This window comes from Ictidomys tridecemlineatus, chromosome 10 (assembly GCF_052094955.1).
Source record: "Ictidomys tridecemlineatus isolate mIctTri1 chromosome 10, mIctTri1.hap1, whole genome shotgun sequence".
In the NCBI taxonomy this organism is placed as follows: Eukaryota; Metazoa; Chordata; class Mammalia; order Rodentia; family Sciuridae; genus Ictidomys; species Ictidomys tridecemlineatus.
In genome coordinates this window covers 60,432,545-60,719,520 of record NC_135486.1, presented here as the reverse complement: position 1 = coordinate 60,719,520, position 286,976 = coordinate 60,432,545, and the positions used below count along the sequence as shown (strand labels likewise).

Here is a 286,976-nt window from a genome sequence, read left to right as displayed (position 1 = left end):
AGGGGTGAGGAGCACCAGGGATTATGTGCCCTCCCCGCTACCTCCAGACCCCGTGTCTCCCCGCCCCCAACACGTGCACAGCCCATTGCTCCTGGGTCCTCCCTCCAGCAGCCTCCTCAGGAGGGACACTGTGACCTTCTGCTCAGCCCCTGGGGGAAAGGCCTGCGGAGGGTGTGTTTCGCCTGCACTTCTCTTTGGTGGAGGTTCTGCCTTCAGGATACCCAGAATGGAATTGGGTCCCTGTAACAGTGTTGGTGTCTATGTCCCTAGGGATGGTGGGTAAGGGAGGGACAGAGAACAGAACAGTCAGTGTCCCTGCTGCCCAGGACTGCTCCTTCAGTGTTGGAGGAAATGCTCTTCCGTGACCTCAGGTCAGACGTCTGCTATCTGACATGGAACAGGGACTGATGTCCCAAGTCACAGGCTACCCGAGGGAGGCTGGCATGGGACCAGGCCCACAGGCTCAAGTCCCTTTGGAGAACTGGCTAGAAGCAGGTGCACACTTACCACCTCTCACACAGCAAAGGGACAACCCACCCTCAAGGTCCAGCTCTCTGTGGAAGAGTTGTGGGTTGGAAGCCTTGCAGTTCTGCCAAGGAACGGAAACCCCAGGACCCATAAAATCCCTGCTATGATGGGGACTGACTCTGTGGACCTCCTGGGGAGGAAATGCCAGTGGGGACTCAGAGGAGCGGGACTGAAGACCAGAGCCGTGGCAGCAGGGCCGGCAGTGCAGAGTCCAGAGGGCTCCGTCAGAATGGCTGATGGCTCAGGGCTTTGCTGGCACCAGGCAGCAGGCACCGGCCTGGAAACAGGAGGCCCTGCTAACGAATCAGGTGGCAGGGCATTAATGAGGATCTGAAGCGGCCGAGATATTGGACCCATTCTTCAAAACCTCTTCTGCTGTCGTTAGCAATAGAGGTGAAGAGTGAGGGAGGGCGCCTTCAGAAAGCCACCAACAAGGAGCAGGGGCAGGCAGACCTCCGGGGCCTCAGGCTGAGCCCTGCACGTCAGGACAGGGCCTCGCGATGGCCTCACTGCCACTACAGCTTTTCTAAATGAGAGACTTGGGGGCTCGCTAAAGGAGGTGCCAGCTGCTTCTCTGGAAGCAGAGAGGAGAGGAGAGAGCCGAGGGAGAGTGGCCCTTGCTGGGCCAGACAAGGTGTTAGAGAAGGCCGCGGCCCCCACACTAAGACCCCCCGAGTGATGAACAGCCTGGCAGCCATTCTGCAGTGGTTCAGAGGGTGGTCTCTGCCCCTCTGCTCAGATGTCAAACTGGTGGAGGCAGCTGCTGGCCAAGGCTGCTCGGTTTTCATACTCCTCTTCCTGAGCAGGTCATGGCTCCCAGGCTGGGAGGAGCCATGATGGTCCACACACCTGCCACAAGTCCATCTGTGAAAGCTTCATCTGCTGTGGACGACCTGTGGGGTCACCTCTCTCCTGCTGTATGTAGGTGCACTCCTTACTCTGGTTTTACCCAACCTCCCTCCCACACCACCTCCTGCCACACCACCTCACCCCTCTAGGCTGAGCATCCTTGGACTGCACCCTTCACAGGCCAATCTGCTATGGAGTGACAGACCCAGTGATATGGAGCAGCAAGGGTTAATGTGCTAGTATTAGCAAAGCCCTTGGTGACCAGGGCTTAATCCAGGGAAGTCATTCTCGGTGACCATTCTGGCCTGCAGCACCATCAGGGAGAGGGTTTAGGGATGCAGCCTGTTGGGGGTCTAGGTCACACAGGAGACACTTGCTCAAGAGCAGGGCTGACCTTACAGGTGGCAGCCATTGCCGTGGCTGGACCAGAATCCAGGCTGTGGGATTCTGGCTGCAGGAGCAGAGGAGAAATCTGACATTGCCTCTGCTGAATCCAGCTTCACTTCTCAGCAGCCTTGTTCCTGACTTTCCAACGGGAAGAGGTGGCATGAAGTTATCTCACTTTACTCAATTCCTATTTCTCTCCACCAAACATCCCTATGCCAGGAAATACATTTATTTGCCACAAATGGTGAAATTACTTGTCCTTAAACATCTGGATGCACATGGAAAAATCTGTACTCACACCAAAGCTTATTTACTGATAGAAATTAAAACATAATAGATGTGCTCTTAAAAATTTGTATATAAATATGAGTGCCATTTTTTAAATGCACCAAGGATACTGCTACTTAAGAAAGCTCATAATGATTCTATTTAAAAATAAGGTTCTTCATGAAAAGATAAATCACATCTAAATTTAGAATCTCTAAATGTTCCATTATGTGGAGTTCAACCTACTGGAACATTCTCTGACTGTATGATCTGTGTGCCTGCATAGCATGTGGTGTGTGTGCAGGTCAACTTTCCATTGCTGTGACAAAATACCTTTGAAAAACAACCTAAAACAAAATATTTATCTTGGCTCATGATTTCCCAGGTATCTGTCCATGATCTGTTGGCCATGTTGCTTTTGGGCCTCCAGTAAGTTACAACATCATGGCAGGAGCACACAGCAAAGAGGATGCTCACCTGGCAGCCAAGAAGTAAAAGACAGAGATAAAGTGGCCTGGGTCCCAGTATCTCCTTCAAGGACACACCCAGTGACCTAACTTCCTTCCAACAGGCTCCTCCTCCTTCAGGACACACCCAGTGACCTAACTTCCTCCCACTGGGCTCCTCCTCCTAAGGGCTTCCACCACCTGCCAATGGTGCCACAAACTGGAGGCTAGGCTTTCAATTCATGGCCTTTAGGGACACTTAAGAGCCACACCACAACACAAGGGGTAGCCACTTATGCCCACACCCACATTTCCCCCCCCTGAGCAGTCTGCAGCTATGAGCAGTCCAGGTCCAAGGGCCAGGACACTGGGCCTGTCTGACTCTGGGGAGGATGCTCCTTTGGTAGCTCTCCATGGACGGCCACACTAAGTCGGGAGCACCTTCTGCAAATTCTGCTCTGTCACTGGGCTTCCTTTCTGTGAATCACTTTTCTGAGTTTGCTCCCATTTTTCCCAGGACTCAGGAAACCCAGCAGACCTCTTGACAGAATTTGAGTGGCTCAGCTTGGCTGGGGAAAGGGAGGACTGACCCCAGGGACTGACTGCCGTCTCCTGCCCAGCCTCCTGAGCAGGGGCTCTCAGATCTGGCCGACCGTTATTCATTGTCCAGGCTGACTACTTTTGGAGGTCATTGACTGTCACTTCATTTGGTGCAGCTTTGTGATAAGTCCAAAGACTGCCAGCCTTAGCAATGTGGAGCAATTACTTTGTGATTTCTGTGCGGGTTCTAACCACCTTACGGGAATGTGTTTTACAAATGTTCCCAACACAGAAATAAGATGCCTCGTTTACAAAAATGCTCTGTGACAATCACGAAGTCACAGCAGGATAAGAAGGAAATGGCCAGTTCTATTCTTAGGTATTTTCTTTTATTTCTCTTTTGACTTAATGTCAATCTCTTGGCTATAGTCTTTGGCTTTTCTCTGAACAGAGTTTCTGGCCCCCAAAAGATACTCTTTTCCCATGAAGTTAAATCACCTGCCCTGCATGTCGCTTCTTGTTGGGGGCCATGAAAGGTCGCCCTCTATGGTGTTGGCCATGTCCCACATGGCTTCCAGTCTATTCACACTGCCCTTCCAACTGCATATCACAGCTTCTAACACCCCTGACAGAGGGTGGTGGTATGGATCTCAGGACGGGATGTGTACTGTATGATCCACTCTGCTAAGAGACTCAGAAGACATAATCACAATGCCTATAAGCAAAGAAGCTCAGAGTCACTATAGAAGTGAGAGGCAGAGGCACCCCCAGCCAAGAGATGTTTGTCTCTGGAGGATCATGTCATATAGGTGGGCTTACTCTGCAGCTCAGTGTGCAGCTACCTGAGACACTGGTCACCAGGGCAGGCTCCAGCTGACCCTCTTAAACCAGCACTTGGGAGGGAGCTGAGCATACAGGACCTCAGAGCAGGAAGCATCTAACATTGCTACCCGCTACTCAGGCTAATCGCTTTTGGCTCATGAATTGTTGAGTTGGTGCATGTTCTTACATGACAGTTAAAATGTTAATGATATTCAGAACGGATGGCATGCAATGAATTCATAAATCTCCTCATTTATATTTCATAGGCACTGAATTTGAGTCTTCTTCCTGTCTCTCCTGATCTGGGAGATCATATAGTGTAATAACGGTGGAGAGTCCTGGCAGCACCTCTGTGGCTTCCCTCCTAGGACCCTCTGTCGATGATGCTCTCGGGCTCCTTGCACTTATGCGAGGGGCCGCTATGAGAAGAGGGAGCTTCCCGTCCTGACTGCACTCTGCGTTTCCACAGCAGCTCCTGCGGGAGGTTCTTGGCCCAGAGAGAGGTCTCACGACTTAGAGGGTGCAGAGGCCAGAGATGGCCTGCTAGCCTGCCTCCCAGGTGTCAGCATTGTGGCGCTGGACAAAGTCACCTCAGGCTGTGTTGTCTCTAAGAGGCCTTCGGGGTCTGACAGCTGTGTCCCTCTGTCATGGGAATCCAATAGTGGGTAAATGGAGACACTGGTAGGGACAGAATCACTGATTTCCTTTTGAGGGGCCAGGGAGAGCTGAAGCCCATGCTCAGCAACATGCTGGGGCGTGGTGGCCAGCCTGGGGAGCAGCTCCGGAGACTGCAGGGAAGCCTGCATCCCCTAGGAGGCCCTGGCATGTTGCTGAGCATAGGCTTCACGTCTCATGGAATCACCAGGGCTGCAGTGAAGTCCCACGTTCAGAAGTCCCAATGGCAAGGGAGCCAGGGCTGAGGGGGTCTGAGGCAGTGCTCAGCACCAGGCCTGCCCTCCCCTCTTGTCACACGCCCTCCTCTCCTGTCACAAGCACTCCTGGTGGGCACATGGGTAGCAGCTGGTCTTTTGAAGGAAAGATGAATTACTCAATAAGAGATGCTGGGATTTGGGAGAGAATTCTACACACTTGGGAAAATAATTAGATTCTTTATTTCACATCTTATACCCAAATAAATTCCAACACGATTAAATATTTAAGTAAGAAAAAAAAAGAGGCAAACTAAAAACGTCCTCTGAGTTATTTCTGGTGGCAATGTGTCATAGCTTTGATAGACAAGGTCTGATTCTGGAAATTAATGACAAGAGCCTCCAGTGGGGACAGTGCTGGGGACTCGTAGTGAGGACGTCACATTCTCACCAGGTGAAGAACACTGAGCCCAGAAAGAAACCAGCAAACTCGCGTGGAACCACCCACGACCCCACCTTAGCTCACAGAGGCTTCAGTCTGAATGAGAGTGTCCATGAGGACTCAGGGGCCAAGCCCACTTCCATACTCTGCTCTTTGGAGTCAGGGTGCCAAGGAGCCCCTCCATGGAGTAGACCATGCTCTGGGATGGACACCAGTCAGCTGTGGCCAAGCTCACTTCCCTTCCTCTGGGCTCACAGCTGGACTGCCCTTTCTTGAGGACAGGTGTGGCCGAAGGGATGTGAGCAGCAGTGAGGCCCACCACTTCCAGGCCTGCCCATCAATGCCAGAGGCATGAGCCTCGTGGCCCCTTCCTTGTCTGCTGACCAGAGTCAGGACCCCAAGAAGACACTGGGGAGCCACAAGATAGACAACGCCCAAGCAGAGCACATGGCCCCAGCCTTGCAGCCACTCATCCTTCACGCACAGGAGGTGGGAACTTTTGCACTGAGCCCCTGGAATGAGATCCACCTGCTTCGTCAGCCAGTGTGCATTAACTACGGTAAGAGAGTTGAGATCGGTAGCTCGGATGCAGGCGCCACTGTAATGAATCTCTCATGGGACGAGGCTCCGTGACTGGGTGACGGGTGGGAAGGAGATGCCTGTGGCAGGCTGCAGAGGTACAAGCCCTGGCTCTCAGGTGTCCCATCCATCTCTACCTATCATCTCTCAGAAGACTCGGGCCCCCTGAGCCCTGGGCCCCAGGAGAAGGGGGAGCTTGTCCCATCCAAAGGCCTACATTCCTCTAGGAGGCAGTGTTGGGAGGAGGTGCCCAGGGCAGGCACAAGGGTCAGGGGGTGACCTCATGAGTGGTTAATGTCTTTCTCGTGCAACGGGGCTAGAGCCTGAGCTGGTCCCTGCTTCCACTAGAGCAGGTAGTTACAAACCGAGTTCACCCTTGCTATTCCCTTTGTCTACCTGTCCTTCCATTTCCATCACAGATGGAAGTAGCACATGATTCAGCCATCAGATCTTGGACTTCTTGGCCTCCAGAATACTGAACTAAATAAAACCTTTTTTTCTGTGTAAGTTATCCAGCTTCAAGTATTCCATTATAGCAACAGAAAAAAGACTAAGGCACAAAGCTATTCAAGTACCCTCCTCTACCCCAGGTTGGGGGTCTTTACTCTCCCTGCGTGGAAGGGCTTCAAACTTCCTATGAATGGGATTCCACTGTGCTGTCCTGTGCCTGACCCACAGCTGTAGGGTGGGGAGAGGCAGACAACTCGAGGAACTGCACAGAGTGCAGATGGAGAGAGGTGCTCGCTACCCAGAGAACCTGGCCTTGGGTAATTGAAGGGGACCCTTGAGGGTGTGATGGGGAGTAGGTTTGTCCCACAAGCAGAGGAAAATGAATACTTGGTGATCCAAAGCACCTTTACCACCTCCAGCTGGGAGGCAGGACAGGTGAGGGACTCAGGACAGGGCTGGGCTCCTGGGGAAGCAGAACCACAGGAAGGAGCTGGGGCTCAGCTGCAGTGGCTGGTGGCCTCTAAGGAACCCTCTAGAGTGGTGACCCAGGCGATCCTGGTGAGGATGGTGTGCAAATCCACCCCACGCATCGCATCAGTCTGCTGACAGCTCTGGGCATTTCCAACAGCAGAAATTCAATCTCCCGGTTTTGCAGCAAGTCCAAGGTCAGGTGCCCTCGGGCGGGTTCTGAGGGAGCTTTGCTGGGCTGGCAGGAGGCCCCCTTCTGCCTGTGCCTTGCTTTCTGCAGAGAGCAGAGACCTCTTCGTCCCCTAAGGGCACCAGGCCCGATGCAGAGGACCTCATCCTTATGAGACCCTGGGTCCTGCCCCCAAACACTTGGGGGAGAGCTTTGACCTGTGACCAGGAGGGGCAGGGAGCCTTGCAGCCTATGCCCTCTTCAGTCCACTGCATGGTGGTCAGAAGAGCTCCTAAGCCAGGCCCCGCAGAGGTGCCAGCCGTGTGGCAGTGAGCAGGTGGTCCCCACTCCTGCTGCCCTTTCCTAACACATACAATAGATGTTCTCTGAGCACCTCTTCCAAAGGTGGGTGGGAGCCATGTCCAGCTAGGTGTGAGGCCTTTGCAGCAGGCCCTTGTGAGCACCAGCTTACTTGAATTAGTTGGTAGCACCTTAAGGCAGTGAGCACTGGTTTCCCCCACCTCCTCCTCAAGCATCCGGGGAGCTCTGACCAGGTGTCTTGTTGGGCACTGAGTGAATGGCGGTGGAAACACTGCTGTGATGGGGATTTGTAGGCAGACTTCACTGCATATTGTGGGTGGCAAGAAAACAGCAGGAACAGCTTGGATGCTCCCCAAGTAAGAAGCGAGCTTAAAAAAACCATGGCATATGCACACGTGGGGATAAACTGCTGACTCTGAGGAGGAAAACAGAAAACTCCTGAGTGCACAGGAACGTGGTCAGAGTGCGTGTCCGCCTCGGGGCCTCTGCATGTGCTGTCCTTCCTGCCTGGAAAACTGGCTCATAGTAATTGATCAATAAATAATTGTCAGATGAATGAACTGAAAAGTATAAATTGCAAAATGATCTGCATATGATTTCATTTTCTAGATATGTCAACAGTCACAAGTCTTAAGAGTTTATGCCAAAATGTGACAATGACTACGACTGGTGGGACGGATAGTGGAAGGACTAATTCACTCTTTTTGCTTACTAATGTTTTCTAAATTTTATGTAAATACCAGCTTTTTTTTTTTTAATTAAAGAAGCAGTTTATTTTACACACTAGACCGTGCACAGAGGATCCAGTGGGACTTGCTTTCTAAGTAACAGGAACTGAGAAACTGATGTGATTCCATTTTTGAGAAAACAGCTTCTACCTCAAGGCCTGTCCTAAGGAAGGGGCATGACCCTTGTCCTGAGAAAACCCCACAGAGCCTCCTAGGCACATTCCCATCCTGCTGAGTTGTTTGTCTGTAAATAACAGGAGAGGTCTACAATGCCAGGTGTCCCTGACTCAGTCAGGCTAGGTGAGGACCCAGAGCAACCTCTAGCAACCACCAATCAACATGAGACAGGGAAAATACCTGGGATGCCAGATGACCCTCCCAGTAGTTTATGGTGGTGGATAACATGTTGGGAAACCATGTAGTTCAGCAGTACTCCCCTCGTGGCCTAAACCAATCAGTTCAAAGGAATCCCCCTCTTGTACTAACCAATCACCCCTACCCAACTTGTTCCCGCCAGTGAATGTGCTAATCAATGTTAAGAGTTGTTGTTTGATTTTCCTGAGGTATGGAATGATTTGCTGTGTGATGCTGTGACGCATAGAGTATCCCCCCAAAACCTATAAAATCTCACTGAACAAAGGACCGGGACTCACTCCCTGGGACTGCTGTGTTGGGAATGGTTGTGAGTCCAGGCTCGAGCTTGCAATAAAGACTCTTGTGTGCTTGCATTGAATTCGGCTCCTGGGGGTGTATTTGGGTCCCACGAATCTGGCATTACAGAACGACCCAGAAGCCAGAGAGTATCGAGAGCTGCTATGGCACAAGGCTGATGGAGCCCCTGCCCCTGATCAGAGGGTCCACATGCAGCGTTCCACATACATTGCCACGGCCCAGGCAGGAGGGACAGCAGCCCTCCAGCATTGGAGAGCGGCCCTCCTGGGGGCCTCTCCCAGGTGCAGTCTGTCCTGTTCTCCCCAGAGCCATGCTGATTGCCTCTTGGTCTATGGCCAGGAATTTTTTTGACCTTTTCTCTTTGGGGGGCTGTGGTAATACCCACATCACATAAAACCTCCCATTTTAGCCAGTTCCAAGTGCACCTTTCCACCCGGATGCATTAAGGACATCACATTGTGGGGCAGCATCGGCACCAGCTGCCTCCACGACCTCTTGGTCCTTGGAACCATGTCCCTAGCAAACACTGACTCCCCATCCCTTCACTTGTCCCCTAGAAACCTCCACTCCACTTCCTGTCTGTGCATCCGCCTGTTCCTGGGGCCTCCTGCGAGTGCCATCGACATGGACCCGCGTACATCAGCCTGTTTCCCTTTGCACAGACCATTAAGCCTTGACCCCTTTCTGAGGCCCAGCCGTGTTCTGCTGTTGGTGTGCCTCTCGCTTTGCTCCTGAATTCACCCTTCGTGGAACCTGAAGTTACAGCCTCCTGCTCACCCTAGGGGATAATCCATGGCGCATGTGTGAACCACCCGCTGGGGTTCCCGCATCCGTTCTGATGGACATGCAGCTGGACGCAGTTTCCTGGGTCCTCTGAAACACCGCTTCGTCTTGTGAGGATCTCCCGCACTGTCCTCTCCAGGGCTGCCCCAAGGCCCCAGGATTCAGGGGAGGCTGGTCTGATGCTGAGTCTCTGGTGCCCTGTGTCAGCTGTCCTGGTCTCAGCTCTAGTACCCAGGGGAGGACTGTGCTGAGTTGCTGCAGGACCTGAGTTCAGTGGGAGGACTGTGCGATTGCTGTCTTCCTGCAGAGAGGCCAACGCCCTCCACCCCACTGATTCCTAACATTACAGCCTGCCCTGGGGACATAGCCTCAGCTTACTTTCTGAGAAATGCCTTCTCTTTCTGCTGCTGGTGCCTCACGTGGGTTGCTCTAGACACAGGCAGACCTGGGTAAAAATAGTCACGCAAAAGTATTCAGGTTTTGGTGACATGCTGTTCCGAGCAAGTGATACCATCTCCTTGTCAGGAGCAGTCCTGACCACAGAGTGTGTCCTTCAGGGAACAGCAGAACAATGGCCACCTGGGCTCTGCCAGCCTACCCCCACTGCCCACAGGGGACTGTGTACAGTGACCTTTCTCTCCCTTCTGTAGGAGGCTGCCCCTCTCTGTGGCAAGGGAAATCCTGCCTGTTTGTATCTTACTGCAGGTTCCTTCGAACACCTGGGTGAGTGACTCTTCTCCTCACCTCTCCTGAGACACGAAGTCAGATTCTCCTGCCAGGGATGGACCATCTCGATCACGTGAGGCTCCAGACAACCCTTGTCCACCGCAGGGAGCTATGGGTTTGTGTAGGTCAGGGGAAGCACATCCCAAATGACCTCAGAAGATGGGCCCTGGAGTTTTCCCGAAGGTGCCCCAGGCCTGGCCCTGAGGGGAATTAGCTCTGTGTGTGATTCCCCTCACAGATGTTTACTTCTAGGTCCTTGGACTGTGCAGCTGCCTGGCTGATGTGCACCTTCAGCACTGGATGCAAACCAGACAACCTGCCTGATCCACCCTGGACTCAGCAACAGGTGGCAAACCACACAGTATTACTCTCTCCTGCCTCCTTTGGGGTCATTGTCATGGTCACGTGCCTTTTCAGTGAATCACCTGAGCCTTCCCTCACTCCTGTCAGCCCTGCGTTCACTGCAGGGAGAGAACGAAGCTGGTGCCCTACAAACCCGGCCTGGCTGGTCACTGCTTTAATGCCTTGCCCTGCAGTGACAATCCCCATGGCTCCCCATTTTTGTAGCCGAGGTTGTCTGAAGGGGGGAGCCTGGTTGAGGGGCTGCTGTGGTGGCATTTAGTCTGCTCCCACCGGGCCTTTCTCTCTGGCTCGACCATGAGTCTCTCCAGCGTGTGGCCCTGTCTGCTCAGGATGATCAGCCTGGCACACAGCGGCAGCCAGACCAGTGGTTGCTGGGTGAAGCAATGAACCCAAATCATCTTAAATTCCAGCCCAGCCCATCTGGGGTCTAGAGTAGGCTGCCCTGGGATGATGAGTGGGGACTCGAGGTGGCCGAGGGCCAGACCCCTTTTCAGGTGGCATTGCGTGCAGCAGACCCTGTGGGGACCTGTGCTGACCAGTGAGAAGAGCTGTCTGGCTCCTGCCTATCAGCGTTGCTTTCCAAGGGTTCACAGGCCCGACCAGTCACGAGGTGTGACCTTGGGCTGCACAGGCTCTGGGTCTCTCAGGTGGTCCTGCTGCGAGCAGGCAGCCGGCAAAGCGACCTGTTGCTCTCCTGTTTCATTTTTCCAGCTCCTTCATGAGCTTAAGAAAGGGAACATGAATGTTGCTGCTATTGATGTTTCATAAATGCTCATGTCACACAGGACAGGAATCATGCACTTTCCTGGGACTATGCTTCCACTTAATTTAGATGCTAAGCACACAACAAACCACGTGGAAAATAAGGTGCCTGTCGATTAGAACGAACCCTTAATTTCTCAAATTGTCAAAGAAGGAAATTGCAGGAAAATATCAATCCTTTTTATAATGACCATTCACCTGTGGTAAACAGAAAGCCACTATTTCCTCCTAGGATATAATTTGTCCTGATTCAATATAATAAATTCAGTTAGGGACCCTGGTGCCATTTGAAAGCAGTTCTACCTGGAGTTTCTGTGCAAGGGTATTTCCAAGCTTTCATGTGGATTCACGGAGCTTTTGGACTAGAAGTGTCCATGTGGTCACCTTGTCCTCTTTTACAGATGAGGGATAGAGGACTAACAGATGGACTTGCTCATGGCAAGGCATTAGGATGGACATTAGAGATCAGTGTGGAGAGGAAGAGCCTTCCCTGGAGCGCACCACCAAAGGTTTTGGCAAAGATGATGTTTCCCAAGGTCATCAGCCTTTAGCCCTAAGGACATCTTTCACTTGATGACACAAACTTTTCTACTTGTGTCTCCCAGGCTAGCTGCTCCACACAAGTTATGGGTCTAATGACACTTCTATGACGCCCCAGAAGCAGGGTCCCTGTCTGGGGCTGCAGACCTGCAGGAGGGCCCCTCAGAGGAAGGGAGGTAACAGGATATGGTGGTGGCATCGCTCACATCCCATGCCACGCATGCCCCTTCGCCCAACACCTTAGGTGGCCTGGGAGACTGCCTGGCCGCAGCACCTCTGCTCATCCCAAGAGCTGAGGGGTCTCAGCTCACCTGCTTAGTTCCCCAAGCACCACTCAGACAGCTCAGCTCAACCTGCTGCAAAATGCTGCTGATAGCTGGTGCCTCATCCTCCCAGGCCCCGTCCTGAGGTCACCGAGACACAGCTCACAGGGGCATGGGTGCTGTGATTTTATTTCCTCTTCTCTGGGTGTCCACGTTGAGCAATCAGAAACTGAATGGAGGCTTAAGCGTAATCTTTACTTAACCCGAGCAGAGCGGCTGTCCACACTATGAGGTCATGTAGAGAACAGCACTTCGAGGCAGACCAGACTTAAATACTTCATTATTCTGTGACCTTGGGTATGTCCGGATGACGGCCAGGTGAGAGCATGAAGATTAACAGTGAAGGGGAAGAGTTGGACCACAAAACCCTCATTTCAGTGCCTCTCGGTTCCCTGTAGAATTAACTCGTGAAGCATTTTCTTGGCTGAGCTGATCCAAAGAGAGCTGTGAGGTGGTGTGTATTTCACCTGACCTGTCCTAAAAGAGTTGGTGTTGGAAGCATCCAGAGGGCGAGTCTCCCTCACAAAAGGAAGGCACTCGATTTTCCTGCCTTCCTTTTGTCTGCCTCTTTATTTAGCTTTTGTTCTTAAAAAAAAAAAAAAAGTACCTTTGCAGTAAGGTTCCCACTGATACCTGAAGCAGGTGGTGGTGAAATGCGCAGACAGTTGGAGGAAAACTACAGGTGAGGGCTGCGGAAACTGCTGAGGTCCTGCGCGTTCCAGCCGCTGCCGCAGAGACTCCTATGAGGATCCAGATCCGCTACTCGATGTGCATTTCGGCCTCTCTCTGGACTGCGGATCTGGAAGGTAGATTGTTTGCCACACTTCCCTGCAGCCAGGGGCCACGTGTGACCTGGGTTCTAGTTGACTGAGTCTTGGTGAGGCTGAGCGGTGGGCACCAGTGACCTCAGCAAGCAGAGCTGCCCAGGATGGCACGACAGACTTTCTGTGGGTGGTGCCCGTATAACTGCTGAGTGGCAGGAGATGATGGCAGGTAGTTTCCACTAGGCTAGTCCTGTGACACCTTGGGCATGTCCCTGGCCAAGCCTCAGTCCCTGGCCTTCCCAGAACCCTCAACGTTAACAAATAACTGCTGATTCCCGTTTGCTATGTGACCTCAATTTCCCTCTGTTGGCTTTAAAAACCTCAACTTCAGGATGGCTCAGTAACAGACCCTAAGCTAATGGCGTCTAGGCTTGGCCGCCCAAGGAGGCAGCCAACGTCAGGTGGGGCAGTGAGAGCCTGTGGATGCATGGAAACCTTCAGGTACTGTGCTGTCTGTGCCCACCAGAAGTGAGCAGCTCCTGAGGCAAGGCTCCTGCAGACCAGCAGGAGGGACAAGGGTGCTGGAGGCCAGAGGGTGCTGGAGGCCAGAGGATGCTGGAGGCCAGAGGATGCTGGAGCCAAGAGGCGGGCTGGCTGGGCATGTGAATCCCTCCTTCCCTCTTTCCTTCCTCCCCTTCTTCCTTCCTCCCCTCCTTCCTTCTTCCCTCCCCTCCTTCCTCCCCTCCTTCCCTCCTTCCATTCCTCCTTTCTTCCTTCCTTCCCTACTTTCCTCCCTCCTTTTCTCCTTCCTTCCTTTTTCCCTCCTTCCTTCCTTCTATCCGTCCTTTTCTCCTTCTATCCTTCCATTCTTTCTTCTCTCCCTCCCTCTCTTTCTCTCCCTCTCCCTCCCTCTCTCCCCCTCTTTCTCCCATCCCTCTCTCTCTCCCTGCCTTCCTCTTCCTCTCTCCCTCCCTCCCTCCCTCTCTCTCCCTCCCTCCCTCCCTCTCTCTCACTATCCCCTCCCTCCCTCTTTCTCTCCCTCCCCTCCCTCCCTCCTCTTTCTCTTCCTCTCTCCCTCTCTCCCTTCCTCTCTCTCCCTCTCCCCCTACTCCTCCCTCTCTCTCCCTCCCTCCCTTCCTCCCTCTTTCTCCCTCCCCCTCCTTCCCTCCCTCTCTCCCTCCCTCCTCTTCTCCTTCCTCCTCCCTCCCTCTTTCCCTGTCTCCCTCCCTCCCTGTCCCTCCCCCTCTCTCTCCCCCCTCCCTCCCTCCTTTCCCCTCCCTCCTTCCCTCTCTCTTCCTCCCTCTCTCCCTCCCTCCCTCTTCAGCACTGGGTATTGAATCCAAGGCCTCATGCACACAGGTGCTCTAGCACTCAGCTACATTCCAGCCCTTTTTCTTTCATCTTGAGATGGGGTCTCACTAAGTGGCCCAGCTGGCCTTAAACTTGTGATCCAGCTGTCTCAGCCTCCTGAGTTTTGGGGATTACAGGAGTGTGCCACAGTGCCCAGCCCTATTGACTCACCCCTAATGAATGGAACATGGGAAAAGAGATGGGACGCCCTTCCAGGACTGGGTTATAAACAGACTATGGGCTTCCACTGCGTGTGGTCTCTTGCTCTTGCTTGGATGCCTCAGCCAGCTGACATGCCATAAGGCAGCCCTTGGAGAGACCCTGCAGAGGACCTGCCAACAACCACAGTGCTTCTATTCAAGGAACTGATTCCAGGGAGCAAAGTGAGGGTTGGAAATGGAACCTCCCCCATCCAGGTATGTGGTCAGAGGAAACCAGAGCTCAGCCCATGACTGAAACTTCATGAAGGAGGTGAGCCAGAGGCACTAAGCTAAGCCATCATGGATTCCTGACCCACACAAAAGCTGTGAGGTAAGAAATACCTATTATTCTAAGCCATGAAGTTTGAGGTAATTTGTTTACACCATCATAAATAATACAAATATTTTGAGGACCAAGAAGTTTCTTTGAGGGTGCTTGAAAGAACCCCTCATTGCCCGTTTTAGCATGAGGGAAGACAGGGCTGAAAATCAGACTCCGAATCTGACTGTGCACTCAGAAGGACTGCAGAGGCCTTCCTCCGGAGGACACCCTCAAGAATCCAGGGACTAGATGAATATGTTGGGTCCCCTTTGAGGGAAAGGTCTGGAGATGCTATCATGTGAGGGAAGGCTAAGGAGTACAGATGGCCTGGGAGCTTAAGGACGGGAGAAGAGCGTGAGCACAGATGTGAAGAGCCCAGCGTGTGTGCAGACACCGCCCGAGGCACTCACCCACCACTTCTGCTGTCGTCCCCTAACGTAGTCAGGAGAGGATGAGAACACTTTTCCAGACTTCTTGTTGCCTTTATTTTACCCATGATCTGTGCTTTCTGAAAAGACTGGAGGTGGGCATGGGCAACCTCACATGGTGGCCATGCCTGAAACGGGGGTCACCTGTCATGCTGATGGCACTTATGATGGAGTTTGGGGTGCCCAGTCCCTGAGACAGCAAAGGTGCCCATGCACATAAATACCACTGGAGTTTCTAGGGATCTCCAAAATTTTCCATAGGAAACAGTGTCTTTTAAGAAATCATTGTTATTTTTCTAAAACGAGTAAGCGTGGATTTCTTTACAACCAGGAGTCCTTTCCGTTCACACTGGCTTCACAGCAAGCCTGTGAAGATGTCTGTGCTATCCCACTGGGTTTTTCAAATGAAGAAATGGGGTGCAGCTCAAGGCCCCACTAAGTGAAAGTAGTCTAATTCCAAAGCCATATTGTCAACCCCTGTGTTAGGTGATATCTTATCGTTGAGCAGATCAGGAGTTGAGAATGACAAGAAGAAGGGGACAGGCAGGAGGAACAGGTAGAAAAACAGACACTCAGAGGGTTCGGATGACCTATGTGTAACCAAACTCCTCGGGACAGATAGGCGGTTCAGACACACGTTTATGAGTTCAATTTCTGTATTCCTTTCACTCTACATATGTAAGCAATCAGCTGTGTCCACCTGAAAGGAAGAGCCCTTGAAGGAGAGGCCCAGGAGAGGCCAGGAGGAGTCCTAGCACTGCGAGATGGGATGGCCCCTCTGACTTTGCTGGGAAGTATCAGGAAAGAAATTTAAAAATGGGCTTTTAATTCTCACTTCAAGGTGTGGCACTATGGCTTGGATCCAGAGTGTCCCCAAAGGCCATTGTGTGAGACTTGGCCTTGCCTGACTATGGAAGGTGGTGGAGCCTTTGATAGGCAGGACCTAGGGGTGGTCTGGGTCACTGAGATGTGCCCTTGAAAGAGGATGGGGCCTCAGCCTTGACCAGGAGGTGACTGGCTTGTACTCACACTTCCACCATGATGTGCCACATCCCCCCAGAGGCTCAAAAGCTCTGGTCTGATGGACCAGACTGGAACCTCCCCAACTGGGAGCCAAAATGAAGCTTTGCCCTCGTACACTGGTGTGTGGGTATTTCCTGCAGTCTTGGAAGCTGGCCAACACACGTGGCCTGGGAACCGTTATCTTGGGATAACAGGCAAAAATGTCATCGTTATTTATCTGTCCCCATTGTTCCAGGCTTCGCCACTGGGAGTGCCTCCAAGCTGGCTCGTGTACACAGTCTTCAAGGTCTTCCCACCTTCTGGCACCTCAACGTTTCACCTGGATCAGACGAGGTAGAAGTAGGGGTCAAAGGTGTCAAAAGGGTGCCTGTGGGTCCCGGGGTGCCTCTGCCATCTAGCCCCTCTCAGGAGGCAGAGCTGATACTGAGTTGGGGTCCCAGCCTGCTGCGAATGCTTGACGGCACACAGAAGTCAATGGGGGAGGGGAAGAGCTTTGTTCAGTAGTTTCAGCTAATAAATGCAGACAATGGGATAGGAACAGAGAATCACCATTTAGCAAACATGAGAGAGACTTATTTCAAGCAAGAATGTAAACACAGGCTAAAATTAGTGGGTAAATTATGATGAACAAGATACCGAGTAGTTTCAAGCTCTCTTCCACAGACACTCATACAAAGAGAAAAGCTCTTTGCGGTGAAGGACGCTGGCAAACACAGCCCGCCTGAGAATTGGCCTCGTCACAGGGAAGGGGCAGGCAGGCGGGTGGCACGTGGCCCGAGGGTGCAGGGAAGCTCTCCATGCAGTTTCCAGGGAGTATCTGCAGGAGGTCACCTCTGAATCCAATCACCAGGACACACCAGGCAAAGCCGAATTGGGAGTCATTGTCCTAAAGAACTGACCAGTTGTTGCTGAAAATTGTCAGCATCATGCCAAGGGAGACCGGGGGGAACATGACAACTGAAAGCCACATGCGGCTGGACCCTGCAGAGAAAAGCACACTGGACATGTCAGGAAATCGGTGAGGTCTACAGAGGAGACCTCAGTGCTGGGTCAGGCTCAGCCTCTGGGTTGTGAGAGTGGCCTGTGCTCACAGGAGAGGTTGGCACTTGGAGATCTGGATGTGAAGCCTTAACCACCTGTTACGACAAATTTTTCCTAAATCCTAAATAGATTTAAATGAAAAGCTAAAACATTAAAAATACTTTCAAAAACCTCTCCAGATGCACGGAGAAACCTTGCTGCTCTGGAGAAGTCAGCTCAGTCCCTTCCCGCCCACTGCGACCTTTGCAGCCAGAGGGTCATGAATCTGAAAGGAAGGCTCCAGAATCCAGAATCCGGGCTGGTCTTCCAAGTGGGGGAGGCTTTGTATACCCCGAGGGCACAGCAAGGGATGTTTACTTTAGAAAAGACAGTACTTTTTATTTTAATGTATAGATTTAAAGGTTACGTATTTTTAAAAAGTCTGAATAGCCTCTAGGCTACCAGTATCTGGGGTTACACTGAAGTGTAGATTGATGAGCTGTTGTGGCCCTGGGTTGTCCATTTTTACGATGAGCTGTGGCCTGATGCCCATGGGTGGGCTGTGGGTCCTTGGGAGGTGGGCAGAGATGTGTTCTCCTGTGAAGACAGACGCTCGTCTCCCGCATGAGAACATGTGCTCGGAGCCAGGCCTCGTGATGCTGTGGGAAAGGAGCAAAGGAGCCGCGTCTCACCAGACACTCCAGGGAGACGAGTCTGGTGACTCAGGCTTCACCCAGGACACCCTGCGCCGAGTGTGACTCATAACTGTTCCCCAAATGGATTTTAAAGTGATTTAATGTTGTTTACTCCCGAGGATGATTTATTTTTGAAGACTTGCCTCATTGACATTGACTTTTTTTTTTTTGGCACAAGTCTGCCTGGGTTTGTGCTGTTCTCTTTGGAACAAATAACTGATTCATCATCCATAGAAATCAGTCTTCTTTGGATATTAGCTATTTTTAAATCTCAGAACACCACATCTTCGCTTTTGATGGTTTTCAATCATCAAGCCCTCCACACAGGGGCCACGGGGAGCCCCTGCTGTCTGGCCTCTGCCTCCACCCCTGGGTGGGGTGCCCGTGCCAGACACCCCTCCTTCTCCAGAGCGTCAACAATGCAGACTGTTATCCCTACCTTGTAAAAAAGGGGCCTCTGCCACCCAGCTCTCCCCAGTGAGGTCGCAGGCCAACTGTGGTCTGTAGGATACACACAGGGTGCTTAAAGTATTTTTGTAGGTCATAAACCAAGCAGCAAACCTGCCTCGCGTGTTCACTATGAGTCTGTGCACCGTGCAGGCTGTTCTGTGTGTCTTTCAGCCTTCGTTTAATGAGGCAGCTGAAGCTCACATGGGAGGATGGGCCCTTGGCTGAAGTCAGGGTGAGAGGTACACAGGTGCTAGTTAGAAACAACCCACACACTTCATTTCAGCATTACAGAACCCCGAACGTTGACGACTGGCCCCATGGAATAATGGAAAGCGTGTTAGAGTTGAATTTTAAAGATAAAGATTCTAATCTTTTTTCAGCATCACTTAGCTCTTCTGAGTCTCGGTTTTCTTTATTTATAGAACGAAGTCTACATGCTTATCTTCCAAGTTTTAAAGGATTAAATAGAAAATTTATGTGACCATTCTTTGTAAATACTAAGTGGCTTTATGTGGGTGTTCCTCAAATATCTACTGAGTGCCTCTGCATGGAATTCTGGGCACTCTGACAGCCGTAGGTCAGAAATTGTCCTTCTGATGGAAGACAGACATTCAACAGCTGATCGCACAAAATTCAGTTTAATTGGTTCTGGAATCTTTACCAAGGGGACCTCCTCTGGTCCAGTCCAGGGAGTCAGAGAACACTGTCCTGGGCTGGAGCCCAGTGAGCTGAGTAGGAATTATAGGAAGATGGGGGAGTGAGAGGGACTGTCTAAGCCAAAGAAGGCCATGTCCCCGCTGCTTCCAGAGCTCAGGACCTGTTCCCCCAACAGTACTGAGAGTACACCCCAGGGCACTAGGGGTCAGTGGGGTCTGTGTTTTCCTCTCAATGGACCTTATGCTTTAGAACAGTTTGAAGCTCACAGCAAAATCAAGCAGAAATGTGGGGAGCTCCCCCACCCAGCGCCCCTCCATAGTGGCCTCATGCACTGCTGATGTCCCAGTCCTGATGGCCCAAGTCCTGGGGTACTGTAGGGCTCAGTCTTGGTCCTGTGCTCTGGGGACTCTGACAGAGGTGAGCTGATGTGCCTCCACTATTGCAGCATCACCAGAGTGGCTCTGCTGTCCCACGGTGACTCTAGGACGGAGAGCAGCAGCTCAGAACTGCATCTAACAAGATCTTCCTGAAGATGGGTGGGCTGAGGGTAGCCAGAGGAGAATGCAGGAGGGAGACTCAGAGCGAGACGAGAGAGATCCGAGTTAGACACTTTGGGGATCGATGGAGAGGAGAATTCAAGACAAGGAAAGCAAGACTGGACCAGAGCCCAGCAGGGACAGCAGGGATGGCAGGGAGCAGTCTGAGCAGAAGGCAAGTGGAAGTCTCAGGGGAGCTGGCCCTGCTCTGACCAGACGCCCCATGCGCCCTGAGTCCCTGGCAGCTCAACATGGCCCACAGAGCCCCTGCCCACAAAGTGGCCTCTGTGTCTACACAGCAGGCCACGAGAGAGCCTGGCTGGCCTGGCATGACTCACCTCACGTGATACCGTTGTTGTCTTTGCAAGCTTGTCCTCTGGTCACTTAAATGTAGAGGAAGCCAGGGGGGGGACACTCCTTGGCCCCCTCAGGCTTGACCTTCCCACCAACCAGGCCCAGAGCCCACTGAACAAGTGGTCTTCATGTTTGTACTGTAGTGCCCACAAAGCAAGCGGCTGGCAAAGTCCACTTAGAGACAAGAAGGACGTTCAGCAAGGAGAGTGGGCACTGCCTAAGCTGAAAACGTCTTCCTCTCGAATTTCAGACTCAGAAAATCAGAGTGGTGCCCACAACAAATGCAGGCTTTAGAACAGTGCAGGGACTGACCAGATGATGTCCTGCCATGTGTCGTCCACTCCAGGAAAATGTCATGCTATAGATGTGCAGAACCGGCTTGCAGAGGGGTCTTTTGTCCGGCGAGGATTTCCTGAGAGTCCACAAATATAAATGAGGTGGATCGTCTTTCTCTGCTCCTTGCTCAGGTGTCAGTGAGTTCAAGCAGTGGACCGAGGCCACCGCCCAACAGCCCCAGGGGGAGGTGCTCAGGACACTGCAGCTCCTGGACACACAGCCAACCGGTCTGTTTGCCTCAGATGTGTCTTGTCCTGGCCATTGCTGAGGCACCAATCTCAGGGTCAAAGACGTCATTATGGAACCCGTGTTTCTGAGTAGCCAGGGGATTCATGGGGAAGATGACACATGGGTAGATGAGTAGGACACACTGCCAGGAGCACAGCACCCCAAGGGAGCCACAGGGAGCTAACCATGCCACACCCGGCCACAGGGCAGCGGGATCTGGGGCCACTCTGCCCAAGCAGCTCTGGCTGGGGCAGTGTTCACCACTGATCAACCCCCGCCCCGTGTATCTGTTACATATAGAAAGACACAGACTTCACACGTACCTACACACATAAGAGCATATCTGGAATAAGACTTGATGCAGGATATTAAAATACAATATCAAAGTCACCAAAAACCCAGAATGTTGTTCCACTCATCACCCTGTGTTAAGACCCTGGTCAGGGACATCGAGGTTGCCCGCTGGTGTTTGTGGGGATTTGTGCGGAGGCGTCCGGCTGTAAGGAGGTGGCGAAACCTCCAAGCTGCTCGGTTACCTATTGCTCTGAGCTTCCTTCTTGTTGGGAGGCTGTCACCCCACCTTGCCCGTGGACGAAGGGGCGCCTGTGTGAATGCTTCGCTTTGTTTTCAAGAACATCAGCATCCCACCAATGGCCACGAAACCACGAGGTGCCAAACTCGGAACATGTGTCTTTGCTAAATGGAACATTTCTGATTCATGATCAAACTCTTGGACTCCAAGTTATTGGACGGCTCTTTCCCTGGTCCTCCCCATCTCTCGATGACTCCTGCTCCAGGGTAATGCCTGCCGCCAGTCTCTCCCCACCAAACTCCAGCTGGGCTCCTCCCTGGGCTCCCCTGGGCCTCTCCTTGTCTTTGGCCTGCAAGACTTGAGCAATCGGGATGTCATCTCTAACAACCCAAGGCCACATCCCGGGATGGCCCTGCCCCCTTCAAGTGTCTGTCTAGGATGACTCACAGCCACCCAGGAATTGCTGTTTGTCCTAGCAACCCCTGAAGAGGGGCCCCTGTGGGGGGCTGGGAGCCCGACTCTATTTCTTTGTTTGTTTTTACAGAACTCTGCACTGAGCCAGTGGGGCTCTGCTCCAACCCACGGTTCCCACTGTCTGTTTTCCCCTCACCCCCCACGGCCCTCTGTCCCTCTGCAATGGGGCACTCTTGGTGGAGTGCCCTATCTTAATGAGTGTCCAGCTTTGTTTATCCTTGACAGAGTACTTGGCCGCAGCCCATCAGACATGAGAAAAACGAACCCAGGGTTGCCACACTCCCTCCTGAAGCCCCGTGGGCGTTCCAGGGAGAGAGAACTGCTGGGTACCCACGGAGGCTAGGGTCCCGTCGGTCTGCCTCCAGTACCGTAAGCTAGACCTCCCTCCCATCTCCACTAGACCGAATGGCGTAGACAGCTCGGCCTTCTCCTTCTTTCCTTTGTGACCAGTGGAGTCCCGCCTCTCCCCTGCGCACACACCACACTTTGGGACCAGTGTTCTGAAGAGTGGACGTCTGTGAGAGAAGCAGGGTTGGAAGGCACGCCCACATCCTGGCCTCCTGGAGATGGGCTCTGCCCGGTGACTCAGAGCTGCCCAGCAGCGCCTGCTCCAGCGTGGGCCTGGCCCTGGGTGCAGATGGACTTTGGTCTGACAAACAGCCCTTCTCGGGTCCTTGGCACCATGCCCAGGAGATGAAGAACGCAAGCAGGACAGATTCAAGCCATTCTTGTCTTCTCAAAATAAGTGACTGGTTTTTTAGGGAGGGAGAGCTATTTTTATAGCAGCAGCTACTTGGCAGCTGTTTCCAAGGTGGCTTCATGTTCCAGGAGGCTGCAGCTGATCTGGGCCTGGCAAGGGCCCGGCTCGTGGGAATTCCAGCCAGAGTGGTAGTGCCACTCCTCCTGCTCAGAGCGCCAGAGTCCTCTCAGAAGCCCAAAGCAAGAGTCCACATGTCCCATGACCATAGGAAGCAGGACCCAGCCTCCAGCTGGCCATGGGCCCCTTGAGCTGCCCAGAGGGATCCCAGCGGGGCCTCAGGCCTGTTCCAAAGCCTGTGCTGCGCCTCCCTGTGCTTGTTCCACAGCGTGTTCTTGTTCACACATTAGCTCTGGTTGTTCTCTTTCCTTTACTTTTAGGATGTGTGTCCTCTATAAAATGGCCACGCGGGTATAAGATGTTTTGGCTTCTGGATGTTTTAATTACTTTTATATGAGTCCCATGGTTGGTATAAAAATGCCAACAAAAGTGTGAGCCCTGGATGTGCCCTGAGCAGCCCTTCTCCTTCCCGTGCTTGCCGAGTGGACCGTGCCTTTGCTTTGCCTTATTTCAGGTTCTTATGTTTGGGTTTCCTGTGCAGGTTCAGTTCAGACAGGAACTCCGACCCCTGTCCTGCGGGCAGACCTCCATAAGCTCCTTTGGGAGGGTGTGGGAAGGTACGTGAGGTACTGGTCAGTTGTACTTGTGCCTCTCTGTCTTCAGGACTGAGCTGCCTATTGTCCAGGTGTGTGCTAGGCTGCGTGTCCCATGTGCCGGTTTCCCATCCCCTTTCCTTCTGCCTCGGCACACTGCCTCTGTGGGTGCTCCACCGCATTACTCTGATGAAAGCACCAGAACTTCTCTGGCCCCATATCAATAGAAAACCCAGACGGCGCTGCTCAGTGCACCCCTTCCAGCTTAGCAATCTCTGCGAATCCGCCTGTACTTCCAGCCAAGGGATCACTGGTGCAGGATTGTAAACTAACTAGTGACAACCCAACTGGACGTGGAGAAAGGCAACCTGAAGTCCCACCGACCGCCACCCTGTCAGCTCTAAATAATGTGTTTAAAATTTTGTTACAAAGTGCACAACCAAATTCAGGCCCTCGCCCAGCTTTAAGTGCGCAGCCTGGAAGCATGCACACACTCACACTGGGGCACAACCCTCACCACCGCCCACCTGGGGGACTCCTCACTTTCCCTGAGCTGAGAACTTGCCCAGGAACATGGACTCCACCCTCCCAGCCCTGCAGCCTCTGTTCCACCTCTGTCTCAGAACCTGACTCTGTAGGGCCTCATGTGCGAGAAGTCACACGTTGCTTGCCTTTCGTGACTGCTGACTGCAGCTAACAGTGTCCTCATGCTTTGCCCATGTGGCAGCCTTGTCAGGACCCCTCCTCTGTAGGGAAGAGGTACTATTCCATTCTCTGGACAAAACAGTTTTCCCTCGTTGGTTCATCTGCTGACACCCCTAGAATCCTCATACCCACACCCTGGCTTTGGTAGAGCTTTATTTTTTCCAAAGCAGAGCACTTGCTTAGATGTGCTGTTTTATTAAAACTGATTTGCTAAGGGTGCTCAGAGGAACGGGCTTCCGGGCCTGTCGCCGACTTTCTCAGACAGGGATCTCGTGCCCGAGATGCCCAATTACATGGCATTTCCTCCCGGAGGTCTTCCTGGGTTGTTTGGTTTCATTTTCTAATTACTGTTTTAATCTCTTATTACAAAGCTTTCTTATAAAAAATGACGAATCTTCTTTCATGGAAATGAACACAGTATAATATATATTTGAAGGACAACAGCTGAGGGAATTAAGAAGTTCCTAGATAAAATTGGAAACGTTTATTTAGATACCTGGATAGAAAGCACATCCAGAAATGATTAAGAAGATGGTTTAAGGCCCACCAGTGTCCTAAGACTGCCAACTTGAGTCACTAGAAGGAGACAGAGCTGTAGCAGAAGTCTGCAGACCAGGAATAGCCTGGGGTCTGGGCCACACCTCCCTCTGTCCCATCTACACATGGGGACACATGCACAGCCCCTCTGCCATGGATCCAGCAGTGAGTGACCCAGGTGCTGCCAACCAGACAGCAGCCCTCCAACACAGAACTGAGCTGGCACTGGTGGGCGGTGGGCAGGATGGAGGCGTGGCCCAGCAGTCCTGGTGCAGTACCCGGCTCTGGCTGAGCCCTCCAGTGGTCCTCAGAGACACACTTCGGCTGACACTTGTTCCAAACTTTTGTGCATTAGTGAATATTTGGGCTATAGAAAGGCCAGTGTGTCCAGTGATGATGACCACTCAGGCATTAGCCTGTCGAAAAGCAGCACCTGGGGGCAGCAACTCTGTGGTCCCACTGGTGGGCATCACGAAGCTCCCTACCCTGGGATGGGAAAGTTTCCTTACTTAGACACAATTCCGTCCCCCTGGAAGGAGCACATATGTCCACTTTTCTCCATGGCAACATCTTAAATGGGTATTGCCTTATTTAGGGTTGTTTAAAAATAAAGAGTATTAATAGAATATTCAAGGTAGAGGAGGGCCAGCACATCAGGAAGTGTTTGTTATTGAAAAGATAGATTATTACAGTTCCCGAGAGGCCAGGGTGTGCCACCCTGGGGGCTGCTCAGGAGGCGGGGAGAGCCCCATGGAGTGGCTTTGGGGTGTGGGTTCTGGGTGGTGAGTGGCTTGCTGTCTCTGGGTTTCAGAGTGTCTCCAGGGTCAGCAAAATCCCAGATGGTCAAAGTATTGGAATAAAGAAACTAAAATACACAGCTAATACAATGCCTTCCTGAGCTACAAATAAAATCCTGAAAGAAAAACTTAAAACCTCTACATTTTAACAGGTCTCCATTTTAGCAAGTCTCTGTTGTCTTCTCTGGGTTCCTGAGCATCCACGGAACCAGGGGAGAGAGACAGGGGCAGCACCGCCAGCCTGAAGGTTGGCCCTCCACACTGGGGCCTGCCTTAGCTACAGGACCTTTTATTCATGACCACCTGCCCTGGGAAGCCCTGAACTCCCCAGCAACTGTCCTAGAAGCTTCCAAAATCATTATTTTGTAATTTACTCATCTGGGTTTGCTTTCTGGGTAACAGTTGTTCAAGGAGGGTCTAAGCAGATCCAGGTGCCCATGAGTTTGGCCTTGGCTCCTAACAGCTGTCTTCACGTTTACAGAACCAGTCGTTCTTTCCTACTTTTTCCTTCACATCCCCTTTTCTACTTTCTAGCATAACTAACAAAAACAATTACATGGCACTACGCCATTCCTTAAGGGTACTGACTCACGCGGTCCCAGGGCCGGGGTCAAGGTCAAACTGCTGACTCATTCCTGTCCACCACACCTAGATGTGAGGTATCTCTCTGGACCGGTTTGGGATCCGATTGTGTTTTCTCTGTATAGCTTTCTGGCTACCTGCACTTTGGGGCAGCCAGAGACATGTCCTCAGCACATGGTGTCTACACTTCCCCTTCCAAGCGGCAACTTTCAAATAATCAATTAATTAATTAAGTTGACAGAAGTGCATATATTTACCATGGAGTCAATCTAAGTGTCCATCAATGAATTAATGGATAAAGAAAACACGGTGCATATAAACATAACTTTATGTCCTAAAAACATAACTTTATCTCCTTTTTTTAATTAACTAATCTTTTTAGAAATCCTAAAATAAATGTTTTCACTTCTTAGATTAGAAATTATTTGCATCTTTATTTTGTCTTTTTTTAATGAAAATGAGATACTTATAAGTAAAACTGCATGTCATTTTGTTCCCTATTCATAGGAAAGTCACCTCCCTTCTTTCTAAAACTATTTACTCTTATCACCTGATAGATGTTCTTCTAGTCCACTTTGAGTAACTGCTATGGTTTAGATATGAGATGTTCCCCCAAAAGTTCATGTGTAAGACAATGCAAGAAAGTTCAGAGGCGAAATGATTAGATTATGAGAACTGACGTCTAATTGGTGGATGAATCCACTGGTCTGGATTAACTAGGTGCTACCTGTAGGCAGGTGGAGTGTGGCTGGAGGCCGTGGGCCACTGGAAATGTGTCTTTGGAGCATGTATTTTGTCCCTGGCGAGCAGAGCTCTCTGTTTCCTGGTTGCCATGCCTTGAGCTACTTTCCTCTGCCACATCTTCTGCCCCGATGTTCTGCCTCACCTTGGGCCCAGAACTATGAAGATGACTTACCATGGACTGAACCTCTGAACTGGGAGCCAAAATAAACTTTTCCTCTTCCAGATCTTTTGGTGACAGCAATGTAAAAACTGACTTTAAAAAAAAAAAAAAAACACTTTGCATTACGTCTACAGAGATCCATAAACAAGATAAGTATTACCATGCTTCGAAACCTTACATAATTGTATTCATGCTATAAATGGTATTTTGCATTTGGCGTAGTTTTTTAGGACTAGCTATTTATATCATCTTAGAAGCACACCACATTTAGCCCGCTCTTTTTCTGATTCTGCAATGAATATTCTCACGCATCTCTCTCAGGCAGCCATGCCAAGGCTTCTCTTGGATACATTCATAGACCTAGAGCTTCCTGGGTCTGGAATTGTACACATTTTAAGAAAATGTCAAATTACTTTCCAAAGGGGTGGTGTTTATCATTTCTTTGTCTATGAAATTGCTATAAAACTGATATTAGAGAAAATAGACATTACTTGAAACTTACAAATGGCAAAGATGGACATTATGTATTGATTAATAGGTCAATTCATTAAAATTATTTAACATCCATTAACATGTATGCACCTAATAACAGAGACCCAGAATACATTAAGCAAACATTGACGACCTTGAAGGGAAGAATAGATGGTTCTATGATGACTGCTAGAGAATTCACTCTGCCACTTTCAAGAATAGATAGAACATGCAGACAGAGAGTAAGGAGATGGGGAGCTTCAACAATACTTGAAACAGACTAGGACTGGACACATAGAGGACACACGCAGTGGTGAAGCAGGTGTACCCAAAGAGCTGGAATGCAGGTCGGTGGTAGCTGGGCACTGGGGAGGGAGTTGGGAGAGACTGCTTGTTGTGGTGGATTTTCCTTTGGGGGTATGGAAATGTATAGAACTAGATAGAGGTGATGGTTCCACAATACTGTGAATGTGTAAAATGCCACTGAATTGTTAGCTTTAAAAGGGCTAAATACAACCAGATAGTATCTGCACTGGCTAAATAGATGATATTACACTAGCCAGCTAAATGGGAAATTATTAATTTTGCAGACTGGGTGGACACAAGTGTAGTCAATCTAGGGAACACCTTTTTCTGATGTCTTGGAACTCCACTTAATGATTGTGATTAACCAGGTAACACTACCTGCTGCTCAACAAATACCCCACCCTTTCTTCTCCTGATTCTATATTCCCTTAGGTCAGGATTAGGCACAGGACAAGGATTAATCTGTGACAGTGTCTCTAAATAGAAATCCCAAGCCAGGGAAATGTACTAGCCAGGTGCTCTTCATTTCCAGTGGATGTCCTTGGTGAGCTTGGTTAGTGCTTTCACCTTTTGTGCCCTTCCTGAGCTTCAAGGCATAAAAATATGCTTACTACATGTTATCAACAGAGAGACCCTAACTTCACTGTAACCAGAATAACAAAAAGCAGAACAAGCTGTGTGGGATCTCTGCCCTTGGTTGACAAGATGACGCTGGTCCAGAGAAGGGCATATGGTGGCCTCAATGGGTGCTGGTGGAGACAGAAGGGATCCCATTCACATGGCCCTAATTACATGGCCCTGACCCACCCTGAACCTCTGGAGGCAACCACGTCCCCCTGGGCTGGTCAATGGGTGGCCCTTTATGCTTCTGGTGGCTCAAGAGTGGACCCATGAAGACCCAGGGCTTCCAATGGGCAGCTGAGGACACTGGGAAAAGATTCACCTTCTATTTTTTTCTGACCAGCTTCATGGAAAGTCTTTCCCAGCGAAGGCTGTGGTTATTCTTGGACAGCCCTCTCTATTTTTATAATTTGGGCCAGATCATGTCTCGTGTTGGAGCTGGGTCAGCTAAGCTCCTTCTCCTTCCAGGCCATTTTATTTTTAAAATCTCCATCTGTCTTGAATTTGAACTTGGGCAGGATCTGCTTCTGAGACCATCTCGTCGTGGCTGACGGGCTCCGGTGCCCTCTCTCTTGATGTGGGTGGGTTCCTCGGGTTTACTGCCAGGTTGAAAAGCTCACTTTCTGGCCTTTCATCTTTGAATTGTTCTCATAACAGAAACTCAAGGCAAAAATTGGTTTTTAAAAAAAGAATTTCAGAGGTGGGAAAAGAAAAGATGAACAGGCTATACATCTCAGTATGCTGAGCCTGATATCAAATAAGTGTACGTTTGGGGGCAGAGAAAAAAATTTTATCATAAACAGAAGCATCTCAGCCATCTTCCTAGTGTTCCATCATCATCACTCTCACTGTGCCTCATGGTGGTGGATCCAAATTCAGCCAGAAGGTACATACGCTCCCAGGACGCGCAGCCCGTCCATAGTTTCCTGCCTCATCACTAAGGGCCAGTCTTCCCACTCAGTGAGGACCAGCAAGGAATCCAGAGCCTTCCTGAAAAAACAGCCTCCGTCCCTGTAAGCTAGATGGCCATTGAGGGTGCCCAGCCAGCAGCCAGAGGGCTTCAAAACATCGTCCCTCAGCTAACAGGAGACAAATCCAACCACCAAAGGAAATGCCCTCAAGAAGTTCAGACGGCAGCATCTCCTGATGACAGACGCCAGTCAGGGAGCTGAGTGTCTTAAGGCCTCAGGCCTCAGCTGCTGATGGTCCTCCCTGTTCTTCCAAGAGGGGACTGGCTCAGGAGTCCGTCTCGCAGGCTCCCATCTTGCAGCTGGGGCATGGCGCTCACGCCTTTCCCCTGGAAGGGAAGTCCACTCTCTTTCACCTCCGGGAGCTTCTGCTGGTGAGGCTCTCCCTTCTGCAGGGTTCACTGGGTGGACTGCCCCCTTGACTAGAGAAAGAAGCAAGTCAGGCTCTAAGGACATCAGCTCTTCAGCCTCTGTGACCACCACCAGGCCCCCTGTGTGACCATCACCAGGCCCCTGTGGTACCACCACCAGGCCCCCTGTATGATGCTCACTAGGCACCTCAGTGATCATCACCATGCCCCCAGCATGACTGTCAATCAGCCCCTGCATGATGGTCAGCTGGACCCCTGTAAGACCATTACCCAGCCCCCTGAGTGACTGTCACCAGGCCTCCTGGAAGGAGAGCTAAGTGCTGCTGCACTGTTACTTCTTTACCACCCACTGGCCTTCTCTGACGGCCCCCTCCCCCCAGGCACCTGCCCCTGGCCTCACTCTTTTGCTGGGTCAGTAAACAGCTCAGGGCAGTGTCCTAGCCCCTCTGAAGCCCAGAGCCGAGACACTGGGTCCTGGCTTGCTGGCCTGGGGTGGCTGCCAAGGCCTAGCCCTGCCTCTCCACCAGGTGTCTGGCTCTCTGACCATGGTGTTCTACTGCTACTGGACTGACCCACGCTGGGACCAGGAGGCCCAATACAGATGACCCTGAGGGGAAAGGACAGGCCAGTCCTCTGCAGTGTCCCCACGAGGCATCCCACTGCCCTCCTCCCCAGTCCTCCAGTCCTCCAGGGTCCATGGCCGACCTTAGATGCCATAGCAGGCGATCGTAGCAGGCCAGGGTCGGCACTCACCCTCCTGAGGCCTCTGGTGCGTGAGGATCAGGGGACCACACTGACCACCTGCTTAGAGGCTCAGTGCTCAGGGGCACTATGGGTGACAGTGGGGGACACTGGCATTGTTAAGAGGTAGGGAGAATGGCCCCGACATTGGACAGAGAGACTCCTCTCTGGCCTCCGGTTCCCTCAGCTCAGCTGTGTGTGCTGGGCGTTGGTGAGTCTCATCCAGGCTGGGCACCCAGTGCTTCCTGAGGTGCTCTGTTTGGCTGGACTTAGCTCTGGGCACCCCATCACCCCACATGGGGCAGAGGGAGACGCTGAAGGAATTTCCTTGTGTTTCTAGAGGCTATGAGTGGGTCAGACAGCGACTCCAGGTTCAGAGTGTTGATTCCAAGTGTCCTTCAGCATTCCACGATCCTGTGACAGGTGACAGGAATTGGGAATAGAGTCTGTATGGAGTCCAGCTGACTCAGGAGAGCCAGTGAGCCAATGGGGAGAGCCACCGGGAAGACTCGGAGGGCTTCACAGAGCTCGGCAGGAGAAGCAGGAAAGAGCCAGGACCGGGGGCAGGGAGACCCGAGGTTTGGTTGGCTGTCCACACGGTGACATGGATGGAGAGCCACAGGAAGATAGGAAAGGCTTCGCCAGGCTTGTGAGGGCTCGGTAGCCTGTGAACACGGCCATTTGTCCCCTGATGTTGGTGATGGTACAGCAATAACGGCAGCAGGTACGTCCCTGGCACAGACCCCACCCCCACCCCCGAGCACCGCCTTCAGAGCGTTTCCCCTGTGCTCTCCAGGCTTCCTGCACCCCTTGCCCTTTTCTGTTGTCCATCCCACCCAGGGTTGGGGAGGATGCTGTGGCCTGTAGGAAAGGCAGGGGCTGATGATAGGGGACCTGGTCCAGGGCTCCCCTCTGGAACCTGGGCTAGTTGCTAACCCCAGCCCCCACCCATCCCCATCTGTGTACTCGGAGAACACAACGAGCACCCAGGTGTCTGTGGGTGGCCTAGGAGAAGTGGGTGTCTGCACTCAGCGAGTGGGAACATTGCTTCTAACCCTTGTGCCCACAACAGGTTTGGCGAATGTCACTCATGACTCTGTAGCCAAGCCAAAGTGGCCCAATGTCCTCCAGCCTGCAAATTAAATAAAGCTCTCAGGTGCTTGCAGCAGAATAGCACACACACACACACACCAGGGTAAAGAGGCCCATCTGCTCTAACCCAAAGGTGCCAGAGGGTCAGTGACCGTGATTCCTACCAGGTGCTCACGAAGGTCTAGGACACCAAACATGTGCTTCCCCCACCCCCCCAGTTTCACGTGGAGAGAGACAAGATTCTGCTCTCCGCCATCTAGATTATACCTTAGCTCCTTCTCCCGCCCCTCGTGCTCCCCCTGTTTTACGACACCCCATCTCTGGTCTGGGTCATTGATCACAGCCACCTACCTAGGCTTCCTGTTGGCTCTCTGCCATGTCAGATGTTAAAACCAGATTCACACCCTCACCCTGCTGTGCCTCTGCCCGGAGCATCCCAGCAGCCCCTGACACAAGAGTGCAAACCCCCCTCAAGTCCTCAGGGTCCAGCCTACGTAGCCTCCTTCCTGTCCCTTCCCACACCACACTGTGGCTCTCTGACCTCTGTGAGAACCTCATCTGCCCCCTCTCCCTCAGCTGCCCCTTGGGCCCCCACAACACTCCATGGGGGATGGTGCCCCCACCCATGTCTGCGTGGCCATCTCCTCACCTCCTTCATGGCTCTCCTCAGCCATCCTCACCCCAGGCTCCTGGCCCACTGGACCCCTCTCTGTTCCCACAGCATCCCCCTCCCCTCCCACACAGGCGACCCACTGACCTGCACCGCCTGCTCCCCCAGGAAGCCGAAGCAGCGAGGGCAAACGTGCGTGGTCTGTGTGGTTCACTGCAGTGTCCTGGGCAGCTAGCCTGGCCCAGCACGTAGTGGGTGTTCAATGAGTCCTTCCTGAATAGTTACATCTTTGGAGAGAAAGTCCCAATCTTTGGGAGTTGGGAAGGGAAATAAAATAAAATGTAGAGAAATAAAATGCAAAGCCTCCTTCTGCCATAGAAGCCTGTTCAAATTCACCTCAGGTGAGTCCATTCACTCACTAAAGAGACACTCACCAAGTGATTAGGGAATGCTAGGGACACCAAAGCAGCAGAGGCAGCAGCACAGTCCCAAGAGAGAGGCTGACCTGCCACCTAGCAGTGAGGCCTGTCCAGAGAGAGGATGGACTCAGAGCCGCAAGGGCTGGTCTGCGGTGGGGAGCAGGGGCCAGAGGGCAGGTGGGGCAGAGGAGGGCCTGGTCTGAAAAGACGTCAAGCTGAGGCTGGGAAAATGGGCAAGAACTGCAGGTGGCCAGAGAGATGGATCTCGGGCAAGCACAGCGGTCCCTGGAGGCGTGGGACTGGGTGGGTGGGGTGAGCTAGTGTCCATCGCTGGGATGGAGCATCTGGGAAAGCAACCTAAAGGAGGAAGGTTTACCTTGGCCCATGGTTTCAGAGGTCCAGTCACTTGGCCCTATCACTTGGGTCCACCTGGGGCAGAACATCCTGGTGGGGAACCACAATGGAGCAGAGAGCAGGGCTGGCCGAGCCATACCCCTCCAGGGCACACTCCCTGTGGACGACCTCCTTGGCTAGGTTGCACCTTCCTTGGTTCTCACCACCCCAGAGTACCCTCCAGTTATGAATCCATCCATGGGTTCAGGCACTGAGCAGACCAGAGCCTCCTGCCCACCACTGGACTGCTGCACTGGCCAAGCTGTCTTGGTCAGGAACTTGGGAGGACATTCCACATCCAAGCCATAGAGGTGAGAATGGCAGATGTGGGGTGCAGAGGGAGTTGGACCTCACTCTCCATCCTGTGGGGTACTGACCTGATCTAAGAGGGCGGTTGTGTGAGCTACAGGAAGTTCCTGCATATGCCAGGAGAGGCTGGAGGGGGGACAATGACACAGAGCTGCTACATGTGGCGAGCCAGCCACGGGCTGTGTGTGAGCTGTGAGCAGGAACACACACGGGACTGGACTGACCTTGCTGCTCTGTCGGGGCTGGCGACCTGGGAGGCCCTTTCACTTCCTCTGCCTACAATCCTCACACAGCACCTGAGATGGGTGTGGCCTTCCAAGACATCAGGAGGCTAGACTCAACCCCCCAAACCTGACTCCCCCATTGGGGTGGTGTGAGGATGGCCTGAGGCCCTAGCCTAAGCAACTTCATCTTAAAACTCCACTTGGAAACCTGCGGTCTCTCCAGGTGCCTACTGAGCCCTCCAGTATGGCCCTCAGGCACAGCCTGAGGTAAACAATCACTTCTCCCCACCCTGACAAACTCAGAGTGAAGTCTCTGTCATGTTGTCCTCGCCCGATAAAGGGGAGAGGCAAGAAAACCAGGTGAGGACCACCAGACCAGATGCTTTAACCCCAGGGCAAATGACATCACTGAGAAATCTGGTGGCAGCTAATAGGGATAGAAAGGGTGGTAGAAGCCCCCAAATTTAGTATAAGTGATGGAGCAGATGAACAGACGTTCAGCCAGCCAACACTGATGCCCTCATGCTGAGAGCCTGATGAGGACGTGGACTGACAGCCCAACTCTTCTCATCGTTTGCTGATCCTCTGCATTTTCCCCACCGCTCTCAAACTCTACAGCCACATCTTGACTCAACTCTGGGGAGAGCCACAACTTCTCCCTAAGACCCTCTCCTCAACCAGCCATCAGCTCCATCCCAGGAGAGGCCTCTATCGGTTCCTGACCTGATCACCTCAGTCTGAGTGTGCATCTGCTGGACTTAAAGCCTAGGGCTAGAGACTTTAGATCAGACACTTGAGCTTAGCATGGAGAGGGAATGTCGTCATGAGCCTGTCATGATTAAGTGTGTCTGTAGTGCTTAGGATTAACCCAGAATTGTTTGCTGTGAATTGATTATGTCTATTGCAGTGCCCGGCATTAAGGATTGTCATTTTCTCAATTAAGAACCTATAGAGTGAAATTGTACTGAGTGATCTGAGTGGATAAAGCATTGAAAAGGGCAGATGCACGTGCACATTCTTTATTTCTCCTCCTGGACTGCATAAGTTGCACCTTTGCCCATCATGAGAGGTGGAACTTTCTTGAGTGTTTTCCCCTCGATAAAAAGGGGTTTCAGAATGTCCTCCTCCTCTTTTTTCTCTCCCCTTGTGGGAGCTGGGTCAGAGGAGCTGTCACTGAAGAATCCCAAGGAAAAGCTATTTTCTCTGTCTTTGTGTGATTATTTTGTGCCAGCCCAGTTCACGCGGAGTGACCCTGACTTAGTCGCTTGTTGTGGCAGCTATAGTGGTGGTATTGGGCAGGAGTCTAGAGATGCCAACATGGCAGAGGCAGGGTAGAGGAAAGATGCACCTGGAGGGCAAGACCCGGAGTCTGTCAGCACGGCTCTTTACAATGAATCCCGTTACCATAATAACTCCCGCCACTGAGGGCTTATCACCATGACAACTCCCGTCACAAGTTTGATATTTAAAATGATCATTGGGGGTAGAGTGGGCAGTATTCTACATGGGTTGTCTAAAGTAACCAATGGGAACAAATTGAGCAGTGTTCTAATCTAAGGTAACGAATGGGGGCCAATGGGGTAAGGTCTTCAATAGGTCCTTATAGGAAGAGAAGGCACTGGTTTTTGAAGACATGGGGCCTTGAGCCTCCCCTCTGCTCAGCCCTCTGCTCCATCTGACTGTATGCCTCCTCTACCCACACCTTTAGGAAATCTGTACTTTACCTGTACAAGGAAAAAGCTCCTTGATTGTGTCTTGCTCTGTACTTTGTTTGGGACCCCAAGGACTTGGACCCCAACTGGATACCCATCGATAAATCACAGTGTGGTTGGGGCACCCAGGGCCTGGAGCCTCAGGCCAAGAAGCTTCATAGAGGTAACTATGTTATTTGTCATGTGCTTTTCTTTCACTTAGACTATACGAACACTGTCATGTCCCTCCAGCACACACCCTGTTCTCATCCTTAATGGCGGCCCTGCATCCCCTCTCTGGTGTACCTGATGCACTTAATAGGTCCTGTGTTCCATACAGAGGTCTCGGGATTGTTCTGGCCTCTAAGCCTGTATTTATTGTTCTGACTAGCCTGGTGGGGTGTAGTCTAAGATTAGTCTTAACTAATTTTGACAGATAGCAACTTAGAAATAACTCGATAGGTGCCATCTCCATTTAACAGAGGGAACTAAGTTTTCAAGGAATAATTCCTGAATCCAAAGCCATGAGTCCCGTTACCATGACCATCCCAATTTCAAACCAACATCTATGTGGCCTTTTGGGCTCAGCCTGTTGAATTAGCATTTTGTCCAAAGGCTGTGGAATCCTGTGGCTGCAAAATGCTTTAGGGCTGTGTGATTCATGGTCACCCTAAAGTTTTGTTAGGTGGCAAAGATCTGACAACTAAGGATTTAGACCTTTGTACCTGTCTCCTTGGTCGAGCGGCTGTGCTCTAGACTAGGCACCAGTGACCAGCAGGGAGCAGGAATCCCCCTGCCCAGGCAGTGACCCCAAGCTCACACCCCAGCTTCATCAGTACTCTGGCCTCAGGGTGTTGGTCCTGTGGCCCAGGTGTAGCTATGCAGGTGGTTCCAGGTGTAGGTGTGCAGGTGGCCTCAGGTGTAGGTGTGCAGGTAGTCCAGGTAAAGGTGTGCAGATGACCTCAGGTATAGGTGTACAGGTGGTCCCAGGTGTAAGTGTGTGAGTGCTCTCAGGTGTAGGTGTGCAGATGATCCCAGGTGTAGGATGCAAGGGGTCCCAGGTGTAGGTATGTGGGTGGTCCAAGTATAGGTGTGTGGGTAGTCCAGGTATAGGTATGCAGATGATCCCAGGTGTAGGTGTGCAGATGATCCCAAGTGTAGGTGTGTGTGGTACCATGTAGATTTTCAGGTGGTCGCAGATGTAGGTGTACAGGTGGCCCCAGGTGTAGGTGTGCAGATGATCCCAGGTATAGGTGTACAGGTGGTCCAGGTGTAGGTATACAGATGATCCCAGGAGTAAGTGAACAGATGGTCCCAGGTGTAGGTGTATAGGTGCTCCCAGACGTAGGCATACAGGTGCTCCCAAGTGTAGGTGGTCTCAGCAAGCACTCTCGTTCATGGCTGCTTAACGCGTCTTCACCACCCTCCACTGAATACATAGGCATCCACAACCCATGTGTGCTGCAGATGGATTATTTCACTTGATTGCAGTGGAAGTTGGAGATTTGAGACTGTGGCCATGACATCATGTGACAGTCAGGAGGAAGGCCTGTTTCCCTCAGGTCAATGTCAAGTGCTAGCAGCCCATTGTCTCTATAGCCCAACCACCTCCATGGGTCCTTAAGTCATCGCTGACATGGATCTCATCAACATGATCGACTCCAGGGGAGGAGGGAAGATCACAGCTGTGAATCTAAGTCCGGGTGGTGTGTGCCTACTGTGCTGTGCGCCATTTGCCTCCCTCTGTTCTTACCTTGACCCCTGGTGGAGGCTCTGCTGCATACCTCGCTGGCACTAGCAGAAGCCAAGTGCGTGAAGCTGCCCTCGTGCACCAGGCCTGCAGTCAGAGGTGGGATGGAACCTGCGCTGGAGCTCAGCCACCTGTGCTCCTGCTGTTGCTGCTGGGTGAACAGAGCTGCCAAGCCAACTCCCAGTGGAGGCAGAGCCTCCAGCCCCTCTTGCCCTGCAGGTGAAGGGCAGAGCCTGGCCAGGGCCTGCTCTGGGCCCCATCTATTGGTGCCAGTCATTAGGCAGAACCTCACTGCTGGGAGGTCTCGAGTTTTCTCTTGTTACCCAGGGTCAGAGCTGTAGTCCCATGAGAGAGAGTGGGTGGCTTGTTTGGATCTTACACCTTGAGGCTGGGGCAGGGGTAGAGGCTTTGCCTGGAGCAGCCGCCCTGCAGGGCGCCTCATGAGTGGCGCATGTGTCTGCAGATCTGTATTCCTTGGCTGCGCCAGAATCATTTGAGCTCCGTGCTTTGCACTTGAAAGGCTCCTCAAGGGCCAGGGCCTCTCAGAAGCCTGGGCACAAAGCTCGCTCCATTGGTTCCTTCCCTGGATGCTTAAGGAAGCCTCACCCTGGTGGCTGGAGGACGATGGTTCCTGCCTCTGTGGCCTAGCCTCCATGCAGCCCTAGGCCACCTGGATGTTCAGTGCCCACTGGTCACTGCACTGGCCAACATCTGCAAATCGCATAGAACATGAACAGCCTGGTGGTTAAATCCTGGTGGTTAAATCCAGAAGAATCAGGATTATCACCCCGGAAAACCGAGACCATGCAGCGTTTCCTGCTCATCCACATTAAGCCATCCTTCACGGTGTCTGGGCACCCGTGTCGTGACTCCTGGGCCATCTCAAGCTCATCTTCCTCCAGATTTGGAGTGTGCCACCATTTTGGGCTCTGGACAAGTCCTCTCTTGATCTGAGGCTGTTTTCTTCTTTGTTGTTGGACAGGGTCAGATAAGACCCAGGGGAGATTTTAATGTATAAATCTGGGATCCCAATTGATTTTGGCTCTTATATGTTTCCTCCAAGGAAGAAGGGTTGCTGATACCAGCACAGACTGATGACAAGGAGAGCCTGTCTCAGAGGGCCAGACTGAAGACTTCTCTTGAAGTCAGTAGACATTTTTAACTGCACACAGAAGAGGGTTGTTTGAATTTGAAGTCTACAAAACATGAAAAGGGAACAGGATGGATCTAACGTCAGAACTGTCCTGTTGGAGACATGGGGACGGCAGTTTGGTGGTTGAAGTGTTTTAGTAAGAACTTCATAGCAACTTAAGACCTGGAAAACGGAAGGAAGAAATGCAGGCCCACGGTTCATTTTTCAACTTTGCTATCTTAAGCTGGAGGCAAAACTCCGAGAAGCTGGGTCTGTGCACCCTCTCGCACTAAGCCAGGAACCAGTCTCCTGTTGGCCCAGGGTACAGCAGCAGCCCTGGAGTGGTCTCCTTGGGTGGGGATTTCATTTGTCTCTTCATGCTGAGGACCGTAGAGCCCATTCCTTTGCAATATGATTGCCCACATTTTGCACCCAAGAGAAAGACATCGATGTCAACCCTTCCTGCCTGGAGACTCAAACTTGAGGACACAACTCTGATTCCCACATGCGTCACTCTAACCTGGGGGCCATGTAGCAGCGAACTCAGAGAGGAGAGCGCATGGGGCTCCCGCCCTGTCACTCTGTCAGTTAAGAAGGAAAGCTGGGGCTGGGGATGTGGCTCAAGCGGTAGCGCGCTCCGCTGGCAAGCGTGCTGCCCGGGTTCGATCCTCAGCATCACATACAAACAAAGAAGGAAAGCTGCAGAGGGTGCCCCTCACCACACAGCACCCTTCACCTGGTTTGGCCCCTCTTCACCCATGGCCTGGCCCTCATCACCCAGCACCCCTAACCTGGGTGAACCGTCAGCACCCCACAGCCTGGCCCCACCTGCTGGCTCCAACCTCTATTTCCAAACTGAATGCTGGGTCTCAACTGGTTGCTTTACCTATTTCAAAAGCATAAATTCCACGTCCCTAGGTTACTATGCCTCCCTGGATCAGAGGCGTCTCTGCGGCTCCCGACTGCCCCAGGCTGAGGCCGATCCTTGGCACTAACAAGCCAGGGAACACATTACTCAGCAGGTAACAAGGTAACAAGGGAGGGCCTTGCTAGAGTCCATGGTGAATAACTTTGATAAAAGCTGCCACAGTTGTTTGGAACTGGGATGGACAGTCACACGCTCCTCCCTGGCTGCTTCACCCACGTAGTGTCAGCTCCCACGGCCCAATGATCCCCCCAGGGTCCACAGTCTCAAGAGCTCACCACGGTGAAGCAGGAGAAAATAGGCGGAAAGGGAATTCAGGCCTTTCTAGGAAGCACAGGCCAGCCAGGCCTCACCAAGGTCAGGCTGGAGCTGGTGTGAGCAGAAAGGCTGATCAATAGGCCCGAGGGCCATCTGGTGCCTGGGCCCCACCAAAAGGCACGGTGGCCTGCTTGGACCAGAGGGCATGTGAACAGCTCGTGGACACCGGGTGCCCGGCCCAGGACTGGGTTGAGGCAGCTCCCTTGACCTGCAGATTCCTATTAACTCCTGGACACCCTCCGGCAGCCCTCTCTTGGGACCCCTCCTGACCCTGCTCCTGTCTGTTACTCTGATAAATAAATCCTGTTACTTTGTTCTCACCATATGTCTGCAGATTCCATTCTTTGGATTCACAAGACAAAGAACCCACCCTACGCTGGTTGCTATGTGAAGACATTATAGCCACTGTAAGGACATCCCCGTCCCATCACCCTCGCCCCATGCTTACGCCCTTGGTGCTTCCTCGTGCTGCGGAAAGAGCTCTTTGGGTCAGCAGCCCTGAGCGAGGCCTTGGCCTCTACCATCATGCACACACAGAAGCCTGCACTGACCTCCCTGCGGAGCTTCCTGCCTGCGGCACTTCCCTGGTCTCCTCCAGTCACAGCTCTCCTGGGGATATTAGGTGGGTCTCTGCAAGATCCTGTCAAGGAGCTGGTGAGACCAGGGAGACCAAAGTCAGAGCTGTGAACACCAACAGGGTGGCCCATACCTTGCAGGTGGTCTTGGAGCCACATCCATAGGTGCCTGACAACGTGGCGGTATAGAGCCCAGCTCCCTGTCCACGGGAGAGGGACAGACTCAGGGTCACTTGTCCTCTCCACACTGGTGTCATTTACAGCTAGCTGTCCCTTCTCCTCCTGGCACAGGCCTCCCCTGTGCTTGGCCTCTGCCTGTCCCTGTCCTTCTCCTGCAGGTCCCTCCCAGAGCACAACCCTAATAAAACACCTGTCACCCTCCTGTGTGCTTCTGGGAGGACCCTGCCTGAAGTGAGAGCAAAGGGAGGAAGGATTCCCTGTGCCTGGGGAGGCTGCCTGGGTGGGATGGCATCCCAGGGTGCACCCTTGGCATCGGGGCATCTGGTCCCCAAGGCTGTGGCTCCATTGGCAGGCCTGCCATATGGAGAGACGCTGGTCAGTGTTCCTCTTGTGTCATCCTCTGAAGGACAGATGCCAGACAAATGCCAAGATCAGAGCTATTTAAAACAGCCAAGGCCATAGAGGATCCTAGAGGGAGGGAGGGGAGGAGGGAGGGAGAGGGAGGAGAGAGAGGGACAGAGGGAGAGAGGGACAGAGGGAGAGAGAGGGAGGGAGGGAGAGAGAGAAGGAGGGAGGAGGGAAAAAGAGAGAGAGAGGGAGGAGAGAGAGGGACAGAGGGAGAAAGGGAGATAGGGACCGAAGGAAGGAGGGAGAGAGGGAGGGAGAAGGGGGAGGGAGGAGGGAGAGAGGGAAAGAGAGGGGAACAGAGGGAGAGGGAGGAGAGAGACTGAGGGATAGGGAGGAGAAAGGGAGAGAGAGACAGAGGGAGGGGGAGGAGAGGGGAGAAGGAGAAAGGGGAAGGGGGAGAGGGAGAGAGGGATGGAGGAAGAGAGGGAGGGAGGGACAAAAGGAAAGAGAGCGAGGGAGAGAGGGACAGAAGGAGAGAGGGAGAGGGAGGGAAGGAGAGAATGAGGGAGGAGGGAGAGGGAGAGAGGGAAGAAGAGAGAAAGGAGAGAGAGGGGAGGGGGAGAGGGGGGAGAGAGGGAGAGGAGGAGGGAGAGAGGGAAGGAGGGAGGGAGGGAGAGAGGGAGAGGGAGGGACAGAAGGAGAGAGGGAGAGAGGGAGGGAAGGAGAGAATGAGGGAGGATGGGGGATGGAGAGAGGGAAGGAAGGAGAGAGGGGAGAGAGGTGAGAGAAGGGGTAGAGAGAGGGGGAGAGGGGGTAGAGAGGGAGAGAGGGAGAGGGGGAGGGAGAGAGGGAAGGAGGGAGAGAGGGAGAGGCAGGAGAGAGAGGGACAGAAGGAGAGAGGGAGAGAGGGACCGAGGGAAAGAGGGAGGGAAGGAGAGAGGGAGGGAAGGAGAGAGGGAAAGGGGGAGAGGAGGAGGGGTAGAGACAGAGGGAAAGGGGGAGAGGAGGAGGGGTAGAGACAGAGGGAAAGGGGGAGAAAGGGGAGAGAAGACACTGGAAGGAGTAGGCTGATGGGAGGAACAGGAAATAACCAAAACAAATGTAGTTGTCAGGGATTCAATTATCCAGGAAAAACTCCATCAGAACTATAAAGAGGCATTGTAGCAATGTGGGGGGGATGGGAAGTACAGTCAAGGCTGGAAGGCAAGGTCACAGCAGCCTCCCAGCACGCAGACTGGAATCCTCCTGTGGTTCTGGACAGAACCCCTCACTCTCAGGACTAAGAGTCCTGCATGGTCCCTGTTGCCTAGAGCAGCCATCCCCAAAGCGCTGCCTGGGAGCAGCCACTCCACTGTGCCCTGGAGGCCCAGTGAGCTTCAGGTCCTGCACTGCACTCCACAAAGCCTTGGCCTCCACTGGGAAGGCTCGAAGGCCATGGTGAACCAGTGGCTGGCCTGAGCAGCTCTGGAGGAGGGTCCACTTGTTGGCCTGGCAGTTGACGTTGGCTGCTGACCAGACCTCAGCTGTCGGGCGGCAAGTTACACATGAACTTTCAGCGTGAGGTGGAGGCTGCACCATCGTCGGGTTCCTGGGACAGGTGACTACAAAGACCTGTGTCCCTCAGAACCGAGTAGAGGCCCATGGTCTTCTTGGACCTCAGAATAGAGCATCCGCAGCAGTATCCACACTGCCAGCGACAGGTGACAGGCATGTCACTGGGTTGGTGAGCTTCAAAGGGACACCTTTCAACAGGGAGACATCAAGTACTTTGAATATTTATTTGAAATTCACCTCAGAAGGGACTGTGGTGCCACAGTCCGGCTGCACAAACTAACCGGGGGGTGACGAGCAACTTGTGTAGATTGATGCAGCAGGAGTGGGAGCCGTTTATTGTAGGACAGGAGGGGTATATATACATTACACACAGCTTATCTTAATTAAAATAAACTAGATACAGCAGTCAACCAATCAGGAATCTCCACACTTAATGGCTCGCTGGCGCCACCTCACAAACCACTCCCTCTGGTAAAATGCCAGGCGCCATCCTGACTTGTTTACAGACCCTAACACTGTGGGGCCTTCAAGGACCTCCCCAGAGTCCAGCCACCCTTTCCAGTCTTCCCTAGTGGCCACCTAGAAAGGCCAGTAGCAACAGTGGACATCAGCTCCCGACAGCAGACCCCAGGATGAGCCTCATAATGATTGGGCCTGGGGCAGTCCCCTCCCAGGAGGGCAACTCGCCTTCTGACCAGGGTCTGAGCCCAGGGCACTAGCAGAGATGGGCTTGCTGTCCACTCAGTATAGCTAGTCCTCGTTCTCTAGCACCAGGATTTCTGAGAAAGTTGTGGTTTTAGTGTGCCCAGGCCAGAGCAGCCTGCAGCTCAGGGACCTGCAGTGGTTTCCTGGGGCTTCCATAAGCGAGCACCGTCCCCCAGTACTAAGTTGTCTCTGTCCTGAAGGCTGGCGTCCAGGGTCAAGGGCGGCCTGCTGAGCCCTCCCCTTGGCTTGCAGATGCTGGTTCTCCCTGGTCCTCCCCTGGCTGTCCCTCTGTGTGAGTCCAGTTCACCCCCATGTCCTGGGCCTGGCACAGCCGGCTCACAGGGCTTGTAGGCATTGGCCGAGTGGACACCTGCAGTAGAGACCTGGTGAGGGTCATCCTGGAGTGACATCTCTGGGCCTAGAGCCATTTTTCATGACCTGGCGGGGAAGGGACAAAGCATCAAGACCAGCACAAACACAGAGATGGGCAGCGTTGTAAGGGACGAAGGTGGATGATGAGACGCTCAGTGGCGTTGGGGTCTGAGCAGTGTGACGTCCTCCGCTTCCCTTCACTGAAAGCTCTACTCAGGGTGAGGACACCCAGGTCCTCCGAGAGCCTGCTTATGGGCATGGAAAGCCTGTGGAGGAGCCACACTGGGCTCACAGGCTCCTCTCCTTATGGACCCACCTGGGACTTGAGTGGATCTCATGCTCTTGGGATAGCTTTGGGTTTTGCAGGCCCAGGCCCACCCAGGCCAGGAGGGGGAAACATGACACCCATCCCAGGGCCACCTAGGTTGCTCGCCAGGCTCCCTGGGTGGTTTAAGGATTTGCCCCAGGGCTTTTTAAAAGGCAGGAAATACAAAGGGTATTGGAAAACAGGAAGAAATGAAAGACTAGGGAGAGAGGGGCAGGCCTGAGGAAGAAGGGATGAGATGAAGGAATAGAGGAGGGGAAGGGGACAGAGAGAGAGGGACAGACCACTGGAGGAATGGTAGTGGGGTCCACGCGGGTCTGACCTTAGGTCCTATCTGTCCCTAAGTGACAGGGCACAGTTTCAGAATGCCCTTTGTATTCAAATGAAACCTGACAGCTTGTCTTTGTGCTGCGCTCAGAATATTCTTTGGAGATAAGAATTTATTGGACTAGAGAATCCCACTAATCCGCTCACCTACCAGGAGGTGTCTGCTGAGAAACAGCCTCAAAAAGACACGGAGACACCTGATGTTCTCCATTAGCTCCCTGAAAGGGAGCCTTTCAATTAGGGTGGGACTCGCACCTGCGTCTGCCCACGGCCTTCACGGTGGCGGTGGCGGGTGATTACCATGTAACACGTGCCTTGAAGCCAAACGCTCTGCTCTTTTTAGTTTCTGGTATCAGAACAAATAGCAAGATTGGCAGACAGATAATCCCCGAATCATGACAAGTAATAAATCCGCCTGCTGGGAAATCTTTAAGAAAACATCCTCGGGAGGTGGTGGGACGTGGGGGCAAAGCACAGGTGCAGACGCTGATAGCGCGGAGGCAGCGTGGCTCCCAGCCCAGTCCCACACCGTGTCCTCTAAAACACGGCGGCCAACAATGCCGCCACGCTGTCTTCACTGAACTTGATCCCCAACGCAGTGTGGCCTGTGAATGAAACCGAAACAGTGGCTGGAAACCAGCACATTTCCACAAGACCGTCATTTTTGAAAAACAGTGGAAGCAATAATACATCAATGGTCTTTAGAACGTTTGCCTTCAGCATGAGGCTCCTACCTGGAATGGGGAGTGGGGACCCCCAGCTGACTCTGTTGATTAATGGGAATTTATAATCATGCAAACTCACCCTGGGAAGAGCCAGCACCGCTCCTTGGGCAGTGGAACCCAAGCAGCTGTCCAGGGCCAGCTGAGCCCTGCTCCTGCCTCTGGGGCGGCCACACAGTGGACACAGGCGCTGCCTTATGGACCATGACAGGAGTCTTGCCCCCCGGGATTCACCCCTGGGTCCATCTCCCAAGTCCCGAGCAGATTTGGGGTTGGTAGGAGAGGCCACCGTGCATTATTAGACCTTCTAGGCTTCTTACCAGCCACCGTTGGTCATCACGACAGCTTATGGTTAATCGTTCCCTCTTCTGAAATCCCTCCTATTTTCCTACCTGCATTTAGAGTAAATCCACAGTTCTACCTGCTCCTATCTACAAGTTTTGAATGTCAGAAAACTGAGAATGTGATGTCTGCCTCCAAGCCCAGAACTAAAGCTTCCCTCCAACTTCTCTCTGTGGGGAGGAGAGCAGGACTTTGGGGCTGAGCATGGCTGTCCTGCTGCACTGAGGGGGTACAATCTGTGTGGCCAGGCACAGGGGTCATTGCCCAGCACTGAGCAAATGGCCAGAGCTGATGGTCCCTCTAACCTTACCCCTCTTTCCCTGAGCACGCCTAGAAACTAGAATTTCCTTCTTCCCACAAGCAGGCACCAAGCCCAGACCTCTGGGTCTGACCTCCCTCCACCCCAGGATGACCCTCATGTAACAAATGTCCTTCCTACAGCCAGAGGGACAGAACATCACATGGCGGGGTGGGCAGGAAGGAGCTGAGGAGCAGGCGTGGCAAGGCACTGGTCCTTCAGCTACTCTGCCCGCCTCCCTGAAATACTCAACACCTAGTCCCTGGGTCTCGTTCCCACAGCTCCCACCCCCCGGAGGTCACCTGAAACTCACTTTAGACAGAAATCTGTACGCTTTCCTTTGTTAACCTGTCTCTTGATCTTCTGAACCCAGGACAGGTGAGGAAAAGACCTTCCCACATAGGTCCTTGCATTTCCTGGCCTGAGACTGAAGGGAGGAAATGGTCAGGAGGGAAAGTCGGGGTGGCCCCAGGAACCCACGCAGCATCCAAGCAGAGTCGGCCAAGGGAGACGAGGAGGGCAGGCTCAGGGCTCCTCAGACACCACAGGAAAACAAACCCAGGCTTCCAGAGGCACAAAGATCTCTGGAGGACGTGGTGTCCATGGGTGGAGGGGCGGGGAAGGCGCCAGGTGAGCAGAGGCACTGAGCCTGGGGGGCTGCAGAGGGGCGGCTGGGGGCCACCACCTTCTAGGACACCCTCAGCAGGCAGAGCACCAATGGAGGGCATCTGGGAAGGACCCTGAGAAGCAGGGCTGGCGCTGGGCCTTGGAGGACGTCAGGATTTCTGGCAGCTAGAGGGAGGAGGGGCCTGCGCTTCTAGTATGGCAGCCACAAGTGGCACCTGGCTGTCAGCTCTAGACACAGTGAGAGAAATAGGCTCCCAGGTCCAAAGATTTACTGAGAAGCCGATATGCAGGGTGTACTGGGTTGAATAAAATAGAGCGTTGCAATCAATTCCCCCCTCCCTTTCTTTTTGCTTTTTGAAACATGGTTATTAGAAAATTTAAAATTGCATTCACAGTTTGCCACCTGCCACCAGCCAGCACTGTCCTCGACGGGAGTGGGGTCGTGTGGCACGGGGGCCACAGCGGGACAGGCGGCTGCTCCAGAAGAAAGGAGAGTTCTGGGCTGCGCAGTGGCCTCAGTGGAAAGAGTGTCCAGGTGCAGGATGAGCCGGGAGAGGGCTGCGGGGAGCTCCTGATCAACAGGGCTGGTCCGTGGGAAATTCAGACTGGTTGGAACAGAGGAGTTTCCAAATAGAAAATCAACCTCTTGGAAACTGGCTTCATGGAGTGCATTTTAGAGACAGGTGGCTGCGAAGAACAGGTGAGCAGGATGTGACATCCCTGGAACCTCCTTCTCAGAAGACGACCCCCAGCTCAGCCCTGACATCAGGAGCCAGGTCTGGATCTGAACTGCCAGGAACACTCCGGAAGACAGAGGGCAGCTAAGTCCGTGGGCCCTTCCTATGCCGGCCACCCATGCGAGGTACCTCATCTCACCAAGTGGGAAGGCCACATACAAGGACCCGGGAGTCAGGCAGCTGCCAGGAGACCCATCTGCCCCACTCACTGAGGCTTGTGGGTGGTCAGAAGCCTCTCTTGGCCTGGTTTCTCTTTGGCTCAGGGTTGAGCCCAGTGCGTATGGCACACAGGGTGCCAGGGAGTTCCAACAAAGCCACGCTGTGAGGACCACGCTGGGCACCAGACCTCGTGACTCCCGGCACAGGTGACTGCAGTCAATGGTGGCTGAGCCCCTTCAGCAGCAAGGCAGGAGTTGGGACCCCATGTTACAGATAGGTACTGGGCAGGGGCTGTGACCAAGGAGCCAGATGTCCCCAGGAGCGCCACACACAGGTGGCAGGTGAGTGTGAACTCTGACCTGAGCTCACAAGCCAGCCAGTGTGGGCCCAGCTCAGGGACAAAGTGGACCTTCCAAGATGACCATCCCTAAGAACGATAGTGCTGCAGGCCACCCTCCTCTCCAGCCCTCCTCTCTTCTCTCCTCCAAGCCCGGGCCTGGTTGTTTGAGAACCAATGCCCAGCAGATCCGGGCTTTCTGTCCCTCAGTAGTCCACAACTCCAAAAATTACGAGTCAACACACAGCCCTTGTCCCTCCCGTGGATCAGGGGGAAGTTTGTCACATGTCTTCATGGAGGGTCAGGGACACGGAAGGAAAAAGCCACTTGTTGGCGCATTTCCTAGAAACTCCTCCCACGAGTGTTGCACCCCTGCCTTGGCCCTGTGGCCACACTGTGCAGGAATCAGTCCCTCTAAGTGGTGGCAGGGCGAGGACAGAGCCTGAGAGGGACAGTCTGTAGGAAGGAAGCCTGGCAAAGGAACCGAGGGTGGTGACGGAAATGGGAACACTGGCTCACAGGCCATGTCCCCTGAGTGGGCATTACCAAGGCTCTGAGCAGGACCCACAGGAGAGACCAGGCCTGTGGGGACTTGGGCTTCAAAGGCAAGTGAGCAGAGGCCTGAAGCCACTGACTCCCCACATCCTAACCTCTCCCCACCTGCTCCATATCTGGAGCCCTAGCATCGAAGATTCATGCATCACAGAGAGATTGTTTAAAAGCCGTGCATCAGATTGCAACTTGGTGCTGCTGGTCCGTATAGCTCGGGGCCACTGCCCACATGGACCACATAGGCATGGAAGCTGCTCAGGAGAGCACTGTGTGGGAGCATGGGAAGGTGTTCTGGCCACAGCTTTGTAAACAAGGTTAAAAAGCACAACTCCCTTCTTGTTCAGAGAAAGTTTTCAAATATTCAAATGGCAAAATTTACTACAGAGTTATGAATTATTTTCTTTTTTGCTTATCTGTATTTTCAACTTTTCTATTACAAACAAAGATTGATTTTGTGTCTTAAAATACTTTCATTTTTGTCATTTCCTCTATGTTTCTTATTAGACATCACTAGTCAGACTGGTCATGCTGGCTGGTCATGTTGTTAGGGGTGGACTTCAGTCTTACAAGAAAAGGCTTCAGGATACTCATTGCACCCCGATGTGAACTTCCTACTTCCTCCTTGACACCCGGGCATGTCAACTCAATCCTTAATGCCCACATCCTTGAACACGACTAAGACGATAAATCTGTTATGTGTATATTGCCACAATCCAAAGAATGTTTAAACCTGAGTGGTCCTTACAGTGTGGCTTTGTTGGAACTCCCTGGCGCCCTGTGTGCCATGTGCACTGGGCTCATTATCTCACTAACAAGTGTTTAGAAGAGGCTGGGATCCTAGACCGGCACTCCCTGGTGGAGTGACCACCCTGGTGGGGTGACCTGCCCTGATGGAGTGATGCATAAGGCCAGGAGGAGCTGAGAGCAGCATAGGGGAGCCCAATGGACAGAATGCAGAGGACTGTTCCATCCCCAGCATTTCTGCCCATCTGAGTTGAGCGAGTCCAGCCAGTTTGGCCATGAACGTCTTCTGACACAGGAGAAAGGGCACTTCCTTCCAGCAAAATGCACTCAGCTCCACCATGAACATGGGCTGCACCCCATCTTCACCCCCTACAAGGCAATGCTGTGCATCTGGGGCTGGAGGAGCCTCGGCGGGTTCTCTGCCAAACCCTCGCAGTGGCTTCTGGAACCCTTTCTTCCTGGAGCTCTGCAGCCCACTCAGAGTTCACACACTGCTGTCAGCTGCACCCTGAGTCACCACTGGGAACAGCAGTCAGGAAGGACAGGATCCTAGGGGCTATTGAAAAGCGAGGCTCTGAGCTTGCAGAGCTATTGGTGTTTGATGGAGAAGGAGCCCCAGGCCATGTAGCAGGGTGGGATATAGGTAAGCCACCCACTGGACCAGCCTTGCCAACACTGCCCAATCACGCAGCCCTCAGACAGCCCCTCCAGCCCATCTGGTGCAAGGCTCCCCCAGCGATCTTCTCCAAGCCCACTCTTCACATACTGCCTAGGGCTGGCGGCTCCCCCCAGAGGAGCTTCCCTTCCTCTGTCCCCCACTTGGAGTCCTGAGTAAGGAGAAAGTGACTGCACAGTTAGGTCATCAAGGAAGCAGCTCCATGGGTGGGTGCGCTGCTGCCTGCCTAGCCGGCTGCTGTCCAGCCTGCACTTCCCAAGCCTCCCTGGCCATATGACACCCTTGCTCACCCATCCTGGAATGTGTCCTACTGTTTGCTCTCCTGGCTGTTTCTGGGTGTCCAGAACCTGAGCTTTCCACGTTCTCCTCAGCGTTGAATCGAGGTTGACTAGATCCATCTCACCCTCTGCAACCTACAAGTGCAGAAAACATCATTTCACCTTACTAAACAGACAGGAGAACCCCTCCTAATCCAGCCATGTCAGTACTGTGACTTTGATATGCATGCATTTGGGGACTGGTTTTTTTTTTTTTTTTTTGCATTCAGAGTTGTTATAACCCAATCAAAAGTGTAGTGTACACAAAATTTAATATTATTTTTTATTCAATATCATATTAACATTGCTCATGTGGTTTTAAAGGTCTTAGAGTCCTGCTTTGTAATGACTGTATAATATGATATTCCATTGAGCTAGTTAGCCATGACTGACGTCATGAGACTTGTTACTCCTAATGCTTATTTGCTATTATAACATCTTGACACATGCATATTTTTCTACATTCAGATGATTTAACTAAGATAAATTCTTAGAAACAATAGTTTTTTTGGGGGGAAAGTTATTTTCTTACAGCTTTTGAAAGACATTATAAAACTTTTCTAAAATGACCACATCCTAAGCCATGATTAGCAACCAATGTGAGATTATCCCTTCTGTCATCTATAAATGTATAACTGAAGAATGTAAAGACCACTTTCAGACATCGCATGTCAGGGAGCCTAATTGTGACATCCAACAAGAGGGAGAAAGGGAGCCCCCGGCAACCCAGCTCCTCCTGGGAGCCCCTTCCACCGTGGAGATGCAGAGAAAGCCCCAGGGCCCTATGACCCAGATGGCAGGTGTGGTTGGGGGACTGAAGCTGCTGGAATTTACAGCAGAGAGAACAGAAGGGAGCTGGAAGCTCTGGCTAAATGCTACATTCTCCTGGGCAATGCAGGAAACTTCAGGTTCTAGCAGGAGCAGCCACTTGGGGTCGAGAGCACCATGGAAGAACCCTACATGTGACAGTGGGATGAACAGCCACCTGCTCTGTGCACAGGAAGACATGCTAGGCCCTTGGCAGCAGGTAGGAGCCCCCTGTAGAAACACTCGTGGGGACCCCTGCAATACCAGGGTGGAACTGCGGGAGCAGGGAGGAAAATTTGTAGCTCTAAAAGCTTTTATTAGAAAAGAAGAAGGGCTTAAAACCAACGTTCTAAGATCCATTGTTAGAGGCAAGAAGGACAAATTAAACCAATGTAAGGGGAAAATCTAAAAAGAAGAAATCAGTGAAAGAGAGAACACAGAGCCAATGGAGAAAAGTTTATTCTCTAATTAAAATGGAGATAATTGATCATCTCCAACCAGAAAGGACAAGAAGAAAAAGGAGATAAAATAAGGGTCTTGGATAACAGGATGACATAAGACATCACTACAGATCCCACGGAAGTCGTATACAACTAGGACAATAAAATCAATATCAAACCACGCCTTATAAAGAGACTCTGAGTGCTCCTACACCTGTTGAAGAAGTTCAGTTCAGCTTAAAAATCTCCTCGAGGATGCTTGCTTACAGCCTGGAGCTGAGACTGGAAGGCAGATCGCTGCTTGTGAGCTCAGCTCGGTTACTCCAGCCTTTACTGCTCTGCTTGTGTCTATGATGGCTAGAGGCTCCCTGAGGCTCACATCACCTGGGGTGACAGATGCTTCTTGAGAGCAAATTTTCAAATACAGAACCCACCAAAACCAAGAACTAACAATATCTTATTGCCCATGCATGACCTCGCAGGACAGGCAGAACCCACCAGCAGGGCAGGGCTGCTTCTTGTGGGTGGGTCACGGGGTGGTCCTCAGACAAGGGAAATACTCTATATCCCTTGGAGTGTGGGGTATGGGGCACTAAGAGGCTCATCAGGAACCTCTGGGGCTTGTGTATGTCACAGTGTGTGAATAAAACCCTAATAAAATAATACGCTACCAAAAGAAAGACCCCTCCACAAAAAGAAACAACAAAATAACGATTCATCAAATTAAAAGGCAAATTGCAAACTAAGAAAATTTGCAAGCATTTAGGAGACAATTAATATAGATGTTACAAATCAATTAAAATAGATTATTTTATAGAAAAATGAATAGATATGAAAAACCAAGTCACCAAAGAAGAAATGCAGCATCCCTTATGTAAAATAGGTCAGAGTTGCACAATTATGTTGTTGAAGAGCAAGGACTAAAGTCAGATGTCCCAATTCCTTTTCTAGTACGCAAGAGAATGGCAGAGTCATCAGCAATTTTTAAAGACATTTGGGCATGAGAAGACTTGTTGTTATATCAATAACAATACTCTCTAAATGACAAAATAGTTGTCAATAGAATTTTCTTTTCTTCTTGGGTTGATAAAATTCAAGTAATTTTGAATTTTATCAGAATAATTAATAGGAAAAAATACTGAACAATTCTGTGAGACAAATTTTAATGACAGGATAATAAGTAGTAAATATATTGTGATGCAATGCTAATTAAAGTGCACAGATACACGAATATCCAGAGACTAACCGGAACATAGTGTTCCATCCTTCGTACACAACTTTTGAGAGGAGGAAGCCTGTTAGTTAATTTTCTTCAGATAATAAGCAAGCAGTTGGGGAACAAATTCAGTTTAGATTCTTATTATACCACACATTGGTTCAGTTTTGACACAAACATTCAACCGTGAGGAGCATAGTATCAAATATAAATAAAATGTTTGAGATTAACAAATAGACACAGAAGCAATTTATAAAGCCTTGCCAGAGAAGAGACAGAGGATTCTTAATTTGTTCAATTATGATGAGCTTGAGCTGATTGCTCACTGATTCAAAGATGAAAACAAGAGGCAGATTTTGCTATGGAAAAGCTTATTTTTAAACAAGATTCTAACTTTAATTGAAGTAGGAAACTTATACAGAATGGTATACAAATCTTCCTGAGTGCAAAAGTATCCTACATCCCAGCTCCTGTTTACAAATTGGTTTGCACTACTGTCAAGCTTTGCCTGGTGTAGGCCGCTCTGTCATGCTTCAGTCAACACCGTTTGAAAACTCCTCGCCGCCTTGTGCATCACAGATATCCATTTCCTGGCTGTATGGTATTTCTTCTGCTATTTGCAGTTTTCATCTATTTTAAAGATTGCTGGTAGTAACAATATTGCTTGTGCCTTTTGGTGCATACATGTATGCATTACACCATGGAGGGGTTGTTGATTCATAACCAATGAGTGTACATAGATGTGCCGAGCACAGTCTAGAGTCCACACTGTTCTACGTTCTGATCCTGCTGCTCCCACACAGGGCTGGGGTTGTCAATGCCTCACTGTGATCTCATTTTCTGTTCCCTGGGCTAACCATGATGCTGAGCTGTGTGGTACCTCTTTTATGAAAGTATCCATTAAAGGTTTGGGTCCATTTTTGAGTTGAGTTGTATGCTTCCCTTAGTGACACTTAGTGACACTTAGGATCTTAAAGACACTCGGAACACGACTCCCGGTCCAGGGGGCTTGCTCCTGCTCTCCCAGGTGCCTTCCTGTCAGCAGGGCGTCTGCATTTTAACAAAACCCATTGGCCAGTCCTTTGTGCGGTGCATGGTGCTGTGATTCCCTGGGAACCTCTGCCTATCTGGGTGGTGGCCTCGTCCTGTGTCCTCAGAAGTTCTTGTCTCACCTGCACATTGACAACTGCGATCCACAGGCAGCTTGTCTTCTGTGGGACACGAGGTGTGCTACCCATTAGCCAGCCACGCATACCGATGAGACCACCCTCCCCTTCCTACAGGAGCAGCCTGGCCGTGACCCCAGTGACCCAGTGACCACAAACCCCGGGCACAGGCTTGTCTCACTGTCCCTGTGGCCTCTTGGTCCTTGTGCTGTCTGCGCTCAGCATGCCTGTGCTCCCTGCAACCACCTGTGCAAACCCCAGTGCCCGATGCTGCCAGCGCTTCACGACCCTTTGGTCTTCTCACTCTTTTCCTTGTCACAAAACTCTAAGAATCGATCAATCTATTATTGATTGATTGATTGATTGATTGATACTGGGGACTAAACCCAGGAGTGCTTAACCACTGAGCCACATCCCACATCCTTTTTCTAATTTTTATTTTGTTTTGAGACAGGGCCTCACTAAGTTGCTGAGGCTGGCCTTGAATTTCTGATCCTATTGCCTCTGCCTCCCGAGTCACTGGGATTACAGTGGGTGCCACTAGGCCCTGCTGAGAATCTCTTTTAAATTTCAATTTTCAAAACCTTTGTACGATTCCATCAAATCTATAAATAAATTGAGAGAGAAATTGCATTTTGAAATAACGAGGGTCCCAGCCTTGGTGTCCATCAGCAGGTAATGGACAAAGAACATGTAGTGCAGACACACATGGTGTCTTATCAGCCATGAAGAAGAAGGAAATCATGTCATTGGCAGGAAAGGAATGGGACTTGAGGCCACTGGGTTAAGTGAAATAAGACAGACTCAGAAGGTCAGGGCCCCTTGTTTCCTCTTATATGTGGAAGCTCGAGAGGAAAAAGGAAAGGAACGGGGAAGAGTCTCATGAATGTCAAAGGAAGATGAGCAGAACAGAGGAAATGGGCCAGAGAGAGGGGGAGGGAGAGGGAAATACGGGGGAAAGGCCGGCTACTCGGGGTTCTGTTGTGGGCATATGCAAATACACAGCAGCAGCCCACCCTCATGTCCAACTGCAGTGAGCCAGGGGAGATGAGAACAGATCAATGAGATACGAGGGTCCAGCTCATGCCAGGAGGATGCCCTCCCACCAGGCACGTCCCCCCCACCGTCGTTCTCAGTAAAGGTAGTTTTATTTCAGGGCAAAATTCCCACATCTCTTTAAGTAGATGCATTCCTAGGATTTGGTTGCTTTGTAATGTTTCAGATTCTTCCATTTGAATTTCTTTAACTTGCTGGGGTCTGAACACACAGGTCACCGGGGGAGGCTAGTGTGTGAAGTGACGCTGCAGGTTTGCCCGCTTGCTGCCAGCTTCTCTGGGGAGGTCGCTTGTGTCCCTGCACGTCCGTCCTGTGGCTGGAGCAGGACAGCTTTGTCATTCTGCCCTTTCCCTTCATTCCCTGTGCCCTAGTGTGCCCTACTGTGCATCCAGACCTACTCAATGGTGAGTGCTTTGCTGACGAAGGCACAGCGGGAGTGACAGCTCTGTTGTTGGTTTTCAAGGCTGTGTCATAAAAGTGGAGCTGTCCCTGTCAGGGAGACGGGCTCCAGGGCCTATCTGAAATGAGACCAGGAAGGCTTCCTCTGCTCTCTCCCGGACTTTCCAAGGGGCCGTGAGCACCAGGCATGAGGTGGCAGGAAGCAGGAAGGCGGAGCGGCTCCACACACCAGCATGGTGCTTTGTGGAGGAGAAGGGGCTCGGCCCATGGGCTAACATGGGCTGACAGGCAGGGAGGGAGTGCTGGAAGCAGGGATGGGCCGGTCAGAGGAGAGGGCTCTTGTCTGTCCCTTGGCCCGCTGGAGCTGCACAGGTAGACAGATGGACCTTAAAAGGAGCTTCAGGGACACTCACAGAGACACACCTGGGCTCCAGCTCTTCCTTCTCCTCCTGCTGACGTGGTTGATCATCGTGGTAACATAACCAGGCCACGTCCCTCGGGCGGCTCAGCAGATGGGAAGGGGGTAACAAGTGCACGCGGGGGTTGGGGGGGAGGCTTCTCCTGGGAAACTCGGGCATCTCCAAAACACTTTGCGATGCTCCCCACAAACCACACCCTGCAGTGAGCACCATCATTCTATGGGCTGGACCAGGGGTGTGGGTCATGAATGTCAAAGGAAGATGAGGAGAAAGGGGCCAGGTTCCTGACAAGGCCCCAGGCCCAGGGATGGCTCTGGCCCCCCTGTCCCCTCTCCCTTCCCTGCCATGCTGCTGAGGATGGAGCTGCACTTTGGGGGGTCCCAGGCAGGAGCAGGGAAGGCGAAGCCCTGAGATGCCCCCACTTCATACCCTCCCCTTTCTGCTTCAGAAATTGCAGATGGTGGGAGGCGTCTCTGGGTCTGGGCCACCCCAGCCCTCAGTGGGGAACCTGTGGCTCTGATGGCCTCCGGGGAAGGGCCCTGCCTACCTCCCAGTGCAAGTGCAACAGGAAGAGAGCCACCCCTCCCAAGGGCTGCCACCTAGCTTGCATGGCAGCCTGACACATTCCCATGCACCACACCCCTGTGAGTCCAGGTGGCAGGACTTGCCCTCCGTGAACACTGGTCACACGCCACAGGAAGGGAGTCTCCTGCCAGGGGCTTGGCCCTCAAGAGCGCTCTCCCGCTGAAGAGTGTTCACTCTGTGAACATGGACCCAAAGGGGTCACTTCTGCTGCCAGCGGCCAGGGAGATGGCTCGTCCCTGGGTGACAGAATCACACTGGAAACCTTAACAGGCTGGAGTGGGGACCTCGACACACAAGATAGGGGTTGAATGAATCCACCAGAAGCCCTAACTCAGGTCATGGTGATGGTGACGTGGGAACTGGCGATGGCTATCGCCTTGACAAGGAGAAGCAGGGAAGTTCCCAAGCAGGCTGAGGCAGCCAGGCAGTCTCACGGTGCGGCCGCCCCTGGTCACAGACGGTGTGACCACAGAACCTTGGAGGTTAGACTAAGAGCAGGGGGCAGGATGCCAGGTAGGTCCCCTCTGGGAACTGCTGCTGGAGGGCAGCTTGGGAGGGCTCTCAGGAGGGAGGCCTGACAGCCGAGGGCTCTGCATGGGCTGGAAGGGAGCCTGGTGCCTCTCAGCCCCCCCACTCCCCGCTCACCTGCCCGTCACCTTCCTCATCTGCACAAGCAGGCTGCGGGAGAGCAGGGAGGCCAGTGTCCCCGATGTCCCGCCCCCTCCACAGAGGCCAGTGCTCTGAGATGCTCTGAGCCCTCCCAGGGTCCACCGGCCACTGGGCTCCCCGTCACCCACTCTCTGCATGCCGTTGCCTGGATTCCTTTCCCTCTGTCCCCACTCCCCAGCCCCAGCTCCCCAGGTCACCTGGAGCAAACTCACACTCAAATCCTCGTTTCAGATCAACCACTGGGGCCTCTCTCAACCCAGCTAAGTTGCTGTTCTGAGAGAACAGAGAAAGTGATCGTCACAGCTCTGGTGGGGACAAGGAGGACAGTGACGGGCACCAGACTCCCGGCAGACTGGGATGGGCCAGAGGACAGACCAGGGCTGGGAGGGGCTGGGTCCCCAGTCAGTAGGAGGCAGCAGATGCAAGGATGCCAGTCTAGGAAAGAGAGGCTGGAGGTCAGAGGTGGCCTCCAGTGACATGGAGGCCATCTAGCACTGAGGGTGAGCACACCACTGAACCTGGCCACCCTGGGCACTGGGCTCCAGGCTGCCACCCACCAGGTGGGCCACGTGGACAGTTTCAAACAGCACCTCAACTTCTCAGACCCTTGCGTCCTTGTCTGTTACAGGAACTGCAGCCCCGTACACCTCTACCTGCACCTGTGAATGAATGACACACTGCCCGGCCCAGGGCTAGCTCTCAGGTGGACAAGTCCCTTCAACTTGTGTGGGAGGCAGGGGACCCGGTCTCAGCCATCCAGGTGTGGTCATCATTGGCTTCCTGTGAGGGGCCAGCGGGAGGCAGAATGGCTGAGCCGGGGGTCCAGGGCTCCTCTCCCTGCCCCCCACCGGCCTCTTCCTCCAGCTTCTCCTGGATTGTTTAAATCCTCCAGGGACCTCTTCATTTTCCTGCTGTGTAAGTGTTCTCCTGGCCAATGGGAATCCTGAGGGGCTAATTTGGTGCCATCTGGACTTGGCACTTGGGCCTTCTCCAGCACTCGCCTCCAAGAGGGGTCTGCACCAACCTGAGGGCAGCCAGCTGAGCACACAGGGTGGCCGGCAGCCTCCCCTGGGGCCTGGGGGAATGGACGGAGGATCCGCTGATCAGGGCTGGAACCAAAGGTCCACGCAGCAGGCTGGAGGAAAAGCAGCCGGCAGTGACCCTACAGGGCCGCCCGTCAGCCCTGGGTGGGATTGTCATGTCCACAAAGGCTGCCACCTATCTCAGCTCCCTCCTGCCTCTGTCAACTCCCCACACCACTAGAGGGCCATTTATCATCTCTCATCAGAGGATGCATCAGGACACACTGCCACTTTAGAAAATATCTAAAATATGAAAAAAATGGGCTCACCACTACCCACAAAGTCCCCCGTGGACACGGATGCCACTCAAGGCTGTATGCATGCCCTTACATCAGTTCCACCGCATTCAGAGTGTTACACATAAAAATATCACGACACATGGAAATGATTTGCGCCTTGGGGTTTCTAGCCTCCCGGGATTCCCGAGGGGATTTCTAGCTGGCCATGGTATTGGAGTAGACGCAGGTGGCCACGAACAAAGCACACTTCCTTCCCACAAACACTGATGGACGGTCTACCTGCCAGAAAATGTTTTAGGAGCTGGGATTGAAGGTTGAATACAAAAGACATCATCTTTGACCCTGTGGAGAAGTAATTTCAAACATTTTTTAAAAATTCAGTGTGGCATGAAACTGCCTCCTGATGCTTGCAATGACAAGATGAGGCTGTCACAGAGCACCTAGACTGAGCTCCAGACAAAGCCCCGTCTACGTGGACACTGTTCACACATAACTAGGAGATGAACAAAGCATAAGGAGAAGTTCTCAGCGTGGCTCTATGTTCCGCCCATCCGAGGCATCTGGAGGAAGGGGCTCAGCTCACAGGTCCCTGAGACACAAAGGCACGTCTTGTTTCTATGTCACACATGCCTGGCTATCACAGGAGCCCATGTGTTGGTAAAGCTGAGAGCCCTCACTGCAGGCTGGTGTCACAACTCCTGTCTGACTCTCGGGACCTCCCTGTGGGACATGGCTCTGTCCCCTGGGGTGCACAACCCCCTCCAATGCCACTGTGCTTATCACAGTGAAACACATGGGTCCCTAGCTTCCCTGTTCCTCGTCTTATCCACTGAAGACTTGCTGTTAGTTGCAAACTAAGGTAGAGCTATTGAAGAGCCATCAGAGAGTGCGTCCATCAGATGGACAGAGGGTCTGTTCTCCTTCCTGCCTGCAGCCTTCCTGATACAGGTATAGGCTCAATTTTTTTCCTGTACATTTTGTGAAGTGTAACTGGAGAGAAAAAAGCCCCTGACTCATACCACAGGGGATACAAGCTGGTCACTTCAATCCACAGAGACCAGCGGCTACTCAGGCCTGAACCTTAAGTAACTAATCCTGCCAGGGTCCATCTGTCCCGAGCTACTTCCAGACCTTCATGTGGCCCACAGTTGGCCACCAAGGCAGATGGCTCTGATGTTGGGCGCCATGTTGGACACTGCTTCTTAAGGACCCGGAGAGCCCCGGCAGGGGAGGAAGCAGGGCCTAGGTGAGGCAGGAGATGCCCCTATTGCAGGCAGGGACCTTCTTTACCTTGTCTTTCATCTTGACTCAGAGGGGCAAGCCTGCAGGTAGGTCCTGCACACATCCACTGGAGGTCCCAGGAAGAGTGAGGTGGTCCAGGCAACCTCCCTGCAGATACCCCGTGGGGGCAGAGCTGACGTGGAGGGACCACGCCCGGCCTGTGGAAGGCCCTGCATCCCTGAGTCCATGCTGGACCTCCCTTGGGGCATTGTCACTGGATTCAGAAAGCGAGAGCAGAGGGGATTATTATTCCAGAGGAGGAAGCAGCATCTCTTCCTGGGGAGGGCCGTGGGATTTTTCAAGGGTGGATGATATCTTAAGATAGAGGAGAGCAGCTCTCACTAATGAAGAGGGAGACCACCAAGGCACCCCACCAAAAAGTGTATCTTCCTGCTTTTCTTTTCCCTGGGGCTCCTTATAGCCACACTTAGCCTCCAGGGTGACGTCCCCCTACTGTCCCTCCCTCTGGTTATATCCCTAACTCCAGCTCACACATGCACAGAGTCACAGACATGATGGACATATGAAGGGACAGTAAGGAAGACGTGTCCTCCACACCATGACATTGCCGTGGCCACAGCTGGGCAGCCACATGTCCGGAGGCGACTGCTGGAGTTGGGACTGGAGAAGCCCACAAAGGCTTGGTGTTGGTAGAATCTTGAAGAGATGGAACCTGACAGGGGTCACTGGGGGCAGGCCCTCTCTGTGATGGGTCCTCCAGAAGGACTGGTTGGACTTGGGACCCTTTCTCCCCTCTTGATCCCTGGTCACAAGGTGGGCGGTTTTGCTTCCTGTGAGGTCCCACTGTGATAAGCCTCCAAACCCCAGAGCAATGGGGCCATCAGCCGTGGACTGAGCCCCAGGACTGCGAGCCAGGTGAGGCTTTTCTCTCTGTATCTCAGGTGTTCGATCCAGCAACAGCGAGCTGACCCTCACAGTGGTCTCCACCCAGATCCCAGCAACACCAGCACTTCCTGTCCAAGAACATGGCAGGCTTTTCATGGACAATTGCAGTCAAGAGGGACTTTGAGCGTACAGTGTGTGAATTATTGGGTTTTGCAGATGTGAGCCTGTTTAGTTATCTGACCATTTTTTAGCTATATTTTCCACTGATTCAGGTTTGGAATATAGTTATATCTGGCACTGATTAAGTTACTGATATCCAGGTGGGTCTGAAGAAACTTAGTTTCAGCCTCTGAAGTATGTTTTTCCAGTATAAGAGGAATCTCTCCTTCTAACCTTGTCCTGGCTCATGTGTTTCTATTTCCTGTGTGTCCCTGTGAAAATGCATTTTACTTCTCAAATTTGCTACTATCATGCTTGTTCTCTAAATGGTTTGTCTCCTTCTCCTCCTGTTATTCCTTCTTCAAAAGTTACTGTCATGGATTTTTTCCTTTTTCTGAATATTTACCCCACCAGACTCTACGTACTGCCCCCGGCTCTAGGACTTCCGAGCCTCCTGTGAGCAAGACCCACCTCACACCAGGGCTGGACAGGACCCGTGTCGAGCTTGGACTCATAGAGGTGGAAGAGGGGTTTGTGCTACATTTGAGCAGAAACGGAGCCTCTGCAAGTCCCCCCACGAGGAGCCTCTGACTTGGAGCCAGGCCTCCCCAGGGACATGATGCACTGCAAAATGTTTTGAAGCCCCCTTTTGAAATTGACTTCAGAGCCAGTTTTTAAAATCTCTTAATAGTTTCAGACTTGGTTTCTGGAAGGCACATGTTCTCTCTGGAAATGACCAGGTCAACTTCAGCTGAGGACACTGCATGGGGCAGGGGGTACGCTTCTAGTTAGGCCGGCCTGGGTCCATGCCAGGGCTCTGACATTGGCTTCTGGGCAGTTTCTTCCATAATTAGCCGTAGATGGGAGCAATACTGTGACTGATGGTATCTCTGTCCCCTGCCCTCATCCCAGTCCCTTCTAATATCTTTCCTGTATCCCTCCACTCCCAGGCTCCGACTCCTGGAGGAACAGTGTGCTCTCATGAGAGCACTGGACAAGGTGGCTGACCTACATTACTGTCCTGGGGGTGGGCAATAAGGTCCAAAGAGTGCCCCCAGGCACACGAAGCCCTGGGTGGCCCCAGGTGCTCTCCCTGCATCCCAACCCTCTGCTGAAGGTCATCTCTGACCTGCTACAGTCTCCTGCGGTCTCCTAGTGTGGGCAGGAGCAGTGAGTTCTGGATTCTCTAAGCTACAAGGGGGAAGCTGAAAATTTGTGGTAGCCTTTCTCCATTTTTCTTTTCCAGCCCTGACAGCAGGTAGTTCCCAGTACCACGTCCCTGGGGTCTTACACGACTAGCAGTGTTTCCAGTGTCCTGAGTGACCACATTTGCAGAGAATTAGTGAATACATTAAATGAGATGATATATTTAAAACACTTAGGATGGTGCCCCAATGTACCATAGCTCCTAGCTCCTAGTGCTGTGAGGATGGTGACCAAAACAGGCAGGATTTCATCCAGTCAGAGGAGAGGTGGCTGTCCAGCTGAGGTCTGCAGGGTGGCTGTCCGCTGAGGTCAGCACCCACACACCCACATGCCCACAGTGAGAAATCAAAGTCACCTCTCCTGATGGACGATTTCTGCACCTACCCATGACTGAACAACGTTCAGTAAAGAGACAAGGAAGTGCCGTGTGTTGGCAAAGGCTGCTGTCTTGATCGTAAGCAGGACAGACCTACTTTCCGCTCTCGTTTCTGCACTTGGTGTCGGCTCTGGGATCCAGTAGGTCCTCCTGTGTGTTCTGATCAGGACGCTCCCGTTTCCTCATCGGCCCTTGGAGTCCTGAGCACAGGCCTGATGGCCACACCCTGCCCTGTGCCAAGCCTGCTGCCTGCTGAAGGGACACGTGTGGAGTCCCCAGGCCCAGGGTGGACATCATGGCTTCCTGGACAGCAGGGCGTGTGTCTCATGGTCTGACAGGCTCTGTCCTTCCTGTGTAGACAATGGGCACCAGCTCTGGAGAGTGCACATCCTGGTCCCCCTGGAGCTACAGGGAGCTCCTTCTCTGTTTGCTCTTAAGAGTCAGACCCCAGCTTGCTGGACACCATTGCCACACACCTTGTGTTGATGACGTCCCTCTCAGGAGAAGGAAACAAGTCAGAGTCAGGCTTCTGCCCTGTGTTTCTCTCTCATCCCTCATTTTCTGAGTGTTTGCTTTGCTGCCATCTTCATTTCACTCAGGGAGAGTCTGCCCAGAGCCCGTCCACCTGTGCCCCTCTCAGGCCCTACCCATCCCTCTGGAGAGGAGACCCTGGACCATCCAGAGCAGCATGGCTGCCTTTGTCTACCCAGGGACCTGGGCCTGCAACTGTCCCTGCTGAGGGTGAAGCAGAAGCAGAAGCATGTCTGTTCCCTTGTCCCCACTGTGTGACAGTTACAGATGTCATTGTCCCCAGGAGTGGAGGCCCGTTGAGCAGGAGAAGAGGCTCTTTGGCCTCTCTGCCAGCCCACCAGCAGGCTCTCGGGCATTCAGGTCCGCCATTGCCCTTCTCCCCAGAGAGAAAGACACCAGATGGGATGAGCCAGCTCGCAAGGCTACTGAGTGGGACACGGATGAGGAGCCATGACGTGGATTGGGGACGGGATTGGAGGCTCCAGGGGGCAATTTAGATGTGCACCTGCGGAGCCCACAGGGCCTGGAGTCCACAGTCCCACTTGGCTTGGGGCTTAGGATCTGAAGTGGGTGGGGGCCAGGGGTGGAGGAGGTTTGTGGCCAGACTGCCCAGCCAAGCTCAGTTTGGGGACGACTCTGCTTTGGGGAGGATTTAAACACCCTTGGGTGCTCACGAGTGCTGACACTCAGCTCTGCTGGGTTCGAGCTGCCCAAGCGCTAGCTCAAGCATTGGGGTTCCCCCGAGTGTGGGATACCAGTGTGGTGGATGGCGAAGTGGGGCCACAGAACCACACATTGGAAACACTCCCTTTATACAGAAAACAGACAGAGAGAAGGGCGCTTCTGAGAGTCAAGCCCTTCAACATGGGCACCTTGTCCCCCCAGGGTTCACATTCCTTTGGTTGGTTCTGTCGACTTCCAGAGAAGAAATGCTCCTCATTTTTATTTTTATTTTTCTTGGTACCAGGAATTGAACCCAGGAGTGCTTAACCACTGAGCCACATCCCCAGCCCTTATTTAGAGACAGGGTCTGGCTGAGGTGCTTAGGGCCTTGCTAAGTTGCTGAGGCTGGCTTTGAACTCTTGATCCTCCTGCCTCAGCCGCTCGGAAGGACCAGGGAAAGGCAGAGTGTGGCTCCTACTCCCACCTCCCGCACCCTCTCAGCCGCTCGGAAGGACCAGGGAAAGGCAGAGTGTGGCTCCTACTCCCACCTCCCGCACCCCTGCCGTCACCTTCAGATTCCCTCCTCGAGGACGAGCCTATTCCTAATCTGAGTGCACCCTCACTCCCTCTGCTGTGAGGCCACTGAGATGAGTCTTTCTTTACCCCTGTCTTGAGGTTGCTGGGCCTAAGCCCATCATCCGTGATGATCGTCAAGCTAATAGGACACCCCTGGGCACACCGAGGCTATGTCCCCTCCTCCTGAATCTGACTCTCACACATTTCTAACTGAAGCAGCCCGTTACCCAGGGAGGTTTGCACCCATGTGTGGGAGGCCATCCTCGCACGTGATTTGAGTTACCTCCCTGGCTGGGTGAGAGGCGCTTAGGCACATCTTGTGTCCAGAGCTTTCCCCACCCTTCTCAGGTCCGAGGGCTTGTCCGTGCGGAGGCATGTCTGGCTACTACCCCAAAGGCCCAATCGTCGCCCCTGACCTTGAGATGCTGCTCCCCTTAATCCTCATTGGATGGGATTTTCCCCAGAATTTTTTGTTCCCCAATAAAAGTCCACTCCCTGGCATGTTCTCTCCCTCCCCCCCCCCTTCTCGCTAGCCTCTTCAGTAAACCTCGCTACCACAATAGGTGGCTGGAGGCTGGAGCTAGGAGGAGCTGTCCTGGAGCTGATTTAAAGGTAATTAGAGTCTTGTCTCTTTAATTCAAAACTACCTAGAGGTTTCTCAGTTTCGAACCTTCATTCAGGAAGCCAGCATGGGTCGCGGGCTAAACCCATATCTTGCAGTGCTAATGTCACCTTCCCTAACTTAGGGCCCAGGGTAGAAGGGTCCATGGTTCTCTGATCTATTGGAATTTGAAAGCACATGGACGCAGTTTTAAAGCATGGCTTTATTACAAAGGTTGATGTGATGAGAAGAACAGTGCAGTTAATCACCCTGTAGCCCAGACACGAGCTGAATAAACCTGGTGTTTTTCTGTCATCTACAATGCAGAAGATGAAAACCCTGAGCAGCACCCTGGCTTACATATCAGTTCTACTCTCATAAAACCAAAGGGAAAATTACAAGAGCAATAAGCTACATGACCAAGTTCACAGATTAGACAGGGCAAGGACATGGACAGCACAAGATGGACGCAGATGGGAGGCACTGACCACAGGGCATGGGCTGCTTCCTCCACAGCAGGTTTCACGGTTGGCTCACAACGCTCTCTGGAGAACCCCTGTCCTGGGAGGGTCATCAGGAACACCTGCTGGTGTCGGGCAGCCAGGGGCTGTTCTTGGGTGGTAAGTGCTCTGGGTCAGGACCAGCTGGGCTTCTGGGTGCTGACCCTGTCCAAGCCTCGACTGCATGGGGGGCTCACCTGGGCCCGAGAGGCAGGTTTGCCTCCTCCAGTTTCTGACTCTCTGGCCAGGATCCTCAGGGTGCAAGTGTGCTTTTAACTGGGTGAACAGACAAGTTCCAGGCTCACAGTGCCCAGGGACAGTGCGGCACCAGGAAGGCGGAAGGCATAGCTAGAAGCAGGCACCTACCTCTGGTGGCCCCTCATTCTAAGCCCTCCTCCTCCTCCTCCAGCTTGGGTTGAGGGGATCTTCCTGGGCCTCTGTCACCCTCAGATGCCCTCCCAAGGCTGCCGTGAGGGTGGCTGAGTGTGGAGCCGCCCGTGATTGTTTCTAGGAGGACCCCAGCTTGACCCAGAGGAAGACGTTTCCAGTATGACACATCCACTTGATCTGGGGAAGGGGCAACTCAACCTTGGAATCCCAGGATGTTGGAAGGGACCCTAACTGTGATGGAGAACCCTGTGAGGGTTCTCCATCTAGCTGGAAGCCCTGTGAGGGCAATGGGCCAGCAGGTGGCAGTGTGATAGATATGTCACTTCCTCTCTCCTGCCACGTCGTGGTGTCACGTCCCAATGTAATCAGGCTTTAAGCCACCAGAAGGCCACTTGCTGTGGGCTCGGCTATCTCCACTTTTGTTAAATTGCTTTTAAGTCAATGTTCTAACCTTCCTTGCCTATTTTTACATTACTCTGTCAAAATCTGTTCTGTAGCCGGGCACAGTGGTGCACACCTGTCACCCCTGCTACTCTGGAGGCTGAGGCAGCAGGATGGCAAGCTCAAGGCCAGCCTCAGCCACTAAGCAAGACCCCGTCTCAAAATAAAAAATAAAAAGAGTTGGTGACGTAGTTCAGTGGACAAGCACCCCTGGGTTCCGTCCCCAGTACAAAATAAAAAAGAAATAGGTAACCTGTCCTGTAGTGTGGATGGGGATGCAGGGTCCTGGATCTTCTGGGGTTGGTGTGGCTGGACAGAGAGGGGTTGCCATGAGGAGGTGGTGTGGGCCAGAGGAGGCACCTGGCCCTAGCAGCCTTCCTGGGTGACACTGCAGGACCAAGCAGCAGCTGGAGCACAGGCACAATATGTGGTCACAGACATCTGGGCTTGGCCGAGAGCCTCAGCCAGGAGGGAACACCCCATCCCTGAGGCACCAAGGAGCCCTTATTTGAGACACACTCAAGGAAGTTTTTAGCTTCTGGAATCTTCCAATACATCACAACCTCACAGAAGCATTTCACAGGCTGTCAGTAACACAAAACACCCAGGCCAGGGCCTATTAGGTGTCTTGAGCCCGGGAGGCTATTTAAAAAACTTGTCAAAGTAGGAATTTGTTCCTGGCAAAATGCAGTCCTGACTCTTCAATTTTGCCTCACTGGAGTACATTAAGGATTCAAGAATCCCCATGCCACATGACTAGCTCATGATACTTTTTGAGACACGATTATAAATAATTCAGGGATTTGGTCCATTATTGAAGAATTGAGTCCAAGAACAAACTAATTACACCTATTATTCAAATATGCAGAAAATGCTTTTGAAAACACCCAGGATAAAACTGCAGGACACACAATAAGCTTGTCCACAGACTGTGCTTTTGCCTGACTGCTGGGCCCAGGGTAGTCGCTGGTACGAGTAGGGCCTTGTCCTTGCCTGAGGACCAGGGTGCCCATGCATGGAAAGGCTAGCAAACAGAAATGGCAGCGTGGCCGAGAAATGACAAAACTTGCTATGTGTCCCTGGGTCCTGGAGAAGGCCGGAAGGTCACTGTCCCCGACACAAAAAAGAGATGCACAGAAGCATTTGTTTGGTTGATCTTGCTGTCTGTGGCAGGTGGGTATGGGGCTCAGCACTCTGCACAAGTCAGTGTGCACGTGACCCAAGTCTACGTCTGCACCAGGATAGCCCCAGCGAGCACAGCTGCACCACTCGTGAATGGGGAAGAAACTGGGTTTATGGGGGGTAGACAGATGCACTCAGGGTGGGAGGCTCAGGTGGACAGTTGAGGGGCTCCTTGCTGGCACTCTCAGGCCCATGTCAAGTGCGCTGCACTGTCCACACAGGGGTGAAGCCTGGCTTCTTGACCAAACAGACCTTTGGTTCGCAGAGCCTTTCTCTGGGGCACCTTCCTCAGTGTGCGTGGGATGTGGCTGCCCTGGGAGTCCCAGGGTGGAGCACTGGTCTCCTACCTGGTCTGCCCTGCTCAGAGGGTTCCACACAGGGATTCTCCCATCACAGAAGGAAACAGGTTGGGTAGGAAATAGGAGAGACTCAAAGGTGCCCGAGTCTCCTGGTCAGCTCTCGTCCCCGCCCCAGGCCCTGCCCCGTGGTGAACTTCAGAAGGTCCATACCGACATCCTTTCCATAGGTGCCCCTGGTGCCAGGAAAACCTCCAAAGCTGCAGTCGCTGAGGCTGATGCCTGGAAGCTCAAGTCAATTCTCTGGGGAGGAGGGAATCCAGGGAGTGAGGGGAGCACCTGCCAAGCCCAGCTGGGGTGACTGGCTCTCAGGGATGAGGTGGAAGGAAGTGTGACAGATGTCCTGAGGCCTGTCCTGGGTTTTCTTTCCACAAGTTCTTGAATCATGAAATATTCTAACTGCAGCAGAGTGCAAGATGAAACTGGGAAACAGACACCCTTCCACCAGAATTCCCTCCAACCCCTGTCCAGTGGGAACGGAGATGAAGACATTTCCAAATCCTGTGCAGCACACGCCCATGAATGTCATGGAGGTGAACTTCTAAGTGACATTCAAAAGGAAAATCAGCAACCCACCCCAGTATTCCAATTTGCAGACGCCCCGTTTCAGCTCATGAGAATGGACGGCCACCCCCCCGCTGGGAGACCCCCAGGCTCTGTGTCCCCACGACTGTTCCAGGAACATCAGTGAGGCTGCGGGAGCAGGAGCCTGAGTCCACCCTGATGATAGGGTGGCCCGCCTCCTCCCAGCCCCTGCCCTCGGGCTGTGCTTCCAGGACACCAGCTGCTGGGCAGGAGGCTACTGCCTCTCCTCCTCCCGCCTCCTCCGTGGCTGTCTGGAGCGACAGGATCATGGCCTGCAGTGCTTCCTTCACCATCTGGAGCTCTCCCTTGAGGGACTGTGAAAGTTGTTAAGGAGCAGGAGAGGTGATCAGCCCCACCCCCGGGGACCTCTGAGAACCAGCGCCTGGAGCAGATGGAGCCATCCAATTGCAGTTCCGAGCTCTTCCAAATTGTAGGAATTAAATATTGATACAAATTTTACACTTCTTTTAACAACGGCTGCGTTTCTGAGAGGCCTGAGGTTATTAACTATCTGAAGCATAATTCTGAAATGTGGAAGGAATACTCGGCGCAAAGGCTGAGACAGATGGCAGGGCAAATGCTCAGCGATACGTGGTTACCAGCACAAGGCTGGGGAGCCCCAGGCCAGGGTGGGCGGCTGCCAGACGCAAGAGCTCTGGCAGCAGAAAGGGAAGAATGCTTGACAACAGAGCCTCCCCAAGAAATCCAGGATATGGGGCCACTGCAAGTACAGAGGCCCAAATAGGACCAGCTTCTCACCAGGAACCCTGGGCCCTGCTCACCACTGGCCAGCCTGGTCCCCTTCAAATCTTTAAACCTGGCTTCTCAGGGACGACTCTGAAACAGCTCTGGGATTTCACCTGCTGCCCTGTTGCTTTACTCCCAGGCAACTGCAGGGGCCCCAGATTTGATGGAGTACAGGCACCGGCCTTTTCTGCATTGTTTGTTTCTCTTAAACTGATTTCCTATTTATAGAGTTGTTTCTCATACAGAGAAAAGTAACAAAGAACTCAGCAAATCAAAGTACAGCACAGATGAGGCTCTTCTTTTAAGAGGTTCATCTCCTGCAATTCCAGCAGCTCAGGAGGCTGAGGCAGGAGGATCATCAATGCAAGTCCAGCCTCAGCAACTTAGCAAGACCCTGTCTCAAAATGAAAAATAGAAAGGGCTAGGGATGTCACTCAGTGGCAAAGCAACACTAGGTCCAATCCCCAGTACCAGAAAGAAAAGAAGAGAGGAAAAGGGAAGGATAAATCATCACAGGAGGTCAGGCTGCTGGAACATTCCAGAGGAGACGTGGAGGAAGCTTGGGGAAGGTGGTCAGGGAGAGCTGTAGGCTCACAGGCCACCACCTGCAATGCTGCTCCACCTAGGAGCAGTGCCAGAGCAGGAATGATTGACACCTACAGGGTGTGACTCTTCCAGAACAAGGAGCCCAGAGGATCTGGGATATGCCAAGGAGCCTGCCCAGCAGAAGCAAGGGCCCAGCCACCTGCAAGCTCCAGGCAGCTCTCAGCCTGAGGCTGCCCCGGGTCCCTCCTCGCCTGTCACTCACAGACATTTCCTACCCAGGCTCACTACTTGCCCTTGAACTTGAGGGGGGATGAGAGTGGGGTTGGGAAAGCAAGAGAGGAAAAAAAACAGTTTCTCTCTCTCTCTCTTTTTTTTTTTTCTTTTGAAAGAAGCTTTGCTTTCCCCCATCTGTACTCATCTTTAGGGAAAATTTCATGCAAGCCACAAAGCGTGAAGTAGGCCCATCACAAATACCAGGCTCAGTTCAGCACGAAGACAGGCTGACCACAAAGAGTGATCCCAGGGAACCACGGGACTTAATCACCTCGGCTATGCAGCCTGGACTACACACCGCTGTTCACAATCTGATAAGCAAGGACCAAGGTTTTCAGAGAGAAGTTAAACCAAAATGTGATTTAAAAAAAAAATAAATAAAACCTGTAAAACTTCAGGCACTGACAGAACAAACTGAAAAGTATAAAGAGAGAAAAGCTGCAAAAGAAAGTGACTGTTGCCCCATCATCCATCGGACGGCCCTCAGACAACACTCTCTGCTGACCCTCATCCCCTGCATCCTGGCCCGGCCAACTCTGGGATCTAGCAAACCAGGTCCAGCCACCCACCCCAAAAACAACAGAGAAGGTGAAGTCAGGGCAGCCACAGGAGCTGTGGGCCCTGGCCTGGGCCTGTCCTCCAGGCCCACAGGGGAAACCATGGTCCACTTCAGGCTTGGACAGCACTGGCTGCTCTGCTGCTGAGGCTCATTTTCAAAAAGTTCAGAGTTCTTTCTCCTCCCCTCTCCCCTCCCCTAACCTGGGGAAGGGGAAACAGGGTCCCCCTGTCTTTCCATCCTGGGCAGAGTTATCTGTCCTGAGCACACGCCCCCGACAAGACCAAGTAATCAGACTCGGGGATGGCACCAGAAGATCTCAGACATGACTATCTCCCAGATTAACAAGTGAACCCCAGCTCTGAACAGAACACCTGCAATGTAGCCTTTGAATCACGTCCTTAAACCCCTTTCCCCCTGATGGGGGAACCACAGCCTCTGGGACAGGAGTCCCCTGTGCTTCCCCTTTGCTGACAGAGCCTTGTCCTCACTAGTGGATGGGCATGGGGAACGAGGACGAAGCTCCTGGTTGCAGAAGGACTCTGAGGTCGGCGAGGGCAAGGGGGGCTTTGCACAGCTGCCCACGCTGTGGGCCTGGTTCAGACAGGGTCTGTCCATTACGTCTCAGGATTTGTGGGTGGGGCTTGCGGCAGTGAGAAAGTTGTTGGGGACAGGCTGTGACTTCCACCCATCGCAAGACGGTATAGAGTCCAGGATGACTCGGCCGAGAAGGCAGGTGGGAATGGAGGCAGAGTGAAGCCTAAGTCCTCGTAAAACACTGAGGAGTCAGAAAGATGGGATTGCAACTCCCCAGGAAGCTGGGAACACGGTTATTGTCTGACTGTCCCCATCATGAAGTAGACAAACTACCTGTGCCTTTCTCACAGGCAAAGACTGAAAAAATAAATGTTTTCCTCCCTGGTGAGAGTATAGTGCCTTCTGTGAGAGAGTTAAGGTTTACTTCCCAGGAGATGTAATAAACAGGGCTGGGCTGGGCTCAGTGGTGGGGCACTCGCCTCGCACGGGTGAGCCCGGGTTCCATCCTCAGCACCACTTTAAAAAATAAATAAATAAAATAAAGTTTTAAAAATATATATTTAAAAAGAGAGAGAGAGAGAGAGAGAGAGAGAGAGAGAGAGAGAGAGAGAGAGAGATGTGACAAATATCTTCTGCTCTGTCAGGGCAGAGCCAGACCCCAGAAATCCTGGAAGCCTCCCATGAGATAGTAACCATTAGAACAATTAAAATCATGTTTCCAATTACAAGATCTTTCTTTCTAACCACCCAGCCCCACGCTTCCTTGCCAGATGGGAGTTCCAGCACATTTTGGATGTACTGAAATGGAAGAGAGTTTAGGATAAAATATGAGCAAGGGGGGAAGAAAAAGCAAATTGCAGAACAATTTTATGGAACAATCTTAATTTTGCAATGACTACAGTGATAAGCCATTGACAGCTAGAAGGCATTTTAGGAGGTCACCACCATGTCCAGGTAGTGGCCCTGGGAAGGAGACAGTGGTTTTTAAAATTTCCACAGCTCTGTGATATTCACAATGGACGTGCATGGCTTTCTTATTTAAATCAGAACATTTATAAAAGAAACCACTTGCAACATTTCCTATGAAGCAGGCAGGAGAGATGAAAGCGCAGGTCCAGATTCTCACTCTTCCTTTCTGTCACTCAAATATTCAAATGCTGCCTGACTCGAGCCATGCATTCAGAAATGCTGTTGGCTGCACAGGGGTGAGCCGGGATGGCTGTCCTGGTCCAGCATAAAGGGACACTGAGGGGTGGGTAGCCTGCCCAGGAGGACTAAGTGCTCCAAGTGAGCTGGGAGCAGAGGGGCTGGGCAGAGGCACAGAGAGCAGTGAGAGGCTGCTGATAGCGAATATGCAGGGGAGAAGTGGTCACCACTTGCACAGAGTAGTAGCAGTGATGCTGAGAAGTAGCTGGGCTCTGGCCATAGTCTGATGATGCAGCCCACATCTATAACATCAAGAGGGACACTTGATCTTAATCTGAGCAGAGAACCTGAAAAACATCCTATTGTCCTCGGAACAGTGGGATCCAGCGGGCTCAGACTGGATGGGGAGAGCTGGAGAAGCCCATTGGCCAGCCATAAGGAGCTGTGACAGGAGGCGCAGGGGCTGGAGATGGGCATGGAGGGTGTGTTGAGCCACATGTTTGCACAAAAATGAGTTCGTGTTTCCTTATTGATTCTCAGAAAAATGAACTATCCTGTTTGCTACAGAAGCCTCGGGCTGCCGAGCAGCAGGGTAGAGAAGAAGCTGGTCTCTGCTCGCTAACCCATCCAGCTCAGAGTTGAAACCCTCTGGCATGAGTGACCTTGAGTTTTGTCCAAGGGCTGGACACAACCCCAGGAATGAAGGCTGAGGCCTCTGTAATTTAGGTGCTTGCTGCACTGGAATGAGGGTGGGGGCAGGCCTCTAGGAGCTGAACTAGCCCAACGACCTGTGCCTGGGAACTTGGAGGCTGAGTTCGAATGTCCCCAGACACGCCACCAGGTAGCTCAGCATCTAAAAAAATGAGCAGGCTAGTTAATCCTGGCCCAGGGCTTGGCACTGCAGTCTGCAGAATGCTCCCGACCCAGGGCCATGCTCTAGCACCTGAGGCAGGACCACCCTGATCAGGCAGGGACGTGCCATGAGTTGCTGGTGAAGGGGTCCAAGAGCTCAGGGCACTGTCAGGAGGGCAGCCACTGTCCAATGGAGTCCTATTTTTATAGGACAGCACTGAGCTTTTCTGTCAATGGGGCTTCCTAGTGGGCACTCAGATGGCTGGGTCAAAGTTGGTCCCCTGCTCCTCTGACCTGGCTTGATTCCAAAAGGAGCCAGAGGCTTTGAAGCTGCTAGAGGTTTGCTCCACAGCTTCTTTCAAGCCACACTGCTCCTCTTGTATCCACTGTGGCCTGCGGTACTGGGGAACCACCTAGAAGGGACAGCAGTAGGGACCTCAGCCACTCGTGGGCAAGGAGGAGAGCCTTGTCCACTCCAGAGCCTGGGCCAAGTGACTGCATGAGCTGCCTACATCATGCCAAGACCACTGTGTGCCCCTCCCCACACTGTCGTCCCCAGCTGTTCTCACCCCAAGGCCTAGGTGGGAGCCACAGGGGAGTGCTATGGCCACCAGCCCTGCACAGCCCCCCTGTCCGTGAAGTGTGTGAGCTCCGGGTCCCCGAGGTTCTCCCCTCCAGCTCTTCAGCCCTAGAGGCAGAAAGCGTGTCCAAGAGGGCAGGGCATGCTCCCACACTGGGCTACCTTGGTCTGTTCAAGCTACAAATTAGAAAATTGAACCAGACGAGAGCTGTGGGACTTCTGCACGATTCTGGATGCATTTAGAGTCTGCACGCCATTGAGCACCACCGAAACTAATCCACTGGGCGCCAGACATTCCACATAGCAGGGAACAGAACTCTGCCAGGGCTTCCTGGACATGGATGTAAATGCAATCACAAATAGAACCAGTCTGTCCCCACCTTGTCTCTGACTCAGGCCGGCAGAACTGCCCTGGGGGCTTTGAAAGATGCCCCAAATGTGCAAATCCCAGGTGTGCTTCATTTCCTGTGATAGTGTGTTGCCGAAGTTGAAGGAAAAAAATGGGGAGTTCCCTGCTCAGCTTCCCTGTACTGCAGGGTTTTAAGTTTGTGCCTTGAATGTGTCATCACATTCAAGCCATCGTACATGCTCAAAAGAGTCTTCAGAATGCAACAATTAATTGGGACACAAAATGACTGTGAAATTGTACTTGGGGCTGAGACGGCTGCTCCTGGAAGCCCAGCTGGCGGGCTGTGAAGTCTCAGCTCCTGTCCTCTCCTCTGCTGCCAGAGTGGCCCCTCTCTGCTGTCTGCTCTCCTGGTCAATGGCGCAGACTATGTTGGATGCTCACTGCCCTGCATCCAACAGGAGCTGTTTAGTCCTACCACACATGAGGTAATGGGCCTCAGGGTAATGAGGAGACATGGCCATCTCTGTCCCTCCTCAGGCTGGTCAGTCCAGTGCCCTCTTGGGAGAGGCCAGGGACAGGCTGTCCATAGCCCCGACACAGAGCAGTATGCGTAAGAACCTTCTTGTGTACAACCACATTGCCTATCACTCGCTGGCCACTTGCCAACACTCTGTGGTGCACACAGCCTAGGCAGAACCCAGCACCTTCCACAGGAGGCGTGGACAGGAACATGGGGGGCACAGTGTTCCCCTCCAGCCTACACCAGCCATGCCCTTGTGTGGCTCGCAGCAGTCGCACTGTGTCCACACCACGTGCACAGAGCTCCGGCAGCAAGTGCTTTCCTCCAACCTCACTCCCAGTGGGTCGCCCATCAAGAATGAAAACTAACCAGTCGGGCTTCAGCTGGCAGCCTGGAACCTCCAGATAAACCCTCATTTCATTTGTCAGGAGGCTGCAGAGAGCCACAAAAGACACGTCCTGTCTTAGGGCACAATGTCCCACCCAACCCTGGGTGCCACTCTGAGCAGGCCTGATGGCACCTTCCCAGCATTTATTCCCAACCAGGCTACAGAGGGAAGCCTGGGATGGGACTCAAGTGCCCAGCCCGTGACACCTCCCCAGGGTGCTCCTTTTATCTCTGCAAGAATCAGCAAAACATCAAAAAAGAAAAAAAAGCTACCTTCAATAAGCACTTTTATTCTAGCCTAGAGTGTGAGTATCTCTGTGGGCTGTGGGATGGATCCGTCTGTCTATTCAGGGCCTCCTTTGGCCAAGGCAGCTGCAGGCTTCGTGGTGCAAGGTTCTACACCCACTAGAGACGACCATGGTCCAGCTCAGGGAATTCCAAGCCCTGGTTTTCTCAACTGTGGAGCAGGAATGAGTACCCCTCTCCTCGGAGGAGCGTTTCATAATCAACGCTTGCTCCATAGTGTCTGAGTCAACCTGCCGTGGCCCTGCTCAGGCACACCGGGGAGGCAGCTTGGCCTGTGGTGGAGTGGAGCGCCATGAGACCAACAAGTCCCTACCCTGCCTGTGGACCCTGTTAAACATGCAGCATGAATCCAGCCTCATTAACCCCAAGAAACTTAGAGGTATGTGTCGCTATCCTGAGTGACAAGTGAGTGACAAGAGGCCACCTATCTGAGAGCCCTTTACTTGGAAAAGCTGATGGTTCACGCACTGCTCAGTCCTCCCCAGCTCCGCCCCTGCCGCCCAGGCATAGCAGGGAGACTCAATTCCCTAGAATCAAACTAACCTTTTAGAAATTTTCAAAACAAGAGGCCAACACAAGGCCTGTCCGTGGCTCTCAGAACAGCTCCCAGCCCTGCTCAAGCCCTGGGACATCCCGCTCAGGAGCCACTGCTGGTGGTGACAGGGCCCTCCAGCACCTTGGCCTTCTGTCACGGGCTGCTATCCAGTGCCACCAGCAGTCATAGGCCTTTTTGCCATTCACCTCCCTCTCAGAAGAGCTCCAATCTGCATGATCTGTGAACACACAGTCACAAGGACACCGTTTGTCTCCTGCAGCTTCCCGGGGAGCTTTCCACGCACAGCAGGAAGGCTAGTTCTGTAAGAGGCAGGAAACTGTGGTGAACAGAACGTACGTCAGTTTTTAGAAATCTGCCTTGAACAGTGTTAGAATACTTGCTGATTCGGTTAAAGAAATACCCTGCTAAGCTTAATAAGCAAGGTCAAAGACTTAAAGCTATAGCAAAGAAGGAACAACGTGGATCTATTATGAAACCATAGATCTGAATACTTTTGATTAAGATGAATCCTTCCTCATTCAGGATCACTTACACACACACACACACACACACACACACACACACAATAAAGTATGGTAAGAACTGGAATTTTAAAAGGAAAACAGTAATAAGGAGCAAAGTTCAAATAGCTGAATTTCCTATGAACACATCAGTTATGGTTTAAGTGTGATCTGTCTCCCAAAAGCTCATTTTCAGAGGTGAAATGCCTGGATTATGACAGCTGTAGTCTAATCAATGGATCAATCCACGAATGCATTATCTGGGTGCTAACCGTAGGCAGGAAGGGTGTGGCTGAAGGAGGTGGTCACTGGGGTGTGCATTTAGGGGGGCTCCCTTTGCCTCCTGGGGCCATGTCCTGAGCTGCTTTCTTCCTCCACCCCTTCTGCTGTGATGCTCGGCCTCACCTCGGGCCAGAGCTACAGAGTCAGCCACATGGACTGAACCACTGAAATCATGAGCCAGATAAATTCTTCCTTCTCCATGATGTTTTTGTCAGCCCTCTGGTCACAGAGAAGAAAAGCTGCCTAAAACACCTAATAGAAGTCACAATCCTGAACAGAAAGAAGGAATGAAGAGAAAAGTGCACGTTAGCCACAAAGTGTCCACTCAACACTTAATCACCAAAAACATGCAGGGTGGGCTGCACATCACTGTATACACCTGTGCACCCTCCACCTGCCCTAGAGAACTAGCCAGTGGTAAACAGTCCCTCGGATCACCAGGGACACAGGGCTTTTCGTGGACACCTGCCCGAGCCAACAGTCCTCCTGCCCTTACTCACTGAAGCCAACTTTAACAGAGGAGACACCAGGATATGGAGCCCTGTGAGAAGATCCTATCACTAGGAATTAGAAGGAACTGGTTGAGCTTAACCCCAGGTAGCTGGTTAGACACTGAGAAGCACTGATCCAAAATGCTGCTAGTTTGGACACTCTGTAGCCCCATTATGTGGCAGAATTGTGGAACCAAGAAACCAGAGGGTGGGTTTGGTTTCTGGGAGTTAGGAAAGCCCTTAAAAACCAGAGCCTGTCCAGAGTTGGCCCTGATCATTCCCCATGGCCACTCAACTCGGCTCTTCACTCCCCAGAAACTCCACTTTGCTTTGGCTTCATTGCATGCATGTCTAGCCTCAGTGGCTAATTTTTAGTGGTCAGATTTAATAATCAAAAAAACACTGAATGGCTTACCAAAGACTGGACACGGGCCACCTCAGACCCAAGGCGCACTACAGGGCAAGCAGCAGCTGCACCTGCTTCCATCTGCTGAGGCCTGGAGAAGTGAGGCAACTATTAAGACTTTCTTTTACAAAATAAACTTGCAGGTGTTCAACCCACAAGATGCAAGGATATGAATGAGCTCTCCATTGTGACTGTGCATGGCCGTGTGAAGTGCATCTTCCATGTCCAGCAGCTTCCTGCCTATGGCTTCACATTGTTCTTCAAGTTCTGCAGACAAGATGTAAGATTCCTGGCCAGAGAAAAAGAAAAGGTCATGAGTGGGTCACAGGGACTTCAGGGCTCTGTGTGCAGGCAGGACACGTGGGGAAACATCCCAGGCTTCCTTGGCTTCCATACCCCTGGGAGTCACATGAGAGCCTGTGCCATCCTGGAGGAAGTGACGGGGAAATGGAGCCTGGTTCAGGCTGTGACTGCACGAGGGGGCTCATCCACATAGTTCCCCAGCCCCGTTCCCATCTGGTCATTTCCAAGCCTGACTTCCCGAGCGTCAACTCCTGAAAGGGGTTTATCAAAAGGAAGCCTGGACTTTCAGCTGCCTTCACAAGGGACTCACACTCTTATTGGAATTCTAGCAAAAGCTGGGTAGGAGAAGGTGTCACAGGAGCAAATGGGCTGAGCTTCAAGGACAGAGGGTTTTCCTTAAAGGGCACAGGAATCTAACTGGGTCTGAACACTGGCCACCCCAAAGCACATGGGGGTGGAGACATGAGTGCGCACTGTCTATTCTGTTGCCACCTCCTCCCCTCCCTGGAGCACAGGCCCCACAAGAGCAGGGATGACCACATCACCTGATGCTGGACCCCCCTGGGCACCTGGCACTAGGAAGGTACTTAGAATTCATCAGTTTGGTGAAGGAACAGTTGAGTCTCAGAATTGCCTGCTCCTCTAAGACTTCCCCTCCAAATGCATGCCCCACACAGGAGCCAGTAAAGGGCCCTCTGTGTCACCGTCCTGCACAAACCACCATAGAGCAGAGTCCATGCTTTGCAGTTGTACAAACTGGTCCAAGGCCAGTTCTAGCTCCTCAGCTCTCGGCTGTGGCCTGACATTTGCTAATTGCCCACACCTGAGTGCAACAAGCCCAGTTCCTCCGGCCATCATCCTGCACCACCTCCACACCTTCAAACCACACAGGATGATTCCCCTTCCTAACTCTCCATTCTGACAAGTGCCAGGTCCACCTGAGCGACTGAGAACTCGCTATGGACAAGGGTCTTGGGCTGGCCACTCGTCCCAAGGCCCCAGCCCACAGATTCTTAAAGGAAACAAGTAAACAAGGTCAAGAAAATTCAGAGAGAAAACAGGAAATCTTGGTATAAAAGGAAGAGAAAAGCAAGAAATCAGTCCAGAATTAAAACTTAACCAAATGTAGAATTTTCCCAACTAGCAGCGAAAGGCTTACAAGATACACTAAAGGAAGTCTTCATAAGGGAAGAATGATGGTGTGTGTTCAGATTCAGGCACTGGACTGCCACAAAGCAGCAAGGACCCCAAGGGCCCAGGTGTGGGGACACTGGGCAAAAGCCCTTGGTGATCACGTGTCTGTCACGTGAAGCTGAAGTCAGGGTCTGTGAATGACATTGAAGGCCAGCCATGTGCTCTGACATGTGCTCTATTAGCTCTGGAAGGCTTTAAAGTTCACGTCCCAATGGTCCACTGTGGTGGAAGACAGCTGTGCCTGTGGGAACTGTGATCACTACTGTCACCAAGCAGAGGGCGTGTGGATTGCAGGAAAGGGTGTATATGAAAGAAAGGGATCTGGTGACAAGGTCACAGTATTGAAGTAGAAGACGGTAATTATGCAAAGCTGATGGCATTGGAAGTCCAGAAGGACTTCCTGTCCTCACAGCTCAGCCCACTTGCTCCTGTGACACCCCCTCCCGCCCAACTGCCAGATTTGTGATTAGTCGTTAAGAAGACTTAACGCAAGAACAGCTGATCACAGGAAATACTCCAATGGGCAAATAACTGCAATATTCACAATTATTTTGAGGGGTGGTATCATTGAACATTTTTATTTTCTTCTCTATACTTTCCTAAAGTTTCCCATATTTTTAAAGTATAATTAGAAAAAAATTACCATAAATATTATTTCAAACAATAATGGTAGAGTTTGGAAGCAAAACAGTGGATTTTTTTTTAAGTTTTTTAAAGATTACAAAGACACAAGCTCAAAGCACCATGTCTGGTGACAGAAGGTCTGATTGGCACACGCTGGTGGGGTTGCTTTTCCAAGGCACAAGTTAGAGAATCTGCCAGGCCCTGCACCAACCATGCTGGTGCACACACCTCCATATTGCAGGTTCTGCGTCTGTGGAGTCAACCAACCTCGGGTGGAAATATTTTTTAAAAACATCGTATTAGTACTGAACCTGCAGACTCCTTCCTTGACATTATTCCCCAAAGAACACACTGAACAGCGTCTGTACATTGTACCAGTTAAGTCATCCAGAGAGGGCACTTGGGGAAGAGTTAAAGCCCAGGACACACACCATGCTACCCCACTCTAAGGTCTTGAGCAGCAGAAGAGCTTGTTATTATGGAGGTCCCAGAGCCTGTCCTCTGTAGATACGACTGGTACTGAGTCCTAAGGACATGGAGCGTGACCCAGGCACATACTGCCTGAGGGCCAGAGCCCCAGGTTCAGCACACCCAGGAGCCAGGTCCACCTGCTCTTGTCCATTTCCATGCTGCCCCAGGAACAGCTGGGTGTGCATGGCCACCACATGCTCTCCAAACGTAGCCCGGGACAGAGGAGCACGCCTCTCCTTGAGTCTGGGTGCTCCTGAGGCCTCGCCAGTGAATGAAACCCAGCAGAGGCCACACTCTGGATCCAAGAGCACAGGATCAGTCGCACAGCCTCCCTCTGCCATCCCAACTCCCATCCCACAGGTACATCAGTATGACAAATAGCTGTTTCCACTCACTAGGTTTGGGCAATTTGTTACGCAGCCCAGGCTCTATGGCCGACCAACACAGGACCCTTGTGGATGGACAGGGTAGCTGCAAAATGCCAGCAGGAAGTGCTTCCCCCACTCCTAGTTAAAGAGTGGTCTGTGACGAGTGCCTGACAGGTGCTTGAAGCCATGAGAGTGCTGGGGTGACTGGTCTCTGGGAGAGAGGGCTCCTGAAGTGGTAGCCACGAGGCTGGGAAGTGCCGGAGAGAGAGATGGCAGTGCTGCTGGCTACTGGCCCCAGGACCTTGCCCCTGGTGCCGTGTGCAAACTGTTGAAGAGTGTAGGCACATATTCTGAGGGTTGTGCATGAATCAAGAACAGAGAACTTCCTGAGAAGTCCCTCAGAAGGCACGCCGTTGTGCGCCCAGCTGTTGACTGCAACCAGAGCCCGGGCTGCTCTTCCCCTGGCTTCAGGGAAATGGCTCTTTGGTGGAGGCTCAGGCCAGCCGGGTGCTCTCCTGCTGAGAGGCAGAAAGGTAAGAGACTCCTGCCTCCTGGCTTCACACTGGCCTCCACTCACTCACTGCCTGGAACAGCACGCCTGTGTCCCCCTGGCTCATGTGTGTGTCACGCAAGAGCACGCAGTCCCCTGGGCCACGGGGGGGTGGGCTGCACTGCCGCTGGCTTCTCCCTTCTTTGAGAGCAGCTTGCCTGAGTCTGTCCTCTCCAGATGGGGCCTTGGGATACGCAAGGCTCTGCAGGCAGGAGAAAGGGGCTTTACTGTGAACCCCACTCCAACTTCACGCTTTATCCGTTTTACCTGCTAAAACTGCTCAGAAAGTTAAAAGCAAATAAAAGGGACATTGTTGAAGAGCTTTGTTTCCTTGGATGTTTTAAAATAAAGGAAATTTGTCTTCCAATCAGTCATCCTTCAGTACAAACTTTGAAAGCACTGAAGTTTCTTTATCGAAGGGTGAACTTAAGTCAGAGGCATCCCTCGGGGCACCCTGGGAGGTGGCTGCAAGAGGAGGAACCATGTCTACTCTCTCTTCTGGCTTCCTGGGAGGTCCAAGGTGGGCACTTACAAAGAGCCTTCTCAGCCAGGGTGCTGAGCTCCGGGGGCTCAACACCTGGGAGCAGGCTGGACCTGGCCGGGGCTTAGGGAACCACTACTTCACCTCCTTCCTTCCAGCCGAGGGAGATGCCTCCAGAGTCACGGGACTCAGCCACAAAGATGCAGGCCCTCACCCTTTCCTCTTCAGGATGCTGCAAAGGGCCCCCACAGGGTCTCAGCCTCTTTGGGGGCTGTTCCCTGCAGAACTCAGATCTGGACCGACCACAACAGGGAGCCCAGGGTTGCTGCACGTCCATGTGCCCATGAAATGTCAGGCTGGAAATGGAGGAGGACAGGGAACATGTGAAGGACGGCAAGTTCCTCTTCCTCCTCTCCAAATAGGAAAGGAAGACTGGGTCTCTCGTCTCTCCTGTCCCCTCATAGATACCCAAAGAGGCTCGTCCGGGAGCTCATCCTGCACTAGATGTCTGTGTGCAATGTGTGACTTCTGCTTCCAGTTTGATTCTTAAATTAAGCGTGGCAAGAAAAGAAAGAAGAATTCCTGCATGATTGAAACTTGAGGATTAAAATGCCGCCGGCCCCAACGCCCCTGTATTCCTGGCTGGGGTGGGTTGTGCAGGATCTGCAATTCTGGGGATAATTTAAAGTGCAGGTTGTTCTGCGCTTCAAAGCATCTTAGAAAATTCTCCGGTAATTTGTCCTGCGAGACAGTCTTCTCAGAAATTCAAATTACTGGTTTTTGCCTCCTTTTCTAAACATGTAGTCCATCATTTAGCCACAGGAACAACCGTTTCCCCTGATGGTTAGAATGAAAAGCCACTGTAGCAGGGGAGTGGTTACTCGGGAGTTCTCCCACTTCCCACCGCCACCAGCCCCTGACTCGGCCTGCGAGCTCCACTTCTCCAGGAGTAAATCCCCGAGCCCTGTGCTGCAGGGAGCCTTCCTGGTGTTCCACACCCTTCTCCCTGTCATGCACTCTGCAGCCCCAGTGACTCAGAAGCAGCGCCCAGGAAATGCCAGTGGAAGTGACGACACTCTTCTGCCTGGCCAGGCCCCATGAGGTTTGCCCTCAGAGGTTTAAGTGGGAGCCCATCCCACTGTGGCGGTGTTGAGTGGTGGCACCTCCTGCAGGGAGGTGATCTGGTCACAGGGAGTGCCAGCAGGGATTAGTGCTGGTCTCATGGAGTGAGTTCCCTCAGGGTGGGTGGGTTGGTGCAAAACAGTGAGCCTGGTCCATGGAGCTCTCTGGATTCTTGCCCTACCATGTGGTCTGTTCCTCATGTCGTCATGTCATCTGCCATGATGTGACATAGCCAAGGGGCCCTCCCCAAAGACCAAACAGATGGGTCTTCCTGATTGTGAACCTTCAGCCCCAACACTGTGAGCTAAATAAAGCTTTTTTCTTTATTAAGTATCCAGCTTCAGGTATTTTATTACAGCAACAGAAAATAGACTGATACAAAGCTCTTGAGGATGTTTTAATCTTTCTCAGACTGCACTCTCTAGGAAATAGTCTTTCCATGGTGTGAGAGCCAGTGGGGGAACTGGTGTGAAGACTTTTCCAAATGCTGCTCAACTACAGCCAAGAACAGTCTTGTCTGGGATAATCCCTCAGCCTCACAGCAGCCTCTGCATCCTGCATGACAACCCCAGTACTTGATACGTGTCTCTGTTGGCCTCAGAGAAAGCCCTTCAGCCTTGCGTGGGAAGGAATCAGTAGGACAGCTCAGCCAGGCAGCTTCTTAAACATAACTTGCTAAGCTGACCTCACGAGCAAACCTGTAGGCTTGAATGAAGGGCCGGAAATATTAAAAAAGCTGTGTTGACTTAGAGCTGATGTCTCCTTTCTGTCCATGTCTCCCACCTCAGGGAACATGATTTAAAACAGAAAACAGGATTTCCTATGTCGAGCAGGATTTTCTCATTAAAATGACTTTCTAAAAACACTTGTCTATGAAAGTGTGGGCTCGCACCCATGAAGGCACCCGGCTGCTGACCTGAGCGGGTGCTAAACCACGCACACGGTTAAAGCGGGCATAAATCCCTGACCAGGGCCTCGGAGGGCTTTTTATTTTTATTTTTTTTTTTTACTTAGTTTTATTTTCCACAAACAAGGCTAAGTCCTTGCCTACGGCGTTTGGGAAATACCAACATTGAAAATGTTAGACTTGAGTTCATGTTCAGAGGGCAGGGGGTGCCCAGCCAACAGCCAGGGCTCTTCCCTCAGTGAGGGCACATCCCTGCTGACAGTGGCCATCAGGCTGTTCGGGGCCGTGAGACAGCGTGTGTATCGTCTCTGTTCTGAACAGAACCTGCACTGGGAACAGGAGATGTGTCCAGCTAAGTGTCCTGGGGTGGGTACTGCTGCAGGGCCAGCTCTGCCTGGAGCAGCGCCAGGGCTTCTGGAGTCGCTGCTCGTCACGGAGCTCACCGCGAGCCACTCATGCTCACACCTTGAATCGTGGCTGGGATAATCCGAGATGGTTGAATAGTTGGCTTCTTCAGTTGCTGGGGAAAGTCCTTCCAAGGGAAGAGGCAGTGAGAGGCCCAGCAGGAGCCACGCACAGGACAGGAAAAGCTTTGTGGCCACAGCAGCAAGTGGCGCTATCACTCTGAGTGGAGCCTGGGAGGCTCCTGGCACCCTGTGGGTCTGGCTCCCGTGGGAGATGCATGTGCTGGGTCCGTGAGTGTTGGCCGTCACGCTCTGCTCCTGCAGGTGGGGGTAGAGGGCACGTGGTGTCCAGAGCCCTCGTTTGAGACCTGGCTGGGTACTGGGCTCTTGACTCTTACCTGGCCAGCTCACCCAGGTCCCCACTTGCCTTGGCCATGGGTTGAGGCTCCACAGTAGCTGCCTGCCCATGAAGACCTGGTTCCAGCAGCCAGAGCCACAGGTGACACAGTGAAGAAAGGACAGGGCAGAGGGGTCCTCCCTGGTAGCGCAGCCTTCTGCGCTCAGGGCCATCTGCGGCACTGCTGAGGTTTGACGAACCCTGGAAGTAAAAGCCCTGCTCCGCTCACATGAACCCTGACCCACACCATGACTGAGCCTCGGGATGCCTGTTCCGGCCCGAGTCTCACCCCGCTGTCCCCCGAGGGAAAGCAGACATGCTTGCCACCCCCATGGGCTCAGCCGGGGCTAAAGGCGTCTCCTTGGCTCAGACATGAAGCCACAGCCTCCCACATGTTCTTCAGGCCATTTTCCAGAATATTTGCGTGTCAAATGCGTTCCAGAAATGCTCCGTTGTTTTCTCCGCCTTTTAAAAAATATGGTCCCCATAAAGAATATTTACCCCAGACAGTGGCCTGTCTGTTACACAAAGAATGTGTTCCACACTTATTTGGAAGAGATTCGTGATGATCATTCCCCTTTCCTCATAAATGCTGAGGGCCACAGGCAGCGTATGAACACCAACAGGTGCAGAAGCCCAAGCACCTCTTTGTTGCTCTGGATAAAAGCTGTAGCCCCCCCAAATGCCCAAATCATGTGGCTGCACCCTGAGCAAGTGGGTGTGGCCCTGGAAGCACTCAGTGGTTGGAAAGGGTGAAAAACCAACCTGAGCGTCCAGACCCCTGTAGATCACAGCCGGCAATCTGCTGTCCCCAGGACCCTCATGCTTGTCTCAAAGAAGGCATGAGAAGGAGCTCGGGACAGGAGGAATCAGCAGAGCCAAGAGAGCTAGTAGAAGAAGCTGCCCCATGCTGGGTCTGTGGCGACTGGCCTACCGTCTCTGGCCTGCCGTCTCTGGCCTGCATGAAGGACAGTCTTAGAAAGCCACCTTCAGTGCTACATGGCCACTCAAGAGCTTCTGGACTGCTGCCCTGTTGCGCACTAGGCTCGGACTTCAGAGCTTAGCAAGGCCAGACCCCACAAGCACCGTCAGTAGATGGGACCCTGCTTCAGCTGACACCTGAATAATTGCCTCCCCACAACAGGTCCAGATTCTGTGGACCATGACACCAAACCCCAAAGACATGTAGGAAATAAAAGCAGAGCACTGTAGGAGGATGCTTCAAGGGATATGCCTTTGAGCTGCCTGTTGCCCAGAATTACCAGACTGCAAGAGGGAAGCAGAACTGGGAGAACTGAAGCCAACGCCAAACTCGTTCATTTTGTATCAGAAGAAAAATTGAAGTTCCAAGTGTTTTGTGGAAACCCCACAACATAAGACACGGTTATGTTTTCAGGGCCGCTGCTCAGGCACCTGTTCTCGCAGGGGCTTTGGTTGAGTGGACCCTGCTCTTCCCTCACAACGCACTCCATGCATCCCACAGATGGGGAGTGCCAGCCACTCTCCTTCTCACAGCTTTAGGTGAGCTAATTGCCCTCGGGCTTCTAATTATGTCAGAGAAATGACAGCCACACAGTCCCGTCCATGGCTCCCAGAGCTACCTGGGGCAGGTGTAGCCAACAGCCAGCAAGGCCGGGTTCCCAGGGTGTCTGGACAGGAGCACTTCACACTGTTGCCACTAGGACAGGGGACAGCAAGCCCGGGGCAGGGCATCTTCATGCGGGAGTGCCACAGAGTTCAGCCCAGGCCTCCTCCCGGGCTCCCTGCCGGGACATGCATAGTGGTCACCAGCTGGTGGCTGGGGAAGCTCCTGTTTCCAGCAACCCTGTCCCCAGGCATGAGCTGGCATGACAAGGGACAGAGGTGAGCTTGTTTCCAGAAGCAGGAACCTCCAAATTGGACATCCTCAGCTGCACCAGGGGTCCACTGAGTTGTTGTGAAGAACGTGCGGTGTCCTGGCCGCTCGGGGTGGCCATCCCACTGTGGACCTCAGTCTTCACCACTGAAGGACAACGACCTCCACCACAGAGTCTCCAGGACCCCCAGGGCGTCCTCCTCCGGGCACCAGCTGTGTTTGGTAAGGGAGGAAGTAGCGACTGCACTGGAGCATCCAGTGGTGCCTCAGTGTCCCAGACAGAGGGGAAGCGAGTGGGCCTCCTTCCTGGGGCAGGAGGAGCTGGGAGTGAGGACATTAACCCATGGGCCAGGGGGAGCCTGCCGAGCCCAGTGAACAAGTCTAGCCAGGCAGGGAACTTGGGCTTCCATTGGTGGAGCTGTTTCTAATCCTATTCATGCCAGTTGTAGGTAAAATCCTAATTAGATAATGTAAGTTCATATTATGTAAAACCATGAAATATTGGTGTGAAAAAAGGTTCTTATTTCCGAAAAAAAGAAATCAAAAACCTTGGAAAGACTGAGTCATGTTGAAGCGAGGGAAGTGAGACTGAGGATTGCTGAACAGGAGCGTGCTACAGGTCCAGCCCCAGGAAGGGCCAGCACTGTAGACTGGGTGCCACACTAGGTGAGGATCATGCATGAGGGGCCTGGGACAGGCCCTGAGGAGACCCATGCACACAAAAAATGATTGGCAAATGTGGGTGTTTTAAATTTTAAAAGGAAATTTAAAGTGCAACCTTTTTTTTTAATTCTCCCTTGTCTGGCAGGGGCAGCCTTTCCTCGCCCCAGTCTCTTCTTCTCCCTAAGACATTGAACCTCAAGAGCCACACCAGCTGCAGGAAGGTACTCTCCCCCATCAGCTCACAAACTCTGAGGCGGAGGCTGTTCAGAGACCATGGGCAGAACAGAGAGTTTGGGCTCACAGCATGCCCGCCGCCTGAGCCCAAACGCAGGGCGCCACCCACTAGAGAGTTTCCGGGTAAAAGTTCAAGCAGGGAGGACCCACAGCCTCACCGTGGAATCTGGGCAGCACAGCTGAGCAAAAAGAGGTGACTTCATTCCCAAGTTTGGGAGGATTTTTAGGTTATTGTGAACGGGATCATTTTCCCGATTTCTTAGCAGATTCATTATTGGTGTGTAGGAAAGCTACTGAGTTTCATATACTTATCTTGTACCCTGCTACTTGGTTGAATTTATCAGCTCTAGAAATCTTCTGGTAGAGTTTTGGGGTCTCTTAGATGCAGGATTATGTCTTGAGCAAACAGAGACAGTTTGACTTTTCTTCTATTTTAATTGCATTTAATGACCTCCTCTTGCCTGATCACTCTGGATGTTAGTAATACTCCTCAGTATTTATCCAAAAGAACTGAAGTCATCACACTCCAAAAGTCATCACAGCCACACCGTGCTTATAGCAGCACAATTCACATAGCCACGCTGGGAACCCGGCGGGGGCTGGGGGGGGCATTCACAGATGAATGACAAAGGAAAAGTGGTGTCTGTGCACAGTGGAGCTTGACCTGGCCATAAGGAAGGAGGAAATTATGGCATTTTCTGGGAACTGGAGATTATTATGCCAACTGAAATAAGCTAGTTCCCAGAAGTTAATGGTCATCCAATGCTTTCTCTCATATCTGGAAGCTATACCAAAATAAGGAAAGAGGGGAGCAGGAATCCTGTGAAAATAGAAGGAAGGTCAGTGGAGTAGAGGGGGACGGAAGGAGAAGGAGGAGAAAGGGAGGAACTGCGGAATGAAATCCACCCAACTATGCTACGGACACACACATACACTAGGGTGGATTTCACCTGCAAGTGTCTCTGTGGAGCTTGTCTCTATAACGTCATCAATGAACAGAAGGAAGACCACAGGGAGAGGAAGGAGAACGGGGAGGTGGGGGGAGGAACGACACTCCCTGAAGACTGACGTGGAGCAAATCACAGCCCGCACGTGTTGTCACGTCCAAACACATCCCACTGTCACGTATGGCTAAGGAAGACATCTGCTAAGGAAAGAGTAGAGATACCCGTGGGGTGCAGAACACGACACCCCAAAGGGTGTGCCTCAGGGTGCTGTGTATTGGGATTGAAAGGCAAGGGTAGGCCTCACACGCAAGGACTCCTGCCATCCTGCCCCCCCCCCTCGCCTCGCCTAAAGTGGGTCACAGAAACAGCACTCCCCGCTCCCAAGATGAGCCACAGAAGCCAGAAGGCCCCTCCCTGAAAGCCATCCTATCAAGGACACCCCCTTCTCTTTGGAAGATCCTCATTCCAGAAGGCTCTGCCCCCAGGCAGGGAGGACTGACACAGAGAAAACAGCAGGGACCTTAGGTGACCCTGTGGCCACCAGACTACCCTGCTGTGCTTCCTTCATCAACCCCAGCACAGAGCAGTTCTCCCTGAGTCCCTGGTCCTTGCTTCTCGAGGCTCCCCCGTCACACAGTATCAATCTGTCAACCCGTTGTTTCCTCTGTCCACCTATCTTGTGATTGGACTGCTGGCCGTGATGCTGAAGGTGGGCCAGGAGGAAATCACACCTTTCCCCTCCCAGACCTATGTGCTCGGGGGGCTTAAATCTGACAAGTAAGGCTGCGTGTCCAGTGTGCCTTGTTGCTAGCTCCTCTGGGCACAGATGCCTGGGCACGCTGGCTGCTCAGACAGTGCCGGAGGTGGCTGGAAGCTGCCAGCTCCTCTCTTGGCCTCTTTTCATTCGCCCTCGTGGAGGTAGCTACTGGCTCAGAGAGGAAGCAGCTGGGATGTGAGGGGTGATGCTGTCCAGGACCCTGTAGGAGGGGAGCCCGTCATGGGGCAGAAACAGAAAGCACCCGGGCAGCACAGGCTGCAGACCGGAGAGAATGACACGGGTATCACGGCCAGAACAGCGTGTTCAAGAGAAGAGCTTCGCAGCAGGGGAGCTGCCCACCGCCTTCCCGGCCCCTGCCTAGCCCTGTGCAACTCCTGGAGCATCTATAACCAGGCTGACAGCAGCCCGTGGTTTCCAGGGTCCCCAGAAAGGCTTGGAGGAAGCCGAGGAATCTGAGAAGGAGACGGGCTCTTACAAGTTGAGGAGGCTCAGCTGCAGCGGGCCAGAGCCCCTGCTGACTTCCTCTGGGACAGAGCCCCATGCAAATTACCAGGCTTTCATGGCGCTGATGTAAGATGGGGGACTGGTGCTGAGCAGCTTGGCAGGGACCCCAATGCCAAGGTGTTAGTCTGCAGCAAAGCTCCCGCAGAAACAAAGTCCCACCACAGTGCACACCGTCTCCTTGGCCAGCCACACTCAGGGGAGGCTCAAAACCCACCTCGCAGACCTCTGTAAGGAGCCAGCAGTCTCTCCTGGAAGATTTGTATCAGAAAGAGACTGAGTGCCTAACAGCATCACGCTCCACTGGGGAACCCATGTAGGCGCTCCACTGGGGAACCGGTGTGGGTGGCCATGCCCAGCAGGCCTCCTGGCAGACCTCAGCTCATGGCAGCCATTTTAGCCACAAGATAATACACCTCCCCAGACCCCAAAGACTCCCTGGAAACCAGGGCAAGAAACAAAAATGCCTGCCTCTGAGACCTTGGGTCCTCTCTTGTCTGTGCCCTGGGGGTCTAGCATCCTGGGCCAAGGCACAAACAGCTTTCCCTGTGTCAAGCGTCTTCCCCTGGGGGCCTCCACTAACTGCCCCGGCCACTGCTGCTCCATGACAGAAGCATGTGCAGCGTTTGAAAATATTCCAGGGACGCTGTGACTGCCAGGCAGTGAGCCCAGCAAGACCTGCTCCCTGAGTTCACAGACCGAGACTGGGGTGGTGCCCATCTCCTGCTCTGTTCTGTTTCAGCCGAAGAGGACACCAGGCTGCCAGCGGCCACCTGGCACCTGAGCAGAGGCCTCTTGTTCTGTTTCTGTCTTTGCTGAGATGGAGTCCCTGTTAAGCTCCTCATTTGGCCTTTAGGGGCCTCCTGCCTCAGCGTCCTCCACGGTGCGTACCCTATGACCAGTGCCCACTGCAGCGTCCCTTCCCAAGCTCGCCACCTGGCCTTTGAGAACCTGCCTCTGCTGCTCACTCAGGCCGACGGGAGTTTCCGCCTGCCAGCTGGGTGGCAGAAGAGCTCGAACAGGAGCTGGGTGGAGAACCTCGTGGTGAACACCACATGTGCGTAGAATTACACGTACGCACGTAGAAAAACTGTAGAGTCACTAGTACTGATATCTATATTTGATTCTAAGTTAGAATAAGAATATAACTAATAGCTGAAAATTTTTCTCGGCTTTTCTATAATATTTCTACCAAAAAATTGGCATTATTTTGTACTCATAATCAAGAGTTATTCAGACTTTCAAGTTTACATGGTTGATGGGAGCCGCCCAGGACTGACCACCCAAAAGGCGACCCATGAAGTCACGTGGAAAAGACCAACCTCTTTCTGTTCTCCTGCGCAGTGCAGCTCGAGGGTATGGTGAGCCCTCCATTCGGGTGACGCCTGCCATAGGGCCTTCCCCTTGTCCTCAGAGTGGGCCCAGCTCAGGCCGTCCCTCGGCCCCTCGTCTTCTGCACACAGGCTGCCCCCTGCCTCCTGGAACTTCAGACTCTGTAGCAGTAGCCGGCAAGCCTCCAAGTCGGCCACCCATACCTTCTGGAGCAGTGGACACTCGCAGCTAGGACGGGGGAAGAGGAAAAAAATGAGGTCAGTGCTGTCTCCTGACACATCTGGGCCTGTCAGGCTGGATGAATGTCACTTGGAATGCGGGCATATGACAAACAAGCCTCACAGGATGATGAGGCACTTCAACCAGAGGACTCAGAGGGGCTGGCTATGTACAGCAAGCTGCTGAGACACAGGTGTCAGCCCTTCCTAGCTGCTTGTCTGCAAGGCCACCCAGAGTCCCATCTGCATCTCCAGAAGCAGCTGCCCAGTCCCACACAGACCCTGAATTCCCTGCTCCAGCCAGCTGACTACAGTCCTCAGCAACCCAATCCCCAGGCCAGGCACTTATATCACACCCACACCCAGTCACCCACCATCCCATCACCCTCTACCACACCAACACACATACCCTGTCATGGGGCCAACCAACACACAAGTGCACTCTGTTCCTGACTGCTGGACCCTGTCAGCACAGGTGGAGCGCAGATGCCTGGTGTGCCCGATACACGGTGTGGACAGGAGCAGAGCAGGGCCACAGGACAATATGATGGCTTTGCACAGAGAGCAGGGCAGGGCAGGCACCACAGCAACTTGGGAGCCGGAAAGGAGGAGTGACCATGCAGCAGGAGGGCCAGAGCCTCACAGGGCACGTATAGCCGCTCAGGAACACGACCCAGCAACGGCAGAAAGTCTTACCTCTCATACAAAGCAAGAACCTGAGATCTTAGATAAAAAATTCATCTTTCATCCATCCATTCAGCTTCCTGATAGATATTTTCTACAGATCTGTGTTCTATTTAATAATTCTTCCTTCTACTGTGTCTGTTCTGCTGATCCATCTACTGTGTTCTGAATTTTAGTTACTTTTCAGTGTGATTTCTTAATATATTCCAGTTCTCTTTGAAATTCTCCAATGTGTCCTGTATATTCCTTTTTTCTGCTGTGCTGGGGATCAGACCTGGGCTGTGTACGTGCCAGGTGAGCACTCTACTGCTGAGCTACAGCTCAGCCCTCTGTTTTCTTCAACATTTTAAATCATCACTATTTTAAAGCCCATGTCTCTGAAGGATGAAATCAGAAGGAAAAAGAAAGAATGAGGCAGAAGCTGTATTAGAAGATCTGTCAGCCGAGTATTGACAAGGGGCAAGAAACCACAAGTTCAGGAAGCACGGCTCTGCCATGCAGGAAAAAGTCCAAGGAAGAACACACATAGCTGGTCACAGCAGAACTGGTGGCCCTCAGGGCAGAGTGCCACCCAGCAGCTCCACAAGAACCAAAATGAGGGTGACAAAGGGCAGAAGCCAGAACATAGCCAAACCACATCCTTCAAATATGGCAAGAACTAATTGCCCATCTAGGAGCATACAGTTAGTTTTAACTTTCCTCAACAGTAAAAGTAAAATAAAGACATTTTCAGATGAACAGAAACTGAGAGAATTCATCAGTACTACAGTCATAACACAGGACAAAGATTCATATTGAACTCTTTAGGGCAGTCAAAAAAACACAGGTGCTAGGAACGAGGCTGAGAGTCCAGCAGGAAAGGGCACAGGGGCGCTAAGAGGGGGACTGCCGCAGTCTGGCTGGGCACAAATCATGAGCCACTCAAGCAGGAACAAACTTTATTTCCGAACTCCACCAGCACACTCCACACACAATAACCGGGAACCTCTCCCCAACGCCACCCACGCGGCTCCTCCAGGCACACACCACACCAACCGGAAATCCCTCCTCTGGACCTTCCCCAACCAACACGAACTCTCCAGGAATCCCTGGAGAACTCCAAAGTAGCGGGAGAACTCCAAAGCATTGGGCAAGAGCCGCCCCATTGCCCAACAGTAAAGGTCAAATATACAATACAATCAATCCAGCATCACAGCAATTATATATAGCTTAACTCAAATCATCATCTCAATAGTTCAAACATTGCCTCTGGCAAATGCCAGGCATCATACCTACCGGGGCTGTGGCTCTCAACAGGGGACACCCTCATTAGTGGTCCAACCCATGTGGAATTAAGGCACATGACCACCAGCACAGAGAAGCAGGATGTGAAAGGAACAGCAATGTTCTCAGGACCTTGCACTGTCCAGGAGCAAGAAAGTCCTGGTTTAAATTAAACTAAAAAGTCAAGGATTCATATTGAACTCTTTAGGGCAGTCAAAAAAACACAGGTGCTAAAGCAACACATAGCTGGCTAGCTAAAATGGGAGGAATTTTTAAGAATTAAAAATACTGAATTGACAAAGTATAGTTTTAACAAGAGCCATAAAGGAGAACTGAATAAATGTGGTACACATGGGAAACAGCAATATAGAGGCATATGCCCAAGTACATATTAAGAACAGACAGACAAGTGCCGCATTGAAGAGGCAGATTTTAACTCTCATAAAAAATCAAAGTCCGGTTACATGTTGCTCACAGGAAGCACACATTAAATACTGGGACACAAACAGGCTATAAGTGCAGGAATGAGAACGAAAGGCCGTGAAGTGCCTGGGAAAGGATGGTCTATTATCTCTACTGGACATGGCTAAGGGAGCAAGACTGATCACTGGCTCACAAACGTCGATTCTGGATGGATTGTAGGTGGAGTGTGAAAGGTAGACTAGTGAGAGTCCTAGAAGGTAACAGGATGATATTATGACTTCACACTAGGCAGAATAAAAAGATGATATAACAGTATAAAAGGCACTAACCGTAAACCAATGGTAAGGTTTGACTCATTGATAGTAATAACTCATATTGATTAAAAAACATGGTTAAGGGAGATAAGAATAGATACTCACTGGATTAGACAAAGGGGAATGAAGGGAAGGGAGGAGAGGGAATGGGAAGACAGTGGGATGAATCAGACAGAACCTTCCTGTGTCACCTATGAATACACAGCCAGTGAAACGCCACACCACATACAGCCACAAGAAGGGCCAGTCACACTCCATGCATGAGTGATATGTCCGATACACTCTATGTCAAGGGAAAAAACACAGTTAAGAGAATGAGATGATAAATCATGGCACGGGAGAAATTTTGTGTTGTGCAGCAGACACCAACACACAGATCCGGAACACGAGAATCCCACAAGTCATGAGAACAGACGGAAAACCCAATAAAGCCAGGGACAAACACTGGTCACCAGGCACTTGGCGGAAGAGGGTATCTGAGTGAACAGCCCGCAGCTCATGGAAAGACACTCCAACACCACTGATCGTCAGGAAAAGGCACGTTAAACCAGGGTGACGCGTGCTGCATGTCGCAGTACCAGGCGTTGGAGAAGGTGGGTCATGAGGACTCCCTGCTCCTGGGGAGTGTGTGCATGGATGACAGGCTTTTGAGATCTGAGATCTGCCGACTGGGAACATGCGTCAACCATCTGACCAGCCGCTCAACCTCCAGGTCTATCCTCCACAGCAGGTGTGTGCCGCCAGTTCTCGTTATTCATGGCTGTCACACTGCGTGAAGCCAACACAGACCTGAAGTAGCAAACACAAAGCACCAAACCTCCAGGAATTCTGGGTCCTGTTCCCACAGGCCTCTGCTCCCCCCTCTGTAACCCATCAGTACATAACCAGTGTGCTTCTCTCCAAAGGCAGCTCATTTCATAAAGACTTTGACCCATCGACATGAACCAACAGTGATGGGACCTAATCGCAGCAGAGCAAAGCCTTCTCCATGCAGAGCTCCTCTGTGGGTGCACCACAGCCTCCTGAGCTCAGGGCTCCAGCTGGCTTTTCAGCACAGAGTTTCGAGGCCATCTTAGAAACTGAGAAAGATGTGTCCCTGGGTTGAGGCCAAAAGGACGCCTATTTCCGGTCTGAGAGACAAGGCACAGCCTCCTGGCAAAGGGCGCAGTCAGGAGGCGTGAACTCCTTTTGCCAGTCTGCACTGTTCTGTGACTGGCAATGGAAACTGTGGGCATAATGATGTGTGTGGGGGGGTACAAGTAAATTTCAGAAAGCAGGCAAATCACAAAAACAGAGTCCACAAAAAATAAAGGTCAACTGCGTGTACGCATGATCACTCCATGTCACTTGTCAAAAACCTGGGGGCTTGAAGCGCCCATAAACAGAAGGATGGATGAACAGGGGGAGCAGGCTCTGTCCAGTGGATTGTGTGGTGCAGAGATGGACAGGTGGTGCCATAGCAAGAGGCCTGAGGAAGCTCACCCACACGGCCGGGAAGACGCAGGGAGCACTGTGACTGAATCTACAGCGTCAGAGTCAGGACAGTGGCTGCTTGGGGAGCAGGGGTCAGGACAGGAGGGCACCCAGGCCCCTGGTGTGCAGGCAGTGTCTCTCTTCTGACGCAGGGCTCCCGCGAACACCTTAATTTGGTGAGAAGTCTCCAAGCAGGCGTTGGTGGGGTGTGCCCTTTCCCCCGCGGACAGGCAGGGGAAGAGAGGATGAGAGAAGCCAGGTAGCTGCTCGGTGAGGTCTGACCTCCAGGAGCTTGGGAGCCTGGCCCCTGGTCTATCAGTGTGACTGGCCCTGCAGCGGGACTTCAGCTGTCGGTGCCTTCCGCTCCAGCCCCGTCCTGCACCAAGGGCATCTGCTGGAGGGGACCTTGTACTGCCATTTCAACATCTTTAACTCTCATCATCTACTTCAGTTTTCCATTTCTTCTTGTGTCCACTTTAGCACTTTATATCCTTGGTAGAAATAAACCCATTTCCTTGTGGATTTCAAATGGATTCCTAGTTTTTATTTTTAAACCTGTCTCTTAACTCTCCTGGGTTTGGGTCTCTCTCTCCTTCGCACTCTGTGCAGTCTATTGATCAGTCTCATCAGGTTGGTCATCTCATTAGTCATTTCAAAGAACCAATTTTTGCTTCACTAATCCTTGATATTGATTTCTGTTCTCTCTTTCATTGACGTTAGCCCTTATCTCTGTTCTCTCTTTCCTCGTTTCTTTGGGTTTATTATCTCATTTATTAGTTTCTGTCAAACACTTCACTTTTTTTTCTTTCTCTCATTTTCTCCTCTTGCTATTTCCATGTAGTAATAAATATATTTAAAGATCTATATTTTTGTTTGAGTGATTCTTTAACTATATCCATATATGTTTACTCAAAATTTTAAATATACAGAAAAAAATGTGGGAAATAATCTCAAATATGGAAAATAGTTTTTGTGTGCTGGCCATCAAGCTTATCGATTTGCAATACTTCCCTGTAATTGCTTGAGATTGATTTCCAGAATTTACATCATTCTAGTCGTGCCCATTTCAGGTAGTATTTTCATTGTTTTCCTCCTCTTTAATTCGGGACTGTGCCTTAGTGCGTCCTGGTTTCTGGACAGAACTGACTTTCTCTAGCTCCCTGTCTGTCAGGCTGGCCTAAGTTCACTGCACTGTGTTGAGAACACACTCCTAACATGCCAAGGCTTCCTCTAGCACCCAGTGCTCCACTGATCCCGGAAGGGTGCGCGCTCGTTTGCTGTAGGAAAGACGAGGACAGAAGACGTATTAAAAATGAGTGCTGCTTATTTTCAATCTGCACCATCCATCAGTTTGTGAGATGAGCATTTCAAGTTCCAGCTGCGGTTCCTGGGACTGCCAGTTCTGTTGGCTGCTTTGTGGGTCTCCAACGATAACGGCAGGTGCCTGTGGGCTTCCATTGAACTTCCCACCTTCCCTGTGTCTGATGCTCTTCGTGGTGGGCATGATGTCTTAGCCTTAAAGGTCTTTGTCTAATATAACATTGTCACTCCAGCATTCTTTTAGTTCAATTTTGTCTACTTAACTTTTTACTGACTGTTGTTTTCAACCTTTTAAAGTAATTTTTAAGTGAATCCAATACAAAATCTTCTGCCAAATTTTATAAATTCTGTTCTGAACTTTTTCTTTGGATTGCTGCCTTTAACCCATGTAGTCTCAATAATAGTAATTACTTTGCAGTTACTGCTTTTGTCTAATGGTTTCAACCAAGTTTTTCAATTATAAAAAAAATTAATTTTCCCTACCTTCCTTTTTTTCTTTTTATTAAATCCACCACATAACCCATAGAGACCCCGGGGACCTTTCCCGTCTCCCACAGGGGCAATGTTTTGTGAAATTGCAGCATAATATCTCAGCAGGATCCCATCCACTCATCTGGCTGGATTTCCCCTGTGTGTGGGAGTGTGTGTGTGTGTGTGTGTGTGTGTGTGTGTGTGTGTACGTACACAGAGTTGGCATACAGTTTCATTGCTTGTGGAAGTCTGTGTGCCCATCACCACTCTCAAGATGCAGAATGATTCCACCACCTCAAGAATTCTCCTTTTATAACCACATCTGCCCGCTGCCTACCTGACCCCCAGCCCTTGCCCCTGGAAGCCATTGATTAAAAAATATTTTCCATTTATAAATGCTTTCTGAGTGAATCCCAGCATGTGCCTCTGGAGAGGTCTTTCTCTGAGCATAACTCGCAGGGCACTGGCGTCTACGCCGTCTGTTCCTTTATCCTGCCGCAGTCTTCCATGCCCGTGTGTACAAAGAAGCATTTGACCATTCTCCATGGAAGGGGACCTGGGACATCCCCAGATCGGGGACACTGGGAACAAAGATGCAATGAATATTTATGCGTGGTTTCCTTGAATTTCATTTCTCTGAAGTAAATGTCCAAGATGTGATTGCTGGGTTGATGGTGGCTGCGTGTGTGGTTTAGTCACAATCGCCGGCTGTCTCCAGACGGTCAGACCTCTTCATATCCCACCAGTGACGTGCACCTGACCTCATCCTTTGCACCCCACCAGCATTTGATGTTGTCACTATTGGCGTGCATTGTTTTAGCCGTCGTGACGTGTGTGTGGTTCTCCCCTGTGGCTTTATCCACACCACCCTGATGTGATAAAGGGGACACCTTCTCCAGTGCTTCTCTGCTCCCCACCTGCCTTCCTCCACAATCCTGTGTGGTGAGGGACTGACCTGCTGCTGTGCTGTTGTCCGTTGAGCTTGGAGACTCTGTACTCTAGGTAAAGCCCTTTCTCAGGTCTGTGCCTCCCACTTGTCCCTGGGTCTCTGGTTTTCCTTGCCCACTCTCTACATGAGCTCTTGCAGAGGAAAAGCTTCTTACTTTGATAAGTTTCCATCACAGTGTTTCCCCAGACCTGGCTGTCTGTTGATGGGAGGGGAACTTGCAAAGGGTCCCCTGGCTGGGTGCTTGTTGTGGTGAAATTCCCTGTGCCCCTGGGGGTGGAGCGTGCTTTCCAGGCTGGACATCTGTTGAGGGAAGGACCCCGCTTGCCAGGGTGCAGGAAGAAAGTGCCCAGAGACAGCCTGTGAGACATATGGTTTGTTGGGGAAAGCTTACAAGAGATCAGTTGCTGCAAGAAGAGTTCAGTTGTGACAGGCAGACAGCACCTCTGTCCCTCATGGTACTCTGCCAATGGTAGCCAGCTGGAGGAGTGACCCGCATCCTTCAATATCCATCCCTCTGACAGAGGGGTTTCACATGTCAGGTGCAGAAGCTGTGACGTCTTGTCTGACCAACAACTGTCCTGGTGCAGGTGCAGGGAAGCAGCTTTCAACAGATGGCAGTGGCTTGCCTGGTTCCCAGCATGCAGGGAGCCGTGGCCCTCAAGACAGCAGTGTGGCCCTTCAGGCCCAGGCTCACTCTCGTCCCCTTGCCTAGGTTTTGGGAGTAGGAAGGGGCGCTCAGGGCAGGGTGTCATCTGCCCCCCTTTCTCTAGGGAGGGTGATCAAGGCCAGGTCTCCTTGGTTACGCGGACTCACATGGCTCCCGCCATGCTCCTGGGCTTGCTATTCCTCTTGTTGAAATGTGTCCCCAAGAACTCTGAGAGGCTCCTGCCTGTGACACTGCACTTCACCCTCACCTCAAGACAATGCTGCAGCTCTAAGTCCTGGTCCAATCCTTGGGGACACTGCTGCACAGCCTTGCCCCCTGTGTCCTGGCAGCTCACCAAGGCCAGCCCAGCCTGACCCTTCCCTAGTGCTCTGTTCTAGCACTTTCTCCCTGCCTTTGCTCTACGTAAATCCCACGAAAACACAGGCCGCCCCTCCTGTCCTGAGTCGCTCTCCTGAGGCCTCAGATTAGTTCCACCTCTGGGCCATCCTCCATGGTGACTTTCCCTGCCTCCGCTAGTGACTGTCTCCTCCCCCTGGGCTTCCTGACTTAGGAGAGCAGATCCAAACTGCTCTGCGCCTTGCATACTTGTCTCGAGCTCCTTGCTGTCCCCTCAGTGTCGACGGGACCTCCTTGATGGTTCTTCAGTGGGATCCATCTGGCATACAGCCCAATTGACTAGCAGTTAGGACAGTGCCCCTACTCTGCCTTCTCCGTATTCCACCTGACTCTTCTTCAGGGCTGCATGTCAACCTCCTGGTTCCAAAGTCCACTCATCTTGCAGCAAAATCTGCACGGTCTTGTGTCTGATCCACTGAGTTGGCCTCCCAGGTGTAAGTCTGTCGGATCTTTATTGTTCTGGCCTCCCAGAAGTCTCCCTTATTCTCCGAATGGGGTCATATTTCCTTAGCCACTTTTACTGCTCAGTGGTGACAGTCTTTGGGGAAAGGGAGCGTGCCAAGGCTCACCTCACGGGCTCAGCAGGTGGGAGGCATAGAGAAGGACACTTGGGTACTGTGTGCACCTGTGGAACAGCCCACCAGGGCCAGCCCCCAGGAGCAGGGAGGGCAGGGTGCTCAAGTCTCACCTGACATCTGCCCCAGTGGTGCCTCTCCTAAGCTCCTGGTCAGGTCCTAATCCCAGTCTCACTGCTGCCAGGAGCCTGTGTCTCCAGAAGCCAGTGGGCATGGGCCTCCCTATATGTGGGAGGCAGACAGGGGACAGCAGAGACCTCTGCCCACCTCATCATCAGACCAGATCACCTTTGTCCCCTGGGGTTCCATTTTTTGTCCACCCACCCTGAGCTTGATGGATCCATCATGGCTCTCCACGGCTGTGGTATGTGCAGCGCTGGAGCCAACAGGAAGAGCCTCAGCCCATCCATCATAAGGGTTCCAAGGGCTGGGCATGGTTGTGCACACCTGATATCCCAGCGGCTCTGGTGGCTGAGGCAGGAGGATCGAAAGTTCAAGGCCAGCCTCAGAAAATTGTCAATACACTAAACAACTTAGTGAGATCCTGTCTCAAAATAAAACAAAGTAAGGGCTGGGATGTTTCTCACTGTTTAAGAACCTCTGAATACAATTGCCATACCCCACCCCCAAAAAAGTTTCCCAAGGAAAACTGCCAACCATCTCCCAAATTAAAGAGAGGAGCGCTGGCATCTCCTCATCATTGCATAAAACCTGAGTGAAAGCAGGGCTTGTGCAAGACGTCTCACGCACCCGCCATCCTGCACTCGCAGCCACGTCCAGCAGAAAGCCGAGCTGTCAGCAGAAGACCCTACAGCAATAGCACCAAGAGGCCAGCACAGGACCGTGCAGCTTGCAGTCGGCTGAATGCTCTAAATGTGAGAAAAGCACGGTATGGGTGTGCACGTCTTCCCAGGGCGTGAGGTGGCCCTGAAGAACACACGGGAAGGCCGTAACAGCTTCCCAGGCCTGGGGAGGGGTAACAGGCCTCTCCCTTACATTTTACCCTTTCTGTTGCATTTCACTTATTATTATTAAGATAAACCACGCATGTCCTTCACCATCACAGCAGGAACACCAGGATGCATTGCCCATGGTTCACCTTTTGTCCTGCTAAAACACATGAAGACCTTGACCTTGGAGCTAAATATCCCCCTTTGCATAAAAGTCCACATGATGGTTTGTGGGGCCTGTTTTGAAAGTCAGGGAGCCGGTCCCCTAACAGGCACTCTTCAGAAGTGCCAGGGCTGCCCAGCTCCTGAGAACCAGGGGATCAATGGGAACACGTGCCCATGTGAAGTGGTCAAAGACTGTTAAAGGGAACAGGAGAAGGACAAGGAGAGGGGGCTCCTCTACCATTAGTCTCCACAGCACACCCCGGTAGCCCAACCCAGAAAGGGAAGGGCTGAGAGCCCAGGTGGACACAGCTCTCTTCCAGATCTCAGATGTTACAAAGACTGAGAAGCCAGGGTACGGGCTGAGAAGGGGCCTGCAAAGAGCACATGCCCTGAATACTTGCTCCGACAAATGCACTCCCAAAGAGCAAGGAGGCCAGGTTCACGTGCAACCTCAGGTCACAAGTGCCTAGGTGTTGCAGAAAGGAGAAACTGTAGTGTCCCCAAACCATGATGTGACACAAGAGACATGTGCCCACCCAGGCCGCGTGGCTGCCAGCAGTGCAGTGAGGACCCAGGACCTGATGCTGAGGGTGAGGCCATCAGAGATAGGGACATTGGGAAGAGGCTGAGAGTCTGCATGTTCACATCCCTGGGATGCCCATGGCACTGTGCAGGGCACACTGGGGGCAGCGAGCACCAGGCCGCAGGTCGGACACTCCATGGCCAACCACCTCTGGAGCCCCATCACACTCCCTGGGGACTTGGCACAAAGTGATCAGAGCATGAGTACACTGGCAGCACACAGAGCCCAGCACCAGCTGGGGCAGAACACGGGCATGTCCCAGGACCCCTGGAGTCAAGTCCTGCCCTTCCCTGACAGCTGAGAGGGGACCTGGCATTCGGGCGCCTGGGTGCTTCTGGGTAGTTATGTAGAAGGTCCTGACGAGAAGCCTCCTTTCCCCATTGCTGCCTCCTTCAGCCACCCTGAGAGGCTGTCCAGAACCACAAAGGTGGCCATGGACCCGTTTGTGGGATGCTCCTTATATGTGCGTTGAGAAGCCCAGATGATAAGACCCTCATGGGCGGATGGAGGAGTGAGGCCACGGGCAGCAGGGGCGCACGGTCGACCTCCCAGCACAGTGCTCAGCCACCCAAGAGGGCAGTGACAGGGCCTGTGGGGGCTCACGCTGCCAGGAACCCTACCAGGCATGGGTAGGACACAGCAGAACCCGGCTGCACTGTGGAAGGGCACATCGACAGCTGTGCCCCCAGCTCACCAAGTTTCATAACCGCTGAAATCGAAAATACAGTCTAAAAATAGCTCCATAAAATGACTTTCCTCTTTCAGGCCACCAGACAGGAAATGGGCTGACACCAGACACCGCAGGGCAAGACCGACTTCTAGCGCCCGCCTGGACAGAGCGGTCACACAACTGCCCTGTTGCCCACACAGCCCAGCAGCCCAGAAAATGAGGGAGGAAAGCAATTACCCTGGAGCTGGAAACCAACGGTGGATATTGGATCATGATTATTGATGGAGAGGCAGGAGAGAGACCGCAGAGCACCAGGCCCTCAAGGCAGTCGGCAGGATGGTTCCGGAGGGGCGTTGGGTTTGGCTTTCTTTTCATCTCTCTGCCAGTCATTTGAATGTGACACTGACTCTAAGCATGGCCTGTCCCATCCTTATCAATATTCAATACCACTGTGCTGTTGGCACATTATCTCCCCTGGATACACCAAAGCACCAGATTCCTTGCTGTGGAGACAGCTTTGCCTCGACTCTAAACAAGAGGCACATGGAGCCCGTGAATTCTCAGAGGCAGAACCGCATCCTCAAGCTCTGGAGAGCCATTCTGTAGCAAATATTTACTTCTCTGTTTCCTACGGATGCTGAGCACACAGCATCTAATCTGGAGGCACAGAGGTGCCGTGGCTCATTCTAAAGCAGGCAGTGCCATCGATTCCATCAGCCGTGGTGGGAACACCTGGGGCTGGGGATTCCATTTGGCAAGAAGGAATAAAGGGTCGGTGCAGCATGGAGGCAGAGAGAAGGTATGTGAGTTCTTCAACTTTGCATTGCACCTTAAAACCCAGCTCCCTGTACCACCCTACGGGGAGTGAGTTTCCAACAGAATGGCGGCCTCCAGGTCCACGTTAAACAGCAGCTTCTTCCAGAGGTGGCCACTAATGACTCAAGATCCCTGGGCTGGGAGCACTAGGAGCAGGGGAGGTTGATGGAGTCACCTCTCTGTGCCCAGCAGAGCCCTAGGCACTTTCCATCAATTATTTTGTTCTGCTGCACAATTTTATGAGAGACGAGTGTCATGCCTCTGATCTCCACCCCACAGATGGAGACAGGGCTCCAGAGAACCTGCCCAGTTAAGTATCTCGCAGGGGAAGTCCCCTTCGGATGACAATGCCTGTGGCAGGTGGCACCAGATTCTCTTTTCCACTATGAAGCCTCCTCTCCACCTGGGAAGCACAGTGTCCTTCTCTGCTCTAAGCCCAACAAAGCTCGTGGAGGCTCACTGACTAGGCGTCTTGTGCTCCAGACCCAGGAGACACCCAGAGAGCCACCTCGCTTGGTCATTTTCTCACAGTAGGCGTTGCTCAATTTTTGTGCAGACACAGGAACTTCTAGTGAGATGATGGAAGCAGCAGAGGTCGTGGTGAACAGTGGCAGACGAGGTCATTCCCTGAGTGTACAGGGCTGACCGCTCCCCAGGCCCCAATTGCCCACATGAAGTTTCCAGCTGAAAACGGGGTTCTTGGACATGTGAGCAGGGACACACTGCCCATCCAGCCTGGCTGCAGCTGCTCTGGCCTCCAGCCCAACAGGGGTGCCATTTGCAGAGCTGCCCACAGCAGCAACGGCAGCTGCGCAAAGGGGTTGGGGATGAACCATGCTTCCTCAAGGGGCTCTGAGGGTGAGGAGGGCACTACTTGACGTCTCTTTATAAATAAGGAAACTGAAATTTTAAAAGGTTAGTAATTCTCTCAAGGTCACAAAACTAGATGGTGCCGAAGTGGCCAGCCATGGGGTTGGCACAGCATCGGGCACCGGTCATTGCTCCATGCGCCTTTCCTTCAAAGCCACATGAGCTCTAACTTTGCTCTGTGCCCTCTCTGCCCATCGGGGACCAGGACCAGCTCAGAGGGACCGGCCACAGGCGCCTCAGGGACCAGGAATGTGTGCCGAGGGCTTCTGGTGGCTGCTAGAGCCACAGCAATGATTCTGAAGCCCCTTCCCTGGGTGTGTTGGACGAAAGGCCCCACGTGCACCAGACTGTCCTCACACCCTGACTCCAGTGTTGGAGTCGCCTCAATCACCAGACTTCTCCATGTCCCCAGCAGAGTTCAGTTCTGGTTTGGTTTCCCTGGAAAATCCTATTTTTAAAGTAATAATATTTCTGATTAAATAAAATAGAGATAATGGGGAGGCTGGTTCAGCCACAAAGGGTTGACTACAAAGCTCATGTAGCACTTGTCTTTCTTGATCCTTCGATTAGTCTGTCGAGACTGGGAACAACCTGAGGGAGCTTAGGAAGCCATCTGGAGTCAGCCTACCCATAAGTGCTCCCTGGCTCAGCCTTCCTGGGCCTCAGCCTCCTATCTGTACGGCAGAGATGACAGGAGTGCGTACCTCTTCAGACTGTGAGGTGAGGGGGTTGAGTGTGCAAAGTACTATGGACAACATCTGAACATGACTGATGCCCCTACTTGTATCCCTCCTGTCCTCACCATCCCCCCACCACAGCAAGACCCCCCAGAGTCAGGCTTGAATGCCTCCCCTGCCAGTTACCAGTTCACCACCTCTCAGCCTTTTAGCTCCAAATTTGCCCTTCATTGCCTGCTTAGCCCAAAGGCAGCTGGGCCCTTCAAGCAATTTCCCCTTGCCAGCTGGTACAATATTAAGTTATGTCAGTGGAGGGAGCTGGACACACCCTACAGGGAGAACTGGAGAGACCTCAGCCAGCTCAGAAGGACTGACCACAGGGCTCCTGAAGAGCAGACACTTCTCTAGACCCGGCTCCTGCTGCCTGCACAGCTCTCTACCATCTGCTCCGTGGATACTTGGCTCTGCTTTCTGCAGAAGAACAGCCTCTCCAGCCCCAGCCCCAGATGCAAGCAATTTTATTAGGAACCAATTTCAAGCACAAGAGAAGAAATACAAATAGAGAATCACAGAAACAAAGCAAAACCATGTGCTTCTTTGAATAGGATATAATAGCATAAACCATAATTTCTTTTCTAAAAATATTATAGATCCATCTAATGACAAGGCCAAGAAACAGTGGCCAGCCCAGTAGTCCAAAGCTCCTTGAAGCAAAGGCTGATTCTAGACCTGGGGCAGGAAATGCCCAAGATGAGCCAGAAACCCCCGATTCCATCAGAAGATGGAGAAGCTTCTTGGCTGATGTCAAAAAATTCTAAAGCCAATTCAAAGAGGCTCTCATTGGCCAAAGAGGGGGCAGTGTGGATGAGGGTAATCCCACAAAGAACTTCAGTGCCACAGACGTGGGAAGCGGTGACATGGCAGCAGCACAAGCGCATGGAGGCAGCTTCCTGGTCACCTTTGGTGGATGCTAGGAAACGGTGCTACTCTGAAAACCAGATTGTTAGGGAAAGAATCACAAATTCAGCTTGCCTTTCACAAGTGGTTCTTCTGGATCATCAACTAGACACCGAAGGAAACTTGTTCTTATAGAAAGCTCCGGCTACATCTGACAGAAATGCAAGATAAGAACACTGCTCCTTGGCACCCTGCTGTGATGACGGAGCTGGGCCACCAGCACCAGCACGAGGTGAGCCTGACGCAGAGGCCAGGAGGAAGGTGCCACCAAGCCCCCCATGCTCCACGCAGCTCAGGAGAGTGACTGCAGACACCTGGCCCCTGGAGCTGCGTAGAGAGCTCTGCTGGCCCTCGCTGGGCCACAGGGTCCAATCTAAACGTTACCAGCCTCAGGTCTGACTTGGGGTTTATGGGAAACCCAGGTAAAAAGGAAGCATGGACTATGGGGACAAGTTAGCCAAAATATGAGGATAAACTAAGCACAAAACAGCAAGCGGGTGCAGAAAGAGGAGCGCGGAAGTGAAGACTTAGCAGACCTAGGGCACCTCCTTGTTTGCAGAACAACCTAAAACCAAAGCTCTGACTGCGGGAAAGCCGGAGCACCACTGGATCACCAGGCTTGCCCAGGGGTTTCTGCTCCTGTCTTAGGCGTGGCTTCAGCTCTGCATTTATTTTTTTAAAGCCATTATTTTTTGTAGATAAATATACTGATGTGTGTATGGATTAAGTAGAATGTCTGAGGTCTGCTCCCAAATATTCCTGCTGCAGTAGTGTGGGTGCAGTAGACAAGCTCACGGCCCCAGGCTGCCTGCATCCTGGACCCGGGAACCTGTGGATTTCACTTTTTATGGCCACAATGTGACCAAGTGAAGGAGCCTGAGGTGGGGTGATCCTGCCCTCAGGGATCACAAGGTCTCATCAGAGGAGGCAGGAGGTTGAAGCAGAAGGCCACCTGGCGATGGAAGATGAGATTGGAGGCGTGTGCTTGGGAGGAGGAGATCCACCAGCCAGGGAAGCAGTGGCCATGAGGAGCTGCAAAGGGCCAGAATGATTGTCCCAACAGCCTCCAGCCCTGGCCACACTGTGATCATAACTCAGTGAGCAGCCATGGGCTTCTGGCCTCCAGCACGAGGACAATAGTTTTGTGTTGTTTTGAGACACTCAGTCTGTGGTCACTGTTACAGCTGCAGAAGGGAACGAGTAAGTACAATGGGGAACCAGTAGAATGGGGCCAGGGGCTGCTGGACTTGCTGGTGCACACATGGGGTTCCTCTTAATTCCTCTGGTTTATACATGTTTGAAGATACTTTTCTTCTTATTCTTATTTCTGTGGTGCTGAAGATTGAACCCAGGGCCTCCCAAGGTCAGGCAAATTGTCTATCACTGGCTCCATCCCCAGTCCTGTAATAAGCTTTTCTTTAAGATTAGCTAAGTAGATTCAAATCAGAAAGTCCATTTCTAAGATTCAGTTTTCAAGTCTCACATGACGGCCCCCCATCCAGCTGTTACACGGGGCTAGCATTGATCACTCAGCCTGGGGCTCTGAGGGAGGCCAGGGGAGACTGCAGGGTCCACGCGAACTCCTCAGGATCTTGCAGGGCATGAGGTCTGGGCCTTCCGTGTTTGTTCAGGTGAGAGAGCTCACATCTGGTTGGGCTGTCAGGAGGCTGGTACCCGAAGGTCCACACAGAGTACTGAGCAGGTTATCTGACACCACTGGCCTTGCTAAAGGTCAGCTAGAGGGACTCTCTGCCTGTAATTTTCGGCTTTCCAATAGCACGTGAAAAAATGTCTTGCATCAGTCTCTGCAGGGACCACTGCAGACCTCTAAAATGTATCTGGACCACAAGTACTATTCAAGTCTATTTAAGTCACAAACACTCTAAAAATGCTCTTATTGTTTTTCAACATGTTATTTTATATTATTTTATTGTTAACTGACACAATAATTGCACATATTTATGGTGCACAAATGTGATATTTTGGTACATGCATGCAATGGGTGAAGGGTGAAAGTCAGATCAGGGTAATTAGCATATCCATGACCTCAAATATGTCTCCTTTCTTTGTGGTGAGAATGTTCAACATCCTCTCTTCCCAGGATTTTAATATACATAATAAATTATTGCCAACCACTGTTCCCCTGCTGTGCTACAGAACTCTGGAAGGTATTCCTCCTCCTTGCTGTCACTTTATATCCACCTGGAGCCTCTAATTCATGGCCCTCTTGTACTTGTTTGTTTGTTTGTTTGTTTTCATCCCCTGGGGTGGGACCCAGAACCTCCTGCATGCTAAGCAAACCCCCACCCCCGGCCTAGCCATCCTCTCTCCTTCCCTCTCTCCCCTCTACTCTTCCCAGCCTCTGGTAACTACTCTTCTATTTTCTTTGAAGGCAACGTTCTTAGTTTCTACACCTTTCTTTGCCTGACTTATTGCACTTAACACACTGCACTCTAGGTTCACCCTTTGCCACAGGTGACAGACCTCCCTTCTTTGCCATGGCTGAATAGTACTTCATTGTGATATATACATTTTTGTATCTATTCATCTATGGATGGACACTTGGGTTGATTCCACACATTGGCTTTTGTGAATTGTGCTCCAATAAACCCAGAGGAGCAGAAGTCTCTTCAACATGCTGGGTCGATTCCTCTGGATGTGGACCCAGTGGTGAGACAGCTGGGTCACATGGCAGTTCTAGTTTTTGCTCGTGATGAGCCTCCCTGCTGTGTTCCACCAGGGCAGGGTGAATCCACAGTCCACCCAGAAAGCCCCAGCTCTCCCTCTGCGTCTCCGACCATAGCCATTTCAGCAGAGGTGAAATGGCATCCTCTATGGGTTTGGCTTGCATTCCCCTGAAGACTGTTGAAGCTGGGCATCCTTTCGTATCTGGTTGGCCAGCTGCGTCTAGTAGATCTACTGCCCTTTTATTAATTGGATTATTTGGATTTTCATCATATGGAGTTCAATTCCTTATATATCCTGATATTAACCTTTCTCACATGGAGAGTTTATGAATATTTCCTCCCACCCTCAGGGTGTCTCTGGGCTCTTTGATTGTTTCCTTTGCTGCCAGGAGCATCTTAGTTTGATAAAATCCCTTGTCTTCTTGTGTATGTGTTGTCACCTGTGAGAAAGCTCATCTTTTGTTTGATTGCTTTGTCTTGCTAGTTTCCTCAGAGAACTCAGAAACAAAGGCATGTTGTTAAGCAAAACAGGGAGACCTGAAAGTTCCCAGAAGGCAGGGGCCACAGCTGTCTGAATTCCTGGTTTGTTCCTCAGCTGGAGCTGGGCAAGAATTCTTCCCTTCCTGCTCCTGAAGTCACATCTCCCTCCAAGGCAGCCAAGTGAAGGCCAGACCTCTCCAGGAATGAATCTGCAGTATGGTTGTGTCCCTGATCTCTCTCACCCCCATTTCTGCTGCATGGTGACAACAGGCCCCGGGGCTCAAGGCTGCAGTCTCTTGGGGCTGGAGGTGGGCTGGCAGCTGGGCACCCGTGGGCCACAGCACCTCTCCTCTGCCCCTGAGGAACTGGGAGAAGAGAGGCAGAGCGTCTCTCGGGCCTCTCCCTGGTGTCAGGAGGCACAGAACTGCTTCAGCCCGCGGAGCTGGTGGTAGACACTGAGCAAAGCCTGAGAGCAGAATGAGGCTGCTCCGCAGGCTTCGGTTCCCTGGAGAAAGTGACCGAGGAGGCTGTCGTTACCCTTGCACGTGAGTGCTAAGCAGACGTAAAGGAACCCACCCAAAGATGGCTGGGTGACAAGCTAGCAGGTCACAAAACCCAGTTAGCTACAGAAACTTACACCAAGGCCTCCACCTTCCTTCCAACACACTAAGGTTGGTCTGGGTTTCCTGTTATGGACGTGAAGACAGAAGAAGCATCCTGAAGATAAACCAGCTCTCCTCCTTCCACCCTCATGAAAAGAGCTGGACCTGTTGGCAAGGTTTTCATTTGGCTCGTTTTGCATCAGCTAAGGATCTGGAGGTAGAGCCGATGTTTATTCCTATGACAGGAAAAAGACCAGCAGAGGTCCAAGTGCTGTGACTCAGCAAACCAGGAGGCTGACACCGGAGGATGGCAAGTTCAAAGCCAGCCTCAGCAACTGAGCGAGGCCCTAAGCAACCTCGAGAGAGTCTGTCTCAAAATAAAAAGTAAAAAGGGCTGGGGATGTGGCTCAGCAATTAGGCTCCCCTGGGTTCAAGCCCAGGTACCAAAAACAGAAACAAAAAGCCATACAATAGCACATTATTCAAGATCAGGAAAAAAATGGAAGCCTGCTTCTTGCCACGCCTGGTGGACCTGGAGCTCAGGGAAAGAAGCCAGACACAGACAGAAAACACCGCAGGGCCTCACTCTAGGTGCCACACACACCAAACACAGAAGAAGACAGTAGTGTCCAGGGCAGGCAGGAGGCAGCGGAGGAGATGAGGAGCAGCCAGCTAGTGGCCTCAGAGGAGCAGACGTGCAGGATGGACAAGTTTGGAGGCTGCTGTTCAGTGTGAGGTCATTAGGAAATAACACTATCCTACCAGAGATTCTAACGAAGCAGATTTTAGCTGCTCCTGTTCCACAAGTGTATAGAAGAGAGATACGTCCATTTGTTCACAATCGGGCCCTCTTCACTGTCTATTCATACCCCATAGCATCATGTAAATCCCAAACACACACAGTAAGATTGACTCTTAACCATGGCCGACGGCATTGGTCATGAGGTTTCCGGTTTACCTCGCCTGGACATAGTGCTCCCAGTGTTTCTTGTTGTTTTCAGTCAAGCTGAGACTCAAACTCTGCAGAAGGAAACTTGCAGAGGCCCGTGGGAGCAGGCCATATGCCCCGGGGCCCTGGCCTGCCCTGCGCCTCCACTGCCCCTGCAGTTCCAGGGAGGAAACCCGAGGGGCATAGCCACAAGACAGGCTTCAGACACAGGCAGGTGCACTAGTGAGGAACAGAAGCCACCATCGGAGAGCCCAGAGACGCCCAACTCAGAGGACAGGAGGCGAGTTTGGGTGAGGAGGTCCTCGGTGTCCTGACCTGCTGCCAGCGGATACACCTGGCGTTTAGCCTTTGACCTGCGGACCTGGAGATACTGTCTGGACAGCCATGTGGCTGTGTACCTCCAGCCTGGATCTTACCATCCCCTTGGCAAGGAAGCGGCAGCTGGCTGTTCAGGCCAGGGAAGGCAGCTGCAGGAGGGGGAGAGGCGCACCTGCACCACTCACCACCATTGGGATCCAGGGCCTCAAGGCTTGGCAGGTCCTGGATGGTGTCACCACTCATGTCTCCCGAGCTGCCTGCCCCACACTTTGAAACCAGATTAGTAGCATCAGTGTCCTGCATGACTGGCAGATTTAAGGACACTGGGAAACCTGCCCTGACCTAAGTGACTCCTGGAGGAACAGACACTATCCACAGAACTCCTGCATCTGGACCTCCAGGGGAAGCCAGGGCCACCTCCCAAGTGCCTCCTTTCTTTAAAGAACAAGGCACTGGCCCTGATCCAGGGGCCAGGAGCCACTGTGAATGAGTGTAGGGTGGTTCCCAGAGGGAAGAGGAGTTAGAGCACACCAACCCGCTCCACGTGGGAACGACTGGCCATTGGTTTCCAGAATCTCCCAGCCAGCTTCCTTCATTTCTAAGTCTCGGGTCTGGACACAAGCATGGACCATGGCGGCACAGGCTGCCATGTTCCTTTTCTGCCTCCCAAATCCTGTCCCAGGGTCTGGTAGTAAGGGTTGACTTGGAGCAAAGAACACACGGTCGAGGCCAAGAGAGCAGCCAGGCTGCCTTGAGGAGCCGCCACAGGATCAGAACCTCTACCACCACCCCCACTGACTCCTGGGGAGATCCTGCTTCCTGGACAACCAGGGTGGCCTGAGAGGGGACCCAAGCACCTCTATCATGTGCTGACAACCTGGGTAGCCATGACAAGATCACGCTCATCCTGAAGCCCAGTTACACTTGGGCAGACCCTCCTCATCAAGGATGCACAGTCCCTTGCAGGTGGACTGAAACCTTCCAGGTGAGACCCCCCAGCAGCAGGAGGCCAAGATCACCAGGAACACTGCCCCCGCCCACCACCAATAAGACTCACAAGTGAGCTCACTTGTGCCGAAGCGCCCTCCGGAGCAATCTTCATTCTGTGACCAGGAGGGTCAACACAGGCCATCAGGAAGATAAAAGCAACTTCTACTCAATAGCGATAAATCAGGGACAAAGTGTCAATTAACGTGCCCAGGCTTGAGTTCATTTGCGAAGCAAGGTTATGAGGCACCATTAGCATCTGCAGCGGTGGAAGAGGCCACCGCAGGACCTGGCAGATAATCAGGGCTGGCTCCTCGTCCCCTCTGCAGAATAACAGCGCGGGGAATAACTCAGTCCAATTGCATCGTGAAGTTGCCACAAGTTATCATCCTAGGCATCCCCGTCTCCTCCCAGTCCACTAAATACATGTACGATTTCTACTGGGGACTTTTTTTCCTAAGAAACACAACTGAAAGGCCTGGTTTTCATGATGAATGGGGCTACGGAATTATCCTCAGAGGCTTAGCATACACACAATCACATCAAATTCTCCCAGCTCAAGAAATGTCATCTTTACATCAACTGCAACAGAGGGACCGTCCCCGCCTGAGGTGGCTGAGATAAGGGATTTAGACGCATCCTGGTGTGAGTTCCAGATAGGGACACAGCCCAGCACCTGAACCAAGCGGCTGTCCACCCTGTCCCTGTCCCTGTTAGTGCTCCGGTAGCTGCTCTGGGAAGCAGGGAGGCAGAGGGGAGGGAGCAAGAGAAAGGAGCCTAACAGTGGCACAGCGTGTGACAGTTGGTGTCACCACACCTGTGATGGCTGCTGCAGACGTGTCATCACTTAGGTGGGAAGAGGACATCGGCTTCATGACTGCCCTGCCACTAGAAGGCACAGCTGAGGAACTGAAGGGGCAGTTCTGTTTTCACTAATCGGAACCTAATAGTTCGTACCTTGCTAGCAAATTAAAGCATCCAGCAATCTTTTAAAAAAATATATGTTTTTAGTTTTCAATGGACCTTTATTTTCATTTATTTACTTGTGGTGCTGAGAATCAAACCCAGTGCTTCACACATGCTAGGCAAGCGCTCTGCCACTGGGCCACAACCCCAGCCCACTTCCTGCAATCTTGATGGTGCTTCCCTGAATCATTAAAAAGTCTTCTCCTTTAATAACTGGATATCTACCGACAGGGTTTTCCATTGATATAGCAATTAATCTTTCTCCAAGATTTCTCAATGCTCACCCAAAATGCATCAAAAACATTCAAGCTATGGTGGTTTCTCTTGAGTCTGTAAACATCATCTGAGTCTGGACATTCCTCATTTATGAATTACAGTTGTAATTCATGAATTAGGCACCATGAAGAGTGAGCCCCTGGCAGAGCCTGGGTACAACCTCGGCTGGGCGCCTTCCTGAGTGGAGCCTGACCTGGAGATCTCCCGATGACTTCCTGCCAACCTGTAACTAAACAGAGGTGTCCTCGCCCTGGGCACTGTCTGGTGTCCAACCTCCTTAAGTGGTGCTAATGTCTTCACAGCTCTCAGAGGGCAGAGGGCACTGCTCCAGAGCAGAGGCTGGGTTCAGAGGCCCCTGCTTTACACGGCAGCTCATGTCCATCCGCTTTCTATTCCATTCCTCAAAATGACGGACATTTTCTTTTCCAGACTATCTTTTAAAAACAGCCTCATGCTCTCTTGAGTGGGAAACACCTTGAGTGGGAAACATCAATGACAAAGGACAGGAGGGCAGCCAACCCACACTCTTGCCTCTCCACTCAGAGGCACCTGCCTTACAGGACGAATCCCTGCGCCTTGCGCTGCCAGGGTCGCTCTATGATGCAAGCACTAGGAAAAGCCCCCCTCCCCGCCATGCCCACAGGACACTCTACTAACCCCTGGCCTCTGCCGCCCACCCGTGCTCCCAGTCAGCACTTAGCTCCCAAGCACACCATCAGGGAAGGGGAGCCCGTGTATTGGAGTCCATTGCCCACCCGGTACTGTTTCTGAGGTCTGAGGTCCAGACCCCAGATATGGAGGCCCCGTGAGTCACTCCCCAGCCTCTGGACTCAAAGCAGAGCTCAGGACTCTCCCAGTCTCAGAAGTCCCACCAGGATCCATAGGCCCACAAGCTGCAGTTGCTCCAGAATCTCACCCCTGCCTTACTCTGGCTCTGGGAACCTCTGCCTGCTCCAAGTCTCTTGCCGCATGAGATGGAGGACTCAGCTGCCTCATTTCCCTCCCTCCCGCCCTCTGCAAGAGGTGCTGACAGCAGGTCAAAAGGCAGGCAGCAAAACACTGAGCATGGGTACCTGAGCAGGCTGGCCACCCTGTCTGGGGGAACTCTTTGTGAGGTAGCAGCTGCAGGCAGACTGCTCTCCTCCTCCCCTCACCAGGAGGAGATTCCCTTCCACTTTTGTAAACTAAGGACTGTTCTTTCAACAGACTGCCTTTATTTCATCGTTCTCACTGTGCCATGCGGCAACTAGTGACAGCAACTGCTTATCGTGCCTTATTGCCAACAGCATTCTTTATCCTTTTCTTTACTAGCCCATTTTTATGATGGGAAATTGAGTCTTGAAGTGGTTTATTATTCTAGCGAAGGCCCTGGGCTCAGAAGTGGCCTCCTCGGAGTCTGGGTCTAGCGTCTCAAGGCAGAGCCCGACTTCACCTCTGCATGCCTCAGTTCTCTCTGGAAGTCAGGAGAGGCGACGAGGAGACCCCTCCAGAGGCCCTGCCCCTGTGAAGCCCCCAGACTGACCTCAGGTCTCCTCGCTGACATCAGGAAACAGGAGCAGGTGGTGTGGGATGCCCAGGGTCCTCTTTGTTTTGAAGTAATGGCTCAAGAGAAGGGGCACCCTTTATGCTACTCCTGTACCTCGTCTTCAGCCCAGACCCTGAGTGGGGGAGAGCAGCCTGGTCCTTCCCACTGGGCCCAGGCTCTGTGGAGGCCAGAGGATCAGGCTGGGGCTTTCTGACCGTCCTAACTAGGGAGCAGGACTTCTTCTCGGAACTCTGCACGATCTTTCTGAAGAACTAAATCTCATCATATGGACACTTGGGAGGAGAAGCAGCTATTTCTGAGTAAAAATTCATCACTGGTGTTTTAGAGAATGGAGAGTATTGTACATTAGAAGTAGACCTGCCAAGTTCATTAGAAGTCTCTCATTTGCATTGGCCTTGGACATAGTTACTAAATCAACTCACTATCTAGAACACTATCGGCTGCAGCGGGGAGTCTGGTCCCCACCTAAGCACTACAAAAATCTCCTCATCTTTTTTTTTTCCCTTCCTTTTCTTTTTACTCTTTAATTCGTGCCACTTTGTTACATTTTATGTATCACTTTTTCTGTATGTATGCTTGCAAAAGCATCATTACTTTAAGTATACTTAAGATTTTTCTGCATGAGCGGAAATAAGGTAAAAATGAAACATAAACAATCAGTGGTGATTTATTAAATTAGTGAGCATGTAGTGATTTCCATTATACCTGTTCACACTTAATAAAGTATTTTAAATCCTTGTTTCTCTTTGAAAACCAGACAAACAATCCAGCCAAATGGCCTCAAAGTTCAAAGTGGACAAGACCTACAGTGAGTGTTCTCATGACCGCTTCCCCTGTGACATGCAGGATTGAATTATCTGCTCAGAAGGGAAACAGGGCCCTGCGGCCATGTCTCCACCCATGCCTGGGCTTCCACGCATTCACAAGCCCCCAGAAGCAGTGGGGTCAGAGGGTAGAGTTTGGGCTACAGCAGGCCACTGATGCCTTGGGGCTGCAAGGAGACAGGAGGAGCCAGAGAGGCAGAGATGGCCTTCAGCAGAATCAGCAGGATAGCGGGCTCCGCTCAGAGACCAGCCTCAGGTGAAGACAGGAAAGATGCTACACCTCCCAATCTCTGCACCCTCACTGCCCAGGAGAAAGACAGAGCTGAAACTGTCCCACCTGGCACGGAGGTGACTGCCGGGGAAAGAAAGGCCTGCACTTCCCGCTCAGGCTCTCCAAGGCTGCAGAGGGAGGAGGCAGGGGCCCTGCGTGGGGGAGCCCCAGCTCTGCGTGAGGACACCGTCCTGAGGAGGGCGTTTTCAACTTGTGCCCACCAAGCCCAGAGGGAAAGGTATCCACTTGTGACCAACAATCGAGTGAACTGCAGGGAGAGACGAGGAGGCCCTTGCTTGGTTTCCTCTGATCCCGGAGGGGGGGGGGCTCCCAGCAGGCAGCTGCACACCTACAGGCAACTGTCTGTCAGATCCACTTCCTTCCATTCCCTCTGCATTGCTGGGATGTTCCTGGGGGTGGGAGGAACTGGGTGCCCAGGATGTTCAGATTGCCTGGCACGTTTGGTACGTTCCATGTGGCTCTGAGGAACCCACTCCTCACTGCAGACCTCCCCCTAGGAAGCAGACAGGGAATTTGGGTAGCACAACGGGGTGGGCAGACTCTAGAGGGCCACACTCTGAGCAGGTCTCAATCCCTGCCTGGAGGCCCCAGTGCAAGCTCAGGTAAGCTCATTCCCTCCCTCTGCCCTCTAGCCCCCCGTCCCTGCCTTCCTCACCTCCTGGGTGCCGCTCCAGTGCGACTTCTCCAACTTCTCTGATAAGGACTAACTAGCTCCTGCTTCCCTTTGTGGATGTGGGGACACAGAAGGCCGCTGGGAGAGGGGGCCACTTGCTGTATGTGAGACTGGATCGGTATTAGGAAGTAAGGAAATGGACATTCTCTCCAGCACCATCTCTACATGTTTAAATGACTCCTGCTCTTGGAAGAAAATGACACGTGTGTGCTCTGGTACCCATTTCCTCCCTGACGTACATGTGTGACCTTCTTCATATGTAACATTTCTAAAGACAAAATCTCAATGGGTGAAATGGAAGCATGGAGTACACATCCTAAAACGTCTCTCCCCCTCTTTGGAAACAGCTCTCCAGAGGCCCTATCTTCAACCTAAACACCCATCTTCCCTGAGCTTGGAAGTAGCCAGCCACCCTTGTTCTCAGCAGTAACCGAGAGGCCGGGGAGCCTGGGGAGGGACAGGTCTGGGTCTCAGAGAGCGTCCTACACATGTGCAGTGCCGCCTCGGCTGGAGGGCGTTCCCAGGAAGTCCAGCCACACCATAGGCTTCTCCCTGCCACTGCTGACACTGCACGGCTGACGTGGAAGGCCAGCACCATTTTGCCAGATTTTTTCCACTCCAGGAAGGTGTCTGCCCCTCTGGTTTTGCCAACATCTGGACCAAAGACTGAATGTCCACACAAACTGGCTGAGAAGGGGCCAGGGCAGAGATGGCCAGGGCCCTCTCCAGCCCAGCTCCCCCCTGCAGCAACCTCTGGGCCTCCATCAGCAGGTGAGTTCATGGGCACCATGCCTCTCCGCCTATTCGTGTGCACATTTCAAAATTATTAGAAGCTAAATGTGAGGTTTTGTTAAAAAAAAAAAACTGGATTACTTTTAGAGCAATTTGTCAGCCTCTAAATTTCAAAGTAAATTTCAGGTGAGACCAAAGAGCTCTTGAGAGTTTCTTCTAAAGCCAAGACGGCCTCTGAAGAATTTTCCAACTACCTCCAAGCTCAAAGCAGATTGTAATGATTTTCCTGTTTTCTTTTCTGATTATAAAAGTGTGATTCACACTCACACACTTGAGAATTGCAAGCAGAGTGCCAGGAAGCAAAAATAACCCACAATCCACAAAACTGCAGCTATCTTTTGCAGCAAAGGTTTATCTTCAACTTCAGGGAAAACCAAGCAGAGAGAGGAAGGGAGAGAGTAGAAAGAAGAAGGCGGCTACCATTGGTTCTGCCTGCAAAAGATCCCATACGTTTACCCAAAACCAGCACACATGGGGCAGGGGGCACCCGCCAGAGATGAGAGTTTGCCCTATACAACAAAGAATCTCTTTTTACAATGGTTAGAGACACACAAGATTTGAGATTGATAAAAAAAAAAAAAGTAGCCCATCTACAAAGTAAAGACGGAAAGCTTCTTTTGACCCCATGATAAAGGAGGATAACAAAGAGCACATAATAACTGAGATAACAGAAATGAAAACCCTTCAGCCACGAGGGAAAGAAAACTAAGTCAACACAATCCTCCATCGTCCCCTCTGAATGCAGGCCTGGAGGAGAGTATGTGGCACAGAGCTTCAAGGGCAGGATTGGCTGTTGCCATCTATGTTAGTCACATGTTTCACTTCTGTGACTATGGAATGCCACTGGAACAATTTCAGGGGAGGAAAAGTTTATTGGGGGTTCACAGTTTCAGAGGTCTTAGTCCACAGAAGGCCAGCTCCATTCCTCAGGGGTCAGGGTGAGGCTGAACACCATGACCAAAGAGTATGGCTCACACGACAATCAGGAAGCAGAGAGAGACTCCACTGCCAGATATGAATATATGCCCAGAGCCACGCCCCAATTACCACCCCTCCAGCCACACCCACCACTGCTGTCACCACTCAGTTAATTCCACCAGGGGATTAATTCACTGATTGGGTTAAGACTCTCACAACCCAATCACCGCTCCTCTGAACCCTCTTGCACTGTCTCACATGTGAGCTTTTGGGGGACACCTCACCTCCAGTCTCTCTAATCTCCCGTCATTACCACTGAGATCTGATGGCCAGGATGTGGGTTTGGATGCTACGTCTTCTCAAGCCACTGACTTTTGAATCTAATAGTTAAGAATAAAGTATCAAGAGGTGACAGCTATTGATCCGTTGATTGGAACACTAAATCTGATTTAGGCTCACCATGTGCCAGACAGCCTGCCACCTCCGAACACCAGGCTGGTGGGGCATGGAATACGCCCTGGAGGACTGAAGTCTGCCAAAACCAGATGCCCCCGCAATGGACTGCCGCGTGTGGCTACCAGGTGGTACCTGCAGGAGCAGGAGGGGCTGGCAGGGCTTCGCAGAGGGGCACGTGCACTGTGTCTTGGTGTGTTTGTGGGGCAGCAGGGGACTCTGCAGCAGAGCTGCACAAGGTACTTGGACACCCAGGGAGTCCAGCAAGTGGGGCGCCTTGGGCACCGTGCGGTGGGGACTGCAGACAAGACTGAACCAGCAGGCTGCAGCCCCTCACAGGAGCTCAGGGGATGTGGCAGGTCCAGCAGCTATGCAGGGGTCAAGGGAGCCCAGCAGTGATGATGTCAGTCCTGCTGTGGAAAAGTGCAGGCTGATGTGGGAGAGGCCTTTAGGAAGAGGCTCCACTACTCTGTGGGAACAGGCGGGACACTTGGAGAGGCAGCCTGACTGCTGCCTCTCTCTGGCAGAGTGACACAAAGGAGAAAGAGGCACCTGCGCCAAGAAAAGGTCAAACAGAGCCCTCCTGCGGTGTCTCACCTTTGTGGAGGAAGGCGCCATTATGCATGTGCACCTGACTCCAAGGCAGAGGACTGCAGCCAAGCCCTGCTCTAGCACCCAGCTCTCTTCTGTGCCACATGGATTCCCTGGGTCACTACTGGCTTCTACCCTCCTCCAGCAGCTCACTGACTTTCCCACAGACAGGGATGCTGAGCCCTCTGACTGCACCTAGTGTCCAGATCTCTGTACACCTAGAGAATGACAAAGTCCATATGGCCATCTGCTTGTGTCTTTGTACCAAAACTGGCCAGACCGGAATCCCTGTGCAATGCCCTATAAGGGCATTCCCTGCAGTGGCCCAGCAGGAGGGAGTGGACCAGCCAGCTCTGGGTGGCTTTCTTTCCAAAGCCCTGTCAGGCCACGGGATGCCACGAGGATTTTGGCCAGCATCTGCCACCTGCTTTAGTCACTTGATGCCTTGCAGTGTGCACTGAGCGGTCACCATGAGGCCAACTACACCAGGACAGAAAACCATTTCTGTACCTCAGGTGTTGTTTCCTTGGAGAGGAAGAGATGTGATGGACCATCAGAGGAGATGGTCATCAGGGCAGGTGAGCACAGCCATCACCACTTGGGGACAGCCACATGAGGGGCTGGCCCTCACCACCCATTCGGCAGTGTCCACTCTGATCTGAGGCACCTATAAAACTGCCTTCTCAAGGGTATACACCCTGGCTACCTGGTCAACTCCTGCCCCACCAGCCACCACCCTGGCCACAGGACAATGTGGAGGCCTTCTAGGTGCCAATGGACGTGAGTCAAGAGGTCAAAGACAGGTAGCTTGGGGGCATCTGCGTGGCTGGAGAGGCAGAGAGAGCGGTGGAGGGGATGAGAGAGGACATGGGTGTCTACCACCTGGCTGTGTTCCTTGAACCATCTGCGCAAGCACAGGCTTCCAGGCACCTGATGTCAGCACTGGCAAGTCCCTGCGGACACACTCCTAGACAAGACAGGTGGCCTCATGTCCCTGCCGGACGCCCCAGGCAGCCCGGAGAGCAGAGTGCAAGACCATTGCTCAGGGGTGGGCAGCCACAGCAGGTTCAAAGAAGGCACTTAACCCTGAGGATGGGTGAGGACTGGACCTACCAAGGTCCAGTGGAGTGTAGCTGGGAAAGGCCTCTGGAGGCCAGGCTGAGGAAGAGGGGTGGAGCCACCTGGCACATGCCAGGTGCCCTGGGGAAGGATACCCTTTCCCCTTTGAGGTGGCTCCTCTTCTAGGAAAACCCAGAGGCCTGGAAAGAGCAGGAAGACCTGCACATTGGAACAGGGGGATGGCTGGTGACGATGACCCTTGAGGACGCAGTCACCAGGAGAAGCTATGAGCACTGGGAAGGCATTTGGACATGAGCTGAGGACAAAGAGCAGCCACCTGCAATGCCAGACTGTGTTTAAGACACACACTCGGGGCCCTCAGGACAGAGGACAAGGAGGACACTGGGGGCAGGGAGCCGCTCTGTGAGCTGGCCATTCCCAGAGAGGCCAGTGCACAAGCAGACAAAGGTGGCCCTGCAATGTGCCCAGGAGGCAGGGTCGACCAGACTTGGGGACTGAGGGGGACAAGAGGGCAGGGAGCCAGCCTGAGCCCAGGGTTCCTGCCTCAGGCCAAGCCACATCAATGGGCAGAGCCTCCCCCACTCCCCACTGGCCACTTTCAACAGTCTGAGGTGTGAGAGGCAGGGAATGGCCAGGCAGAGGGTGTATCACTTTCCACAAGGAGAACAAAACCTCTAGAGCTAGTGCCCCACTACCCCTGACAGCTGGCTCCACCACTCCCAGGGAGACCTGTGGGCCCAGGGCACTGTCCCAGGACAGGTCCCAGGCGTGGCCTTTCTGAAGAGCTACTTAACCACATCCAAAATAGTAGCAACACATTGCCCTAAAACCAAATGCCTCCCAGGGCGGGGAGCACATTCTACATTCCCAAACTGGCTCCTTAATTAGGAGCAGAGCCAGGCGGCTGGTTCGTTTTCAGAAGTACGCAAGAGGAGAGCCAGAAACATCTCAACATGCCACAGCTGCCTAAGGGTCCTCGCGTCTGAATTCCTAACTGGGTTAAAAAAAAGCAACCAGGAATGTTCACGCTGGTTGATTCAGGATTCAAAACAGAACCTACGACGATGTGCATTTCTGTATTGTTCAAACCATGTCTAAACGGGTTCACAAGGCATGAGGGCGGAATCCCATGCTTGTCCTTACCAAGGGACATGAAGGCTGTCCTGTGTTCTCCCCAGGACACAGCAAGCATCTCAGGCGATTTGCTTTGTAGAGGTGGAAACCTGGGCCAAGAGATATTTGTATTGCACCTGCTCCTTCCTTGGATAGCCCTTTTCACAGACTGGACTAAATTCCGGTGAACCCTCATGGAGCCTCCAGGTGCGCCTGGGATCTGTGGTGCAGGTATTCTCCTTACCTGCACAGGTTTCCCTCAAGCACCTCCATGTACTTCACGGTCTTCTCCTTCACACTCGCTTCTGCAAAACAGAAGTGCAATATGAATGTCCCTGCAGTGAGACAGGAACCAGAACCACACAGGCCCGGGACGGTCCAGGATCATGGCCATGCCTCTGGCAACAGAGGCCTCCTGTGTCAGGAAAACAATGAGGCCCATCACGGCAGGGCCCTGTGTCCTGTGCAGGGAAGGAGGCTGAGGCTGTGGGTGTCTCTGAGGGAGTCAGAGGTGGGAGCACCCTCACTATGCCATCCTGGCTTGGTTCCTTCCAGGCCACACACTGACCACCCAGTGGTCACTGGTGCTCCACGAACCTCCCCACCTGTAGCCAGCTCAGCTGTGGGACATAGGGAAGAGAACAGAGTGTGGAACAACCTCTGCTCTACAGGGGATGCAGCCGAGGACCACAGGCCCACCCACTGGCACAACCCTCCAGTGAGGCCAGCCACCATCTGAACCTCCAGTGAGGCCAGCTGCCATCTGAGTCAATGCAGAGCACACCAGTCACCAAATACATGCAGAAGGGGCAAGTGGCAGCAAGCACTGGACATGAGGAAGACCTGCACCCCTGGTCAGGCTCTGAGGATTGGACAGCTCCTCCCCAGATGCTGAGTATGGGCATGGAGTGCTCTGAAGGGCACCCGCAGGGGTGGTGCTTGCAGAGGGGGCTGTAGTGGCCATGGCACTGTCAGGGCAGCTTCCCTGCTGGCCTCATTCTGGACTCCACTTAGTCTCCAGGTAGTCCACACTGCAGGTAGTCTACCCAGTTCACCACCACTGTGAACTGGGGGAACCCACAAAGCAGAGGCCCGCCTGCCCCAAGTGGCACCCTTGGAATCTGGAATCCTGCTCTGCCAACGTGTATGTTGGAGTAGGGTCAGGCGTACGGAAGAAGCTAGAAATGCACCCTGGACCTCCTTGCAAAGAAACTAAATATTTACACACACAAAAATAAAACAATCAGAAGTTTTGGTTCATTGCTTCATAAAAAAAGAAATAAATACTTGGGCAATAAAACTGTTTATGCCATGTGCTAAGTGTTTTTCCAGGTGATTTGTTCAACATAATTATCCCCGGTGTCCAGGAGGTGGGCAACAAGACCCTTCCCAGTGCCGTCTATAAAAGGGCACAGAACCTGCATGTAACCTACACACATCTTCCTGCATGATCTAAATCCTCCTGGATTCCTGGCATTGCCTCAGGTGGTGGGAATGGCCTGTGAATAGTTGCTACACCCTGTGGGATAGAGACTAGGGAAAGGTCACTCTGTGTTTAGTACAGACACGGGTTTTGTCAAATAGTCCCAATCTGAGGTGAGTTGGATCCATGGATGCAGAACCCCAGATCAGAGGGCTGACTGGCTTTTCTTTTTTTTTAACACCTGCCACGTGCCAGGTATTGTCTGTGAGTGGGGATTTGGCTGTCACCAGAGGCTCTACAGAGTAGAGCTCTGCTCAACAGCTGATCTGGAGCAAGTATAGCAAGCTCCAAAGTCCCAACTGAAGAAGCTCTTCCTGCTCCACATCCCATGCCCTTGGGAAAGGTCAGCAAACAGAAAAGCTCAAGATTCCTGCTTCTGCAGCAGTCATCCTAACCGGGCAATGATTGAAAGTAACACAAAAGTTCTTTAGAAACTTAAGGTAAGTACTGTGCCAGAGCAAGTTCAAGAAAGACAATCAGGGCTGCGGAGCGGGGAGAGTAGGCCTCCTGGGAAGGTGACACCTGAGTAATAGCTCGCAGAGGGCAGGGGAGAGCTGGCAAGCATCCTGAGCTGAGCAGGGAAAGCGAAGGGGCAGCCAGTCTGAAGGTCCCGGGGCCAGAGCCACCCGGAGTGCACCACAAAGTGGCTGGGGCCCAGTGCTCCAAGGAGAGAAGAGACAAGGCAGGCAGAACCCAGGCCCAGTCACATGGCCACGGGGCAGAATGTGCTCCCAAATGGGGCCCCAGCATGCCTCTGGCCCCAAACACTGTTCTAGAACCTTCTGCTCCCCATGCAGAGACAAAGCCCATTTCCCTCCCAGGAATCTGGACAGGCTGTGACCACTCCACACCCAAGTGTGATGGGATTCCATGCGACTTCTGCCTGGCCCCCTCTCCTGGAAGCCGGCCACCACACCATGAGAAAGCCCACATCCCATGGAACCACGTGCAGGAGTAGAGCCAAGAGCCAGGCACAGGCCTTAGCCCGCAGCCAGCATCAACCCCAGATGCGCCTGATAGGCTGTCGGTGCTGTGCCTTTGCACCAGAGGGTCACAGACATCACGGAAAGACAAACCAGCCCACACACCTGTCCAAATTCTAGCTCTCAGAGCTCACAGACCTCCGTGATGGCAACACCGTGCCACGTGGCTGCAGGAACCAGAAAGTCCCTGCCAGGGCTGTAAGTCCCAGACTAAATGGGAAATGCTACAGAGTAAGGGAGAATGGCTCATGGTCACCAAGCTGAGGATCACAGAGGACAGGGTGGAAGCAGAAAGACACTGGGAGGTTCCTGTTATCATCCAGGAGAAGGCCATCGGCTGTCAGGGAGGAAAAGGAATCACTGTGCCTCACCATCAAAGGGTCATAGCACGTCTCAAAAGACCACTTAAGAAGAGAGGGTATAACAGGTTTACCCGGCCAGTTTTATGTCACGCAGGACCCAAGGACCCAAGGACCCAGGGACAACCATGGGAGATGCTGGATGGTACAGGAAGTACTAGGTGCCATAGGAGGTACTGGCTGCCAAGGAGGTGCTAAGTGCCACAGTCAGTGCTAAGTGCCACAGGAGATGCTGAGTGCCAGGGAGGTGCCAGTGCCACAGTTAGTGCTAAGTGCCACGGGAGGTGTTCAGTGCCATGGGATATGCTGAGTTCCACAGTTAGGGCTAAGTACCATGGGAGATTCTGGGTGCTGTAGTTAGTGCTCAGTGCCACGGGAGCTGTTCAATGCCACAGTTAGTGCTAACTTCCAGGGAGGTGCTGAGTGCCAGGGAGAGGCTGAGTGCTCCAGGAAATGCTAAAGAGAAGGGACCCCAGGGCTCCTGATAAAGGCAGGAAGGCATCCGCTTATCCCCTTTGCCAAGTGACGCTGACAACATGATCCAGGCCATACCACCAGAGTGGAATGCACGTAACTAGGTGACTCCAACTAAACAAAAACCGGTTGACACTTGAATATGGTTAATCTGTGAAATGTTTATAGAGTGTAGGCCACAAACACAAACCACCATCCAGGTACCCAGTCTGGGGCCACTTCACATAAGACACTATGCCCGACATGCCAAGGACCCCATTCCAGGGACACAGAGATGGCTAGGGCCAGGCGCTGACCCTGACCTCTCTTTATGGGGCACCATCCACAGTCTTCATCGGAACCAACAACCCAAAAACATCCATGGGCCTGATGGGAACACTGACCATGACCCCAGCAGTGCCCTTTCAGGGTAGGCGTGGCAGGAGGAAGAAGAGCAGGGTGGGCCCAGCTGGGTTTCTGTGGATGACAGCCTGCGTCTGCCTGACAGAGGCAGTACTGCTAGTCATGGAAGTGGGCAGGAGGTGAGCGACCCCATGCAGACTGGCCGTGAAGTCGCACAGAACCGGCTTCCGGGAACTACAGTGGTCAGGAGGGCAGCCGCCGATCCCGAGGCCTAACCATGGACAGGAGCCAGGGCTCTCCACAGGGGCCGACCACTCATGTGGTCAGACATTAGCCGCTCCACTGAGGGGCTTGGCCATCACACAGCATCTGGAAGGCCTGGCCTCAATTTGAAAAAACAAGACATCACATTTCAAATACCAATGTTGAAGGATCAATTTAGACAAAATTAATTTTCATCTAGAAAAATCATTCAGAAGGAAGAGATGAAGAACAAAGGTGAAACTCTAGAATCCTGAAATTTTTTCAAATATCTAACGTCTGGTTGATTCTCTCTTCAAGTTAACGAGAGGGCCTCGTTTGGCTGGGTGATTACACCACACACAGAGAGGAGGCAGAGACCCAGTGCCAGCGGAGGCTCAGGGAGGTCGGCAGTTCCAACACAGACCAGCAACGGCACTGCCCCGGCGGGTACGGGGTGGGAGGGTGGCCGGGGAGTGGCAGGGTCCTTTCCTGATGCCGTCCTGCTTGGTCACACTTCACACTCCCCCAGGCGTTCTGTCGGCTGGTGCTGAACCAAGGAGGACCATGGCCCCGGAAGCCCAGCGGGGCAGGCGGACCAGGCAGCTCAGCATCCCCTCGCAGAGCACTGCCTGCGGCAGGTCACACTCTAAACCCCGTGCTGACGATGCTGAGGGACACGGCCCGGGAAGCAGCCCTGCTGGTGCCACAGTGGGTCAAACAGGCAGCCAGGTCACTGGGACACTGCCACATCACACAGGCCTCCAGCTCAAGTGCCACAACGGGGGTTCCACGAGGGACACATAATGAGCATGTGAACTCTCGGCAGGTGTTCCAGGGGAACTCAGGAGGGACCAACACCTCGTCCAACACCTCTTACCTCCGCCACGTGCCAGGTTCCACATTGTCATCAGACCACAGAACTGGATACAATATTGCCCTGGAAGCCCTGGGCCCAATAAATCAGCAGAGATCAGGACAGAAGGGAGAGCCAGCCGATGGCACAGGGTGGAAGCAATCCGGGAGCAGGAAGGTCCCTTCCAGCCTCACACATGCCTTGTCCTATGTCCTTGCCAGTGGAAAGAAGCCCCTGCCCGCAGCGATCCCCACCAACCCTGAGGGCTCCCAGGGCTGACGCTCTGTTTTCCAGCCTGTGACTGCAGGGTGTGGGGTCTAGAAACTGAGCTGAGTGTCAGACCTGCTCAGCAAGCTGCTGACTCCCTCCAGCACTGTGCAGGTAAGAGCAGCCTTGTCCTCTGACTCGTCCCTTCCTCCCTCCCTCAGCATAGCACACACGCACACACACACACATGCACACACAGGTGCACACACGTACTCACACGAACACACACATGCACAGATTGGATTCTCGTCCTTCTTGTTGATAGGACAAGGAATGCAACCTGAAACTTGCTCTTTAAGATGAAAAACTTTCTTCTTGAAATATTTGCTGTTTTTTGTTTTTTAAACCCACCATATCCACCTGATCTTCCTAGGCTGAGAAAACAGCCCCACCCGCTAGCTGGCAGGGCGCTTCCAGCTGCATCATTTACTTCATTCAAGTCTCACAATAATTCTCTGATCCCCTTTTGAGGATGACGAGGCTGAGGGGAACCATTTCATGGAGTAAATGAAAACTTTAGGCCCAGCTGGTTTATGCCTTTAACCAAACCACATCTCCGAGGCCCAGGGTGAGGAGACCGCTTACAGACCTCTCAGTTTCCAGGAGGGAACTTGCCCTCTGGAGCGGGGGCTCCCATGCGTGACTCTGGGAGTTCTTCTTGCAAGAGGGTCCTGCAACACGGTGCGTTAGGCTGGGAACAGGCCGACTCCCTGCCCCTGCACTTCCTGGCCCAGAACCCAGGGGTTCAACAATTCCCAGGTCAGGTCTCCTAGCGTTAAGAAGCCGCGTTCACCCAGCGTCTCAGTGATGGCTTTCATTTCTGTGTTCTAGAGGTGTGGACCCTCTTGGAGTCAGTGACTCCTATAGAACTCACCCTTCCCATCCCAGCCAGAGCACAACCCACACACCTCCCCTGCTGGGCCCTAATCTGTCCCCTGCCCTCACTCCCAGGGCAGGTGCCAGACAACCAGGGACCGCCCCTGCACCAGAGTCCTGAAACCTATCACGCTGGCCGCCCCAAGCCTGCCTGCCCTGCCTGCCCTGCCATCCCTCAGAAGTGACAGGGAAAGCTCTGTCGACATCCCTCCCTCTCCTCCTGACTACCGCAGTGCTTCCCATGTGGCTTTGCAGAGCGCAGCTACCCCTCCTCCTGGAACTGAGAGTACCCAGCTCCCTTCTCCACAGCAGGCATCTCCTGACCTGGGGCCTGGCCACACCTGGCTAATGTCAGAGCCACATGCTAACATCTGTGGGGCCTGCCGCATTCAGCCACTCGTTGGTCATCGCTTCAAGTGCCCGGTATGTGGTCGCCTACTGTCTCTGCCCCTGCCCCACACTATAGCAACGAGCCTGCTCCTACCCACATCTGCAGTTCATTCTGAAATGTACAAGGGAGAAGAGAAGGGCAAGCGTGGTAGCGTGAGCATGGTTAGCAAAATGAATTTCAACCGTAAGAAAGTGGCTGACGGGGAATGCAGTCCTTCACCTCCACCAGGGTGTGGCTGTGAGCCCCGGGACAGCACAAGCCTGGCCAGCTCCAGGAGGCAGGCAATGACCCTCGGCACCAGGGGCATTTGGGCTGGGAGCACCCACCTGGTGCGCCTCCCGGTACCACCGTACAGCGCCCCAACACTGGGCTTTGCACTTCTGCCTGCCATGTCTTTGCACATCTGCCTGCCTTGTCTTCTATTCCATGCAGCAGAGCTGGGAGGCAGGGAAGGTGGAATGCAGAGCTCAGACAGGAAACACAGGGTCGCCCTGCCACATCCTGAGGGGTCAGGTACAATGTTCCACATGGTTCTTCCCACTGGAGAGGGAGCCCATGTTCCTTCTCACCCCTGCACTGGTTTCCTGGACCTTGGAACAGAAGCCAAGCACCCACCCAGGGCCTGCAGAGCCTGCCCATGCATGGGCCCTGTCCCTTCTCCCCTGGTCAGCTCCTCAATTCACCTCAGAGCCCTTACCCCAGGCCCTGCCCGTGAGCCCCGCCCCACTTCCCTACCAAGTCCCGTAGGCCTCAGCTGTAAGGTCTCCTCCTTTGTGGACGCTCCCTTCCAGTCACTGGCTGCCTGTGTTCTTTTGGTCTGTCTCTCCTGTTAGAATCCAAGTTTCCTGGCGACAGCGTATCAGCAGCACGGTGTCTCACCCCTTGGGTTCCTTGCTTTTCTGGCCCTGTTCCTGAGTCCCACTGTCCTTTGTCAGAGCAGAGAGTGGCATGTGGGAAGCACCCTGAAGGTGAGTGCAGGTGGGGGCTCCTTGTCTCCCCGGGGAAGCACCAGGGCCACTTGTGCCATGCATTTGCAGGGATGGGGGTCACAGGGCCCCTGTGTGACCCCAGCACTCGGCCCAGAAACCCTCACCAAGGCCAGCAGAACAGCCACGTGTATCTCTGCGAGCCTGACAGTGGCTGAACGAAATCCTCCCTGGGAACGAGGATGCAGGACTACGGGCGGGTGCAGCGGAGCAGCCTGCTGCCCACCTGGTGCCTTCAGGCAGACACCCGTGCCCCTGCTGACAAGTCACACTCTGCTCTCCGCCTGCTGCCTGCTGGGCAGGCAGAGCCAGGGGACCAGGGCTCCCTGGGAGCAGAATGAAGGAGGTCAGCCAGGAAAGGCTGGCTGGCCCTGGGCCCCCACAAGTGGGGAGTGAGCTGCCATTCCAGGCAGGAGCACGTCTCCAATCTCTGACTCCCGAAATCATATCTGGGACAATGCTAATGCGAAATCTGGACACACTGGAACAGACGGTGGCAAGAGCGTCCCTAACCATTTACAGCAGTGTCCCACCCACCCGCCCCTCCCTCTCACCCTCAAGAGCACCAGGTCGTCGAGAATTTAAAAATAACCTAATATGGATTTCAAGTAGAGTAAGCTAAATGAGCCCGATTTTCTACGCCTTTCATTTCAAATTATGCGCTGGATATCTGGAGGCATGAGCATGAGTGAGGAGGATGCGACATTTAAAATCTAATTTTCAAAAATCGGGTCCTAAGGCAGAACAGTGAAAATGCATTTGCACATATAATTGCGCCTGCAAATCGACACTGGCAGAACAGCGCCAGGCTGGCTTGCGCGACGGCCTGGCCCAGGAGCACCAAGCCACGGGAGCCAGCTCACTAGCTCAGCGGGTACTAGCTGAGCCCTGCCCTGTGCCAGCTGATGCACCCCATGCCCAAGCGGATGTGCTCTGAGCTCACAGGCTGGAGACCCTTGGGAGCTGGCAAGGGAGTGGCTCTGGTGAGGGGCCTTCACCACATGGCAGGGGGCGGGGCAGGACAGCAGAGCCAGTGAGCTGAAGAAAGGCACCTTCTCTAGGCAGGGGAAGGTGGAGGTCGGGCCCTTCGCCCAGCAGAGTGGAAACCTGCCCAGAGCAGGAAACAGGGAGGAGCAGAGGCAGCATGGCCAAGAGCCCACACGCAAGGCCGGAAGCACAGTGGAAAGCGGAACATCGGGCTGACTGAAGACCAAACTGGGCATCAGAGGACAAGAGGGCAGCAGCCAGAAGCCAGCATGAACACAGGTGGTACATGGATTCAGCTTGATGTGACCTCAGCCATCTTGATTCATAGCTGCCACCACTGTCCCTGCCTGCATAAGCTCCCAGCACAGTGGGAGCAGACTAAACCACCAGAGTGGTATGTGGAGCTTGGCAACAGGACCCTGGGGCCAGCAAAGTACCCTTGGTATCAGCTGGAGATGAACCAGGTGTTTCAAAGTCACTTTTTCCCTGAACACTCCTCTTTCTGACCACATCCCAGGGACCCTCTGGTCTAGCTGCAGCCCAGGGCCACACTGCCATCAGCAAGTTCCCCGAAAACCAGCCCCTGCCATCCTGGACCTGTCTGCTCCTTTCTTTGGTCGCATGCACCTTCAACCAGTTCTCATACCCAGACATGGCTGTTTCAGAACCGGTGTGTGATAGGAAAGGTGCTGAGGATACAGACCTGGCAGGCATTAGGGTCAGGTTGGATGTATCACTCACTCAGCTACTCACTGAGCACCTACTATGTGCTGGGCACTATCATGTATCACCCACCCAACAACTCGCTGAACACCTGATACATGCTGGGCACCATCCTACAGCTAGAGCTGCAAGAGCAAAGCCATGTCAGACGAAAGGGTATCTGTGAACTGCCAAGAGTCCAGCCTGACTTAGAAGCCGCCTGTTACTATCTGCTGAATAGCTGAAGGAAGGGTGGAGGGAGCTGGCATCCAGGAGGGGACACAGAGAATGGCACAGTGAATGCATGGGGCAATAGATACCTGAAAGGGACCATGCGAGCACAGAGTGGCCAGGGGAGGCCCCTGAGATGGAGGTGCTTCCACCAAGATGACAGAGAGTCCATGCATTGCAGGAGAGCTTGGCCAGCTGGTGGACAGCACCAGAGAAGAACTGGGGAGGACAGGGACGAAGGCAAGTTCTTTGCCTTTCTAACACTTGACGCTGGGTGTGTCTGGGCAGTTGTGCTGTAGAGGGTGGTCGAGGGGCTGAAATCAGGGAGGTGGAGAGCAGGGCTCCCACATGTTTGCAAAGCCCAGAGAGGAGCAGGGCCACTCAAGATGGGGACAATTCATGCTGCCTCAGAATGGATGTTTTAAAGCCACATGGCAGATCATCTCCCCATCTGGTCGGGATCCAACACAGCAGGCTGCTGGCTCCCTGCTTAGGGTCTCCCAGGCTAAGAGGAAGGGTCCTTTCTGGGGACTCAGTTCAACTTGCTTCCAGGAGTTGGTGGCACGCAGTTCCCATGGCTGTGGGCAGAGGCCCATCTCCTCCCCGCACAGCAGCTCTCTGGTTCACTGTCTTCCCTCATCCCCAGAACCAGCAGTGGCATGAGCTCTTCTCTGCTGGCTCTTCCTCCACTTCTCTCCTATGCCCACCAGGGAAAATGTTCCACGTCCAGGGCTCGGGTGGCCAGAGTGGGCCCACCTGGCCATCCAGGATGGTCCTTTAGTATCCACAGCCTTCCTCAGGTCTGCACCGTCCTGTGGCTTTGCACCAAACGTCTTCATGGGTTCTGGGGTCAGGACATCCTTGGGGACCTGCCCACCATGTAACCTTGTACCAAACGTCTTCACGGGTTCTGGGGTCAGGACATCTTTGGGGACCTGCCCACCATGTGGCCTTGTACCAAATGTCTTCACAGGTTCTGGGGTCAGGACGTCCTTGGGGACCTGCCCACCATGTGGCCTTGTAGCACATTTTCACAGTTTCTGGGGTCAGGCGTCCTTGGAGCCATCATCTGCCTGTGTCATCAGAGCCCATGGAAAAGGAGGCTGGAGACAAATCGCCAGGAACAAAGTCTTTGAAAGATGGGGGAGGAGGAGCCAATAAAGATGAGGGGAAGGAGTGGGCAGAAGAGGAGGACCCAGAAGGGGCATGTGACCACAGGACTCCCAAAGCCAGCCATGGGCCAGAGGCCATCAACAGAGCTGGGGAGGATTACCTGGGCTTCACCATAAAAAGACATTGTGATCCACCGTTACCCTTGCACACACCCTTGCATACACACCCACATCCACACACATGTGCACTTAGAAGCCCACCAGGGCTGAGCTCCCACCCATGACCACCCCAGCCTGCTGATGCTAGGCTCCTTCCACCCAGAGCCTTCCCTACCTCAGTGGGGCCCCAAGGGCCCTGCCACCCACAGCCCTCACAGTGACCATCTGCTGGCCCTCACAGACCAGCTGGCAGGCCTGGTGGGCGGAATGACTCTTAGTTCTGCTGGGCCAGCAGGGTGCAGGACCTCATGAGCCAGGCAGCAAGGCCAGCAGAGCCTGGAGCTGAGGAGCCAGCCGGCCTACCCCACGTGCCAGTCCTCGCTCCTGCTGGAGGAAAGGGGCAGAGAACCCAGCTCTCCCTCTCCATCTGCTGAGATGGGTCCCCTGACACCCGAGAGCACTCAACGCCTCATGAAAATCTACCCCCGGCCCCAAGGGGGCCTGGCATTTGTTTTACATATTTAAAGCACATTAGGCTTGACTCCAGAGTAGCAGATAAGTGAATGTCCTAGGTATGAGGAGAAAGGGATAAAATCATTGGCTTAGAACCATCCCAGAGAAACCGTTTCTTCTTACAAGATCGCCAGATGCGCTGGTCCAGTGAGCCATTCCTAACAGCTCGGCTGTGATCAGATGGGGATCGGGTGGATGGAGGGCTGAGCCAGCAGGCTCAGAGCCAGCGATGCTCCTGTCCCCTCTCCCCCTGCTGAGGACTGGCGATCGTCCTTTTCCTGATAGTCTTTCTGTCACTGGACCCAGAGATAAGCGAGCAGCTTCTGCTCATCATGCGGACAGGCTCCAGCTACATGGGTGAGAAACAAAAGGAATAGAAAGGCTAAGCCCAGTTTTTGACTTACAGGGCTGGGCCTGGGCAAGAGCACTCTGGGGTTAGCACAGGTGTCTGGGGACTTCCTACAGTTGCCCCTCTCCGGAGCAGCCACCTTCGCAAAGGACAGCCCTCCTCACAGGACCCTAGGCCCCTGGCAGGATGACCACGCTGAGGGCAGCCCCCCCAGTGCTGGACAGGAGCCCATGGCCTGTCGTGAGTACAAGGAACACGCAGCCAGGTGTGCTGCGTGGTCCTGGCCGAGCACTGTGCTGCGTGAGCCCCGGCCGAGCACTCTGGGAAGTTCGACTTGACCATACATTCGTGTCACTGAGAAGACCCAGCGCATAGATCTGCTGCCCTGCTTCGTGAGGAGCAAAAGGAATTCTTATTTTGGGTCTTTGTTTGCTTTTCTTTTTTGGTACTGGGTACTGAACTCGTGATCCTCCGGCCTCAGCCTCCAGAGCCACTGGGATTACAGGTGTGTGTCATGGAGCCTGACATGAGGAAGTCTTTTTTTTTTTTTTTTTTTTTTTGTAGTGCCAAGGATTGAACCCAGGGCCTTGTGCATGCGAGGCAAGCACTCTGCCCACTGAGCTATCTCCCCATATCCCTAGCCCCATGACTTAAGGAATTCTTAAGGACAAGTTTAAATGTGCTTATTTTGTCTTTGCCTTTTAGCCATAATGATTTTACTTCCCCCACTCACACTGTGTGTGTGTGTGTGTGCGTGTGTGTGTGTGTGTGCACACGTGTGTGTGGTGCTGGGCGTAGAAGCAAGGGCCCTGTGTGTGCCAGGCACCTGCTCTACCACTGAGCCACACCCCCACCCAGGTGTGGCTTCAGCATGCAGCCCCTCCTGGCACAGGCCTCCACTGGCTAAAGTGGCTTGCTGAGGCCACCGGAGCAAGGACGGACTCACCCTCATGCCCTCACGTCATCTATCCTTGTTGTGTGTAAAGGACAGCCTGTGCATTGTGAGGCTTTCCCCACCTCCAGCCCAGTCCTTCTTACTTTGGAAAGTTCTGGATCTGAATTTTGAGAAGTTCTTTAATAAAGTCTAGTGCTTTCCCCTCCCCCACCCTTTGTGGATTTATTTCCTCTGTGTAAATGACAAAAACGAGAGGAGCCACCCAGCACTGTTTCTGAGCAGGTGGCCTGCCCGCTAGATATTAAACACCCGGGTCACATCACAGTCCCCAGAGGCTTGGTCAGTGTGCCCTAGAAGATCCAGGGAGCAGACTCTCTCACCCTGGGTATTAAGACATCTGAAATCCCTTTAGCACGTTGGCAGGAGCACTCAGGGCTCCGTCACCGACCTCTCCGGCCCAGACTCAGGGAGTCAGTCCCTACAGGCTGTTCAGACGCAGGCGGGGGCTCCACCATCAGCCCCTTCTAAACCTCTCTAAATCAACTTCTGTGGAAGTCACATCCCAGCTTAGCTCAGTCTCCTGGGGGGACGGAGGGGGGGAGTCTGGACACCCCCTGGCCCCCAGCTACCTGCAGACCACCCTCCGGGAGCTCCGGCTTCCATCATGAACTAGACACTTCCAACTGGCCAAGCAGGGAGCCTCCTGTTTCACTGCAGAACCAACAACCACGGGTTCTCCTTGCAGTTAGGGAGTGCCGCAGACACTGCAGCCACTCAGCGCATGGCAGTGCGCTCAGGAGGACCTCGCCGCAAGGGTTGGTACCGCGCCTGGTGTTTGTGCTGCTTTGAAAGCCATTCCCTCAGCCTTCCTCTTATTGTACGCTGTGGCGTCTGGGACTTTTCAGACACCTCAAGGTCCCTGTCCTCAGCCACAGCGACTCAGATCCACTTCCATGGAGCGGCGCACACATGGGGCCCTGAATCTACTCTCACCAGTAACATGGAGCCCCTGAGACTTCCACCCCATTGAAAGGAGCATGTTTCCACATCTAACCACACAGGAGGCATAGGAGCTGGGTCAAAAGGAGAGGAGGGCTGCAGAGATGATGTCCACGGGCCCAAGGGCACATCCACACCACAGCCCTGGTGGCTCCTGCCTCCTGCAAGGACTCTTCTTTTCCCTTGGGCTTCTCCCCCCTCGCCACACTTTCTTCCTTGTCCTCTGCTTTTGCATTTTTCCAGAAACCTCAGGGGATGAGTCTCAGCCAGGTTGTAGGTTGGAAGGCCAGCTTACCCTTTCTTCTCACCCTCTGCCTCCTCTTTAAGTTCATGTTCATAATCAGAGCCAAGCCAGAGCCAGGACCAGGGCCATCGGAGGCATAGAGAGCGGCTCTCCCCAGATGGCCCAGGCCCCGGTGGAGGTGCTTGGTGACCCACCTTGGCCCCCAGACATGGAGACCTAGAGGCTGGGCCAATGAGAGGACCCTGCCCAAGGAGGAACCTTCCCACTTCCGCCCCGGCACACATCAGGGTAGTAACTACCTCCACACTAAATTTATGACATCGTCTTCCCCATCAATGCATTTGGAAAGATACGTCCAATTTTAAAAGATGCCAGGTTAAAATAAACTTGGAGACTGTTTTTGAGAAATTCATGGAGCTCCTTACAACAATCAGACATGCCACAACATGTCGCAAAGCCAGGGGTGAGAATGGGGTTTGAAGGCCATGGGGCAGGCATCCCAACCAGAGTGGAAGACGACTCTAAGGTGGACGTACATGAATGGATTGTCTATTGTGGGAAGGACATCGTAAGGCTCATGGTCATTGCTACCTATCTGGTTCTGGTTCTGCTTTCCAAGCTAGGACCCAGAGCTGTCCTCTCATGGGTCAAGACTGTCCCCCAGAAGCCCTGTGCAACAGCATTCAGAGGTGTGGCCTTTGAGAAGTCATGGATCAGGAGGGTCAGAACCCCCATCAGTGGATTAATGCATTTGAGTTTGTGGAGAGGGTGTTGCTAGAGCACCCAGCTCCTTCCTGCTTCCCAGCCTCCACGAGGGAGCAGCCCTGCCCCACCTGACGCTACCCCAAACGCTGCCTCCTCACAGAGCGGGGCCAGGTGATATGGGCCAAAACCTCTGAAACAACAAGTCTTTCAAGTCATTTACCTCCGGCATTTTGACACAGCGAGGCAAAGCTGACTCAAACCCTGCAACCAAGTGACGGTGCAGCGGAAGTGGTGAAGACCACGGCTGGCCCTTGGGCTGGTGGGGCGAGTGCTGAGACTTACCAGCTCAGTCTGCCATACTTGAACGGGCCTTTGGAATCACTGCACCCCACTTCCTTATCAGAAGATTAGGATAACTCTGTCACTTCCCTCCTAGGTTGGCTGCATGGGTCCTCCATGGTAAGGACAGGGGTATAAATTGATCTTGTTTTTTTTTTTTTAAGAGAGAGAGAGAGAGAGAGAGAGAGAGAATTTTTTAATATTTTAGTTTTGGTACACAACATCTTTATTTTTATGTGGTGCTGAGGATCAAACCCAGCACCCCGCACATGCCAGGTGAGTGGGCTACCGCTTGAGCCACATCCCCAGCCCCTTGATCTTGATTTTTAAAGCAACTTCACAAATTAATCAGTGCTCTGCAGGGTTGATAATCAGGGGCATGACATGTTTTCACAGGCTGCAAGAACAGAAATTTTGAATTTTAGGATGCTAACACTAGGTAAATATTTAATGTATCCGTCAACACAGGATAAATTTTTATCCATTTTAGGACGATTTCGTAGCTTCAATTGGATTAGAAAACAAGCATAACTGCCGGCCTCCTGGGGAGACAGTGGGCATGGTAGGACAGGGCAGCCATATGCAACACAATCCAGGAACTGCATGCACACCAAGGACAAAGAACGGTGCCCGAGTCACGTGGCCCTGGAGGCGCAGTGGAGAGCGTGGTCTTTGACGTTAGATGAATTGAGAGTCAAACCCAGCCTCCATCCTGTACTCATTCAGGTACATTGCTGAGCCTCATGTCCATTTCCTAATGTGTAAAATGGGAAAAATAAATAAATAACAAAATGCAGGCTCTCCCAAGGCACTTAACAGGTGTTCCATAAACAGCTTTTGTTGGGTTGCCGTGGCTGTCACTTCTGTCATCTGCCTGCTCTGCTACCATGCAAGACAAACATTGGCCTTACTCCATCAGTGGTCCTAAGTATGCCACATCACAGCATTCCCCAGCAGCACACTTCCTCTCACTACTTAACAGGACAGTGCTGACTATGCAGCCTTGAGAGAATATGAGGGGTCATTGTCACCTGGTAGGTTACCTTGAAGGTTAGGTTTTCTCTCTGAGGCTTCTCTGTACCACCACAGGGGCTCCCTTCTCAGGGCTTTCTGTGCCCTAAATGAGTAGTTGCTAGGCACTCTGCTTGCAATTAGGACCTCTGCCACCAGATGTCAGTGCTGAGCTCCCCACCGCCATGAGCAATAGGTACACAGGAAAAGTCACAGGTCAGTGTCAAACTATACAGTGGTCCTCGATGGGTAGTGGGCTCGCAGTATGCCAGAACAGCACAGTGTTCTGTGCTCCAGAAACAGACTATCGGACTTTGGTTCATTCATTCACTCAATCACTGAGTCAGCCAATGTTCATTCCTGCCAGGAATCAATGAGTCAAGGTCAAGTTTTGCAGCCACACCCTCTCTAGATCCTGTGTCATACGTCCCTGGGTAGCTTCCAGCCCATGCTCATGGTGACACAAGCACATCAGCAGAAGAGCTGGGCAGACTCACCCTGCCTGGGAGAAGGATGGTACCTGCAAGCCTGGGCAGCTGCAGGCAAGGGCTCTGAACAGCACTGACCCCCGAGGAGTCCAGCCCGGAGTGGGTTTCTTTTGTGCAGGAACTGCCATGAAATCAGGACAGCCTTAATGCACCAGTGATTCAGCTTTGTCTAACCCTCTGAGAACCACCTTGGCAAACACGACCCAGGACTCAGTTAAAGAGGTCTCCAAGGGTGTGTCCCAGCAAATATTCAGATGAGGACCAAGGGCAGCACAACCAGAGAAGTGGCCAGCTGGCTTCATGGTCATCATGAGGTGCTGGGGCGGGAGGGAGGGGGGTGGTGATGGTGAATACTCCAGTGGCTCCTGAGAGCCAAGGACATCCTGAGTGGTGGCCTGGTTTCTGGGCCTCCCATGAGCAGACCTCTGAGCCTAGATGTGTGACAGGTTTGCAACCTCCTATAGCGAGCTCCCAAGCCATCAGGCTGACAGGTGATGTGCTGCGTTCCTGCAGCAGGTGACAGGGTCTACTGTTGAGCACCTAGGCACACTTTCCTGCCCCAAAGGAGATCACATACTAGATGGCAGTTAGGACCACAGAGAAGCCACCTAACCCCACCTGGAGGCTGCCCAGCCATGTGGGGCAGGTGGGAGGACTGCTCCAGGACTCGTAACCTGAGCGTCACTCCATGGTGTGGGCCTCTGGACTCAGATTTGGCCTTACTGTGCAACAGTCACCGTCCCCAGAGTGGACTAGAAGGACAGTAGCAACCTCGTACCCTTACAGGAAGATCACACATGTGATCACGTATCCTGCATGCAGAGCTCTCCTGGCAGCAAGAACACGCCAACCAGGAAGGTGGGGCGGAGAGAGCACGGAGCAGACGCCCACCTGCCATAGGCTCCCAGGAACCAGCTGGCCCCTGGCCACCACTTAGATCTCCTGAGCTTACTGTAAGCAATGTCTCTTATCTGTACAGCAACACGTCAAATTACACCATCACAAAGCTCCTTCCTGGTCAAATACCAAAGAAAATAACAGGACTGTCCTGTTGGGCTGTTTCTTAAAATTCCCTTTTAAATACTTTCTCTTGTCCAGTGGTGTGGGCAGTGAGCACCTGGGGTGGCTATTCCCCAACTCACTCTGGGCCCCAGAGGCTCCCCGGGCCACACTTCCAGAGGGAATTGTTGCTGGCAGGCCGCGCTGCCACAGGGCTCCGGCCAGTGGGCAGCCAGATTCTAGCAGCCACCGGCCTCCTCTCCAGAGGCCTTCAGGTAGGACGAGGCTGCCAAGGCAGAGGAAGGTCTCCTTCAGGAGAAAATAAAGGTGGGGCCTCTTCAAAACACCACTGTTCTGCCAGACTCAAGAGAAAGCCAAGGTGGCCCCAGGTTCCCTCCTGCCACCAGCCACTAAGCCTGAGGCCCGGCTCTGCCTCTGACCTCCCAGAGCCACACTGGGCTCCCCACCCAGGGCTCCCCAGGAGCCGCTGGTCCCTTGGCGCTTCCTAACATGGCTGGGACATGCTCATGGGGGCTCTCCGTGGCTGGGCCAGGTGGTCCAGGGCGCCAACAGGGTCCTGCTGAACCTGGGAAAGCAGCAACCCGGTGGAGGACTGCCCCCAGCAGTGTGAGGGTCAGAGGTCGAAACATTCCTTGAGCCATGAGATGGTGTTTTGTGAGGAAGTCCACGTGGGAACAGGATTCCCATATTTTGTCAAGAGTCGGGAATGCAAGGAGGAGAGGAAGGATCACGAGAACAGTGACATTCCCAAGGGCGGTGTCCGCAGAGGGCGAACACGTTCAGGACACAAAGGGCACAGCCCCCAGGATGAGGGCAGCTGTAAAGAAATGGCCAAATGGCACCTCAGACGTCAAAGCCCTGCCATGACAGGAGCCTCCCCACGGCAGGGAAGTAGAGATGGAGCACAGATGCCCATCCAACTCCCAGGCCGGCCTCCGCCCTCGTGGGAGAGCAGGGGTCACATCTGACACTCTGCTCTGCCCCGTCTCTTAGGCCCTTAGGATAATAGGTGGTTGAGCAGGACTCACAAGCCCCTGGATAAACACGAGAGTGGAATGTCAGGAGGCTGCAGAAAAACCTCAGGAGAAGTTCCCAGAGCACACGCTGCCAAGCAGGCTGCAGGCCCTCGAGGCCGGGTCCAGGTAGGCAGCGCGCACCCTAGCACAGGACAGAGGAAGATGGGGAAGGGGCAGGGACTGGGCCTGTGTCCTCACACTGCCACGGAGGAGACAGAGTCTGCCAAGGGAAGGCCCCGCACCGCTTGCCGACCCCCTGCTCCACAGAAACCCGCCAGCAGCACTCTCCGCACTCAGTCAGAGCTGGCCACTGTGTGTCCTCGCCGTGCATCAGCACCTCATACCCTGAGGGTTCATGCATCATTCAGCATAGCTCTGGCCCAGGGTGGGTTACAGAGATGGGCAACCTGGGGCAGGGTGGGGCATGCTGGCAATGGGGGCAGGTGGGTAAGGGGCTTCCAGGACCCTCCACACAACACAGGGGCACTCCACAGGCCCCTGCTCCAGTGCTCACACAGCAGACATGTTACTGGGTCAGAATGGGGACCTGGGACATGACAGGGTTCCAATCCTCAACCACCCCAGGAACACCAGGTGTGGAGAGCTGAAGCCTCAGCTTGTGCAGAGCTCTGTCCAGAACAAAGCACACCTGCCTGTGGGGCATTTGAAAGTCCCTGGCCCAGACCTGTGTGAAGATGCCTCACCTGAGGGTCGAGAGTCAATGGCGCTGAGCAGGACTCACAAGCCCCAGCAGCAGTGAGATGAGAACCCTAAGAGGAAGGAGAATGCTGAGCCTTCTCATCCTCTGTGTCAAAGAAAAGCAGGCCCTCCTTCCTAGCCGGAAAGCGACGAGGGAGTAACCGTGCCCCAGCCGCCCGGGGCCTTGGGGCTGTAGACACACAGCAGCAACAACACCCACACAGGGAAGCCAGGGCACTTAAAGAGCATTGTTGGACTGTCTGAAATTCTCAGTAAAACTCCAAGAAGCCAAGAGACTGCTGAGGAAACCACACAAATAAAGGAAATGCTCCGTCCCCTGGGGACGTCCCATTCTGGGCCTTTGCTTGGGGAGATCTCCAAGCAGGTGTGAGAACTGTGTGTGCACAGGAGTCCTCTCGCACACCCCAGGTCCACAGCCTTGGAGGGCCAACACAGGCTGCCCTCGACTCCAAGAGCCCTCCCTAGGGCTCCCCTGGGCTTCCTCCTGCTGCCTGTTGAAGGTCACCACTACCCAGGCCCTCCCTCAGTGCTTGCTCTCAACATCTGGACTCAAAAGTGGCCACTGAAACTGACTCCTCTGTGTGCTGGGCCAGGTGCAGATGTGACAGCCTGGGGCGCGTGGTCAAGCAGGTAGACCGTGAGACGCTCCTGGGCCCTGTGCACCTTGGGAACCACAAAACTGGCTTCCAGCCTCTGCTCCACGTGACTCGATCCTGGAAACGCACACTGAGAAAAACAAGTCCCCGCAGTGATTCTCTGTCAGCGTTCAGCCCTGTGGTGCCCAGGACAGTCCTACAAGGAGGGCCCATCGGCCACAGTGTCACCAGTGCCAAGGTTGAGAAGCCCTGGTGAGGGGACTGCCAGGAGCCATCACCGTCTGCCTAGGGCTGGGACACTCAGCCTAAGCCACTGATTGCAAAGAGTGAGTCCTCAACAGGAAGGAGAAGTACACAAATCCTACGTGAACAAATGTACACCTACACTTGTCCTTTAACACCTTGTGCAAACTTCTGTTTGTGGACTGCAATAGCTATTACACAGAGGCAAAAACAGCACCTAACAGAACCCATGCCGGCTCAGTCCAGCCAAGGGGAAGCTCCTCCGCCCAGGCCGGGCATCTACACTCTTGGCAGCACACTTCAGCCTTAAAACCAAACTCAGGGAGTCAGCAGGACCCCAGCAGAGCTCCACGCGTTCACCAGGAAGACACGCACTCAGCCTCTGCACAGAAATGCCCGACAGGAAGCCAGCGTGCCAGGGGAGCTCAGCTGTCCCCGCTCAACCTCAAATGTGTGGCCGAGCCCTTTAAGCACAGGAGGAGAGGAAGACCCCCCCCACAAGAGCTTGGATACAAGTGTGGCGCAGTCTGCAGTGGAGAACGTGAAGGGCGGCGTGTTACTGGCACTGAAGTAGGGATCGGGACAAAGCAGCAGCTGCTGTCAAAGCAGGGTGACAACAACACACCACTAGGCAGGTGAGCTGACTGCACATGACACTCACCATCCCTCAAGGACACCTGCCACTGAGGACCCAAGCGGCACTCTGCTTCTTCACCACAGTTAAGATCCGTCCATCCACAAGGCCTTCCGGCGTGGCCAGTGGTAAGATCCGAAGGCAGTAGATGCGGGTGAGCTGAGGCCTCATGGGGGTGCAGAGAGCCTCAGGGTGCAGAGAACCTCAGGATGCAGAGAACCTCAGGTTGCAGAAAGGCTCAGGGTGCAGAGAACCTCAGGGTGCAGAGAGCCTCAGGGTTCAGAGAGCCTCAGGGTGCAGAGAGCCTCAAGGTGCAGAAAACTCGTCCGTAGAACAGCCCCATTGCAGCGAGACTGGGAAGAGGAAGCCCTGCTATGGCCACAATTAGGCCACCCACGACAGCTGCCCTAGCTGGCCTAGGTCACGGAACGGAGCACGCACAGGCTGGGCAAGGCCTTCACGTGTGCTGCCCATTCCCTGCTTTCTCCCTCCATAGACGTCTCATCCTTCCTGCTGACCTGGGTGTCTCAGCCCTTGGGAACCCTCAGAACTGTCAGAACAAAGAACACTTCTTCTTACTGCAGGCAAAATGCAGATTTAAAAACCATACTTGGATTTTGTAAGCATTGTGTTTCAAAATCCTGTTACGTCTGTGACCAGTCACAAATACAGGCATGGTGTGCGCTGCCACTTCACTTAAATGGGACACAACTGTGAGGTTCCTACACCTGGGAAGCCACCAGAAGCAGGGGTACGACCCATCACCCCCCAGGGAACTCCAGGGAGGGCTGTGAGTTTGACTGACCAGCCACTGGGCTTGGGGTCCATAGTTCTCTCCTGCTCATGTGAAACTCTGGCTCATCTTGGTGACCTCGTGTCTAAAATCCTCACAGATGAAAACAGAGCCAAAAGGAAAGACTGAAATAGAGCAGCTGTCAGACTGTATGGCCCACAACCTGGAGCGGGGGACCGGGAGGGGATACGAGAGGAGACCACTCAAACCCAGCTGGCACATGGGGCTCAGGAAGCTGAGCACATGCCACACTACAGCCCTGGGCACAGAGAGCACTGAGCAGAACAGGAGCCAGATGTGCCGTCCAGCAGCAATCTGGGCACAACTACGCAGCAGCTTCACCTCCGTGGACCTCAGCAGCCTCCATCGTCAAACGGAGGCCCTGAGTCACCTCCTCAGGTCTTCATGCTGGGCATGCAAACAGCTTAAGGTCAGTTTAATTAACAATTAAGGTACATAATACAGACTCTCGCCATAGGGAGGACATTTGCTCACTGCCCTGAAACAAGCTCGGGGCACCCACAGCCAAGATGGACAGTGAGGGATGGATGGCCCATCTCCAGGCCCTGCCCACTCCCGCTCATCACAGCTTCCTACAGGCAGGTGCTGGAGAGGTGGCCTGCAAGGTTCAGAGCTGGGGGACCCATTCCATCTGGTTCCTCCAGCTCCTGGCCCCTGGAGACCAAGAGTTTGATGCACTCTGGGTGCATCTGGCTCTTTTTAGGACAGTCACACTTAATATCTGGGGAAACTGGCTCCGGGACCCACCAGGGCCACCAAATCTGAGGATGCTCAAACCCATTGAGGGTGTGGTGGGGCATGTGTACTAACCAGCACCCGCCCTCCTGCATGCACCCCAACATCTCTAGACGGCCTTTCAATCATCATAATGCCTGAAGCGACGGTGCGCCTGGGTGCACCCCACCCTGCTGCCCAGGGGTGGCGCAGGCAGCTCCTATCTGCCAGCATCTGCACCGTGCTGCACAGGGCTGGCGGCATGTGAGGCACTGTCTGGGCAGAGGGTGCACGACACTCCCAGGGGCCAGCGTTCTTTCCAGCCAACATCAGTGAGGTTTAGAAACGGGACCCTGGTCAGGTAGCTGGGAATTTACCACTTTGAGATAGGAGCCTGGGGCCCACTGGCTGCCAAGCCTGCACCTGCCACTCCATGTGCCCTCCAGGGAAACGAGGGGCAAGCAATATTGATGAAAGGAGAATTTTCTTCCAAATTAAATACACTTAAATTTCAGTTCTAAATAACAATAATAACAGGTGTGCAGCACTTTCCTGTCTACTAACTGTCCTTGTCACCAAGTTTGGAGATTGGTTTTCTCTGCAGGCCAGTGAGAAAACAGGACAGGCCCCTGCAAGGGAATCACTCAGCTCGTGACTTGGTCCCTTACTGGGAGCGGTGGGAATATCTGAGTAGCTACGGACAGTGGTCCACTCAGACCCACCATTGCCCCAACACTGCCTGAATGTGTTGCCCCCAAACAGCAGTGTACCAGTGCAGGGTGCATCACCCTCTCCCCTTGCTGAGCCTCTGCGTGTGGCTGACTCTGCCCATACCATACCCAGGGGGAGCAGACAGGTGCCATAATAGTGCCCCAGGTTCGTCCAGCATCATGGCCACAATGTCCTGTGTCTCTGAAGCACTGAGGCAGGCTGGGCCCACCCAGTACCTGTGTTGGGAGGTCTGCCTGGCAGAAGTGGCTGCTGGTGCAGGGAGGTAGGCTATTCTCCTGCCAGGGCACTTCCGACTGTGCAGAGTCCAGGTGTGGCTCTCGGGACTCTCGGGCCTCACCGAAACTCTGTAGCTAAGCAGCATCCCCCAGGAAATCTTTGCTAAAAAAGGAAGGCTGAGTTTGTTGCAGCTTAGGAGACATCTATTTTTTAACTTCTGTAACACACACCTTGACAAGTGAACCTAGGATCACTTCGATTGTCACCATTAGTTGGTGTAGCAATTGGAAGTCCACCTGGGCCTCAAGCAGCCTTCCTGCTCTCCAACCCTCACCCAAGAAACCAGCAGTAATGCTGAAGAACTCTAAGAATCAACAACATCCCATCCGGCACACATGAAGTTTCCCACACCAGATGAGTGAGTGATCTGCCGAGCTTCATGGAGCAAGCGCTGACTCTGCTCCTAAGGGAGCAACAGAGGGACGGTTTTGCACAGGAGGTAACAGTTCCCAGAGCTGTGGTTACCTGGTCATGTTGCTGTGACCTTGGGCAAGTCCTTTAGCAGATGCCTGCAGGAACCCCAGGTTTTGTTTCTGAAGGACACTGGTAGGAGGAGGGCCAAGCACAGGCTGTCTGCCCAGCGGCTCCCAATGGAACTCACGCCCTGCAGACCCCCAAGACTCAGGCTCAGCAGCAGCAGCCCTCTTCACTGAACAGGGCCACATGCTGACCTGACCATGGACAAGGGAGCAGGTGCCATGATCCCCACTTCACAGCAACAGGCCAGGCAAGCAGACCCAGCCCTGTGCAAGTTGGACCTTCAGACTGCATTCTTGGGACTGCTAGCTCTACCCGCACCTCCTGCCTGTAGAAGCTGCACCAAGGCCCCAGCTACGCCACACACACACACACACACACACACACACACACACACACATCCGCGTCTCCTGACTGGCCTTGGCACTCCCCAGGTGGTGCCACCGCCCGCCCCTGGAGACTGTCAATGACCCATCATCTCTCCCTGGCAGTTGTCCCCAACCATGGTGTGCTTCTCAGTGCCGGGTTGATACTGGATTTTACAGTGGTGGGAAGCAGGGCCCCTCCCACTGGGGGAAGAAGGGGTGATGCTGGGTCACACGAGGTGGGGGGGCTCTCGGCCTCTGGGTTTCCATGGCTTCGCAGGAGCCCTTGGACAGATAGCAACAGGCGAAGGTGGCACGCTGTCCCTCTCCTTATCATGGGAGGAAAGTGTGAGCATAGCTTTAACTATTAAAAGATTAAAAATGCTGAGCACAGCACCCAAAGGAAAAGAGTGGGAACACATTCATTATGGAAAGAAAACACAGCCTCGGGTGGAACTATCAGCACACAGATTTCTCTGAGCCCTTTTCCCTTGTGGTGTAAGACACACAGCATGAAATCCACCGTTCTCCCTGCTCCTGGTGCAGGCTCCAGGGGGCCAGCTCACCCAGACTCTGCTTCACCAGTGGTCCACGGTACCCCAAACACCAGCTCCCACTCCCTCTCCTGAGCCCTGGCAGCCCCCACACCATGGTCTGTCTTCACACAGTCAAGAGTCCAGGGAATTTATGTAGGGGGAACCAAGTACGACGTCACCTTAAAGGAATTCCAAGCCCTTGGTAATATTAAAAGAAAATAATAACTAACTGATATACTTTTTCTCTTCAACTTTTGCTTTTGCTTTGCAAAGGTAGATTTGTGCATCCTGTATTTGCTCACTGCATAATTTCACAGGGTCTTTACTGATGAAGAAATTCCCATCCCTGTCTTTCAGCAGTCACTCTGCTTCTTGCTTTCCCAAGGTCAGAGCCAGACACAGATCACTCACATGCACAGAGTAAGTTAAATACACAGTTTATATTAAAGCTCTGTAGAAGAGAGCCGCCTCCACGGAACTTACGGCACACCTCGAAGAACAATCCATGAAAGAAGAGATAGCAAATCAAAGGGGAAAAAACACTCCCTAAGCAACTTTGGGGATGGAGGAGAAACAAGATCTCAGAACAGCAATCTCAAGGCCCAGAAAGAACCAGAACAAGAAGCAAGGACAAAACACAGCCCAGAGCATTGACCGCTCCTCCTTGCCCTGGAGCTCGGGGGTCATGGCAGGCGCAGGCCGAGCAGTCCTGCTGTGCTCAGAAGGCCACACTCCTCACAGGTGAGGTCCTCACCAGCGGCTCAGGTCTCTTGTCACAGCCCCACATGCCTCAGAGCCAGGGAGATGAAGCAAGAGAGGAGGAGAGGGGGAGGTGGGAGCCTGCAAAGAGAAGCATCTGGCAGGAGAAGGCTCCCAACCCCACTCTCTGCTCAGCCAGCTGAGTCCCTTGCTCTCAAAGCCGCCAGTGCCCGACCACAAAGCAGGAAGGTTCCAAAACAACAGCTTCTATCTCTAAAGGAAGATCCATATTTCAATCACCAAACACATCGCCTGCAGTTTTCCATGATCAGAGATTCCATGTTGACACACTTCCCACCACGGGAGAGCTCCACCCACCAGCCGGTCCTCGGCCAGGCCTCCCACCTCTCTGGCTCCTGGCAGCCTGGCAAGTTCATTCCCCCAGGCTTCAGCTTCCATCTTGGCATCACATGGCCACATGCCACACATGGGCTGCTCATCCTGGGTACCCATGTTATTGCCCTGGCACAGGCGGGCACTGAGGCTGCAGGAGAGAAGCGCCCACCCCAGGCACAGCCAGACTCTCGGGTGCTTCTGGCTCATGCCCAAAGCCTTCAACTGACCGTCCACAGAACGTGCCTCTTGGGGGTGTCCAGCTCTAAGAGGGAGCACTGGGGCAGCAGGACATAGCTCCCAGGCCCCAAGAACCAGCTTGGAGGCACTTCCACACTCAGGGTGGCAGGGTGGCAGCCCGCCTCCCTGGGAGCACCCCACGCAGGGGGTCTGCAGGACTGCGTCAGGGAGGCCCCAGCACATGCTCTTCTGGACACAGTGTGCCACAGAGTCAAGGTGGGACAGGGCCCCACAGGGGAGCACACCCAGGGAGTGGTGGCAGCAGCGCTCCTCCAGGCCTCCAAGGCCCCCCGCACCTTGCTCCTTCCTGCACTATGGGTGCCTCTTCTGTGCCCCTGGCACCCTCCCATCTGCTCATGCAATCAGCCCCTGCCCAGGACCTTTTCCAGTACTACTCAGTTCCTCTCCTGGAGAAAACTGGACTCAGTGCCCGGGACCTAGTCACTGCCCGCTGCAGATCCCCCTATGTGACTCACACCAGTTCAGGAGCAGCATTCTGGGATGAGGGCACACAGCACCCACGGGTGCACCCAGACTGATACTCCACAAAACTAAAGGGAACTCTGTGCAAGCAAAACTCCATCTGCCACTGGATAAGACACCGCATCTGGCCCTTATGTTCATCCACCTTCCTCAAGTGGGAAAGAACAAGTCAGCTCTAGGTCTCCTGGTGCCAAGGAGCCTGTGGCTGGCACATGGAGCCACGCAGGTGGGGCCAGCAAAAGCCAATGCCATGAAGAGACCATCTGTCATCAAGAGGTGCTTGAAGGAGCCAGCCGCCTGACGTGGCAGAAAGCAGAGTACTAACTGGCATTAGGATAAGTCACACCAGGGGGCAGCCAAGGCTACTGTTGAGCTTCATGCCCAGCGTCTTGGTCCTGCGTCACTGGCTTTTAGAGGTGAGCATCGAGTGATTTAAATCATTTTGTGAAACTCAGCTGTGGGGAATGAATGATCAGAATAAAGCTGAAGGAGAAACAGGCTATACAGTGTCCAACTGGCCCACACCCGCTGGCTCGGCTGCACCACTGGGGCCCGGGCCCAGGGCCAGGGCAGGAGGAACAACAACAGGCCAGGTTGGTCGTCCTGGGCTTTCAGTTTTACTCAAAAATCAAACACATCTTCCCTCCGTGCAGGTTCTTTCATTGCCAATCGCCTCACTGAGAACTTAAACCCACAGAGCCCCCGAGAGCTCTGGAGACCCCCAAGCAGACCCTAGGGAGGGAGCCTCGCCCAGGCCCCTGGGTGTGTAGAGTCCCCAAGGTTCCTGGTTGGAAACCGAGTTCCCAAGGTGGCCGTGTTGGAGGCAGCCCACAGGAGGGTCCAGGACACAGGTAGGGCCCTCAGCCCATCGAGGCCATCACTGCAGGAGCGAGGGTTCACTGCAGGGACAGGTCAGGCCCTGCTCCCTCTCTCCCTCTCCTGTCAGCAGATGATGAAGCCAGGAGCCATCACCAGGCGCCAGCCCCACCTAGCACTACCCACCTCCAGAACTGAGGAAATCGTTTCTGTTCTTCATGGGCTACTGCACTGGGGGATGGGATACTGCACTGGGGGATGGGCTACTGCATCTGTGGGATGGGCTATTGCATCTGGGGGATGGGCTACTGCATCTGTGGGATGGGCTACTGCACTGTGGGATGGGCTACTGCATCTGTGGGATGGGCTACTGCATCTGTGGGATGGGCTACCACACTGTGGGATGGGCTACTGCATCTGTGGGATGGGCTACTGCATCTGTGGGATGGACTACTGCACTGGTGGGATGGGCTACTACATCTGTGGCATGGACTACTGCGTCTGTGAGATAGGCTACTGTGTCTATGGGATGGGCTACTGCATCTGGGGGATGGGCTACTGCATCTAGGGATGGGCTACTGCACTGTGGGATGGGCTACTGCATCTGGGGGATGGGCTACTGCGTCTGTGGGATGGGCTACTGCACTGTGGAATGGGCTACTGCATCTGGGGGATGGGCTACTGCATCTGGGGGATGAGTTACTGCATCTGGGGGATGGGCTACTGCACTGTGGGATGGGTTACTGCATCTGTGGGACTCCAAACAAGACATGGAAAATGACAGCTGGTGCGAGCCACTGACTGCCGTCCTGGTCCCTGCTCCCTCCAGCTCTGGCCCTTGTGTGCAGGGACATCCTTATCGGCTCTCCAACTTATCTGGCTGGTTTGGCTTCCAGAGTGAGAGAAAGTGGGCCCATGAGACTCTGGCCCTGCATGTGGTGGGGATAGGCAGGCATGGCCTAGGGGAAGGGCCCTCTGGTTGAATTGTGTCCCCCTAAAAGGTAAACTTGAGTCCTCAGCCCCAGGGACTTTGGAATGGAACCTAATTCAGGACGGGTCTTCACAGAGGTAATCAGAGTTCAGTTGAGGTCACTGAGTGGACCTTAATCTGATATGACGGTCTTCTAATAGAAAAGGGAAATTTGGAACCAGAAACAGGCCCACGCAGAGGGAAGAGAGTAAAAGAGACGCAGGGAGAAGACAGCCATCCCCAGGCCCCCATGCTGGACAGTCCTGGGCCAGCGAGGCTGGAAGACAGCTGGTGTCCTACAGCTCACTCAGGGGATGCACATGTGGCCCTGAGGACTGAGCTCGTTATCAGAGGAAACGGTTTGAGGGCCTTCCTAGTGTCCCATTGAAACCATGATGTTCTTGGTAATTGATGTTGTAGGCACTGGGAGGGAGCAGAAAAATCTAATGGGAAAAAAGTCTTAGAATAAGAGACAAACCACCAGGAGTGAGTCAGCTTGCAAGTCTGGGGCCAGGCCCCACATCTGGGCATCACTGGTCACGACTACCTGAGACCCTCGTGCAGTGACAGAAGTCTCCAGTGGCCCTGAAGACTATGTTCTCTCCAGTCCCCCGGCTGTGGTGAACTGCTGTCCTCTGAGCTTTCCCAGGGTCTCCTTGACCTGCCTTCTCGAGAGGTGCCCCCTTACTGTTTCTGACCCTCCCAGTCCAGCTCCTTGTTGAGTGCTCCCCTGAGTCCTATGAGTGCTCTGCTCGCCCTGGGTTTCTAACCACTCGAGGGCCTTGCTGAGGATCCCCAGGAAGGGTGCTGGGGGAGGCAGGGTGGGACACTAGGCATGGACATCAAGAAAGGTGCCGAAACGCAGTCCTGCAACAGCCACCAGGCCACCTTAGCTCTGCCTTGCTCTGCCCACTGTCATGAACTGCTGGCCTCCCTGGCTTCGTATCTGCAATGGTAGCCCCAATGTCCGGCCTCCACCTGTCTGGGGGGCTGTGGGTGGGAAAGGACTCCTGGACTTTTGTGATTCCATAGGAGATATTGGGGTTTTTTCCCCAGAGTCTCTTTAAAATGGTCCCTTCACAGGGCAGGAGGTCTCGGCAGAACCCTGGTCACCATATCTCAGGCACCGTTGAGTGTAGGCCTGTCATCTGGGTTGGCTTAACGAGGGATGCATAGCAAACGGCATGAGATGACACAATCCCCATGGGGTGAGGGAGTGGGGGATACGGAGCCTCGGACCTACCTGGAAGGGTGTGGCCCTGAGGACTGAGGTGCAGTGCCACCTGGCCTTCCTGAAGACATGGGGACGTTCTGTGCACAGAGTGGGGGCCTGTGGGGGACTAGAAGGACCGCTATCTGCTTGGGGCCAGCACTCGGGGCATCTGCAGAGATTCTGTCAGTAAGAGGAGCTGGGAGCGACTGGGAAGTGTTTTCAAGCAAGTGCAGAGAAATGACCTCACAAAAGGGCCACACGATGTGCAACGTGTGTTTCATTTCTTGCCAAGATGGGGGCTAAAGAAGAATAAAGAAAACTAATGCTCAAAAGAGTGCAGGGTTCCCGTGTCATTCCTGAGAGGGGTTTCAATCTGCCCTCAGGGGGGCCGCCTCACCTGCCATCCACAGCGTCCTCACCAGCTGCTCCGTGCAGCTCGGGGGCTGCCCGCTGGACTGCCGGGCCACTACATGGGCCCCTACCATCCCCCCAGAAAAGGCCAGAGGTGGCCCAGGAGGCCCCAGCATGCAGTGGTTTCTCTGGCCTCTGCAGGTCTACAGCCCACAGCAGCTCTCCTCCTGGTCATCACCTGCAGCGGGCAGTAGGCAGTGGAGACCCTTGTGCAGGATCTGGCCAGGGCACCCAGGGCATCATGGAAGTATCCAGAGTGGCTGCCACTCTCCGACCCCCCTCCACACACAGGTCACACACAAGAATCACACCACAAAACCCACCATACAGCCAACCACACACAACACACAACAGCCACACACACCACATCACATACCCATGTGGACACGCCACAGACGCCCCATCACTCACAAGGCCCACTCAGCACGGCACACACCACTCATGGCCCTCCTCCACTGTCTCCTCGTGGCCTTTTTCCTCTTGCACAAGCCCCAGGAACCCCAAAGGTCTCAGAGCCATTTCTGTCCCCAAGGCTACTGATGTCCTCCAGGTCTGCGGTGGGACTGTGGCTGGCCTCAGGGGAGTGGGGCTGGGTGAGTGGGGGCAGGGCTGGCGGTCACGCTGCCCGTGTCCACAGGCCCCCGAGTCCACATGCCCTGCTCTGCAGCAGGTCAGCTCCTCCCAGGGCAACCTGGCTCTGCTGCCTCGATGACATTCAAGTTCAGCATGAAGCAAGGAGGCTTTGACACCAGACCCGAGCCAAGGACCAACGGGAGCCGGCTAGACTCCATGTTCTGTGTTCAGAGCTGACATTTCAAACGCCACTTCTCCTAGAGACTCGGCCACAGCTGAGGGCTACCTACAGGCAAAAGAGCAAGGCAAGACCCCCCAGGGGCCAGGTCCAGACCATTCATCCAGAAGCCTTCAAGAGACTCCAACTCCTGGGGAATGCCTCCCAGGCCAGGGCTCAGTGGCCTTGGTCAGGGCCATCCTCGCTCCTCTCCCTCACCCTCCAGCGACCCACCATCCTGCCCCGCGACAAGCATCTTGGGAACAAGGGAGCCTCCCTCTTTTGGAACACGGGTGTCCGTCTCCTCCCCTGCTCCACCACGGGCACTCAGGCACTCATGGCCCACTGACCCTCAAGGGTCCTGTCTCCTAGACCTCATCTCAGGACTGGCACTCTGCAGGCCCCTGCAAGCATCGTGTCAGGTCCAACAGGGTAAGGGCATACACGCGCTAGGCACTGCCCAGGACTTGCCTCAAACCCAGGCGTCCCTTCCAAAGGCCCCAGGTCTGTTCCTCACCCAGTCTTCTTTACCTTTCTCAGAGATGGAGGCAGGGTTGGAGGCTGGTCCTACTCACGGGGGACGGGCCACCCCCGAGGGCTAGCTCAGCACAGCCCCACAAAACCAGGGTGCTTGAGAGGAGCTTGAAAAGGACAGGGAAGAAAAGTGGGGAAAGGAACCCAGGGCAGAGTGGGAAAGGACAGGGAGAAGAGAGGCCAGCCAGGGTGGACAGCCAGAGCTGTGGGCAGGGGGCTGAAGCTGGAGGAAACAGAGAAGGGCGGCCAGCCGGGCCCTGAGCTCCAGCCACATACACAGGGCTTTTTTCACAAGCAGAAATGGCCATTTCTTCTTCCTCCAGATATGAGTGTCCTCTGGGGTCGCTTGGTCCTGTGCCCAGTCTGATAAGCGGGAGCTTGAGCCTGGCTGCAGCCCACAGTGGCACCAGCAGGAGGCACTAGCTAGGGCCAGACCTTTCCTGTCCCTCTCAAGGACCTGTTCACCTTCTAGAAATGGTCTCACAAGGCTATAGCCCGAGGCCTGCAGAGTAAAAAGGTATTTCCACCCATGAGTTCACCCATGTGCGCTGAAGTCCTGCCCAGGGCTTCCAGTTGCTCCGTCCGTGCTCGCTCCGAGGGCTTGACTATTTCTCCCAGAGGACAAGGAGGGCCAGCCACAGTGGGAGAGAGACCCACGAGAGGTCACAGGGCGGCAGCATGGGCCATGGGCTGTGCACCAGGATGGGCAAGGACCCCCTCCTGTCCCGCACACTCGGGAGGGCTTGCCAGCAGCCTAATTAATTAAAAGCATCTATGCACCTGATGGGGCCTCACCACAGCCAGGACGGGAGCGCTCTGCTCCTCCCGGATGCCTCCTATTCCCTCTATTATTACTACATCTTAAACACAGCTCCAGCGGCTGTTCCGGGCTCTGCCGCCGAGCCACAGGGAGCTCCCAGGAATCAGCCCAGCTCTTCTGGGCTGCCTGCTCTGTCTGAAGCCGTGCAGGTACATCATTTGCATGCTAAACAATTACTTCTGTACATCCTTCTCCTTTCGGGTCACACAGAATGGCAGTGTGATTGCTAACCAGACCTGTGAGTAGCTGATGGAGGAGTTTCTGAAAAGCGGATTTAAATGGAACATCCGGGTTGTCGTGCTGAATTCCATCCACGGCCGAGAGGCAGCTGCCTGGAGTCCACGGCAGTGAATGTGCAGAGACTCCCGGCCAGGACGCAGCAGGGCCAGGGACCTAAAGCAGGGCGAAGGAAGGTGTGTGATGTGCGCAGCAGCCCCTCGCTGTGACTGCGTGTTCCACAGAGCAGACTGGACCCCGAGGTGAGAAGGCTCCTGGGATGCTCATCTCAAGTTCATGCGGGGAGCTGAGCCCAGCGGCCCGCACAAGGGACGGTAGGCTTTGCCACAGCGCCCTCTTGTGGGCAAAGCCCCACATGGCGCTGGGCCCCAATCCCCTCCCTGAGAACCCTACTACTTAATTACAGATTAATTACACCCTTTCATCAAGTTAGGGGGAAATCCACACAAAGCCTGACAGCTAGAGCAGAAGGCATGCGTGCCTTTCTTCTTTCTTTGTACCGTGATGTGATTTCTTTTCAATGCTCCTCCGTTCAGTAGCAGTCAAGAGCTGGGCGCCGAGGTCAGCTGGTCCAGGGTCCCCGTTTTCTGGCTTGAAGGCTGTCTGTGGGCAAGGGCATCCCGTGAGGAGAGGACGCTGCCTCCAAGAATGTACATGCCAAGGCAGCCGTGAACCTGAATGTCCTGGACCTTGAACACGCCTGGGCTCTTGTAAGAAGGGTTTGCTGTCTTGTTATTGCTACTTTTGTCAATGAATCAAAGAATGTTATCACCCTTGGGCTTGAAGTGACTTCATAGATAATTAACTGCAACTTTCTCATTTTACAGGTAAGAAAGCTCCAGTCCAAAGAAGCCGAGTGAACTGCCCTTAGCTACCTGGTCACTGGGGGGGCAGAACTGAAACTAGAATTTGATTCTTCTGGATTTCAAGGTCTAGGTCCCTGGCATCCTGCAGAATGGCCCTGCTAGTGAGCAGGGGTGCCCTGCCAGTGTCCCCATCCACTGTCACCCACGGGTGCCAGGACAGTGAGTGCTGCAAGACTGAGAAAGACTAGGCTGATGTAGAGTCCAGTCTGCGGGGAATGCTGGCCTGTCCACTTCAGGGAAGGCTGAAATGGCCACACCCCAAAAGTAAATACCCAGTACTCTAGATCTGCTTCCCAAATACCACCTTCCCAGCCTGCAGTGTCCAGCCGCACAGGCCAGGTCTCGGGAGGGACCTGTGTGGACATGGAGCAGCAGCGTGCTGGCACAGAGCCAAGACAAAGAAGGCACTGGGTCCCAGAGGACACAGGAGAAAGAACATCACTGGAGCAGAGACGTTCTGGGAGAAAGCAGAGTTGAGTCCCCAGGGCTAGGCCAGGGGCCTGGCGCTGTTGTTGGAGGTGTACAGCCCACGGTGCTAGCGATGCCTTCCAGGTTTAAAACTCCACCTCAGGTTTGGGCTGAAGAGCGTTCTATCTTGGACGAAGATGCCTACAGCAACCAAGGCCTGCTGCCCCTTTGGTAAGATCTCCTAGGACACCACTCCTTTATGGCTCCTGGACACACCTAACGCAGAAGAGCACACGAGCAGCTAAACTCAGCAGCAGGCCAGAGTGAGGAGCCACACCGAGAAGTTCCTCCAAGCAAAGATTGGGCTCCCAGCAGGGAGCAGCAGCAAGCACATCAGCCTGCTTGTCTACACAGAGCTTAGGGCAGGATCCGGAAGGCAGGGTCCCCCTGGGTCTCATCACTCACTCCCTGGGGACCCTGGCAGGAAGGGCAGGAAGCCACCCTCACCCACCACACCCTGCCCTCCCTGGAATGGGGGCTCTGCCGGTGTCTCAAGAGGATCTGCCATCATCCAGGGAACTGGGTGGACATGAGCCAGGTCCAAGCAGGGGACTGTCCTCAGCCACAGAACTAGAAACTGCCAGAGATTGGCAAGATCGAGATGACAGTGTTTGTTTATTGAATAAAAACATTAAACTAACTATAGAAAACAATAACGGATTGCACACGTCAAAAAGCTAGAAGAAAGGGTTCTGATGTTTCACCATGAAGACTTAAATGGGCAGACAGCTGTGTTCCACTCCGACATCACACAGAGTGTGCTTGCATCAAAGCATGACTGGCACCTCACTGCATTAAGGTGCATGATTTTTAAGTTATGTATCAATTTTGAAAGTTGATTTGATTTAAAAAATAAAACAAAGTAGTTCTCCTTTTAAACAATCAGAGGGCCGCCTTCTCTGCAGATTGAAAGCTGGTGCAGGACTGCACACACCAGAGCAGGAGAAACAGCGGGCATCGCTCAAGACTTGGTGTGAGATGGTCCTGATGCCCACCCAGTCCTTTAAATACCCAAGCCTGTGTGTCTGTGCCGACAAAGGAGCCGTCAATACCGGTGTGTAGGAACAGAAGCAAGCCAGACAACCCGCTCAACACAAGACCAAGGCCTCCCTGAATTAGAGTAGACACGGAGCAAGAACACGAAAGCTCCTGAAAGTTCTTTCTGCTGCCCTCTGAAACCCTACGGAAATGAGACAAATCCAAGGTTACGAGTCATTTTGTAGGTACGTCCAGGGGTGTGTGTTTTGCAGAGTCGAGTTTGTGTACAGAAGTCAGGTTTAAGCTGAACTGCTCGTGTGCTCTTATCTGACTGGACTCTTCAAAAGGGCATCTGAAAAGATCTCCATTTAGAGATGTGCACAGTTGAGTGTCACCCTCTGTGCTGGCTGGTGCTGGGTCAGAAGTCCTGCGCGAAGGCAGCTGGTGTCTTTCTTCCTCTAATGGGCACCGTAAGTCCCCAGGAGAAGGAAGAGCCACATACTGGTTCTGCTGTGCTGTGGATAGCTGATCCGGGGGGACATCCCTCTGCATGACGTGAAGAGGGCCGGGAGCAAAGTAGGCTCAGCCCAGGATCTTTCCATGCTATTGAGATCAGACACCAGGGACTTGTGCTTCTTCTTAGAAAGTCCAGGACAAAGGAACCATGAGCTTTCTGCAGATTGGTTCTGAAATGAGCCGGGACCTATTCTTGGCAGTTTTGAGTTCAGTCTACCTGCAGGTTCTGAAGGAAACTTTATTGTCACATTAAAAGTCACCGTTCACATTTATCTGAATTTGATATAAAAACTAAATTTTGTTTCAAAAAAAAGTTTTATAAACTATGCCAATCACAATGGAATTCTGAATAATCCAATTTTAGGGGGTCAAGGGTCTGCAACTCTGAGGGAATGTCACTGTGAGCTGTATGAGCTGCTCCGTGGGGCACGTGCCACCTTCCACAAGCCAGCAAGGTGCACTCGCCCCTGTCATCCCTCATCACGGGGCAGCCACCTTTATCATGTGGACAGAGAGCAGATCATTCTGCAGACAGGAAAACTGGCCCACACACAGAGCCCAGAAAGCAGGTGGGGACACTGCTGGGGACTTTGTGCCCAGGAACAGGAGAAAATTTGCAGGAACAGTAGAAAATTCAGTTGAAGACTTTCTTTAGATGCAGAAAAATAGGGAAAACTGATGTTCCATCAATTTCACTTGAAAGCAAAAATATCCTTCAAAAAACTTGGGAAGGCACAGAATCTGTCCCAGACATTTGGCCCAGAAGCATCTGGTGTGATCAGGTCTGGACTCCACCAGACCCGTCCCATGCAGACCCCACTAGCTCTGGAGGAAGCTCCAGGTTAGGAAGATCAGCCCCCATGCAAAGAAAACTGGTGAGAGATATAGGGCAGGGGAGGAGTCCCCTTCAAGCCCCATCTCAGGTCTGTGCACAAAGGTGACAAACTCAAAGAAAGAGAGGACAAGAAGAGGTCTGGTGCTAAATCTGAAGACACAGAAGAACAGTCTGTCCTCGCCACAGAGATGATGTCACCCCTGGGCACTTCTCCCAACCTGTGCTGGGGTTGGATGTGTTGGGCAGAGGCCTTTCAGTAAAGCCCGGAAGTACTTAATGGTAAACTTGAACCACATGGAAGAAAAGACCATTCTTCACACCCAGTTCCTTGATCTCCACGTCTGAGGTGTGGAGCCAGATCTCTGTGCATGCCCTGCACAGAGCTGAGCTGGCCTCCTCCCCCAGCCTCCAGGCCTACCTGAGGCTTATCCTGAATCTCACCTTTGCTCCACTCAGCCCTCAGAGTGTGGGCTCCAGGGTGGACAGAGAGGGTAGGCCCAGGCTGTCTCAGGGACCCTCAGTGTGTGACCAGCTCAGATCAGCACGGGACCTAGGCTGCTGGAGCCTTGGGGCTCACACTGTCCTGTGAGCTTCCTGTTCTCTCAAGAAGAAAAACACAGTCGAGATGCAAAGAAAAGAGAAGCAAGGGTCATATTGAAATTTGCTTTCAGAAAGAACCAGAAGAGATGTAAATACAATAACAAAGTCACGGCAGCAGGCGTAAGACAGATGTTCTGGGCCGCATGTTGGTGTCCTGCCAAAACTCACAGGTAGAAATCCTCCCGCTGGGAAGACGTATCATCCTCACAAACAGGACTGACCTTATAAACAGACCCAGAGGGCTCCCGCCCCTCCCACCATGTGAGCACTCAGTGAGAAGGTGGCCTCTACACAGGGGCAACAGCCTCACCACCCGGTCTGCCTGCGTTCTGACCTTGGACTCACAGCTCCAGAGCCGTGAGCAGTTGCCGTCTGTGGTACTCAGTCAGGGCAGACCAACAGCACCGAGGCAGTGCTGATGAGCAGAGAGGAGGTGGACAGACGTGGATCGCTGGAGAGGAGGAAGAAAGTGGGCTGGACAGACCCAGGCCCACTGCAGAAATCTTGGCAGACACAGGATTGTTTCTCAACTGGGTTATCTAGGCAAGCAGGCTTCCAAGACAGGGTGAAGGGACACAGCCTGATCAGCCACCAGGGCCCGGGCACCCTCTGCAGCCATGCCCCGTGGCCAGCAGGAAGCCCTCAGAGGAGACTTTCCAAAGACCTTGACCAGTCAACACCGTTTGCAGAGGCCACCCCAAAGCTCTTCAACACCTACACCCCAGGGTCCCTACCCGACAGTCCACTCTCCCAGATGGCAGAGCAAGGCCAGCCCAAGGGACACACGCCAGTTAGGAGAAGACCAGAAAAGCCAGATCCGGGAAGCAAGGGAGTTCCTGGGAGGCTACAGGAATCTACACCAAATTGTCACCTTCACCTAAGCAGCAAAAGGAGCCTGTAGTGGACGTGTGAGAGGTGGTGAGATGGCACGCGCCCGGTGTGTGCGTGACCAGAGGGCAGAGAGCATGCATCACGTCCAACACAGCCCTGCTCTTCAGACTTTCCTCCTCACAGAGAAGCCAGCATTATCCACGAGAAGTCTGAAACTCAGCCCCAAACAAAGCGCAAACTGACCAAACACTGGACACCCTGGGGACCTCCAAACAAAGGCCCTGTCCAGCGCCACCCTCGGAGGTAGGGCCCAGGTGGTCCTGAGGCCACAGGCCAGTGAAGGACACCGCTGCAAGTACACTGAGGTCACATATCCACACGAGGACAAGACAGGAAATGGGCGAGGCTGCTTCCAGAGGGCACCTGAACTACTGAGTGGGTGACATCTGCTGTCTTTCACTTTTTTGTTGAAACGGCAGAACTGACAGCACTGCGGGTGGCATTGACATCCCAGAGTCACGGGCACGCATTTCCTCAGATGGGATGGGGTCCGCAGCCAAGCACGCAGCTCAGGCCCTGGGGTGAGGGGCACCTGGGCACTCCGGCTTCTCTGCATGCCTGTCGGCAGTACCTGGAACATGCCACCACTGCAGCCACCGGCCACCCCCAGGTAGGCACCAGTCCTTCCTCCAGCTGCTCCACACTCCTCCTGCCCCAGCATGGCCATCCATGCCCTGTGTGGGAATGCCACGGCCTCCCAGGGCATGGACAAGGTGACTAACCAGAGGGCAGGGGCCCGAGGTACATGCTAACAGCAGCTGCCAGGTTTGTGGCTGCCTGTAGTGACCTCCAGCAGGCTTCCCTGGGGTCCTCTGCTCTTCCCCACTCCAAATACACACCCTGATTCTATGTCAAGCCTTTGTGAAGTGGAGGCTATAAGAAGAGAGGGCGTGCTGAGAGGGGGTGTGTTCTTCCAGGGCCTAAGCTCCGGACACACTTGCCTCCTGGAGCCGCTGGCCCTGCTCACCACACTTGCTTCTTACACACTTAACGTCATCTTAGAAAATGCAGCTCAAAAATAGCTTCGGAGGCTCCTACAGTCAAAGCTGCAGATAGGGAAGGGTATTTCAGTACAGCTGTCCACACTCGGCCGCAGGGCACTGCCCTGGAAGGCAAGCCCGTGGAGCCCAGGGGCACAGACCTCACCAGACATGGGCTCCTGGGAAGCACAGTGACCTTGCTGTTGCCCTTCACTCACAGCCAAAGCTGCTGCCTCTGTACGGGTGTCTGAGATGACGTGGTGACAGTGACAGCCTCAGGAAACCTAAAATTAAATCCATGAGCCCGCGGCTCGCGGCTCCTGGTCCTCTGACGCTGGCTGAGAGAAAGCAGAGCCAGGGCTGGGTCCCCAGGACCAGATAACAGAACCATTCACAGCGGCATTCACAGCGGCCGGCACCCTCCCTTTACACAGAAACCTCCCTTTACCATACGTACAGAAGTTCTGATCTGGCCTTTCCCAATGTCACAGAGCAACCTGCTCCTTCCCTCCTCCCCTCCTCTCCTCCTGCTCTCCTCCTCTCCTCCTCCTCCTCCCCTCCTAGCCTCTTCCTCCTCTCCTCACATCCTCCCCCTCTCCTCGCCTCCTCCTCCCCTCCTCCCCTTCCCTCCTCTCCTCCTCCCCCCCTCCCCCCTCCCCCCACCTCCTCTCCCCTTCTCTCCCTCCCACCCCATGGAGAACTCCACAGACATTCCTGGACAGCAGTACATTGCAATGCATTCCTGCAGGGTCAGTAGCTCTGAAGTTTCTTTTCTCTCCTGTCACCAGCCATGCAATTATCTCAAAATGTTCCTTGTCAGGGTCAAACAGAGGCTCTAGCTTGTGCCTCCCAAGCCCCTGCACCCCAAAGGCACTGAGAGAAAGGCATGGTTTGCTGGGATTCAGACAACCAAGCCCAGCATGTGGGGGCTTCAGAGGGAAGGCCAGGGCCTCTCCTGAGCCTTGCCTGAGGGCCTCACCAGCACCACCCCAGCTCCCCTTCCTGCCCCCTTCTGTTCCCTGACTAGGTGACCGAAAAGCCACTGGGGATGGGATAAGCTCAGCCATGGGGAAGGCCTCCTGTTCCTCCAAGAGCTGCCCTAGTCCCTGGTTCCATCCCTCCCTTGTGTGCCACCCTGAGCACAGGACATGATTGATTCAGCCCAGCTGACCTGGCTCTCAGAAAACTGCCTGTGTTCTGTCCAAGTGGGGCCTGGACCCAGAGCATGCAGGCCTCCCCATGCAGCATTGCACAGGGAGGCTACTCAGGAGAGAGGCGTCGAGCAGGCAGCAGCAACCCGCCGGGCACTGCCAGGCACCATGGCACTGTGGCACCCTAAGATATGGAGCTGCCCCTGCTTCCCAAGCTCTGCTTGAGCAGCGCACACCTGTGAGATCAGGGCCCAGACTGCAGAGAATGAGACCCAGACTTCCTCCTGAGAAGGCCACAGCCCACGAGAGCCCCACAGGAGAGCCCTGAGAAGGGGAAGCCAGGGCCTGGCGAGGCCTATGGGTACCATGTGCATAGAAGAAGGACTCTGAGGGGACTCGGGGTAGTGACAAGCCACACAGCCAAGCACAGAGCAGGGGGCCACGTACTTTGTCCTTGACCTAAAATCATGAACCTAGAAAAAACCTGAAGGGTCATTTGACAAGCAGAGAGGTATAAGGAAAGCACACATGTGCATGCATCATTTACACACCCACACACGTGCACCTATACGTGTGGACACATGTTACTCAGGCACACACATGAGCAGACACCCATGCACACACTCACACATATATTACATCCTCACACATGTAGTGTTCACACATGTGCAAGCACACATACACTCACATATGTGTCCATGTATACACATGTGTGCATGCACATGTGTGCAAGCACATGTGTGCATACAGATACATGGATTCACATGTATCTACATAGTTGTGTTATACAAGCATGCACATGAATATATGCACATGTACAGGTGGGTGTACATGTGTTTGCACTCTCATATGTATGTAAGCATGTGTGTGCATGTGTACTGGTATGTGTGTGTACAAGCATGTGCATAATCATGCCTGTGTGTGCAGCATGTACATGCACTCATGCATGCACACATTGCAGGTATACATACATACTCTACATGCATGCATTTGCAGAGTGTATATGCACATGCATACACTCATATATGGTTGTACACATACATATGCGTGTGTGTGCATATATAGATATGTATGCACATGTATGCACACATGCAGTAATGTATACACTCAGACACAGAAATATCACACACTACACACACCTGCATACACACTCATACACACATATATGTATACCCACATATGCTAAGACACATGCACACCACACTCACACACCTGCATACACATATGTGCACACACACATTCACACACACACTCACATGAATGCTCACTCACATACACACTGTCAGAAGCTGCTGTGGGCTCCTGGTGACCGACGTGGGCCGGGGGCCTGCTGTCTCGTCTCCGTGAGCACCCATTTCCTCCTCAGTGCAATGAGGACTCTGCTCTCACTGTGCAGATTACTATGAAGGCAGAAACAACGTGGGACAAGGCCTCGCAGGCGGTGTCACAGGGACATCACTGCTCAGAAGTGCACAATCACACTTTTCATTTTTTAGACCAGTGGGCATTTGAACCCAGGTCTTTTGGCGACCAGTCAGCCCACAAGGTCCCCTCTGGTCCTGCCGCCAAAGAGTCCTGCACACAGTCCAGAGCCTGGCTATGCAGAGCAGCAAGGACCTGGACAGCCACTAAGAAGGAGCTCTGGAATCAGAATCACCCCACCAGACCTCAGAGGTTCTCGCTGAGGTACAGAAGCCCCACCCAAGGATCTGCGAAGCTCTGCCTAGTCTGACTCTGCTCTCTCCTTCCTCATCTCCCTCCACGAACATTCACAGTCAGCCCATGACATGCAAGGCACTAACACCATCCCAGCTGATGTCAGAGTCCACGCTGCCTGATCCCAGACACAGGGCCTGGCAAGGACAGGGAGGAAGGGCACAGTGCCGCCTCCAAGCCACCCATGTGCTAAAAAGTCATGGAGTGGCAAAATGCTCTGGGTACCAACAGGCCACCAGGGGGTCAGACAGCTCTGCTGCGCTCTCTACCCAGGGGCAGAACCTTAGGCCAGCGGCCTCCCCACAAGGGGTCCCACCTGAAAACGAGGGTCTGGACTTGGGGAGCTCTCAGGTGCTGCTGGGAGGGTCTCCCTAACCCGCCTGCTTGCCGACTTCCTCTCAGACCTATTTGGCACTGTCTGCTGAGGACACTTTGGTGCTGGCAATGCACTGGGAAGAGGTGACAGAGGAGCACAGGCTAGCGATCTGGGCCATGCCAAGGACAAGGACAGAAGGGAGCACTGATAGCTGTGTAGCTCCCAGCTGCAGGCTCAGGGGAGGGCTGGGGCAGGATGAGACCTGGGCCGGTGGCTGAGGTGATCTCTACTTCTGCCAATTCCCAGGAGAGCCCTGGGTTCCCAGAGCCAGAAACGGGGCCCTGTGTGGCTCCTCAGGCTGCCGCCTGTTGAATTCTCCATCGCTGTCCTCAGCAGAGTTTCTAAATTCCCACATGCCCTGTTTTTCCACCTTAAAATACTTCCAAGAATGGAGGTGTCACGTGGACTTCACCAGACCGTGCAGCCTCAGGGACCATGCCTCCCAGAGCTGCGCCAGTCTCCTTGTGGAAGCAGGAGAGCCCGGGCGTGTCCTGTCCCCTCTGAGAAGGCCACCACAGCCTGTGCAGGTACACTCTGGGTCTGAGCAGGAGCAAGAGCAGAGTGTGAAGGCTACGGAGGACTGGACAGAAGACCAGGGTTCAAGTTTTGGGTGGGCGCCAGGTGGAGCCACCGTGTTCCCCCACAGCCTTGCTGGCCTCCTGGAACCTCCCTCCCTCGGGGACCAAGCTCTTCATGCTGGGCCCTGCTGAGTGTTCCACCTCTGCCCAGCAGGGACCTGGTGTCCGGCCAGGTTCTCATGGCCCTTCAGGGTTCCCACACTGACCTAAGTGGTTGGCGTCCTTCAGGTCTCTGATGAGGCTATGTCCTCATGGCTGTGTCCTCTGCTGCCCCAAGGCTCAAACCTGCTCACCCCACAGTGACATGAACGGGTGCAATAGAAGCTGGTCCTTGGAGATCAAATAGCCCCCTCATCACCTCTCTCTTAGGGGGCATGGCCAGGTCTGGCCACACAGCCCCAGGCGTGTCACCAGAGGTTAGCTCCACCCCTCAGGGACTCAGTCTCCTGGTTCAGGTGGGAGAACATTTCCACCCTAAGATCTCACAAGGAAAAATTCAAACGGCAGCACTACTTACCTAGCGAGGGGTGGGCAAATGGGTGACCTGGGGTGAGGGTCTGCAGATGAGGGGTGCTTGAGATGCTTTCCACCCCAAGCTCTGCCTGGTTCTCAGGCTCAGCCTCCACAGAAACAGAGCTCTGCCCAGGCAGAGCTTGGCTCCTGAGCCCAGGATGTGCCCCCACACAGACACTGGGGAGGATTGGCAGCCTCCACACACCAGCACAGAGGCTGGGACAGACCTTCAACAAGTCACCATGAAGAAGGCAAGAAGAATGAGACGTCTCTGCCTTACTGTCCTCTTCACTCAATATTCCACCCTAGGGTCCTACGGCCTATCCTGAGGCTGGGGAGTGGGTTCGTCCACAGCCCCACTCAGCAGGAGAGGGTCCTCTGGCCCATCCTGAGGTTGGTGAGTGGATTCATCCACAGCCCCACTTAGCCACAGAGGGTCCTTCACCTATCCTGAGGTTGGTGAGTGGATTCATCCACAGCCTCACTTAGCCACAGAGGGTCCTTCACCTGTCCTGAGGTTGGTGAGTGGATTCATCCACAGCCTCACTTAGCCACAGAGGGTCCTTCACCTGTCCTGAGGTTGGGGAGTGGGTTTGTCCACAGCCCCACTCACCCGCAGAGCTGCTGCGACACAACCTGAGCCATTCTAAGGTGACTCAGAGTGAGCTGAGCCACTCCTGAGCAAGGTGTTCCCTGGGGTCCCCATGAAGCCCTCTAGGAGACAGCCACCCCTGGACAGGAGGCGGGTGGGGCTGGCAGGAGCTGGGGGGCTTCATCACTGATGCTAACATTTGCAACACTCTCCAGCAGGTCAAGTTGGGCCCCAGCAGGATGCTCAGAACAGGGACTGATTGGCTCCCTGGCTGGGGCATGGCCTGGACCAAGTCCAGGGCCCGTGGCGAAGGCCTATTCTGTGGCTCCTGGGGTAGAACAAAATGCTGCAGAGATGCAAGGCCCAGGAATGACCATTGTGGCTCATGCCCGGCACCACATTCTGGAAGGAGGCTGGCAGGGTGGACCTCGGGGAGCCTCTTTGTGGAGACCAGCAGGGCAGACCTCAGGGAACCTCGCCTTGACAGTTGGGACAGCCGTGGATGAGCACTCAGCAGAGACTGCAATGGTGCCAGCCTCGTGGCCTGAGCAGGCAACGCCCTGACTCACCAGCGTGAATTCCAGCACCTTTGAGCATTTCACTTGTCCACACCCAGGAGAACCCAGGGTTGTGGGCTTAGTAAAGGAGGATTCTTGGATCCAGTGCCAGAACCCCATCCAGGATGATCCCTAACGAAGACCTTGCACCCCCACCCCCACCGTCCCTAGCGGTCCCGTGGCCTGGGTGTGTGTCAAGCGCTCCCATGGCGGGTGGCCTCTCCAGACCAGCTTGTTGCACAGACACATTAGCCTGAGACAAACCTCGCGGGCACCTCAGCAGTTGCAACTTCTTGGGTCTGAGCCACCCCACCACAAGGACGCACCAACCGTTACTCCACAAACCTCGACGCTCAGTCCACCTGTACTCAGTGTTGGCAGTCGGACTTGCGCTGCTGCAAGCACTGGTTGTACCTCCTGCAGCCATGACCTCTGACCTCTACAGAAGTGGGATAACCAGGTCACATGTCTAGTGCCACGGTTGACCTGAGAAGGGGCTGCTCAGGGTTTCCCAGGCAGTCCTGCCCTGGACACCCACCAGCACCCATGGAAAACTCCCCGCTGTGCGCTCCCACCAGCACCTGCTCTGGCTGTACTTCTCATCTTAGCCACACAGGAGATGATGTTTTTCAAGAGAAACATTTACAAAAGTAAGATCACATCTAATTGTCTACTTTATGAAATAAGACTGCTCAGGGACCTGGACATCACACAAGTCAAGTTTCCTTAATGGCTAGACACCAGCTTTGGGGAAGCCTGAGAACCCCTGTGTGGACAAAAGGCCTGTTGGGTCCAGCCCCTCCCACTAGTGCACCCTCAGGTCCCATCTCCCACTCGGCCAGTCCTGCCAAAGGGATAACCACATGAGCAATGGCCACCAGGGCCCTGGTGTGAGCTGAGCACTCAGGTGCGTCTACTACAGACATCTTTCATCCCCTCAGCTCACAGCTGGTGAGGCCGATGCTGTCCACACAGCTGCCCCTTCTTCATCCGTGGACCCCAGAGGATGCCTGAAACAGTGTTAGTACTAAACCCCACATACCCTGCATTCTTCTCACATGTGCACTTGATAAAGTTTAACTTGCAAACCAGGAACAGTAAGAGATTAACCACAATGACCCTAAAACAGAACAACTACAGCATACGATAGACGAGTTAGGTGAACACCACCTCTGGCTCTCCTTCAAATACCTGCCCTTCTCAGGACGGTGTGGGATACAGTGCCAAATGAGATGGAGTGGGTGGGTGAAGCAGGCACTGGACACCATAAAGGACACTAGGTAAGTGTCCAGTTGATCCAATAACTGAGGCCACTTCTGCATGACCAATGGGAGGGTAGCATACACAGTGAGGATACACTGGACGGGGGCGTGATTCACACCCGAGGCAGGTTGGGCAGAACAGCAGGAGAGTTCATCAAGCTACTGAGGAAGAACAGCACACTAATTAAAACACACGAATTGCTTCCTTCTGGGATTCTATTTAGCACGTTCAGACTGCAGTTGACTAGGGGTAACTAAAACTAGAAAGTGAAACCTCAGACAAGGGGGAGACACAGCCAGGGACCCCCATGAGAAACAGGGCCTTGGGATAAGGGAAGAGACCTCTCGGGAGATTACAACAGCACAGTCAGGCTCAGTCGGATGGGTTGACAGTCAGCCCAGCACATCAGGAGGCAAAACAGGAGGCAGAGCAGGAGCTCAGGGCAGCACAGTACTTCAAACATAAGCTTGCCCCCCAACGCACCGTCTCAGAGCTCTGTGGGGGCAAATCAGTGAGCAGAAAAAGGGCCCGAGCCCACGCTTACACGCAGCTCCTGGCACAACTAGACACCAAGCAGACCCTGGGACATGACACGGGCTGACAGCAGGGACCCATATACTGCACAGCTAAGGGGCAAGCACAGGAGGGACAGGACGCACCGCCTCCGTGGAGGCCACAGCTGCTTCCTTCTCATGCACACTGGGGCACGGCCCCTCTCCTCCACTGGGTGGGCAGCGAGACTGACTCTCCCTTCCCCTCCCACTGTCACTGTAAGGGAGGAAGAACCATTTCTACCACTGAAAATTAGTGATGGTTCATTCTCCTGGAAACACCCGAGGAGCTCCTCCCTGCAAACCTGGACTCGAGCCATTCCAGGCACGAGCACGGCACACCTTACTTCATGCTCTAATGCAGACGGTCAATTTCTCAAGTGAGGCAAAAAAAACATAGATCAGAAACACACCAGCGTCTTCACGCCAAATTCCTGCACCCCATGTTTAGTGACCTTGTGGTGTCCTGCCTCATGGAAGAGGAGGGTCTCAAGCCAGGCAGTCAAAGACAGAGCCGGTGATTTGTTTCCGGGTTCCATGCCCAGATGTCACTGGAGGCCAAACAGCAGGCGTTAAGGCTTGGATATGAGGGGTGCCCCCAGAAGATCACATTGTGTAAGACGATGCAAGAAGGTTCAGAGGTGAAATGGTGAAATTATGAGAGGCGAACCCTAATTGCAGATTAATCCACTGATGGATTAACTGAGTGGAGGCTACAGGCAGTTGGTGTGGCTGGAGGAGGTGTCATTGGTGTGTGCCTGCAGGGTTCATATATTGTCCCTGGTGAGCAGAGTTCTCTGCCTCCTAGTGCAAGGTCCTGAGCAGCTATCCTCCTCCACACCCTTCTACCATGATGTTCTGCCTCATCTTGGGCCCAGAGCCATGGAGCTGGATGACCATGGACTGAACCTCTGAAACCTGATCCAAAATAGGCATCTCCTGCTCTACGTTGTTCTTGTCAGGCCTTTTGGTCACAGCAATGAGAAGCTGCCTAAAGCAGCAGCATTTCAGGTTTCGTGATTAGGTGCCAACAGCCACACTGTGGGACAGAAAGTCTCGCATTGCCCCTGTATTTGTACAAAGTGCCCTAATACGTTTCCCAGGGACAGCCATGGCTGGTTCATACATCTGGCGGAGACCAGCAAGACAAGATGACCTTCCTAATTGTCGTGATGAGAAGCACAATTGCAAGTGACTTTAAAACACATGGTGAACTTCATTATGCTAAAATATAATAGCTTCTGCTTTGGGGCTCATGATGAATATTAATATGGAGACTCCAGAGGGAAATTGTGCTCTAAATTTCATATTGTATAAAACCCTTTCAATACCAAAGAGAGCATTTATTTATAGTCATCAGGCTTCTTCATAGATGCTATTAAATATTCCATTAAACATGGCAAAACGGAATGAGTAATTACAGAACACTGAGGGAGGGATAATGATCACCTTTCCCACGTCAGCTCAAATGCCAGGCAGAGTGGGAGCAACAAGGCCCACTAAGCAGGACAGGGAGGGTGCAGAGGGCCAGGTCCTGCCCCAGCTCAGGCAGGGGCCATAGGTAGGCGTGGTCCACTGCTCCATCAGAGCAGGAGATGCAGTTGAGAGTGGTGGTCCAGGGCCTGGAAATGCATGTGTGGGGTGGGCATTGGCGGCTGGAGTGCAGGCATTCTGAAGGTGGAGGGGAGAGTGAGAAGCCAGGGGAGAGGGGCTGGCACAGAGGGAGAGTCTGGTGCCCTGCCACAGGCGGGCAGGAAGGGGCCTTCTAGAACACAGCGGGTCCTGGGGGGTCCTGTGATTTGTGAGGACAGGTCCTCGGAAGAGGGGGCTCAGACTTAATGCCAACACTGCTGGTCTCCCTGGCATTACAAACCCTTTCCCATGCCTGAAGGGAAGAGGTGACGTACTGTCTGGCACCCCTCCTGGTCGGGGATGGCCTTCATCTGCTTTTCCCAGTACCTCCTCCTTCACAATGCAGCTTCTGGGGCCACGGAAAGGACGGTGGACGCTCTCCAAGGTGCACGCACACCATGACAACAGGCTTCGGGAGGAAGGAGTTCCTGTGGTGGGGTTTCCCTGGATCCAGAGACAGAGAAGGGCTGAGCAGGAGCTGCATCCTGAAGGGACATGTGGCTCCTTCCCTCCACCGCTGCTTGATGGTGGGGGAAGTGCACACGGAGACTGTCCCAGGCTGATTAGGAGAGCAAGATGGATTACGGGGCCCCACAGCAGCATTGCCTGCAAGGTACGTTCGCCCTCAAGGCCAGGCCCACTCAGGAGCCTGTCCGCATGGTGTAAGTCTCCTCTGTCCTCCGCACTAGGAAGGTTCAGAGTTCATTCTGAGTGGTGGCCTCCGTGAGAGAGCTCCGGCTACGGGGGTGCGAGTGTGTGTCAACCGCCTCAACACAGATGTGGGCTTACGGCCCTGCTCTGCTGCCGCTTGGTCTCTGGAAAGGGTGGGGCGCAGCAAAGGACAAGCTGACATTGTCCAAACTCTAGCAGATGTGTCCCCCAGTGTGACAGACACACAAAGACCCAAGTCAAATGCTGGGCCAGCGCAGAGCCAAAGTGAAGGGCTCAGTCACCCCAGGGAAATTAGCCTGCCAGGCCTCAGAGAGTCAGGTTCAGTTAAAATGAATCAGGGCCTCACTCCCCAAAGTCCTGCGTCACACAATGTCCTGCCCAAGCAAGACAGTCCCCCATGGCCATGACAAGTGCACCTGTCCTCTTTGGGGAAGGAGAACATGATATCTGGGATACATGGGATGTAAAGCAGCCATGGGAAACAGGAAGAGAGAGATGTTCAAACAGGATAAAATAACCAAAATCTTAACATCACTTTGGCAAGTAATATTTGGGTGCAACTAAATTCAAATGCAGAGCATGTGGTCTTTTGTTGATGACTTAGAAAGACTTCAGAAACAACGGTGCCAGGAGGAACATGAAAGAAGCAGTGACACCACCACCAAGTGACACTGGAGGAGAGTGGGTCAGACAGAGGCCACTCCGAGCCAGATCAACAGCACAGGAGCAGATGGGCCCAGAGGCCCACATGGGCTCCACAGGGCTGCCTGTGCCTGAGCAAGCACAAGAACACCCAGAGGTTACCAGCAACCGACGGTCACCACACACAAAGGCTGTCCCCTGTGGGTGCAGTACATGGGGGCTTCAGAGAGGAGGAGGTGGGAGCAGAAGGGCAGGGGCTGTGCAGGAATCTGACTTATGGTGTGCCAAGGAGGGAATCGAGGTTCCTCCAGAGCTCCTCATTGAAACACTGACAGCTCCCAGGTCACCATATTTAGCTGGCCCCAGGGAAATTAGCCTGCCAGGCCTCAGAGAGTCAGGTTCAGTTAAAATGAATCAGGGCCTCACTCCCCAAAGTCCTGCGTCACACAATGTCCTGCACAGCTCACTGTCAAGAAGCCTGGAAGATCACAATCTTGTTCCCTATTTAGCACCCCCCACACCCTGTGATTTACAGGACAGCACAGGGGTCCTCCTCGGCCGGCAGGGCTCCTCACTCCCTCCCCAGGAGCTAAGGAGGCGCCAGTCCTCCGGGCAACACCTTCCTGACAGGAGCACAGGGCAAGGCTGAGCCGCATTTGGGGCAGGGGCAGAACTGTTGGCAGAAAGTGTTCCAAGAATTATAAATTTGTGTCCAATTAAATGATCATAGTTCAACATCTTTCTGAATTATGGTTTCCAGGTTCCCTTAGTGACCATTCAAAAGTAAAGAACTTGGGTTTCAGTATAAAGTAAGTGATCACCATAAAAGTGACGATCGACAGACCATCCTGTCGGTTAAATGGTGCAGAAGAGGCTCGCGTTCAGGTATGGAATATAAGAAGGTGCTCGAAAGTTTCAAAAATGAAGAAACCTGCCTCTCTGTTCAGGGTGCTTGACATGGTCCACAGGGCACTCAGGGTGGGCTTTTCACACCATCAGCAGCCCGTGGTGTGATATTCAGGTTCCCCAGAGGGGCTGAGAAGTGGCTAAGACTCAGGTCAGGAGTCTGCCATAAAAAGCCCAGAACAGTTTCATGGGGAAACTTTGGATACAGAGAGTCAGCCCCTGGCCCTGGCCCTGGCCCTGCGTTGCCGCCACTACCTGGGCATCTACATCACCTTAGTGTCCAGAAATGAAATGACCTAGTTCTGGGGGCTTTGCAACCAAAAGAAGGGGGTCAGCACTTGTAACTAAAAAGGAAGTGACGGTGTGCAGGGAATCCTTCCTTCCTGTCCAAGCACACACTGAGTCCACCTTGGCCACGGCTCATCCACACACCGTGAAGCTCGGGAGCTCAGCCAGACACAGGGCAGCGGGGAGGAAATCGCAGAGTGTCCTGTTCTCGTCTTTAGGGCAGCGCTGGGCTGAGCCCAGGGCCTTGGTGTGTCAGGTGAGCTCTCTATGATGGGCCATGCCCCGGCACAAGCGCTCCCATTTAAAGCTCTAAAACTCTACATAAAAGACAAGGCAAACAATGAGATTAGGTTCTGTCTCCAGGTGGTTCTAACAACCATGTGTTTCTCATCACACTGATATGAAAACAGAAGCAGCTCACTGAGGTGCTCAGGCACCTGGGGTGCAGCCACACCGGGGCCACATGCTGCTGGGGGTGGCAGGCAGGCTGGGGCTCGGTGGCAGGGAAGTGACAGAAATGAAAAGTGCCTTGTGTGTGTTACAGTTTGTCTGCGAGGACTTTGCGCGATGCTCTCAAGCAGTCTTTAAGAATCTTGTGTTTCCCATTCCCCCAAACTGCCACACGGGGTCACTTTTGAGGCAGACGGTACTTCAATCGCAGTTTTTGCTCCTGCTCCTAGGATGCTCCTCTTCATGTCATAATCTCACACCAAGTAATTAACACTTGTCATTGGCACTGTCTTCTCTCTCCTTTGAACACTCTATTTTTTATATGATTTTATTATTTTTTATCTCTGTTAGATGAACCTTTCTGGTTCACCATTCCTCCCCACTCTTGCCAAAAAGAGAATGAGAGACACAGATTGCATTCTCTTGTTTAATTCATCTTGACAGTTTTTGCTAAACATACCTGACAAATGCAGTGGATCTTGTGTGTCTTGGGATCCCTACGCCAAAAGCCCTGTCTTCATAGGGTGAGGGAGTTTCTGCAGGAAGCTGCCTCAGTGGACTTCAGTGTCTCCCCCAGGGCACCTCTCCCTTTCGTTAGCCAGTCCCCAAGTAAGAGCAGGGGCTTGCCACATGGGCAGCTGGCTCTCAGCCGGAGCCGAGTGCCACCCTCAGCACCCTCGTCTGCCCTCCCTGAGGGGCAAACAAGCCAAGGTGGACAAAGTCATTCCCAGGAATCTGAAGCCCTGCGGCTGACCCTCTCCCTGGGCATCTCTGACCCACCTGAAGGGCTCACTGGGCCAGGGACCCAGCCAGGCTCTGAGCTTATCTTAGTGCCAAGCAGCTGGCAGCAAGTGGGAGACGTCAAAGGTGCCCTGTTTAGAATCCCAGCCCTGATCATTCTGTGGCTGAACCTCTCCCCAGACACCGGCTTGCTTTATAACTGAGTTACACACAAAATCAGCATCATTAATAAAGGGCAATACAGGTCACCAAATTACACGCAGGAGATGGGAAAACAAGCACGTAAATCGCAAGCTGTTCTTCTTTTCTGGAAAGCAGACATAGCCCACTAAAGAAGTTACCAGTTGTTTTTAACCCACTTTCCCTTAAAAGAAAAAAAAAACTGCTGAAATCCATACTAGGGAGAGGGTCTCAGGTAACCTCCATAGGAGTCTGGGTGGAGGAGCTGGCTTTTCCTCTTATCTCCCCACACCTCACACTGCTCAGGACTCTGGGCTGCTCTCCCAACCCAAGAAAGTCGCAGCACTCAGGCTGGCTTCCTCCCACATCCTTGTAGGACCCAGTCACCACGGCGACAAAGCCCTTGAGCAGTGATGCCTACCTCCTGCTGCCCCGGGGACTTCCTGTTGCCACCCTGTGCTGTCTGCAGACGCCCCGACCTGAACCTCCAACTCGACAACTCGGTCACCTCCCATGGGAGACCTCGAAGCCACCACTTGGAAACAAATGAGAAGCCAAAGCCTGGAGGTCCAGCTGGGTGTCCCAAATCCAAGGGACAGAGCTCGGTCTAGCCAGCGGCCCTGGCCCATAGCGGCCATGAGCATCTGGCGTGAGACACCACAGACTGGCTGGCCCCCGATGTGACAGCAAATCCTCCCAAAAGGTCCACCGGGTAAGGGTGCTTCCCACAACCCATGCCGCTGGCTGTCAACACAGGCTTTGGCTGTGGCAGTGTCAGGGGAGGGTGCAGATGTCTCAAAGGGAGCTAACAGTGCTGAGCTCTCCTCTCTTGGCTCCTTCAGGTTGGACCTGGACACACGTATGGCTGGCTCAGCGCCGTGGACTGAATGACACCTGCTGGGGCCTGGGGAGCAAGACCGATGAGTCTGGGCCCCTCACACTCGAGGCTGCTCCTCCATGCGGGCACTGCCCCTTCCCAAGGGCCATTTCTACAACCGTGCTGAAGTCACACTCAGGACCACAACGGCGCAGTGCTCGTTCCTGAACATTAGACTTCAAGATGTCGAAGGCCAGGGGGAATCCATCACCTGGCAGGTGCTGCGTTTTTGCTGGGCTTGCACTTGACCCTGAACACAGAGCACCCTGCACTGTCAACACCCAGCACCCAGAAGCGGCTGGATAGACTCAGCCTAGTTAATTACACTCCCTTTTATTATGAAGCTTGACGGACCCAGGAGTTTATTCCTTACTTATCTGTCCCCTGCACGCTTGCAGCCTGGGTTACTAATCTGAGTCACCCGGAGCCAAAGCTCCTCAGACTGGGTAAGAATCAGCTTGGCCTGTGGATACATCTGGGACCAGGGGAGCTGACGCAGCAAGATCCAGGCGCGAGACACAGAGCTGCTCCACACCCATACGTACGACGCCACCGACAATCCAGCACTCGTGGCGGCCACCGGCTCCTTCCACCTGTGCATGTTTTATTCATCACTGTGAAAATCCTTGGTGAAGTGACAAGGACAGGATTCAAAAAACGCTGCTCAGCCCTTTTTAGAAAGGATCTTAATGGCTTTCCAGAGCTCCACCATTCACATGGAAACACTGCTGCACTCTATTTGCCCAAATATATTCATAGCCTCTGTACTCCTAGAGCTAATCTCTGCCCCCTCGTGCATGCTGATGCCAGGAGAAATCTTGAAGCTTTTATAGTTTGTACACTTAGAAATCCAACAGCAAAAATAAGTACATGATGCTCATCCCTCATGGCCAATCAGCCAGGCTGGAACGTCTCGGGAGAACACATTGCCCCCGATCAGTACTGAAGTTACCTAGGCTCAAGGGTACAGTCGCCTGTTACATAGTTGGAAAAAAACAAAGCTTGATCTTTAAAAGTGAAAAGAAACTCAGAGAAGCCCTGAGTTGCTGAGCCAGCTTGTGGTGCTGGTTACCAAGTGACACAGTACCACCAAGCACACTTGACCTGGGAACTCTGTAGTAAGTAACCATGGCCCCTGCAAGCTGATGGACCCACACAGCAAAGTTGATGCACCCCAAAATGGCACACCTAGTTCCTGCTAGCTGATGCTACATTCTTTTTTTGGTTTTTAGACACTAATTTTCATGGACATCAGCTGGGCACGGTGGTGCACACCTGTCATCCCAGCAACTTGGGAGGCTGAGGCAGGAGGATCATGAATTCAAAGCCAGTCTCAGCAAAAGTGAGGCACTAAGCAACTCAGTGAGACCCTGTCTCTAAATAAAATACAAAACAGGGTAGGGATGGGGCTCAGTGGTTGAGTGGCCCTGAGTTCAATGCCTGGTATCAAAAAAAGAAAAAAAAATTCACGTACATCAATTTGTGGGATATTTTCAGAGATTCTCATTTCGGATCAGATTCCTAAGATCCTGCTTCCTTCTTATTTCTCTTCAGATAAGCATACTTTGTAAAATGTGGCGGCTTATTCACGTCTATTTATTCCATCAGCCTGGTGAAAAACATTTATGCTATGCTGTCTCAGCCTCTGCCCTCCAGCACACACATGCCCAGGATCTTTGCACACAACTCTACAGCGCTGACCCCCCATGAGACAAACATTCTCATTACCAGTGAAGAAGCAAGTTCTAGCATCTATTACCTTTTAAATCTGATTTGCTTCTGATGATTTCATTCGGCATTTTAGAAGCAAACTCTGTGAGAAATCCTTCACTTTTTTTAGAAGTAAATGTTTGCTGACTCTGCTTGGACAGAACCAGGATCCTTGGAGACTCCCGAGGCTGGGCCCTCTGGTGGCCTCTGCTCTGGACCACCAGTGTAGGGAGGACACAGCAGCACCTGGGCTCTGCTCCTAGCAGACCCGGGCAGAGGCAGCACATGCGTGGACGACCTTCCCCAGGAGAAGCCCTGAGAGGCACCTGTTCTTGCTAGCCAGGCCACAGTGCAGACAGGAAGACTGAGCCTGGGCACAGAGGGAGAGGACTGCCCGAGGAGGGCTACAGGCCTGCCTCAAGGAGGGCTGCTCCACATGGTCAGGAGCCCTGGGCAGATGCAGGCTGAGGATGAGGTGTCACCCCTGAGTAGCACCACCCTGTTTGCTAAGGCTTCTGACAGAAAATAGAGGCTGTGTGGCCCATGGCACACCTTCAGCAAGGTTCCAGAAGCACAGATGGTCCCGCCTGGCCACCTGCCAGGAGATATGGAGATGGACATCCCCCCGCCACTCACCGTAGGCCGCAGCCCTGCGGGCCAGCTCCCGGCACAGCCTGTCCTGGTCCTCGCGAAGGCGTCCCAGCTTCCCCGTGCTTCTGGAACTCAGCCCCAGCAGCTTGCCTAGGAGTGCCTCCAGCCCCTCGCGCTCACGGCCCAGGGAGCAGATCTCCTCGGCCAGGTCCTTGGCCGTGCAGAAATGGCCTCCTACAGCACAGGGCGGAGAGGAGAAAGGAGGCAGAGGCGGCTCAGCTGAGAGGCCCGTGCAGCGGGGGCCGCTCAGCAGCAGCACTGAGCAGACCAGGGACCCCCAACCCAAGGACCTACATTAATTAAGCCTCCTTTCTTGTTAGGACAGTTTACGAGAAACATCAAGGTTGGCAGGGTGTCTGCTAAGGGCTCAGGGGACTGAAATGCCAGGTTTGTCCACATAAGCTGTGTCAGAGTCCCTCCCAAGCTCTTCTAAGAGTGGACGGAGAGCGAATGTTGCTTTCCCACCCACTGTCAAGTAACCATCCACCCCACTGAGGATACGTCCAAGACAATCTCCAAACTCAGGGCCCAGAGACCCTGGCACCAATCCCTCCAGGCACTGCAGCCTCAGTAAACCTGCTTCCTGAATGTGCCCGGGCCAGTCTCGCCCACCCTACCACGGCAGGCAGTTTCAGCACTACTGTCCTGGAACTGGAGAGGCCCCTGCTTCACTGAAAATGCCCTCTGCACCCCTCCAATTCTTGAGTCTATTCCAGGGGTCTTCTCAGATATTCCTGGCCTGTGAAAATGATGACAAGAGAATGTCCCCGTGGGACCCAGGAAAGCCACAGGCACTGCTGCCAGTGTCCAGGAGGTGTGGCACCTCCCGCAGGGTGGGGAAGAGATGGGGCCCTGGAGTTGGACTGGACCTAATTAACACCCCAGTCCTGTTCCTCAAGCTGCGTGATGTGCAGGGAGGAAATCAGCATGCCCAGGACAAACTTTCCATAAACCATTATTGGAATAATGCTTGAATCATGGGTTGCTGCAGAAATAAACAAGAAATTCCATGAAGCTAAGAGAAACCTATGACACACGGAATATAGTTAGGTTGTTACATAGCTAGGTTGCAGGGTGCAATGTCAGCATGCAAAAATCAGTAGTGCATGGTGTGTCATGCCATAACACCACAGTAAACCATTATGCTGTGGGATTAATACACACCAAGGAAAAGAAAATAACCAACCAACGATCGTGACCTTGTGAATTTTCTTGGTTGCCTACACGCATTTAATCATTAAAATTATTTATAAGACATTAAAAGTTATCTACATATCAATAATAAACTATTGGAAGATATTTTTTTAAAAAAACACAATTTATAAGATATTTTAAGATGAGAAACACTTAGGGACAAATTTAAAGAAATATGTGGAAAAGCACTCTTTTTTAATACATACCGAGAGAGAGTAAAGATTTAAATAATTAGAAAGACAAACCACAAACCCACATTGGAAAACTTCATGTTACTAAGGTTTCAGCTTCTCCAGATTGATTTACTGATTTAATACAATTCCAATCAAAATTTCATGAGGTTCTTTGGCAGAAATTTATGAGCTTATTCTATCATGTGAAAGAAAATGCAAAGGCTTAGAAAACTGGGGTGATCCTCAGAAACTCCATCTTGGTTTTGAGACTCATGCTGTAGCCACCACACACCATGACAGTCCAACTTCAGCAGAGGTGGGCAAACACATCCACGGAGAGGATCAGAGGCCCCGGAAGTGGACATGAACTCAGAGAGCCGACTGATTTTCAATCTAAGTGCAAATCCAGCCAATGAGCAAAAAGGCAGTATCTTCAACAAACAGAACAGCTAGTTATCTCCATGAGAAAAGGGCCACCTCCCTCCACACTTCAAACCACACACCAAACAGCACAGAGACCGCCACAGGTCTAACGGTGTTTAACATGAAAGCTCCCAGGGGAAACGGGGAGATTCCCTCCCTGGCTTTGGAGCAAGCACATCAGAGAACCCTGAAGACACGAACTACAAAGGAAAAAGAGAACTTCGTCAAAGGTAGAAACTGTGCTCCTCAAGAGACCCATAGGAAAACAGGAGGAACCGGCCCAGAGCCGGAGAGAGGCTCACCACACGCGTCCCTGACAAGGGGCTTGAACCTGCCACGCAGCCACCCAGACACAAATAGCACTGCTGGAAATGGGAGGAGAACCGAGGCAGAGGAACGCCAAGGAGCAAAGGCCAGAGGCACTTGTCACAATGCTGCTGCCACTCCCGGTGGCCCCAGGCACCTGCAGCTCCTGGTAGGTTCCAGGACCACTGAGCGCTAGCTGGCAAGTGGGTGTCCAGGATCAGGAAAGTGGGGTGCATTTAAGTGTTGAAGTGTCAACAACCCAGCAGAAAATCCTACGGCAGCTTCCTCCAACAGCACAGAGGACAGGCTACATGCATGTGGGGGACAGGACCCTCAACAACTGCAGCCCAGAGCTGCTGAAGAAGTCTCCAAGTGTGACGACTAGCCTTCTCCAGGCACCCCAACCCATGCACTCTCCTTTCCAAAGAATGGCCAGGGGGAGAGGGGCAGGTACTGAGTCCCATCCCCAGCCCTATTTTGCATTTTATTTAGAAACAGGGTCTCACTGAATTGCTTAGTGCCTCGCTTTTGCTGAGGCTGGCTTTGAATGCACAATCCTCCTGCCTCAGCCTCCAGCCACTGGGATCCACTGTGCCCAGCTGGCCTGTGCCCAGCTGGCCTGTGGTTTCCTGAAAGCCTAAATGATCTAAGAGTTACTTCCATGAGCATAAATGAAACATTGAATCATTGTTTCATTGACAGTAATTTTTCTTTCTCTGTGGTATATGAAAGACTGGCACTTCTGAAATATATATAGTTGCCTCTACAGCTAAGAAAGCTGAATTCTAGAGAATTCCATATCTTACTGAGGTCACATAGCAAAAAACAACAGGGCAGTTTTCAAACTCAATCAACTCCAGTGCCCTCCTCTTAAATGCCATCTGTGCTGTTCACCTCTCTATCATTGACCAAGCAGACTCCAAACTGATATGTCAAGTGTCCCAAAAGGTCTCCTACCTTTGGGGCATTCTGAACACCCTGCACAAGCCACTGTGGCCTGGAATTGTGGTTTCTGATCCCAAGATGGGGTGGACACAGCTTGACTGCTTTTCTGACACCGTGTTAGGTGATGTGGCAAATACAAAAGAGAGCAAGGGGCTGCCCCTGCCCTCCAGGAGGTGACCATGAAATAAAGGGACAAGATGGACTGCAAAGGCCAGGCAAATAAGCCCCAGGAGAGTCAGAGAAGACAGACCGCTCCAGATGGCGGCTGAGGCAGGTTCCACGAGGACAGAATTTGAGACCCCCAGAAGAAGAGATGGGAGCCCCAGGAGACAGCCGGGTGGGGTGGAAGGAGACGGCTGACCAAGGAGGACCAAACCACAGCACCCGCATGCCTGGGGAAACCAAGAGTGACACCGCAGGGGAGCAGACAGGGCCTCTTGAGTTTTAAACAGAGACACGCTAACCCTCCTTCCCGCAGGTGCTTGCCAGCCTGCACACAACCAAGCTGGCCATGGAGCAGAACCCCAAGGCCCGCAGAGAGGCTCAGGGGGCTTGCAGGAGGTTAGCCAAAGGTGTGGCTGATGGCCCCTGCACAGTGTGGCACCTTCCCCTGCCCCTCAGGCTGGGCAAAGGAAGCCCTAACCTTTCTCTGGGCCACTTTTTAAGTAAAAGGTTCATGAGGGCCGGGGCTGGGGCTCAGTGGTAGAGTGGTTGCCTCACACAGTGAGGCCCTGGACCCGACCTCCAGCACCACAAAGAAATGAACAAATAAAACTAAAGATTTCGTGTCCATCTACAACTAAAAGAAATATATCTTTTTAAAAGTTCATGAAAAGCGAGGTGGGACAAACTATGATCCCAGAGATACCATGCAGGACCACAAGGATTCCGTCTCCTGGGGCAAACAGCTCAGAGGAATGAGGCTTCTAAGAAACCGGCAGAGATGCCATACACAGAGCAAGTGCCCATGCTGGTTTGCTGGGGACATCCTCCAGCACCCCATAGCCCACCGGAGCTCCAGAGCCGGGGTCCTTAATAAAACTCGGGAGACACCACTCATCAATCTGGCCTCCCCTGAGCCCAGGACATAGGACAGGGGACCTGCTTGGTGAGAGAAAGGGACGTTCTGTGTGTGCAGAGTGAATTCCCATGGCAGCATCACAATTTGAGCCACAGTAAAAGGCCACACTGTCCCCAGCTGACCTTCTATAAGCACTGGGACCTCCGTCCGAGCTGAGCCCAAGCTGCAAACCTTGCTGGGTGCAGCTGTTCCCAACTGCCAAGTTGGCCAAGCCTGGGCAAGACCTCAGAAGTCAGAGATGGCCCTGAAGGAAGCCATCAGTGACCTGGGATCCCAGGCTGCACAAGTGTGTGGGTGGAACTGCACCCTGGCCACAGGCCACATGCCTCTCGGTGAGGACACTGCAAATGGCGGCTGCCTGAAGCTTCGTTCTGCACATTGTGCAGCTGAGGCCACGGCAGTCTCACTCAGCCTGGTCTTCCTGGCTCTGCGCACCTCCACGCTCTCAGCCCAGCATTCGCCCCACAGTGCGGGGGGCAGGGGGGTGGTCATTGCACACCTCTTCCTTCCCCAGGGTCACCATCTAATTTACGGTTGGCTGTGCTCCCTCTCCTCATATGATGGTCTCATTTGATCTCTCCAGCAATCCCAGAAGGGAGCCTCTTGACAATTGCCCTGAATTTCCACTTGAAGAAACTCAGACCCAGAGAGTGATCTTGCCAAGGTCTCAGAGATTTAGATTCCTGAATGCACAGAGCGATGCTGATTTTGAATTTGGCTCTTCTGGTTTCACAGCAATAAATGACTTGGTCAGAAACACTGGCCCCATCATCCATGAAGGGAGGACACACAGGGCCATGCACCTGTGCCCACACTGTCTTCCCCTGACCAGCCCCAGGCCTTGCTCTATCCTTCACCTGGACGCCTCCCACCATGACCTTACCTGTGCCCACAGACACGTCAGTGTGCAACAATCTTCCTAAAACTCTCCACTGTTACCTGCCCACATTTCAGCTGTACTTATTTAACTAGGCAAAAAAACAAAGTCAGTGCTGAATATAACCCTAAAATAAGAAGAAACAAAACTGACAGGAAGTGGCAAATGCCGGCTCAAAGAGCCTGCAGGCCCAGGTGGGTGGGGAGCCATCAGCAGGGGCTTGTTCAGGGCCTCAGCCAGCCTAGCTCCTGGCCCTGCTCAGCCAGGCTAGCGTCTTTTGTCCTGCGTGACCCCAGATCTCTTGGGGAATGGAGGCCCCAGTCCACAGGGGATCCTGGTCTGTTTTCTGCTTCTATAACAAAAGCGACAGAATGTAATCTAGAAACAACAAGGTTCCTTTGACTCACAGCTCTGGAGGCTAGAAAATCCCAACACACAGTCCACATCTGGTGAGGGCCTCTGAACTGCACTCCAACATGGCAGAGGGCAAGGAGCAGTCACCAGAGACACAGGGAGTCGTGGCCAGACTCACCTTTTTACCAAAATCCTGGCTGGCAATCACGTGCCTTCTGTGCCCATGCTTGTGTTAATCCATTCGCCAAGGTGGTGCATCCAAAGCTTAATCACCTCTGAAGGGCCCACCTCTCAGCTCTTCTGCTGAGGGTTAAGTCCCTAGCACATTCAGACCGCAGCACCAGGCCAGGGAAGACCTCAGCCTCGTGGCTCGGCCTCCAGTGTCAAGGCTCAGGCAGCCTGCAGGAACTGGGCTGGCTGAGCAGGGCCAACTGAGACCCTGAACAAGCCCCTGCTGACGGCTCCCTACCCACCTGGGCCTGCAGGCTTCTTCAGCCGGCATTTGCCACTTCCTGTCAGTTTTGTTTCTTCCAGTCACCTGATTTCTGGAGAGAGCTGGAGGGTTTCCAGTGAGTAGCACCTAGTGCCAGTGTGCCCAGAACATCTGCAGTGACCCACAGTTCAAAGAGGACAAGGGGACACAAAGCTGGACACGGGAGTTTACACAGAACACGGGCTGCTTATAAAAGTGGGGAAGTGCGCTGCCTGCTAGAGACGGAATGCCCCAAAGACCAGGGCCAGATGTCTCTCAAAGCAAGACTCGCCCCAAGCATGCAGCAGTGGCCCAGGAAACCAGCCAGGAACAGCCTGCTCCAGGCACACCTGGGGGAGTCGGACACCTTCGCTATCGACTGTGGACTTCAACCATTTTTTTCTAGAAAATCTAGTTCATTTCTAGAATGTTCCTACTTCCCCGCAAATCATAAAAGATTTCAGGCTGCCACTTAGACCACACATTTGTCTTCAACAAGGGCATTTTAGGTGTAGAGAGTATTCATTCTATGAAGGAAAGGTGAAATCGGGTACAGCCATCCTATAAAAATAATATGGGGTCTGAAGGACCAGGAATATCCACGTGTGCTACTTAAAGATAAATGATCTAGACTCTTTGTTCCTTGAAAACGGGTGCAGGGAGCAGGTGAGAAGACAGCACACCACCACCTGAGGTGGCCCAGAGACACTGAGTCTAATGAGCAGAGAGACACTGACACCTGCCACTCAACCTTCTGTTCTTGTAACAAATGCCCACATCACGTCATCCTAGGAAAGGCTCACGGTCCCACGCAGATTGGAGGTTCCGTCCTTGATAGATTGGTCTGGTGGCTATGGGGCCTGTGACGAGGCAGAGCTTCATGGTGGCAGTGTTTGGCAAAACCACTCACTGATGGCCAAGGTATGAAGGAGAGAAAGAGGAAGAATCCAGGGACCTACAGTTCCAGTGACCTGAAGACACTCACAGGGCCCACCTCCCAACAGTGCCACATTGTGCAGGGACCCTTCTGATGCATGGCCCCAAGGACATTCCAGGATCAAAACCACTCACTGATGGCCAGGGTATGAAGGAGGGGAAGAACCCAGGGACCTACAGCCCCAGTGACCTGAAGACACCCACGGGGGCCCACCTCCCAACAGTGCCATGCTGGGCAGGGACCCTTCTGATACATGGCCCCAAGAACACTCCAGGTCCATGGCCCAGCACACGGGGAGGTCCATTCATCAGATCCCTGGTGTGGGCCACTAACTGTCCCTGAGGATCTAAGGCCTTCAGAACTGCCTAGTGATGGTGGAAGAGTAACACACATAGCAGGTGCTGCCTTAGCATCAGAACCATGCCCAAGTGGCTCAAGCCAGTGGCCAGTGACTAAGAGTTAGAGGCCTTCCTCCACCAACAGCCAGGCCCTCACCCCATCCTGTTTTCCTGATACTTCCCTTAGCCTGGCCATTTAGGGCTTTCCCTCGACTTTGAAGTGACCCACACCCCATGCCCTTATATACAGTGCTGGTTTGTCCCACCCCACCCCCCAGCTCTTATCCAGCCTATGTCACCCAGGATGGGGGGCCACCTGCCTGCTTCGTTGCTCCCTCCCTGCCCAGGACCTGTAAGTAAACATCTCTGAGCTGCAGCTTCCAGGGGAAGCACCAGGGTTCCCCCAATAAGGGTTTCCCTGGAAGCTGGGGAGAAGTCCAGGTCAGGTGCTGGGAGTGAGGGTCAGACAGGACCCACAGGAGGGCTGTGTGGGCAACCCTGCCGGTCACAGGTGGGACAAGTGGGCATGAGGCTGTCCCCCAGGTGACAGAAACATCCTGTGAAGGTCGCACTGTGAAAGTCCCAGCCGGCTGCCCCTCGGTTCCCAGCAGGGCAGGGCTGCACCCCATCGGTGCACCCCAGTGTAGCTGGGCTCTCTGCCCAGTGAGGCAAATAAAGTAAGGAAGGCTGTTGGCCTCAAGCACCTGTCTGGGAAGGGGAAGGTGAGGGAGCAGCTCCCAGAGGACTCGCAGCTCAGGACACCAGCAGGACCACTCTGGTACACCCTGGGTGGGTTCCACCCAGGAGTGAAAGGGTGTGAACTGGGGTCATGCACCCATCCTCCTGTCTAGGGAGGTGGCGAGACATGAAGAGGGCAGCCCAGCTTCCTCTGGCTGGTCAAGGTCCCGTGAAGCCTTAAAACCACCTGGAAATCTGTTCTCATCCAGGGGCTCTGGCGGAGGAGCTGGGGCTGGGCTCTGGGCATCAGTGCTGTGAATTTCCCTGTCTGTGGTCAGAGAGAGAGAGAGGCTCATCTAGAGGTGACTGGAACCCAAAGCTCCTCTTCAAAGCACAGGTGGTGAACTCAAAGCCCTTCTGTTGGGGATGGAAAGAAGAAAGAAGTGGGATGGGCACTCCTCATTGCCACATGGCCGGGGTCCCAGCAAGCCGGCAGGAAACACAGGGTGGCCCCCTGGCCCTGGGATTTACACAGGGGAGTGTTCCCACAGCTTTCTCACCACGTGAGACTGGCCTTCATCTTGAGCCAAAACAGCAGGGGCCTGTTGATTCAGCCTCAGGGTGTCCAGGACCAGCTGATAACAGAGGTAAGAGGCCTGCAGCACCCATGGAGGCTGTGGTCTGGGTGGTGGCTGCAGAGGGCATCCAACACCCGGACGTGTGGACATCAGTGGACATGGCCACCTGACAGGATGGGGCAGATGAGAAGAGCCAGGGCTGAAGCCCAGCTGGGGCAGGGCAGGTGGTGGGAACTCTGACCAGGCCCCACGGGTGCAGGCAGCACAGATGCCCCACACCCCAGGAACCAGCCACCAAAACGCATGTGTGTGTTTGTCTTGGCAAATACCCTGTGTTTCCTGTCCCCGGGTGCCAGCAGCAGGCAAAGTCAGAGGAAGGACAGCAGGGTGACTCAGTGGAGGGCCACATCAGCCACAGCCACGGGCCGGGCCTCAGAGCCATTCTGAACTCATGGACTAGTACACTGCCTCACTTAACCCTTACCCTAACCTCCCTGGTAGGCATGAGCATTATTAGCCCCGGATGAGGATACAAGGCTCAACGAGGTCAAATGACTTGCCCATGCAGGTGGCACTAAAGCTGACCTGAGCACAGGATTCTGCCCCCAGGACTCTAGGCTTCTATCTGCTACACTGCACAGACTGCCCAAGACCCAGGAAGCCTGTCTAGACAGGCAGCTTCCCATGCTCAGCCAGTGTGCACAGCACTCAGGGTGCCGTCCAACCAGGACAGTGGAACACCAACCCCCTCCATTCTTTGTGCAATGACCCGAGAGTCGAGGCTGAAGTAGAAAATGGAAAGAAAAGAGACGACCCAGGTGTGGCTGAGTCAAGGCACATGGGCCCCCGGAGGTCTAGGGTCCTCAGGATACCTAGAAGCCATGGGAGCCATGGCCAAGAAAAACCTGATAGTCACCAGGCAGCTCCACGCATAGGGAATGAACTCTGGAGTAGAGCAGCTTGTAGAGCGTGCTCCACTCCATGCCCAGTGGCCTCCAAGGGTTGAAGGACTCCCGATGCTCTTGCCCTTCAGGGCAGCTCAGAGCCCTGTCCCTCCCGGCCCTGCCTAGCTCGACCAGCCTTTCTCCATGACCCTGACCCTGTGCCCAAGTCCATCCAGACTCCTCCGCCTCTTCGTGGCCCAGCTGCACTGCCCCACGGGCAGCCTAGCCACAACAAGCACTGCCCAGGTGACCAATCCCAGGACAGGTATCACACCAGAGGCTGTCCAGCCTGGTCTTTACGGCTCCTACAGTATCCAGAACCAGGCCGGCACTTAGTAAGCGCTCAGCAACATCTTCAGGTAAATAAAGCACTGAGGCTCTTTCTTCCAACTGAAAATCTCTCTGTCCACATCTTTGGCTCTCAAAGTCCTGCTGGCGCAGTAGCCCCGTGGCACTTTGAACACAGCAACAGAGTTCTGTGGCCACATCCCATGCAGAGTGTCCATTTTCCCCTCCTCTCAGGGGCCCAGGACTATTTGATGCTGAACACAACAGAGGTGGCAGCAAGATGGATCTCCATGTGCCACCAAACTCTTTAATATTCCTCCCTTAGTTGGAGCCTGTCTTCCTACTCCTGAGTACAAACTGAACTTGGTGGCTTGCTTCAAGTCACTAAAGCAGAAGTGACAGTTTGACATGGTGGGGCTAAGTCCTCAAAGGGCCCTTTGGCTTCTGTCTTTTTTGATTCCTCTCTGGTGGGTTGCTGTGTGGAGATCAGCTGCCGTGCATGAGGGGACCAGCCAGGGGCAAGGCACTGAGGCCCCGTCAGCAGCTACAGGTGACCTTGGAAGCAGTTCTCCTCCCAGCCATGACTCAGGAAGGCTGCAACCAGAGCAGTCTCCATGGCTCCCTCACACGCCCTAAGCCAGCTGAGCTGCTCTAAGGGCTGTGAAGAGACCGTAGCTCCTTGTTTCATGCTGTGCAGTTTAGGAGTAAAGAGAAGCAGGGCAGCTTTTTAGACCAAGCCTTAAGAAATAAGCAATGCCTGCTGCCTGTCCCTTGGGATGCTCCCTCCTGGTACCAGCAGCCAGGGTGTAAGGAAGTCAAGCTGGCCATGGCAGGACTGGTAGAGCACAGCCCACCAATCCATGTGCCTACACAGCCTTGGAAGTGGTGCAGCCAGCCCTAGGTCAGAGCCCCAGCTGCCTGGGCCAGGCCCAGCCCAAGTCACCAACACACAGGTAACATAAATGACTGTGACGTGTTAAGTCCCTAGACCTTGAGATGGTTCGTTATGTGGCAACAGATACAGAAGACACTGGGCATGGGGGCTGCAGGTGCCACCATAACAAAACCCCAAGCTCGGGACACTGGAATTGGTGCCAGGCAGTACTTGGGAGCGCAACAGGCCCCAGTGACACAGGAGGCCCTTGGTTTGGACAGAGCTCCTGCACGGGGCCTAAGAGATCAGCCAAAATGAGGTGGCTTGCGCTGAAGGCCACCACATCACACCACAACTACCCTGACCATCCGAAAAGTCGGGAGAGGGAACGGCCAAATCCCCAGACGACTCGGTCCTAGCGGGCATGGTGGGACAGTCACTCAGTAGAACTTCTCAGGAGAGATTACTCCAAGGATCACCCTTCTAGGCTCTCCACTTCTGCTTTCTCAGCCCTTCTCCCCATGAGCCCAAACCTCCGCCAGGCTCACTGCAGCATTTGCTCATTTTTATACAATGAAGTGTGGTCTGATTCCAGAAATACAAATAAAATCCAATTATCTTTAAGCTAAATTTGTTGCAAGGTTGCCTCTCAAGGAGACTAAAAGGAAAGTATCACGCAGAGCCAGAGGAAAGGGGACCCACCTGTATCCTGGTGGCAAAAAGTCCCCCAGTTATCCTGTGCGGTGATATAGGAAAGGGCTCCTGATAAATTTAATCACACTGCCAAGGTCGTTTCAAGGCAGGTTACAGAAGTGTCCACCAGCTTCCTGACACTGCCTGTGACAAAACGTCAGGGAGAGATGAATAAAGAAATGTTAAATCCAAAATGATCCAGGACTCTCAGGTTTGAAGATAAAACTATTGCTACTCTCAGCTTATGCAGAGAGTGAATGATTCTCAAATTAAGGAAGGGCCTCAGGCCATGGATCAGACCCAGGATGGGTCTCCGCATCTGAGACAGCAAGTCACAGAAACCTCCAGATGATCCAAAGGCCCAGCCCACTAAGGAAGGGCCTCTAAGAATCTCAGGGGCGCTGTCCTTCAGTGCTCAGCTAGAGGAGGGCTTCTAGGCAGAGGCCATGGTCCAGTGGACAGAGAACCTACCACTCCAAAGGTTCTGAAGCAGGAAAAAAACAGAAATGGAATGGTGCAGAGGTGAAGAGGGCTGAGCTCCCGGCCACCAGTGCAGTCCCAGGACAGCCGCAGAGAGGCCTATCCTGCCAGGAGCCCCAAAGGTAACGGGAAGCAGAGGTCGGGAGTCACCCTGGCAGCAGCTAGCTCAATCTGTCCTTCATCCTGTTGGGCCTCACCCGTTTTCTCAGCTGGCCCAGGAGCTGAAACAGGTTCTTGGCAGAGCCGCCTGCAACATGCCATCTAAGACTCATCCCCAGATTCTGAAAAGAGCTTCCGGGCTGGAGCGAAGGCTCCTCTCCTGGATCTGCAGGGAAGCCATTCACCTGTGCTCCTGCAGAGACACATTGAGTAAGACAGACCAAGTCCCTGACTCGGAAGCGAGGCTGTGTTCAAACACAGCAAATGGGGCCATAATTCCAAGTAAACGGCACAAGAGGCTGAGCCAAGCCTCACACCCGCAGCCGTGTTCCGTGGTTGTAAATTACTCATGTGGATGCACCAGGGACCAAGCTGCTCGTTAGCTGCCAACATTAGCTGCTTAATGATCCGAGGAGCAGAAGCTGCCAATCACTGCTTCCTTCTTAGAACACCATCTAAAATCCACACATGCAATTATTACACCTCCACTAAATGTTTATGATTTCTCTGAAGCTCTGGGCTGTGGACCCTTTCAACCTATAAGTTCAGAGAAGTCCTCGAGGCCGCCACACTTCCTGGGTCACACCTCCATGGACCACACCCTGGGGCGTCTGGACTCTAGCCCCTGATCTGCCAGTGCTCAGCTGCCCTAGTGAATGTAACCAAAGGCCACACCCCACGCCTTGGTCTCCCCACCCGGCCATTGGTCATAGCCTCTCTCCCACCTACATAATACAGTTGTCACAGAAATCACATAAAATGACAAATTGGAATATTTGAAAGCTCTATTCAAATGACAGAATAAGGCACTGTTTTCAGAAATGTGTGTTTTCAAGCTATGATTTAAATACAACTCTCAGTATCTTCCAGAGGGAGGAGAAACAACTATCTCCTGAAGTCTCCGGCTCCACTACTGGACCTCACACAGGTCCGTTGGCTGGTCTCATGTTGCCCTTCCCTTAAGAGGGGCCTGGGCACTCCAGCAGCCCGGAAGGAGGTCTCACCTCACAGGGCTGCGCAGAGCAGCATGTCCACCCCGCAGTCTGTTGGAGGAGCGGGAACCAAGACCACGTGGTCGCTGCACAGATAGGAATGCAAGAGGTACTTTCCGAGTTCATCTAGCCCCCCATGAGGAAACCTTGCTGCCCCGGTCTCCAGAACAGCTTTGGGGTGCCTAGTGTAAGTACCCTAACAGCAGAATATTAAACTGAAGGCAAAGCACCCAAACACAAGGGGGCGCTGTCCTGAGCAGCGGGCAGTCACCTGATATGGCAAGCGCTTTGGCTTCACGCAGGGCCGGCAGTTGAGTCTCTAGGTGGCTGACTCTCCTCCTCAGCCTGCTGCAGAGGCTCCCATTTGTGCAGACCTGGAAGGGGAGAGACAGCAGAATGGTGCATGCTCGAAGACCAGAGACCATGGCGAGCCCGCTCACTCCTAGCAGCTGGGCTTGTGGAGATGGTTAAGAGCGACAGCAGGAGGCCTCCCAGCAAGTACATCATGGGCAGAGGGAGTCAGAGAAGAAGGGGTAGGAGGGGTGGCCAACACAGCACATGCCAAGCAGATCCCAGACCCTTCACCGTGCTCTTGTGGACCAACCTGCCCACGTGCAATGGGAAGGAGCCGCCTCTGCCCTCCGGGGCTCCCTCCCCTCCCTTGTCTGAAACACGCCTGCCCAGCGGCTATCGTACCAGCACCCCTCAGGGCCATCTGCCCACTTCCTGGGAAGAGAGGCCTTGTTGATTACAAGCCCAAAATAGCAGACCCTCCTGCCCCCTTCGCCATCTTATGCCCTAGCCTCTTCTCCAGGACGCACCCGTCGTTTCCATTCCTTATTTTACCCTCTCTCCTCCAGGGCTCAAGCACGCTGGGCTTTGGTCCCTGGCACGTAGTAGGCAGTAGATTAAGATATGGCCTTTGAGATCAAGGTCAGAGCGGCAAGCTAAATTTAATTACTAGTAGACAGTCTCTAGGGAAACTCCAGGGCAGATCCTTGCTGGCAAGTCAGATTTGAAAAATAGACCAGCCGCTCTCAGGAGGTCTGCTGCTTTTATCATTTATCTTCCCAGTCCAAACACTTCCTACAGTTTTCTTTTCATCTCAAAAAAAAAAAAAAAAAAGTCTTAAACCTCAATCTCTTTTTTTCAAATGCCTCTGGGTTATCTTTTAGTAATGATCTGAAGCTAAAATATCACAATTTTTTTCCCTTTGTCTAAGGCTAAAATCTCATATTCATCCATTATCTATATGCGGGTTAATGAGCTACTTAGAAGTATTTCCTCTTCGACACGAGCACACAGCATAGTGTTAGTAAGAATGAAGAGAACTGCGGAGTTATCTGGATGGGCCACAGAGGGGGTCACCTGAACCATTACTCTTTTCTTGCCAAAAATATGAGCCTCCATTCAAAAATAAAATCAGCCTACTCAGGTTCACAGAGCCCTAAGGATAAATTTTAATTTCCGCAGAGCAATTGATGACACATGGGTACCATCAGCTCAAGTGCTTTGCCCATGTCAGATGAAAGAGAGGTGGGTTTTAGGACCCACGTGACCTTGCCCAGGTTCCTACAGCTGGCCATGGAACTGCATGGACTCAGGGGCCCCCGGCCTGCTGGGCAGCTGAACACACTTGCTGGATGAAGACATGGTTGGCAGCCTGCACTCCTGAGCCCACGCCAGCAGTGCCCTGCATCCACACATCCACAGGGATCCATCTTCAGACCCTCTTAATGACTCAGGGTTTGTCAGAATGTCAGAACCAGGAGCTGAAAAGAAGATGTCCCCAACACCTTCTCCAGCTCTAAGCTTGGGTTGGCTCTGTGACCGGTGACTGGCACATCCCATCCCATCCATCTAAAACTGTCAACGGAAATCCAACAGCATTTCTGTTAATTCTACGACACCAGCCAGAATTCTAGATCTTGTTCAATCTGTGTCTAACAGTTCCGGTTTTAGTTAACAGTACCTGTTAATCATAATTGGGTCAATTTCTCCTTTGTTGAGCAAAGCCATCCTTCAAGCTGTCACTATCAACATGAAACACCCTTTCTACACTTTCTTATAAGGTTGCAATGTACATTCCTTCGGGCTCTGCTGGATATAATCTAATATCCACCAATCTCCAGGTATTCTGCTTATTTCCAACTATTTCTTTCATCTAGTTTATCCCTTAATTACCTTTGGTTTGGGTACCCTGAGAGATGAAGGAACATGGCGTAGGCAAGGAATTCTCTCCCTGAGAACACCAGGGCTGTGTGTGCCTGGCAAGCTGAGACTTGTACCTCATGCCACCAGCCAACCTGGTCTAGCGTGGAAAGACGGTATTCTGTGTGGCCAGAGAGGTTGGCTGCATTCCCTGTGGGCTCACATGTGCTCTCCAACACACACACCATGGATGTGTACAAACACAGGCCCCCACACACATGCGTGCACACAAACCCAGAAAATCTGCGCAACCTACTTACAAATAAAATTAGACCCTGAGGAACTCATTATTGAATGGAGATTTTTATGTTTACATTTTAAAATCTAAGGCATGATTTCCTTAATTTTATGGAAAAGTATTCAAGTTGTTATAAATGTACCAGAGATGGGTGTGTGACAGCTGGAGTACCTTATGTCCCCAAATGCACACATTGAGACCCTAACCCCTGTGAGCTGGCACAAAGAGCTGATGCTGTAGGAGGTGGCACAAGAGTAAGGCCTCATGGAAGGGATCAGTGCCCTATGAAAGGGACCCCAGACGGCACTCCTGCCCTCTCTCCACCAGGTGAACACTGGGAGAAGCCAGCCATCTGTGACCACAGGGCCCTCCCCAGAGCCTGACTGTGCTGGGCCTTAGACTTCTAGCCTTCAGTGCTATGAGAAGAGAATTCCTATTGCCCAGAGCCACCGAGCTGCAGTGCTTGGTTAAGCAGCACAGACAGACCAGGATGGTATGCAGATAAAGGAACCCAGGTCCTGGGCGAATCCAAGGTCCAGCAGCAACTGGGCATGATTGTGGGGCTGCCTCCTGCTCCTCTCTCTAAAGGAGCACCCCCAGGAGGTGCTCAGGAACACCAAGCAGGTTTCAAGCATCCCTGGGTCCCTGGGCCTGGTGCCCTCTTATGGACATCATGGCTCCTCAGGGAAGCTCTCCTTCTATGCAAGTACCACTCTTTAAACATGCTGCCGAGTATCCATTAGAACATCACTAGTGCTGTTTTCAGAAATGATTGAGACCCAAAACCTGAGAAAAGAGCCATAGTGACTGTCACATGCTTGTCAACAACCCATCCTAACATGGATTAGCTGCCGTGACCGCCAGGCCCTTAGCAAGCCTCCTCCTCCAGGGCCCGAGACTCTCCTCTGGATGAGCACAGGAAGAAGATCCTTCCAGCCAGTGGCCTCTCTGCTGGGCATCTGCTCTTTCATGACCCGACCACCTTAGGACCTCCCAGGCTCCCAGACCTGAGACCAGGGAGGAAGAGGTGGTGCCCAGGCTCTGCCGCAGCATCCGGCAGAGAACCTGCTAAGCAGAGGCACTGGATGTGCACAGCAGCCCCTGTCCCTGTCCCTGAGCCGAGAGCCCTTCCAAAAGCCAGGGCCCTGTGGATGGCCACAGATCAGGACCCACCAGGACGACAGCCCTCCCTGGCTCTCTGGGCTCCCCTCCTCTCTTCCTGAGCCCACATGGTCTGTGACATAGACAGTAAGTCAGAGAAAACCTCTGCGGTGCTTACCTCAGTGGTGACTTCTTTAAGTGATAGGTTGAGGGATTTTATCCTCTCCTGGAGGCTGGAAGAATCAAAAACAGGACATTGGTCTTCCTGGAACCACAGGTGGATACCCCTGCATCAGGAACACTGAAAAGAATGAGTGCCCACCACCTGGGGCTGGAGAGGAGCAGCGGCAAGAAGATGCCAGACTGACCCCATGGGGCGTGGCACTGACGTGGCACTCGGGAGCAGAGCTCGCCTCCTACTGATGCTTTACTTGGCCAGTACTACACCCGCCACCATCCCCAGGGCACGTCTGCTGGCACAGGACTGCGACACATGTGCCTCCCAGCATCAAAGCACTCAGACCTGTGACCAGCTTGCAGAAGTCACCCTGCCTGGGCAGCTCCCACTGGTGGGAATCAATCTCCACCTGGGTGCCATGGGCTCAGCGCACATGCGTGCGAGCCCCTGCATCATGGCAGCCTGTTGGAGCTGCGCAAGGAAAGCATGTCTTATCCTGTGCCTGCTCCTGGCTCCGTCTTCCTCTCCCTCCCACGCACTCCTCACCCCCACAGAGTGAACCTCAGCGAGTCCAGGATCGGTGCGCTGCCTGCCTCCAGTTTCCCCAGGGACCAGGGCAGTCCTGGAGTGGATTAGAAGGCTCAAAGTCCATGGCACAAGTGAATGGACACCAGAAGACCTGGATCTTGTCCTCAAGGCTACTGCCCAGTGGAGATGGCACATGCAGACCACCAACCACAGCACAGAGCAAGATGAGGAAGACCAGGAGGTGACACAGGAGGGACCGCTCCACCAAAGCTGCCACAAGGCAGAATCTGGGGGCAGTTCAGAAACCAGGGAACATCGGAAGCCACCAGGAGAGGTGAAGTGAGCCCGGCCTCAGAGCAGCAGGGAGGGCCACAATGTGGGAACAGGCGGAGCCTTCCAAGTGGCCCCATGACCAGCTGCACCAGACACAGGCCAACAGGAAGGAAGGTGCGGGGGTGGGGGGTGGTGAGGGGACCAGAGTGAACACCCTGCACTGCCTGGCTGCAACTCCGTCTAATCTCAGTGGGGACAAATAGGCAGCTGGCATGCCGTCCAGGCTGTGTGACTGCTTCGAGGGAAGTGACCCCTGAAGGACTGCCAAGCTCTAGTTGGCCTTCAGCAGCCGGCTGAGGAGCTAGAGCTTCCCTAGGCACCGGGATCATTCTGTTATCATTCTGGTTTGGGACATGAGAACAACAGAGAAGGGATATTTTGGGTTTGGGGAAAATTAATTGGGTAAAGCGATGAAAGAAGACTGAAAAATAAATCAGTGTGAAAACCAGGCAGCTCCTTCAGCTAGGCCAGCCGTGGGGTCCAAGCCTGCAGAATGGAGGTTGGAAAGGAAGGGGAGGGTCAGGCCACAGGGCGTGGTGAGGTGAAGAGTGCCGGGGAGCCCTTCTCCTTGATACGCTCAGGAACCCACTCATCTTCCAGTGCTCAGCACAAAGCCGAGGACCCTGCCGTCTACCACCTGCAGCTGCCAAGAATGCAAGACACTATCGTGGTGCAGAAAGAGGATGGTCCTTGATAAACGGTGGACTGCTGAAGGCAACGCCAGGATGCAGGGTACTACAGGGCAGGAGGACACTTGGAGCACCTTGCCAAGCAGGAGTGGCGAGGTCTGGATTAGAGCCAAGTGGCCAGTTTGCTGGGCTTGCTGCCCTTCTCCACCTGTTGCGAGCACACACAGACTCATTTCAGCTGCCAGTCCCCAGAGCCGGAGCAGGCACAGCCGACACCAACCTGAGGCCTGCTCTCACCTGTGGAGGGTCTTCTATCCAGCTGAAGTCGACCCACAGGAGGAGTTGAGGGTGACAAGGGGCAGGGCACGTGGCATCAGAGTCCTCTGATTCGGGGTCACCATTCAACAACAATGAGGGTGACCGTGGGCACCGTGAGAAACAAGCCAGCTCCTGCCTGGAGAACACCCTGCACTGCCTGGCTGCAGCCCGGGTTTCTTTTTTTTTTTTCTTTTTATTTTTTTAATATTTATTTTTTAGTTTTCGGCGGACACAACATCTTTGTTTGTATGTGGTGCTGAGGATGGAACTCGGGCCGCATGCATGCCAGGCGAGTGCGCTACCGCTTGAGCCACATCTCCAGCCCTGCAGCCCAGGTTTCTGAGAGAAGGTAAGTCTGAGGGTCCCGCTAGCACACAGAGCAGGCAGGTCCAGCCACAGAGGCTGCGGGGACAGAGGGGCAGAGCTCCTCAGCCAGGGCCTGGACTGTTCTGCCTCTGACCCCAGCAGCAACAATACCAGCTCCAGGTAGTTCTGTCCCTCTCCAGGCCCAAGGAGTCCATTCAACTCACAGACAGTTAATAAAGGGTTCCCACATACCTGGACCTGAACCAGCATCCAACAGCACAGTGTAAGCACAGGCTCCCAGACATACCCAAAGTCAAGCTCACCCACTGACAGCTGAGTAGAAAGGAGGTTGCTTTCGGATACTGAAACTTAGCTGGCCCAAGTGCCAGCGCCTTGGGCTGACGTCTAACATACCAAACTGAAAACCAGCCAAGCTCCAACTTTCCAGAGGTTGATACAGTTCACGGGCCTGGACAGATCTGGCCCTGCTCTGGAAAGAACACTGTCTCCTGTCAAACATCCATGATGGACCAAGAGGCAGCGAGGCAGATAATTGGATGCATTGTTTTATATTTGATTTGATTTATATTTAATTTACTTAATTTATGCTATATTACTTTTTCAGTAGATTTACCTTCCTAATTATGTTTTGCTCAGACTAATATTAACATAGTTGAATCCCTGGGGTACACACGGAATGAGAGCAGTGGGGGGTGAAGAATATGAATCATCATCACCAGGCTGGGGCTTTCGAGCTATTTTTAGAGTGAGGCCTCTTAAAGTGCTGCACAGAACTGACACATCATGTGGGTTCCGGGGCTCTGTCCCCAGGCACAGGGACCCCACGCCCACTGGGCACTGCCGCCATCACACTGAGGTCTCTGAAATCAGCTCCAAAAGCAGGTTTTGAACAGGAAACCACCAGAGTTAAATGCCTCGTGGGCTTCAATCATCAAATGGAGTCCCCGTGTTTCAAGAGCATTCCAGGTTGTTTGTGAAGGTGGTGAACTCTTGGATCCAGTCATGCCGTGCAGTCCACATAGACACTGGACAAGCTTCCACTAATGTCTGAATCTACTCTATGGCAGTGAGTATCCTCCCTTAGAACAGCCGCCTGGGAGCAGCAGAGGCTAGCATTCCTGGGGGCTGCTGTGTGCTGACACTGCTCCCCGTCCTCCACACAGACGAGTGGATCTGGGCTTCCTATAGCTCTGAGATGCAGGCGCCATGATTATCACACTTCCTGGCAAGAAAACTCAGAGAGATTTAAGCAACCTGCTAGGGCCAGCCAGCTGAGGAGCCAAGGCTAGGGTTCTGGGTCCTCCTGTAGGACAATGGACAGTATTGGTCCATGTCCAAGGCCATCCTCACATCCAGAGGTTCTAGGTCCTCCTTTAGAACAGTAGGCAGCACTAGACCATGTCCAAGGCCATCCTCACATCCAGGGGTTCTAGATCCTCCTGTAGAACAGCAGACAGCACTAGACCATGTCCAAGGCCATCCTCACATCCAGGGGTTCTGGGTCCTCCTGTAGGACACTAGACAGCACCAGTCCATGATCAAGGCCATCCTCACATCCAGGGGTTCTAGGTCCTCCTGTAGGACAATGGATAGCTCTATTCCATGTCCAAGGCCATCCTCACATCCAGGGGTTCTGGGTCCTCCTGTAGGTTGGAAGATAGTACTAGTCCATGTCCAAGGCCATCCTCACATACAGGGGCTCTGGGTCCTCCTGTAGGACAGAACTAGACCATGGCCAAGGCCATCTTCATATCCCACAGTTTGGGTTGTCTCCAGATTACTCTAGACACTGCTCACCATGTTCAAGGTCATCTTCATGTTCAATTTCCTTAATAGCATCATATGATAGTAGGCATAGACTTCAAAGAATTTGTCCAGGCAATGGTCACACATCTGAGCCCTCCTTGGATCTCACCTGGTGTCACATCAGGCTGAAGGACATGAGCAGGTGTACTACCTATAAAGTGTACAGTCCAGGTCTCCAGCCCAGATCCACCTCCTACTACACTCTCCATTTCCAGGTTTCAGACTACACCCAGCATTAGCAGGGAAAGCCCTTGGATGGGCTCTTGCCCTGAGTCGAACTCACAGGCAATGCAGAGGTTCACAGGAGGGTCTCTGAGGATTGCACTGTCAGGAACATCCACTGGAAAGGCCAGAGCAGTCTGCATGTTTCCAGGGTGCTGCCGAGAGGGGCATGAAGATGCAGACAGACAGGGGGACGAGTTTCAATGAGCTGGATCCAGCCACAGCCTGAGCCTATGCCCCTCCCTGAGGCAGAAGCCAGGGCATGGATTTGCACAGGGAAATACTAGATCTGGGAGGGGAACGGAATGTCCTGGGCAGAAACCCTAGGCTTGCTATTGGAGTCTTGGGAGGAGTGACCCCCATATGACAGAGCCATCATTTGCTGAACATGGAGCCATGGGCCAAGGGCCAGGCTAAAGCTTCAGGAGACTGACCTCCCTGTACAGAATACAGCAGCTGGAAACAGGAGAGAGCTGAGAGGCTTCACCTGTCACTCCCTCTCCTGGGTCCCCAGCACCAGCTCCTGAGCCAGGGGTCACTGTTGTCATCCTCCCCAGTCAGTGGGTGAGGGAAAGGGAGGGAGAGGGACAGGGACAGGGAAGGTGCTGAGGTCAGAAGCCCTGCCTTGGCGCAGTGCGGAGCCCCACTGCATCTGCCCGCACAGTGCCCACAGGGCTGCCACATCACTACCCACCTCAAGCCCTGGGCACCACACGTTTCCCTATCCCTCATGTCTCAGCATATCTTCCATCTGTCTGTCCAAACTAAGATGATGAGCTCCTGAGCACCAAGGGCCGAGTGTCCTGGGAACCCTCCACAGTGCAGAGCACAGGACGCGGTCCATGGCAGACAGACAAGCGAGCTGCAGGACAAGGACAGATGCCAGGCAGCAGTTCCCCTCTACTTATGGAGACCTCAGGGAAATTACTAACCTGCTCGCACTTTCCCTCGGCCGTGAAATGGGCACAGAGATGGAGCCATTCAGAGAGCAAAGCTCGACACACTGCGTGGTGTGGACGGGCTCCCCAGATCCCGGCTGCCAGGCACTTCCTCTCTTCCCAGTGGAAGTACCCAGACTGGGTGCCTGTCCCTTGGTAAGCAGCCACCTTCTCCTGATGACGGTTCTCAGCAAAACTGGCATCAGAATTTCTAGCCAGCCGTGCCCAGCAGTCCTCAGAGCGAGAAGCTGCCCTGGGGATGTCTGGAAGCTGCCCGTGGGACAAGCTGCCAGGAGGAGCTCAGGACAGCCTCGCATATGAAGAACCTTTCCACTGAGACTCTGATAGTGCTTCTGTCAAAACACGCGGAGAACTTAGGGAACACCTGCAGCCCAGGGCAGCCAGCAAGGTCCTCCCTCACCCAGGCCCGTGGGGCACGGCCCACAGTCCCCAAGAGCGATACCTCATTATGTCTTCCGGTGGCTCTGCCTGGAAGTGCAGCTGACCAGCTGCGGTCAGTGTGTCCTTCAGGGCCTTGCTGAGTGCCTGCAGCTGGCCCAGGGGCAGCCGGACCATGGGCTCCATCAGACCACAGCCCTGCCACCGGAGCAGTTGCTCCTGCTCCTCCAGCTCCTGCCCCAGCCGCTGGTCCTCAGCCTCCAGCACAGACAGCCTCCTTTGAAGAGCTTCCATTTCTTTCTGCAGAAGAACCCAGAGGACAGAATTGGTGAACTGATCCCACCCCAGGCAAAGGGCCGCTGACAGTGATGTGTGTAGGTGAGGGCAGGCATAGGGACAGGAGCCGCCACCGGCCCTTGGAGCCTGCAGGTTCAGAGCTGGCTGACCTGGGAGAATTGCATTAGCCTTCCATTTCTGGAGGGTTGGCAGAGCACCGAATAACGAGGGGAGAAGGCCCCGGATCTGACTGGAAGGGCAGCCCATAACAACGGGCTGACTTCACGTCAGATGGACAGACAGCGAGGACACAGCAGCAAGCTTCCCACAGAGACCCAAGCCACAGGCCAGCACAGGGAAGGCCGCTCTGTCCCCAGACACAAGAACTTACAGAGGAAAATGTAAACCTGGTTCTTGGGACTGCAGGTTGAGAGGCACCGAGATGCTGCAAAGGTGGGTGCCTGGCACCTGAGGTCCGTGAAAACAGCCCACGAGTCTAACTTCCACCCACGAAGAAAACCCAGGTCCACACGGCCCACAACTATCACCTGAGCTCGAGGTCAATGAATAAAACGGCAGCAGGTGACTGAGCACCAGTGTGGGCACCGTGTCACGGCCAGAAACCACAACACCGCCTTGGGCTCCTGAACTAAATCAGAGTTTCGGGGCGCGAGCCCCGAGTTCTGGGCACTGCTCCCGGCCGAGGAGAACACAGCCTCACCCCAGGGTCTCCATCCCTGGCGCATGTTCTTTCCTCCCCCTGGGCCACAGGCTCTCTAGGGCTTCTGCCTTCTGAACCACCTCCTGCCCAGGAGCAATGAGAGAAATGTCAAGGGAAACAGCACCCCAAGTCTCCGCAGACCCACGTCAGGCACAGTCAACAGGGCCTCTCACCAGCCTCTGGCTCCTCCAGACACCAGCCACATTCCTCACCTTCTTCTCTCTTTTTTTTTTTTTTTTTTTTTTTAACTGTGGTAAAATACAACGCAGGATCTGGCACCTCAGCCAGCTCTAAGTGCACAGCGCTGTGGTGAGGTACACACCCAGTGTCCCCCGTCTCCTCCACCACCCATCCCAGAACCCTTCATCTCCTCTAACTGGAACTCTGTCCCCCTTAAACACCAATTCCCCCGCCCCTGGCAACCAGCACCAGCACTTGCTGTGTATGCACCCGGCTCCTCTAGGAACCTCAATGGAGTAGGATCACGCAGTCTTTTGTTCTTATGCGACTGCTGATCTCACTCCTCCATGCTCATCCACGTTGTAGCAGGTGTTAAGACTTCCTTCCGTTTTGAAGCCTGCATAATACTCCCTCAAATGTCCACACCACATTTTGTTCATCCTTTCATTTCTTGCAGAACCTGAGGGTTGCTGTCACTTTGGCCCATTGTGAACAATGTCCCCGTGAACATGAGGTCCAGAAACTTCTTCCAGTCCGTGCTGTCAGTTTTTGAGAAACACACCCAGAGTCAGACTGCTGGGTCATGCAGAGGTTCTATTTTTTATCTGGAGGAAACTGCATGCTATTTTCCATAGGAGACCTATATCCCAACCCCAAGACAGATTCTTTAATGTGTGGTCAGACCTGGTGATTTCACTGCCTAAACGCCCCAGGGGTCCCCACTGCAGTCAGCGGAAAGCCCAGGCCCTGAAGAGGCCCTTGCACTCCGCCCAGCGCCCCTGCTCCAGCTGCTAGGCCCCTCCCCCAAGTGTCTTTTCCAGCCTCACTCCTCAGCCCACCACCCTGGGCGGCACCCAAACACGCCAGTCACCTGATGAGGCCCTTGCCACGCCTCCCACCTGGCACAGTGCTAGCCCACAGTGGTCCCGACCACAGAGGGCCTCCTGCACGTGGTGGGCGCTCAGGAAGGCTGTGCAGTGTGGGCCTCCGCCGTTCCCCGAGCGCTGCCCACACTGTGATCCGGCATCACCATGCCTCCAGCACGAAGTCCCTGGGCTAAAATTGTTTCTCTGTCCCCTAAGACATTCTCAACAACTGTGCAGAACCCTGACTGGTGACCATGATGAAGCATGAGAGCTAGATCTCACGATTCCTCGCACCTGCCTCCCCACGAGCCCTCCGGTCACTCCCACCCCTCTCCTTTCCAGTCGAGCAAAGCTGAGACCCCCTTGCGCAGTGGGCTTCCATGGACAAGGAAATGCCCTGCCTGTCGAGGGCTCTTCACTGGCTCACCTGCAGCTGCTGCCGCTCCCCAAGCAGCCAGTCCCGCCGCGCGGCAGTCACATGCAGGCTGTCCCGTGCTGTGAGCTCCCGTGTCCACGGCTCTCCTCCGGGTGGGGTTTGGGTGTCCTCGCTGCAGGCCCTAAAGGAACACACACGTGTTGGCACAGGGATGCAGGACCACAGGTTTTTTAAGAGCAAGAAGCTTCGCAGAGCAGCCCAGCTGCTGTGACTCCTGAGGAAGCCCCCTGTGCATTTCTGTTAATCACACCGCCGAGGCTCTAGCTTTTTCTCCAGGCGAATTCCACCCATCGGACCTGCTCTCTTCCAGACAGCACCCCCTCAGCCATGTGTGGCTACTGAGCACCTGGCACGTGATTAGCCCAAACTAAGCTGTAGTGGGAGTGTAAAATGCACATCTGATTTTAAAGACTGCGTGTGAAAAAAGTGTGCAGTAACTCACTAGGGAGGACTCACGCCCAGCACACAGTCCTATGTGCAGTTGGACATATTGGAAAGTCGGTTTCACCTGCCTTTTACTTTTGTTTACTGTGACTAATAGACCTGTTAAGGTCACGAGCAAGGTGCCCATTCTGCTCCACTGGACCTCGCTGACTTGCACCGAAAACAGCAAACACCAGGCAGAGGAGACCTGAAACAGTCTGGGGTGATGAGAGAGACTTGGGGCCAGGCTCTGTAGAGCAGTTTGCCAAAAGGCTCCCCAAAGCCCCTTAGAACCCTGGGGACACCCCAGCTCTCGCGGGGGCCAGCACCCTCCTCCAAGCCCCCCACGCATCGGCCTCAAAGTTGGCCCCTCAGCCTTACAGCACTCGATTTCTACCTCGACGCAGGAACAACTTAGAGCAGAACCCTGTCCAAAGTGCAAGGATCCCGCCTGAGGGACACATCAACCAGACTCCAAGGCAGTGGCCGTGGGGAAGGCAGGACCACATGTGCAGAACCCGGGATCCCGCTCCTTCAGAAAGTTCCACCAGATCAAGACAGAGACACAAGACCCACCAGACACCCCAGAGAGGGAATTACACAGGGTCAAAGACGAGGCTGTCACCAACAATGATCTGAATGCAAACCCAAGCAGCAAAAAATGCCACTGCCCACTGACCAACGGGCACAGTCCCTGTAAGCCGAGTCGCTGGTGAGAGCAGAGAGTGGGCCTGGCACGCAGCAGGACTGGATTCTACACTCCACCTCTCAGAACCTAGCCTAGGGGAACCGCATGGCTGTGCACAGAGTGCTACAGAGACATCGCAGGATTTCCTGTGGCCTTGCACTGAAGGCCCAATCGCACGGCCACCTGAGGGCCAGCTTGGTGAACCCTGACCCAAGGAGGTCAGCCAGCAAACCTGGGCCCCCAGGGGCCAGCAGCCTCCAAACTAGGTCAGGAAAGAAGGCAACACGGTGGAGAATGCCCCTGCCTACTGCATTCTTTTACAGCAATACGCACAATGTGAACCAACTGTTTACAACAACATGCGTGTGAAATAGAAGGAAAACACAGACTGGCTACCAACTCTCCTCTTAGGCCAGTCTTGTCTAGGACTGCGAGGGTGAGCACACACTGTTTTCTAACAAAAATAAAACACATTTTCCACCTGTTTCCACACATGCTAAGCAGCTGCACTTTGACCTGAACATGCCCCCACCAACCTGACCGCAGCACTTGGACTAGTCTCAGTTCCAAATATATCCCATCAATACCTTGATTACAAGGGCACATCTCCATCAGGGATCCGTGCCTCAGACAGCTTGGAGCATCAACTCAAGCCCATGTCCTAAGACCAAAGTAAGCCCTGCACACTATGCCTGCCTGTCCTCCTCCTTCCCAGCTCGTCAGGAGGAGCCTGAAGCTGCAGGTGCTTGCCCGTGTGTGACCACAGGGCCTCTGCCCCTCCACAGGTTCATACAGGGCCACACCCCACAGTCCTATAGAGGATATGCTTAGGGAGCTCTCCGAGCCTGGCCCTGAGGAGGTGCTGGGGCCCGTGAGAGCGTGAGTGATGCTCTCTGGGGAGTGGGCTCCTGCCCTGACGAGAGGGCTGATGACTGAGAGTAAGCTGTTGGAAGCCAGCTGGCTCCCTGCTCACTGTCCTCTGCACATTCTATCTCCCCTTCTGCTTCCTGCCATGTCATGATGCAGCCAGGGGCCCTCACCCAAGCCAGCACCATGTTGTTTGGATCCTCCAGCTGCCAGAATCATAAGCCAAACGAGCCTCTTTTCTTTACACATTACCCAGCATCAGGTATTGTATTACAGTAAAAGAAGGGTCCCAGACAGTGAGTAATAAGCCTCGGAAGTGTTGTGCTTCTGTCTCCTTCCATTCCCATCCCATCCTGGGCACACCTTCAGGAGAGTATTACTAAGCCCACCTACCAAGTGCTAGGGGTTGTGCTTGCTGCTAAGGACACCATGGTAAACAGGCTCGGTCCCTCTGTGGAGCAGGGGCAAACTTATCAACAGACACATCACCCTGCAATGGAGACATGCTCCACCCAGGGAACACGCCCAGGACCCAGCGCCAAGGCAGGACACCCCAGCTTCAGACCTCAGCTGAGCCCACCATCCACGTGCTCAGGAGAAGACCAGGAGCATGTCAGCGCAGCTCCCCAGGGGGCCACAGCCCTGTGGAGAGGAGAGCGTGCCTCCATTCCAGGGCCCAACTCATGCAGAGCCCTGGACACTCTGGGGATGGCCACTTACCAGGGCATACCCCACAACTGAGGAGACTGCCTCCTGGGCTTAAAGGCAAATAACAGCAGTAGTAACGAGAAGTGTTTAGCTGTGGTGACATTGACCATCTACGCTGGGGACGTGTCCCTTCACTGGGCTCCACTGTGTGTTAGAGACCTGAAGGAAATTTCAGTATCGAGCTTGCCGACGAGGGAGATGTCTCGGGAGATGGGGAGGCTTGCAGAGGAGGCTCAGTGAGCCCCCAGGAGAGGGGCGGAGCAGGCTGCTCTACGCTGTGGTTCTCATCAGAGTGCCCGGTGCTGGACCCAGGGGCTGCACCACTCGGCCCGGCCCAGCCCTCTGGACTTTTATTTGGAGACAGGGTCTTGCTGAGCTGCCCAGGTTCCTCAGCCTCCTGGATTGCCCCCAGTGCAGGTGACATCCCACCCACCTGGTGAGAAGTGGCCTGTTGGCTGCTACCAGGGGCCAGACATGCAGGCGGAGGCACAGCCGTCCAGCTGTCCTTGGACTGACCGACCTTCAAGTCTTCCCTCCTCTTGATGGAGAGGTCAAGGACATTGAGGCCTTCCCTCCAAGGCAGATATGGGAGTCAAGCTTGTGCAAGATGTGACGCTGAGCACCTACTGTGTGCAGGCCCTGTCCTCCTACTGGAGCCACCTGGGGAAGGAGAGGGAGCTTGCTGTGCCCTCCCCAGCATCTCCACACTTGCCCCAGGAAACAGGAACTCCTGAGTGATGGACACGTTGTCCTGCACAGGGTGGAGAAGGTCAAGGGCCAGCAGGCCTGAGGACTGCCACACGCCTCGTGACTCCATGAGGCCCTTGGCCCCATGGCTGTGGGAGAGGGTGCTCGTCCTCTCTGGGCCCAGGGCTCGGGACATGCCCGTCCTTGACTACGAGGCAGATGCAGCTAGCTCTCAGGACTGCCCCACTGCCCAGCACAGGGAGGGTTCAGCCAATGTCTGGGACTGAAGGAAAGAGTCGCATCCTAGAAACCTAGCCTTGCGTTGTTCTCCCCACTCCCATCTTTTTTTGCACTCATTCGTTTCCCAATTTGCTCTGCTTGTGCTAATATGGAGAGTTTCCTGAGGGGCTGTGGCTGGGCTCAGTGGCAGACAATGGCTCAACACAGGGTGGGGGCTGGGTTCTATCCTCAGCACCACCAGTAAATAAATAAGATAAAGATCCATGACAACTAAAAAAAATTTTAAAACAAATAAAATAAAAGAGTTTCTTGAATTTCCTGAATAGACGCCCTCTGGGTGGGATGGGAGTCGCTGAAGGAAATCGCAGGCAGCCACGAGGAGCTCCAGGGGGTTACTGGGGATGCTCTGAGTGATGGTTAATCACAGTCATTACTTAATCCATGACAAAGCCCTCGTGACCAGCCGTGGGCCTCTGCAGCTCACTCTCATGTACAGAAGGGCTCCACAGAGGAGACAGTGCAGGTCGGTAATGAGGCACCTTCCACGTCCTCTGTCCTCAGCACCAGGCTCCTTCTGCCCCGGATGTTCCCTTCACGTTCCACAAGTCTCCACCCATAATCCCTGATGTCAGTGCCAGTTAGCATCCCAGCTGCAAGCTGATAAAGATGTGGAATGAGCAAACCCACAGCGGCAAGAACTGAAACCACTCAGCGCTCAGTGCCAGCAGGGACCCGGTGTCTAAGACCCCATACTCAAACCCAGGGCTTCACACTGGCCCCATCTGGGCATGTCCAGTACCAACAAACACCTGAGTCTTCCTACTCCACTGTCCTTGCCAGCAATAATTTGAAGAATAAAACCTATTGTTAGAATAAGATCCTTTGCCAAAGAAAAGAGAGGTTGTAAACTGCACAGGAGAAAACTCCCCATTCCCTGGTCACATTCAGGATGCAGCCGTTGTGGGTGGCTTTCTGTGATACTGAAAGGGGACTGCAGCCCCAGTGCCAGCAGATCCCATGCAGACTGCAGGGGGTGTGGCCCGAGAGGAGCCACATGCCACCTCCTTGCCAGCACAGTGCTCACGCCCAGGGCCCACAGTGCCCTTAACCTTGCAGGCTGACACCTTCAGAAGCTTTTGCCATTGAGAATGCAGAGGGCTGGAGCAGAGGCCCAGCTCTGCCCATGAGGTCCTGCCCCGCTGCCAGAGCGGTGCCTGGCTTGCACAGCCTCATGGGTAAGAGGAAGAGCAAACCTCGGCCTCTGGTGGGGTCAGTCTTCGTGGGGCCAGGGAAATGGCTATTTTGTGCCACTGCTGGGCCCAGCAATTCTAGTCTCAGAAAGGACCAAAACCTCCAGGTCAGTGCTGCCCTCGGTGGTTGGGTGGAGGCCACCGAGTCCAGCAGAGCCGAGTGAGCCCTTCTGAAGAGCACCACAGTCACCACCTCATGACACTCTGAACCAAATCCACGGCACACCACCTGCATGTGGCTATGTCCCTCAGGAAGAAGTGTCCACCCAGTCCTAGAGCCCCAAAGAGTGATGCAAATCTCAAAAGAGCTTCCTCAACCAACTAACAACATCGCAAGTTACCTGGGCCACTCGGAGCGGAACGGGACATGGGACAGTTGCCAGGATGATCCAGGCAATCTCAGTGTTCCTCCTTGCAGAGGTGGTGGGTCTAAATGCCGAAGGGAGAAGGCGATAGAAGTCACAGCCTTCCTGTTGTGACAACTTGTTCCACTCCTGGAAACGCCCCCAGGAGGGAAGCAGGATGTGGGCCTGGACTTGGGCGGGTACAGTGGCCTCAGGACAGGCTGCAGCTGGGTCTGAACCAAGGGGGGACCTGGGAGAGCTTTGTCTGGGAGTTGTAGTTTATGACCCACTAATTCCAGAGCAAGCCCCGGGAGCCCCTGTGGCCCAGTCCACTTACTCTCTCCCCTTCTCCCTTCTCCCGGCTCTTCCCAAAGCCATGACAGGCTCTGGAGTGGGACTCCAGGAGTGGGACACCGCATACCAGTGTCCCTTCTGGGTCACTCCCGTCAGCTCCAGTTCAGGATTCAGAAACACTGCCTGGCATGTGTGTAATGATGGTCCCGAGGGCATGGCAGCCACCTGACTCATATCCGGGAAGGTGCACATGGCCTGCCTCACTCAGTGCATGCCACCTGAGCCAGGCACTGTAGCCACTCCCTGTTAGGAGGGCCTCTGGGGAACCACCTGGGCCTGCAGGAGAGCCAGCACCTGGACCCTGCATACGGAGGGCACAGAGCCTGTTGGCCAAGGAGACTGTGGTGACGGAAGGACTGGATCAGAACCCAGGCAGGGGACACTTTGAACTGGACTGCATGAAAATTAGTGACTAAAAATGACCCAGACGTCTGTGCCTTCTGCCCAAGGCCTCATTAAGAGACAGGAGGAGCCGCTTCAGCAGGTAGGAGAATTACAAAGCATCTGCATTTGTCCCCACTGAGGGGAGAGTCCCAGGGAATGAGTGCCATTGCCAAACAGAGGGACGCCCACACCAGAGTGACAGGGTCGGGCGACACCAGGAACGCAGGGTCCCCAAAGACAGCACTCAGTAGTGCACCTGTGTGAGCATACATGGCTGCTGATGGAAGTCCACAGCTCTCATCAGAGTCTCAAAGGTACAACTGCTCCCAGAGAGGCTGAGAGGCGTTTATCTGTGTTAGTGTTGAGACTTAACAGTTAATGCTATTGGTTTATTTCTACAGGAACAGCCAGGTTCCTTGGAAAGTTCCTGATTTGCGGGGAACTTTGTGTCCACGCTCCCTGGTGGCTTCTGGGAGAACTGCAGGCACCTCCCTCCCAGGAGGCCTCGAGTCCAGCCAGGTCACTGGCCGCAGGGGCAGCTGGCGTGCTGAAGGACAGACTTCTCTAATTGGTAACTATGCAATCATGTTAACATGCATTATGAGGAGGTAATAAAGAAGAAGACTTCAATGCACTGTGGTCTAGCTGTGGCAATTACAGAACAGGTGGCCATGGCAAAAGCAAAGGCAAGAGAATAAAAAATGACCACGGTCAGGAGCACGATCTGACCCACCCCCTTGTTCTCTGATGAGGGTTAGAATGAGAGGATCTGACCAGAGGAGCCACTGGACTTGGAAGTAAGGGCTGGGGCCCAGGGAAAGGGTCAGCCAGGGTGGCCTCACAGTTCTCCACGCAGGAGAGGCCACTGAGACGGGGACTCAGGAGAAGATGAATGGGGAGAGGGCAGCACATGTGGACAAGGCATGGCTAAAGCAACAGACACTTTCGTGGGTGAAAAGACAAACTCAGTAAAGGCCAGGGAGGTGTCCCGAGGGAGATTGAGGCGTGGGCAGGCACTGGGGACAAGTGGAGGGCAGAGCTGTGACTCTGAAGGCAGCCAACACCTGGAGGTGTCTGAGACACCCGGACGGTGCAATGTCCCACAGCATGACCTAATACAGTCATAAATGCAGGATACCAGCTTTATTTTGGTGGATCCCGTTCTGTGAGGAGCAAAGCCAAGACTGTAGCAAAAGCCTCACACTCTGTCCACCCTGCTGTGGCTCAGATGGGAGATATCCCCAGAACACCTGTGTGAGACAGGGCAAGAAGGCTTAAACCCCAAATCAGTGCGTTGGTCCCTGAAAGGAACCACTGGAGGTGTGAAGCAGGTGGGTATGGCTGGAAGAGGTACGTCCCTGGGGCTCCTGGAATATATATCTTGTCCCCACTGAGAGAACGATCTCAGCTTCCTGGTGCCATATGCCCACCCACCATGATGATCTGCCTCTTCTTGGGCCCAGGGCCATGGAGTCGGCCACCTATGGACTGAGACCTCTGAAACTGTGAGAGACTAATAAACTTGTCCTCCTTTAAACCTGTTCTTGTCAGGTCTTTTGGCCATAGCATCCAAACGCTGACTGGGACAAGCCTCTGCCAAATGCCCAGGAGAGACGGCCTGGGGGCCAATCACCCACTACTGGACCTGCCCAAGCCCTGGGCCTGGCCGCCTCACCCTTCCATCCAGATGTGGAGGTGGGTGGTTAGAGGAGACCTCCGGCACTTGTGGCCCTCAATACACAGAGGAACCTAGCCCCCAGAATCGCCGTGACAACTCCTGCCGGTCCACGGGCAAACGGACACACCAACCGAGGGCCATCCACACAGTGAAACCCCATCAGCCTTCAGGAGGAAGGATGTCTGGTACCTGCTGCAACATGGTAGACCTCAGGGATGTCACGTCAAGGGACAGATGCCAGTCACGAAGGACACACACTGTGACCGCACCTCCAGGAGGCACCCAGAGTCTCAGAGGCAGAGAAAGATCAGTGACATCTGCAGGCAGGGAGTCGGGTATTAGTGGGGGCAGAGTTTCAGTTCTGTGAGACAAAACGTCCTCGAGATGGACAGTGGTGACAGGAGTATGCTTGGCACCACTGCTCTGTGCACCGAATGGTGACGACAAGGTGGATTGTATGTTGTACACATTACAACAGAAATTAAACTAGTTACCGAAAGCACTCAGTAACTATTACACACGTGTTTGTTAAACAGAGACGATACACAGGCCGAGAAGACTGGGGTGAGAATGAGAAATAGCCCAGGATAAAGGAAGAACTATGGAGAAGGTCAGGCTGGAAGAGTCCCTGTGACCAGGCAGAGGACCAGGGGAGCAAGCCCAGAGTCGGCCTGCGGAGAATGCCCCTAAGAGGCCACCTCACAGTTCCTCAGGGCTCCCGCAGACAGGAAGGGTCCTACAGTGCCCTGCCATGCACGCCATTTGGGGCTGCCACTCTGGGGAAGGAGGGCCTCGCAGCTCATCCAGGCTTCAAGGAGACACCAAGACGAACTGCACAGCCTGTGCCCTGTGCTCAGCAGGGTCAGTCTGGCCTTATGCTCATGAGGGCAGCTGGAAGAGACTCCTGTCCCCCTCAGGCCTCACCAGGGAGGGGACAGGCAGGCAGCGACCCTCCACCTTTTAAACGTGCTAGTGTCGGGGACCCACCCTCAGAGGTCCAGCTTAGCTTATCTGTGGTGGAGCCTGGACAGCAATAGTTTTAAAACTCCTTGGATTCCAGCATGCAGCCAGATGGAAGCCCACTGGGTTGAAGGTCAGTGCCCTCCATGTCCCTCCTCCTCAGCAGGTCCCACACCTGCAGCTCAACCAACCATGGATCTACAACAGCCCCTGAAGAGTTGCATGGGTGCTGAACATCACAGGCTGGGTGGCCTGTCGTTATTCCCTGAACAGTGTGGTGAACCACGCAGGGTGTTCCCGTTGTGTTAGGTGTGGAAAGTCCCTAGAGGTGGTCTGAACTCCACCTGTTGGGTGTTCCTGTTGTGTTAGGTGTGGAAAGTCCTAGAGGTGGTCTGAAGACGCTGGGAGATGTGCACAGGCTCGTGCAGACACTGCACCATCTGATAAGGGACCTAAACGTCTGTGGGTGGGAGCCCTGGGGTCTAGGAAACACCACCCTGCAAACTTGAACAAATATAGTGCCAATACCGGGGAGCCTGGGGGTAAGGAACAAATCTGCTCAGAAGCCAGAGGAAGGCTCAGGACTGTCGGGCCACCTGTGGGTCTCACAGGGTGCTCATGAGACCCGGCTGCCTGGACAGCCCCCCATCACCACCTCCTTGGACCCTTGGCTCCCAGAGCAAGCCAGTGCCTTGCTGCCTCAGGCCCTAGTTGAAGCTCTCCTGTCAATCAAACAGCAGAAGGGCTTATTTCTCTAGCAGCATGACCCCCAGGTTACTTCCCTCTGGAAAGACCCACCTGCCCCAATAAGGGACACCTCCCAGGAAAAAGCAGCTGGAGGGTCTCCACGGTCAAGCCCTTCCCAGCCCAAGAGAAGATGAGGGAGTGTGGTGGTGACCACCAAGTACTCACTGCTGAGCAGCAACCTGCAGGATGGCTTGGGCCTGCACCGCCAGGTGGCCCAGGAAGCTGCGGAGAGCTGGCTGCCTCGAAGGGAGCCCCAGATGCAGCCCACCTGACTCTCGCTCCAGGTCTTCTAACCTCTGTTTCAGCACCTCAGCTGGGACCCCAAAGCAGGAGAGAGAAGAAAGACTGTGAGACTCAAGGCAGATAAGCCAGGCCTCTCCCCACAGCCCCAGCCCGCCCTTGCCAGAGTAAACCAGGGGAAGGGGCTGGTTTCCAAGCCAGCGTCGCCCCCGGGAGAGCTTCTGAGAATTGCTTCTCTAGCCACAGCGGGGTCCCCATCTCACATCAAGGGGAAACAAGCTAGTGCCCGAGATTTGATTTTAGAATGTTTCCTCCACCACCACATCCAGGTAGAGCCTGTGACGGCTCCCGAGGCCACTGAGGCAGAGTTCACCTCCCCATGCTGGCCATGCAGCCACATCTGCCGTAAAGTGGGGGGTCTCCAGCCAAGGGATGAATATGGAGTCACTGCAGAAACCTGGCTCCCCTCCCACAGGGACTCGCCTCGTGAGCAGATTCCTAAAGAACTAGAAAATTTCCCGGGAAGCTCTGTGGCAGAGGTCTCAGGACGCCATTCCTCAGGCTTCTGTCCTGGTGGCCCTTCCCAGGCAGGTACACCCTGGCTGCAAACCTCTCCCCAGGAGGTCTTGGGTGGAGGACAAGGTCCCAGGGAGCCACCTCCAGCCCGAGAACACTCTGCCCCTCCTAAACGCCTGCACAGACCCAGGGTCCACAGGTCATTTGCCAACAGGGGCACTCCCAAAGATCTTGTCCTAAATTAAAAGTTTCAACAAGCTTGTCACTTTGAACAATGCTTTTCATCAGTCAGAGGCAGTAAACACGGGCCACAGGGCACCTCTGGACTTGACTCTTCTTCCATGCTGGACCCCTCCCAGGGCGCACCCTGGATGAAGCAAAGACAGTGAGCAGGTGTCCAGATAGATGTCCCATCTCTGTGCTGACCACTGACAGCCCTTCCCACAAACTGCCAAATGCACTGGAAGCAATGGCCAGAAGCTGCCTCAGGGAATTTAGCAAAGGTCATTCTAAGGGGTGTGGTGGCCACACCTGTAATCCAGGCCACTGGGGAAGCTGAGGCAAGAGGATGGCAGGTTCTAGGCCAGCCTCAGGAACTTAGCGAGGCCCTGTCTCAAAATAAAAATTAAAAAGTCTGGGGATATAGGTCTGTGGTACAGCACCCTGGGTTAGTCCCTGGTACTACCAAAAAAAATAATAATAATAATCATTCTAAGGACACTGGCCAGAGCCCCATTGGGATGGACACCAGCAACCTCATAGCCTCATGCCTCCCAAAGTGCCTCTTACTCCTGCAATCCACCAGCCATCGGCAACTGGGACCAGCTTCACGTCTGGATGGCACTAAAGGTGTGTTACCCTCTGGGTTCCCCAAGTTACACCCCTGTTCACTGATCAGCTGTTCCAAGCAGAGGGAGCTCCCAGCCAGCACCGAGGCCCTGAGGTGCCACTCACTCCAAGTCTAAGGGACATTCTGGTGGGAAACCAAGGAGACCAGGAGAGAGGGTAGGGGATGGGCTTGGTCGTCCGAGCCACACGAACTTGTAAGGACTTTGGTGTTGACCCCAAGGAAGACGGGAGCCATCAAAGAGTTTTGAGTGGAAGAATCCATGACCCAACTCATGGTCAGCAGGATCCCTGGCTGCTGTGCTGGAAACACCTGTGAGAGGTGCACTGAGGTTCAGTGGAGGCCACCCGCCCACTGCTCCTCAGCACACAGAATGAGCTGCAGGGTGGAGTCGCATGACAGGGAGCAGCCTCCTAGGTCCATGAAGGAAGAAGCCCACACACACCGGCGGCCTGCAGAGCAGGTTGGTCCCTGCTGCTCTGTGGGGTCACGGAACAGGTAGCATGAGCCATCTGAGAGGCCAGGTAGCCACTCTACATTCTGAGGGCCTCCAGGGCTGACGTCTTCTCAAGCCACCATTCTCCAGTGTTTACGGAATGGCCAGGAAAGCACTTCCTTGAGAGCTGCTCTTCAACTCACATTGCCACACTTGCTGTGTAGTGGACCAGTTTGCTGAGAGTCGAGCTGTGATGAGATGCGTCCCCACCGTCCCAAGCACCCCCTCAGCCTGTCTGCTCCAGATTCGTTTCAGGCTCACTGCAGCCTCCAGGCAGGATGACCACTGCTAGTGTCTGCCACGTGCCCAGTGTTACGTGTATGATCCCCAAGCTTCTCGACAACACACAGAGTGAGTCGCTGATGTGGAGAGGGAAACGCCGAAAGCTTAAGTGACCTGCCCAGGCCTTGAGGCCCACCTGCAGCGGAGGCAGATTGGAGCCGATCTTTTCTGGCGCCAACCTCTGGGTTTTTCCATTCCACTTCACAGGAGCACCTCAAAGCTTACCTCCCCTAGCATGCACCCGTGACACAGGGGTCTTTTCTGCCTATTCACTTGCCTGGGCCCAGGAGTGATGAGACCCACCTGGTGGAGGCTGAGCCTTATCCACCTGTCTTGCCAAGAGCTGGATAGGCACTGAGGGAGTGCTGGGTGAACAAGTGAACCAACATCTCTGTTTCCGTAAATAGGGACGCCGCCACCACCTGGGAGCTCTGGGGGTGCCTGGCACAGAGCCGTACGTCATCCATTTCACCTGCATGGAGGCCCCACAAGGGAGACTGTGATTTCCACTTTGCAAATGAAAAACTGGGGCTTGCAGAAAGCTGAGGAAATTCTTCCAGGTGCGTCACACAACTGTGTGGACTCAGAAGCAAAGACAAGTGTGTCTGAGGCCAAAGCCCCTGTCCTCACCCCTGTTCTTCCTGTGGGTGGACATCACTCAGGTTTCCTGTGGCCACTCAGCCAGTGTCTCAGCCCAATGCGGACTACACAGCAGCTCGTCCTCCGCCACACTGCCCCCCTCTCACAGGAGGTGCCCAGCAACCACAGAGCACACACAGGGGTAGTCAGTAGCCCTCAGATGTCCACTCCTGGTAGAAGGCAGCAAGGGGTATTTTAATATTTCAAGATGGAAACAGGGAGCACAACGACAGGCGCACATTGTCTGTACTTGACGACTACAGGGATGTTCAGTGAAAAACAAACCTGAGAGGAAACAGGAGTGTCGGCTATCAGCTGTGTGATGGGGTGTGATTTCATCTCAATTTCTCTCTCACTGAATCAGCTGCGCAATCTTGAGCTGCTTTTATTTAGAAAGTTATTAACTTGCTGGTTCCTTATGCTAGTCTTTGATTTCTGCATAAAAATGGAGATTTGGTTTCCTCAGATTCCTGATGCTAAGCTGCTTAGAGTAAGCCTGGCTTCTGTGGGTCACTCCGCCTTTCAGGGGACACCAAAGAGGATTTCTGGAAGCTCATCTTCTGTGCGTGCGAGGTGTGGAGGGAAGGCTGGGAAATTGCTCTGACGTGGCATCAAAGGGAAGCAAGTCTCGGGAGGGACAGGAACGCAGGCAGAAGAGCGCTAATTTGACGGTGACGCTTGCCCACTCAGCACTTCGCTGTCGGCCCTGTCCTTGGTATATACTCATTGATTTGCTCTGACAATATTTCAACAGAAGGTGAGGTTTGAAGCATCTGTTCCCCCCCAGCAAAAATTTACCATGCAAAATAATTAAATTGTGAGTGATCACAAATTGCAAAAGTAGGGGGATTTCCAGTGCTCGCCCTAGGTCCTGGGCGCATGGCAGGATTAGCAACCTGTGTGCAGGGGCGTGTGTGGGTGTGCATGCATGCTGTCAACACACCCTGCAGACACAATGCTAGAGCAGCAGTGCACGGGCACATCAGAAACCACACGCCCTGAGGGGGCAGCTTCCAGGAAGAGCGCGACTCCAAATCACTCCAGAACCTTCCACGGGATTCCAGTGTCCCTCTACAAACACCATCCACCCGGGGTCCTAGGGAAGCCACTAACCCACCAACTAAAATTTGGCTACTTTTCAGTAAACCCTCATATTTTCAGGACTGTACATAAAAATCCTCCCTAGAGTTGTGTTTTCACAGTGAAAAAGTGGTCACTTGCATATGTGGTCCAGGCTCATGGCTCAGAATCAGGGGTGGAGGAATCTCCACTGGCACCTGTCCAGGCAAAGAGGGATGAGCTCGTACACCTCTTCCTAAGTCCATGGAAGCCACCAGACCATCAGTGTTACAATTGCCACAACCTCATGGATGTCCCACCATCATCACCACCAATAATCACCACTACTACCACCATCACTACCATATCCTCCATAACCACCACTACCTCCACCACCACCACCACCACCTGTCACCACCACCATGAGCCTGCCCCCGTGCACCAGCACTCCCACCACCATCGATGCGCAACACCATTCCTGTGGCCCCTACTGATTACTAGGAGACAGAGCCACTCAACTCTCTGCTGTTTGTTAAGAGACTGAGTCAAAAGTTCTTACTAAAGAAGGGGACATGTTCTTCAGATCATTTCTAACTTGTTATGTTACAGAAAACTCACAAGAATGGGCAAGAGAGGAAAATCGACTCCCGGTCAACAGAAGCCCAAAGGGACACATAGCACCATGCTGACAGCATCCACAGTGGCCGTGACTCTCTCTGGTATATATTTGAACTGTCTAAAGACTAGATTCAGGGTTGGGAATATAACAGTGGCGTGAGGCATGGAAAGCCCCGCGTGTCACTGAGGCTATTTTACTTGTCGAGCCCGTCTCTGCCCTCCAGATCAGCTGTACAGAATTTGCTGCTCACCTCCCTTCCTCACGACCCTTCAAGCCTGCATGACCTGAGAGTCCTTGTGACAGTGGTCACCAAGAGGGGATTCGCAGCTTAGCAGGGCTCCCACACCCACGGGATGGGGTTGGGGCTTAAGAGCAGTCTGACACCTGCCTCCCACCAGACCCAAGACCTCTCCTGAGTGGCTATGCGGTCTTGAACTGTCAGAACCTCTCTCAGCCTCTGCTCCTCCACAGCAAAATGGCCTCGCCTGGGGACATCCCTGGGCAGAGGGCCCAATCCTAGGTCAGGGCTGCCGGATCAGCACAAGGCGGGGTGCAAGATTTAGCTTTAAGACCCTTTCCAAGTCCACTCACTAACATTGTGCCAAGGCTGAACATGACACTGAGAAGGCAGTCCATGGGGAACTGAACAGACGGCCCTGCCACAGCACTCCCAGCTGGTGGGGACCTCCATGAGAGTCACAGCTCTTCCATGTGAGACGTGAGCATAACCCAGAAGCACAAAAAAATATAGCAAGGCTTTAGCAGTAATACTGCTTAAAAACTGGGTTACAACTTAATATCCTTTCCAGGCCCCTCTAATCCTTAAAGCTCCGCAGGGCAGCATCAGGAACCCACCAGACCCAGAGCTGCCCCCTTGCTCTGCATTACAGAGACACAGGAGCATTCAAGCCCACACAGAGAACGAGGGTTTGCCACCCGTTTAAAATTGTGTGAAGTCTGAAAGAGAAGCTCTTGCTAAATGCAATGAAGATCCTCCTACATGAAATAAGATCCATGCCAGTCTTCATTTTAATGGAACTGAGATACATGTTCAGTCATTACGGAAATGGGCTGCTTGCTTGGGCAATGGCGGACTCATTTGGCAATCCAGACACACAGCTGTCAGGTGGGTCAATTCTGTTCACTGAACACGGGTGTTAGCCAGGTACAACCCACTTAAGAAAATCACCAGGGGCTGGGGATGTGGCTCAAGCAGTAGCATGCTCGCCTGGCATGCGCGGGGCGCTTGGGTTCGATCCTCAGCACCACATAAAAGTAAAATAAAGATATTGTGTCCATCTAAAACTAAAAAAACAAAAAAGAAAAGAAAATCACCAGAGCAGCTCTTTAGAGCAGACAGGCTTTAGCCCATCGAGCAGACAGGTACCCCATCAGCTGCCGACAGGACCGTGGGGAATTTCTGCCAAGCAACACTACAACCTGAAGGTCCAGATAGGGCTTCTCAGGCTGTTTTCACAGCAGCAGTGACTTTGAGAAAGACACCACTGAAATCCGGATGTTCACTTTTTAAATTTCTCCTTCACAGGCTCCTTTATCTTCTTCCATGTTCGTTAGAGGTTCCAGGCCATTAGTAGATTGGCGTGCCTCTTGGGCGATGTAAATACAACCGGCACCAAGGTTATTTTTGGAAACCACACAAATGGAAGACTCCAAACATCTACTCATTATTTCTCTCTATTGATTTTTTGGCCGCACTCGGTTTTCACTATTAAACCAACATGGCACCCAATTAGTTCCTATGAATAGACTTTTCATGAGTAATTTGCTCTGCTGGTGTTTTCATAAAAAATTAGCTGGACACATCTGTTTGTCAGCGCTCAATACCAGTGCTCATTCACCCCTTTAATGGCAACGCTGCAACCCGCAATCTTTGAGGACTTAATTGTTTTTTTATAGAACATCTCTGAGCAGATTCCTCTCTAATGGAATTCGGGATGTTAGGAGCGCACCATTGAGCAGCCACCACCATCATTATTTTAAATACATAATGCAAATCCCTCTGTGTGCACAGCCCTGTCTGGAATGGACCAGGGGAACACACACCAGCACTGCCTTCAGTGCCAAGGGGATTTCACTAAATTGGTCTCGTGTCAGCATGAATAGCTTAAATTCTTTGAGTGGCATAGAGGGATCTAGACACAACAGCACAGTCCAAAAAACTCAGAAGATTAAATTGTTTACACTAGCCTGAGTTCTTCTAATTAGGATGAAATCCAATCCAAAGGAGCAAGGCATGCTAGAATATTAGCTCCTTGGAACCAAGTAGAATTAAGCTGTCTTCTTTTGGCAAAAGCACTACAACATGAGTAAACATGACCTTCAATTCAAAGGCAAAGTTAATCCAGAAAAATCACAAAATGGCACCAGTGATAAGAAAACTAATAAAGAGTCATGTTCACCAGGTGCTGAGGCCCATGCCTATAATCCTAGTTGCTTGGGAGGTTGAGACAGGGGATACAAGTTCAAGGCCAGCCTCAGCAACTCAACAGGTCCCTAAGCAACTTAGCAAGACCCTGTCTCAACACAAAAATAAAAAGGGTTGGGGAGGTGGCTGTCAAGTGCTGGGTTCAATCCTCTGGTACCAAAAAAAAAAAAAAAAGAAAGAAAAACCGAGCCTTGCTTCCCTCTGCCCTGGCTGCAAGTGGCACCTCTGTGAACTGCAGTGAGATCCAAGGACACAGAAGGCCCCACAGGGCAAGCTGGAGAAGTGCCTCCAGGCTCCTCAGAACCTAGCAGCTCTCACAGGTAACGGGCCTGGATGGAAGCACTTCCCAGAGCAGGAACACTGTGGGGAGAGGTGCAGGTGTGAGAACCCGCTCAAGCCCTCAAGTGGCTCCCATGGCAAGAAGGCAGCCCCAGCCTCCAGCCCTCCTGGGTCAGCAGGTTACAGGACAGCACTCCTACGGAAGGACCCTTGGCAACTCCAGGACTCTTCCTGGGAGCTGAGGCCGAACTCCTGGGCCAGATGGAAACTCCCAGAAGGTGCTGTCCGGCTGTAGGCCAGAGCTGGACAAGGATGGCGAGGCCAAGGGTGGTGACATTGGTTGACCTACCTCCCAACACCTACTGCGCCTAAACAAAAGGCACCTAGTGTGCATGCAGTAGTGAGGGTGCAGAACAGCACTCAAAAAACAACTCTCCATTGAAACTAGAATCTGAAAACTAAGCGTGGTAGATCATGCAAGATGCTACTCTAAAGACTAACACCTGGGGGTAAGTGAAAGCCAGAAGGGGAGTGCATATCTCTGCCTCTGATGTAGGAAGCAAATCAAAAATGAAACCATTCATCTGCTTTTAGGGTCAGGAGACAGGTTTAGTCCTGGATCCACCCAAGCAACTCTACAGTCCGAGGGTTGACCCACCACAGTCACTCTGCCCCTGTAAGGATAGTGACACTAGATCAACCTATGCCAGGGGTGATCGTGACAAGGGGAGAGGAAAGGGCTGTGAAATACAAATGAAGGGTTGCTGCAAAAGTCAGAACGGCCCTAGGAGATGCCGCCACAGTCCCAGCTTGTTGCTGGGATAACTCTCACACTCAGCGTGGCCCAACGCCTGGGGGACATCATTTAGGGAGGAGCTGACGGCCATCCTGCTCAGTGCCACAGATTCTTAGAGGTACCATGTACAACTTCCCTGTTCCTCGCCGGCTCAGTTCAGGACACCAGCACATGGGCAGGCAGCACAGGCTTCTGCTAGGTCCCAGGTTCTAAAGTACTTCGAGGAACAATATGGCGCATGGAGAGCTAGGTTCCATCATATACATCAGCAACAAGATCAGGACAGACACGGGAGGCTGTTGCAACAGGAAACGACTATGGAAAGCCCAGATGCTGGACTCCTAGTTCAACTCTACCCAACACAGAAGCCCGTTCCTAATTAACAGCCCTACCATTACCCCAGATCTTTGCAGGTGAGGGCCAACAAAGAAGTGTGAGGTGTCCAGGAAGATCATTCAAGTCTATCCACCTCTCTTCTCCTGGAATGCTAAAGCCTCCTCCTGAACTGGGACAGGAGACCAAAGTCTGGGACCACCTGCAGAACTGTGTCTGCTGGGATTCCAGTGGAGTGACACCATCAACAGCAAGTGTGCCACCCGTAGTGGGGAGACAATTCCTCTGTCACAGGGGAGGGCACACATCTTCCCTATTCCTAGGTTCCACCGGGAGGCACTCATTGTGCCTCAATACGTGCACATGCACATATCCAGAGAGACACACAAGTCTCCCCGCTGGAGGCCTGGGAGGGGAGCTGAGCAGCAAGGCTGGGCACTTCCCCTTCTGCCAGCTGGTGGCTGGAGACTTTGCACGGCTCTCCTTCTAGTCTGTCCTCTGGGACCCACGCTTACGAGGCAGGCCCAAGATGGAGCGCTCCTCACTAGGAGCACTCCTCGCTAGGGCTGGCAGGCAGGTCTCGCTCTGGGGCTTAGTACTAGGGTCCACCTTTGCAGGGTGCTTGAGTCAGACTGGTTTTCTCAGCACTTGGGGCAAGTGTTTCAGAGTTACCTGGGGCTGTGCCAGTTACTTTTCGCTGGCTCTCCCCTCCAAGCCTGCCCTTGCACCTTCGCTTCGTAATGCCGAGCTGGCCTCTGCAGACAAGCCCACTTCCAACCTGGCTGCTCACACAGAGGCCTGCCAGGCTGGAGAGGATAGGGTCGCCCCTCCACTCTGCTCGCTGCTCCTCCTGGCCACCACTCCCCAGCACCGCCCTCCAAGAGATGCAAGCAACGCCCGTGGGTGGCATCCTCAGAGTACACAGGACCAGCCTCACCCCTCAAAGACCACCCCAAGCAGCCAGCCTCATGGGCCCTCCGCCTGCTCAGGAAGTACCCGCTGAACTTCCTCCCAGCAAGCCAGGCAAATGCCACGCTATTCCAGGCCACCTCCTGTAGGTGAAGACTGAGAGTCCCTGGAGCCCATGCCAGCCCATGGCCTCTCCATGGGGCGTGTCACAGGGGTGTCACTCTGGTGGGTACAGAGTGGGCCCGCCCCACCCCACTCCTGCTTCCCCGTGTCCCCGTCCATGTTGCACAATGGACAGCAGCTAGGCAGAGAGCCCAGAGCCAACAATGGCCAGGAGGGCCATGACTCACCCCCTAGAAACAGACAGTGCCCCATAGGCAACAGGCAGCTCTCCTACAGAAAGTGGCAGAGAGAGCCCCAGGCAGGGGTTCAGACTCTGCACAGAAAGCCAGCGAGATGTGAGCAGCTTGTATTTGCAAGAATGAGGTTATCTAGACACGAACCAACAGAGAGTGAGTGAGGGGCAATGGTCAGCCAGGGACTGTCCCTCTTGGGGACAGGTGCTAACACCTCAGTGGGGAGATGCCAGTTAAGAATGGAAGATTCCAGGGCCCTCATTCTGAGGCTCACTCTGGAGTTGGGTCTCCTGAAGCCTGGGGTTCCTGGAAATGTTCCCCCACACCTGTACTCAGAGGACCATGGCAAGCAGGAGGGAAGGGGCCAACTGGGGGAGGCCCAGACACTGGAGGGCTCTGGCCCTCCCCACCCTGCAGGCAGGGTTATTGCATACAGTTCTCTCCCCTGGGTCAAGGACTTGAAGAAAATCACCTTGAAATTTGGGAGTTCCTATAAGAGGGCAAAATGGGGTATTATCTGGGGCTAAGTGATTCAGAGTCACTCTGCTGTCTCCTTTAAACAGAGTCCTGGGGAGGCACGTAGTGTGGAGGGGTCAGGGAGGCAAAGGTCTCCCCCTAGCCCTGCTGTTCCTGAAGAATCAGAGATATCCAGGCTCCCAAGGACCCAGCAGGCAGAGCCTGGCCGTGTCCTGGGAGACAGTCAGGGAAGCAGCTCTGCCTATAGCAAGGCGGGGCACACCAGCTGAGCCATCAAGACCAGCCCAGGCCCCAGAGCAGTGTATTTGCTGGTCCAGCTTGTGCACGAGGGGCAGCGCCCATGGATAGGATGGTGAGCACACGCGGTCTAATGGACTAGAGGAAAGCCAGTATGTGTTGGATCGGGCTGTGCTTTTATCCATGTATGGGAAGGGTCATGGTATACTTCTCCCTGGAGGTCACTGTCACAAACTGTCAAAGTCAGTGGCCTAGAGAATTCATTGTCCAGACATCAGCACTGGGAACAACCAATGCTGGAGGTCACTTGCATAAGCAGTGACCTCCCAGAAGAGGAGGAAGCAGGGCGGAAGGACGGGACAGCAGCTTCTGCCCTGCAGGCCCACAGGGTGGGGCTGCAGAAGTCACCTACTGGGAAGGAAGGAGAGGCCAGCAGAAGTCAGAGCTTGAGAATGGGAGGGGCAGGGGTGCAAGGACCCCCTGAGAAGGAAGTCCCAGAGCAGACCATGCTGTAGAGTGGGAACAATATCTACACCATCTGCTGTGAGCGGTCATCCAAGACATCAGGCACCAACCGATAGGCAGCTGACCGGGAGGCTGCACCGAGTGGCTCCTCAGGCAGCAGGACCAGATGTGGTTCTGTAAAAGAAGGCTGCCCATGGCCAGGGCCTGGGACCTCATTGCCACAGCACTGGAGGGAGGGGAGACCATCCCCATGCCATGGCCCTGGCCTGCCAGCCAGCCACCACCTGCCCAGGTGTGTGCCTGCAGAGGACACATGCTGCCACCACGGTTGAGTCCCGACAGTGGCCCCCAAGGTCCCAAGGTTTAATTCCCTCAGCCAACGTGACCAGACGCTACCTTTCCATTGACTTCTGGGTGGGCTATCTTCTTCCCTACAAAAATCTAATTGTCCAAACCCAAAACAGTGGTGGTTTTTCACGCCATGACAGAGGCCTGGGAAATGCAGGGTGGGCAGAGTGCCTGCTGGGTTCCTCGGGCCCACAGCCATCATTCACATGGCTGCCACCCTGAGAGAGGAGGAAGAGAAGCAGCAGGCGGCCAACCTCGGCAGCCCGTTCAACCGCTGGACCCCCTTTTCCCCATGGACCCACTTGCTGTGTTTAAATCTGGGGAGCCTCATCATCAGCACTTGGCTCGGCGTCTTGGGGCTAGCAGGTGGGTCCTACACAACAGGCTGGCTGCCAGCAGGAACGTGAACACAGAGAACCACCCCTGATCAGCACTGACCATCGGCAGCGCTCCGATGCTCCTGCTGGAAAACCTCTTGCACCTGCCGAGCCAGCGCAGGAACAGGAAGGGTGAGCCTCTGGGCTCGGCAGGCTCGACAGCTCGGTCCTTCTGGGCCGAGTGCCTCCAGCAAGCTGGCTTTGGACCCTCCAGAGTCGAGTTTCTGCTAAATATGAAAAGGAACCAAGTGGGGAGGGGTGTCACCTTCCACAGGCCTTCCAGGAGTCACTTTCAAACTGAGGGCAGTGGTTTTTACATGTTGCCATTGCCCGCCGGGTCTCCTTTGTCTGTCTATCTGCAGCTCAGCTTTCTGGGAGGAGGCCTTGTGGCCCTGTGACCACAGGCACAAGCCAAGGCACACTGCTACAGCAGGGCCTCCCACAGGCCCCCCTGGGCCCCTGTGACTAGCCACACACAGTTTGAGGACTATGGACTTCTGGCGTTCTGAAGAAGACACCTGGGTTCAAAAGTGCAGCCATTGCCTAACGCAGCCCCACCACAAGTGTCTACGGCCACCCCATGTCCATGTGACACAGGAGCATTCCACTGGCCTCTAAGGAAAAGGAGAGCCTGACCTTTTGACTTCTTTGCCCATAGCATGGCGTGACAGACACCTCTCTCTGGTGCAAGTGGACGTCTGCCCTGGACAGGCCCCAGGCATCGCCCCATCCACGGCCATCTTGCTGGAGCATCCAACCCAGGGCTGAGGCCCTCCCAGCCTTCTGTCTTCCCACAGCATGTCCTTGCGTATTTCCTTCTCATTTTTCCTCTCTTAAAACCTTTTTGCTTTTTGTTAGTTGTGAGAGGAAAAAAAAATGAAAAGCAGAAAACTTCATCTGGAGCTCCCAGTCAGAGCTGGCCCTGATGAACATGGCAATGTGACCCTGCCGTCTGCACAGCTCTCCTCTCTAGGCTGCCCTGAACCTCACACTGACCCAGCAGGCAGGCAGGGAAGACACCATGTGCCCATGTACCAGGTGGAGGCAGGACTCCTCACGGTGCCACAGATCTGGCTCTGGAGGGCAGCTGGGAACAGAGGAGGACGACACCCTGCTTCCGCCTTCCATCCGTGGCCGAGTCTCCCACTGCCCCCATCCCCCTCCAGTATGCTAGAGAGCTAAGTGATCCTGTGGCCATCCACATGCTGCGCCAAGGCCAGGGACGCAGACTGGTGGCCGGTCCTCAGAAGCAGCTCCCTCCAGCACCTGAAGGCTGCACAGCAGTCCCCCACCTGCACCCTAGACAGGAGCAGACCTGAAAGAGGCCACACTCAGCCTCTGAAGGACACCTCCAGGGCATCACCGGATGGCAGAAGACTCTGAAATGTCAGCAACAAAAGTCAAGTCACAGAAGAGAAGAAAACATCCTGCAACCAACAGCCAAGAAGAGGAAAAGAGGCCACAAAGACAGAAAATCGACAGGATGTGGGCAGAGCGGCCATGTCCTGGCAGTAGAAACCCACGGCTGGTCAGCTTCACCTAAATCAACTCCCAGAGGAGCTCATTACACCCAGTGTCTGGCGGTGAATTAGCAGCCGACGTGGCTGAGCCACCCTGGGGTGTGGAAGGCACCGAAAGCCCTGGCCAAGGGGCAGCCTACCCGCCTCCCTCCCCACCCTCCCAACAACGGCCGTCACCATGTTCCCTCCAGCCGTCCTCAGCTTCGTACTTTGAGTTACAATCAAGCTGGCACATCGCGTAAAGGTCAAGTGGAAACTGTCCCTTCTGCCACATCACTGTCACTGCCGCTAAAGGTCATTCCCCCAAGCAGCCCCGTGATTGTCTGTCTGCTGTAAAATAGTGAAAAGCCCCTCTGTGTGGGCTTTCTGACTTCTCTGTACTCCCCAAGACATCAAACTAGGCACGCTCAGCTACCCAAGAAATAACCTGTCCGCAAACAAATTGGAACAGAAAAACAGGAGATTATAAATCCTACCTGTACAGACAAGTAGTAGGTAACATCTCGCCAGTGTGTACGATCATGGCAGCTAAGGTTCACCTAGCGAAGATACAGCCCAATACCCAGCAGGCACCATCCCCATCAATTCTCCAAACTATCCAGCCAATCCTCTTTCACAAGGGAAAATTCAAGTGTGGGAACCGAGAAGCCTGTCCAAGTTTCCAACACCAGACGAGGGTGGAACTTGACTTTGTGGACAAATTGTTAACTAGGTTGACTTGAAAGGGCTAGAAATTTATTGTTCACAGCCACCGACTACTACTAACTCCATAATGGTGACATAATCATCATTTGGAGATAATAAATATTTGAATATCCATTTGTTCATCCAACAGCCATTTCTCTGGATGCTGAGGAATGTTTAGATAAAGGGCTGTTAATTTTTTGAAAACTAGCTATCTCCAGAGTTTACAGAATTTGCAATTATTAAATTATTTTCTCTCTTCCCAGGGAGCTTACATAGTAACCTTCGGCCAACACTCATGTTGGGGTGTAGCCTGTGGGTCAAAAAATACACAAAGCCACTGAAAAGGGACATAGACCAAGAGAAGGGCACTTAAGTCAGGCAGAGGCACAAAGCAGCGTGGACCAGTACACACTCAGGAGCAACGGGGGGGCAGGAGAAAGTCACTTGAGATGGGGAGGTAGTGGCAGGAAATGCAGTTAGGAAGCTGGGCCAGGGCGAGGGCGAGGCATTGTGGCAGGTCCGGCTGAGTCGTGGCCAAGTGACGTGGGGAAGTGGTTCCAAGGGCACTTCAGGCCCACGGCAGCATGGAAGATAAACTGGGGTTGGGGGGTGGGGGGCGGGCAAGAGCAGGAGCCAGAGCCTCGAAGGGACTACTGCATTAGCCCAGGTGAAAAGGGAGTCAAGGGACACTTGGGAGGCTGAATCTAAAAGACGCAGCAGCCCCACATGCAGGATAGGGAGAGCCCAGGGCCTCCTGGGCACTCCTGCTTGACCTGTCATTCACAGCCCCAGGAAATACAGCAGGAGGAGCTGGCTGGGCTGTAATGGAGAGCCCCGTTCCAGAGGGTCGGCAGGAAAACGCCACAGTCTCTACCCGGTACTGGAACTAAGGAGATGCCACCAGTCAAGACTTTTCTCTTGTTAATGGAGAGATCAGGCCTGCAGGACACCAGTGGGCAATGAAAACAGCCCCCGGCTGGGTGAGCAGGCGAGGGGGCAGGGGTTGCAAGACTCTGCTGGCTGTCTCCACAGAGCACGCAGAACTGAATGGCATGGGATTGGGAGAACCCGCAGCGGAGTGTCTGCTGGGTGGTCTCTCCTCTCCCAGCTTCTTCCTTCACACCCCCATTCCATCTTGCCTGGGCCTGGGCTTTGCTGCCTTGGCCCACCTGGACGACCTTTCCTCACTGTCACTGAGACTGACGTGGCCATCGCAGGACTCCATGGCTCACAGCAGGCAGGACTGGGCCCCTTCGGTGGCCTCCATCACATACCAGCTGGAGGCCCAGCTGCCAGCACCTGCGCCAGACCAGAGGCAGCGATTCCTCATACCCGCCTTCCCCCTGAGCCGCGGGAGAGGTCCTGGGGTCCTACTGAGGTCTGCTCCCGGCACTGAAAACGTGGTCAGCCTGCAGGCTGCTGTGTGCCCTGTCATCCAGGGTGCTGGTAGAGTGTTTGTGGTTGGTTTTCTACTAGATTGATGCAGATTTAATTAAGTGCCTGAACTGTTTATAAAAACAAATTAGCTGCCTAGCGACATGTCAGGCAGCACAGGGAACCCCGCTCAGGAGCAGGGCCACCATGTCAGTGTCATTATGCAGAGGAAATGGCCACCTTGTTTGTCAATGGCCGTTTTAAATGAAAAGTCTACCCAGTAGCTGGGACAGCTCCCCAACCCTCTTTGCCAAGAGGATGAAGATCACACAAAGCAGAGGCCCACAGAGAAAGGGGACACGCCCCGGAACAGAAGCTTCTGTCCCCTCCGGTCTTGTCTTCCATGCTCCATAGGAACAGGAACACACCCTGCTCTCCTTCTTCCTCTTCTCGTTGTTTCCCTTCCACTCCCAGGATAACTAATCTGGGCCTTGTGCAAAGCCCAGACAGAGTTTCAATTTCATTTTCCCAGTGTCATCCAAAGTCATGCAACAGAGCCTCAGGCAGGAGACGGGAGATTGAGAGAAGCAAGGTCGTGACACCCAGACAGGGAGAAGGAAAAGAGTCCACCGTGGGGATGCCAAGAGCATTCAAGTCCAAGTGCTTCACTGTCATCCACGTGTTTTAATATATGTTGCTTTACCTCCTTTCCAAATTTTTGTGCAGCTGAAAGAAATCAGGCTATGTGCAAATAAGCTACTTACTGCCAAGGAGAGAAGCCAAGTCATCCCATCTTGCTTTCTGCATGCTGCCAGTGCTTACGGCAGAAGCAGCCTCACTGCATGGGGTCTTCCAACACTTAGTACCCAGGGCTGTGGCGGGGTGGGGGTGGGAGGACAGAAAAGGCAGCAAGTAATCCCAGCCACACTGCAGACCCTCACACATGTCACCAACCACATATCAGGACGGAAATCGTCACTCCTGCTTTATCCAGGAGCCAAGTGCTCGAGGACAGAGAGCAGGACAGAGCTGGCTGTCTCCTTACCCCTCACAGGACCCTGAGCAGCCCTCACCCAGAGGGGCCGAGATGGCCACTAAATATTCCATAGTTCACAGCCATGCAAATCACACCACAACTGGAAAAGCACACAAAATCTAAACTAAATATAAAAAAAGAAGCTCTTGTTACATTTTTCCCAGTTCATGAAGGTCTTTTTAACTATCTCAAGCTGAACAAGAGAATTATTTCTCAGTCACTTTATGCAGAAATCAGTCCATCCTACCCACAGAACCCATCAGTCAATTCAGGCCAGCACGGGCCGGCCCCTGGGTATGTCTGTAATTGCCAGGTACAGAGAGGAACTTCCCGAACTCGACACACAAAGCCCCCCGGCACCGCCACAGTCAGAGACCAGCCAAGCGTCCTGGCAAACACGAAGGACAGCCATCTTGCACAGGAGAGCCATCTGGGCTGGCCACGAGCTCAGTGGTGGGGCGCTTGCCTAGCCTGTGCCTGGCCCTGGTTTCCACCTGAAGCAGCATTTAAAGAGCCCAATGGTGACCACAGCATCCCTTTCACTCCACCCTGGGATGGCCGAATTTTTTCCCCCATCTTCTCCGGTGAAAGGAAACGGGAAGGAACCTGGTATCCTCTCTGCTTGTCACATGCACAGTTCTGTGAAGAGAAGGCAGAGACCCGTGGCTGACATTGGTTCCAGGTCACCACTCGGGCCCTGAGCAGGGAGTGAGGCAGGCTGCCCACGGAGGCAAGGGACGTTGGGCTGGGTAACAAGCACACCATGAGGGGGAGCAGCCACAGGGAGAGGTCTCTTCAAGGCGGAGCTCAGAGGCTCTGGATCCCCTCTGCTGGCCCCTGCGGTGGTCACTTCTGTCAACACATCAAATGTTCATTACAGCAGACTTTTGTTGTAGTGTATGGTGGCCGAGACTGAGGACAGAGGAGCTAACGCGGGGCTGGCCAGTTCCTTTCCTCCTGGGGAATTCTGAACAGGCAGGGCCAGGTCTGGGTGCCACCCGGACCACAGGGTCAGAGGAGCCGACACCCAGTCTTGCTCTTCCCCCTCACATCATTGGCTCATTTTGGAAATGAAGTGGTGGACTTGGTCTCTGGTGGGCATGGGACATGGGCAGGTGAGGGACACTGGGGGAGAACCAGTGAGGAACAGCTAGGACAGTGGCCACATGGACACTCGCTGCCACACTCTCCTTTTCTCCCTCCCAGCCAGTGTCTCGGGGCTGAAAGAGGCACCCTCAGGTCTGGGCTGTGGTCCCTTTTGTGGGAGGCCGGGCTGTCACACCTGCCCCTCAGCTGGCCACAGGCCCTGGGCACACACGAGGGTGACAGAACACATGGAGCCTCAAAGAAAGAGCCTAAGCAGACACCAAAACACCAGCCTTGCTCACCCAGGCCTCCCAGCCTCCAGCCTCCAGCCTCCCAGCCTCCAGCCTCCCAGCCTGAGGCAGTATTAGAAAGGCCTGTGAACTTTCTTCCCTGAGGAAGAGACAGAGGTGGAGCCCTGAGAGGGTCCCCACAGGGCCTGGCGGGGGTCTACCAGCATTTGGCGAGGACGTGGAACTTTCTAGTCTGCCAATTGCGCCTTCTCATGGAACACAAAGTCATCTTTATGAGTGAAACTAGAGAAAGAAAGAGAAGAGCAACAGAGACCCAGGGACATGGATTGCCCTCCAGCTCCTCCTGGAAAACCCTAAGACACCGGCAGCCCTTCCTAGCCCAGAGCAGGGCAGGCTAGCTGCTCTCACGGCTGCCGTGGAGGAGAGGCTGGTCCACACTGGGTAGGACCACTCCAGCAGTTCCTGCTGGTCATTAGCCACTGCGCAGGGCCAGGAGAAGGGACGTCACACCTGCACTGCACTTCAACAGACCTCACTGCAAAGCACACCCCTCCCCAATGGGTGCAAACCTTCCCGACGACCCAGCCATCCCTCTGTGGGAACACCTGGTCACCTGCAGTGGGTCAGGCCAAGTGCTAGACCTGCCCGGGTCAGACAAGAGCCAGTGCCGAGATTCAGTGCAGATGTCGGGGAGCCTGGCGGCTACTTGCTCACCTCTGGGGGGCCGTCGGGCCCCAGGGTTCTCCTTCCTCTCCGCTTCTTCCCTACCCTCCCAACCTCCAGCAGAAGAAAGCTCCCCCTCCTGGGCCCCTTGCCTCTCTGTATTTGAGGCACATATTGTCCACAGCACTCCCATAACTGTGTGCCCTGCTACAGGCCCTCCTGGACGTTCCCTCCAGGATGAGAACCTGGGGGACACTGGTGTGTCTCTAAACGTGTTGTTGGCTTCCTATGTCACACACTACCAAGTGTGGCTCGCAGGCCAGCAGCAGGAGCTTCACTGAGGAGCTTATTAGAAAGGGGGTATCCAGCCACGCCCAGACTTACTTATCCAGGATCTGCCCGCTAATGAGCTGCCCAGCCAGGCCACTCCTACATGCACTAACACTTGAGAGGCACCGTCCATGCGGTAGATGTGCCAGGCAGGCCTCACATGAGCCAGCTCCAACACTGGACAGCCCCTCTTGCCCCTTCCCCTTCCCTGGTCACCTGAGCTGGCCACCTGGGCACACAGGAGGAGCTCATCTCACTCCTCACACACCATGTGCCAGGAACCCCAAGACTCACCAGGACAGTTAAGATTCTTCCCAGGCTGACCACAATGTCAAGCCACCCAGCCCTGTCGGCCTGTTCCCAGTCACCCTGCCTGTCTCTGGCTCAACTCCCGCCTTGGTACCTCATTCTAATTGGTTTTTTGGGCCTGACCGACTGCTGTCTTCTAGTCTCATGCTGCAAATTTCCTTCCTCTCCAGGGTATTTTAGGCCATGCAGGTGGAAATGCAAGGCCTTGGACCCCTTCGGTACAGCCTCACATCTCCAACTGACCCTGCCTCTGGCCCTGGGGGGACACAGTCAGAGAGCCCCAGACAGCCTCCACTGCTGGCATCACACCTGCAGAGGGCGTGTCCAGCTTTCTCCTGTCACACCTCCTGCGCTACCACTACCCGAGAACACCCTGATGCTCGGTGAGGCACAGGTGTGCCAAACACAGGGGGGCCACTGGGTCTGGGGATTCTGTGTGCAGGTTCTTCACCAGCTCTGGACAATCATAACACTACACCTGGGCCCGAGGTGCGCAAAGTCTAGAAGACAACCGTGTGCAAAGGCCGACTGTTCCTTAGTAGAGACAACCAAAGACTTGGTCTGACACAGTGTGAGTGCAGGAGGCAGGACTGATGGGGAGGAGGAAAGAGTCAATCACCCATGAACAAATGAAAACTCACCTTTGTCAAAATCATCGTCCTCAATTGCTGCTTCTTGAAGTTTCTGAAGCTTTACTTTTAAGGAGGTCACCTGTGTTGGTTTGGGGGGGAAAAGGAAAGACAAGTCACAACAGCAAGCTTATTTTGTGAAAGCTAAGAATATCAACAAACTCTCAAAGTGAACCTCCTGCCAGGTGCAATGGTGCACACCTGCAATCCCAGCAACTCCAGAGGCTGAGGCAGGAGGACCACAAATTCTAGGCCAGCCTCAGCAACTTAGTGAGACCCTATCTCAAAATAAAAAATAAAAAGGCTGGGGATATAGCTCAGTGGTAGAACACCCTGTATAACATTCCCAGACCCCTAAGGATCTGATGGCTCAGAGAAGTGGCACAAAGACCCTGGACACAGACGGACACCAGAGAACCATACTGCTTAGGGCCTCTTAAGTCCCAGGTATCCAGAGCCCCAGGTCCTCAGGACATAACCTACAGCCAGATAGAGTCAAAAGGAAGGAGAAGCTGCTTGTCGGTCTCTAGGCCGAAGCTGGCAAATTGCAGAGGAACCCTGGCCAGGGCAGGTCTCCCTAGGTGGGTGTCTGAGGGAATGAAGCTGGTCGCACAACCCGCCACCAACAGCTGCCTCCCTCGGGCCACACCTGGAACTGAGAAATGCAGGTGGGATGCTAGGTTTGCACAGCCTCTGAAAGAGCTGGGACCAACCTCTCCCCAGCACCCTGTGCTCTGTGTCTGTTCTCAGATTCTCTTCCCTTGCCTGGGACATCAGCTCAAGAAACCTGTCAATTAGGTACCTGTGGCCCATCTAAACGAGATTAATTAATTTGCTTTTAAAGGTCAATCAAAGACTGGGGCTGTGCTCAGTGACAGAGTGTTTGCCTAGCATGCATGAGGCATACACTCCCTCACACACCTCTGCATGCCCAGTCTCAGATACTCTGCACACCCACTCCCACACACACCTTCGCACACCCAGGCTCAGTCACCCTGCACACCCACTCCCACACACACCTCCACACGCCCAGGCTCAGGAACTCTGCACACCCACTCCTCACACACCTTTGCACACCCAGGCTCAGAGACTTCCACACCCACTCCCCCACACACCTCTGCACACCCAGGCTCAGGGACTTGCACACTTACTCCCTCAACACCTCTGCACACCCAGGCTCAGGGACTTGCATACCCACTCCCTCACACACCTCTGCACACCCAGCCTCAGGCACTCTGCACACCCACACCCTCACACACCTCCGCATGCCCAGACTCAGGCATTCTACACACCCACTCCATCACACAGCTCTGCACACCCAGGCTCAGAGACTTGAATACCCACTTCCTCACACACCTCTGCACACCCAGGCCCAGGGACTTGAATACCCACTTCCTCCACACCTCTGCACACCCAGGCCCAGGGACTTGCATACCCACTTCCTCCACACCTCTGCACACCCAGGCCCAGGGACTTGCATACCCACTCCCTCACATACCTCCACACGCTCAGGCTCAGGCACTCGGCACATCCACTCCCGCACACACCTCCACATGCCCAGGCTCAGAGACTTGCACAGCCACTCTCTCATACACCTCTGCACGCCCAGTCTCAGGCACTCTACACACCCACTCCCTCACACACCTCTGCACACCCAGGCTCAGAGACTTGCACACCCAGGCTCAGGGACTTGCACACCCACTCCCTCAACACCTCTGCACACCCACACTCAGGGACTTGCATACCCACTCTTGCACACACAACACAATGAAACCACATGCAGCCTGGCAGTCCAATCTGGGGTGGCCCTCCTGGCTCCCTGGTACAGAGTTGCCCACCTCTCCTCCTGCTCCCCGTCTCCGATGACAGCACTTGGGTGCTCTCACAGCTCATCCTAACTCCAAAGCACATGCCTTCTCACTTGAGCCTCAGAATGTGCTGCAAGTATCCACCTCTGAATAAGGAAACTGAGAGCCAGAAACATGTAGTGGCCAGAAAGAAACCAAGTGTCCCATTTCGGGGGCAAGGACAGGAGTCGCTCCCTCTGCAGCAGGATGGAATGGGATGAGTGGGGCAAGGGCAGGTGACCATCGATTGGGCTGGCCCATACAGGGTGACCATTTCTACATCGTGTACCCCAAACCGCAGCTGGTTCAATCTCCCCTGCCCCAGTTTCCTGTTCATAAGCTGAGAAAACTACATGGGGCCCCAGGAGGGCTGTGGAGGAGCTGAAGCCAGAGAGCAAATCTGCACACCTGGGCCCCAGAGAAGGGGAGGCAGAGTACGCGTTCAAGGAGGTGACACAGTGTGGCACTGCTGCTCCCAGGGAAGCCGTTCCAGATGCCACTCCCCGCTCCTGGCCCTCTGCCTGCTGACCTGAGCTCCTGACCACCACAGTGGGGGCTGGCAGACACTGACCTCCAGCTGCCTCTGGGTGCTCAGCAGGCTGTCCTGCAGCACGGGCTCCCATCTCCTGAGCAGGGCATCCCAGCCATAGGTGTCCCCTGAACCACTGCCCTCATCACCGCCACCACCATCCAGCGAAGGATCCAGGGAAGAGGAGCAGCTAGTGTCCATGTCCAGGGAAGAAAGCACACCACACTCCAACCCGGAGCTCCTCCCCGACACCTGGGCCAGTTCTGCCAAGCCCCGGGCAGCCGTGAGACAGAAGGGCTGAGGAAGACTATGAGGGTCCTCGTGGGGCCCATCTGGGCTGGTGGCTCTAACTCCCATCTCCTGGGGGCTCTGATGAGTGGTCTCCGCCTCCCTGGAAGGTGGACAGCCTTCTGCTTCCCCACGTTCCCCGGCAGAGCCAAGAGAGAGGCGGATGAAGCTGAAGCTGGAGGTGAAGTTCTCACAGGAGCCGGGCAGGGCATGGGGGGCTGCAGGTCCTCTGCCCAGACTGCAGCTGCTACCACGCCCCTCCTCAGGCGCCATCCCCCTGGAGGCCCCAGCACCCCTTGCTCCTGCACACAGGGTTGGGTTCTGGCTGGCACTTGGGGCTGCAGAACTGTCCATGGATAAAGACACTTGCTGCCCCCAGGCATCCTCGGGGCCATGCAGCCTGGTGAGTATGGCGGGTAATCCGGTGCCAGCTCTGGGCTGAATCCCAAAGCCTACTGGGCTTCCTCCTGCAGAGGTCTGAGCCAGGCTCCAGTGGCCCACAGAGGCCACAGCAGGGGTTTCGGAGCTGTTAGGGACGCAACTCCCCAGCAGGGGTTCCCGCTCCTGGCTACTCTGGTCAAGGCTGCATTGTCTAGCCCTGGATGCAGAGTGGTGGAGCTCCTTGCTGCCGGCTCCTCCCAGATCCTGGAATGGTGTGCCCACTGCTGGGGACCTGATTCCGGGCCCAGCTGTGCTTCTCATGTAGCCTGGCCTCCGTGCCAGCCGCCGCCTCCGAAGCGAAACTGCAGGTGGTGAGCAATCCCGGTTACCTGGAAAGGAAAAGAACAGTACGTGGCCCTGGCTCCCCTGGAAGGGCATTTGGAGAACATGCCCAGGGCTAGAGGTCACCGATGGGTGCATCTACCAAAGACACGGGCCAGCCCAGATACCCAGGGACAAGCCAGTATGAAGATGCTGACGATCCTCGGGAAGCGTCTGCCTTGAACACGCAGAGCTCGGCCTGCCTCCCAGGCCCTCTGGCATGGAGCAGCCGACCCCCAGCAAGCTAGGCCAGCACACCAGCGTGCACACAGCTCGAGCCCCCAGCACTCCCAGGTCTCCCCTGGAAGGTCAGCACCTTCATCCTGAGCACGGAGAGCAACAGATCTGAAGATGGACGATAGCACTTCAGAGGGAGATCCAGCCATCTGCTCCAGCCACAAGATGAACAACACCCTTCATCTCCGAGCAGTCTGTGTCCCCCAGGCCCCGTCCACAGCCCTGGGCCATGAATGCCCACCGTTTCATCCACACAGGGGCTGAAGGAGGCCTTCCTGTGTCCTCTAGGCCAGGCCCAAGTTCCACGCCCAGTTCTGCTGCAGGAACAGTCACTGAAGATGCACCTCACTGCCCGGCATAGCCCTAACCACACCTGCTGGCTGGGTGACCTTATTTACCCTCTGTGTGCCTTGAGTCCCTTCCAGTAAAGCTAAGTGGGCATGGAAGCACCACCCACAGGGTTGCTGTGAGCACCAGATCACAGGGCCACGCCATGCAGAGCGCCTGGGCCACTGCTGGGCGGGCATGAGCCTGCCAGGCAGTCACTGTCCTCACGTGGTGCTGCTGCTCATGACAAGCATCCTCCATGGGAACTTCATTCGCTCCCTACCTTGTGGATCAACCAGGCCGGAAGTTACAACCCTCCCTCCATCAAAAAAGCCAAGAGACTCGGAAAAGCTCACCTGGACATGGCCAGGTGAGCAGACCGAAGCCTCTGGCTCTAGCAGACCTCAGGTGTTCTCAGAGGCCAGCAAGATACTTGCTCCTCCTCCCAGAACACACACATCCGGCTCTTCGTCCTGTTGAGTGGGGGTCACCGGGCGCTGATCCCACTGAGCTACCATCACAACACACAACAGTCCCAGGTGATGAGGGGCACTGATAATGCTGGGGATGTGAGCACAATGGCCCGTGGCTGCCTGTCCCCTGACTATGAACTAGGGACAACAGAGACCAAGACATGCTCTTGCCAACTGCAGGACCCAGGGAGGGCTACTGCCGCCCAATGGACACAGAATTCTGAATGCTTACAGCAAAGGGTGGACCAGACCCAGGGACAGGGCAGGGAGGGGCGTGAGACTCTGCAGCACCCGAGAGCTCACCCTTGGCTTTGCCCGACTCCCCGAGCAGACCTGCCCGAGCCTGGCCAGATGGGGGTCCGTGTGATTCGAATCATGTCCTTCCCTCCCTTGGCCTCCAGCTGAACCAGCTGGGTCACAGCTTGAAGGTTAGGAAGGCAGTGGGATTTCAGTCCATTTTCCTGCGACCAAGGCCATACCAAATTGGAACCACAGGGAAAGGAAGACTGCTGGAGGGACCATGAACAGGCCAAGCGGACACCTTCACTCTGCTGGAAGGGACAGGGCCCACCTTTTCCTCCAGGGGGTCTTCCTACCAGGGTGACCCTGGCAACATCAGAGCCCAACCAGCCAGGAGTGCCAGGAGGGGCTGGGAGAGGAGGAGGGAGTGGGGGAGAGGCTCAGAGGTGCCACACTGCCACCAGGTCAGGCTCGGGTCAGATTGGCAAGACAGGCTCTAAGGAGCAAGGACTCCAGAACAGAGAGAACCCTGAATTCTGGCTCCAGCCACCAGAGAGATAACTCACAACTGATATCTTGTCTTTTAGCTGTTTTTTTAACCCAGTGGCTTTCACCTGAGTGACACTCCTGAGTGTAGAATAGATTGTCAATGGGTCTGTCTGCTCAAGATCTCACTCCTTTTCTCACCTGGCATAGCCTTTACTGAGACCACCCACCAAGGGTTCTGAAGCAGAGCTGGGGTCTAGCTCCTGAGTGATGAGCTCCCTGGTGGGAGCAGTGTTCCCACCAGGGCTCAAGAAGGTGCAATGAGGCACAGGTGGCCACCACTGAGCTGTTACCACATGGGGACCTGGCTTCCTCCCCCTCCTGCCATTCACTCATCCCAGTCCTGACACAGGCCTTCAGTAGCATCTGAAAAGTGGAGACTATCCCAGGGTACTCACCCTACCCCTTGGAGCATCGGAGAGGGCAGGGGCCAAACAGAGGGGCTGGAGCTATCTAGAGAACCCTGCTGGGATGGGCTACACAGGGCAGATTGAGGTCTCTAGAAGATGCCTGGGTTCTCCTGACAAAGCTCCTTCACCCATCCCTTTTCCTTCCTTCTTCTGACCCTTGAGGAGCTTATGCTGTCTGCTGCCACCAGAACCCAGTAGTCCCCCTATTATCCTGCCTCAACCTCAGCTCTGTGGTCTGTTCAAAATCCAAGCCCTGCAGCTGAGGGTGGGGTGGGGCTCTCCATCCCTGGAGGCAGAGCCTCCTTCCCACCCAACCAAGGCGCAGTCAGATCCAGAAGGACCTTGATGGAGAAGGACAGCAGAGCTGGGAAGACAGAGCCCAAAGAACAGGAAGTGCAGGCGGTCTCTGAGGGCCATTGGGGAACAGCGGTGCTGCCCTTCCACGTGAACCCAAAAGTGGCGTCCTTCTGCCTTCCGGTCAGGCTGGGCAGGGAGAGGGAGCCCAGCGCACCATAACAGACTCTAGACGCAGAGCACAGGCACCTCCTCCAGGACACAGACTTGCTGGGCCCCATTAGGTGGCCCTGTCTCCACCCACTCAGGCCAGTGGGCCAGCCTAAAGAGGCTAAAGCAAGACAGGAGCTCAGGACAGGAGCTCAGGACAGACCCGGGTGTCAAGGGGGCTCTAGCTATAGTCCAACAGGGTGTCTGGAAAATCTGCTTGGGGAAACTGGGAGAAGCCAGGATCCACCAGCCTGATGGGCAAGAGTCCTCTCTGCCTTGCCCCTGCTACTGTCCCTCCGCCTGCCCAAATCCTTCCTCTGCCTCCCACATCAGTCCCCTTTCCCCAACCAGCCAGTCCTCGTCACCCCTGTGCCCTATTGTTAACCCCTAGCACCCTAAGTGTTTGGTGTCTATCAGGAAGGAGGCTCCGAGGTCCACAGCAGGGCAAGGTCACTGCTGGGGAGCACAGCCAGCTCCAGGGACTTCAGAGAGACCCTCGTTGGGCAGAGGGACCAGCTGTGGAGGATGAGCAGATGCCAGGCTAGGGAGAGAACCAGAGCAGCCTGCGGGTGGGGCTGGGGCCTGGGTGAAGCAGGGCCCTCCTGGAGAGAGTGGGAAGCTCTTGGAGACCCAAGGAAGCCACCTGAGGAAGAGAGAGCCCTGGGGAAGAGAGCGCGGGAAAGAAGAGGATGGAAATCACCCAGGAAATCGCTCTGTGGCTCTAAGACAGTCGGGGAACATCAGGCACACTACGCGCATCCCCGGCTGCCCCACTCCGCTCTGTCTGCGCCCGTTGGCTCACTTTAGCTCTTCAGATGGGAGGGGTCCCAACGTGGCTACGCACTGGAACCAGAAGGGTATCTTAAAGATCCTGGAGTCCAGGCCTGAGGCTGCTGAAATCACAGTTTGGGCCCAGGGCTCAGGGTCTGGGTTTGGGGTGATGCTGTGGGTGATTCTGGGAGGCAGCCAGAGCCAGCAGCCTCACTTTACGGGAAAGACCTATTCAGCCTCCTCTGCACATGAAGCTCAAACCCATCCTAAATGTGACCTCACAGCACCACAAAGGCTGTGTCTTTGCAAAACCCTTCTCTCTCAAGCTTTTTGTGTTTTAAGATACAAATTAGCTTCTACTACAGGTGCATAAAGTGTGTTCTGTATGTGTTAAAGTCTGTCCTCATACAGCTCTTCAAATACTCTGCCCAAAGAGGGCTTCCACTTCCCGTCAGACCACGGGCCCACCAGAGACGTCACTGGCACCGTCTCCTCTTTGATCCAAGGAAGGAGAGCAGGGCCCCCAGCCCTGCACACACAGCCCGGTTGGTGTTCACGGGGCAGAAGTCCTGCGTGTGACACGCAGCCTGGGGGCCTGGAACAGGAGAAGGCTGCTGGTGGGAAACAGTGAGGTCCATGGGCACCTGCAGTTGAGTGTCTTGTACCAGAGGGACTTTTTGAGTTTTGATAAATGGCCATGATGAAACCCCTAGCATTGGAAGAAGCTGGTGGAGGGAACCCTGCGCTTGCTTCGTGGCTTCTCTGTGCACCTGCAATCATACTAAAACAAAAAGCTACTGCAAACCTGTGCCACACGGGACATATGAGCCTGTCCTTTGCTGTAGCAAGGAGTGCAGCTCCAGAGAGATGGCCCAGCTCGAAATCCAGCACTGCTGCCTCTGAGAACGCAACCAAGTGCCTCACACCCCCTGCTCTCACCCTCATCTGGACGATGGGACTCCACCTCACAGAACTGCTGGGTTGTGGCCTTGATGTTCTACAGGGCAGCTGAAGGAAACCAAAGTAGATCCCCTTTGGCACATGGACAGTTTGAGCAGAAGGTCCTTAGAAACAGCACTTACAAAGGGCATGGTCTCTGAACTCCCGGGTCTGCCCACAGACACAGGCTCCAGGAGGTCTCCACTTCCTGGGTGACTTCTGGGGTGCTGAACCAACCAGGAAGACAACCAGAAACGGACACCATGCTGAGATGAACTTTCACAGACTGTCCAGCTCCCATCTGCTCTTCAAGAGCCTGTTCATGGCTCCTGAAAGTCACCGACTCTCTCCCAAGGTACTGAGGCCACCTCCTCTCCCCTATGAGGCGATACTCCTTTGGGGCATTGGCTTACTTTCCTTGCAATGGCACCGTTCCGTAGCATAAAGACCAACAGACCAGTGTGCCTCCCCTGCCAGCCTGCCTGTGGGCAGTCACACACCCAGCTTGGCTCCTGGAACAGCAGAGGAGGTCCTCACTCCTGCATCACCATCCAGTGACTGACATCATGTTCCACTCGGGAATAGAAACCCGGCTCCTGGATATGACCACCTCACTGGGGGAGTCACAGTCACACTGGAAGACTCTGCGCTCTGAGCACAGCCTGTCCCCGTGCTGACGGGCTCTGGGTCCAGCTCCATCTCACATGCAGCATGCCCACAGAGGGCCACACAGACCCTCAGCCCATGCTCCCTGTGGACCAACATGTCCCCAGCTCTACTCCATCCGTGTCCTGCTTTCTCTCTTTCCAGCCTGGAACCCCAGCTGAGAGAGGAGATGGAGAATCAGCAGCCGGAGCCCACCACACACAAAGGCAGCTCTGGGGTGCACACTGCAGCCCCCTCCCCTGTGCTGTTAACTCTAGTAAACGATCATCTTTTTCTGTTCGTATAAAGTACCACTACAAATCTCATGGCCATCTGACCCCTTCAAGAGTGCTGCTGGCTACAGATGAGTGTCTCTAAAGACATTTTTAACTGCTGCCCTAATGAAATATGGATGAACCAGAGGCGCGCTCTCTGTAGCTGTTATCTCAAAACAACTCAACAGTTTAGGTTTCTGCTTTGTCGCTGTTGTTCAGTCAACAGCCGTGAGGCACCCAAGGCAGAGCATGGATCACCTTTTCCTGAGTCCCTCTGTGAAGATCACCGTTCCCTTCCTAGTGCCATATTTTATTCACGGCTCATTTTCATGCTTTCTAAATGCCCTACTTTGCATGCAACTCAGGGATGTATTTATTTAGAAATGATCCTACATTGTCAGCACTTCACACCTAAGTAGCTCCCTGCAGGCTGGAGCGTCTTCCAAGTATAGTCTCTACTTGGGGACTATAATTCATAAGACTCAGAATTTAAGCTCACATCAAAGGCTCATGCCACTCTAGACGCCTGACCTTAGAAGTGATACGATTACAGCTTTGCAGATGTCCCGCCTGGTCCCACTGGAAAGCAAAGGAGTGGTGGCGTTCTCCCTCCATTCTAGGCCTGGACCCTGGCGCCTAAGAGGGGACCAGTATGCCATGGTGGCTCCAGGCCGTGAGGTTCAGTCCTCCACACAGCCCTGTGTGAGGAGAGCCCACCCTGGGTGCACAGTGCAGGTCCTCCAAGCAGTGTTTACCAGGAAGGTGTGCCTTGGGGAAGGATCAGGGCCTCTGCAAGGCTTAGCCCCCAACAGGTAAACACTGGCCAGCAGTATAAGCCCACCTCACACCCAGTCCTGCACAGTGTGGCCCTGGGTTGAGCCAGATCAGATCTGGATCTGAGGCGTAAGGCAACACCCATTGTAACAGACCTGCCTTCACCTCCGCTGGAGGATCCCTGGCGCATGAACAGCTACAGGCTCACTTCATGCTGAGGCCACAGCCATGCAGCAAAGCCCAGAGCTGGGCGACTCAAACAGCAGCAGCTTTGGGAGCTGCTGATTCCTCTGCAGAGGCTGGACTGAGGCCAACCTTGTGCACCTACAGACTGACACTTCAGGAAGATTACAGAGGGAAAATTAGAACCCTCGAGACAGCACCTGTTTCCAGGGATCTGTTCATACCCACTAAAAAGAAGAATTCTGCTCTCTGCCCCTTACAGTGCTTCTTCACCATGGAATCACCTGGACAAAGCAATAATGTGACCATTAAGAGTAAGTCCCTGGGGCTGGGAGGGTGGCTCAGTGGTAGAGTGCTTGCCTAGCACGGGTAAGGCACTGGGTTTGACCGTCAGCACTGATAAAAATAAATAAACAAAATAAATGCATTGTGTCCATCTACAACTGAAAAAAAAATTTAATTAAAAAAAAAAAAAAAAAAGAAGTCCCTGGGGCCTGGGGTGTGGCTCAGTGGCAGAACACCAGCCTGGGGTCAGCCCCCGAGCTGCAAAAAAAAGAAAAGAGCAGGTCTCCAGGGAGCTCCACTGCCCATTATCCCAAGTGGGTGTTGGCCACCTCCCATATGTCCGTGTGTCCACGTGGTGGGGAGCACAAGCATCTTCACCTGCCTGCTGCTGGGAGCAGGCGTTATGGTCATTAAGTTATTAAAATGAGATGCCAGTGTCTCCACTAGTCGCTGCTAACAGACAGATGTCACAGACACCCTAGGACAGGGCCATCTGCCAGAGTTGGCCGAGAATCCCAGGTGTGGGCTACCCGCCCCTGGGCTGGATTCAGTGTGTGGTGGTGCCTTGCTCTTGGATGTCACAGCCAGGAGCAGACCTGCAGCAGGTCACGGGGCCAATTGACCAGATGGAAATCAACCAAAGGAAGACGCAGTCAGCACCTCCAGCAGTGAGAGTGCCTCGGGAAGGGTCCAGCATCTGTGAGGCTGAGCCCCAGCAGCACTCGCTGGCCAGCAGGTGTGACTGCCCACTCATCAATTTCAAAGGTCTCCATAGTCAACCCTCCATCCCCCAGATGGCAACACTTTAGGGCCCAGAACAGTGCCCCCAGGTGAGTTCTGAAGCTAGCTGAAGTACACCCCCTCCAGGCCCCTGCAGCTCTCCAACCCACCACGTGCCCTTTCTGAGCCTCGGTTTCCTCATCTGGCGAAAGCTGATTGGCTGACGCCTTTGCAAGCTAATAGTGAAGACTGGAGATCGCAAGCCCTTGTCCCACAGAGTGCCACCTGTCCATACTGCCATCCCCAGGTGTCAGTGACTTCAGCCACCTGGCGAAACAGACGTCTTCACCACCGGAGCAGCCACCTGCCACCGCACACTGCCCCTTGCCCCTAGCCCACTCCAGAGGGTGTAAACCGCACACCTGTCCTCGCAGACCTCCCGTGTCCAGACCAATACAACGTCTGAGGCCAGCTCCTTCTCTGTAGACTCATCTGGGTGCTGCATTCTCGGCCCTCACTGGTCACCTGGGGCACAGGGTGTACAAACGAGTCCTGCATCACTCTGTAGGTGACCAATCCCATTGACATGCATCTGATGGACCCTCAGAGAGAGGTCCTGGGGAGTCAGAAGGGTGGACATTGGCTCTCAACCGGGCCTGGCCACGCCTCTGTCTGGTCAGGAGCCGGAGGGCACCAGGAGGATACAGCACAACCACCAATATACCCCTTGAAAATCAGAGCCAGTGGCGAGGGACGGTCCAAGCCCAGGAGGCTCTAATTTCAGTTCTTTCCCAGGGGCTTCTGGGTGCTCGGAGATCACCTTGTGAGGAGACTGGGGATTTTCTGGGCACTGAAAGAAGCACGCCATTGGGCCCCTTTCTCTGCTTGGTTGGGAGTCTGTTGCTAAAGTAGCCGTGTCCAGAAGTCAGCCCCAGACTTCCCCCTGGGGCTCTTTAGTTATCTTCCTAAGAGGATCAAAGGCAGTAACAGAACATGATCAGGTGGATGCAAGGACATGGAAGTCAGTGGACACTGGCCAGCTCTCGGGAAACACCCGAGAACCCACTTCAGTTTCTGAGAAACCCAGGCTAGCGGGGTTTCGCCGGCTCGTGTCTCCCCAGGGCAGCAGACGCCTCTGCTGGCTCAGGCCTCGCCCACCCGCTGCTCCCAGACCCCCAGCTCTAAGGAGAAGAGCAGGACCAGTCCAGCCCTCAGGGTCAGGGTCCCTCCTTCACCTCTTCAGCCTTTGGCAATTTCCTCACCCTCTGGCAATACCCAAAGCCTATTTCTTTTCTAAAAAGGTCTTTAATAGTGAAAATAAACCAGATGAGCCTGTTTCTCTAGAATGGCTTTAAAACAGTTGACTCTCACCTAGGGACTCGAGATTCCTTTGCTTGCAGCTTATTTTGAAATAAATGAGGCAACCTGGGGTAATAAATTGGCTTTAATCCACGTGTTACGCTGCAGGAATGTGGAAATGAGGTCAGCAAAGTGCCGTGGGGTCTTTGAGAAAGCCAGGCGGGGAGACAGACCACAGCTGCAAAGACACAGACACCTCCCGGTCCTGAAGAAGGGAACAGGCTATGCCTGCAAGCCAAAGGTCACAGATTCACACACCAAGGGCACGACACAGACACCAGGCATCTCCCCAAGCAGGGTCTTCCGCAAGCGCCCGCAGAGCCTAAGTGGGCCTTCTAGGAAAATAAGAATGTCAAACAGACTGTATTATATATAAACAGGAAATTAGAAAGGGGGAACAATAGTGTTTATTGAGACCACATCACGTGTCAGGCATGGAAAAGCAGGGACGGTGGACCCCTAAGTCCCGGGCTTCACCAAAAGGATGGGAGGCGCTTGCTCTGACTCCCCTGGGCACCAGGAGCAGCGGGAGATACGAACAGGCCAGAAGAGGGGCAGATGGGCAGCTAGTGAATGCTGTGCCAGCCACTCTGAGACCTAAAGGGATGGGAGGTCCCAGCTGCCTGACCAGGGCTCTTCCCTCTGCCCACCCTCTTCGCCATGCCAGATGAAACCATCCAGACCTGAAGCTGCTCCGGAAGGGATGAGGCTAATGTACAGTTGCCCTGTATCCTGAGGAGGTCGAAAAGCCTCACCTGGGAGGAGAACGGAGGTACAGCACAGGGGCAGAACACAGACCAGGACCAAGATGTGACACCGCAGCAAGGACAGAGGCAGGCCCCAGCACAGCCAGCCTCCAAGAGGCCAGCAGAGCTCTGGCCTCTGAGGTGACCTTCAAGTAGATCTCCCAAGACGCAGGCCAGGGGCACACAGCACCAGCAGGCACTAGGCCATGTCAAGAGGTCCCGGGAACTCTGGAAAGTTTGAGAGTGTGTCTGTATGTATGATGGGAATTCACGAGAGCGTCTGTGTGTTTGCACACACACACATACACACATACACACCTGGTTGTAAAGTATACTCTGTTCTTCAGGTCAAAAATCCACATCAGCTGCTTTCACAGATCCCCAACTCTGAGGATCAACAACCACAGCAGCACCGGAGCATGGCTCTACTGAGCAGCATGACAGGGTGGCACTGGGGACAAGGAGTGGGTGAGGGACCCCGGGGCTGGAGTCTTCCCCAGGGGAAACAGATGTGTCTCCCAGCAAGACCCCGAGCCGAGGCCACACATTGTAGGCAGAAGTGGCCCAGGACAGCAAGGCAGATGCCGGGTGCGGTTGCAGCACAGAGCCCGCCAGATGTGTGCCATGTGTCAGGCTCCCAGCCTTTCACCACCAACAGCACCTTCCAGAGAGAGAGATTTTCTCTTCACGGACTCAGAAGTCTCTAATCAGCTTTGTTTCAAATCCACCAATTTGGAGGTCACGCTCATGGGCATACTTTCAATTACACGCTTATCTTGAGAGAGGGCCAGACAGGATTAAAGTGGCCAGCCTCCAAAAGAGCCCCGTGACAGCAAGAGGGACATGCAGGTGGGGCTGTGGGTGGGTGGAAGCAGAGGGACCTAGGGGCCCGCACAGCTCACAGTCCATCAGGAAGATGAGTTTCTCTCTTGGAAGGATTTCTGTCACCAGCCTCTGCCATTGTCTGGGCAACAAGTTCATTTGACTGTGTTCCTCAGTGGCACTACCCACAGGCATGGAGGAGGAAGCTGTGCCTCCCACAGCTCCTGCGAAGCTCAGCACGGGCCTCGCTGCTCTGTGTACCACCCACATCCACTTTGCCCCAGAGACGGCTCCATGGCATCTGCTCGTGGACCAGAGACTGCATGTGTCACCACTCCCAGTCTGGTGACAAAACATGAGGAAGTTGGTTGACTCTCCGCACTTCGATCTTTCTGTGGCCTGAGATGAGGTGAGGCCAGGAAAGTGCCACAGACGTGGAAGTGCTGCTTCCCAAGACAGATGGTGGGTGGCCCAGTCTCTTCCCAAGACCTTATGAGCCAAGCATTGGTACAGCAGCAGCCCAACATCACCCATTGCCTCCTTTCCCCCAAGTCACAGGCTGGATGACACACAGAAAGGTGTGGCCTAGGGAACAACTCAGGGCATGAGTGGGGCCAGGAAACAAAGCTGGCCTGATGAAGGTGACATCCTTGAATGTCCCTTTATGCTTCAAACACTCGCTTGGCACCTTCTATGTGCAGAGAGTTGCACCCTTAGCAGGTCTGCCCACTCCTCACCACGCCCTCCTGGGGAGCTTGCTGCGACTACCTGTCCCTCAGTTAGATCACTGAGGCCTGCAAGAAGAGACTGCTTGGTCAGAGCCAGGATGGCAGCCCAGGAAGAAAGACTGCCCGCTCACTCCTCTCCTGCACACACGGGCTCTGACCTGGGATGTGAGTCTGGCTCATCACCCATGTCAGGGCTGTGCCTGGACCACCAAGGGCTCCATGTGTCCAGTGCTCAGATATGGTCCCCAAAAGCATGCTTGCTAACCAAAGAGTTCTGAGAGAATGACTCAGTAGGTCCAGATGTGGCTGCCTGACTCCATGCACACTGTCCTCAGCACAATGGTACAGAGCTGAAAATGTGCACAAGTCACATAGATTCTAAGCAGAACTGCTAGTGATGCTCCTCCTAGTGACTGCTCCTCCTAGTAATGCTCCTCCTAGTGATGCTCCTCCTAGTGAATGCTCCTCCTAGTTAGTGCTCCTCCTAGTGAGTGCTCCTCCTAGTGAAGAATGTTCCTCCTAGTGATGCCCCTCCTAGTGAGTGCTCCTCCTAGTGATGCTCCTCCTAGTGATGCCCCTCCTAGTGAGTGCTCTCCTAGTGATGCTCCTCCTAGTGATGCCCCTCCTAGTGGATGCCCCTCCTAATGGATGCTCCTCCTAGTGATGCCCCTCCTAGTGATGCTCCTCCTAGTGAGTGCTCCTCCTAGTGAAGAATGCTCCTCCTAGTGAAGAATACTCCTCCTAGTGATGCTCCTCCTAGTGGATGCCCCTCCTAGTGAGTGCTCCTCCCTGCTGAATGCTCCTCCTAGTCAGTGCTCCTCCTAGTGATGCTCCTCCTAGCGGATGCTCCTCCCTGCTGAATGCTACTCCTAGTGAGTGCTCCTCCTAGTGAAGAATGTTCCTCCTAGTGAGTGCTCCTCCTAGGGAAGAATGCTCCTCCCTGCTGAATGTATTGGAGTTATCCTGACTGTGGGTTGAGTAGAAGAAGAGGCTACAGGAGAAAGTGACCAGGTCCCAGCTGAAGCCAGGAATGGCCAGGGAGGGGTGCTGCACAAGTCCATTTCCCACCTCCCAGGAGAGCACAGCCATGGTGGGCTGGGAAGCTGGTGGGGTAGCAGTGACACACTAAAACTGTGAGCCATTGAACTTGCCATCATAGAACAACTCATGCTGCAGCCACAGGACCCTCAGTCCTCCTTAGTTACCTCTATTGAGTGGGAAAGGAAGGAGGAGATTTAAGTCTGACTATAAGCTGGGAACACTGCATCTTCCCAGCAATAAGCCTGGGGGTCCCCAGCGCTCAGCAAAGGTCACTCATCAACTAGGAAAGAGGCCGGAGCTTTTGCCTTGCCAGCATGCCTCGAGTGTGGTCTCGGACACCTGCATGGAAATCACCTGGAAGGCTTGGGAAATGCAGGTTTCTGGGCCTCCCCCAGAACCCCAGAAGGGCACGAAGCTAAAGAGCAATATATGTTCTGCAGTCCACAATACACTTCAAGTTTCATCGTCACAGCTGACCCATTTACAGCAGTGGCTCAGTCCCTGGAAGAGTCCAATGGAAGCATCAAGTATCGCCCAGGACTAAAGATGGGCTTCCCCACACCTGCAGGCCCAGACCAAGCTGCTCCACCACCTCACCGTTTGAATTGCTAATTCTTACAGGAAAACAGACTTTAAATTAAACTTTAACCTGTGGTCAGTAAGAAACCTGAATTGGATTTTCTGAAGTAGAAAACAATTTGATCTTAACTCCACGAAGATGGTGCATCCTGGGAAGCTAAGTGACGATCCCTGGGTGCAGAACAGAACCCCTCCTGAGCAGAACCCTGCCCCGCAGCTCATCTGGAGAGGAGGCCAAGGAAAGGCCACTGGAGGCAGGACTGATTTGTCCCTGAGTCAGCAGTTCAGAAAGAGGGCCGCTCGGAAGGGGCCAGGCAACTGGAAAGCTCAATGTGAGGATTCAATCCTTCGCCTGCCTCCTTGGCAACCTCGGATGCCCTAGATTTATCCAAACCGAAGACAATGAGAGGCGGTGGTCCTCGTGGGTACCTTCAAGTTAATGGAAGTGACCTCATCAGCTTCTCCTTTTAGTCCTTTTCCTCCTTGTTCTGCAAGGACTTCCCGGGATACGGGCTCTCAGCCCCCAAGGGCACGGTGCTTACTTCTTGGGACACTTCAACATTTAAATACTTCACAAGCCTGGGGTCGGGAGCACAACTGCGTTGAACTTGAAGAGAAAGAATCTACTGTCTCCAGAACTGACCAGCACACCCTCCCTCTCTGACAGCACTCTGCCCTCCTCTCCAGGCTCCCCAAGCCCCTGCTCCTCCAGGACACCATGGTGATCCTTCTCCCTCCCTAGAAGCCTGTCCCCTGGTCCTCCAAGCAGGCGAGGTCACACAGGCGTCAGAGATTGAAGTGGGTGAGGCCCGAGACACCTGAAGGGTGCTTGAGGGGGCACATGAGAGGCCCCGGGCATAGACACTACCCTCGCCCCTCTGCTCCCTGGGCCCTCCTCTGTGGCCGCTGCTGTTTGTTAAAAGATAGCATTTCTATGAAATTCAAATAAAATAACAAGGCCAGATATTTGCTGAGGGCTTCTAACACGATGCTGATTGTCTGGTCTCACTTATGCACTTGTGCCCCTTCCTCCCAAATGCCATCCGTCTTTCCTGATTAGTCTGGCCTTCAAACCTCCTCCGGAGGGTCTGCCTCTCCAAGACAGCAGCCATGTGCCGTAGGATGACAGTCATTCTTCATGACATAACAAGGACTCAGAGTGTCTGAGGACATTAGAGCTGGGTGCGATGGCATACACCTGTAATCCCAGCGGCTTGGGAGGCTGAGGCAGGAGGATCACACATTCAAAGCCAGGCTCAGCAAAAGCAAGGAGCTAAGCAGCTCAGTGAGATCCTGTCTTATCCCTGAGCTGGGGATGTGGCTCGGTGGGCGAGTGCCAAGTTCAGTCCCCCATACCCAAAAAAGAGGACATGAGCTCAAGGTGGTGGGTAACAGTGACCTCAACCAGAGCAACTGGGTCACATGGCATGGCACCTGAGCATCATCTTGGTCTGCACTGAATACCTGGCCCTGGGGTCAAGACAGGGGCTGCAGAGACCACGGTTGGATGTATCCTCCTTTCTGAGGGCCACCTTCTAAGGGAAATGGCCCAGAGGCAGGAACAGGAGGCAGGGTCAGAGCAGGTCAGAGGTCCTGGCCTGCTGGATTAGAGAAGGGAGCACAGCAGAGGGACCCAGCTGCTTCTCGACCTGGGAAAGGCAAGAAGCACAGCCCCACAGCTGGGTTCTGGCCAGCGGGGCCCACTGGTCTGCTAGACTCCAGGCTGCAGAACGGTCCATTTGTGTGGCTCCAGGCACCAAACTGTGGTAGTTTGGTGGCAGCAGTGTTTTGACTCATGGCTTAGGATTCTCACTCTTGAGATCTGAGGAAACCAGTTGTTGCCATGGCAGCTCTGGGATGGAACCCAGGCCCCCTGCCAGGAAGCAGCTAGACCACAGATGGTGCCCTGCCCTTAACCTTCAGTCCCCATGTCACCTGTACCACCTTTGGTTTCTCACCTTTAGGTTTTACCTGTGCTCTATGCTTTCAGTCCACAATACTGAGTAAGCTGCCAGCCCTGAGGCAGGTAGCCGAAATCCAGCCAGTCCACCCACCCATGGCTGTGTGACCTTAGGCCAGCTACTTAGCGTCCCTGTGCCTCAACATCCACTTCCCAACTCATAGAATGTAACGAGTTAATAAATGACAGCCCTTCAGAGAATCCCCGCTCTACAGGCACGGTAGCCAACTGGCAGCTGTCCATTAGCTGGATTCTTTCTCCAAGACACACATTTGGGCAGTATTTCCCAGCCTCCCTTGGCTTCATGTGGCCTAGTGACTGTGTTCTGGTCAGTTAAGTTGTGGACAGAGGTGACGTCCCCACTCTGAACATGGCCAGTAGGCTTCCTCCTACTACCCTGACTCCTCCGTCTGCCGGGAGATGTTGGTGCCCCGGGAGGCTCCAGAGGCCACGACTTGAAAACACAGGGCCTGGTGTGCCAGAATCCCCAAAGACCTACAGGGTAGAGACCTCCCCCCGCGCCCCCCCCACCCGACACCAGCAAGGGGCTTGGAACCTGAGGGGCAGCTGACACTTGGGCTTTTGTATCACATCAGCAGGTGCTGGGTGGCAAGGACACTCGTGCCTGGTAGTGAGAACTGCCCAAGGCCAGGGCCTTACTCAGGGACCAGACAGTAGACAGCACAGGATCACAGGTCCAAGGCTAGGAAGATGGGACCAGGACGTGCAGCGGCCATATATTTCCTAAAGCTCTCACCTACGATGACTGGGAAGAGAGACTTGATACCTACCAAGCCCACAACTCCAGGGGGACATGGGGAAAGCAGAAAGTCAGCAACATGAGCTGGGCAGAGCGCTCGCCCAGCATGTGGGAGGCACTGGGTTCGACTCTCAGCATGGCACACAAATAAGATAAAGGCCTGCTGTCCAGACACAACTACAGAAAACTTTTTTAAAAAATAATCAGCAACAAAATGAAACATGGCGAAGATGATGTTAAAAGTAACAGCAAAGGAGGAGAGGCTCCTCAGACTTGTTGGCTTTCAAGCATCAACGAGAGGCCAGGGATTCTAGGAACGTGGGCTTGAAGGGTGAGAAAGCTGCTTCCAAATGGTGAGGTTGGAAGGTTCCGTGGAAAGACACAGCCCTGTGGCAAAGGACCATCTGCTCTCCATCCCAGCCCTGGGCCTCGAGACAGCCACCCTGGCATTGAGAGATGAGGGTCTGATGAGAAAGCAGGGCAGCAAACCAAGGGTAGTAATAGGGCCCCAGAGAGCTTGAGACCACCTACCAGCAGAAAGAACTTAAACGAGGAAAATGGAGCAGACCAAGTGGCAGACAGAAAAGCACCGCATGGTCTCACCTGCACATGGGAGGGGAGACTCCAAGGCAGAGACCAGGATGGTGGCTGCCAGCCTCAGGAGGAAGCTGCCCCCATCAGCTAGCTTCTGGGACGCACAACACAGCTGCGTGGCCACAGCCAATCATGAGGCAACATGTATTTCAAAGTGGCCAAGAACACTTCCACACCATGCCAAAAAGTCAGTGTGTGAGCAATGGGAACGCCTGACTGAATGATCCCCCGGGGAAAGCCAGCATCGGAGCGTGACACTGGGTCCCAGCAAGAGACGCAATTCTTATCTGTCAAATAGAAACCTATTAGAATTTTAGCAGAAATGTGTGGCCAAAGAAACCATGAGTCCTGGAGGGAAAGGCCTCTCTGTTTGAGTCTTAAACAAGCTCAGGACACCAGGAGGTCACAGTGGCACAGCCTGCTAAGGATGGTGCCACTGCCACAGTGAAAGGGAAATGCCCACGCAGGGGCACCATGCCAGGCACTCCCCTAAAGGCCCAGCCCACCACGCTGACAATGCCCCTCGTCCACAGAGCCACTGCCAGCGCAGAGGGTACCTTCGTGCAAACTTCAAGGTGCCCTGGGGTGGACCACAAGCAGATGTCCCCTGAGAAGGTGACTTAGCAGAAGGTGGCCCATGCACCACCGAGTGAACACCCTGAAGGGTCCTAGGCTGCAGTCACTCTGGGCTCAGCTGCTTTCTATCCTTCATCTGTCATCTCCTACCATTCTTGCAACAGTCCCCTGAAATAGGCACTGTCACCACCGTGTGCAGGTGAAGAGGGTGGGTGGCCAGTTCCCACTCAGCCAGCAAACCCCAGGAAGGCCAGGGTTTCCAGCCCAAGGACAGCTCCTCGGGGAAACAGGGCCACAGGCCAACTCGGCTCCCAACTTCATACACTGGGCTGCAGGCAGCCCCCTGGAAGGAAGGGAGCCAGGAGCCAGCTACTCAGCCCAGGCTGGGAAGGCCACCGCCTACGCCTGCAGCACGGGACCAGCCCCACTGTGGACACTCTGGCTGCACTTATTCTTTGCACTAGTGGTTGCCACACTCAGAAGGGATCCAAAGCAGTCACATCTGAAGGGACAATGGGCCTGGGGTGGCACCGGAAGGCAGCACTTCCTGTGGGCTTTTCTGAGATTGAACAAGGAGCCCTTTGGCTCCGGGTCCAGGGAACAAGCTCACATTGTCTCTGCACTGAGGGGCCTTGGACTCCCACTGCTGAGGCAGGTAATGCGGAGACAACCAAAGGGCTGCCACCTGCTCTGCCATGTCCCCAACATCACAGAAGTTGTCCCCAGCAACAGACAGCTCCAAAAGTTCACAGGGAGCTAGGGAGGTTCAATGGGAGGAAAAGAACTGAGTCCCGCTCCTCTCAGGGGCACATGGCTATGTCACGCTCAGTAATTTTTATTAAATGCACCTGGACAGTGGCTGTTTCCTTCCCAGAGCCACACACCTGCTTCAGAGAGAGGCCTAGGCAGGCCGCAGAGCTGGCTTCTCCAAGGAGAGAACGCCCTCTGTGGGTCTGAAGTCGTACTGGCAAGAGCAAGGACTTCAGCAGAAGGGATCCCATCAGAGGGATTCCAAGAAAGCAAGATCCAAAGGGAATTTCGCAGAGCCTGCATCTCACTGGATAAAGACTTTTATAAAGGCCAAACAAAATCCAATCACCCAGTAAAGGCACAAAGATCTCCCAGGCCTGCACTCCTTGAGCAGGGACAGCCCACTCACTGCTCTGCAGCCTCCACTGTCCTTATCACCCTGCTACCACTGGCATTGCCAGCAGCACTGGGGTCACTCAGAGCCAAGACAGCACCCTGCAGGATGGGAGAACCGCTCACTCCCAGACCCGCAGGGCCTCGAGAGCATGGCACAGGGTAGGGGAGGCATCCTGTACCCTCAAGCTGCAAAATGTGGCATCAAAGGACTCACCCAAGAGAAGAATCAAACCCATCAGGAAGTCCAAGCACACAACGGAGCCGGCAGACCCCGAGGCCCGCCTGCTGGGCACAGCTTGGGAAGCCAAGTGAGCACCCCCACCTGAGTGTTACTGCTAAGCACCTGGCAGAGGAGCCCACTGGCCCTGCCTGGGACATGCAGGGAGAGCCATCACCCTCCATGACACTCATCCTCCTGTTCCAGGATACTCCATGTCCCTCTGTCCAGCCCCCTATGTAGCATTGGGCTTGAGGCAACCCAAGGGAGAAGGGTGGCCTATGAAGAATCCACAGGACAGCAGCCAAGGCTAAGACCAGGGTGTGGAAGGAGGGAGAGAGAAAAGAAGGGGCCGAAGGAGCAGCAGCAGCCACAGCATGAAGTATGAGCTATGACACACCATGTCCAGTTCCAAAGCCCAAGGCTCAGAGAGACATGCCTCCTCTGGCTCCTCTGCAGCCATCTAATCTGACTGGACCCACCCGGTACCAGGACCTCCTGTGCACAGATGTGAAGCAACGAAGTCCTCCTCTCCCCCTTCGCGGGATCAAGCACCAGCGTGGTCCAGCTAAGGGCTGAGGACCTGGGCCAGGTTCCAGGGTGCTTAGCAGAGGCAAGCCATGAGCAGACGGAGCAGAGGCAGGGCTGCCTTAGCAATGACATCAGCAAGGTCACAATGAAGTGAGAGCTGCAGGTTGTAGCCAGGGCTGATGGGGGCATGATGCTGGTCTTTGTAAACTGAGGCTGATGCAGGGCACAGGGTGAACGATGAGGCCCAGAGAGGTTAGAGGAGTGGCCCAGGACCTGACCCCTAGCCAGTGTCTTTGCAACTCGTCACTTGGTCAGTCCATCACAGCACACAATAGTGAATAAAAGGAAGTATCTGTGTCGTGGTTTAATGAAGATCACCTTTGGCGGGTCCCATGAGAAGATGCACCTGTCCAAAGTGCCCTGCGTCATGGCAAATGTCAAGCCTCATGGGAGATGGGACATGGGTACTATAATACCAGCAGGGCCAGCGCTGCCCCATAGTTCGTCCCCGTCTACTCCAAATCAAGTCAAGTTAAGGAGCTGACGCAGGCACATGTGGGTCTTATTATGATGTTCTGTGTGGGCGGAAGACTCTTTGGAAATGTGAGCTGCTTTTACTGATCTTGAACATCAAATCAACACAGAGTATGCTTGTGAACAAAAGCAGCTTCAAGAAAAAGGATCTTTTACTCATTAAAGGATGTAATCAAGAGCTGGGCTGGGGCTCAGTGGTAGAGCGTTTGCCTAGCACGTGTGGGGCACTGGGTTCAATCCTCAGCACCATATAAAAATAAATAAATAAATAAATAAAAGTTTTGGTTTGGTGTACAACTAAAAAAAGTATTTTAAAAAACTGCAATCATGGGCTGGGGATGTGGCTCAGAGGTAGAGCACTTACCTTGCAGTTGTGAGGCATTGTGTTCAAGCCTCAGCACCACGTAAAAAATAAATTAACAAACAAAGATATTATGTGTCCATCTGCAACTAAAAAAATATTTTTTTAAAAAAACTGTAATCAAGTTTGAAAGGCAACCTTAATGTAGAGTCACACCAAGAGCAACCTTAGGCAGAGTGACTCCCTGGGACACCTCTGGTTCCCACGGAGCCTGTGTCCTGGTGCCCTGGGGAAGTGGTAAGATCCCTGCCTTTGCCATCTCTCCCTTATGTCTGCACACAACAACTACTTGGATGAATGCACCTGGGTAGTCCCAAGACAGGGTCAGGAAAGCACGGCTGGATTCGAGGGACAGACCTGGTCCACTTCTCCAGTCACATCACTGAAGTCAAGACAGCCATGCAAGCAAACAGCAGACTTGGTTCAGCTCCTCCTGGGGACCCACCCACACCCTAAGGAGGAGCTTCGCTGCCTTGGTGAGAACACAAGGAACCCTGGGTACATTACACAGGGGGAGGTGACCACAGCGCTTCCCGGGGAATGCCCACAGACTGGGAAAAGCAGGGTCCAGGCACAGCAGACCACACCCACAGAAGGAAGAGGAGGCAACTCGGGAGAATCAAGGCTGGGAAGTCTCACTGGCTGGATCAGGATGAGGGTCCCACTCTGACATGCCCACAGGGGGCAGGAGGACGGGTGCCATGATGTTCTTGACAGGTGAGTAAGGCACGCAGAAAGGTCAGGGTGTCGGTTTCAGGTATGCAGGGGCCAGGCACAGGGGGATCCCCTGAGACCTCTGGGAAGGGTCTTCCTCAGATCTCCCCCGAGACAGGATGGTCCTTGAAGACAAGCACCCACACCTCTGCCACCCTGCAGAGCACAACTTGGCGGAACAGATGGAGGTGCTGAATGAATAGACGTATGAATACAGCAGAACAGATCTATTGATAAGTTATAGAGAGGCAGGAAAGAAAAGGATTGGGTCAAGGTGACTCAAAATCCCTGAAACTACCATTTACATTTACTGCAGATTGTCCATCCCCAAGGGCAGCCGTCTCCCATTTCACTTTGGTTAGCCTGTGGCCATGACGCAAAGCACTGCAGAAATATTAAGAATCATACTAACATATGCAAATGTTTTCATCAGAAGATTTGTGATCACAAACTGCTTTCACAATTATGTTTCCAGTGAATTGGAAACTTGAGAACCCGAACTTACCATGGTGTTTGCTGTTTTCATTTTTAATTTGACCACTGTAAAATAATCCTCCTTCTACCAGCATTTGAGAAAAGATGCTTTAGTCTATGAAGGCAAAAGCCGCATTCTCTAGGTTACAAACAAAGCCTGTAATTACACCAGGTCATCTCATCACTCCACTCACAGGTTGGGTGGCAAGGAAACCTAGGTGGGCGTGCAGGTCACAAAATAAAATTTCAACTCTGATTCCACAACTGGGACACAATTCACTCAATAAACTTTAGATGTCATGCATGCAACCCATGCCAGTCTCCACAAAGAACACCTGTCAAACGCAGGCTTCTATTACTGGCAGAGCTATTCCGGGGGGTAAACAGGGCCATGCGATCCCAGCATGTGTTGTCCAGGTCAGGATCGGAACCACCTGGCTGGGCACAATTCAGGAGCCACTTGTCAAAAGGAACGAACTTTACTTTTAGAACACACACACCCCCGCACTACACAGCTATTCAGGAAAACCCTCAGAGCCCAACTGCCACCACCAGCTTCCCACAAGCCTCTCAACCTCCACCACTTCTCCTGCTCTTGAGGCCAATTGGCTGGGTCACGCGGGCGGAGCCAAAAAAAGTCCCCCAATGAGCAGCTCCGTGGTCTGAAAAAGCGGGGAAACAACCCAAAAAGCAGAGGAGCCAATCAGTTGGCAGCTAGAAGTTTGCTGGGGCCACTGTGAGCCAATCATCAGCTGGCAGCTGGAAGTTTGCTGGCAGCTGGAAGTTTGCTGGGGCCCCTTCTGCTGGGGCCACTGTGAGCCAGTCATCAGCTGGCAGCTGGTGCTGGCAGCTGGAAGTTTGCTGGGGCCCCTTGGCTGTGGCTCTCAACAACCTGGGGGCAGGGGCCGGGCAGGGAGGAGGTGCAAGGTAGAGCCCAGTGAGTAGGGGTAGGAAATCACCCAGGAACACAAATCCCCACCTACCACAGAGCCCAGGAGCTGGAGGGCCGCCCACACATCTTAGCAGCCCTCCTGCAGACCCAGACCCCCTCACAGCCGCCCCAGACGCATCCAACACTGGCTACCTGCTTTGCCCCACAAAGGCTCACCACCTTTCAAATGGGCCCACTCCGTCAAAGGACAGCTGCCAGACACCTCTGCTGTCACGCACACCCTTGCTACTCTGTGCCATGAGTGACGGAGCTGGCAGTCCCTCCCCTGGAGGACTTTGCTGCCTTACCTACATGTCTCCAAGAGCTCAAACCCATTGACCACAGCGGGGAGATGCTGCTGCTGACCAGAATCTCACCCACGTGGTCTCAGGACAAGCACAGACCACGAGGCTGAGAAATTAGCCTGAAATTGACATGGGAGAGGCAACGTAGGCTCTGAGGCCTCCAAGGGCACAGTGCAGAGTATCTGCACCTGCTGAGGAGGGCATCGGGGCCTCGATGCCAGAGCACCAGGGGCTCAACCAGCTGGTCTTCTAAAGCCTCATCCAGCAAGAAGCTCTGTGATCCTGCTTGTCCCCATCGCTGGCCAGTGATCCTGAGGAAGTGTCCATGAGTGGCTGAGGAAGCAGCAGCACGTCACAACCCATTTCTGAGCCATCAAAAGAGGCAAGTGGCCAACGGGGACGAGGAGAGGAAAAGGAAGCAGGGCACAGGCCAGAGGTCACAAGAGCAGCAGAGTACACCACTGCTACTGGGCCCTGGCTACTCCCCAAAGTCGCACACAAACACTTCATTCACTGTCCAGCCATAGTCCTTTCCTGCCTCTATTAGGAAATGGAAGCTGACCCCAAAGTCTGCACTCAAAGCAGCTCTGGTGAACTCTGATTTTGAAAGAGAAATTGGGGTTTGAAAGCCTGAATCATCTGATATTTTAAAAAAAAAAAAGTGCCTAATTCTTGCACCTAAGTCACCCGCCAAGGCCTGTCTACCACAGTCAAGAAAAAGCCACACAAGATGCTCAAGGATGGTGTCCACATGTGGCCCCCCATGTGCCTGGGACCCACCTGTCCCCAGGGGGCTGCCAAAGTCTGGGGGTAGTGGGCTCTGCCTGGGCTGCCTGCAGCTGCTCATAAACTCAATAACCATCAGCATAAAGAATGACTCCAGCTCCAGCCTGCCCACCTTGGTCCAAATGTCACCCACGTTTAGACTCAGAAACCTTGCTCTGCCTGGTCTTCAGAGCTCAGAAAGATGCCCACTATAACATCAAACTCTAAATTTCAAACAGCAATAACTGAACTTCTAATAGTTCTCCAATCAAAATGTCAAGATCTGATTTCAGTGATGGAGATGGAACCCAGGACCTCACTCCACCACTGATTCACATCCCCCTAAAACTTTAGAATATTTTTTAGCAAGGAAAAGTTTTAATGAGCATACTAATTTGGTTCCCTTTTGTACACTGATGTCTTTGTTTTTAGAAGTGAACAAGTATCACTTGTGTCACTGAACAAAACAATCCAGCTTGGATCCCATGTTGGGAACTGCTAGAAATCGATGACACATCCAGAAACAGACAAGAGCTGAGATGCCAGGCTGCTTGGAAGATTGCAGGGTGGTTGTTTTTTCTTTTGTACCAGGGAATGAATCCAGGGGTACTTAGCCACTGAGTTATGTCCCCAGCCCTTTTTATTTTTTTATTCTAAGACAGGGCCTCACTAAGTCCTCAGGGCTCAGTGAGTTGCTGAGAGTGGCCTTGCACTTGTGATCCTTCTGCCTCAGCCTTCCACGTTGCTGGGATAAAGGTATGCACCACTTTGCCCAGAGAGATCAGTGTTTTAAATGCAAGATGGTTTTTGCTCATTCACAGTTTTTTGTGTTTCTTGTAATGAGCATGCATTGCTTTGGGGAAAATAAAAATCAATAAGAGAAACTTCATCTCAGAAACAAATGAAGCAGGAATTGTTTCTGCAGCAGAAGCCAGCTTTCCCTCTCCTCTCTGAAGGTTCCACTTCTCCCCAGGACATCTCAGGTAGGTAGTAAGGTCCTGGGGGCAGTGTCCTGAGGTTCAGCCCTGCAACACCAACACAAGCATTCCCAACCTGGCCTTTACCTCAGAAGCCTCCTACGGGTTCCAGCAAACTTAAGTGTTAAAACCTTGATCCAGGGCTGGGGAGGTGGCTCAAGTTGTAGCACACTCGCTTAGCATGCATGAGGCACTGGGTTCGATTTTCAGCATCACATAAAAATAAAATTAAAATATTGTGTCCACCTAAAAAAAATAAATATTTTTTAAAATCCTTGATCCAGTTTCCACTGAGATTTTTGAAAAGATTTCTGAAAAGATTTCAAGAGCCATTCTTTCAAATGTTACAAAAAAAAAGGTGGTTTTCAATGGGATTTCACAAAATAGGGATGAAAGAAATTAAGATTATTTCAGTTTCTTCTGCCAAGGCTAACACTTCACTCTTACACTTCAGGGTTTCTAAATATGTAGGGTGCATTGCCTACAACCTAACCTAGGTCTGCTCTGAACCTCAGCCCCACTCTGCAACTCCCAATCAATCAGCAGCTGGGATCACACTGTGAGAGGGACCCCAAGGTTCTAATCCTGAGTGCCCACAGAACGACTGTGCAAGCTAGAACAAGAAGCAGGTCTCTAGAGCTCAGCTGCATCAGAGTGGGAAAGAGGACTGAGCAGCAGCCTGGGGAGGAGTTCATCCAAGGGACTCATAAGAGTGCAGCTGGCGCTCTGGAAGTTCTGCACCACTGCAGGCACTCCACAAAATGTGGTGTCGTGTTTGCACATGGACTCCAACTCCACAAGTTGTTTCAGATGTTTTACCCTGTTTGATCCACAGGCAACACTGTCAGTGCAAAAGGCAGTAATTACACCCCCCAATTTTCCTTCTTTCTTCTTTTCTTTCTTTTTCTTTTCATATTTTTGTTTTTTGTTTTGTTTTGGGTTTTGTTTTTTTTTTTTTTGGTAAGCATGAGAAAAACTGAGGTTCAAGGTCACAGAGCACAGAAATCAATCTCAATTGAACCTCAGAGGACCTCATGTGCCACATCTGAGCACAATACAATTAAATTTCTCTTAAGATGCCCGGATATTCATGCTTTAATCAAATCAAACTGGTGTCCCTACGTACTCCAAATTAATTAGGTCTGCTTAGGGAAGACTGCAGCTGAGAGTTTCCTGCAAGCTTGCTGTATAGCTTGTGCCTGGGGCCAAAAGCTTCCCTCCAACACACTGGAACTGCACCCGCCTGAGTCAGCTCCATCCTACATGGGAGCAAACTGAGGCTGAATCTAGGCCTGGGTGCAGAAGGCCCTCTTCCAGTGTTAACACCCTGGTACTCTCCAGCTCCCATCTACGCCCCAGCCACACACACTACAAAGTGCTTTCACACAGCAACGCTGAGACCGTGTTCCAGGAAGTGGGCTCCGGGAGTCCAGTGGCCGGCAGACCTCTCCTGGACCCGCAAAGCCCCAGCTTCCTGCGGTCCTGTGAGATGGTGGAAGTCCTGTCATTGTTGGCTGTAGCCATCCACTTATGGCCCCATGTCGACACTGGTGGTTGGCAGGTGGCCCATGCTCGGCAGTGGAAATGGAGTAGTCTGTGCTGGCCCAGCGGCCAGGCGTCACTGTCCCAAGTCGGAAGTGGGCGGTGGAGCCGCTGCGGAGCTGCTGGCTCCAGCTCTCCCTCCCACTCCTCACCAGCTGCCTGTGTCCCGGGGTCCCCAGCCACGGCCTGCGCCTTCCCCGCCCCGCGGACACACAGGGAAGGGGTGACCGCGGGTCTTCGGGACCCCAGTCACCGCACTCTGGGGCAGGGACTGCAGGTCCGCGCTGTGCCTGCAGCCAGAGGCCCGCCCTGCCCTCGCCCCGCGCAACAGGCGCCCTGCCTCGGTTTCCCTCCCCTCAAAAGGCGCCCGCTGGGCCCGAGTTGCGACCACACTCACTCCCAGGCTTCAGGACTTCGAGGGCAGCGCGCTCCCCACGCCGGATCCCAGGTGCCTACCTGCGCCATGGCTCCCGATGCCGCCAGCCGCGCCCTGGAGACCCGCGCCCGGCATACCCAGGGCCCGCCGCTCCAGCCGCGCCCGGCATACCCAGGGCCCGCCGCTCCAGCCGCGCCGAGGGAGGGAGGGAGCCGTAGGACGGGAAGTGGGCAGGGGGCTGACGCCGCAGGGGAGGCTCCTTCCTCCTCCTCTGCGAGGCCGGCAGTTTCCTTTCCATCTGTGGCCCCTGGCACGCGCGCGCACGCCCAGGCACGGGGCTGGCGCGGGTGGGACTTTAGGAAGTTTGCTCTTCACTCTCGCCAATTTCTGGGGAAGTGCAGCAGGAGGGATCGGTGCCCCAGGAATGAAGGTGGGGAGGCCTCCAGAAGCCTGGTTTGTGAGGGGCCAGGGATGGATGCAGGGAAGGCGACAGAAGGCAGAGAGGGGAGAGTGGAGCAGCTATTCTGAAGTGAAATGCAACTCCGACTTTTGAATCTCTGGCAGCACTGGGCTGTGATCCATGCCAAGCTCCTGGGCACTGGTTAGCGCCTTCACCCCTTCCTTTTGGCAGTTGGAGAATGCACTTGTTACAGGACAATGGGTTCAGGAAGTGACAGAGTTCCTCCCCTGAGGAGCTCAACTCTGGGCAGCAGGCACCATGAACATTGAGAACTAAATAACATGCCTTAGTGTTGGCCAAGGCCAGAGGCATGGCACAAACCATGCTGCTGCAGGTGCTCAGGGTCAGGAGGTCAGGAACACCTTTTGGGAGAATGAGAGGGACTTGTTAGAACTGGATACACTGGCCTGGCATGCCGGTGGTTACCGGGTGTGGGCGCAGTTGGATCAGGCTCAATGTGGTGATTGAGACCACTAGGGGGAGATTCTGGACTCAGGGGGCAACGGGCAGGGCTGGAAAGGGCTCTAACTTTGGTTGGTTAACTGAAACAGGGACCAAGAGGTGGCACACACTAGATGACATTGAAATGTCAGAGCTGCCCGGTCCACTCTAGAACAAGGGATCTGAGGCTTCAGGAGACTGAAATGTCAGGGCGGATATCTCACGTAAGACCAGCTCACCTGTCCTGGATGGGCCCCACACACTCGCCTTTCACAGCTGTGAGAAATAAATGTGTCACCCAGCGTCCTTGACAGTTCTCCAAATATTCCTACACACTGGCTCTGAACTGCCACCAAATCCAGGAGACCAAAATGTCACTGGACAACCAGTCAAAGTAGGGGCTTATGGAGGCCAGGTGCCCTCTAGTCCATCCCATGAAGGGTCCATGGATCACTGTACACAACCTATGGTTGATACCTCAGTTCCAGAACTGAAGTAGCTATACCCAGAAACTAATGCAATGCTCCCATAGCTTCCCAGACCTGTGGACAAAAAATTATTGTGGAAGGAGACCCATTGGAAGCCACTACAAGTGTCTCTAGCTGGGAAAATAGCCAAAAATTATCCCACATTCCATGAGGGCTTGAGGAGATTAAACCACTACCAGGAGCTTAAAGAATGCAGGAATGATGACACTCACCAAATCCTATTCAATTCATCTATTTGACCCATGGAAAAAAAAAAAAGAAAAAGAAAAATCTGTCAAGCACAGGGCCACATGCCTATAACCCCTGTGACTCATGAGGTCCAGGCAGAAGAATCACAAGTTTGAGAACAGCCAAGCAACTTAGCAAGACCCTATCTCAATTTTTTTAAAAAAGAAAATAAAAAGCGGTGGGAATGTAGCTTGGTGGTAGAGGACTGGTTTTCAGATGGTTCTGCAGGATATTCAGGCTCTCCAGCTGCAGCCCTGTTGTCCCTCTCTGACCCCCTGAAAGAATAGCAATGAAGCACAATCCTCTGGGGCGGGGGGCACAATTCTCTAGCAGGGAGCCTGCTGGAGATTGTGTCCCTCCGCCCCAGAGGATTGTGAGAAACATCCCATATCAGTGTGTAACTAGGTACTGACCCAAGGGCTGTGCCCACTGGTTTGGCTAGACATTTGGCTAAATGTTCAGTATTGGAAGGGAGCATGACTGGAAAATCAGGGCCAACAGATCTGAGGAGGAAATATGTGGATAGCCCTCTCAGCATGCATCGAAAAAGGGAAGGTACTTGTGTCCTGTGTGAATGCTCACGAAAGGGTGGCTTCAGCAGAGCAGTTTATAATCAAGTGATAGGATGACATGTTCTGTGGATACCAACCAGCCTCTTTCCCCAGCCTCTTTCCTGTCACTGCCCAATGGGCTCCTGAACAAAGTGGCCATGGTGGCAAGGAAGGAGTCTGCTCATGGGCTCAGCAGCAGACATCTACTCACCAAGTCCAGCCTGGCTATGGCCACCTCTGAGTGCCCAAGTGCCAACAGCAGTGTCTCCATATATCCAATATGGCACCATGCCCCAGGATGGTCAGTCAGCCGCCTAGAGACAGGCTGATTCTGCTGGACTGCATCCACCATAGATGGGCAGCACCAGGTGCTCGCTAGAATCACATCCTGGAATGCCCCTCTGTCCTCCATCACACGCTGTCTCTGTGGAAACACAGGAACTTACAGAATGCCTTGTCCACAGAAGTTCCCTTTATCCTGAAATCCACGTAAGGTCGAGCGAATTCCTGAGGTCCCCTCATAGTACTGGCAAGGCTGGTCCAGGTGCTCAGAGCCAGCATCCAATGTGCCCTTGCCCCTCCTACAGGCGGGAGTCTCGGGTCCAGGAGTGAGGAGTGGACGTGGATAGAGTACAGTGACTTACGATGAGCCCTGGTGACCCCTAGCAAGATGCCTGCTTCCTCTCTCCATAGACTGGTGGTACCCTGGCCTGCCTTCCCCAGGGACTCGGTGATGCCACTGAACTGAAGGAAAGATGCCATCCAGTCGCTGAGAGCCACTTGTAGCTAATTCCAAATCCCTGGGAACAAGATCTTGTCTGGTCCAGATTAGGTTGGAGCCCATGTCTTACACCATCTGGGGTAAGGGGTTTGACCAAGGGATGTAGGACAAGCACAGAGGTCAGGAAACCACCTCTGAATATAGGGCAAGGTCCACTATGAGGTCATCCTGAAACGTGTCTGCTCTAAATGTCATGGTGAGGATTAGGCACCGTGAATCCGGACAGTTGTGAGAAAAGAAGACACCCTTCTTGTTTCCTCTGCTAGGGTTTAAGTTCTGGAGGCTGAGACATGTAAAGGCACCCACTGAGAGGGTAGCTGAGAGCAATTAATGAGGGATGATCTTCAATATTTTTAATTTAAATGAGTGGTGTTATGGTTTGGCTATGGGGTGTCCCCCAACAGGTGAAATGATCAGGTCTTGGTAGCTGTGACCTAATCAATCCACCCTGTGGAATAATAATTTGAGAGGACTACTGTACCCAGTGGTCCCTGAAGGCAGGTCTCTAGGGGTGCCTTGGGGATTATCCTTGTCCCCTGGCTCTCCTCCTCCCTCTGCTTCCTGGCCACCATGAGCTGCACATCATCCCCCACCATGCCCTTCAGCCAGATGCTCTGCCTCACCTGGGCCCAGAGTGATGGAGTCACTGTCTACGGACTGATACCTCTGAAGCTCCGAGACTTCTGAAGCTCTGAGCTCAATATGAACTTTTCCTCCTCTGAGTTGTTCTGGTCAGGTGTCTCAGTCACAGCAATGAAAAAAAGCTGAACTAACAAATTGGGAAACTCTTCCTTGTCTTAGTGGGAGCAGAAATGGGGTGGCCAAGGGTGTCAGTACAATCTGAGGTCACAGCCTGGAGCCTCTGCATCTCCAGCAGTCTTCAGTGTGCTGAGCAGAAACTCCACACATCTGAGATCATATTACATGCAACATTCCACGCTAGAGGTATGGATCTGCAGCAAGGAGCCAGGAGCTCGGAGGAGATAAAATGTCAAACTCTTTGACCAGGTCGGGGCATTTCAACTTTGCATTTGGGAATAGAGGAAGCTCTTTAAGTTCACTAGTAATAACTCAAACCTGCTGAGCTCCTCCTACCTGTCAGACACTGTCCTACACCAGTGAAGCTTATCAGTTCCTTTACAGCAGCCTGATTTTACACCCATCTTCAGACAGGCAATGGAGGCTCACAGGACTAGAACTTTCTCTCCCACACAGCAAGGGCCACAGCAGGGATTGCAACCAGGGGAGCTATTGTGGCATGCAGCTTCCTAGCCACCATGGCACCTGTTCCCCCAGATGAAATCAGCAGGCTGACCACTGCCCACAAGTCTACTCTTCCTTCACACAGCAGAACATGCCACTGGGCACCTGGCCACTCATGCTGCTACATCTCCTTGGGCACCACACACACACAGCACATCATATCACACTCCACGTATCATATCACACACCAGGCACACCACACACACACACCACATCATATTGCACACCATGCACACCACACACCCACCCACACGCACATCATATCATGCACCATGCACACACCACACACACACACACACACCACACATCACACACCATGCACATCACACTCACAAACATGCACACACACCACACATCATATCACACACCATGCACACCACACACACACCCCACACATCATATCACGCACCACACTCACTACACATGCCACACACACACGCACACGAACCCCATGCACACACCACACAGCATATCACACACCATGCACACCACACACACACCTGACACATCATATCATGCACCATGCACACCACAAACAAACATGCACACATACCACATATCATATTACATACCATACACACCACACACACACCACATCATATTGCACACCATGCACACCACACATACCCCACACATCATATCATGCACCATGCACACCACACACACCCCACACATCATATCATGCACCATGCACACCACACACACACACCATATCATATTGCACACCATGCATACCCCACACACATACAAAATACACACACACACTCTTCCCCTAGTTTGGTCCCAGCTGCAGGTGGGAAGAGAGCAGGTGAGTGTGAGAGTCACGCCCTATGTGGCCGGGTGTAAACTGTCACCTCATTGAGGCCAGAGGCTGGCTGGGAGGAATGTGCTGACCTGGGATCCTGCTCCTCAACAGGTGGCAGGTTCACTGCTCAAAGGTCTGCAGTCTGCGCAGGGCAGGGACAGGGACAGGGTAGGAGCATTCCCGCCAGGCTCCACGGCTGGAGTGAAGTAGGAACAACTCTTGGGAACAATAACAGGCTGGGACAATTCTGGGAAGTTAGTTGTCTAAAGGAGATCTTTTCCTTAAAAAATAAACTTGAATGAATTGGGGAAAAGAAACCTGTCTTAAGTCAGGAAATAACAGACAACACGAGACTCTCATTCGTCAATGCCGGGAAGCAGGAAGTTGGTCAGCTGCCAGCCCATCAGATAACAGCCCTGGACGTGCGAGTGGCCTTCCTCACACAGCACATGTCGTCCAAGCTGTCCCAGTGAGGAACGCAGGAGGCCGGCGCAGGCTCCCCGTGAGGGCACGCTGACCCCCCAGCAATTGGCTCTGCTTCACTGATCAAAACGACTGAGGCCAGAATTTAAGCACTGGATTCTACTGGGCGGAGACCCAGGACTCAGTGGTGGCTTCTAGCTGTTCTGCCTTGGGTACACATGCAGTAGGGACAGCCAGTCCCACTGAGTCTCCCCCTGCTCAGACTCTGGGCCTCCTTGCCACTCTCAGCTCTGCTCTGGCAGAGGTTTGGTGTGGACATTCGCTCTGATGTCCACGGAGAGACGCCCGTCCCACTGCACAGCCCTCAGCCGTGTCTCACCTCCCCCCTCAGAGGCAGCACCACGCAGCTCACTGTCCCCACCTGGAGTGGCTCCTGAGACCCTCACCAGATCATTCTTTGTCCCATGTGCACCAGCACAAACCACCCCCGCAACCCTGTTGTCATTAGAACCCCCACACACCTTCCTTCTCTGATCCTTGACTTTTCAACAGGCCTCTCACTGTCCCATGAGCCCTCTCTCCACTGGCATCTGGGTTCCTGACCCACCTGTGTTCCTAAGAAGAAAGGGACCTCCCCTCAAAAAAGGCACAGTGCGACTCTCAGGAAGGAGGCTGGAACGTCCCCACTGGACAAGGTTGTGTCCCCACAGAAGGCAGTTCATTGACTTTCAGGAAGCAGTGCTGATGGCTCTAGAGAGGGGTCTCTTTTTTGGGGGGGAGATGCCAGGGGTTGAATTCAGGGTCCCTCAACTGCTAAGCCACTTCCCCAGCCCTATTTTGTATTTTATTTAAGGACAGGATCTCACCTAGTTACTTAGCACCTCGATTTTGCTGAAGCTGGCTTTGAACTTGTGATCCTCCTGCCTCAGCCTCCTGAGCCTCTGGGATTACAGGCATGTGCCACCATGCCGGGCCAGAGAGGGCTCTTGAAAGGACCACAGCCCCAGGTCCTGAGTCAGCCGGTTACAAATGCCTGATGTGCACCCACACACAGAATCCTGGTGGCTTCGTTCCCCATGAAGCTCAGGGAGCGAAGTACGTTGTTTGTCCTCTCTGGCAAGTACTATCACTGGGCAGGCCTCTCTAAGGCTGTCCTAGAGGGAAATATCCATGCCACGAGGCCTATTTGAGATTCTAATCCAAAATCAACTAAAGAATCTTTCTCCAGTTAAATGTGCACATGTGGGGTGGACCTTTTCCCCCAGTTTCCTTCTTTGAAAACAAAGGGGAAACCAGAAGAATGGCCTTTAGACTGCTAGACTTCCTGACTGGTTGATGCGATTTTAAGAAAAGCTAAAGTCAGATATTCAATATCATTAACATTTTTAGTTTGCCAATTCATTATTTTTTTAAATTTCACCAAAGCCAGACACAGTGGCATATACCGGCAATCCCAGTGATTTGGGAGTCTGAGGCAAGAGGATCACAAGTTCTAGGCTGACTTAGCAACCTAGCAAGATCCGGTCTCAAAATTAAAAAAATAAAAGGGCTGGAATGTAATTCAGATATAGACTGCCTCTGGGTTCAATACCCAGTTTCTAAAAACAAACAAAAATCCACCCATTACCATCACTATCATTTAATAAGGAAAAGGCTTTTTATCCTCAGTCGACTATAATGATGTGATAGCAGATTAAAGGACACGCCCCTCAAGGAGTGAATTTTGCTTTTTCAAAAACCCTCTACTTTTGAGGCCGGGGTTATGGCTCAGGGGTAGAGCACTTGCCTAGCCTGTGAGGCACTGTGTTCAATCCTCAGCACCACATAAGAATAAACACATAAAATAAAAGTATTGTGTCCATCTAAAACTAAAAAAGTATATATATATATATATATATATATTTTTTTTTTTTTTTTTTTTAAACACTACTTTGTCATGTTTGGGGGTTTTGTTTGGTTTTTCTTTCTTGTTGGGCCTTGGCCCTGGGAGGCTTCCTTGGTGAGCTGGACAAGCCTTCCAGTGGGCTCGGTGCCCAGCTAGTGAGGCACTCAAGCCCAGATCCCAGAGGCCTCTCCTCATGAAGCACAGAGGTGACAGAAGCCCATGTCACCAGCCTTTACATGATGGTGGTGTTCACCGGCCTTTGAGGAACAAACCTGCACACATGGTTTGTGGATTTTGGATTTAGACTTTGAGAGGCTGAAACTGGAACACAGTTGGGAACAGTACTGACCCACAGTGGTCACAGTGGCATTCACATACCTCCAGCCCCCTGATGCAGGCACACACGGGGACAACCTTCAGCCCCTTTAAAGCCAGGAACAGCCATGGACTGGCTTAGGTAATGAAATGTGGGCTGAGCTGACACATCACAGCTGGGTGGCAGCTTTAGAAGCTATTGCTTTACCCACCAGGTTTTCTGCCCTGTGCTGGAAGCGTCATCGGGAAGGTTCTTCTGCTGAACTCAGATAGAAACATCCAATAGGCAGACAGCAGCTCTCTGAGGTCAGCAGCTCTGAGCTCCAGCACCAGCAGCTCTCAGCTCTCAGCACTCAGCGCTCAGCTCTCAGCTCCCAGCTCCCAGCTCTCAGCTCTCAGCTCTCAGTGCTCAGCTCTCAGCATCAGCTGCCCTCGCAGCTCCCCTGGCAGCCAGAGCTAGCAGCTCACCCACGGCTCTCTGTAGATCTGCCAGAAGCCAGCAGTACCCAGCAGCTCCCAGCACCCGACAGCCCTCACCATTGCTGACCTCTGGCTGGTAGCCACCTTTCATGACCACTTGGTGACACCAGCATTACCTCTTCCACTCACAGTAGAAACCACAGATGGACAGAGGGAGCTCCTTAGTGTTAGCAGCTCTGGGCTATAAATGCCGTGGCTCTGGGCTCCTAGAGTGGCAGCCCTCCTCAGGGCCATCCTGGCAGCCACAGCCTGCAGCTCCCACAGCTGCATCAGTGCCCTGCAGCTCTCCACAGCTCCTTGCTACTCTCCGGCTGCTGCCCGCTTCCAGTGCTGCAGCGTCAGGGTCGTCAGCTCAGCCTGCTCTGCTTGAGATGGGGATCACGACAGGAGAAATACAATTGATCAGAGGAAGACCATGACAACCTGCACTGCCGAGTAAAGGACACAGGACACAGACTGCCCACAGAAAGGCAGGGGAGACTCAGGGAGGAAAAGGGGCGGCTCCTACATGAAGTGTGCAGAGGCTAGTTGCAAACTTTTTGCTTAGTAGTGGGGAGGGAAGGGCTCCTGTGGACCTGGCTGAGGACAGCTGAGCGACTGCAGAGGGGCAGGGTCCCTGAAGCTGATATCTCGAGAAGCCGCTGGACATCTGTTGTAGACTCCACCTAGGTGAGGCATTTGGGGCAGCCACCACCATCAACGATGGAAGAGTAAAAAGAACCCCTTAGGGACACCGGGCCCTACTCCTCTGTCCCATCTCCACCTGTTCTTCAGAGAAAGTCCTTCTAACATCCAAAAGCACACGCTTTCCTTAACAGCCTTCCAAGAGTGGCCCCCAGGAGAGCAGCTTGGAAGGAGGCTTCGCACCTCTTGGCACCTGCCTGGAGCCACCCTGCCCAGATTGCCACTCGCAGAAGCCCATGCCCATCAGAGACGCAATCCCAAGAGTCTCAGCTTCGCCTCCTGCCCATGCCAGGAGCACAATGCCTGCCCCTTCCAGGGCCCTGGAAGGAGCGAAACAGAAGATCAGACTGGGTCACCACCCTCCCCACGGTCGCTGTCAGAAGCTGTCCTCCTTCCTGCTCACGCGGAGCTGACCCAGAGCACCCTGATCTGCTTTGCCATCCACTCCTGAGCACAGAGTTGTGCACTGATCAACCTTAAATTGGTGGCTGCACCTTCTCAGTGGCTGTTGCTGCCAACCAGCCCACCCAACAACAGGTATACGTATCATTACCACCCTTGGGGCACAGCCAGTGCCAGGTGTCATAATGGATACAGCAACACACAGGCTGGCAGGAGGAGAAGGGAGTAGGGTGAACAGATGGAGCATGGGGCTTATTCAGTCAGTACACCTAGTAGCATAGTAACGGTGGACACATGACTGGATGCCCCTCCAAAACTCAGAATATGCCACACCAGGGTGAACCCTGATGCAAACTATGGGTTTCAGTTTATAACAATGCATCGGTATTAGCTTATCCGTTGTAAAATATGCTACACCAATCAAGATGCTAGCAATAAAAGAACTGTGATCAGGAAAGGAGTATATGGGAACTCCATCCTTTCCAAAACCACTCTAAAAATATACAGTCTGATAATGAAAAAGCACCAATCACCAGCTGCTTGGATAAATGACATTGCCCATGTGAAATGGAATATGTGAGGAGCCACTGGGCAGGTATGCCACAGTGACATGGCTCAGGAACCACATTCTGCCACCCTCATGTTTTTAATTCTCAGGCTGTGGACTTCACAGCAGTGAGGGCCAACGTGCACAAACCGAGGAGTCATCCCAAGAGCCATCAAGCCCTGTACCTGAGGGCAGCTGTAAACAGGTCAGCAAGCTCTTTCTAACCCCAGCTTCAGGGAAACTAAGAGGAACTCCCGAACGGGACACGGAAAGCCATGAGAGTGTGTCTGCCAGGTGGAGAAGAGCCCTCCCTGACATGGCCAGTGGCAGCAGTGGCCATCAGAGTGAGCAGAGGAGGGATGTCTGCTTCCTCCAGGGCCAACGGTGACAGAAAATGCACAGGCTAAGCTGCTCTCACAGAGCCACGTGCTGGAGAGAATCGCCCTGCGTCATGCACCTCTGAGCCTTGAGCTTGCTCCACGGGTGAGACACATGCTGTAAGCTGAGAAGCCGGGCTGTGTCCTTGAGCAGGAGCCGGACGCTGTGACAGATGGCCAGGACCTGCTCTTCGGGTACCCATCATCTGAGCAGCCAGAAGGCGGAGCCAGCTCACCGAGCCCGGCTGCTGTCTTCTGTCCTGGGGTTTAAGGGGCGACACCCGTCTGCAAGTACATCCAAGTGAGGCTTCAGTCGGGACGTCTGAATTAGACCTGCTTGTCTAGAACAGAAGAGAGGCATGGTGGACCAGCAGTGGGGCTGCTGAGAATCAGCAGTGGCCAACATTCCTATATCCTTAGGATCCCAAGGCATTTTCTCATACCTGAGTCCTTTTGATTATTACAATCACCATCGAGAAAGCAGGAAGGAATCACTCGGGTTTATAACAGAAGAAACCAGGTGCAGAGCAGTCATCCCTGAGCCAGCGTGCGCAGGATGTGGCCAAGGCCTCCCGCAGGGCGGGACTGCTGGGCAGCTCCCTGCACCCTGACAAGATGTGCGTCTGCCCACAGGCATCCTAGCTCCTTGGAGAACACACAGACACATAGAAAAGCGATTGGGGGTTCAGGGGAGGCAGAAACGCATGGTGGACTCAGGCAGCTACAGAAACTCCCTAAAAGGGGGGAGAGGGGAGGGAGAGCTTCCCAGGAAAGGGGCTGTGAGAGCAGGCCCAGCTGCTGGTGGGAGGGAACCTCACACCTGCTACACCTGCACAGAAAGCCCATCACAGGAAGAGCAGCGCAGCCTCCAGGGTGGCAGGGCAGGCCAGGGAGGGCCTCCCAGAAGAGCAGAAGTGATCCATGCAGCCAAGCATTTGGGGAAGAATTGCCTTGTGGAAAAGGAAGGCAACAGAGAAAGCAGCACAGGCGGGAGGCAGGAGGAAGGGGAGGGGTCCACAGGAGGAGGAAGAAACGAGGGCACCCAAGAGTTAGGCTGAGTCAAGGCGTTGTGGTGGAGATGTCTAGCCAGACACAGAGAAGACGGCTGGTGCTCAGGAGGAAGGCGGGAGTTGTCTGTGCTGATATGAGGGCTGAAGCCTTGGGAGGGAGAGAAGGTGGAATGAGATCAAAGCCTTGGACTAGGGTTCTGCAACCTCTAAGGGGTGGGAGCAGGGAGCAGAACAAGGGAAAGATGGGAGGGATGGAGGGAAGCGGGACAGAGGGACGAAGGCCCCCAGGAGGCCTCCCACCAGCCTCTGACTGCAATCCTAAGCCCCATGTCCAGCTGGGGGCAGGTTCTGGACCTCTGCACCCAAGAGGGAAGCACAGGCCAGAGATGGCTGGGAAACTGGCAGAGTTCACAGAAACTGTGATGACCCAGAGCAAAGGAATGAAAACTGGACAAAAACACTTTCAAAAGAGGAGAGAGCAAGAAGAAAGCCTGCAGGCATTACGAAGCAGGACGACAAAGGGGAATGGCTTGCAGGGGCCACTTCTCGTGGGACTCCAGTAGATCAAAAATGTTCAGGTGCTCAGAGGGCATGCACAGCATCCAACAAACATCTGAGCTCAACCCAAGGATCTGCAGAGTGAGAAGGACCCAGAGAGCCCCACGATGTACCCCCCCCCCCGCTTTCTTCTTCCTTTGGCAGCTCTCGCCACTCACAGCCTCAGTCACAGCAGACGCCCCCACTGCTCAGAGACAGGGGCCTCCACCGTGGCAGCTGCTGTCCAGGTCTTCCTCCATGACCCTACCTGCAGCCTCTCTGGAGGACCCTGTCCACTGCAGCCCCTCGGCATCCCCAGTTCTGTCTGCAAGGAGCCCTTCCCACCCCGTGACTAAGCAGAGTCCTCGGTCAGCTGCAGGACATTGAGCACATGAGCCACCTTCTTCTGTATCTACCAGCCTCTCCTTTCCCTGTCAGAGATGCCTGCACACCAGTTTCGTTGTGCCACAGAACAAGGCCTAGTGAGGCCTCCAGTGACCAGCCATGTCTCACAGGCCTGGTGTCCATCTCCAGCAGGCCCAGCTGCCACACAGTGAGCTGGCATCACTGTGGCTGCACCCTGAGAGCAACCATAGGGGCTGGTGACACCACGGGCGGCTGGCTGCCAGAGCATGCTAGAGAGGAGTGGAGTCAAGGGAGAGTTTGGGAACTGTTGGCTCTGGCTGCCAAGGGAGCAGCAGGTAGGGATGCAGCCACTGAGAGCTGGGAGTGGCTAGTGTCCAGTACCCAGGGCTGCCCACTCGGGGGAGCTGCATGCATCCAAACCGAGCAAAGGAACCTCAGCAGATTGTCCCTGGGAGGGAACATTCCCATAGGGACAGGGGACAGAGGTTCAATCAGCAAGCAGGGCCCAACTAGGTGAGAGGCCCAGGAAGGACTGTCGCAGGGGAGGCGTGTGGAGAGCAGGGCTTGCATGTGAGGAAGGGCCACAGCGGGGGGGGGGGGGGGGGGGGGGGCACCTGGGAGTGCAGGCACCGGAGGTCTGCCAGACTCCTCCCTCAGGGGGCAGGAGAGAAGAGCCGCCCAGCAGCCCCGCCAAGGGCCACTGAGATGGACAGGCACTGGAAGGACACTTCTCTTTTAACTAGATGAATTCACGGAGCGGCAGGTCCTGGAAGCAAGTTAAAGCCATGGTAAGAACTGAAGTCCTGGAGCCTGCCTGTGGCTGGGGCTTCCCTCCCTGGCTGCACCGTCCTCCGGCAAACACGGACTAAGGCCGTGGGGAAACCGGCCTCCATGCGAAGACGCCCTGTGGACCCCTGAGGTCCAGTGAGGTAAGTGCTGGCTGAGTGGCATCTTGAGCTGTCTTAGAAAATCCCGAAATTCTGTTATAGGACCCCATGGCTTCAGGGGTCTGTTGCTTAAAATCCAAACTAAGGTAGAATTAGCATCTTGTTCACTGAGCGTCCACTGCATGCCCAACATCACACCAGGGGCTTCCCACATGTAGCCCCAAACCGCGTACTTCTGCACGTCAGAGGTTACTGTCCCTTCTGCTCCCAACCTGGCCCTGCAGGCTGCTCTGTGTTCATACACGGAAGCCCTGGTATCTCAGAGATGGTATCTTTAATTAGGGCTTAAGATGAAATGAGGTCGTTAGGGTGGACCCTAGTCCAGCATGACTGGCTTCAAAGGTAGGTCAGGAGTCAGGCGCACACAGAGGACCACCACGTGAGGACACAGATGGAGGAAGCCCACACTGCCCTACTTTGACCTTGGACTTCTGCCTCCAGACTGTGACAGAGAAAGTCTGCTCCTCCAGCCGTGTGCTCTGCAAGCTCCTGCGTGGCAGCCCTGGGGACTGCACCCAGGATGAAGCCTGGCCACCTGGTTCTTGTGGGTCACATAGACCACAACGACGCAGGGGCTGCGACTCCAGGATCACTGTCCCCCACCCCCCCATCTCTGCGTCCCAGAAGGGCTGGGCCAGGCCCCACCAGTGAAGCAGTGCTCGGAGCTGGTTGCCCTTGTGCAACGTACTTCAAGCAAGGAGATGGCTGGCGTTGGAACTGGAGCTTGAGAGGAAAGCCGGCTTCTGTTGGCGGGTGGGGGCTGGACAAGCCAGTAAAGCCAGATTCTGATCCACTGCTGTCGAGTGGCACGTGGCAGCTTTGGGGTTGCAGGTCCAGGTGGAGGGCCACGCCTGCTTGTTGTGACAGACCCAGCAGCTCACCGCCACATTCCATGCAGGGTCTTGTCTCCTCACAAATCTGAGGAGTGAGATGCATGGGAGGAAGGCCAGAGGGAAAGCAGCAGGATTCACTCCAGTGTGAGAATAGGAAGCACTGTCACAGGAGTGAAGAGACCTGACAGCACTTGAGAGAGCTAGTCCAGGGGTTCCCATAGCACGTAGGTCAGCACTATTGGTCCAAGTCCATGCTAATCAGGGTTGGAAATATGGTAGAGCTGCTGGTCAGCCCTTGAGTCTGAGCTTCCATTCAGGCCTGCCCCACTTCCCTTTGAACTTTTTTCACATTCACATTTCATGCTCTTTGCCCTAATTGCCAGAAGGTAGTCCCTCCAACACGCCCATTCATAGTCCTAACAGAAACTTAAAATACACATAAGAGCATCATAAATACACAGCAATAAAATTCACATAGTAGGAAGACCTTCTGCAGGGTGGCGGGGGACTGGAAGGCCAGAGGATGCTCTGGTACCGCCCAACCCGCCTCTGGCTGCTGATTCTCCTGGCTTCTACTCCCTCATGGTGCCCTGCGGTTCTGCTCTTAACATTGGTTAAAGAAAACGTGGGTTGACAGACAACAGCTTTGCACATATCAAAATACTTTTTCACTTATTTATTTTGAAAAGAAAGAGAAAAGAGCTTCTCAGACTTGGCCACTAGGTGGCAGAAGTTGACTATAAGTGCAGTATCCAACACAGCCCTCTGGGTTGCTCCCAGAAACTTTTTTCCTTTAGTTTCCAAGACAGGACTCCCAGGTCCCCTCCAGACCTCCTTCTGGGCTGCAGGGTGGCCATTTCAGATGCATATAGTTTGGGGTGACACACCACCCTCTCCTGAGAGCTGAATGGGCTTCCAGGAAGATGGTCAACAGTGATAAGCACTGTCCACACACTGCCCTGTGCACGCCCCAGGCCATCAACGAGGGGAGACAGCAGAAATCCAGCTGCAGCCCAGCTCTGGGAAAAAAGACAACCAGGCCACCCAGTGCTTAGGAAGAGCAAACTGATTCCTCACATCTCACTTCCTGAACATTTCCACACTTGACTCTGTGCCCTCGAACACAGTAGGTACTCAGCAAAGACTCCTTTGAGTTGCTGTTGTCTGGAGCCCACCTCTACACCAGGAAGGAGCAACTCCACTCCTCATGTCCCTGAGCGACACAATGCCTGAACAACACAGGAAGGTCTCAAACAAGCCTCACACTTGCCCTCTCCATGTTTCTTTTTGACCAAAATGTTCCGTGACTCTAAATGCTGAGATCAGCAGCAAACAAGCAAGAGGAAGAATATTTAAGAAAAACGAACATCAACAGCTCTTTATCCCAAGCACTTTATTCCTAGAAATTTATCCTAAGAAAACATTTAAGACACCAGAAAACCTACAAAAGTAGATTCAGGTGTGATGGCCACATGCCTATAATCCCAGCAACTTGGAAGGCTGAGGCAGGAGGCCTGCCAGTTTAAAGCCAGCCTCAGCAATGTGGTAAGGCCCTCTCTCAAAATAAAAAATAAAAAGGGCTAGGGATGTGGCTCAGCGGTTAAGTGCCCCTGGTTCAATCTCCAAGTACCAGGGGAAAAACCTACAAAAGAGGAAATGTAAAACTAATATAAACCTAAACAGCCAATGGTTAAGTAATTACGTAAGTATAATTTATTAGGTCACTGCATACTGAGAATCAATGCAAAGCCAGGGGACAATGAGGAAGTGGAGCCTATGTCTGTGGTTGGCTTAGAACATCATCAGGCTGAGAGGCGAGCAGAGCCAAAAGTGTGTCCATCACCACACAGGAGCCAAGTCCAGAACCCGCCAGGCGATGAGCGCCCTCACCTCAGGATTTCACCCAGCTGGGCTCAAGGACTGGCCCACGTCACACTGTGGTGGCCTCACCTGTTACCTCTGCACCCACACTGCCACAATAAGAGGCATCTCCAATCAAGCCATTCAAATCCCTTTCACTGATGAAAGCCTGCGTTTGTCCTGAAACCATGGCAAAGCCAGATTTTCCCAGCCAAGCTACCCACCATGCTTTACATTGCTTCCAATGTTACATTTATAATGAAATGAAATGTCTATAAACACATAGATGTCCTTCGTGAGCAACACAGGAAGCTGTTTAAGCATGGTGGCCAGGACAGAAGGGCCCCCAAGCTAAAGCACACTGTGCCAATGTCCACATGGACAGTGAGTGGCATGCAGACGTAAAAATTTTTAAAAGAGCAAAGGTGATCTTCTAGGTTTGCTGTTTGCATGGAGCTGGAAGGACCCTGAACTCCTGGCAGCTCCAGGGTCTCTGAGAAGACCAGCAGGTGCAGAGGTGGATGAGACCCGGAGTAGGGATCTGCTTCCTGGCCCAGACACAGCCCTCCACATCCTCCAGGCACACAGCATAACAGAAGGAGCAGCGAGTTCTAGGGTGGGGGGTGGAAATGGCCTGTGGTCCAACTGTGTCCTGTCCGCCTTCTCCCCCCGAGCTGGAGGACTGACATGGAGCATCATCGGGTCAGGAACTTGTGGCCCCTGAATCCCAAACTCTTATGTCCTAAAAGCCTTTTGTTCTAAAACAAGAATATGTGTGTGTGTGTGTTTGTATGTATATACACCTACACACACAATATACACATGCACACACATGCACCACATGCTATATATGTGTGTTCATGTATAGGTGTATGTGTGAGTAGGATATTGTATTTCTATCTATTTTATATAAAAATTAACCAAATATGACTACTCTTAAAGAATTAGATTGCCCATTAGGAGTTTTGTGATTATGACAGAGTGAAGTACAATTGAGTCAAATTTTGGTCCCCTAAGATCATGAACAATTGCAAATAATCTTAAATTAATAACTTTTCATTCCCATGTAGACTAGAATGACATATTGTTAAACATAATGAAAAAGATAAGAGTAGAGAAAAGTGTGTATAAGTTAAGAATAGGTAACTGGGCAGAAATTTGAGTTTTAAAGAAAATGTATAAATTGAGAGAAAAACAAACTAAAAAAAAAATACATACTATCATTATACCACATTTCCTCCTGAAACAAAAAAGCTTAGCAATCAGTTTAATGAAGGACGTGTGTGTGTACACGTGGACTTCCAATTACATGGCTAGGCTCACAGCGTAGGGGCTATTTGGTGCAGTGCTCTACAGCTTATCTGGGATGGCAGGTCTTTGCAAATGGGAATAAGAAGCCAGGTGCCTATTCCAGGAAGGAGATTTTGATACTGAAAAACACAAAGGGCCTATGCACAAATAAATAATTACCCAAATTAAATAGAGAGGTCAAAGACCACCTTGGCAACTAGAACAAAGAAAAATCTGTCATCAAAACTCTTTAGCCCTTCTTTCCTAAAGTAAATTTGGAGCTAATTAGCTTTCAAGACTTTTCCGGGATTTTTTCCACAGTGACAAGACAAAGAAACACACTTAAGATGAAAAACAGATGTCGAAGTTCACTGGTCATCCGTTCGTGTGCTGTGAAGCTGTCCTCACGGTCAGAGCTGCAGCGTGGCCAGCGTGATGGACGTGCACAGGATCTCCCCCACCCCGGTGGTGCGTGAGCCACAGCATGCTGGCACAGCCTGGCTGCCCAATCTGAGAGCTCCCCCGCGAGGTTCAGTGTCCTGGCCATGTCCTGGTCTGCTCTTACAATGTGTGAGAAAACAGTTCTGTAAGATCCCTGTGAGGATGGCCTTAGGCCTCAGCCTAAGCAACTCCATTTTAAAAACTCCAGTTTGAAACCTGCAGTCTCACCAGGACACCCACAGAGCCCTCCAGTATGGCCTCAGTCAAGTTACTTCCCCTCACCCTGATAGAGAGTGAAGCCCCTGGCAGGCTGCCCTCGCCTGATAGAAGGGAAAGGCAAGAAGATCAGGGTGGAGACCACCAGACCAGATGTTTCTGACCCCAAAGGTAAATGATGTCACTGAGAAATCCAGTGGTAGCTGATAAGGATTGAAAGGGGAGTCAAAAGCCCCAAAATTTAGTATAAGTAAGAGAGCAAATGAACAGGGATGCAGCCAGCCGAAACAAGGATGCACTTGAGCTGGAGAGCCTGATGAGGACCTGACATTCCATCACTTGTCATCGTTCCTGATCCTCTGTGTGATCCTCACTGTTCCCAAACTCCACCACCTTGTCTAGACCTTGGTGAGAACTGCAACTTCTCCCTAGACCCTCTCTTTAACTGGCCATCCACTCGACACTAAGAAAAGCCTGCCTTGGTTCCGGACCTGATCACGGCTGTCTGAGTGAGTATGCATCTGCTGGACATAAAATCTAAGGCTAGAGACTTTTGAACTTAGCATGCAGAGGGAATGTCTGTCACCAGCCTGTCGTGATTGTGTGATTTGCAGTGCTTAGAATTAATCTAGAATTGTTTGCTGTGAATTAATTAATCTAGAATTGTTGCTATGAATTGATCATGTCTATTGCAGTGTCCAGCATTAAGGATTGTCGTTTCCTTGATTAAGAACCTATAGAGTGAAATTGTAGTGAGTAATTTGAGTAAATAAAGCATTGAACAGGGCAGAAGCATGTGGACATTCTTTATTTCTCCTCTCAAATGATATGTCGAAATTTTGCCCCCTCACGACAATCTCCAAAAGCACAGGACCACTGGTGTTGAGTCCACCCACACTGTCACACTGTCCCTTCCAGTCGAGAATTCTGGGACTACAAGAGGAAAACACAACTGCATTTCCCCCTATGATGCCAAGGAGAACCCAGCAAAAGCAGACTGTGAAGATGCACAGGATATACCCAAGTTCCTCAAGGACTTTGTTCTCATTTTGTTAGGATCTTGAACTCATGTTTATCTGGGTTGTAACTAATAAAGCTTAATTTAAGCTACACCACAATAAGCAACCCCACTAGAAGAAAAGGTCTCTGTGCAACCAGGAGCCCTGGTCAGAACCTGATCACAAAACAGTGTCTTTTGTGGAGGCCTTGAGTAGGAGAGGGAAGAAATGGAGGTTTCTTGGTGAAATGTGTTTGAGCAAATGAATTTTCATTTGAATAATTGCTCTTTACAGGTCTGAGAACTTCCCTTTTGCTTTAGATTGGCCCTCCTCCATCATTTGTACCTGGAGTTGGTGCCAACAATTATCCCCTAATACCTGGACGTCTCTCAGTGCTCCTCCAAGGACAGATGGGTACAGTAGGTGCAGAACTCACACATCCTGGGTCATCCAGGATTCCTGCTGTCTAGGTCTCTGGTTCCTCGTAGGATCTCCTAGAGATCCAAGTCTACTAAGTCTGAAAACATCAAATCTGGTCTGGTTTCCTGGCATCCATTCCCCCAATGGTCTTCAGGACAAATATTTCATCATTTCCCTCCAAGTCTCCCTAAAGGGTACAAAGCACTAAGACACTCTTGAGCACGCTCAGGGACTAACTCACCTGACACTAACCCTCTGGCCCCTTGTTCTGACTCAGAAAGAGAAATGGGGAGATCTTCCATCTGGATTTTTCCTATTACTTAAGGATGCTAAGATCCCTGCTAGGGCTGGCGGGTTTGGGGGGCAGGCGGGAACATTCCCAGTGGGGCAGTCACCACAGCCCCTCTGTAAGCATTCCCTTGGGTCAGTCCAGAGTCAGAGCCTCCTCTCCTGGGTTCTGTTTCCAGCTGCCCACAGGTTGAGCTCCTGGCAGTGCAGAATTGCCTCCCTCACCGGCTCTTTCTCTGGGGACATGGAGCTGTGTGTCACACAGGGAGAAGCAGGGGAGGCCTGGGGTCCTGAGGCCCCTGCTCCCTGGGTTATGGCCCCCAGGAGTCCAGCTGTCCTCACCAGCACCAGTCCAATAGCCAAACCCCACAGGGCTCTTTGTGTAGACCTAAGGAAGGCATGTGAGCCAACACACCAAGTGGTTCCTTGGTTGGTAATTATTCACACACAGGGAAAAGGAAGGGAGCAGAGGAGATTCCACAGCAGGAACAGAGGAGTGTCCATCAAGGTAAAGATCTGGGCACAGTAAATGTCCCTCACCCACACCAGAGACAGCCAGGGCCTTGCAGAGGACACCTGTAGTGACCTGTGGCTTGCCGAGAGGTGACTGTCATTCCTCGCCCATGGTTTCCAACCCTGGGCCTAGATTATACCCACCTCCAACTTACAGCTCATGGACAGCTACAACAGTTTCCCAGAGATGCTGGAATAAATATCAGAAAATGATGTGAAGATACACTGAGAACAAACGGGTACATCTTCATGTTGACTAAATGGGTTTTGTAACAAAAATATATACACGTCTTCATTTTATGTATTTATTTATTTATTTGGACTCTCCTGGTGCCTTCAAAACGTGCTGGTGGAGGTGATTTCCTGTCCCAGGATACTGGCGGATCCCAGGACTTCTGGGCTCACTCGAAGATAACATCCACATTCAGTATGGCCAATGCTAGTTTGGCAATTCCCACACACCCATCCGGGAGACCCGAAAGCCTCCTGCTCCATGTCACACCATCCAGCTCAGCCAGAGGTCCAGCACCATGGGGCCACAGACCTAAACTGAAATCTCCAAAACCGTTAAACAAGGTAAGCCTCCCCCCACATCAGCTGTGGGTCAGGAAGGCCGTCATGGTGGCAGAAGGCTGGCTCACACACTCAATGCATCCACCTCTGCCCCTCAGGGATAGCGCTGTCCAGCGTGGGGAGCAAGGACCCGTGCAGACCTTCATATGCTCTAAATTTCCCAGGTAGGGCTTGGTCTCAAGCTCACCTCTGTGTTTGATGTCCACCACCTCAGTGACTCCACTGAGAATCAACTGGGGAAGAACCATCTCCCCCCGTTAGGGCAGGATTCCACGGCAGCCGCAGGCGCCATCTCAAGCCCTGTTGCTGTGAGCACTGTGCCAGGGGGTCTCCCCCCACCCTCAGGGAGGGTCCCCGGAGGCTCCTGATGCCTCTTTCCAGTGGAGATTGATTCAGTCCCAGTCAGCTCTGGGAAGTGCCATCAGGGCTGGGGTATGGCTCAGAGGGAGTGCTTGCCCAGCATGCACGAGGCCCTGGCTCCAACCTCAGCATCACAACCAAACACTGACACAGCCTTACCAGACGACCCAGGAGAGACGAAAGTACACGCCCACATGAAACCCTGTAAGCAAGGGAGTGCTCTCAAAGCTGAGAAGTGGGATCAGTCCAAGTGCCCCTCGCTCGGCTGGCAAGGGATCGCAGAGGTAGAGCTTCCAGGGGACACACTCAGTGGTGGACAATGAAAGGCTGACTCCTGCGACAAAGCAGAAGAGACTGAAGCATCACAGGAAGTGCAGCAGACCTCATACAGAGGCCAGAGTGCTACACCATACCACCTATGTGCAGTGCCCAAAAAGGCAACCCAGAGAACGGGCAGACACACAGCAGCTGCACACACCTGGGCTCTGGCCAAGGGGCAAGACCCTATGGTCAGATCAGAGGCACAGAGACAATGCACAGCTCTGTCCTTTAGAGACCACCGGACAAATCCTATGTTCAGTTCATACCTCAATAAAGCTATTTTAAAATGTAATTCAAATATTTAACAACTCGTTTCACAACAATCAAAATATCAAAACACAGTCTTGGGCTCTGTGATCGAGGGCTCACCTGGCATGCACAGGCCATGGCTCAGTCCTCAGCACCAAAACAGACATACTGCAGTCTTAATTACTGAACAGTGCTGAGGGCCAAGGTCACAGTAACCAGCTCTGCAGTGAGACTTTTTGTAAGATTTTTTTCACCATTTTGCTTAAACACATCTCACACACTTTCTGTGTTAAACATGTGACTTTCCCAACTGAGTGGCACTTTGGTTTTGAGTGAGCTGCCATGTGATCTTGAGATGGGGAAGACCTCTCCAAGGAGCCAGAGGCGCCATGATCCTGAAGGCACTCAGCCAACTTGGCCACGCAGGCAGCTCACATTCCTGCTGCAAAACCAGCAAACAGTAGCTAAACATGGAGGATGAACTGGGGGGTGTCCAAGAAGCACAGGAGACCGAGGGCCACTCTCCTACGCTGAGGGAACCATGTCCAACAGTGTGAGAAGCCACCCAGAGGAAATTCCCAGACAGTGCCACTCACTGGAAAGGTGGCTAGCCTCTCACACGTGGAGAGAGTGTAACTGGCCTGATCTTTTATTTATTTGGTGGAGGAGGTACAAGGGATTCAGGGGCACTGACCCAGTGAGCCACATCCCCAGCCCTATTTTGTATTTTATTTAGAGACAGGGTCTCACTGAGTGCTTAGTGCTTTGCTTTTGCCAAGATGATCCTCCTGCCTCAGCCCCCTGAGCCTCTGGGATTACAGGTGTGCACCACCAAGCCCAGCAGGGCCTGATCTTTTTTAAAAGAGCAAGTTGACAAATGCCTTCCTTCGGCCAGTTCTGTGCCCCCATCTGGCACCTCCACTCCCACCTGCTGACAACACCACCAAGGCTGGTCCTGGATGGACACAGGCTCCTGCTCCTCCAGGTGACATGCAGCAGAGGATAAGCCCAGAGAAAGATAGCCACAGACAGGCTCAGGACTTGTGCTTGGAGGGCACAGTCTCAGTGTGAAAGTACCGAGGAATAGGAGGGAAACCAAGGGGCAGGGATTGACGGGCACAAAGTACACACAGCATGTACTTGAAGGGAGGAGCCCACACGCGGCTGTTCACACACTCCAGACCCAGCGGCTGTCTGTGGAGAGAGGCGCTGTATGGAGGAAGGCCTGCACTCCACGGGGAGCTCTGCCTTGCTGTGCTATAGCTGCAAGGCTGGGTCTGGAGCACTCAGTGTCCAGAGAGGCTGGCAGGAGGTGAGGCCATGAAACATTCGGTTTTGGTTTTATACTTATCCAGAGCACCCACCACACGTTCAGGAGACCTCAGTGCACTGGTGTATACTTTCTTCTTTATGCTCAAGATGATGGATGACGAGAGACACCAGTGTCCACCAAGACTGGCACGGCTCTCCTAATGTGTCCACACAAGACCTACTTATCCATACTTAAAAATAATAACTTGGCCATTTGTTACTGGGATAGTTGTTATTTTCTGCTCAACCTGCTCTGCAGAGGTGCAGCTGGGGTCAAAGGACACCAGATGCTGAAGGGAGGTACTGAGGCCATATGGGTAGTAGGGCCACCCAGCAGCTGCCAGCAGCACCCAGTCTAGCCCACAGCCCTAGTCAGCCCAGTCTTTACTGCTCAGACCCCACAGCCACTGCAGGCCCGAGGCCAAGCCAGCTGGGCTTGAGATACTTGTCCCTAAAGGAGGGGACCCAGCATTTCAGGGGCCCGCAGCTGGAGGACTCCCAGGGAGCAGACAGTGGCCAGGCCTTCTGTTGGCTCCTTTGAGACTTCTTGCCTTACCCTCCTGCTGCTGGACTCTTGAGATAGAAGCACTGTGCAGAGGTAAGTGGCCTTTCCTCTTGTCCGTATGCTCTAGGTGAACATGTGCTATTTTTACCATCATGGAAGTTTTTTAAAGGTGAGCTCTGCCTCTGTGAAGGTATGACCAATACTGGAGTCCATAGAGTGCTCACGCGAATCTGCCCTCTCCCAAGGCGTTGCCAAAGGTTCTACCTGGACAGAGCACGAGGAGGTGCAGGGATATGACCAGGCGTGGTGTGCCCAGGGCTAACGTGCCCTTCTCCTGGCAGAGGCACAAGAGTGAGCAGGGAAGGAGCTGGAGGACAGCAGGGGTGTGAGCGCCTGGGTTCACGTAAGCCAAGTCCCCAACCCTCAGTCCTTGTCAGCCCTCATGGGCTTGTGGTGTCTGTCCATGGGCTCCAGCCTGCCAATCCTGTCACCTTCTCACACTGAACCAATATTCACACATTGGCCAGGAAGCGAGCAGGGGGAGCGGTGACTTCAGCTCTGGCCGGTCCTGGGTGGAGCTCCTGGAGACCCTCCTCCAACATGTGCAGCAGCTGCACAGCCTGCTAGGGGAAGGACCAGACCCTGGGGGACAGCCTGCCAGCAGGGCCGAGGTCTTGCCCACCTCTGGGTCACAAGCAGCAGGGACTCCAGGGGCTGGGGTGGGCAAAGGGGGCCTTGACTTGTAGGAGAGTGAGGTGGAGACGAGAGCAGAGTGTGACTGCCCTTAGGCATGGTGCACTGCCCACAGGGTGTTCACAGCGACCTGTGTGCTCAGCAGGAAGGGAAGGTGAAGGGCAGAGGGTGGTGTGATGGGGCCGTGGCTCAGTGTGCATGGAGAAACATCACGTGGCACACCTTGGGTAGCCCTGGCAAAGCTGGGTGAGAGCACCCACCACATGTTCAGAAGACCTCAGTGCACTGGTGTATACTTTCTTCTTTATGCTCAAGATGATGGATGACGAGAGACACTGGTGTCCACCAAGACTGGCACGGCTCTCCTAGTGTATCCACACAAGACCTACGTCACAACTTCCAATAACACTCGTATGAAGGGCCCCCGCCCCCCAACCCCCACCATCTCCTGGACAGGGGCATTCGGGCTCAGGTCACTCCCTCCCTCAGGACCACCAGCCCCTGCACAGGGGCATACCTGGAGGGGCCCTTGAGACCTCTGTAGTCAATTCTTCTATCTTCCTCACTCTCTAACATCAAGCTGTCTGCTTAGTCATTAACACAACGTGTCCCCTGCTTTTGTGACAGTCACAGATTCCCCCAGCTCCTACCACCTCTCTCCATCTTGGAGAATCCATCTCTCACTAAATCACGAAAAGCACCACGTTCACCAGTGAGAAATGCACAGCCAGTCAGCGTGGCCAGCAGGGACACCAGGAGCTCTGCTGCCCCTCCGCCGCCATCTCTCCTCCCTCCCTCTCCTCTGGGCTTTGCCCCTCATGCTGCAGCACATGCATCTGAAAAGGTGGCCATGTCCACGTGCACATAACACCACCCAGAACCATGACTGTCCATGGCTTCCTGGAACCTCATTGTGCTTCTTCTCAACGTGTTTATGGAAGAACAATGGCAACTAGTTACATAATCCACAACACAAAGCATATTCAGATGGAATCCGATGCCATTTGGGCAGCTTCTGACATGGCGCTGTCATAACCTCTTGGGAGGAGGAGGGTGGACTGTGCTGTCCAACCTCAGCTCGGGCCAGGGGGTGCCACACTTGATTCTGCAGCCCCAGTGCAAGGCTGCACCCACAATGTCCTGACAAGAGTCAAGAAGCCACACCTGCTGACCTCGTTAAGTCCATTGAGCCGGCCGGGATAGGGCTGGGTGCTGGAAAACACAGCAATAGAGGGAGGCAGGGGCTTTATTCTGCACGTTGAAAAGTCATCACTGAGAGCCTCTCTCCCTCAGTGCACGTACTGATGCTTCAGAGCACGTGTGACACGTGGGATTCTACCATCAGCTGGGTAGGGCGGAGGCAGGGCGGCCTGCCAGAGGCTCCCTGGGGATCCTGAGGAGCATCACATAGTGCCTCCAGCTCTGGGGAGACACACGGTGCGTGGCCTGCCCCGTGAAGCCACCTGTCTGGGAACAAAGACACAGCAAAGGGAGTCTGGTTCATAATGGCCCAGAAGAAATCAACCCACTTGTCAGTAAACAACAAAAACATTCCTCTCGCCAGCTACTCCGCTTTCACAATGTGTACCAAGGAAATAAAACACAGAAGCGGGCACAGCTACAGCTACAGGGATGTGTGTCAGTACTGTTTGTCATCACAAACATGCCTGAATGACCCCTTCTCAGCCACAGATTGAGTGGGACATGTTGTAGCCAATAAGAATCACCTCACAGGAATACACTGATCCACACGTAAATGTTTTGGTATTATCTTTAGGGAAAAAAATAATTTTACACAAGAGCATGAAAAGCATGATTCATCTTTAGTTCAGCTGTAATTATGGATGTGTATAAATACCTGTGTACACATGCATGCACATGCATGCACACACGCACAGAGATTAGAAAGATAAGTTTACATAATGCCAACAGTAGTTATCTCTACAAGTAGAATTATAAATGATTTTTTGCCTGCATATTTTTCTGCAATGTACATACAAAACATGTAAAATACATTTTTTTATTTCAAAGCAGAGGTGTTAATTAAATGATATATAATTGCAGTTAGTAAAAGGAATATTTTTAGATGTGTAGAATATATAGAAAGAGAAAGAAAGTACATAGGTGATTGCCAGAGCTTGAGTGAAGAACAATCTAAATATAAATTGTTAAGGATATGAGAGCAAGTAATTTATAAGAGAAATCCAAGTGGAAAAAAATTAATTGTAGGGCTGGGGTTATGGCTCAGTACTAGAGTGCTTGCCTAGCATGTGTGAGACAATGGGTTCAATTCTCAGCATCACATATAAATAACTTAAAAAAAAAGTATTTTAAAATTTCAATTGTAAAGATATATAGGTGATTAGATTAAAAGTCACTGATATTCAGCAGTGCAGGCTTACAAAAACACAGCTCACGTAGTAGGTAACCCTAGTGGCAACAGTGAGAATTCACAGCAGATACACTGAAGACCCATCAGGTCCAGTCACACAGAACCATGAGTTCTCAGTTGTGGGAGCCAAGATTGGTGAAAGCCCTCTGGCTGAAACTATCCACGCTGCCCAGGATCAAGCAACTTCACCCCTGCATGTGCTCAGGAGATCAGCTGGGTGTACTGCACCGGTCAGGGTCCCTGAGGGAAAGAAGGCCAACAGGGTGTGTGTGTGTGCTTGTGAGTTAACTACAAGGAACTGGCTCACAGGACTGTGGAGGCAGAGAAGTCCCAAGGTCCGAAGTGGTCAAGCTGGACACCCAGGAGGGCCCCTGGGTCAGTGCAGTTCCAGGTCCAGCTTTAAAGCCTGTGAACTAGGAGAGCTGAAGGCCCTGGTCAGTTCCAGTCTGAAAGACAACAGGCTCGAGACCCAGGGAGAGCAATGTCTCAGAGCAGAGGGCCAGGCGGGGACCCTTGTTCCAGCTGTCTGGTGTTAGGACAATCCACTGGACAGGCCCACACTGGAAAGGTAATCTGCCAACTCAGTCTCACCCAGAAACACCCTCACAGGTGCACCCTGAATGGCGGCAGGCACCTGGGCCCAGTCAAGCTGACACATGGAATCAACCTCCACAGGTACGGGTGTCAGTATAGCTTGTCACAGCGACACCGTGGGAATAACCCAATTGCCTGTTCATCCTAAAACTATGCACTGCAGCGGGCGGTGTCAGTGAGAGAGCCAAGCATCCTGCTGTGGGCGCTCAGAGCCAGCCGCAGGGCAGACAACGGGCACAGGCATGCAGCAGTCTCGGTCCTCACGTAGGCAGGGAATGCTGCTTCAGGAACTCACACCGGCCGCACTTGGGTAGTGGTGAGGGGCGATGTTGGGTAGCAAGTGCTGACCTGAACTGCCAGTTCCAGGTGGCCTCATCCTGAAGGGGAAAAGGTTAGCGCACACTTCAGAGCGCAGGCAGCTCCCGTGCAGATGCCAGGAGAAAAGAGCAAACCAGACAGAAGGCACAGACCCCGCTGGCCAGAAAGCCAGGGGCAGGCAGGTGAGGACGAGGTCAGCAATGGGAGCCTTAGGTTCAAATCACACGGGGCGGTGGGCATTCGAGCCAGCACAAGGCCTGGGCGCTCCAGTCTGAAGGCAGGGAAGCAGAGCCATCAACCGTATGTCAAGGGTCACAGGCTACTGTGTGGGAAGCAGGATGGAAGCAACTGCCCAGTCCCAGGGGGTGGTCAGCCTGGTCAGGCTGAGGAAGGCTGGTGGGCCATGTGTGTGGTTGTCAGGGACTGGACCCAGGGCCCTCTACCACTGAGCCACACTCCGAGCCCTTTTTTACTTTTTATTTCAAAACAAGGGCTCATTAAGTTGCCCAGGCAGGCCCTGCTCAGCCTTCTCAGCACCTGGGATTCCAACAGACCCGGTGTGGAATGGGAGTCAGAGAGAGGGAGTGAGGATGACGGACAGGAAAGGAGCCATCGCTGGGGTGCGCACAGCAGGGCAGCAGGTGTGGGCCAGGGACAAGCGGGTCCTAGGTGCATCCCTTGCCAGACACCAGACATTCAAGTGCTGCAGTCAGTGAGCAGCTGGACGTGACACACCTGGGGTTCAGCAGTAGTCTGGGTGCACAGCATTGGCACAGCAATGGTATCTTAACCCACAAGACCATGCAAGACCACAGGGGTTGAATGCAGGGAAAGAAGAGGTGGGAGCGTGGGCCATGGACTCCAGAGTCAGAAGATTAAGGCAAGGGACAGATGAGCCACCAAGAAAGGGTGGCCTGCAGGCAGGGGGAGGTGCGATGAGGAGGGCATGGCTGCCTGTGTCAACTGCTGAGAAAGCCAAGGATGAGGTGACACCAAGAGACGTCCTCAGAAGAGCATCCCTGGTGACAAGGGACAAAGTCTGAGCTGCAGGAGAGGAGGACTGGACTCAGCGGCACAGAGCCCACTTCCCACATCAGCATAGCCTGCCTGCACTTCTGTCCTAGCCCACCCGGAGGGTGAGAAGTGGTAGTCAGATCTTGGACCCCTAGTGTTAGGAGCGGTAGTCCCTGTTTCCTGTGCCTGAAGCCCCTCAGTCAGCACTCAAGTCGGGAAAACAGGCAGCACCTGAGGTTTCCCGTTCAGGAAAGGACTGCACACAGGTGCTTCCAAAGCCCTGGGAGGGCAGAGGGCAGAGAGCTGGGAGCGCTGCCAGTGAGCAGGAAGTCCAGGCCTTGCAGGAACCATAGGAAGCCACAGCTGATGGCCTCCGCTGCCCGCAGCCCAGAGCAGAGGCTCCTGCACGAAGCAGCCACCCAAGCTGTGCCCCGACCCCCAGTGCTGAGGAAGGTTGGCGATTCTGTCTTCCACATGGGGCACATGCCCTTGTTAGTAAAATGCAGGAAGACCCTGTGGGCAAGAGAGTCCAGGGGAGAGGGGTCTGGAGGGCAACAGGCAGTGCCAGGCACACCCACTCCACCAGCTGGTCTAGATCTGCAGACTTCATGCAGCGCCCTTCACCTTCCTCCTCCCAGTCCTTCCTAGATCTGCTGATGCCTTGAAGCCATAACAGCAGGCTGGCCACCACCGACACAGCCTGCATAAAACCAAGGAGAGTAGGAGAGGAAGTAGAGACAACCGGGTACATGTAAAATGCACAGCAGCTGAAGTCCTCATGTTTGGAGAGGCTCCTAGGCCGCCCTGGTACTTACAGCTACCTCCCCCTCCCACTTTGTTCCCTTCAGCCACCAGTGCACCAGCCAGGTACTTCTAGGCAGTGGCCGGCCCTCACCCCTGCAAAGTGGGTGCTCAGGCTCTGCCTGCAGGGAGCTGCTGTTTCTCCATCACCTGCTCTCCAGTTGGAAGGGGCTAAGAGCAGCTCACGTGTGTGTGCCTGCTGTATTTTTTACAGTCCCATGTGTGACATGGAGAATGCAACTGCCTTTGTCTCATTCAGAAGACCAAGAAGGGTTTACAAATGAGGCTTTCCAGGAAAAAAGTGACCAGTAGAAAAAAATACTTTCACCCTAAAATTTGGAGATGACACATGGCTGTGTGTCATTGGACAAGGATGTTGAGTGGAGTCACCACAAGTGTTGTGGGGACATCACAGGGTGCACCCACATAATCCTGATGTTATAACGTGGCCCGGTGACATAACCTCACGGCATACCCTGCCTGTGGGACTTCACTGACTGAAATCCTAGTGGCATGATAGTGACCAAAAATTAAGGTGCATATATTTTCTACAAAAGCAAAAAACATTTCTCCTGAGACATGAGTTTTATATATATACACACACAGGGAACCACCACAATAGGTGACCCCTGATTGAAATTGGTATGATTTTACAGAGAACTGTAGGGGCAAGGGACACATTGTGACTTGATATGCAGTGTCTCCAGAAGCTCATTGTGAGGCAGACCAAGAACAATCACAGGTGAAAAGATGTGATTATAAGCTATAGCCTAATTATGGATTAATCCCCTGGATTAACTGGGTAGTGACTGCTGACAGGTGGGGTGTGCTAGAGGAGGGGGTCACTGGTCATATGCCTTGTGGTTTATATTTTGTGAGCAGAGCTCTCTCTGCTTCCTGGTTGCCATGTCCAGAAACCACTTTCCTCCTCCATGCCTTCCACCATGATATTCTGCCTCATCTTGGGCCCAGAGCTGGGAGATGGTGGACTGAACCTCTGAAACCCGAACGAAAATAGACTTGTCCTGCTCTACTTTGTTCTTCTCAGGTCTTTTGGTCACAGCAATGAGAAGTTGCCTAAAAAGGAGGGCCTTGCAATTGTGAAGTCACCCACAAGGTTCCATCCATTGTCTTTGGAACATGTGGGACAACCCAATGTTACACACCGCCTAAGAACTGTCTTGTAGTTAGGGTCCCAAGAGATACATTCAGCCTTCCATGGGACGGAACCTGGAGACACTGCACAGGCCAGCGAGTCTTAGCTTGTTTAGGTTCCAGACAATTCTCTCTAAAGACACACCAATGAAGTACAGAATTCAGTTCTCCAATGTGTGTGGCAGGGCTGAGTTCTGCCCCTTTTAAAACATCACCATGGAAGCTACATTCTCATACAAGGGTAGTGCATAAAGATATTTTGATTTTCCTTAATAGTGGGAGTTTTTCATCTAGGTTTCAGGGACTTGGTTTTAGAATATCCACAGATAGATTTCAGGGGGCAATGAATCTCTTTAAATCATATGCAAAATACAGTTGCAAGTAATATACATGATACGTCATTGTAAACAGTTCATTCAATGAGTTACACTCCTGGGTTCCTCATGCCCTGTAACGCACGACATATAGATAAGGCAGGTCATGAAAACACTTGAGAAGGGCAAATACTACTCAAAGGATGAGAAAAACCAGGCTCGGAAAGAATACACCATGATTAAGGCACACCTTCCCAAAGTCGGCAGAGCCAGGACTGTGCTGTCCAGAGCAGCCACGGTCTCTGCTTTATTAGCCGTGGCTCCCAACCCCAAGTCCACTTCTCACACGTGGTAGACAACCATGGGCAAGGTGCTTATCCTCTCCAGGTCTTAGCTACGCTACTTATTAAAAGGGAAGATAACAAGCTGTGTGTTTGGGAAGGATATTACCAGACACTCCTTCCTCAGGGTTGTGAGAATCAAGTGAATTTACAAATGCACTTTTAGGCAAAGGTAGTGCTATTGTGAACCGGTGGGTTGGAATGTAATGTACAAGTCATGTAAAAACTTTGTCTTACAGTTAAAAAAAAAAAAAAAAAAGATCATGGGCTGCAGATGTGAGATCATATCATATGGAACAGGCTATCTATCAACTGCAAAGAGCTTGGCGGACAGACATCTGGGTCTCAGTGTAATGGGTCCTATCTGTAACCCCACTGAAGAGTGCACTGACCTACCTGGACCTCACCAACCATATGAACCAGATCTCGTCCACTGTGTGGGAGCCACTGCAGACCAGGAATCAACAGACGCGTACACTGCTCCCGAGAACCCAGCAAGCCCCAGGGTGATAATAACAGAGTTTACTCTGGGCTGCAGCAGTCGCCAAACATTCCTGAATTCTGGGCACAACAAACTGAGTACTTGATAAAAGAATCAGAGTGTTCATTTAAAATTAACAGATGTCTACAAAAATTCAATGTTCATTCAAAATTACGGACTCCTACAAGAAGTCAACAGTATCTTTCTGAACAGACTTTTGAAAACACTATCAAGAGACAAAGAAAGTTTACACTCAAGTCGCCTCTTCCACATAGAAAACCTCCCACTAATGTCTTCATTTAACAAACTGAGCCCATTCTACAAGTCTCAGTTTGAAATCTACTTGCTCCACAGTTCCTTATTTTATTCATCCAATAGAACTAATCTGGCCATCTTTTTTTTTTTTTTTTTTTTTTTTTTTTTTTTTTTTAAAGAGAGAGTGAGAGAGAGGGGGGCACAGAGAGAGAGAGAGAATTTTAACATTTATTTATTTTTTCTTAATTCTCGGCGGACACAACATCATTGTTGGTATGTGGTGCTGCTGGGGATCGAACCCGGGCCGCACGCATGCTAGGCGAGCGCGTTACCGCTTGAGCCACATCCCCAGCCCCTAATCTGGCCATCTTGAGCCATGAGCGTATGTCCATTTCTCACAGATAGTAGACTGTAAACTCCTCTGAGTCTGGTCAAGAGTTTTACTCATCTTTTCAACTTATAGAACTGCTGATACAGTTCTTTATATATTGTTATTTTTGTTGAATTCAAGTTAACAAAACATCAAAAAAAGGAGCAAGACAAAGAAGATACCAACAGAAAACAGAATTCATAGCTAGATCAGGCAGGAACACAATGTCAGCCATGAATCTAATTCTGGAGCAAAACCAACAAAGTCAGGCTGGGGCTGTAGCTCAGTGGCAGAACGCTTGCCTAGCACATGCAAGGCACTGGATTCAATCCTTAGCACCATATAAACATATACAAATAAAATAAAGGCATGTTGTCCATCTACAACTAAAAAAAAAAAAAAAGTCCTTAGTCATCTAAAAATAAGAGCTCAAAGTAG

The 286,976-nt window shown here is 53.3% G+C and overlaps 1 protein-coding gene across 1 annotated transcript; it reads right to left on the bottom strand.

Moving 5' to 3' along the window:
* Nucleotides 1-66,497: 66,497 nt before the first annotated feature.
* Nucleotides 66,498-255,222, bottom strand: Disc1 (DISC1 scaffold protein). The gene is made up of 12 exons (XM_078023053.1): nt 254,723-255,222; nt 228,268-229,283; nt 225,862-225,931; nt 206,409-206,556; nt 196,905-197,034; nt 194,499-194,734; nt 188,935-188,989; nt 185,478-185,580; nt 172,406-172,594; nt 118,745-118,805; nt 88,503-88,740; nt 66,498-75,670 (listed from the first exon to the last, which is right to left on the bottom strand). The coding sequence occupies exons 1-12, from the start codon at nt 254,775-254,777 to the stop codon at nt 75,506-75,508; spliced, it is 2,466 nt and encodes an 821-aa protein (XP_077879179.1). The 5' UTR covers nt 254,778-255,222; the 3' UTR covers nt 66,498-75,505.
* Between the last annotated feature and the right edge of the window lie 31,754 nt (nt 255,223-286,976).

What these genes read in the sequence shown, in the direction of transcription:
- Disc1 (XM_078023053.1), bottom strand. Translation starts at nt 254,777, where the DNA reads ATGCCGGGCGCGGGTCTCCAGGGCGCGGCTGGCGGCATCGGGAGCCAT. An exon ending in GGACGATGATTTTGACAAAG is followed by an intron (nt 206,557 to 225,861) that starts GTGAGTTTTCAT and finishes TTGGGGTCCCAG; the next exon opens with CTGAGGTGCTGAAACAGAGG. An exon ending in TTAAAGAAGTCACCACTGAG is followed by an intron (nt 185,581 to 188,934) that starts GTAAGCACCGCA and finishes CTCCCCTTCCAG; the next exon opens with GTCTGCACAAATGGGAGCCT.